The sequence below is a fragment of the Nyctibius grandis genome, chromosome 8 (genome assembly GCF_013368605.1).
Source record: "Nyctibius grandis isolate bNycGra1 chromosome 8, bNycGra1.pri, whole genome shotgun sequence".
Classification (NCBI taxonomy): Eukaryota; Metazoa; Chordata; class Aves; order Nyctibiiformes; family Nyctibiidae; genus Nyctibius; species Nyctibius grandis.
The window spans coordinates 24719895-25008252 of NC_090665.1; the positions used below are offsets into that span (position 1 = coordinate 24719895).

General features: G+C 39.0%; 3 protein-coding genes across 4 annotated transcripts in view; 2 read left to right on the plus strand and 1 right to left on the minus strand.

The window, feature by feature from the left end:
* Positions 1 to 1888: 1888 nt before the first annotated feature.
* On the minus strand, positions 1889 to 161960 carry DENND1B (DENN domain containing 1B). Its single transcript, XM_068406398.1, has 22 exons — positions 161668 to 161960; positions 158856 to 158920; positions 121987 to 122030; positions 103509 to 103558; positions 92952 to 93071; positions 84484 to 84553; positions 82496 to 82576; positions 77819 to 77872; positions 72767 to 72877; positions 58184 to 58284; positions 52459 to 52504; positions 50826 to 50927; positions 42592 to 42717; positions 32794 to 32895; positions 26465 to 26555; positions 23406 to 23446; positions 22521 to 22589; positions 19976 to 20032; positions 19059 to 19169; positions 5468 to 5547; positions 4050 to 4266; positions 1889 to 2814 (listed from the first exon to the last, which is right to left on the minus strand). The coding sequence occupies exons 1-22, from the start codon at positions 161682 to 161684 to the stop codon at positions 2266 to 2268; spliced, it is 2304 nt and encodes a 767-aa protein (XP_068262499.1). The 5' UTR covers positions 161685 to 161960; the 3' UTR covers positions 1889 to 2265.
* Positions 161961 to 212818: 50858 nt separating this feature from the next.
* LHX9 (LIM homeobox 9) lies at positions 212819 to 227628 on the plus strand. 2 transcript variants are annotated; one of them, XM_068406695.1, is made up of 6 exons: positions 212819 to 213047; positions 214294 to 214412; positions 216102 to 216304; positions 217133 to 217488; positions 222871 to 223073; positions 224285 to 224542. In XM_068406695.1, exons 1-6 carry the CDS (start codon positions 212819 to 212821, stop codon positions 224540 to 224542), a joined length of 1368 nt encoding a protein of 455 aa, XP_068262796.1. The 2 variants fall into 2 exon arrangements, with proteins under 2 accessions (XP_068262796.1, XP_068262797.1); XM_068406696.1 differs by lacking the exons at positions 212819 to 213047; positions 224285 to 224542 and adding an exon at positions 227572 to 227628 and having other exon boundaries at positions 214239 to 214412.
* Positions 227629 to 277960: 50332 nt separating this feature from the next.
* The window catches only part of NEK7 (NIMA related kinase 7), a 69719-nt gene continuing 59321 nt past the window's right edge, over positions 277961 to 288358 (plus strand). The window contains exon 1 of the mRNA XM_068406251.1: positions 277961 to 278143. The gene's annotated coding sequence lies outside the window, so the exon portion shown is untranslated. The remainder of the gene's footprint in view (positions 278144 to 288358) is intronic.

Consider the following 288358-nt stretch of genomic DNA (forward strand, 5'->3'; position numbering starts at 1 on the left):
ATGAGGTTGCTTTGCAGCTTTCTCATCTGAACAGCACCTGAGCCACCTGGTCTGACCCACCTGGAAAGTTTAGAGTAAAGATTTTAAATAATTTTTATGATACTTTTAATTTTTAATGGTGCAAAATATTTTGCCAAATAACATTTTTTTGTTATTAAAAAATGCACAACATACCATGTTGATACACAAGAAGAAAACAAAGGATAGATAACTACTTTGGAGGACGGACCTCTGGACATACAACCTCTACCTCTGGAATAGTGAGATTCTCCAGCAACACAGATTGCAGATGCCCTCAGGAATGTTCATGCTCTAATCAGACACAGATATTTCTGTATGATTTGCAACTTTTTACCTTCATTGCACTGATAAAATAAAATAATGCTGGAGGCTCACCCTCAATGACAAGTACTGGCCCAGCCCTTCTCATTCAGGAACAAGCTGAAACTTTTGCATTAACAAAGTCAAGGTCTCACTCTGCTGCATCTCTTTGGTAAAGCATCAGACATAGTCTCTGTAATGATATGGATCCATTCCCTTAGGTCAGCTGCCTTGTAATAAAGCAGCCAAAAAAAACCCCTTTCCATTGTGTTAGCTAGAAGGAAAATTCATTCAATAAATCTCAGTGTGGCAACTGATATTAAACTTTGCTACAAACTACTATTAAGATATTAAAAGCACAATCTGATCCAAATACTGGCCTCATGAACATGCTCACTCAGGCCTATACTGAGATTAAGACTAACCATTCATACCAAAGAGGGAAAGAAATAAAAAAGGTTTCCAACATGAGTTCAGAAGAGCAGGAGAGCATTCTTCTCAGGTACAGTTCATTTTATATCCATGTGACTTCTGCCAACTGAATCACAAATATCCTTCAAAGTTGACAATTTCAATCTGCTGAAACTTACTTCATGCCTTTCCTGTCCTGAGCTATTGTGGAGGACAATGGATGTATGGTAAGGTGGAGAGGTGGAAAAAGAAAAGGGGAGGAAAATTGAAAAATAAAAAAAAGGAAAGAGCTGCTCCATATAGCAGCAAGAATTTTCAGACTTTAATTATCCAAATATTGCTCAGGAATGCTGCCAGAAGGAGGACAAATGCTTATTCTAAATACAATATATATCAAGTCCATTTATTCTCCTTCACTAAATTTAGAAAGAGATTTTTAGTTGTTCAACTTGGCTAAAAGAAGAGTTGGATATATGCAATCTCAAGCTGAATCTGTAATTTTCATTTTCTAGTGTTACAAGTAATTTTCAGTCATGACTCTTTAATAATTTAACTAAATATGACTTGTAAGTAACAGTAATTCAATCTACCTTCAAAAAGGTAGCTACTAAAAAAGGAAAGAAAATAGTTCAGAAGAGGCACAAATTAGTTTTCAAACACTATTAAACTGTAGAAAGTAAAAAACAATAGAAATATATCAATTCCACTTACACTTTCCTTTCTGAAAATTTTTAGGTGAAATAGTCTACCTAGGGAAACCAGATAATACGTCTTTAAAGTGTCTTAGTTGTAAACAGAAGTTAATAAATGTCACATTATAATTCAGCACTTCATGTACTTTACAGAAGAGAGAAAAGCATGCGCTACCTTTTTGAAGTCTGGAAGACAGGGGCACAGTTTTAGTTTGAAGTACGTTCCAAGTTATATTCACATGAAATTCCTTAATCTAAAAAAAGTTTCCTTTCTCTCCCCTTTGCTGAAGCAAATTCTTGCCATGGAAAACCATTATTGCTGTTTGTAGATTTGCATTCATCTTCTAAGATAGTTAAACATCTTCTCAAAAGATTAAGGCAATTATTATTCATCACAAATATTAACATTTGTACATTTCAGACAAATCAGATTGCTCAGTTCATTTCATGCTTAATGGGATTAATATAGTACCTTCAAGACCTGGTTACCTGTTAGGTGATACCTTTCCTGCTGCTTAGAGGAAGCAAATGCTAGGAAGCACCATACACCTGCTGTATTTTAAACACAGAGACTAACTAGTACCTGATTTAAGAGTGCATTCATATATTTAGTTCCATATTGTGGACCTAACTACAGCCAACAAATGAACTCGGTAAACATAGAAGCAGATGTCCCAATGGCAGAAAATGCATACTCAACTGAAAAGAATTATTTTTATAATGGAAGATCTCTTATTCCTTTTTAACCTTTTGGTTATCATGTTATATGGAGTTACATGGAGTCCTGAGTAGTCTCCCTTTAACTTCTGATGGGAGTCAAGTTTCTCTTCTCATAGTTTTCTTACGTTTTATTTCCACTGCTACTGCTGGATAAGCTATCCTTTGAAATATTTAAACCATAGTGAAAAGCAGAACTCAGTTTACATAATGACACCACTTCTTGAAGAAGTCCTCCCTCTTCCAGAGTTTCATTTCCTTCCTTCCCATCTTTTTCCCAGGGGACCAGAATGGATGGGTGTTGAGCAAGACTTGCTGGAAGCTGATCTTCTGAGGTATTGCTTAGTGTTTCATTCCGCTTTGCATACTTATAGGAAGAATAGCCTGCTTTGAAACTTTCTAGAGAAACAAACTGGGCACTTGATTGTACTGGAGATGTGGATGTCATACTAGTATCCATCTTGTCAGTAATAAAGGTTTTGCCACTACTTTCTTCTTCCAGCCTTGAGAGAGATTCTCTATAGCCACCAGAAGAAATCTGCTTCCTTGGCGATGGAGGGAGCTCCTTGCCATGAAGGACACCGTCATCCTGACCGAGGTTCCACTCTGCTTGATCATTAGCACTGCTGCAGAGCAGCGTAAGGTTGCTCTCACTAGGTGCATTCGACTTGTTCTGAAAGAACGAACATGTTTATAGTTAATATCACAAGAAACGTCTCTACGCTGGCATGTTTGAAACACAAATACCGTAATGGATTTTGTGTGTTCCTAGATCATGGATCCCCTTTGGGGTTCAATGTTACAAAGCAACAATCCCAGAAACAATATAAGATCCAGTGTTTTTACACTTCCTCGCCAGAACATTCTGTCTCTTATCCTAAGGATTGCCTTTTGTACAAAGGAAGGATTTCTATCTCCCCTGTCCCTTCAGTCTTTGCACAAGCAGTTTTGACAGTGAACAAAGACACACTTTGCTGATTTGTACCCATAATATAAGAAGGAACTGGACTAAAATGAAAACCAGATGGCATTTCCTCTTTGCTTCAGTAATTAACTATACCAACTTTCAATATTAAATTTCTTCTGGCCAAACAAACAAAAACGGGCATTTTATTAATGTGACCCCTGTGTGACACTCATAATATAAAATTTTACAAGCTTTTTGAACATTTGCATCAGAATTTGCTGTTCCAGTAATGAATCTTCTACTATAGGATCCATTTCAGCAAAAGTAAATGTTGGACAGCTGATATGAGCTGGAATTCAAAAACACTAACTTTTTTTGGCTAACATCACAGCAGTGACTTGGTGAGGGTTTAAAAGTTGTAGGCAAGAGATTTGTTTATACTACAGGTCCTGTGCAACTCTACCTAAAAAAGGATGAAGAGGCCCTCTTAGAATGCTCTGGAGTACTATTCTAGCAGTGTTTCAGGTGCAATTACCACATGGATCCCATGATTTAATCAAGATGGAAACATCACCATACCACTACAGCTAGTTTAAGAATGCAAGGTGAAAATGGAAATAAATACCTTCTAAACTGCATAAAAAAAGACTAAAACCAGCTCTGGGAATACCAGATTGAATAGCTAAGTATAATATTAAACCATTTGATTAAGTAAATTATGACATTATTCACAGCTCTATATGTGGTTACTGTTATAAGGGAAAAATACTATTCCAAGATGTCTTGTTAAACAGGACAAAGGTGTAACCAATCTCTTGGCTGGTGAAAAACTATCATGCAGTGGCTGGCATGGCTGTACTGTTACATAGCCCTAGGAAGACACACTAGCAATTCTAAGGATTATGCTGCAGTGTCTGAGCTGCATGTTGTTGATTCCCCAAGTGCAGGATTCCACTATAAAGGGATTTGAGCTGTTTTTCAAATGAAAGCAGTAGACTAACCGCAGTCTTGTAATCAATGTCATCCATTGACCTAAAGAAATCCAGGCTCTTTGCTCCTGAGAGCTTTCCTTGATCTGAACTGTGTGTGCTCAGTGTGTCCAAAATCTCCCCAAGCAAGTCCATCTCTCCTTGATGCTGAGGAGTCATTCCAGTTTCACCAGAATCATCACTATCATAAAAGCAAGCAGAGGCTTCTTCACTGTCTTCTGATGATAACCTGAAAACAAAAACTTTTCCATCAGCTAGGAACATAAAAGCCATTTTATTACAGCCCCTTCTGAAAGTAAGTCGAAGAATGTGTTCCAAGACTTTTGAAAGGGAATATAAACCTGGAATTTCTTTCTACTCAAAATTTTCCTAAACATAGATGTATGATATCTACGGAGATGAAGTTACCATTAGCTGGTTTTCCTGTCTCCTAGCTCTTCCCCAACCACTACAACTGTTATTTCAAGTCACCCTTAATATGCCTTCCCAAATCTTCCCTCCAAATTTTACAGTTATTCCAAAATTGGTTCCTCTTTTCCCTTGTCTACACCTTATATTTAGGTCAGTGTTGCTACACCTCTCCAGCTGACCTACTCAACTACTTTGTCCTAGTGGCAAGACTCCCATACTGGAACTTTTCTTCTGTCATATGACCAGATTTACTGGAGTACTGCCTATCTGCAAGGAGAACTGGTGCTTTTGTCTCTTATTTTCACTTTCATTCATTTCAATACCCTTACCTCTGAACCCCATACTACTGCAGTCTTTCCCTATCTCTGTCTATCCAGAATACTACTACAAAGGGTATTTCCATGGCTCATTGTTTTGATGATATCCTTTGAACACCTCAGTAGCTCCCTCTTCCCTACTGCATCATGGCTTAAGCTGCTTGACTTTGCTTTGAAGGTTCTTCATGGTTTATATCCATATGTTCATTATCACAAGTCGTCTCCTGAATTCAATCAGAGAATGCCTCACTGCAGTTTAAGCCTCAGCTTATGATTTTCCTTTAATTCACACATAGGAAGACCTCGACATAAAACCCAAAAGGCAATATTTGTCTTTCAGACCCTTCAGAAAACTTTCCATTGCATGACCACAACACAAGAATTAAAAGAATAGATTAGCTGACGTCACTGCCGACCATGTTGACAAATATTATTTTGCTGCTTCTTTCTGTATGTAGTCTTTTTATCTCAAGCCTGTGAAGACTGAGGATTATGTGAAGCTCTTCTAGGAACTATAAGTAATGAAAAGATACAACAGCCTGTCCCTCTTTTAAAATCCTAAACTACTTGACATCACCTAGATCAAGAATCAAGCTAGCAGTCTGGACAGAAGAAAAATTCATCACTGGAACTCAACTTTGCTGAATAACACCAGTTACTCTTTCTCCTATACATACACACACATCCAAACAGGCTTCTTACTTGCTTGTTCTCTCCATTTCATCATCATCGTCTTCATTCAAGGCAAAATCCTGGTTACTGAGATGCTGGTTGAAACGAGTCTGAGGACAGAAAATTAACATTATAATTTTTGTTTATTTTTTCTATTTCAGCATTACTTATTTGGAGACTAGCTGCCACTTTACTCATTAAGACTTCCTGAGCACTTGATGAGGAAAACCCCGTATCGATCAAGTCTTCTAAAGGTTATAAGAGGATGTGAAGTCCTCAAGCATTACCAATTAAAAAGCAAGAGAATCATTTTTCTTCATGGCCTATGGAGGGCCTTATTATTTATGCAAAGTCTGGAGTGCCTTATCATTTATGCAAAGCCTTGATTAGCAGAAGACTGGCTACTGGAGGAAAAGCATCACCCAAATCTACTACCTACCCTTTCTTGCAAGTATATCACAAAAAGCACTGTGGTTTACTACTTTCTGATATTTGCCAAGTTTTGGTTGATGTGGTCTACTGAGCATGAAGAAAAATGGCTTTTCGAAGTAGCAAATACAGAAGTCAGGAGTCTCTTTACATAACTATATTTATGTTAGGGTGTTAAACAGAATCACAGACTATTAAGTAGTATGCCAGCTCGAAAACTGTGTACTAAGAATGCCTTTGTGCAGGATAATTTACTGTAAATGACAGTTAACTCAGAGTTAGTGTACACTCAGAGCACCCCATGGGGAGCTCATGCAGACTAGCTGGTGTGCTGTAAATTCACACACTAGCATACTGAGTACTTGGTAACCTGTTATATCACATTATTATTTAGCAAACAGAATCAGGCTAAAGATTTCTACAATACTTGAAAAAAAGTCTCTATCTTGACCAGAACATTTAAGTCAGTAATTTTAGTCACTTGTGCTTCACAAATGACTGTCTCAAGGTCTGTGCGTGTCTTATACTTGTTTTGTATCAAAAACCTGCAAAGGTTAACTATACAGGCAATCAATCCACTGAAAAGATTCTGAACCTTGGAAAACTGGCCATAATTTAAAGACATATGGATAGAATTTGTGCAAAGGGAAAACAGTGTTAGTAACCTTAAAGAAAATCATACGCAAGTAAAAGAAGTGCTACTGCCCACATCTCATGCAGTTCTCCAAATGCCTAAACCTACAACAAGCCCCTGATGGGGAAGAAATATGGCCTTAATTTCAGACTATAAGGAGCTTGGAAAACTTGTACTGTGAGGATTTCAGTATGCGACCTATTACAGATGTTGTCAGTGTTCTACATGTACCAAGACACTCTCTGACACTTTCCCCCCCCCATTATTGTCAGGAATGTCTCAATGTTCACTGTTCATAGACTGACACATTTGTTCTTGTTCAACAAGAGAGGATTTAATTAAAGCAAGAAGTTTTGATAACACTTTCCATAGTTCTTCATCTACAAAGAGGAAACGTGGTTCTTAATGTGGTAAACCATGTAACAGTTGTCAGAAAATGAGAGAATTATTAGAGTATTAAAAACTATGAAAGAACTAAAACTAAGCTGTGTAGTGAGCAAAAGTTATAGGATGGAATGCAGAGAAACAAACTATTGATAGTTCTAACTCTTTCCCAGTTTTGTGAGTTCTTTGTGCTATTCCCATCAGTGTTTTAATCAATCATATCCCTGCTTCTAACTAAAGGGAGGTTAACCCCTCTGTCTTGGTGTTGTTAATTGGTTAGCTTACTGATTAGTGCCACAACTACAGTCACTGGTTTCAGGTTAAAAGTTGCTGCTTTATGTATTATCTTACTGAGACAATTAAAATACTTTGTTTCTGTAACACTGGTAATTCACTACTTCTCCAAGAAAATTCTGACATGACATTCATTGTAATTAAAGCTTAATCCTGGAACTGACCCTTGGAGGGCAAAACCCTATCTCTGTCTCACTTTCTTGGAATTTGCATCAGAATTAGAAGCTCCTATCACATTTACTGCTACTGAGGTAAAGACAAGATTTTGCAGGAAAGAAGGTTCTTTAAAAATGTTGAGATTTCAGAAAACAAAACCAAAACCGACACTTGTTCATCTGTAGATGGATTAACTCTGTCAATGGAATAAAATCCCACAAGATAACACTCACTGATTTGTCGAAATAATAAATAACATTTCAAAGAGCATAGATGGCAAGTTTCAAAAAAGAAAAAAGAAGAAAAAGAAAAAAGAAAGGCTGCATCTTTGAGAAATGGGAACTGAATAAAATTAAGTAGAATCGGCAAACACTACAGGCATAGCAGTGGCCCCTCAGAGCATCTAGAAACAGTATTATGCAAGTGTGTTAGTGAAAGCAAGAATAACATGATATAAAGGAATATAACACAGCATTTGTTGATAAAACTAAAAAAAAAAACAACAAAAAATAAAAACCAAACCAAACAAAAAACTTCTAGTTCCTGACGGTACGACTCTCTCTTTGAAAAAATATTTTTGTTACCAATTGAAATGTTTAGGCGTACAAAATTATACAGCAAGACTTTCAAGAACTAAACCAAATAAAATGGGATTTACATACAAAGAAAAAAAAGCAAAAGAGGAAGGAGAGGAAAATATCTGGCTGTAAATAACATTCTCCAGAGTTTACAGCTCTGTGAGCTAGCCATGGAGACAACAAGCAACACATGTTTTTGAATAGATGACTTTCCTCTAGGAGCTGTAATAAAAACGACTGCAAGGGAGGGGTATGTCCAGACTACTTTGCAAAGACAGAAAAAGAAAGAAAGAAACTCTTAATAAATTCCAAAAGGAGAACCATAAATCTTTTTCAATGCTCCACTAGGCAAAGTGACATAGTACGTGCACCTGCAAAAGCTGTCAAAGTCACTTAAGAAGTCCTTCCATTACAGACGTACCCTGCTGTTTGCAGTTATTTAAGCTTTTAATTTCTGTCTTTTCTGCATTTTGAAGTGTGTAACCTTTTTTATACCTTTTTATGAAAAAAGGATAGACTTCTGTTTCCTTCCTGATCAGCAGTCTAATAACAACCAGACCACTTAAATTTATTACAGCAAGAAATTATATGGTAACACTCCTTTCTTGCTACACCAGATACAAAGTCTTAATAGACTGCTGTCATGTCTTTTTCTATAAAATAAAGCAACAAACTTCTTCAAAGTATTCAATTGTTTTGCTCCTTCCAACTAGTTCTGCTTACAAAATAAATCTGTTATTTAATGTATCTACTTTATATCAAAACATGAACAGGGATCCAATTTTTGCTATTTCGAATTTTTCTCATCTTCAGGCACACCGCACTGCAAGAACGCATCTGTCATCTTGCTTAGAATATAAGAGAGTTCAACACACTTGAACACAACAAGCTCACGCTCTCCACAAGCCACTGCTGAACCATCAAGCCTGCGTGTAAAGTGCAGCAAAGGAACAACTGCAGCTGGCGTGAGGATATATATAATTTTTGTGCACATCATATATATCCTCTTTGGTTTCTGCCCCACTCCAAAATCTCATTCTGCAAGTGGTCTGCTACCTATACAGTCGTGGTAAATGCTCATCACTGAAACCAGAAAAAGAAGGTGCTGGCAGTATAAATACGGGTAGAACCAAATAAAGGGAGAATAGGTGCTTAAACCGTTCTCTTCTGCTTGCTGGTAGCCTCACAAAATGTACTATTTTGGCATAAAAATGTAGACAAAATACATGAATGCTAAAGGATTTAAATGTGAGATGGTTACATTCTTGATTGGGCATGAAAGTCAATCTTTGAAATGTCAGCTTTTTATTTAATGCTAGACCTTTCAGAAGCACAGCTCTCTGGAATGGGTGCTTATTGATCGACACTAAGGCAGGAAGTTTAACAAGGCTGCTGCTATTAATTGTCCTCAAAGTGAGAAACAAATAATCTTTTGATAAATGGCAGCACACATATAATTTCACATTTACTGGCTACTCAATACATCAACACATATCAAGCTTCAAGAAAAGAAAAATATCTACTGTGGTTTAAATCTATGAAGTACTGTTTTCTTTTTCGTAAATATTTAAAGATTATTCATTCAGTAGGAGAAAGCAAAGTAAATACAAGTCCACCATTATTTATGGTCCAGTATTTTATTTTACCTATCCTCCTTTACAACACAATCACAGACATAATTATGGCTTCACCTCCAACAGGGAAGCAAAAGATCTCTCCATCAAACTTTCCCGTTAAGCACAACCCGTTGCCTTCCTTTCTGGTTAAAGACTGTGACCTAAAGCAATGGATAATGAAATCACAGGTAAGTGCTTCACATTACACTCCACAGACGTTCTGTTCTTCAATGCCCTTCTTTTTCTGGGACACAGAACAAACAACCACAAGCTTAAAGCAGTGCTAGGGATACCAATTAGCTACATGGACACCAGACCAGGAGAGATGCAAGCAATCATTCTAGACAAATTTCTAGAAACCACCCCTTCAAAAAATTACTTGTGTGCTTTTACTCACAGAAAGTAACATAAAGTAATGATGCCTCACAAAAATAATGCTCTGATATCAGAAAAGTTGTTCTGGATATAAATTAAATAGATATTACCTAAGATGCCATATTTGCTTTTTATTTTTTTTTTAAATTATTATTATAACAAAGGGCTCATGGATAATTTGAAAACTATTAATGCTAAATAAAAAAAAACCTTCATACTTCCTAGGATAGAAACTCTCTGCTTTAACAGATTCAGACATATAGATGATGCATTTGAAAGAACATGAAGTGGTTGGAAACATCCACCGCTGTATGTCATGAGACAAAAGTGTCATCAATTCCGAGATCCTGCTAATTAAAATGATAGGGAAACAGAGATATGCAAAAAAATTAGGTTCCAAATGACAGAAAGAAATCCTTTTCTATGACAATAAAGAGCCTGCAAGAGCAGGAAATCCCCAAAAATCTGTTTAGACACACAGACAACCATAAATATGTAGATAAGAGTATGGGCACAGTACTTTGCAATAAGTTGTTAAGCAACAGAGAACTCCACTGACTTCTGTAAAATTAAAGGAAACATTAATATCCATGTTGAGGTAGGATTTATTGTAAGCAAGGGTGATAAATTTGCTGAGATACTTAGTCATGGACAGTTATAATTACTTATGTTAAGCTTCCTACCTTTTATGTATGCTATACTCCCAAACACAGGTACTATTTCAGAATTTTGTAGCACTGCTTTTGATTTTTAAGGATTAATCATGCTTCTGCAAATCTTTTTCAGAAACAGTTATGTTTTTCTCCAAAACAACAAATCAACTTCCATTTTCTCTGGAGAACCACAGAGCGTTTTTCTCTCAGGAAGCCTGCAGCCTGGCCCTCCGCATCAGGCCGAAGCCCCACGCTGCCTGCGGTCAGGCATCACCTCCAAAGAGCCACATCTCGCTCATTCCTCTCACTAGCACAGAGGCTGTTCTTAGCAAAAGGGGCCATTCTCAGCTGACACACTGTGGCACCGTGCCACACGTCATTCTAGCTGCAAGGAGCGCACCATCCAAAGGCAGCCTGCCTTCACTTTAATTGGCAATCAGCAGAAGTGCTAGTCTTTTGAAATAGGACATGGAGATTTTCAGTGCCATTTGCAGTAACTAAAGCCAACAGCTCTTTTATAAACAAGTATTCTTTATGGAATTTTTTGTGGATGATTTGAAGAATCAGATTCACCAGGCAGAATTCCCAGTTACAAAAACTAAGAAAAATATCTCTTATTTTCCATTTTGATGGTTGTTAATGCCCTAGGTTTACTCAATGAGTAGAGGGAAGGGAAATGACAGAACAGAGGGCTGAGGGAGTCAAGTGGAGAGAGGAGCAAGAAGATAAGAGGAATGCATGCCAAAAAAGAAAAACTAACCAGTGTCCACATGCACAAAGGCATGGGAAAGTCCATATGCACAAAGGCAGAAGAGGGAACATGTTTTTGAGGTAACAGGGAAGTCAAGAGACCTGAAAGTAACTCGGGTGCACAGTGTGTGACTTCAGTGAATCAGAACGGCTCTAAGCCCAGTTCGTCTGGCTGGAACATGCTACCTATTTGATACAATTCCTAAGCAGGTAAAACACAGATTACTGGTTAAATTGATCTTTCGGTTGCAATGTGCATCACATCCTTACATCAGCAGAACTATCGCATGGTAAAATCACTGCTGGAAGCGCTGTTTGCAGATCATGCGTGACTTTTTCAAAGGAAAACTTACCAAAAACACTGAAGTTAAAATGTACAATGTGGATGTGATCCTAAACATAAACATCATATACCTCCAGACTTCAAGATTTAATGGAAAACACCAAATGTCACAGAACTTTAGATAGATAAAACCTGAGCAGCACTGAACTCCGTCCATCAGACCTATGGACAACAGAAGGACCTATTTGAGGGGTGCTCTGTATGAAACTTGAAAACAGAGAGACTAATCACATTTGCAAGGAAAAAAAAGATTGTGCCTTTAGAAACTGAAATATTGACTCAAAGCACATTTCTGTCTAAGGCTCCCAAACAGAAGAATTAGCAAGAAGTCATCCCTCCTCCTGTTTGAGACCAGTAGGAGTCTTCTGCTCAACAAAGAATGTCTTTCTCTACAAGGTGCTGGGGAACATGGATGGCACTCTGATTTGGATGCTATTCACTAATTTCAGATATTTTAGGGCCTAAATTAGACAATAAAAAGCAGGAGAGGGGCATCATCAGGATGCAATCTAGATTCTAGGTGGGCTGAGTTGCCCTTTGGTCATGCCTCTCTCTCTCCACTTACTGTGCAAAGAGCCTAGGGTAGCACTGCTGCTAACTTCAGCATTTCAGTAGCATCTAAAATTAGACGGGTTGAACCTGGGCTTTCACATTCAGAGATGCTGAGATCCCTGCAGGAAAGGCTTTTCCTGTTTCTTCTACTTCTCTCTCCTTTTGCCCCCAGCCAAACTTTATTCTTTAATTGAACCTCTTTATTCATTTTTTTCATTCTTAGATAAAGGATTAGAGAGAGAAACAAAAGGTTAGGGAACATATAGTACTAGAGTTGAAGTTTTTGACATAATGTTCTGTTCTCCAAACTTTCACGCCAGAAGGCAAAAGCAACATGGAAGTTGGGACGTAGGTCCAACCATTGACTGACAGTTCTTCTGGCTCCCTGCTTTGTCTAGGTGGAGCCAAAACACGACCCGTAAAAGACAGAAGATACATAGCAAATGAAAGCAGAAGATGCCACTGTTACGTTAAGACGTCAAGAAATTCTCCTCATGAAAAAAATATTCAATTAATTATTTCAATAAACTACTAGGAACAGAGAGGTTCATCCAGTTTTGAAGGTACTTTGTGAAATAGCATTTTTCTTTCAGATCCTTCAGAAAAAATAAACCTTGTTAGACATACCAGTATGGTTCATTTGTTTGTAAAAGACTGACCCTCAGAAAGGCTGCCTATTTGTTAAAAAAACAGGTGACAGTAATAGCCAGAAAAAGCATCTGCAAACCTTTTTCTTGTCTAAATGTCACTCTCAGTAGGATAAAACAGAGGTAGATGTGCTGATGACTTTGCCCTGAAAAAAACCCAAGCATTCCACTAAATGCCTACGAGGTAACAAAAAAATCCAGAGCAATTTCCTGACCATTACCCTACCTTTCCATTTTTTTAAAAAATTAGAATCATAGTAATTAATTAGTGGAGAGATTTCTCAAGTGATGTTTACTGCAAAAGTCAAAGAAGAACAGGCATCCACAAGGTTTACACTGCTTTATGGATGCAGAACGAACGGCAGAACTCTACTGTGGAGACTTGCAATAGTCCTTCGCTTAAAATCATGGTGAGAAGAGATCAGGGCAGAGAAGAGGAAAGAGCTCACACTAATAAAAATACTGAAATAAAAAAAAAAGCTTTACAAACTTACACTGCTTCTTTTTTCTTTCACGTGTTCACTGACTAAATTAAAATCAGTTGCTGTCACTGTTTAGAGGCAGTATCTACTACCTTCTGGGGGGGGTGAGTTTTGAGAAATCTTGTAATTATACTTGGTAGTGTATATTCATGAAAATAAAATTATGCATGATATATGAAAGCATCTAAATATTTAAGTTGCACAAAATGCAGATAATCTTTCAGTTAAAAAAAAATAGATTTCTAAGAGGTCTTCTGTTGTAAAAAGCAGGGTTTATGCAAGGCAAAGGACACGAGTGTGCCTGTCCTACTTGGGAAGGTCTCAGCACCACGAGAGGGCACTCTCGTAATCTACTACAGGGAATTTTTCCTGCCTGGCTTTTTCATTTTTAATTAAAAGGAAATCTGGCTGTTTTGCAGAATGAAGAGATCTTACTTGACACACCAAGACAAAAGATTTTTCTCCAAATTAAAGGAAGCTAATGATATCTACAATATTTTCAAATCACACCACATTAGCTAAAGAAACAGAATTTACTAATCGACCAAAGCTTACTTCAAAACTGTATTTTACAGAAACAAAACATGATTTACATTAAAAACTAGCTGTTACTGTTTATGACAACTGTCAATTTGTAATATTTTAGTCAATGAGAGCAGAAGATACCTCCAGCTATATAACCAGTATTATCTGTGGATGCTAGGCATAGATGGGATCTCAAGCACATCATCTGAATCCAACTACAGGTAAAGGGCCTTAATCAGAGCTTCTATGTTTCTGAAATTATTGTGGGATTGTCTACAGGATTTTTTTTTTTTTAAAAAAAAGGGGTTTAGTCTCCTTATACAGAGTATGCATATTCAGCACTGCATTATCACAAGCATTTCCTCTCCTCTTTTATGTTCCCGGAAAGAAAAAAAGTCTTCAGAATAGCCCAGTCTCACCACTTTTTTTCAGGTTAGGAGAGTATTCAGTTACTGGAAGCCCTCTGTAGCTAATGATTATGTCATTTATTTAACTGGCCATTGTAGGGGTATTGATAAATGGGGCACTCCTGAAGGTAAGGTTATTCTGAACACATTTTCCTGCCTGACACTTGCTATCTTTGTTGAACAGAAGCCAAGTATGCCTACTGCAAGCTGAATTACATATTGTCTAGTTACTAGGATATACTGCAACAAAAGTGTAAAAGCTACGTTTCTGATATGCTTTTAAAAAAGAATAAAAACCAGTAATTCCCTTCTGTTCAAGAATACTAAGAAAAAAGTTTAGTCTAATATGGCTTTTATTACCTTATGCAAAAGTGTTTTTAAAACCTTCTTAGACACTGTATTTAAATCCTATAAAGTCATGGGAAGTAGTTCACTTGGTTTCTTCGATATACGAACATATGAAGTAGTGCTGACACACAGGGATTCCTGGTAAATCCACACTTATCATCCAAATGCCCAAGTTTCCATGACAGCTGCAAGGTAGTGCATGCCCGAAGGTACAGGTATTACACGCATTTCCTTAGAGACAAGGGGGCATTGCCAACTTACTGATTATAAGCTGAACTGGTAGTTCTTACTTGCCGTTCTGCAAATCTACAAGAATGTTTCATTAGCCACTAAATGCATTAGGACTATTCACACCCTGAAATGCTCCATTTTTAATAAGCTACTCTATCACCAGATATAACAGTAAAATTACAAAGATCATATTCAGGAAATCAAACAGATCTTCCTGGCATTCTATCCAGGCTCATAATAAACATGCTCTCTTTTTAATTATGTATTAATTTGGAACAATTTTATAGAGCTCTCACTCCGTTTAGGCCCTCATCTACCCAGAAATCTGCATTACCTGGGAGCATATAACAAAACAGAATTTAAACAGATTATGCAAAAACTGAACGCACAGTAGTCTAATACACACACTACCGTACCCCCCCTCATCAACAGTTAAAGGAACTCAGTAATACCGTTGGCAAAATACCACAAATAGAGTTGAAGCAATCTCATGCTTGCATTAATTTTTATTTCAAAAATTTTAGCTGCTAATTTCATGTATCTTCTACATACCTAATTAACGTAGGAGATAAAACATACCAGAGACATTATTAGATCTAGGCACGAAACAGTTAACAACAGCATACATGCCAAGGTTTTAATAAGGCTTAACAATAAAAAGCTTCAATCCTCCACTTTCACTAGATTTTGTTGTTGTGGTTTTCCCTTGCTTAGGGCAATCCATCTGTTAATGTTGACTAGCAATATAGTTAAGCTCGCACACATAAAAAGCCTAGAACAGCTAACCTAAGCAAGAGTGAGCTCAACTGAATATTGGAGAGATAGAACAATTCATCTTAGGCAAAGATTAATTGTGTGTGTGTGTGCACGCGCGTATACACAGGCACATATGAGGGTACTCCCGTTATTTCTTTTTTTTAGGGAAGACTCTCAAAATGCAAATTATAGGAGGGCAAGCTGATCACTGCAGTTTGCAAAAAGACATTTAATTATTTATCCTCCTATTAGGTTTTGACAGCTATTTTACATGCTATAATTTGTTTTGATTTACTGTTAATTTTTTTTGCCAATCGGGCAAAAAAAATAATAAAACCACTATGACAGCAGTGATAAAGCTTAGTAAATATTCATTGTTAAAAACGGCTCTGCACTGTGACCAGTGCTGGTATTCTCCCTGGGCCAAACTGGCCTTGTTTTCAATAAAACCAGAGAAGTATCCTTTCCCTTGAGCCCTGTTAGGCTGAGGCTGCAGTTGGAACTGTCATCTTCACACAAAAGCAAAGGGGTTGGGTTTTACAAACGCAAAGCCTAATTGGAAGATCTTCATGGCTGTACCCTTGACATTTATTAAAGCCTCATCAAGGAAACAGGAAATAACCATACTAATTAGCAGACCCACATACAAACTACTATTTGTTGGGGTAAAAGCAGATTCACTTCCTATTGTAAAGGAAATATCCTCCCAGACCCCAAAACCCTGGTATGAACCAATTATTAAAATGATCTTTTACACTGAAGGAAACTTTCATATCATACGTAATGTTTTGAAGTAAATATGTTTCACAGCATCTCAGGTAACTATTAGTTAGTATTTACATTTAACTGTTTCCAAGTAGTGGAGAACGAAAAGCTCAATGCATGCATCTAACATGACATAAAATATAATGTCAAATTCTTTATATTTATAAGATTTTAAATGTTTCAGCATGGAAGAGAGCAATAAAGTGCAGAGGTGCCTCTTGTTGGAAAGCAAAATGACCACTAAAAGAAATCTCTCTCTTTGTTTGTTTAGGTTTTGGAGGAACATTCAAATACACTGCGATTGCAACTTAATATCTGGTCCTTACTTCAAATACACATCAAAGTGCATGAACTGCCCGTTAGCACTATCCTTATGCTGCCATCAGACACTCATGGGCGCCATTTTAGAAATCTGTGTGGAAAGGTTCATTTGCAGGATAAAGAGTTGCAGAAAAAAAGATTCATCCTGACAACAATAGCGATCTGTGAAATTCACTTCTTTTAAATGGCAGATTCAGTACTAGATCGAACATAGTCTCTCTTATACACGTGAACTTGTGAATACAAATATATAGTTTTATTTGGACGTAAAGCTTAAAATCAGCACTTATACATAAAGAACGTGTATTTATGTTATCTTATTCAAATACTTACCAAGAATAAAAATAAAAACAAGTGTAGCAACAGCAGACTATTATTTTTTAGAAATACTTTGGTTGGTTTGGTTTTGGGGCAAGGGAAAAGTGGGAATAACATGAGTGAGAGGTGAAGGAAACTGCGCGAGACTAGAGTTCTCGGGACACGATCACTATTTGCTCCTTCCTGCCCACTGGGCTCAGGTGACATCTGGGACAAGAGCTGGGGAGAAGACACGAGACAAACTGCAGAGCTATTAGCTACAAGCTTTGCTAGTAAACAAACCCTTTATATGTACGTGTATATGTATGTATGTGTATACATACAAAACCATGCAGATGTATATGTATATATCCAAACAAAACTATGGACTGGTATGTACTCCTTCTGTCTTGTTTCCAAAACTAAGAGTCAACTGGTAGAAACTGCAACAGTGATATTAAAGGATACAGCAGTATACATCTGTACGAACACAAAAGCATACAGAAGTTAAATTGCTCTGTCCGAACACTAGCCTTCAGAAGAAATGTTTAATTTTACCAAGGTAAATTATCCTCCTTTGTATCCCTAGACTTCTGTACCTAACAGTAGGCAGCACTACCATATCAGTAAATTACTGAAGATTTCTTTAATAAAAGCAGCCTATAATAATTCACTCACTATAAGGGTACATTTGTCTTATGTATTTACAAAGATACATACAATTGTAGATTCAGCTACACTTATCTGTGAATGATGGCTTATAAAACATTAAAAGCTTTGGAGTACCACACATTGTCAAATTATTTTGGTGGGGAGAAGTTGCTATATATTAAAATGACAGCTATCTATTAGAAACAAATATTTTAAGAACCATTCATATTATTAACATTAAAGCTCTATACTCATACACTTCGAATTGTATATCTTCTCTTCTGATAATCAGTGAAAAAAATATACTGTACACAAGTTCCTGAAAGAATGCAGGCACCACAGTTGCCTGTATATAAAAATATACTGAGGGCACATAGTTTAACACTTTATCACTGACTTTAAGAGATCGCAAACAAATGTACAAAGTAAAACCTGCCTAAATAATTAAAGCAGAAAGTCTTTGTATTATTTATAACCCTACTAACAATAATGACTTAATACTAATGTATAATTTCAACAACATTTAGCAATGATCTGCACCAGTTCTATGCTAAATTTCACAAACTTTATATTTATTACAGATAAACTGATTAAATAGACAATTCAGATTTTTATCATTGCAATGTCTAAAGTAAAAAACCAAATGCTGTTAGATCAGCTGGACTGAATTTCTATACTTCTTATCTGAGGAAGACACATGCATTAAAAGTCCATATATAAACATTCATTACTTATATTAAAAGCACACAATAACAATATAATGTAAAAATATATACCCACACATTAAATATGTACATATGCAGGTATTTATTCCCAGAAAAAAAGTGTAACAAAAACTATTTTATTGATACCTTTGAAATAAAACTGTCAAAATGAATCCAAAGATACTAAAACACTGGCCAAAGTTGAGACACTACACCTGTTACTTCAAAGACTAGAAAGGATTAGAGAACAAAAGGACAAGAGATTGGCACTGTATTAACTAGTTGACTAATTAATAAAATTATAAATCATAACTATCTGAGCAAGGTTAAAAGCCATATGACTGCCAAATCTATTTATTAGAAATGCAAAATTAATGTGCCCCACTATAAGAAACTAAGAAAGACAGTTTAACACAGATCTGTGAACAGACTAGAATGTATTTGAGTGAGAAGCCTTTATCAAAAACAGTATTTCAGCATTAAATCTCAGATCCGTCCTTACAAGTCTGTGTTTTTCCCCCTCAACAGGAATGAAATACAAATAACATTTTTCCTCCATTCAAGCAGCATAGCAGTATTTCTATAAACATAGCCTTTCAATTACACTATCTAAACACAAAGAGTAAAATAATCTTAAACAGATTCACTGATGCATTAATCTAAGTGGCAAAAAAATTTTCCTCATACATATGTGAATAAGAAGAGCAGTTTCAGGTGTCTTACCTGTGCCAGTCTTCGTTTTTCTGAGTTTGCTCTTTTCTCATAATGCAATGTGTAGACAGGAGCATTCTGTACTGCACCAGCGCTGCAAGTTCCGTACTCTTCCTCACTTTCCTACAACAAAACAGATTTAAATTCTTTTATTTATAAGCATTATCTGCAAACGTACCCTCCGTATTATGCATGCAGAATGCATTCAAAATTATCTTGCCACAATCTATTACTGTCATGAAAATACCATCTGTAGTAAGAAAATCAAATTTAGCTTTTCAGGAAGCTGAATTATCAACATTGTCATTTAAAAGACAAATTTTTCAAATGTCTAGGAAATATTTTTGAAAGTTTTCTTAAAATAGCATAAAATATATCTAAAAAACGGTTCCTTCTCCCTACAGAAAAATCTTAAGTGGAAACAAAATTTTCAATGGGAAAAGCAGCTGCAAAATGCCTAAAACATCTTTTCTGATATTTCTGCAATGTTGCTTCTGCAAAATGAAACTATTCCTTCGTTTTTAAACATTGCCATTGTCTACATATCTTATGAAGCCAAAAGAGACAACTACACCTTCTGAAATACATTGCACTGCAAGACTCTCCCATCTCAAAATCTCAGCTTGAAGAAAAGGCTTCGATTGTGATATCAAAGCAATCAACTTTATGAAAACATACATCCTGTTAATGTATCTTTGAAGACCTCTGTTGTTCTATGATAAAATATGCAAACAATAAAGAGATTATTCAGTGGATGCATAGAATGACAGATAGTTGCCAGAGGGCTCGTTATGAAAAATGTATTGTTGAACAAAGGGCTAAGCATATTTCAAAAGTCATTAAAAAAACAAATCTCATGTGATTTGTAAAGTATAAGCTTCAAACTGATACAGGAAGCAAGGTAAAAAAGTAAAAAGTGTACTACATACCTTGTGTTTTAACTTATTCTTCACTTCTTTTATGCCTTGCCTTGCCTGATTTTTTGCCTAGAAAAATAAAAGGACTTAAGTAGCTCTGTAAGACACTGGCTGCAGTCATGGAACATGCTTTATGATGCCATACTTATTTTATCTTTTATTTAAACAGTGATATAAAGAAGGACAATAACCTTTACCACAAATTTCATACATGCATTGTCAGTATATCTTATACATTCATGCTTTGTCCGTATATTTAAGGATTTTTTTTCAGTACCTGCATGCCAATGCTGTGAAAACATACATACTCAAAAATTCTCCAATATTTCTAAGGACAGGCTAAAAATGGTCATATACATCACTCCTTTATTTGAAATGGTCCTTTAAATTTGAAAGGGTATTCTAGCAGTAAGGCATGTTGGAAAAAATGTTAAGATTTTCAAGACGACTGCTACAGTGTTCCAGTCTGGCAACTTGCAGGGCAACATCAATCTTAAGAGAAATGAAGTGATTTCATATGCAGATGGAGATTTTGCCCAGTGTTGCTGAACAGCATAGTGCTGATATTTAGGGGAGAATTCTGCATGTATTAAAATAGGCAGCCAAGGATCGCTGTTGCATAGAAAATAGAGCCAAGCATGTTCTTCGATAGACAAATGAATTATCAATACAGAATACCATGCACTTATGCCAAAAAGAATTAAAAAAAAAAAAAAAACACCAAAAAAAACCTGAGAGAGAGAAGGAGGGAGAGCAGGAAAAAAAGAAAAGATGGGGGGAAGGAGGGGGGTCCAAAAACCCTAACCCTAATAGAAGAAAGGGTATTTTTCTTATCTGAATATAGGAAAAAACTACAAACATTTTCAAGGTTGTCTTGAAAACAGGACTTTAAAAAATATATTTAAGGGCATAAAAATGTAGAAAACACCTATTTTTCTATGGTTTTCTATACATGGAAATTCAGAAAAAGAAAATAATTTCCTTGAATCAAGAGGTCAGAGAGTCTTTTTGATCCTTAAATCATACATCTATAAGCTCCATAACAGCACAATGGGGTGCCATGTAGCAGATGCTAACCTGAGAGCCACTTTAAACTTTCCAGATCATGCTCACTGCATTTGGATGAATTTTGGAGTGCTTTGTTCTAACTCTGAGGGATGGTACCAAGCACATTATTCAAGGCAACCAATCAGTTATCTAGCAATTAAGAAATGCATATTTCATTTCTCTAGTAGTAGGCTCCATAAAGGGCAACAGCATAAGAAATTAAATGGGGTATAAATAAGAATATCTTATACACACAGATCCTCACAAAATTTACCAGCGTTTGCTGAACAGAAGTTCACTTTGAAGAACCTTTATTATCAAGGACATAATTATCAAAATTGGAGGCTGGGAGAAGATCACGTAACCACAGTCTAAGCTACTGCAAACTGAAGAAGAATAATTTGCATATAATTTGTTAATGAACCATTTTTAACATTATAAATGAGTTCACGAATATGAAGTATTTAATTTATTTACCTGTTTCTCTCCACGACTGTTGTGTTTTTCAACTGATGTTAAATTAAAAATTCTGTTTGAAAACTTCACTTAAAATACACTAACTTAGACTGATGTACCAATCTATTCAGGACTACGCATCCAACTAGTGAAACATTTGGAAAAGCAAAATGAAAGCCAAAAGTCTTTTCCCATATATTAAAAATGCAACCTCAAAATACTTCCCACTTCATTTTACACTATTGCTGTTTTTTCATACTGCATGATACTGTATAATTTCACCTGCTTTATTAGTTAGGCAGTCTTTTAAAACAAGATCTTTTAAGCTCAAAAGTATAAGCATTAAATCCAGTTACATGTGAGTATTCTAGTATCATCTTTAAAAGAGCAGATGATAGAAAAGACTTGCTGCACACATTACTGATGCTTTACCACATCTTTTCAATAGTGCAGCACTTAGGGTGAAAGTGAAATTGCATCTGTGTAAACCAGGACTTCATTTGTCTAGCATGAACTGGATCTGTTCTGAATAGAGAAGATCTCTACATCATGTTAACACTATATAGTATTTAACTACATGCTATAACACTATATTTATAATTACATATAAATGTAACATTTACAAAATGTTTTACACTCACGTTAACTTTGCAATGCCTGTGCTGTGTTACAGGACCTTAGTGCAAATGAGAATTTCTATTTTCAGAGTCCATGTTTCAATCATGTTGTCACCATGTTAGGAAGTGTTTACAGCTGTGTATCAAATATCTAAATGATTTTGTATTTAGATGTATTATGACTGAAACAAAAAAACAGCACACTAATGCTGTGAAAATGTCTATTGTTATGTACAAGCTATCTGGAAGACTGAATCAACTCTAAATCCTAGTGCTATATGAGAAAACAAATGAAGCTAAAAATGTTTTACAGGCTGAGGTATTTTTCTGCAATACATCTATAAAATACTCAGGTTTTTAAGTAATCAGGAAGAATGAGAGGTTGTAAGAAATTGCAGTATTTTTATGTACTATTTATTTGAAAGAGATAATCTTACAAATTTATATGCTGTTTTCACAGCCGGAGTGGCTTTGGTCATTGCTGTGTTGATCAGTGCACCGCCTTTCTGAAATATACAAAAAACATATTTTAGTAACATTTTAACACAAGTCAAACCTTAAGACAAGAGCAAGGAAAAAAAAAAACAGTGTGCTGTAAAGAAATAACAACCTTCCTTTTAAATTGGTAAGAATAACCACAGCTGTGTTTCCTCCCCAACCTGCTGTCTGCAGCTACACAAGGGTTACAGTAAGTCATTATCATAGCTGACACATTTATCAATGCATTCTAACAGAATGATGTATTTTCATTCTTCATTCATTGTTACCATTTCAAAATCAATTCAGAAGTTATGGCTATTTTTCATGTGTTCCTATCATATTTATTATCCAACTTAAAAATACTTAGACCTGACAGAAAGAACTCTCTCATTTAATCACACAAGAATTCTCTTAATCTAAAATCTGCAGAATAACAAGGTTATACCAAGGGTCTTCTGCTAGCCAAACTGCACAAATCCATATTAACAAAATTGCTATCTACTACAAGTGGTAAACTTCGTATCAAATTGTATTGTCACACCTAATTCACAGTTATGGAATGTAACACGGTACAGAAAGCAGTGAAATCCCTGACTATACAAAGAGAAAAATCTTGTGCGTTTTGGCATTTGCTTTGCATATGGTGACTTTTTTTTTTTTTAAATAAACCTTCAAGAAAAAAATCACAAAATTATTGCATATACTATAGAGATGTTATTTATTATAGAATGTGCCTGTATTTTCCTTGCAAATGAACGAACTTTTACCATTACATATACGTAAGGAAAAGCACAGAGTTAAAGAACAGGATGGCCAATATAATTACTTAACCAAGTTTATACCTTCACAGTATGCATCCACTGCTGATAAGATCTTGAATTTCCTGAAATAAAAATATAAAATGAAACAGAATCAAACATACATTCAACATTTTTAAATGTTTCAACCCTCCTCACAATCTGCATAAAAAATTCCCTTGGAAGATTATTCATTAATTTCATTCTTCTCAGACAGACAAGGAATGTAAAGATAAGACTATGTGTACACTAAGAAAAAATCCTAGGTATCTCTTATTTCACATTTTCTATTTTATTTGTAAAAGCATATCTTTTCACCACACAGAGCTTTTAATCCCAATTGAGGCAGAAAGAGAAATTAAAACCACGATAAGGTAACACTGCTAAAAAGTCTAAAAAGAAAAACACCAACTCAAAGGAAAGAATAACACAGAATGAACTGCATTCAAGCATAACGATCCCACTGGGCAAACTTTCAAGTACAAAAACAACATGGACTGCAGATGGTACCATCCCAAGGAAAAAGAACAAGAGAAAAGTCTACGGATTATGGCATGACTATATACTCCTCTGCAGGAAAAACCCTTTTACATTATTAACTGTATCTACTTTCTTTCACAAAGGAAAACTTCTAAAAGGCAAGTGAGAGCTACTGGCTTCTGTAGTACTACTGAGAACTACTGCGCCACTAAGCTAGCCAGGAAGGATAGGGTTAAATTCTACTGAGCACTTGATGAAGAAATGAATACTATTTCCCAAAGGTGCTTCAGCTGAATACCAAAGATTGGTTCCCTGATCCCTAAGAAAGGTTTAGGGTACCTCATTCACTTCAGTACTCTGGTACTGTGAGTTGTTACTAACGCCATATAAGACGTTCACATTGACAAGAATGTGGAAATTTCAAACAGAGAGCTTATCCATTTTGAAAGGACCTTACTGATGTATCCTTGAAATTACAGACTTTTAACACGAGTTCTCAAAACTTCCTAAGCTTTGCAACAATCAATCAACTAAGGCCTGGGTGGAATTATTGCATTGACTAGTGGAAAGCCAAAACGCATCCAAGTCTCATTCTCCTAGAACATGGCTGAGAATTAACTGGATCATTGTAAAAGGCATTCCCAAGTTTCTCAATGAGGTGAAAAAACTGAGCTGTTTATACTCCTGTCAGGCACTTTCACCCATTCTGGCAATGCCCACTTTAGAAAGGATCGCTATGACCACACCTCCAGTAAGAACATCAAAGAACAACCTAAAGCAAAAATTACTTATTTTTTACTTCTTCAGTTTGGCTCCCTGGAATTACCAGAGAAGGTAGCATGCAAATAACATGTAATAAGGTGAAATTTAACCACTGCTAGTGTGTTAATGAAATTAATTCAGTGAACCATAAGTACTTTCTCTTACATGACATTTCAGAATTTCAAATTCCTATCAACAATATTCATATATCATCTGGCTTGTAGTATCCTTAACAGCGACTCTTTCCACATCTGAGTTTTCTTTCTCTGTCACGGCCTATGACTTAAGCAATTACTAAAGCTAGTAAATGAGATCACAGAAAAACACCGAAGTTTAACTGTCTTCTAATTGGGTAGAGAGACTTAAGGGAAGGCAATAAAGAAAACAGATAAACACTCATCTGTGGAAAAGGCCATGTTAACACTGCATACCCTCAGCTAGCACTGAACCTCCTGAAACTCTATCAAGAAAATGCTGACTCCTTAAAATAAATCATTATTAAAGGAGAGGTTCAAAGGTTTTCACTTTTTCAGTTTTCCTTATACCACCATCATATTAGACCAACTCAAAAAAAATTACTATAGTAAAATTCATGTGATTATAAATTACTTAATTCAATATATTCTACAAGAAATCCGAGCGCTAGGCCAATCAAATCATCACAATATTCTTGTGTTGAAAGTTACATAAAACTCTTGAGAACTAGTACTTCTACAGAATAATACACGTAACAGAAAATAAAAACTCATGAAAAAATTTAAGTATAAGGCGCAACTGTGATGAAGATGGCTGACAAATTTCACATATAGTCACAGAGAAAAAAATTTTACAACTCTACTGAAACAAAAATTATTTATAAAAAGTAATGAAATCTAAGTTTTATTCTCTAATTTCCAGTTTAACTTTCTATACTGGTTTAGTTACACTCACATATGTGGGAAAATGCAAATTAAAAAGGAGATTACTTAAAGAAACACTTTCCATTTGATTCAGTAATTCCTAAATTAGACTCTCTACAGCTAAGAACATGTTCACCTGTCCTTTTAACAGCTTGTAGCTCACACTAACTTTCTGTGACTTTTCTGAAGGCTGGGTTTCACCTGTTTTTTTTTTTTAAAACCTTGGGCTTCCTGATAAAGTTGATGGGAGTTAACTCTGCAAAGAGATCATAGCTCTACCCCATTAGCGTCACAAAATGTCACCTTCAATTGTATACATATTGTTAGCCCTGCGCTTCATAACGATAATGAGACAGCAGTTATGTAAATACTGAATATGTGCCCTAAGCAATTTGTCTGCAACCTGGCAATATGCAGCTTGTCTGACTTGAAAAGTAAGCAGGCAGTGCAATCTAACCGAGAAGTGCTAGCGAAGCCAAGCGTCCCCTCCCAAGCAGAGCCAGGTGAGACGTGGTTCACAGGCTGCCAGCGCACAGCCAAGAAACAAGCTTTATCTAACTTCTGGTGCAGTTTTATTGCAGCCTCCTGACCCCCAAACTGCAGTCAGCAAACGAACTCCGAAAACTGACACCACCGATCTGAATAATGGATGTTCAATGCCTAAAATCTCTTTACAGAGCAGCATAAGTTACCCTAAAAAGGCAGAAAAGACGTAAATCTCTGTACAACTAACCACACTTTAATCAAGAAAAAAAAAAATGTGCTAGATCATAGCACAAGACACAGAGGGCAGGAGAAGGCAGTGAAAATCTTGAACAAAAGGATTTATGTACTCTGAGGATAAAAAGGTATTTTACAGAAATTAATGACTTCTAAAATTTACAGGACATCCTGAGAACATCATCATGTTGAACAGCTCCCAAAGAAGCATCACCAGTGAGTACACTCAAATTAATTCTGTACCTCCACAAAAGCCTCCTGTTGTGATTTCTTCTTCAAAAATGTCAGAGAATCCTCTTCCTGCATTTAATTTTGATAGCCGACCATCAATAAACTGAAAAAAAAAGTCACACTTTGTTGGCCCTTCTATTACTATAGAGAGTTACCGTTTCCAGTGTGTACATTATAATGGAATATGGATGCTCGAGACAACATATGGCTTATGGATAATATATTTCTTTTAGATGGATTTTGCAAGAGCAGTTGCACCTACAAGCAGCAGAAATATCAGACTATATTATATATATCAAGTAAATTATATATATTACGTAAAAGTTACAAATAGATTTGTAAAATTTTATAGTCAATGAAATTACACAACAGTTTGTTCAGAAATATTTTAAAGAGCTTTCAAGCTTTTCTTGCTTTTCTAATGGCATGAAAATATATTAATTTATTTCCTTACAAATGGTAACTTTGGATTTGTAATCATAATCAAATAAAGATCACTGAGATGCTCCCTGATGTTCAGTTTTGAAATCAGAAGTTTACTTCGTATCATCAACAACAGAACATAAACACACCTCCCTATGGTATCCCTTTCTGCGTATGCATCAATGGGTCCAAAGTAGAACTTGTGCACAGAAAGTACCTTTAGAACAACTGGAAACATTTCACCACACCCAGTTCAAAGAAATGATAGATTGTGATGTCTACTTGAGGTCCATTAAAAGTGTATGTGTTTTACATGAAAAATGACTCTATAAGGACAGTGTGTGAAGGGAAATTGTAGCAAAACCATCCATGCTGAAACAGCAGAGGAAGGCTGTGGCTTGCTTTCAGCAATGGTGGTAGCAGCAGGTTGGACTTGACTGGCAGTGTGCAAGCTAACTCGAAGGACGTTTCGTTTAAATGTACGGGAACGTGATGCATGAGGTCCTAAAAGAAAGTGAGGCATGATATCAAGGCAGACCCCTAAAACACTCTCCACCTGAGCACAGTTCAGGGTTGACACCACTGTATTTTTAAGTTCTGTATTTTTAAGTTAAACACATTTGTTTGCCCTTTTCTTTTTTAACCTAACATTTAGTTGCATCGACAGATGCACATTGCAACAGTTGTCCTTATGTAGGGGTTACAGCTGCATGAGCACATGGATCTGAATCCACAAATAAGTGTATATAGAAAGACTGAAATGATCCAAATATGTCAGAGAACGTCAAAGACAATTAATGATTAAACCTTTCAGAAAGAATGAATACACTCTTTTCAAGAATTACTGGGCTTCAAAGAAGTACAACAAGCACATTCTTAAAGGTTTAAAATTCTTTCAAGAAGCAACCCCTCCCTTTTTGTTTTGAAAAGACTAACTCAGGTCTGAGAGATAAAGTGAGAAAGCACTTTTCCAATTATGCACAGTCATCTTCTAGAAAGAATTAAGAGTTATTCACTGGTACTAAACAGTACATAGGAACTAACCAAAATTAATTATTTGGCTATACCATATTTTACCACAGACTATCCAAACAGTGTCAGTGACAATCTGAGGCTTGTCAATGAACAGACTAGTGACATGAAACAAATTACTTTCTCAAAGTACAAAAATTCCTGCAGCAAGAATAAGGGAAGCACGAAGATAACCATTTCTTTCCCTTTCTTGTCTAAATTCCTCCTTATTTTTTCATTTTACTCCAACTTGGCTTTTTTCCCAAATAGGTTGGTTCATGGTCAGACCACTATGGGATCACTGGATTATTTCACAGTAAGAAAAAGAGATAACAGCATCTTTAGCTACTGCTGGGGGAGAGGGGGGGAGAACCAAAAACAACCCACAAAAACCCGAACAACTTCCCCCTCCCATCCCCAGCCTTTGAACTGTGAGACTTTATCTCTTTTGGGAAAGTTATGAATTCATTCCATACTATAAACTAACATAAGATTTATGGACATACTCATCATTTCATAAAATTCTATCAACAGAAGGCTGAGACACTGACTGAATTTTAGTTTTTAGAGGATCACTCCTACTGAGTATTTAATGTAAATACTGACAAACAGAACTGGTAGCAAAAAGACGCTGAAGACATTATTTAAAGGAATTATAAGTGTTAGTAGTGGTAGTAGTAGTTATTACTTTTGAGTAATTTACTGTTAATGGTTGCACTTAAATTGTTACATGAAAAGAATAGCACTTGGAATCATACATACACTTTATGGTTTTCTCCTCCCATTTTTCAAACTCATACTCTCTTTAAAAATCTGGGCCTGCTATTTCAAGAAAGGCCTTCACACTTTGAGGTCCAGAGAGCCCTCGGCTAACTACCTCTTTCAATGAAAAACTAGTAATTCCAGTGCTACTCTTGGATTTTAAACTGACTAAAGACAGAACAACCATAATCCTTAAATAATTTTGAATTCCAAAACCAAAATATAGACCATATCCACTTCAAAAGATCTTGTTGCACAGGTGATAAAGGTTGGGGGGTGGGGAGGAGAAATGATGTTTCTGAACTAAACCAAATCACTTACTTAGGCAGCAGTAAAAATTCCAAGTCAATTCATCCATTATTAAAAACAAAAAGTTGGTAGAAGCAAAGAAAACATCATAAATGTGATTTCCACACAATAACAGCTCAATAGCTTGCAAGAAAATAGCTCAACTCATAAAGCTTGTGAATGAAATTTGAAATTACTAATAATTTTCAAAAACTTATGATTCTTCAAGTCCTAATCCTGCATTCTTTATTTATTTTTCTAGTTAGCACTTTCCACCATTTTAGGAACAAATCCTAATACATGTTGCAGATTACATTACTGATACAATTACACTATTTATCAAGATAGTCTAGTATTAGGCTTCATGCTAGTTCTAAGAATGAATTAGCATTTTTCCTGGACACCCACCAGAACTATTAGACATGTATGATGCAACTATTAATTACTTATGTTTGCAGCTTGAAATAAAGATTAGCTACCTTCCATGTTACCCTAATTAAAGGGGAGCCTTTCTAAGGTGCAGAAAAAGCTAACAAATAATAGCATACATAATAGTACAAATATCAAAGATGTGGAAAAAAAAACAGTGAGCAATGAACTAACATAAGTATACAGTCTAAGAAAACAAACATTTAATCTGAAGAAAAACTGTCATATAGAAAATATTTAATCAGGAAATAAGAATATTTAATATGTAAATAATAGTTATTTACTTTTTAAGAAAAATATTTTATATATGGTTAAATGTCCTAATAGTTTAAGAATAATGATAACCAGGGTTTTTAAAATAAAGTCTATTCAGGGCAGAAGGCAGGTTTAGAAAACTAAAGCCAGCAAATTGCAGCAAATTGAACTTCACACTTCCCTATAGTTGTGATCCATATCAGGGTATTTATCATAAATTACTTCTATGAATTCCTGTGAAAATGCATGTTTGGGTGTATTCTGTTTCAGAGCAATATAAACAGTCCTTTCAACTTCCAAAAATGTAAAGTCATCAACCTGATATAAAGGACATCTCCATAATTTGTAAGTCCAAGAGAACAGTTTGAGGCTAAAAGATAATCTAGGCATGGTCCCTGACAAAAATATCCTGTCTCAATTTTCAGTAAAGACTATGAAGCTGAATAAGAGAAAAAAATACAAGTGTTAATGAAAATGAGATACAGAAATGAACATTATAATATCTCAGGAATAAAACCTGAGTCAAAAAAAAACCTAGATTCACCTCTGTTACACAATTCTAAGGAAATCAGCACATATATTTGGAAGTAAAAAAAAAATTATGAGTCTATCAAGGTAAAGAAAACACAGTTGAAGTGAAGATTAACAGTACCATTACTCAAAAAAGAAAGGTTGTGATAAGTGCTGGTCTGTCAGTTTGCCCTTAACAATTTGATGAGGCTTAGAAACAGATTTTTTGAGGAAAAATAGTAAATAAGTAAATGGAAAAATATGAGTTATCAAAACACTGGTTCTCACAGATTCTTTGACAACTAACTTTCTAGATAAAGGAAATGCAATTTATCTATACCATAGAAAAGCCTCTTGCACGTGCCTCAAAATACTAGTTTAGATGAAATAAAAGCAGAGTACCTGAACAGTACACCTGAACTTTAGGTTGGATGATGACTGGCTCACAAAGGAGGTAACAGCTTGTAATGAAAGGAAAAGTGTCAGGCTGGAAGTGTTACTGGTCATGGTATTTAAGGTTAAGTGTTGGGACTGATCCTATTTACAGGTTAGTTAATGATTTTGGTACAAAAGACTGGCACGTGCCAGTACATTTGGGGATATCATTAATAGAAAGCACATCGAAATGCAATAGAAAGTAAAAACAGATGATGTTGAAGATGAAAATAATCTGAATGGCAGTAACACAAAGAATTCATTCCAGAATTTATTCCGACAGTAATTTCCTGGTACTTTAGTGAAAAGATACTACAACTTCCAAAATTAAAAGAGTGGTTAAATTAGATCTATTAACACATTTTAATGTAGAAGAGAGGGGAAGAAGATTAAAAACTTACAAAGACGAAAGGACAGAGGAAGGATTTTATAAAATAAAAATAAAGCTTACTTGTCAGTTATGGCAAAAAGGGTGCATTCAAAGTACCTATTTTCTGCTTGGTCTAGGTTTAAGGCTGCTTCTAAGAACTATTTTCTCCTTAAAAGATTTTCCAGAACAGAATAAAATAGAGTTTAGTCTTTTTGAACACAAACAACTTTGAAAACAGCTCATTTGTCAAAGGAGAAAAAACAGAGAAGATGCAGCTGGGCTGAGGATTAGCTGAAAAAGTAGGAGTAACCTTTGCAACAGGAACCTTTAGTGGCGAATGAAAACAACCTACTACTACTACTACCACTATTAAACCACACACACGACCAAAATTGTTACTATTTCCTAATCCTCTAAAAGATGTTTCCTTTGGTTGAAATAAAATTAAAACAAGCTCTAAACAAACTGTAAACTGATTCTGTTTAATTGAACACATATTAAAATGTAATGGGTAAGTACAGAGCCACACTGACAAGCCCATTCATTTCAGTGGAGTTGAACCTTTTTCTTACTGCTGAAGATCTTGCTTTAGTAGTACTAGTGCAACAACAATTTAGAAACATTACTTGTAGGCAGCTTTCTATTAAGAAAGTTTCATGCTAGCTTGTTGCACTGAGATACACAAATTGTAAACAACACTGTTTAGACTGTTACTTCTTTCCATTTCAATCAGATGTGCTGGATACTTCAAAGGTTTCAGATTTCTTCTTTATTATTTTATATTTTTTATATTTACTTTTTTATATATTTACCTTTTGTTATTGTATAAAATAAAACAGAAAAATTAAAGAAGCCCAATTCTATGATTAGTATTTCCTTAACATTTATACAATTAGGAGAAAGATATTTTCACAGGACTTCTACAAACTATCATCCTCGCATAAATCTTTACTTTAGACACTAGCCTCTGATTAACACCAAGTGTTTTTTGAAAATTAGAAGATTCTACATATAATGAATTTCTCTTATCTATCATGGTAGTATATCTTCAAAGAAGTCCACCAGATTATTTAAACATGAACTCCTGTGCCTCAATCATTCCAGATATTTGCAGGCAAATATATACTTTTATGAGTCTCCTGATTTCATTCAGATTTTCCTTGATTTTCCTAAGAATCTAGTAATAATTTTCTTAACACCTTTTTGATGCAATGGGGTCATGTGATGAAAAGGGCCATGTGAATAAAATCAAAGAAAAAAATTAATTTCAAAGACTGTAATAAAACAGAGCTGCATCAGACATTGAACAATTTGTTCTCTATTAGTTCTAAATCTGCATTAACAGATCAGCTAGAATATTCTTCAGGCCACCCCTATGGCTCGGGTTTTTAACGTTCTCTGTGTGCATACTTCAAAAAGCCTAGCAAAGAAAACTGCAATTACAGTATGAATCCAGTTTTTAAATAGAACACCACTGAAGCCCAATTTAAGTAAGCACTATGTTGCTTAGATTCTTTGGTCGTGAGCCAAGAGAGCCGAAAATGAAGTTCAACCATCAAGCTGGGAGATCCGTGATTTTTCTTGTTTAGATGAGTTGCTGACTGGCTCTGAAGAGATGCTGTGCTGGCTTTGCACCCTGGGGTTATTTTTTTGTTGAGTTTCCCCACCACCACCACTCCTTTTAACTATAAGTGAAGATTTACAAATACAACAAAAGTGGGAGGACTGTCTGTACACAAAGTACTCGTGCTTATATTTTATCCCAGAGTTTCATAAGCTGACAGAAAGGAAAATGTATTTAAATATGGATTTGTTTTAAGAGGAAATAATTAAATATGGGTCATTTACCCTCTCATACCTGTTTAAACAGTTGAAGATTAACAGCAGTTTCCAGGAACTGCTTAGTAGTACTGGAACGATGCTTCACAAAACTGTTCTCACAGAAACTTATAGGCTCTCCCTAAAAAGTTTAAACAGAAAAAGTTAGATGGTAACTAGAGTATACAAATATGCTGATTTATTTAAAATTATCCATTACAAATTTATTTATTTCTTAATAGTCAATACATACAAATAATCCCTTCCAAGCAATCTTGATAAGCATGCATCCAACTAAACAGATGTAGACAACAAAAAAAAGCCCAAAATCTTCATACCATACTTAAATAGTTCTGAAAATATATGTTGCAATTGAACCTCTGGTTTGTGAAGTCAGTCTACAAAATACGCATTGTAAGGAAAAAGTAAGTGCGTTACAGTTGGTTCATGCTACCTTTATAGCACTCTTCATTAAAACTTTCAAGGACGTGGTTCAAATTTTGGTGAAGAGCAGTTCCACTGCTACAAATAATTTAACATCTTCAGTATTACTCTGATTCCCTGGCATGCTAAACCAGCAATACTAGTAAACCAAAACTCTAATTCAGTCCAAAAACATTTATCTGCACCAAATTATTTTTATATTTATTCTACCAAAACATGAGAAGATTGATAAATTTACTGCTGATTTAACAGGAAATTATTGACATACACATCTATTTTATTTTTATACAAAACAAAAGCTACAAACTTTCTGGAACTTTGTTATGGAGAAAGTCTGAACAGATGAGATTAACATTTAATAAAATAAGAAGTATTTCCTTAACATAGGAAAAGTACATAGCCTATAGTTACCAAAAACCCTGCACCAAAACACTTTGATGATGAAAGAAGATAAGCAAGTATTCATTGAAAATTAAGTATTTGTTGACAAAATTATTACTGAAAACAGCACTCATTTAAAAATAAAAGATGCTAATAAGATTATTTATAAACAATCAAATTGATTCCTATGTTACTCCCTAATTTAATTTAAAATTTGCTATCTTCAGTGTGCACAGACCACTGGACATTTCTGATGAGCATTCTCTCCACTTCTGTTATTCTTGCCAATACTTCTTGATAAATATTTGCAGCTGTTTGACTTAACTGGATAGGTGCATTACAAAGTGTGTGCAGGGATCAAGGTACATGAACTGATTTCAACATAAAGCCAAAAGGCCTCTCACCCAAGTTTACAAACCCAAAATAATTACCAGGTTAGAAACAATTACCAAAAGTCTCAAAGACAGAAAATTTGGAATCCAACAAAATGCCACACCTAAATCTACCATAGAATATTTTACTACCCAAAAGCTACATAGACAGTGAAGTCCCACAACAGAATAAAAGACACCTCAGTCATTCAAAAGAAAAAAGATCAGAGAGCTGCTACATTGATCTTCACAACAGCTCCAACTGTTAGCCACTTTAAAGACAAATTTATTCATGCCCATGATCACCACACCTTTCTGCTCCTAACCCTGTTTATGATACTTCACGCATTTTCCTATCACTCTGGCTGACTGTGCAGTTATGTGCTTCCAGAATATCACAAACTGTTTTCTGCATGTGACCTGGGTGAGTTTGGTGGAGTAGCTCTAAATCATTTTCAACTGCTCTTTACACCTTGCACTTGGGTTTTAAACGGTTCAAGTACAATCCAAGGAAATGTTGCAGTAAAAACACTGTGATGTCATTTTAAAATCCTATTCTTACACTACAAAAGCTTCCTTCTTTTTAAGTCTCTCTTTTAAGAGGTCCAATTCTACTCAGCAAAGTACTTAAGTTCATGATTAACTTGTTTTTAAGCTTTACATCCTTACTTCTTCATGGAACCTCTGCTTTTAGAAAAGAAATCTCACTGGAAGAGCTAGAAGCTATACATTTACCTAACATAATCCTTCCTCTTTCACAGGGTAGCTGGAATGCTGTGATATGCAAACCCATCTCAGTACAATATGTAGCACTGCGTCAATGAAGTCTCCAGGAGAAGCACACAAGTTACTCCACCTACTACTTATCCTGTGATAACTGGTGAACACTGTACACATGCAGGACACACTGGATCTACCAAATAGCTTGAAATGTTAGTGGTACTTTAAATAGCACTGCCTTCCTGACCCACTTTGCATTAGCTGTTCTTGAACTCTTAAAGACTCTTGTCTTAAGAAGATGACCCCAAGCTACTTAGCAAATTCAAAGTGCATCAAAACAAATGAAATAGTCTCCAGTGAGATATGGTGGTACAAGACATAGTGTTCCTGAGGGTAGATTCTCTTCTCAGTTCTGTCATTCTTCCAAAAAATTTCAGGGCAACAAATTATAACAACTCCTTATTTTTATATATATATTATTTGTTGTTGCTGTTACACAAAGAAATGATTCTCATGACAGACTATGAAACATTAAATTTAGGACCAAAGAGAGAAAACACTATTTTCAAAATATACTATTTAGAAAAATAAAAACTAAGCTATGCCTCCACTGCCACTTCCCCAATTGTCTTGGGAAAGATGAAAGAGAAAAAGGAGAGGTTATCTCCCAGCAGAAAACAGGCACGCTTCCTCTCCCTTTCACATCAGCCTGGGAAGAGAGAGCAGTCAGATAGTTTTACTTGATGGCACCTCTCCCATCCGAGCCATGTAACAGAATGCCAGGAAATGGTAGTTCAACACACATTTTTAGTGCATGGCTGTAATAGTTTCCCAAATACTTTCCTTTAATCGCTGGATGCTTCAGATATTTAGTAAGCACTCATGCATTGCTGCATCTGCTCCCTTATCAGTACAGTTCAGAGACAGAATAACCAAAGCTATTCCTTAGCTGCAAGTTTATTTAGATCTATAAAGAGTTCACATCCAAAAGTCATCTACATTATTTGAACCTCCCGATAGCAAGGTTGCTTTAAAAATTTGAGTAGGTTTAAAGCTCCTACCTGTTCAGCACATGAAAATGAGAAAATCTGTTGAAACCTGTAGAAATTCCACACAATACAATTAACTCCTAGCTCTTTTATTTGTTCAAGGGTCTGAATAACGAAATTGTTTTCCAAATAAAACCTTTACAAATCGTTAAGATTATTACTGTAAACACAAAGTCTTTTGAAGTGGTATTTAAAAAATTAATTACTGAATGAATATAAACAAAAATAGCTCTAAAAGTTTTTGTACATAAAGCTTATATCATTCTCGTTTTTGCAAATACAACCGGGTACCTTTAGAAACTGAGTTTTGGAGGAATGCTCCACTGATATTTAACTGCTAGACCATCAAATGGCCCCTGTCATATTGATCTACAATGTACTTTCAAAACAAGTTCGATCAAAACCCAGTGGGGACTCTATAGTGAAAAGCAGACAGCTAATACTCAGACCAAACAATCTATGCCCAAACAAGATATCTGTCCTTTTAACAACAGTTGCTATAGAATTTTCTTCCCCTTTCATAGCTTGCCACACACAGCAGGAATTTTTTACTCTAAGCTACATTCACATTTTAAGCAAGCTGTTTATACAGACCTCAACAGAACGTGAAAACAGTGAGATAAAACAGCGCGATCATTTTAAAAGGAAAAATAATCTAGATTAGAAGGCATGTTTGTGCTTTCTAAATCTAGTGCTATTTAACTTGAACAAGAAGTACAAACATTTTAATTCTTCATTTCAGAAAGCATTCATATCTCTCTAGCATGAGATTACTCACACCAACTATTAGTACTATTACTATAATTAATACCATTTTATATGGTAGCTCTCGCTTATTACATGAAGAGTATAAGGTAGGTAGGTATGGGCATAGCTGCTTTGGTTTTATATAATTTATTTTTAAAAAAAAAAAAACAACAAAATTTTAAATGATTCTCATGTCAGACTATGAAAAATTAAATTTAGGACCAAAGAGAAAATACTATTTTCAAAATATACTATTTAGAACAATAAAAACTAAGCTATGCCTCCACTGTCACTTTCCCAATTGTTTTGATATTAAAATTCCTCTGTTTAAAATCAAGGAAGTACAAAGCTGAAATTTCAGCTGTTGTCATGACATTCAGAGATAAAGGCCAGGGGATAACTGAGTATGACCTATGAATCTACTCTGGAAGGTGCCATGTAAAGTTACAAATAAATTCCTGCAAAATTTGCAAATTTCTTGCAATTTCCCAAACAGAGATTCAGATATGCTGATATTTCTTATAGTCACAATTAAAACCTACAACAACTGTTATTAATACAATATCTATATTCAATAAAGGACTACTACAGCCCTTAAGACAAATTAAACAACATGGTTTTCAACATGTAAAATAAAATTCTTATGGAAGTCACAATAAATAGTCATAACAGATATTACACAGGGTGGTTCTGGATTTAAACACAAACTATGTTCTGGCATCTCATTACTCTTTCTCTGTTTCTGCACTCTGATGTACTTTTTACACCTAACTCTCGGGGGAAAGCTAAACAAGTCAATGCCCATTTCAAGCAATATCCGTCCTCAAAAGGTTTCATTTTGAAACTCAATTATAAGCAATCATTCCTTATGCATTCCCAAGTAATTCAGGTGCATTCTGAATCTTAACATATCTCTGTTTTTCCCTAATATAACATGTAATTATATTATTTTGCTTTATTGTGTATTGAATATAATACCTGCACATCTGTTGGAAAGCCGATGTCACTACTTAAAATAGTGTCAATATTGGCCCAAAGCACTCCAGCTAGCATTCAATTAAAGTGAGGTCTGACAGGTTGTGCTATCTTCAAGCTAGAAGTTATCTCAGCACCCCAGCGTGCTGATGAGACCATGAACTCCTACTGCTGAGCATTCCAGAGCAAGCCATTAGCCTTTGCTCTTCATTTCTTAATTTCTGATGAGTGATGTTACAACCATCATAACTTAAAACAAAGTTATCCTGGGTTTATTTCTTTGGTTGTAATATCAAGAGCTTTAAGGACTTTTTACCCAAAAGAGGTGAATTTTTTTCAAAAACTTAATCTTTTGTTAGCTAATTCTTGAAGAAAAGCCAATTTTTCAAAGGTAGAAAATAAGTTATTGTTGCTTATATTCCATAATCTTTTAATAGATGTGTCATAAATTAAGAGGATTTGTTTATTTGAAATACGTTTGAAATGTATTTGTCTTGCCACCATGAATTACCTTTTTTTAAAAAAAAAAAAAACTAAAAATCACACCTATATATCCTCCTGATGTTTGCTGCCTAAGAGCAAACAGCTCTTCTGCTTTGCTTATATTCCTGATGATGTTAAAATTAATCTCTATTACGGTGAATACTTTTATACTCATTTTTCCACTCCTTCCTCATTCTCTTACCTACCTTTCCCTCTCTAGACATAGATTGTCAGTGGGAATATTGCCTGTTTAAGAATTCTTTAAATCATACAGTGATTTATTCACTGACCATACTGTATATGATTAACGGAAAAAATTTACTACTCTTTGTTTTCATCCGCAAGGTTTGCACAAGTCCATGTGTAAGGTCCATTTCCCCTAGCCACCACAGAGTTGTTAAAATGTTTGACTGGCATGGCTCTTGTCTGATATAAGGAAGGATGCCTAAAAATGACTGATGAAGAGTGTGGAAAGTAAAATAGCTAGAAAACACACAACGTTGCACATACACTGATTGACAAAATGACACAAACTGCACAACTGTAATCTTTGTATCTCATTCTCACCTATGCACACAATTCTGAAACGTGGAACGTGAAATCTTATTCTATAAAATAAACTCCCAAATGCTGGACTACCTAAAAAAAATAGGAGCAATGAAAGATTCAACGCTAATTTGTGATACTCAATATAAATGTAATTTGGATTCGTATATGCGTTTCCATGGTATAAGAAGCACTTATGTCACAACATTCTGATCGTTGCAATGCCTCAGCTGGGTTAGACTCTTGTGATCAAAACTGTTTGTGATCACTGACATTGCAGATCGCACAACGGCTCACAGAATCATAGAATCATTTTGGTTGGAAAGGACCTTTAAGATTATCGAGTCCAACGTTAACCTAACGCTACCAAGTCCAACACTATACCGCAGCTGCTAGCTGGGTGAGTACAACCACGCGCTGACCACTTGCTCTTCTATATGCCAGGGCTCCTTATAGCAAAACAGTTTGAATGGTGCCACTGCTGGAGGTCTGCACTGCTGGAGACACACCACACACCCACCCCCTCAAACTCCATGCACATTACCCTATCAAAATAGATTGCAATCCTCTACGTGAATGGGACCATATACAAGAACATTCTAAATCACTATTCTATTTTGTTCTGGATTGTTTTTTGGTCATTTATCAAATGACAGTGAAGTAAATCTGTTTTATTTTCTTTTTCTCTTCCCTATCAACATTTTGGAATGGTGATAGGACAGTAAAAGAGGTTGTATAAAGAATTTTTTCAACCATCCCCATCTACCATGCATTAACCGCATTCCTTCTGGATTAAACTAAAGCAGAAAATGAGCTCCAACTAGTCATGAGTATTCAGTATTCAACACTAGACTAAAATAAGAACCACAGTAAAGCTAGAAATGCACAGTGTGTGGATGTCAGGTCCTTAGCACCAACCGTACTGTTTTGCTCTACAGATCCACTCCTATTATGCAGTATTTGCTAATGTAAAGTGTAGCATATTATAAAAATACTTTTGGCAGTTATATAAATTTGACTGATTTCTTTAATTCAGTATCCTGATTAAATCAGAAAAAACAACTATTTCCACTTTTCTTGGAAACTTTTACTGGATTAATATTTTTATTATTTATTACACAAGAAAAATATGACCACCTTTATCTATTACATGCCATATTTCCTTTCTGTATTAGAGTAGTCAAATTTTCCATATGGTCTTTTGGAGTCCCATGAACTCCTTTGAAGACCCCTGAAGCTTCCAATTTTCCCTTTCACCAATCATTTTTTTTTCAATAATTGCTAGACGTTTGTTCAAGACATATTGCTATACCGAGGAGAATCTGTCCTATGCTGAAAACAAACAGTTGCACAGAATGAGTGTTCAGTGTGATGAACAGCGTTTGGAGGGAAGAGAAGTGTTGGATGAGTACAGACACTATCAAAGCTGTTCTTTACTCAAAGTGAATATTAATGACAGTTCTTTCATGTTTCAAGTTAAAATCATACAGAGCACACTGTTGCAAGGAAAATAGTTCATTTAAACATATTTTTCAATTTACAAGCAATCGATAGCTACCCAAACACATTCTTTTATTTTTCGTCAGGATGTTTGCAATCCAAAAAATGGTACCCCAAAAACTCAGTTCTTGATTCTGAAAATATGACGAGCTTATTTATAGCAAAAGTATTTCAAACCTATATAGCAAAATACTCTCATTTCAGTATACCCTCTACAAATTTTCTACATGAATACTACTTGAGCTCTTGAAAGAATATAAATAAAGTCCATAGGTGTGGTTTAGATTTCCTTATCAGATCTAGAACCACAGACTCCAAAACAAAGGGTAGTATCTTCTTTGCAAAAACAATTCACAAGTTTTGAGACTCCTGACAAATGGTCCTAATACAGTCAAATGTGATTTGATTTTTTTGAACTTCGCAATTCACAGCACATGAAACTGAGTTCAAAAGGCTCGTGTAAAATGAGCTGAACAATCATGGGACAACTCCTCTTAGTTTCTACTAATCCAGAGCAAATTCAGCTTCTAATAACTTTTTCTATCACAGCAAAAATTCTGTAAAATACTAAAATTAGTTAAAACAATGTGAATACAGCTCAAAATAAGTTACACTTTTTTTTTGTTGTTGTTAAATATGCTTTGTCTTTGGACAAGTTGATGCCAATCCAAGATAGGCTGGTATTTGCCAGCAGACTTCTGTCTGTTAAGATATTCTGAAATAACATATCTTTAAAAAAAAAAAAAAAAAACACCAACACAAAAACACAAACGTCAGGCCACAATGTTTTCAAAAATATCTTCTCTTATATGCAATCAGTGGAGCCAAAAGAAAAAAACCTCGCAAAACAAAATAATGTAGAAAGAAAGATTGCAAAGGTCACTCTGACAAATGTTTGCCAGTTGAACTGATGCATGGTGCACTACTTCAAATACAGTGCAAATGTAGATATCTCAGATATGCCAACAGAGAAGCTGAAATAAAATGGAAATCAGTTAAAAGGGGAGCTCATTTCAACAGAGATGCTAACCAGAACGCTAAAGAACTTGCACATTCAGTTCAACAAACTTACCAAAACAAAGGACTGACTGGAGCCTATTTCTGGTCAGAAGAGAGTTAAGGACATCAACCAGACTGACGTCATGCTGTTTGCATATATCGAATGTAGATTAAGACACTTTTTGACTTAAGAGCTCTTACTGCAAGCTGCCATGAGTTGACACAGACCAGTGTCCTCACCTTTAGACTAGGGGACAAATTAGGTAACCTCTCCTGAAGCAATGTCAGGTAATGCCACTACGGAATAAATGACAACTATCTGTTTTGTTGAAATTATTTGTTTTAATGAAACTAGTGCTGTGTTGAACTCTAGCAATTTTGAAAACAGGTACAGTCATTTCAATATAGTACGCAAACTGGCTTTCCACATCATAAGAAAACTGTAATGACTGCTAACACAAATACTGAACTAAACCGTTAAACATTATTTAATTTCTGCATGGGTTACTTTTCATCTCAATAGCAACCATTGTCAGTGGCACAGACAGCTAGCGTGTAAAATGCTCATGGCAAAAAAGACTACCTGTAAGAGAATCACTTGGGTAGAAGGAAGACCCTGCCATATTGTATTTTAATTTTTCCTCCAGGAAAAGAACTCATCTGGAATTAATAACTATCCTATCCATTTCCATCAAGGAATACCACATAGTTCCTTACCCAACAACAGAATACACCACCCTCCTCACCCCCAAACATCCACCCATGCACCACACACCCACCAGTTTTACAAATTTGACACCTCAAGCAAGGATCTCAATATTTATCTGAATCCATCAGACCACCAAACATCATACTATCACAATCTGATTTAGCCAATGTCATCTCAATGCATTTTATCAAATGGAACTACTATCAGTAGTTTGCAAATATCATAGGAAAAGAATATGGGCTGACAGATGAAATGAATCTCTGAGTTGTTTCTGATAAATTATTTTATCTCTAATAGGCTCAATAAGTGCCACCCTCACAAACCAGAAAGCATGAAAGTCCATAACATATTAATCTACTGAGTATCAGCAAAACGGCAGAAACAGAAATTCTCAAGTTCTGACGGGATGTAATGGGTTTTCATTTCTCCTAACTTCTCAGTGGAATCAAGACAAGTCTATAATAGAAGAGATGCATGTTTGACTCATATCTGGCTTCTGCTAGGAAATAAAAAGCTTCTGGCCTCAAACACAGAAAAGTCTCTGGACTGGTACAGTGAAAAGTGATGGAGTCTGAAAGGCACAGCCTCTTCAGATCTTCAGCACATTAAACCAGGTGAGCTGTGTGTAAGTAGCTTCACTAATACAATCTGATTTTATACTAAATAAATTATAAAAGTGATACAAATAAGAAAATAGCTGACTTTGGATGAGTATTTATTTTCCAGTACAACTCACCATCAGGAGGTAGTAGTGTCTTCTAAATTCCCAATGCATCCTTAGCATAGAGTAAGTTTTAAAATCTTTTCTTTGAAATGTTTCAGACTGGGACAAAACATTTCATATTTTCCTTCTGAAGAATAAGACTCTGCTCTTACAAATTAAGGAAAAAAAAGAAGTAAAGAAGCAGCCTTACTGGTTTGTATCTTAGTGCATCTCTGTACGATCCAAACATTGCTGCCTGTGCCCGAAGAAAGGCCTTGGCTACTCCATCACCCGTAGCTGTAGACTGCTTTTTCAGTTTATTTTTCAAGGCCGAGACCTGCATGACAGAGTGGAACAGTTAAATTAACACCTCAGAAATTGGTACAGCGAGGTACGAACCCAATCAGCAGGCAAACCATGGTGTCCACAGGTCAGCCAAAAATTCATCCTCCTCCTTAATAGCTTATCTTTTTAACTGCAAAGAGCACCTGCTGGTCTGTTAATTGAAATGAAAGCAGGGGATGATGGTAGAGTGCTAATGCAAATTGGTTTATGCTCTCTTTTTTTCCCAAGGCCTCTTGACATAAATAAGCTTAATTATTTTACAGTAAACTGCACGTGAGTCACTTTTCTGCAGATTTTTTTTTTTTCCTCGATCATAACGTGTACCTACCTGTTTTGAATGAAGACGGCTGGATATTTTTTATTTATGCTATGAAGGCTTATTTTTAAGGACTCTTAATGGTCACTTACTATTCACTTTTAGGTATTTTTTTTTTAAGTCAAGTTACTATCTTACATAATTTCTCATGCACCATGGGTGTAGCTGCTACCACTGTCAAATAGCTGAGAAAAGCTTGTGTAAATTCAGTGATACATTGTTTTTAGAATTGTCCTAGAAGACAAAACATGTGAAAGGAGAAAAAAAAAAAAAAAAAGCATAATACTTATGAGGTACCTGTAGTTAAAGAAAAAAAAAGACCACTCTTGTTTTAGTGCTTGACTTTTTTTTTGAAGGAGGTTTTTTCTTACTTGGCAAACAGCAATCACTGATTATATAGAATGGGAAAAAAATTAGAAATACTAATTTAGATGACCCTTACTTGGAGATACTTTGGAGAAAAAACATATAACTATGGAATTACTACAGTATTCTTTAAAGATATGTAGAATTACACACAGTTATAGTCTCCTAATTTTCAACGAGGGATATCTGGAGAAGTAAGTCAACTCCAATTACGTTGAATACATGTTTCTACATCTCCTTGTATTGCAATATGCCCAATAAAGCAATATTTAAGTCACTAAGAACTATACAAAGTAACAGAGTTACTCTTTAATCAAAACATTATACACACAAACTATCACCAAAACATCTTAATTCTTACAGAAATATATGCAAGAATGAGTATCTTTTTGTTTCTTTATGCAAGCAGACCCTGACTTCTCTTGTAGATGATGATTGTAATTGAAGTGTCAACCTAATTAAAAACTAAACTTTGAATAATGCTAATGAGAACTGAACATGGCATCAGAGAAAAGACCAGCTCTACAGGTGATAAACCTTCACAGTAGTGACATTTTCTAGTGTAAAGTCACAGTTACTGTGATCTGATCAAAGAGAGAGACCCCCATTGGGTCCAATTATAACTATAGTTTTGAAAAAAAAAAATTATTGAGTTATGATGTTCATAATCTATGCAGAAAGGCCTTTACAGTATAGGTCTTTTCCCCATAGCTGTGATCTTTTCAATTTATATCCAAGCTCCATAGATCTAGATAAAAGTTTAGAGCCTGATTCGTTTAGCCCATGGAAAGCATAAACCAAGGCTCATTTACGCTTTTTCGTCAAAAGAAAAGTACAAGTCTGAGTACAAAAAACAGTTACGCAGTTCAAGGTTGAAAAAAAATAAATGCACGTTTTGGTTTGGGTTTTTTTTTGTTCTGTACTGTATGTTTATTTTAAAGTTAATAAAAATAAGGTTTATTTAATTACAGGGGAAATAAATGTATATTTCCTTTGTGTAAGGAAACGGTGCTTATCAATGTTAGCTCAGTTTCACTAAAACAAAAGCAGTAGCATAAGGTCAAAAAAAAAGAATTGTCAACCTTAAAATGTTGTCTCTGTAATGACAGACAAAGCATCTTCTAAATGTAAAGGAAGGAAAAGGCAGAAAATTCTCTGCATTCTTTTAAATCTACATTCTTCTAAATTATACCTTGTGAGTTTGGGGAAATAATGGCAGATTATAAGACAGGGTCAGAGAAGAAAGGGGTAAAGATGATGCAGAGCAGAGGAATTATAGGACAAAGTGGGGGATGTGAAGGACAGTGGTATCCTCTGTTTTTCTCAGTTCTGGCAGGCCCTATGTACCCTAATATGAGTCGATAAACAGGATGCTTTAGGCAAAACGTGTTAAAAAGAATAATAGAAAGCAACAAATCTCCCACTTCACTGCAGTATTGTTACGTTATTAGTTCAACGATATTAAGAACATCCCCAAGGGCTGGCAGTTTGAAGGCAAGTTCTCTAGCACAAAAATGTGTCAGTCAGATGCACATTTTTTGTGCTGCCATCCTGGAGGGAGTTCTAGCCTCAAAAAGGCTATGCTGGGGTTCAAAGAAAGTCCCTCCAACTTCTGCTTCTCTCAGGAGGCTATGCTAAAAGGCAGGAAGAGCTCTATCAGATTATTTTGCAGAAGTACTAGGAGCACAGTGCTCTTAAGAAAAAGCCTGCAGAGATAATGTGGGCCACAACCCTGATTTCCCAGTCGTCCCAACCAGAGTCCTGGCTGAAGCACTCCTGAAGCACCCCTGAGACCTGCCTAGGTTTCCTTCAACCTGAGCTCAGCAAACATGCATGCAGAGGGACAGTGCTTTCTCAGGGCTTATCCCACCATTGAGTGATGGCAAACCCAAGCTGCGCGTTTGGGTAGGTTGCCAGCAAATTCTCCCAGTTCCACAGTTTAATCAAAGATAGCATGATAAAGTTGTTATTACAGTCAATACAGTAGGTACAGATAAAAGACTGGGTGCTTTGAACTACTTAAAAGGACCTGGTGCGCAGCAGGATTGTGATTGCTTAGATCTATGAACCTAAAACCAAGGAACTGCGAGACCCCTTTGGGTGACACCATTAATAGCTCTTAAAATTTCAAAGAAAATACACAGTTCTGGCACCAAGCCAAAAAAATACCAAGCAGCATCTTTATCAAAATATTTTCCTCATATATGCTTTAATCCATCTATCTATGATGAAGAATGCCAAACTATTTTCTCCCCTTCTTTTCATGTCTTAAGCAGAAATAGCCTTTTACAAAGTTTAAAAATAAAGAACTGCAAACAAACCAACCACAGGGGTTGGAATGCTCTTAAAATTTATTTCTGGAGGACACTAGTGATCCGTTTCAGAAATGGTGTTATTAATCTATACTAGAAGCAAACTGCTTTTATCTTCTCCTAGCAATAGCTTCCCATAGGAAGGTGACTTCATTGGACTGCTAAACACTACCAACCAAGAGCAATCAGAGCTTCAGGAAGGTTTAAATCAATAGAATAGTTTTTCAGAGATTTAGAAAATCATGAGATTGATATGTGATTTTTCTTTCATATGTAAGTATATTTAAAATGTAGAAACATACTGTGTTGGTCATTAAAAAAAAAAAAAGCAGCATTATTTTTTAAAATAGTCACCCTATGTCCTTTCTAAGATTCCTAAAATATAACTATTGGATCAGAAACAGAGCATGACTAATATCTCTGCAATATTCATGTGAGTAGAACAACAGAACTGCACATAAAGTTAAAAAATAAATTAATAAAGTCATGTAACTATTAAGCAAAGCCTTTGCTCTTGCAAAAACTTAAGCACGCATACAAATTTAAGCACATATAGAAGTATTCAAAACATTTGTCGCCTGAGAAATGCAGAACCACGCACTGAGGTTCCCAATGACTACCAGATCTCTGAAAAAAAGATATCCAGATATTTCTCTGGTATCAGTGACACTTGTTATGCTTTAAACTATTTTTTGATGTTTCCCATCAGAACACGTCACTGTAAAAGTAGAGTCCGCTCTCAACAGCGAGAAAGTGAGAGAAGATGGCAGAGAAGAGAAACAAAACAAAAACCTTACAACAAAATGGAATCTGATATGATTTCAATCAATATTGTTAATGAAAGGGCTTCTACATATTTCATATTATCTACACACACAGGATTTAGGCATCTCAGACAGACCTCCAGCATTTAATCCCAAATACTTGTTTAGATGAAAACAACTAATTAAATGCAAACGTTTTCAAAACTCGTTGTACTTTTCAATCTCACGTTCTAGCTTCTAAAACTACATTGAGATTCGAGAGAGTCTCACCTCTAAGAATTTATTCAAAATAAATAGTTGCCTCATATCATTGCAAACACTGCTGACTGCTCTGAGTATAAAACTATATTATAGTTTTAAATACTATATTATAGTAATAAATAGTATAATATAATATAATATAAATAAAATACTATAAATACTATAATATAATATTATAATATAAATAAAATACTATAATATAATATTATACTATAGTATAATACTATAGTATAGTAATAAAATTATATTAGTAGTATATTTGGCTATTTTCTGATGGGAAAACATAACAAATTACGATATTTAAATTTTACAAAAAATCTTTTTAGTTGCACTGTTACACGTTGACCATAGCTTCTTTATAATACTATTAATCACTGTGTTTTCAGAAATCATTTGCACTCCCAGTAATTGTTTTATAAAATAACTCTTTAATTTTCTACATGAATTACAGCCTACTTCTCAAATGCTACTTTTAGAACAGTAATGTTCATATGCCCAATTTATGATGTTAAAATCCTGTGACTTTAAGCATCTCAAAACTGAAACTCTAAAAACCCATTTAGATTCCATATTGCATCATAGTGTGTCAGCACCACGTGCTACAAAGGCTACGTGTTTTTCAACAGCTCTATAGATTTTACGGTTAGCAATATTTAACGACCACAGAAGATGCTAAAAACCCATAAAGCCTATTGTTTTCTGAAGATCATATTTATAAAAGTCCTGCTTAGTCTATGGAGAAGTCAGTAAGACCTGGTTGCTAAACATGATGCCCTCAATTCTCCAACCTTCTTTTGAAAGTGGTCAAATTTGAGCAAAGGAGTAGTCTTTTTGTCAGAGTTAACCGCAAGCTGGTATTGTAGGATAGGGCCCAAAGTTTATAAATTTGTGTCTAAGGTCTCCTCTAATTTATATACATCACAAATGTTCTTTGTCTAATGTCTTACATTATTAAAGTGGTGACCTAAGTACTTTTGTATTAGGAAACTTTCTCCCACAGAAGTAGCTACTTATTTTCATTTTTTTTAATTAAAAAAATAATAGACAAATTCGCAGTGAAATGATGAAATTTAAAAACAAGTGTTCTTGTCAGAAGAGAGGAAAAAGAGGTTTTTTCCCCCCTCTATGAAAACAAAGGATTCCTGAAAGTCTTGCACTGATTTATTTTTCCAATTTTAAATACCTTAGGAGTAGCGGAACTGCTACTGGCATGGTAGTATTTCTAACAGTCAATAAATCTAAAATATTATGTGTGAATATTGGAATGAAGCCATTAAGAAGATTACAGCATGCAACGCAGCAGAGGGTCCACATGAAAAAAGGACTGGTAATTCAGGACAACTGTGACCACTGACCTTTGCACAGTCAGGACCACTGGTCAGTCTGACAGAATAATAGAGTTCACATGCATAGAAAGTCATCTAGCCTGTAACTATAATTTAAATGCTTAAGTGAATTATTTAAAAATGCCTTTAAACCTCATTTAATTTATTACACAGTTTATTAGACAATGCCATATAATAATGTTTTTTCAATTTTAAATTTATCATGAAAAAAATCACAATTGGAGCATTTTAATAGACATATTACTTACACATGGGTAAACTATCAAATACCTATGCTGTGAGGACATCATCAGGATTATTGATCAAGAAAATAATTACTCAATTTCCTAAGGACACAAGAAACAGTTTTAGAAAACTCTTTGAAAATACTGCATTTCTTTTGTTAGGTTGTTAACCAACCTGGAATCAATTTTTGAAAGGGATAGTAAGACTGGAGCTTCTCTTCTATTTTCATTTCTTCATTCTATTTTAACACCCTTCAGAGGTACGCATTATATGTTTTCATCAGAAGTTTTACTACCTTTGTACGTATACTTATGAGGTTTATTTATATAGGTTAAAATGCTTCACATATGTATCTTTGATATTTGTTTTAATGTTTTAAGTCTAACTTGCCATTTTGACTCTACACTCTTATGTCTTATACTTTTAAACGAGTTGTTAGCAGTTGCACTGCCCCTCAGGAATGCAAAAGACAGACAAGTATTTTGTCATTTTATGAGCCAAACATGGACATTGTCTGTGCCTTTTGTTTCCAGTTTATGCAACTATAACTGCATATGTTTTCTATGAAATTGTTTTAATTAAAGTGCTTTACAGATTGAAGTAGAGGAAGAGATGGGAATATCCAAGTTAAAAGCTTCATTATAAAATCCTCAAATTCTGCAAGTATATTTTGCATAAAACACAGTTGTTCTGTTTTGTTCTACATTAGATACGGAATGAAATATTTTAAGTCCACTGTACCATCTGGGCACTTGGATAACCTTCATTAACATTAATAATGTTAATGTAACATGCATATATCCTAGGGGAGAATATACTTCTAAAAGTACAAAGATCTGCATCCCCATTTTCCTCATGTTAGCCTACTCATTTAGAGATCATTTTGATATGCATCTGTAAAATACATGAGAAGTCCCTCTCATTGCACAAATATCCATTTTTACTGTTAGAAGGACCTCCAGCTACAACTCCACTATCTTATGGAAGATGATGCCTAATTCTCAATTCTACATCTAGCTATTATTTGACAAGATTTATCTACCTCCATGACATTATAACCTCAATCTTATTCACTGAATGCAAGGTCAGTTAAAACTACTGACACACCAGAAAATGACTCATTTTTTACTTAACTTGTTACAGTCTTGAACAATAGAGTACAGTCAAAATTACTGTATATACATGTATGTGTGTGTGTATACTTTTCATAAACATAAAATCACAAAATATCAGAATAATTTTTATATAGTCTTTTACATTTCTGAACTATAGTCGATACTGAGTCAAAAGCAAGACTGACCAGATGATCTAAATATGCTAGATTTTAACATCATTAAAATCAAAGGGAACTGACATTAATATAATCATAAAGAGTTTGATTTCTATTGTACCAAATATATACAAATTACCACCAAAACCAAAAGACATAGTATGTCACTACAGTGCCTTACTTTGATTAAGACAGTTTGTTTTTATGATTTACAATTTCAGAAAATGTAAGTCTTTGATTTCACATTTTGATATAAAATTCTTTCTGCTGACAACCATTTGTGACAGCTTGAGCATCTATAACTAAATAATGAAAACGGTGGTTTCACAATGATATTCTTTTAGAGCTCTATTGAGAAAAACAAGGTAAGTGAATTTTGTGACTATTTAAAATGATATACAGAATATGTTCCCCTATAGGCAATGAGAAAAAAAAAGGGGGGGATAGGGGGGGACACCCTCTGCAAGATCAAAGTCCAGAAAGAACTGGCACTTAATTTATCATCCTTTACAGACAAAAGACAGTTTTCGTCATTTCAAAAGGATCAGATGTCTTTTATGACAATCTGGGTTTGCAGTTTAATTTACAAATAGAATTCTAAGTAAGCAGTCTTTGCTCTGCCAAAGCAAATGACAAACAGTATAGGTTTTCATTCACGCAGCCCTCAGCAGGATAGAAGAGATTAAAATAAAACTGAAATAATTTAGAGAAAACAAATAAATGTTTCAGAAAGTTGAAGAAGATCAAAGCCTGAATTTTCTGACCCCAACTGTACAAGCATTTCTTATTATATTGACCAGTGCCATCAGATCATTAATTAAAAGGAAAGCGCTGGCAGGTGGCAGGGAAGCAGAAGCCGATAATTGGCCCCCTTCTTCTTTTTGCCTTCAAAAACTCTCTCGTTCTTTTGCAAGACATGCCACTAGGCAGACAGAAATGCCTACTTTGTAATATAATGATTAAGACGAGATGAAGAGGCTCTTGCGTTTAAAGCAGCTATGCCTAATGAATGCAGCTAGCTTTATAATTATAATCCTGCTTTTACAATAAGGAATATGATGTTCCATTCAAAATCTCCTCAACTGTCAAAAAGGTAAAAATCTCAAATATAGGGGTCTACACTTGATGCTTTTCACCCCCTTATTCCTTTTACGGCAGTTAGCAAAACCAGGCAAAAATAACTACCAGTAATTCAACCATCCATATATGAAAGAAAGAATGAAGTATCTGTAAGACTCACCACTTCACCAGGTAGGTTGTTCAGGTCATTAAAAGGGGTTTCTAGAGTGTTTGTGTCAACATTTAGCAAAACCACATCCTCCAGTGATCTATTTTTTACTCTCTGTTAAGAGGAAAAAAAAAATAGTGGAAAAGCATTTTACTATGGCATCCTCCTGAAGCACATTTTCATTACAATGTGCTAGATTATAAATGATGATTTTGCAAAGGACAATAATGGCAAAGACAACATTTTGAGCTTTAGATCTAGGATTTGTGAATTAGATGCAGGATTCAGAGTAGCTTTTTAAAAACACTTCCTCTTTATCAAACAGTAAGGTTCTATTAATAATGCCTGAAATACAAGCATATTCAAGAAATGAATTCTTGAAAACCAAGATTTACACCAAGCACAGTTAAATATACTGGAACTACACATACCTTACAACCAAGTTTCATTCTCTTTCATTTGTGAAAGATAGGATGTTAATCATATAAACAGATGTAAAACAGAGAAAACTAAGTCATTATTTGCAGATTTATGTAAGTCCCAGGCATGTGATGTCTACTAGTTTTATGGAAGAATGGATGAAACAATCTTTCATCAATGGACTTGACTAGCAGCTAAGAATTAAACAATTTGTTCCTTTCAGGAAAAAATGATAGAACCCCTTTCTATATGATCCTACAATAATACAACATAGTGCACTCCAGGAAATAATTCCAGAAGGAACTGAGTTACTTCTTTTTCAGAGCAAGCCTTTCTGTTCCATTATTTTCTGATGGAATAATGAAAAAATTCCTAGTCAAGATATCACAATCAATGTATGCAGATCTTAAGACCTTGATTCGAGAGAACAGAAGGCTATGCCTAGAGTTAAGAAGTGTACATGATAGAAGGCGCTTTTTCGGAAACACGAAAGTGCTAGTGGCTCAGACTGGGGGAGAGCCCACTTCATCAGCTTAGCAAATGTGAATTGATCCTTAGAAACTGCTTTAGCAGAAGTGTAAATCAAATGAAGTTGCCAAATCAATTATCTACTCTGCATGATAATCAGCCTACACATACAGGCTTAATGGTTTCATTCAATGGTTATGGAAAGAGGCAAAGCTATTTATGACCCAGCTATTACTTACCACTCCGGTGAGTTCTATTGTTTTGTGGTAAGTTTAAATCTGAGAAGGCTACCTCTTGGTTTTTGGCAAAAAAAATACTCATTGCTAAATTACTAATTATGAATGTTATGGGATGAATGTTAGTCAGATTTTCACAGGGACAGGAACGTAAATTATCTGGGAAGTCAGAGTGATGCTGAATTCTGATTGATGTCGACTCCAGAATAAATTTTAACTGTTATTATTGGGAAAATCTGTTGCTGAACCACTAAAAAAGGCAGAAAAAAAGCCATAATAGAGCTATTAAATAGACACAGAAACAAATCATGACGTAGTGCTTACGTGTCTCCATAAAACACTTCAAAAGTAAGATTTTAAAGAGGGACATTTTTTACTTTGTAAAGCACCTGAAGCTTAAATTTTGTAATTCTGTATGCTCAAAACCAGGGTTTTTTTTCTGAAGTATTGCCATTAAAATGATCATTTATGGCACATACACCTCATGTTTACCAGTACGCAGAAATGTGTAGTAAACTTACCTCTATTAAGCTTAAGTGGACGCCAATTAGATAAGGCATCGGTGCACTGAAGAAAAAAAAAGTGGAAAAGACAAAATTATTGTTTTAAGTACCAACTACCACAACATTTGTGGAGCAAAAAATATTTAAAATCTTGGCACATACAGTCCCTAGTTAATATTCACTGTTTAAGCCTATATTAAATGTACACAGTTGCTACTGAAATTTTTACTAGACAAGGGAAATTTTTTTTTTTTTTTTACTCTGCAGTAAAGACAACCTCAAAATAAAGGGCACTGCTCCCAGCTATGGAAGTGAGCAAGAAGATGTGTAAGGCTATCTAACTGACTTGCCGTACCTGGTTTCATTAACCAACCATACTGTACAGCAGAGCTAACCTAGCTGATGTTCTAAAAGTGGTCTATCTCTAGAACGACAATGGTTTTAAAACACCATTCTGGAGAATATGGTACCAGTTGGCCTCACCCCACTGCAAAGCCGACGTCATTAACACCAGTTTTGGTTCTGAATGTGCTTCTGAAACCCTTCCACAGTGGGTATTCGGAAGCTGTATAATATCCTATTTTACTCAAGAGAGTAAACTTCTCACTTCCAATTTGAATAAGACAAGGAACTACATTCTCAAAATAAAACAAATACCCACACAAAGCCTCTGAAGTGAGACCTTCTGCAGTACATATGCAAAAAACTGAATTAGTCAAGCTAATTTATCATGGTGTCCTATTATCTTCTGTTTCCTCCTCTAGTGAATGTGTTCTTGCAATATTTGACAAAGAATATACTCAGTATCCAGTGCTGAAGGGGAAAAACATCATCACACTTTTGGCTACTGCAAGATGACTAAAAATATTCACTCCAGATAAGCGAGTGATAGGCAACTCAGTGGGAAACAAAATACTAAAGGAGCAGAGAGAAAAGCTAAATAAAAATAATCTCTGAAAAATAAGTGGAAGGTAAGATGACTTATACAAAGTTACGCAGACAGCTGACATACAATAATTTCTCCCTTGTATTAATACGATCACCGATCTGAGCCACTGGCACCAACTGATTGGCAATTGACGTCCTGAGGCCCGGGGACAGGCTTCACTGCATCGGTTCACATGACCACATCAATTTGGTCCCAACTCTGGGAGTGAAAATAGCAATTCTCACCCACCTGCAACTGCAGCCAGTTTTAGAAAAATCTGTACACGCTATGGATTAGCCAATTGCTCTCATTAACAATGACCCACAGGAGCGGATCAACAGGGGAAAAAAAAAAAAACCACAAAACACCACACCCAAAATCCAGACTGACTGAGGCCAAAACAAGCTTTCATCACTTTTACATTACCAAAATAAAAGTTTGCTGAGACTACAAACTGTCATGGCTTAAGGTTTCTAGACAATAGGGCTTCCAAAAGGGGAAATGGAGACCCCTAAGTCCCCACACATCTTTTCTTAGCCCAATACTGAAAAATTTTAGTACCTCCTGACGACTTCATCCTTATGCCTCTGTGGACTAAACACAAGTCACATGGAATCACAAATGGGTGACCCTCCAGAGCAGACATGCATTTACATTCAGTGAGGAATGAGACAGCTTCAAATCACACTGTAATTTTTAGAACACTTTATACTACGTAACATATTTAACCAAGCCAATGAGAATAACTATGACTGATGTGTAACTGAGGATTCTTCTGATGAATATGCAGCAAAATCGATCCTCAGGTTCATCGCATCAGAGTTATCTTAGCGTTACAAATAACACGAAATGGAGAAACTAGAGTGAAAACAAGTGCTATATCACACATGCATTGTATGCACGCTTGTTTTCTTGTACATTGACGCTGTTCTAGCAGCTTCACAAGCCCTGTACTGACTTAAAACAGCTGATGATTTGCTCCATTAATAAATCTGTCATTAAAAAGGGTAGTGTGTAGCTCTTTTCTATAGAACAAAGCAACAGCTACATCATTGCAATTTTGAGAAGTTAATAGACTAAAGGTACAAAGCTAATTAGATAAACACATCTTGAAAATGCATGAAATAAAAAATGCAGGTATGGAAAGTCAATTTGATCATTTTCAGCAAAGAATAAATTTTATTACTGCTGGATTCTGAAGCCTTAACAGCAGAGGTTTGTCATATGTACATGAAATTGCTTATTATGATACAACTGGGAGCTGCTATATAGTTTTTCTCTTGTTTATGCATGTTATCACCAAAAATGTTATTAATCTACAGCATCACTGCCTCAAATTACTATGTTATGCAAAACATGTAAGTTAATTGGAAAATAATTGTCCCATTCTCATGAAAACAGGCGTGCATGTATTCCAATTCAGAAGAGACCAAATCTCATAAAAAGACATGTTGCAATTGTAACTTGAATTTTCTAATTGCATTATATTCTTAGCAGAGCATCAATGGAACAGATGCTTTATCATTCACAGACAAAATTGTCATATATTCTTTTATCAGTGACTTAGTTTGCCAAGAAATTACACAGAAATTTGATGAAATTAGCTTTCTCCTTTACAAAAATTTTATTCAAATATAATTACTATATCAATGCTCAAACTTAATTTTTGTAAAAGCTTTCTTGAAAGCCAGCCACCTACTGGGCTGAGCGCAACAATGTCTTTTTGCTTATTTAAATGTAGAAAAGAAATAACGTCTTAAAAAATATTCAGAAAATTCAATATTTTAGTAACTCTGCTGTGTTTTCTTCCTCTAGAGCTAAAAAGAAAATTACTTTCACACCTAATATTTTGCTGTCTTTTAGAAAAAGAAATTTATTATCTCTTCTTTTTTGGATGGTTGTTCTAATTCTCACATTGGAGTTCTCATAATGCAATTCGAGGCCAAGATAAGCTACGTGGGGAGAAAAAACCATCCTGAAGTAAATGTATGTTCACACACTGGACCTTGCAAGTACTCATAACCTGGCCAATCCTCACAGTCCACACTGATGCTCAGCACTGATGGGTTTGGACTGCTTTAACATCTGTTACATTATGTCTAAAACCAGTCTGTATATTAGGTTGCCTCACAGAACCTAAGAGGCTTTTTGATTAAAAAGGCAAGTGGAAAAATTCAAATAATTTTTTAATATAGATCTAACCATTTTACTCAAAGATACATTTTTCTTTTCTCATGCCCACAAGATGCATCAGCTGAGCAGTTTACATCATTTATCAAATTCTAACTTCCACAGAATTATATCATTTATCTTTATGAAATTTTGAAGATATACAGTCCAACTCATTAAAAAAAATATGGATTTCTCTCAAAGTATGTCACATGATTAACAGGCAAAGAGAAGTTGCAGGATCAGGGCCTATATTTAAGCTAGTAGATTTAAATGTATTTTATCTTTGTTTAAAAATTGGCTTACTCCCTTGGAACAAACAAAATCATCAAACTGATAATCCTCTACTTCATTTATTTGAATATCATTTCAGAACAACAGTAAGAAAATAAGAGTTCATGAGAGACATCCCAACAAAGTCTAAGTGAAGCAATGACAATGTAGTTTCTAGGTACGAAAATGCATGTTAAGCTAAAAGGAAAAAAGGCACTTTTATAAAAAGGACTTTGCTCTATCAGAATGAAAATATAAAAAAGAATTAGAAAATTATTTTATTAATTTTAAATTGACATGACCCTCTTGGACAGCACACTAGGTCTGGCCTAGCATAAAGTTTGACCTCATGAATTCATCAAGGTTTTCTAACTCAATATATTATATACCTATGAGGAAAATATTTATTCACTGTTAATATGCCAAAACATGAGGAAAGCTAAGTATTTTATGTGTTTTTATTGCACTATTCCAACCTGTCTCACAAAAGAACCATTCAAACCAGACATGAGCAGACAGAGAAATGTAAATGAACGAAAATCTGAGTTAAAAGGTCTGAATTATAGTTACTGTGGTAAATTCATCAATTGTGCATTTCCTTTCATGAACTTTATGTTTCCATTTGAACATCTCTTAAAAAGGGAAACTTTTTTTCCCCCCACTCTATTGTACTACTGTGAAAAAGAAAAAGGGATATAAATGAGTTTTACAAGTTTAAGAAACTCCATGCTTCTTTTTAATGAGTAAAGAAAATTCTCAGGTCACACCATAATGACCTAGAATCTCAACTATTATCACCATCACAAGAAGCTGTGTACAGCATCTAACATTATTATTTCTGGAAACATTATCTGTGCTTAGGAGGGGAAATAAAAAAAATCTTCTAGCATTCAGGATGCACTCTGCAGGGTACAGCTTGAATAAAGGTGTTGATCTACATTCTGAGAAGAGCACTTATGCATGATACTGAAGAAATTACAAAGCTTCTGGCAGTAAGCTCAAGTAATACAAAAACTAAACAAATATATCCAAACTCTACCCCCATCTTGGTGCATTTTATCAAAGCTAGGAGGAAAAACAATTAGGACAGAGTTTCATCAACAGAAAACTATCATTAAAGATGAAAGGCTTAGCTATAGTTGAAAGTAAAGGGAGGAGTGAGAGAAGAATATTTGATTTCTTTTTGAAAACAATAAATACGTATGAAGTATAGGAACCATCACAGAAAAAGATATACCATGGGCAAATATTGTAAACTTGACAAAAATCTATCAAAGAGACATAAGGAAACATAATGAGAATTTCTTTGAAAACAAGAAGTTCAATAGACTGGGTGGAGTTCAATGGAACATCAATATTTATACGTTCCAGAAAAAAAAAAAAACAAACGACAAAGTCCAGCAAACATACAAACATAATTTCTTTCTGTGAAGAAAAACATTATTAAGAGAAACGTACACTTAGGTTGGTAGGCATCTGACTTGGACTCGGTTTTTATATATAATAACAATTCCTGATCTCTAAAATGGCTTTAAATAGTTCATTTTTCCACCACAGATCCATTGGGTCAAGTTAAAGTGAAAGTCTCCAGGGACGGATACTCCTGTTTTAGGTGCTTTAATGGAAACTCTCATTTGGTATCTCTGGCACTACTATGAATAAAAGAAAGTAGATTTCTTAGCCTAATATATTAAAACACAGGCACGTGGAAGCATCATCCCTTGAAGGATCAGAAGTGACTCAAAAGGTGGTTCTTTCTTGTTCAACTTAAAAATTCACCAAAACCACAAAGTCTGTCATGTGAACAGAAACACATCAGGAGAAGCAGAATTCTTATAATGAAAATTTTGGAAGTATTAAAAGACTTTAAGCTCTTTCGGGAAGGGGTTGGATAGGATCCTGAACCTGGTTGAGTCTAAAATACAAATATTAAATCATTGTATAGACTTAAGGGAAACATTGATGCCTACTAACGTTTCATTCTGGAAAAACTGATCATTTTTTTTCTGAATGCTTCTATCAGTATCATTCATCTCAAATTAAATGCCAAATAGAAGAAAACTGTAACACAGCCACATTTAAATTACTGAATGCATTTTCTAGCAATAAAACAGAAACAGTTATTATAAACACAATTCTAAATGCTGCACTGATAGCAATCAGCACTGTAATTCAAGGTACCAATTCAAACACCGCCTAAAGGCATGCTGAAATATCTCTATTCAAGTCATCATTCAAGCATTGGCTGAAGTGCTTTCATAAACTGGATCCTGTATATTCAGTCACACAAGTAGTTAATGTTTTCAACAGTTACTTAGAATTACAAGACAGGTAAGAATCTCAGAAATGGGGATAACAGGTTAGCTGTCTTACCAGCAGTAGTCCAGAAGATGTGGAGGAAGCACTGGGATGTAAATGTGTTGCCAATACATTGGATATAACAATGCAGCTGACGCATGAACACAAGCAGTTAACTAAAAATAAAAACACACACACAGAATTGGCAACAAAAATATGAATAAAAAGAAAATACAAAATCTTAAATTAGTTTCTAGACACGTAAGAATCTTAACCTCCCCAAACCACCTATTACAGCATGTTTTAATTACTTTTAATTGTGTAAGTGCATCTATGAAGAACTCTGATACATGTCACTGAAATTTATTTATTTTATTATGCAGCCACAGAGTTACAACAGAGTGAGAAAACATCAAGACTGTGTTCAAAATAAGGTAGCCTATATCCAGTACATAAAACAGTACAAACCTCATTTAAAAAAAGAAAACAAAATTTTTAAAAAAAGGGACTGCCCCACATAGAAGACACCAAGCTTATGGAAAAAGACAAGACTGTCCTAATGTTTTATATCACAACAAAATTACTATCTGAGGTTAACTTGATAATAGTGCTGTTTATTAGACATGTACTTTTTACAGTAACAAAATGGAGAGCTAAAAATAATATGTAAATCCTGTCCATACAACAAGTGCTAAAACATTATGGATTTTACAGGGGAAAAAAAAAAAACAAACCCTCTTTGTGGAACAGATTAGCAGTTAAAGCTTTCACACCCTGGCTGTCTTGGACATTTGGACTTGTAAATAAAAACTATACTGCAATTTTGTACATGTATTTTTACACTAAAAATGAAAAAAAGTAATTATAAGACCATTGCAGCAGAAATCACAGACAATTACAATTTGTGCAGCATAGTTTGCTCAGCACTCAGATTAATATAACACGATTAAATATGGAAAAGAAGAGGGTCTGAAAGCTCCTGAGGGATATCATTAGGGCAAATTGCCAAAGAATGAAACATGAGCCAGTCAGGAGAGTGGGGAAGCTGCAGTAGCACCAAGGGACTTGAATGTTCGACAGTTGGAGCTTCAGTAACGTGTGAACTGCAGGTTAAGGTATCAGGAGACTCTGTTCACTGACACACAGAATGTCACTATTGACCAGCGAACTGCCCGAGCCTGACAGCTACCCTACAGAAAGCCAAGTATATCATAATTCCGTATTTAAACTCTTCGTTTCAGATTAACATCTCGTTTCTTAGCTTTACATCAAACCTCTGCAATTACTCTTATTTTAGACTTATAATAATGGCTATTTTAATAATTACAGTGTTGTTACTAAGAATTTATTGATTTGGAGGAAGAAACAAATTAGTATCTTATCCCTCTTCTACACAGTGGGATTTATGAGTTTTATTTCCATATTATCTCTCTCTGCAGTTTAACTAACACTACTGATAGCACAGTCAAGCTCAGCATCATGTTTTTTGCTCTTTTACTCAAAATGGATACAGAATTACTAATTAGTATATTCTACGTAGTATATAAATTTCAAACCACAACTACCTATATAAAAATTAGCATTTCCTATATTTCAATCACAGATTGAAATAAGTTGAGCACACAGTTATACAGGATATCCCCTGATGTATACAGCCGCCTCCTCCTCCTGTTAATAGGCATTCTTAAATTATGAATTAAGATGACTATACCATTTGCATGAAGAAATATTTGCCTATCTTATGCATATGTCTGTGTTATATTTCAGTTCTCACTTTAACAGAGGATGTGGATAATTCCTTAAAACATTTGAAGTTCTATTAACTCTCTTGTTTTACAATCTATATTTTGGTGTGGCACTCAGACTGGCATCTATTTAACATTTTTAATTAAAAAAACTCTACTACATTTTAGCATTTCTAGCAGGAAAGGTAAAGACTTGATTACTTACACATCAGGGTTTTGTTGTACTGTTCCTTGCTTTTCTATTTAATAACACCTTAATGGAACATCTTATTTAAACATTTCCGTCTATGCTGTTGCAGTAGGTTTCCAAACATTTTAGTATGGCATGAATATATTTTACAGTTTCCTGTTGTATACAGCCTGTAATACAAGCAGCTATGGGATTCTGCTGCTCTTCAAACTGTGTGACATTTTAATACTGTGCCAATTCTGCCTTTAAGCAAATACTGATAATTATGGATTTCATATTAGAAATTGCACACTTACTGGCAAATTCTTTTTTTGCCCTTTTTACTGTTTCAGCAGTGACTGCGTTTCTCAAATGCATTAGCTATTTAAATAACTTACCTCTTTAACTGACATATTCACTGTTCTAAGTAGAATGGGGACTACTGCAAATCTTGGAATAATGCTGCATGTCTTAAGTAATGAGACAGTTCAAGAGATATGAAAAGCATTTGGGGACCAGGTAGAGCCCAGCTGCTTACATCAGAACTCAGAGGTCTACAAAGGCGACACCGGCTTTGGGGGGTGTCTGACAGCACCTGCGTCTGGGAGCTGAGCCAGCCAGAGCCCCGGCAGGCACCCTGACAAACACCGGAAGAGGAGATGGTAAAGCAGAGAGCAGCACAAGCTCCTCGGTGCAGAAATGGGCATCTGTTGCTTGACCAAGCAGTGAGATCTTTTGCAGAAAACAATTCCTTACACTAATTGGGGAAAAAGGCATTTGTGTGGAGCCTGTCTGTTGACTGCTTTCTATTCCAAGAGAAATGTCACAGATCAGAAAAAATCTCATTTTCAAGACAGGTAGTCGTTATCCTAAATTATCTTGAAATCATCTCAAGGCTGTGTACAACCTCACCTATTTTGCCAGCAACAACTGGAGATTGCATCAACTATGAACTGTGATCCCCTTTACAGATAAGCTTGTATATATCACAGAATCAGGGAATGTTAGGGATTGGAAGGGACCTCGAAAGATCATCTAGTCCAATCCCCCTGCCGGAGCAGGATTGCCTAGACCATATCACACAGGAACGCGTCCAGGCGGGTTTTGAATGTCTCCAGAGAAGGAGACTCCACAACCTCTCTGGGCAGCCTGTTCCAGTGTTCGGTCACCCTCACCATAAAGAAGTTTTTCCTCATATTTATGCAGAACCTCCTATGTTCCAGTTTGCACCCATTGCCCCTTGTCCTGTCAAGGGATGTCACTGAGAAGAGCCTGGCTCCATCCTCATGACACTTGCCCTTTACATATTTATAAACATTAATGAGGTCACCCCTCAGTCTCCTCTTCTCTAAGCTAAAGAGACCCAGCTCCCTCAGCCTCTCCTCATAAGGGAGATGTTCCACTCCCTTAATCATCTTCGTGGCTCTGCGCTGGACTCTCTCTAGCAGTTCCCTGTCCTTCTTGAACTGAGGGGCCCAGAACTGGACACAATATTCCAGATGCGGCCTCACCAGGGCAGAGTAGAGGGGGAGGAGAACCTCTCTCGACCTGCTGACCACACCCCTTCTAATACACCCCAGGATGCCATTGGCCTTCTTGGCCACAAGGGCACACTGCTGGCTCATGGTCATCCTGTTGTCCACTAGGACCCCCAGGTCCCTTTCCCCTATGCTGCTCTCCAACAGGTCTGCCCCCAACTTGTACTGGTACATGGGGTTGTTCTTGCCCAGGTGCAGGACTCTCCACTTGCCCTTGTTATATTTCATTAAATTTCTCCCCGCCCAACTCTCCAGCCTGTCCAGGTCTCTCTGAATGGCTGCGCAGCATTCCGGTGCGTCAGCCACTCCTCCCAGTTTTGTGTCATCAGCGAACTTGCTGACAGTGCACTCTATTCCCTCATCCAAGTCATTAATGAATATATTGAATAGTACTGGTCCCAGTACCGACCCTTGAGGGACTCCGCTAGACACAGGCCTCCAACTGGACTCAGTCCCATTGACCACCACTCTCTGGCTTCTTTCCTTCAGCCAGTTCACAATCCACCTCACTACCCGATCATCCAGACCACACTTCCTCAGTTTAGCTGCGAGGATGCTGTGGGAGACCGTGTCAAACGCTTTACTGAAATTGAGATAGACCACATCCACAGCTTTACCATCATCTATCCACCGGGTTACGTCCTCATAAAAGGCTATCAAGTTGGTTAAGCATGACTTCCCCTTGGTGAAGCCATGCTGAGTGCCCCTAATGATATATAAGGTGAAAGCATCTGTCCAATAAAATTTGCTATATATTTATGTATACAAACACACATACATCATTGCTCAACTCTGCAGTTTGCTAAAAAATCTTTAATTATAGCAGAACAGTGTCGCAGAACCCAGTTACAGCAAATCTAACAGTTTATTACATGTTTTGAGGCAAAAAATGATGTTGAGACATCCTCCTATAGTCCACTGCACTGGAAAAGACCTACCAGAGTTGTGTTTCTATCCATAATAAAATGGGCAGGCAGGTTTTAAGTGAAGTTTTTGTCTGTTGAAACCCACTTGACATTATTGAACAGAAGTTTTAATATTTCTGCTTCAAACAATTTTGGTTTTTAGAGTGTTTTTCTCCATTTCAAAAAATATCTTCTAGTTTAAATAACATTTTAAAAAATAAATCTAGTTATGGTTTTAAAATTGGTTTAAATAATGTGGTTTTAAATTACATAAACAATGTGAATCAATTGACTTAAATTGTCACTAGTCAATGGACTAGTTAAAAAACAGCTTTTAACAAAAAAATTCAATGTTCAGCCCTGTAATAAATACACAAATTTAATTTGAAATCCTTAGCACTTGCACTGGACATGAAAATAAGTTTCCTGTCCCATTCTATCAGTGATGAATTTACTAACATTACTGAGTACAACTGAAAGTTTCAGTCTGTTTCTGATCTCTTCTGATAAGACACTGTAGCCAATATCACCATATAAGTGTTCATCACCCTGCAAGGAAAATGTGTGGTGTTTTCTCCAGATTTTGTAGTGATTCTGGCACAATTATTCTGTCTTTGTCTTCTGAAAAAAAAAAATGCTGGAACTATGTGCCTGGTGATAACACAGTCTCTCCAAATACTGGGGGACCACATTACAAAGTTTGTTAGCAAAATTCATTATTGGGTGACAGTAAATTGATTACTACCAAATCCCTGCAAAACAGAAATAATGCACAAATTCTAGAGAATGATGGGTTACTTTCCACCTTATGGCAATAAGCAGCCACTTGGGAAGACTGTTGTTCAAAATCTATGCACTGCTGAACAGCAACAGTCAGGAAAAGTTTTAGTTCAAGACTTGGTCAAAGCAGGATTACCTGCTCCAGGGAACATGAAGAGTGCAGCTCCTCCCTACCCCTCAGGTGGATGCAGTAGTTCTGATGTGTGTATCTGCTACCCCAATGCTCACTTCTATCAATGAACCTTTCTACTCTGGATTTCAAAGCGACTGCCCCCATCCCATTTTTTTTTCCTAATTTCAGTTTTTGTTAAAACACTGCAACATATGCAAAGCCGTACTACTTCGGCTGAAAGATTTTCTGCAGACTCACGCATTATGCTTATTTGATACCTATTATTCACATAATTTCAATGAGTAACATGAAAATAATTATTCTGTATCTTGCATAAAACTCATCTGGCAGTTACTTTCTATCTATATAAATTTTCTTCAAAGCCTTTTCTATAACCAAAGGTAAAAAGAGAGGCGGAGCATAGGTGACAAGATTTGCACACACCACAAGGCACAAACTAGAAACACAGAAACTGATTAGCAGAATCTTGTCATAAAGCCAAAAACAGCAAGAGAAGTTAGACAAAATGCTAAAGTAAAATTAACCTGTGATACCACACGACCTTTCAAAATCTACTGTAAGCAACTAAAGAATTACTGTGATAAAAGCATTTCCTGAAAAACCCTCAAACACTGTCAATCTCTGTCAACACCATGTCCAGAAATGGGTACTGGTGTGCTCTCTCCCTCCTCCCTCACAGTCCCATTGGGCCGAAGAACTGCTTCCCTCCCACTGCCTTGACCACACATATGTTGAAAGATGCCAAAGATTCTGTTTAGTTATCTTATCTACTTATTAATCCTATAGCAAAAAATTGTAGGGAATGGGTCACTGTTTTACCACAATTCCAGTAGCTACCACCAACCTGAACCAAACTCTTACTGCTGTTACCCCAATACTCCCAGTTCACAAGAATTACCCAGAAACCACTGTCTGCTTCCTGAAAGGGGAACAGTCATACAGGTGAAAGGAAGCCTCTCCTCTACATTATTACAACTCCTAAGACTACCAGCCTAGGACTACCAGACTAGATCCATATCAAGATGTTGTTTGACTGGAAATGAAATCAGGCCCCAAAGCTGTAAGAGATACTTAATAGCTGTTAAGACCTACCTTTCCATCCATTTCTTGAATGGGTGGAGGAAGACTGCTGGGGAGTAAGAGTGGGAAGGGAGCCCTTGCTTTCGCATAAATCCCTTCCCAGCTCTAAAGAATAAACAGTCAGACTAAATCATAAACTTAGTCCATTCTGTGGGCATTGGTGAGAAGTCAGAAGTCACTGATAAAAATAAATTTAGCAACAAGAGAGCAGAATATATTGTCCAAGCAACGATATCCGAAGTCACTTCTCATGCATTTCTTTAATTTAGCTCCTGGCTAATCATTTCCCATCTGCCATCCCCATAAACTTTAAGAAGAAAGAGCGAAGACCTTAAATGAGCCATAATGCATTTTCCTCCTGTTGGCAAGATGAGATCCCCAGCTCCACTCTCTCACAGAAGGGAGAAGAGGGGAAGGGAAATATATTTCCAGTCCACAGATAAAAATTTTAACTTTTTCCATTGTGAAAATTAAATGTGGAAAAGAAAACACTAATATAAAAAAGCTTATTGTCTCCTGGCATCTGTTTTTCCTTTAGTATTATTCGTTTCCTTTTATCCTTATTTCTGAGGGAAGGAAAGGGAAGAGAAGAGTGTTATTCATGAATTTGACATCACTTCATATACAACCAATTTCATTCTTTTCTTGCAATTCTTGATTCACAAAGCAGCATTATGGCATCATTCTTGAGCATTAGTTTGGAAGGGAAAAGAAAAGACTGCAGACACAGTTTGTTCCTTGCCTGTGGCTCCAGGAGTGACATGTTTCCCAACAACAGAAGCTGAGCAGAAAATAAAATTGAAGTGGTAGTAGACAGGTGAGTGCTCAACGAGCAGTACCACTGGCATACTGTGCCCATACTAAGGACCTACAAGCACTTTTATAGATAATCAGAGGTATCTATAACAAAGTAGGTGTGGGTGGCATAAATAAAGCCATGTAACTTGATTCAGTTACTCAATTTCTCCATCCCACAAAGGTTTTCAGTATTTTTCATAGGTTGAAAATGAAACTTCTGGAAGTTAGTCTGCAGCTTTTATCCCTAACATGTTACACATTAGGTTAACTAACAGGTCTCTTCTGATATTCGTTTATCCTATAGTAAATTAATTATGCTTCTTTATATCATCCATTCAGTAATTTCTGTTTCCTCCTATTTCTTCATTTCATCTCTGTTCATTCTTGATAACTTGTTTATTCTTATTTTGACATTCATTTACTTCCTAACTTCTTTATCTCTAGCTCTCTCACAAAAACACAGAACACAAACATACACATCTTTTTGTCCTTTTTCCTGACTCCTTCTTTCCTCCTTCCTTTACTTTATGACCTGTCCCCATGGAGGAAGAGCTACCATCTCATAAAACAAAGGAGTTCTGCAAAAGTTTCTCGCTTCTGAAAGGAGAGTTTCCAGGAAAATAATTTTTATTAACATTTCCTCCCACAGAGTAACTCCATGGTATGTTCTTCTGCCATATACTAATTAAGAAGCAGCAGGGAACAGCTTCCTTGTGAATAGCTGATAGACAACTTATTTACTGCGAGCAAGACTAGAGATAACCACTGACTATGTTATAATTCATCTCATCATTGGTGAATTTTGGAAAAAAAGAATGATAAAGCAGCAGTGACCATGAAAAAGGAGAAATCTTGCCATAATGGCACACCAGAACAGAGCACCAGTATTACACTCACACACCAGTAACTCATCTTCACATCTTACACTTCACACAACCAATGACTTCAGTGTCACTTTTTTTGAGGGGTGAGACAGTTCTGGTCAACAGAATATGAACTGTTTCACTTTCATTTCTCATACAGCCCAACCACAAAGGACTTGGTAATTAAAGACTTCTTTCAGATTGCATTTGCCCACAGCAGTGCCTGCACTGGCTCTACACAGCATTTTGTACCGGCAGTTTTTACTGAATTGCCAAAGATTATATGAATTGGGAAAAAAAAAACAACAACTTTTGCCCCAGATTATCTTCATCTTGGATTTGTTCTTTTTCCTGACAGTGATAATAAGTGAAAAAATTGATTTTGAAATGAATTTGTAGATCTGTCTTTCTGTCTACATACCTTTCTTTTACAGTGTGCGTTTTTGTTTGGGGTTTGGGATTTTTTTTTAACAAAACCCAGTGATACACTTCTTCATGTTTTACATAGATGGCAGGTAACAGTAATCTGCAACTTTTTATTGTTTTTTCCCCTTCTCATTAAAAGAAAAAGAATTTCAATCATTTGCTGACCACACATTTCAGTTCCTTTTCACAAATTCTTTCACAATTATTTCTCCTAATATTACACTGTGGCAATGGGAAAACTAGTCTAAACTTCCAGACTGGGAGAGCTTTCCAGGTCTGGCTGTATATCCTATCCACAGTTTGATTCCATATTGACATCCCACAGCTTCATTGCTAGAAGTACAGTCCCTACAGGTCTCCCAATGGGACCTCAACTACACCCACAACACGTACACATCTGCCCAGTTTATCTTAGACAGCTTACACCTGAACTATAAGAAATTATTAAACATCACTCCTCACCCACTCCCAGACCAAATAGTCTAATTGACCTAATATTCCAAAATGAATTCTAATTATGCTTCTGGGAGCTCAGTGAGTATGAGCAGAATATCTGTTCTGCCTTGCCTTGCAATTTAGTGTTAAATTTCCATCCATTTCTTGTTTTCCAAGAACTAAATTTAGCCGTTGCACATTTCCATCCACTATGTATTATGTCACAGGAATCTGAGATACAAATAAAATTTTAAATCTATAATTTTTTTAATTATTGGAACAGTATTATTTACAATGGATCTGCCATACACCTCATAAATAAATTTTTAGATAAAATTGTGACTGCACTACAGTGCACAATTAAAATAAATTAGATGCTATAGTTTGTTTAATCGGAACTGGGAGCACCACCCTAGCATAAGGTAATGTGAGGACATCACTCAGCTGTATGACAGCTCCCAATGCCACTGTTTTCTCCACCATGGAAGGCCTGTATGGAGCCAGTTGTTCCACTGTCTTGGATTCTTAGCTACATCAGAGAATAAAATATATATCCATATATCCATAAATAGCCAGCTTTGAACTCAGAAACGTAAGAATACAGAAGAGGAGCCTTCTGTTTTTCCAGGCTCCACACTAACATGCACCATACTCCAAACCCACATCCCAGCGATGTGGCCTAGTCACATAGCACTGCTTGGCAGTTTTGTTAACCATATCCATGAATCTCCAACATGTAAACCATAGAGAGATTTAAGTGAAGTGAGAGAAACAGACAACCACCACAGTTGTTTTCTGAATCAGTTGATGATATTACTGCCTTGGGATATATGGACTTTGGAATAAACTCAAGAAATCTCAGATTTAGGGTCAGATGCGGGAGGAGCGAAGCGATTCAGAAAGACAACATGTTTAGGGCAAGGGGTGTTACGCTTTCTCTAGCAGCTGGTATTACATTCTCTAATGAGCCTCCACATCTTCCCAGTGCCTGAGCAACCATGGATAGTGTGACCATACCTGAACAAGACTAACGAGGCAAGGAACATGGAGCCACCGTTCAGTCCATGGCAACTGAGGGCAACTGCAGAAAGCTCTCTTGCATATAAGCAACAGTAGAAGTGATTCCACAAATGTATGTTTGTGTGTAAATTTATATTCAGTCCTCCACTAAAAAAAAAAAAAAAAGGCCAATCTGTCTTTTATTGACATACACGTTTGTTTTTATAGGGATCACCAAAGAAACCTACAGCCAGTGCAAAGCAGAACTTGGTAAGCACCATGCTCTCAGTCACATCAGGCTTGTATTACCTGAAACAAATACTGGTCAAAATGGAGATAATATTTAGACATTTGCTTTAAAGCGTAGCATCCTTTCCACCTGCCAGTGTAGGCCGCAGAAGATACACTCTAGTTAGCATATTACTGACAGGATGATGAGAAAGCTCCTGTCAGACAGTGGCCAGCCGGGTGTTTGAGACAAAACGCACAGCCCCAGCTGACTAGTTAGGGAAAGACTGGTGAGGTACAATTACAGAGGCATATGACAAGCTTTCATGCTTGAGTGACTTGAGAACTGATGACATGGCTTTAAACAGCAATCCTTCCTACCTCTGGTCACAAAACAGCAATAAGTCAACTGATGCACTGTTGTAAAATCATGATTTATTCCTTTGCTTTGAATACATCAGAGTGTGGTATGATGTTCTGGTAGACTACCACAGCAGGTGCACTTGGGGCCGAAACATCTAGGGCCTGCCTCCAGCATGCATAAAATCAATGCCGTAGTTCAGCCTTCCTGGAAAAGCCATCCCCAGCACTTTAATAATTTATAGAAAGACTGAATTAAAAAATTATTTGTACTGAAACTCGTACAGCTCCACACAACTAATAAGAATACATGCAGATGCAGCGACGTGTGAGAAAACACTGCTGTGCAAGAACATACAGCATGACATTTAGGAAAGGTCTTCCTTTTACAGCTCAAGTGAAACAACTAACAGCCACCTCTGTGAATAGATCAATTCCTTTGTTTCATTCATCCTTTCATTTAATCCAAAGCCGTATAATTTGTTTCTCTTTCGTAGTTTACTGTTCAAAAGTCAGAAATGGTAATTTTTGCTACAAACAGATCTTACAGAGCGTAATCCTCACGCTAGCTGAATCCATCTCACTAACACTAAGCTTGAAGCAAGCTGTGAGGTTGGTGATAATCACGTTATTAAAGTGGTTGGAAAGTCAAGCTAATAAAAGAATCAACAGTTAGGGCAAATAATGACCCAGAAGCTATGACAGAAAGGAGTGGTGGGAAGTTTCCACTTATATCTTGGTAGTAATTAGGAGGGCAAGTAGACAAAGATCTCCACCAAAGGAGTTTTTAAAGGGGGTAAAAACACAGAAAATCAGTTAAAAGAACTGCAAAAATCAGAAGATGCATATAAAACAAAGCCTGCTTAGCTGAAATAAAATATAAGTTGACAATTGAAACACACCCTCAGGATAAAATGGTACTTTTTTTAAATTAAAATACTCTACTCAACAGCTTAAAATAGGCAACCTTCTCCTCTTTTACTCTGAAGTAAACCTTCTTTTTAAATATAGCATCATTTTTTCCCCCCTTTATCCATAACAGGACTGATCCTTTACTTGAGTACAATGAAAGCATTAAATTTATAGGGCAGAAATGCTAGACAAAGAACCCCTGTACATAAGTAAGTGTAGTTTTCGATTCCTGGCCCCCACAAGAAGGGCGAGGAGAAAGTGAGCAAGGCCTTGAATTATGTCTTTTGTTATCAGTCACTGCCCTGAGATAGTGAACCGAAACAGAGCTGATAACTTGAAGGTTACATCACAACCCAGTCTTCATGAACTGACATAAACACTTGATATTCAGTTAACCCCAAAGATAAGGCACAACTCCCTTAACAGAAAGTTGTACGTGGTAACACTATTTTTGAACAAATAATCTTTTCAAGTATCAAGCTGTAATTTAGGAATATTAAAACACGACCTTTGCAACACAAAGTACCAATCTGCTGTGTTTTGTACACAACAGTAAAACAGCACAAAGCTAGCAAATACTGATGTCCAAATACACTCCATTTGCTTATTTGTACTATATTAAGCAATCCAACAGTTTAAAGAAGAAATATCTTATGCCAGAAACACATAATCATTCTTGGCAATTCAGTTAAATTCTTACAGAAGATACTGAGAAGTGTTTAATTTACTTTTTAAATTATATTGCTCTGCAATGAATCATCAGTCCTGTTCTGTTTATGAAAGAGATTAGCAGGTAGCAGTTCTCACTGAAGTTCCTGATAAGCCAGGCCTATTTTTTTGTTTTATCAGAACTCACTAGTGCGAGTGAAAATTAACCTAGTCCTATATCAAAATCCCCATAGTATCCCACATACTATGGCAGTAATTTCATTTAGCTGTGACTTAAGTAACACTAGTAGACTCAAAAAATAACCAGAAGAAAGCAAAATTTATGTGCTGTCTCTTTTTGGATTTGACCTGCAATCTATTATTTACATTCACAGCTTGGGGACATTCTTCATGATGTCCAAATGCCATTACGAATGTCTGCTATTGCTACCTACCCTTGTCCAGGAGAGAGATAAAAATTATTTTCAAGTGAGGACACCATCAAGAGGACTATTACTTCATGAAAAGGTTTGCAATAAACAGCTGAATTTTGATCAAAGTTAAAGTTTCTCACAACCACCATATTACATCTGTTGTTCTGTAATGAATTCCAAAGAGCCTGGAATCTGAACACAGAAATAAGCTGATTCTGATACCTCCTCTTCTCTTGTCATATCATAGCAACAGAGATCAGCTGAGATGTTCAGCCTAACAAAAACAAGTCTTAAGAGGATCCAAATGTAGGCTAAGAGTATGATTCTAAATCGTGTTAAGCAGATGGACATGGGCCCACCTGCAGAATGAATCTTCCACAGACACAGAGCTGCCATCATGATTCCTATCTCCTCTCTACTGGAGCAGTAAAAGAGGTTTGACTGGGGCATCATTAGAGCTGAGTTTTTTTTAATGGTGTATTTTTTTCTTTTTTTTCTTTTTTCTTTTTTTTTTTTAATATAGCAAGCTGGGTCCCAGCCTGGCAAAGTGAAAAAAAAAAAACAAAAATTGAATCCATGGTTTTGCTACATCACATAAACTTCTACTAAGCCAGGTTCTTTGAAAGGGCTTTTCCTTCAAATCCTCTTTGCCCTTTTGGGTGGTCTTATTACTGTGCTCTAACACCCAATTCTTCCCCTAGCCATTGGCAGGGAAGGGAGGGGGCAGAAAAAAAGCATAATAGGGTATAGAAATTTCCTAAGATAAAGTAAAATCTCTGGTGGTTAACAAATATATCATAGACTAGTCATTTGAAGATTGTTTATATTCATTCACTGTTTATTTTTCTGGTTTTCAGTTGTTTGTGTGGCCTCTGCTTATATGACCCCATGTTTCCTTTACTCTCCAATCATTATGGACTTACTTAGCTCCATATTCTGCAAATCACTGGTAAAGTGCTGTCTTTGTGCATTCCCCTAACTGCAACAGTGACTGTAGATTCAGGGACCCAACACGGTGGTGTTTAGAAAAGAAAATAAGGCAGTTATAACATTGCTACTACCACCTAGAGTTGTAAAACCTGTCAGCCTTTTATGGAGATTCTGAATCTTCTCTATCTTCAATTTACTTTTGACTTTAAATAATTTAAAGGGGTTTTATCCACTATTTATAATCCAAAAATTCTCACTCCTTACATGCACACGTGTGTATTGGAAATCAGCACCTGCAAGTCTTTAAAAAGATTCTTTTTTAGTACTATATCCAACCTTGTACCTATGTGTTGAAAATAACTGTTCATTTATTTGATAGTACAATTAGCAGTGTTCAGGAACATAAAGTTGATTTTCCACCATAGAAAGCATATTCAACAAAATGTTTTATGCAGTACTGTTGAAAAAAAATAAAGGTATTTTCAATGACTGTGCTTAACAGGCTAAAGATTCTGCATAACAAATATACTCTATGAATAAAGTTGGTTATAAAGTGACAGTCTTGTACTAATGCAAAATTAATCTTTGGAATATTTTCAAAACATAGGATATTTTGAAAACACATAAGACTCTGAAGAGTAAAACAAAATAACATCTGAATATTTAGGTACACTTTCAAAATGAAACACCACATTCTTTTATTAAGCAGTCTAAGCAGGCATAAGGGGGAAAAAAAAACATTTTAATGTGGGCAGTAGCCTAAAACCTTTAATAAAAAAAATGCTATTTTGAGCTGTACGTTATTATCAGTCTGAAGAGCTGCTCCAAATCAGAGCTATTACAGTATGCACTCCCAAACCACTCTAACAAAGATGAATCTACCTATTACCAGGTTAGGATAGCAGCTATTATTATGGACCCTTGATTTCTTTCAAGTAGCTCCAATGGAATAAGCCACAAGTGAATAATAAAGATCTTATAATAGCCCTTAAGAATTCTTTTTAGGTTAGAAGGCACAGAATGAACTCAGGAGAGTTAAAGAACTCTCATTTCCTGATAAGAAAAATAATTAACCTGACTTAATGTATCTGAGTAGGTCTTATATAAATCAGACTTTTGTACTTCAAGAGCCAGACTAAAACCATATATCAGAAAACTATGTAGATATTGTCTTATAAGTAGTCATGGAACATATCTAAAACCACAAAGGTCTGCAGGTCATTTTGTGAAATGTTCAATATATTCTACTTAAAAGGAGATGTGTGAAGTACTTACAGTGCTTAGTTTGCTAGAGGTAATAATGATTCGTCTCTCATGCAACATACTGGCATAAAGTTGCAGCATGTTGTTCACATCCACAGCAACAAAATATTCAGTGAGGTTTCTCTGTTTAAATAAATAAGATGTTAACAATATAGCAACAGTAGTAGCTAAGTTGAACATTTTATATATTACTTACAAAAACTTTTGTCCAATTAGTAGGTGGGGAAAAAAAAAACAACCCAAAACTATGAAAGAAACCCCTTTGCATTAAAATTTGGATGCTTTAAGAATAATTGATTGGGTTTTAAAGCCAATGAAAAACAAACTTTGGTGTAAGTTATTAATATTTTGCTCGTTTGGTTATGCTTGTAAATTTAGATTTGCCCTTTTCTTTTTCTCAAATTTGAAAAAATATTAAATTTGGTATTATATCAATAGCACCATATGCTATCAAGGTAACCATTACTTCCAACCCAGGAACAGATCTTCCACCACTGCAATAACTGTTCTGTCATAGCTACAATAATAAAACTGCGCTCTTTTGCCAGGCTCTCCCAAAGTCAACACATGGTATTCTACTTCAAGTACAGCGAAACAGCTTGCTGAAAACCACCGAGCTTTTGCTTGAGCTCTATGCACCAGGACATGAAACGTCCAGCAGCACCAGTGGAAGGTACTGGGTCCTTCCTGCAGCCACCCTTTTCGCCCCTGATAAGCAGCCCACTGCCATCCCCACTGTGGGGTTTAATGAAAAGCCAAGTCACCAGCACCTCTTATTTATAGTTCAGAGAACACAAAAGTGGGGGAAAAAAAGAGAAAAAGGCTGGGGGGAAGTGGGGGGGCGCACCAGGGAGGATCTCTGTGTTCCAGCTGAACTTAACAGTATTTCCGCATGGCACAGTGCCAGAGACATACAAGTTCTGAATAAGCAAAAACAGTACCAGCAAAAATGCCTAGGAAAACAGCAAAATTTTGTAAATGTTAGAGAATGTGTATGAAAATATACTAATACACTCCACAATATCCAAAACATTTAATTTCACGCATTCATTATCATAGCTGCAACCAGAACTCTTTTCTTCTCAGGAACAACATGTTCCTGAAGGTTAATGTAGGAGGTCTATCAATTACACGCCCCAACCTAAGGACAGACATCTGAGGAGTGGAACTGTTAGTCTATATGGGATGTGGCCAACACACGGCAGCAAGGTAACACACCCCTGAAAAAAAACAACGAGGGCAAGACAAGCTGTAAAAGCTTCAGAGGGGGGTGACTCCCTGACTCCCACGGGTGCCAGGACAGGGCGGCCGGCTGGGTTACCACCAGCCCACGGCCCTCCGCAGTCAGGGAGCGCGGCGTGGGGCAGAGCTGCTCTGCACCAGCTGTTGCGTTATCTCCTTACAGACTCTACAGTACGAAAAGCTGAGTTAAATCCAGATGACGATCAGAAGGTTGACCTCCTTTTTAGATATATTGCAATATTAAATAAAAAAAAGATATTGAAAATACGAACGCAGATCCAATGGACAATAGAGTTTTAGGTAAATTCAGGGCATTATTAATTCGAAGACATGGAGTACAGAGTTATTCTTGATCCATGCTGCATAACATTTTGGAAGAGATAAAAAGCAAAAGCTTTAAGGCTACAAATGCTCCATTTAGAGAGAAACTGTGGTCTTTCAAATGCTACTTTTAACTGGTTGTCAGAGGTTGATGCACCACGATAATTTGAGTCCAATTTACCTCGGGCACCCTCTAACACTAGTTGATAATGGTATGCTGATTCTGTGTTGCAAAAGCTGTGGTAAAAAGAGTTTGCAATCTTGTACAGACCAGTATAACTTTGGGAGACCGTCACAGTTATTTCTGCATTACATCTGAAAAGTTACTGCCCCTGAAATATGTGAATCTTGCAACAAAGAATAATAAAATTCATTTTATTGCTAATTTACTGTAATTACCTCATCTCTTCACTCCCTGCATGTTCTAACCCTCCATTAGTGCCATAATATTTTGATTCATACTAGAAGGACGAGACTTTTATGAATGGAGTAAAAAATAATTACAGATAGGCACCCCAAAAATGACTTTTCCTTTCTCCCACAGAATCTGAAAGCTAAATCTACAGTGGCACCACCACAAGATCCTCCATCAGCCAGAGGCCCAGCGTGGAGCTTCTCCACATTTTCTTCAAGTTGAACACATAACACACCTTCTAACCGCCAAAGCTGTGTTTTATTAGAACCCCAAATAATAAGCTAGAACAAGAGAATTCTTTAAAATAGAGGAATTCAACCCATAGGGTGAAACAGATGAAAATAAGCATTTACAAACTAAGCCCCGTCCTGACGAAAGAGGCCTTGTAACAAGGGTCCTCTCTCTTACTCCTCTATCCAGCAACTTCCCATAGTTTTCTGGGTTGCAACAAGGGCCGTGCCACCTCCTCCGTGTCCCTGGCGCAGACTCCTCTCCACCACCCACATGTAGGCCCCCTCTCTGCTCTGAGCACCCCACCACTCCTGGCCAGCACAGGCCTCCCCATCCCGTCCCTGCCTGCGGCCCGGAGCCATGGCCAGCCCAGGACACCGCAGGGCCCAGGCTCCCCTCGGAGCGACCGACATGCTCCCTGCTGCAGGGTCTGGGAGTGCGCTGCTGTCACGCTTCCTGCACAGACACCACGAACTCTGCAGTCCTGAGTGACTTTGTACTGTGGTGAACCCCCCAACAGCTTCACTTTCAGAAGGAAGTTATGATTTGAAAGTGTAAAAATGCACAGCACAGAATCACTGAATTGTATAGGGATTGGAAGGGACCTCAAAAGATCATCCAGTCCAATCCCCCTGCCGGAGCAGGATTACCTAGATCATATCACACAGGAACGCATCCAGGCGGGTTTTGAATGTCTCCAGAGAAGGAGACTCCACAACCTCTCTGGGCAGCCTGTTCCAGTGTTCGGTCACCCTCACCGTAAAGAAGTTTTTCCTCATATTTATGCAGAACCTCCTATGTTCCAGTTTGCACCCATTGCCCCTTGTCCTGTCAAGGGATGTCACTGAGAAGAGCCTGGCTCCATCCTCATGACACTTGCCCTTTACATATTTATAAACATTAATGAGGTCACCCCTCAGTCTCCTCTTCTCTAAGCTAAAGAGACCCAGCTCCCTCAGCCTCTCCTCATAAGGGAGATGTTCCACTCCCTTAATCATCTTCGTGGCTCTGCGCTGGACTCTCTCTAGCAGTTCCCTGTCCTTCTTGAACTGAGGGGCCCAGAACTGGACACAATATTTCAGATGCGGCCTCACCAGGGCAGAGTAGAGGGGGAGGAGAACCTCTCTCGACCTGCTAACCACACCCCTTCTAATACACCCCAGGATGCCATTGGCCTTCTTGGCCACAAGGGCACACTGCTGGCTCATGGTCATCCTGTTGTCCACTAGGACCACCAGGTCCCTTTCCCCTACGCTGCTCTCCAACAGGTCTGCCCCCAACTTGTACTGGTACATGGGGTTGTTCTTGCCCAGATGCAGGACTCTACACTTGCCCTTGTTATATTTCATTAAATTTCTCCCCGCCCAACTCTCCAGCCTGTCCAGGTCTCTCTGAATGGCTGCGCAGCATTCCGGTGCGTCAGCCACTCCTCCCAGTTTTGTGTCATCAGCGAACTTGCTGACAGTGCACTCTATTCCCTCATCCAAGTCATTAATGAATATATTGAATAGTACTGGTCCCAGTACCGACCCTTGAGGGACTCCGCTAGACACAGGCCTCCAACTGGACTCAGTCCCATTGACCACCACTCTCTGGCTTCTTTCCTTCAGCCAGTTCACAATCCACCTCACTACCCGATCATCCAGACCACACTTCCTCAGTTTAGCTGCGAGGATGCTGTGGGAGACAGTGTCAAACGCTTTACTGAAATCAAGATAGACCACATCCACAGCTTTACCATCATCTATCCACCGGGTTACGTCCTCATAAAAGGCTATCAAGTTGGTTAAGCATGACTTCCCCTTGGTGAAGCCATGTTGACTGCCCCTAATGATCCCCCTATCCCTGATGTGCCTAGAGACAGCACCAAGAACAAGTTGTTCCATCACCTTTCCGGGGATGGAGGTGAGGCTGACCGGTCTATAGTTACCCGGGTCCTCCTTCTTGCCCTTTTTGAAGGCTGGAGTGACATTCGCTTTCCTCCAGTCCTCAGGCACCTCTCCCGTTGCCCACGACTTAGCAAAGATGATGGAGAGTGGCCTAGCAATGACTTCCGCCAGCTCCCTCAGCACCCGCAGATGCATCCCATCAGGGCCCATGGATTTATGGACGTCCAGGTTGCTTAATTGGTCCCTGACCCAGCCCTCATCAACCAAGACAGATTCCTCCTCTATCCTGACTTCTTCTGGGGCCTCAGAAGAACACGTCTATACATCCACATGCAATTCCAGATTTAAATGCAAGAGTGGAAAGGAGAAAGTTTCGAAGCTCTTTTACGAGATGTTATCCAGCTAAACGCATCATAGAGAATGTGATCTAAGATTTCACATCTGCAATATACCCAAAGCATCATCAAGGATTTAGCATCTACAGAATGCAAGTCGTCATTTAAAAAAAAAAATAATAATACTAACACCATTCCTGGTGCATGGTTACCATCCAAATGTAAGCCTGAAACAACGCCTTCTTACACAAAAAATAACTGCGTATCTTGATAGCCGAACTTGCATCTTAGCAATGCAGTGTTTGAAGGGCAGGTATTCAAATAACGTGAGGTGCAGGAGTAGAGTGTATTTTACATAAATAATCCCAATAAACGCAAAGAAGCCAAGTAATTATGAGCAAAGGGTGACTATAGCAGTGGTCAAAAATGCCCTGTTAATGCTTTAAAATGGGTTAATGATGAATGCAACAGTAACTACTAGCTAAAGGTTGTAATAATAGACATCAATCATACTCTAAAAACAGTCTTGTAAAAAAAAAAATCTCCTATTGATAAAAGCAGAGTTCATTCCAACCCACAGAATGAGGCTGATACTTCTCCTAAATATTTAAAAAAGAAACTGCATACTTACGCTTTCAGGGATTGTTGGCAATCCAGTTATATCAGGAGTAATGAAATACGAGTGCTAAACAGTGGGAAAAAATAATTAATAATTTATGCACACAGAAACCAAAAATCCTTTTTTAAAAAAATTCAGCATTTAGGATTTCCAACCCCATCTTTGTTTAAGCAAATAGCCATTTTTCAAATAGCATTCTTACCACTACTAGACAAAGAATTAAGCAGAACACAACACGAAATGACAAGCTCTGGTTCAGCACAGCACACAAACCAAGGGAACAAAACGTTGGGCAGCAGTTTTGAAATAACACTGAAATTAAGCCAGCTTTAAATGATGTCATGAGCCTCAGAGTAGCATTGATTAATTTAAGCATTGATTTTAAAATTGCAACCACAAAAAAAATGTTAAAGGACAAAATGTAAATTTAGAATGGAAAAGGAAAAATCATTCACATGAGAAAATTAATTAGAATAGAAATATTATTACTTGATATACATTCTCTACTCTTTCCAAACATCTTTGAATCAAAAACGTGTTAACAGAAATGCAAGGTCTGACAGCTTGAGATTCCACAATCATTTATGAAATACTTTAGCAATTTTATGCATCTTAGTTTGAGGCCATCTAGGGTATAAATATAAAATGGATTAAACTAAAAACAGATGTAATTTAAATTATTCTCATTAATCCAGTGCTTTTAGTAGCTATCAGACATGGATTTAGCTCAGTAATTTTAAGGCATTTTTGCGTATTAGTCTAAATCTTGAAGGACAAAAAACTTTTAAGTGCATACTAAGTAAATACAATAATTATTGACTTTTTAGCTTTTATTTGTTTTTAACGGAATTTTGACATTTTTCGTAGACTTTCTTTGTTTTTATAGTGTATTTTAAAATTATAATTAACAACACAGTTTGTTTTCAAGTCAAACTTGAAAAAGACATATCAAAACATAAAGGAAGTCTATAAGATATTAAACGTGTCTTGTGTTCAAGCAACAAAAAGTTTATTAATACTATTAACTCTGTGTAGGAGACTTATTAAACCAGCTTGATACATTTAATAGAAAATTCTCCCCACAAATTAGGTCATTTGGCAATGGTTAAAAATTTAAGGAAAAAAAAGGCTTAAAGAAGGCATCCCATAAACATCATAGCACTTGCACAATAAATATCCCAGGTTATTGTTTTACATCGACAGAGAAAAAAAGCTAATATTTTTTTCTCTAGTCAAGAATAAGAAAATATTCAGACTAATGGAATGCCTACATTCTTCAGAAGTATAGTGAGAACAGAAAATTCTTTCCTATATGTAATAAGGTCACAGAATATTTATCAAAAGATTTCTGAGTAATGAAGTCAGTAACTTAGAGAAGTAATTATTTATAATTAACAAAGCAATAATATTTCACTCATTAAACAGAAAAGGAAGTCAGAACTATGAGAAGCAAAGACCCATTACTGCAGTCATTAAGAGTCATAAAGCAGCAAAAATAACGTGGCAGGGAGTCCTTGCACATCTTTGTGAACTCCCTTAGGAAGATGTACGACCTTGGAAGAGATACTAAATTAATAGTTGCTGTCCTGTATAAAGTTTTCTCTAAAAAGGACACTAGAAAATGCAAGTTTTGTTCATCAATTTAAGGGTTTGATTTTGGTTGCGTTTTTTACGAAAGGATTATGACGCACACACACATAGCTCTGAAGTTAAACTGAGTTAAATAGAATAGGTACATTAATATTAGACTGATCTTTTAGGCTGAAGACAGCAGCAGAATTTCCCAAAGGACAGGTACAAATAAGCCTGAAATCAAAAGAGATATCCTATAGCAAGTAATTATTTCTTTAATTACAATAGGCTTTAGATAGTCAGTGCCTTTTAAACTCACCGATACAAGACAAGGCTGTTTTTTCAAAACTTGCTCACTTGCAAAAATCATCTCTTGGTTCTTATGCAAGATGAGAGAAAGATTGAACAATTGACTTTTTAGTCTTCCAACAAAAAGGCCAAAGCTGACTTTAATGCTTGTAATATTCCATGTTTAAAATATTTGCTGAAAATATATTTTATTCTTTGTATTCCTCCCCCATTTGAATTCAGACTTAGCTAGCTTTTCCAAAAAAAAAAAAAAAAGAAAAATCACTTTTCTTAGCCCTCTATGGACAAAATAAAAGTGACCCAAATTATATTTAAGCTCAGGTTTCACAGAACGAATGATCACCCCTCATAAAGTTCAGCTGCAGAATATTTGTTACTGGGACCAATAGGTGAGGGTATAACTTGGTCCCTAACTGGACTAAAGTATTTTGGTGTCCTTCTGACAAGGATTAGTGGGAAACACCATGTATCCAGATATTGGGCATAATTTATGCATGATTATATACATGCAATCCTAAGTACCATTGTGATCTGACATCTAAACCCCGCTTCAACGTCTACGAGCCTCACCCTGAAGCATACCTGAGTAAATGTGGGAAGGGACCTGTTCAATTCTGCATCATGAAATTTGAACTAGACTCGTCCTGGCACAATGAAAAGCCACCTCATGATGTCATTTCTATAAATATTTTTCAGACTGTATCTTCTTTTTAAGTCTATTACTACTAACAGTTCCAGTGTAGCTTATTTACAATATATGAAGGGCAAGAAAGGAACATCAATATAAAAGATGAGGCACACAAAGTTAGAGTTGAAAGTGGCCATAAACATTTCCCTGCTTCCTGCAGCACTCAGCATTACAAAAACAGAGATGTCTGTAGATCCAACAAGCATACTCATTCAGGCTAAGCTATTCCTTCCTGCTCTGCCCCGTCTGAATCCACGATATTTCCTCAACTGTACCTGCAGTCAAGCATTTGGCAAGAGACCTGCATTTAGATGATCGTTGTTCAGCTAAAAAGATTACAAAACTCTTTGATGTAACAAGCTCCTGGGAAGATGACAATTGAGAAAAAAAATTCAAAAGTCAGATAATATTGAAATAAAACCAGCAAGCATCAAATTCACCGCAAGCAATTTGTCATTCCAGTGTTGCCAGCTGTATTCACCGCAACATCCATTTCCAGGTTCATCACAATGCTCATTTTGAGGTAGGCAAGTTCTATGCAAGGTGAACTGCAACACTGATAGCAACAGGCAGTAACACTTTGCAAGAAACGCAAGGAAAAGTATCTTTAAAAATTTCTCTATGCCCCTCTGAAACGCAGTAGGATTTTACAGGCCTTCATAAAGCATTTTAGGGTTGCCAAATTAGAATTGGTTATACTACTGAAATTAATGATGGTAAAATATTATTTGATATACAGTACCCTTGCAAGAATACTTCTATGAACTGAAGAATAACTTGAAAATACTACACTGACAACAGAAAGAAAAAACTTAGCAACAGAAACAATTCTGACTGCAGCCTCAAAAACCAGTACATTGTTCTGGTGAAAAACAACACACAAGACTGGAGGGACTTCCAAGTACAGTGGATTAGCACTGTTCAAGGGGAAAAAAATACTAGGACTCTATAGCCTACTGAAAAAAGCATAACAAGGAAATAAAATAAAATAAACGTAGCATTATGTTAAGCAGCAAGGGTGAGTAACTACTGAAATAGAACTGGTAGGATCTCCATTTCTGTACACCTTCATAACAGGGCCAGATGCTTTTCTAGAGTCTGTGTTTACTTTACTCGAAGTATTGGGCTCAGTTCTAAAATAAATGAGTTAAAAGTAACAGAAAATGACACAAATAAGGTCAAGATAAATAATCTAATGAACTTTCAGGATACATGTAAGCAAAGCCTTTACAAAATCACGTCTTTCTGTGCCCTGCAAACTGCGATAGTTCATTCACGAAACCGTTAGTTGCACACAGTTACCTACATGTGCAGTAATTGTACAGATGCTGTGAACATGAACAATGCCTCTGAGACAGCAGAGGCTCTGTATTGGCTTTCATGCAGGCTCTACAAATGTATTTAAACATGTGTCCATACGTTATTTCTGTTAAAAACTCCAGGAACTGTAACAGCGACAGGCTCACTGTGATGCTCCTGCAGCAACAGCACCTTGCTGTACTATTCACGTCCAGTCCCACATCATGAAAAGTCAGAGTGCAAAAGCAAGGACATGGACACGTTCTTTCACCTAGATGTGCTGAAAGTTTCACGTAATGCAGTACACTTCTCCTACCATCTTTCCTACAGCATTTTTGCATGATCAGGCGAAACTAGGAAGAAGGGGAAGGAAGAAGGGAAAGAAGCCAGCTTACACAGATTTTTGCCCAATCCTGCAAGTCTACCTACTCAGACATAAGAGGCAATAAAACAGAGTTAGTGTCTCCCGATTCACAGCAGGAGAAACCAAAATTGTCTACATGAAACAGCTGGAAGCACAAAAAAGCAGTTCTAGCACTGCCAGCTCCCGCTGAAGTTTACTTTCTCATCCACAGAGCAAAATTCCAATTTCTGCTTCTTTATGACTATGACTTTAAGAGAACAACACGAGACAGAAACAAACTCTATTCTGCACAGAGGAAAAAAAAAAAAAAAAAAAAAAAGGTTGTCCAAGCCAGTTAATGATGGGAAGCAACATAAGTTTACTCTTTATAAAGGGGTTTTTTTTGTTTGTTTATTTCCACCTTATCTACTATTTTATAGTCAGTAATAGGAGTAGGAGTTAAATAGAGAATACTTACCACACTTAAACTGACTAAAGCATTCGCCTTTGGCACAGGATGGTTATACAATGATTTTAACAAATCATTTGAGTCATTTTCCTATAGGGAATATTTTTAAAAGGTATTTAATTATCGCATAAAAATTGACTAATTATCATTTACTACACATCAAAGTATATATTGACAAAGATATATATATATTTAATGAGAAAGACAATTGCAATTCGCAATGAAGTATTTAAACATTATGTATAAAATTCAGGCCAACTTTGTATCTTAGAAAATGATTGTATCTGCAAGTTAAGTCAATCTATTACATATTTCCCCATATACTCCTTAAATGAATCACGTTATTTGCAACTGAAAATAGTATTAACACGTCCAGCTGGTCTGTGCATCTGGGACATCATCTTCCTAAAACTGTTTGCCGTGATATTTGTCTATTCAAACTTTTACTAAATATGCAGCTACATACCTATATTGTATACTTCTAGAATTATTCATCAGAGCACATAAAACAGTTAATAAGCTTTACTAAAAAGTACACGCAGCTACCAGGTTTAACTAGGGTCCCCCACCTTGATCTCTAAAAGAGACATTTACTTGGGTAAGAGATGTGGCAGGAGTTTTTGCTTGGTTTAGGGTTTTCATTCAGTTTAGGGTTTTTGTTCATGAAGATGAAATTCTTTTTGTTGTCAAAGTAAAAAAACACAAATATGAGTGACAAGCCAGGGCTAGCTTTTAAATACATTGTTTGCAGGAAGCTTCCGCCTCTCCCTTCAAGAATGATGATGTTGCTGGACCTCACACTAGTAAACAAGACTTTGGGTCTAGCTCTTGGTCAGACGAACAGTGCCTGGGCCAGGAGGGAGCAATGTCCTCTAACACCCTCCTCAGCAACACGTATGGCACTAGGCAACACAAAAAAAAACCTTCTATACACTGCTAAAACTTTCTGACCCATCAAAACAGTTTCCTCAGCGTACAGGACAACAAACTTACAGCCCAGCAACTTAAACTGGTTGCAATAATAGCTGCAATGCCAGAACCAGTGACCAAGAAAGACGCCAATCCCTACCCCTTCTGTCAAATACAACCTTAATAACAGTTTTTACTATTACAGTGAAATTGTAGCCAAAAATCAAAGTCTCATTATACCATTTATAAGACTTCAATGTATTCCACACTTTATTTAAACACAGCTAACGCCAAACTTTCCTGCTACATTTTCTCTTTACGTATAATACCACCATTCTCTATAGTTCATTTACTGTAACACACAATAATTGCTTATTCTATAGTTCATATATTCTTGAAATGTCAGCTTTTCCAGTCTACAGCATATGGCTGACTATTGATGCTTTTTTTTTTTTTAATTACAATCTAGTACACTAAAATAGTTAAAGCAGAAAAGTATAGCTTTAATGTTCTCAGTAAAGACAGATGCCAGTATTTCCTTTCCTGTGTAATCCTGGAATATGTCTAATTGCTCATGAATATGCAAACTAAACTATCATGATTCTTCACCAAATGCTGCAAGTAATTTTGTCTTGCTAGTTGAGATGACAGAATTACGAGAGGTAGTTTTTAGTTAATACGAAGGGTGAAACAGTACATCATATTTTATGCAGTTCTGAAAAAAAGTGTTTGCAACTGATAATCAGATAGTTCCAGAGATCTACAGTTTACAATCAATACGTCATACAGATCTCCAGCGATGTGACACTTTGCTCACACTTCACCCAGGACTTGTTTATGCTAAGACTGACACTTTATAAAGGTATATTCTCAGCAGCTTTTTAAGATTAATGTGGGATCCAAGTGACTGTGGCAGCTCTATGTTCAGATTCTTTGAATTTCACTATGATGAATGTAAAAACTTGCTTCTAAATTCTACTAAAATTTTACACTTTCAAAAAATATAGAATCACTTTACAGCACTTCAAACTGTGCCTATTATTTCAAGGAAAATATTTTACACAAAGAAATAGAATATCTAAAATTACCTGTTCTTTAGCCAAATAATCTGCCAGGGTATTTAGGAGCTTGTAGTACACCTCAAACCATGGTAGGTAACTAAAACAGGAGGGGAAAAAGAATTTTAATAAAATATCAATGTATTTTTTCCAGTGCTTATAAAATACTACTACGATTAATCTGACTTGCACATTTTTATAATATTTCTAAATATAAATAAAATGCATATAAAACTTTTCCCCACAAATGTAATGGTACATCACTGATAGACAGTAGCAAAGCTACGTTTCTTTATGCTGGACACCTGCTTTAAGTTCCAATAAGCGTAGATTAGCTCATAATAGTTTCACTTCTCATTATTTTAAAGGCACCAAAACACCATTTTAAACATTGCCAAATCACATTCCCATTATCTTTAATTATTACAGCTTTCAGTAGTTATATTATTTGCAATTTTGAAATTCTATGTCCTCTTGTACCTGGTGGACTGCCAGAACTGCTGCTTCCCTGGAGAATGAAAAACAATTTTACCTGGACAGACCAGGAACCCCATATTTGACAAGTGGTGTAATGCTATGCAATAGTATAAATGTCACATTATATGTAAGAATATTGGTCTCCCTATAAAGTCATTTCTATAGATAGAATTAACTTCTAAAAACAAGTGATCATTCACCAACATTGTAAACACAGAGCACATTAATACATGAATACTTAATTCACTTTTAACACAAGTTTGCAGCCCTTATGTGTGCAATACTCTCAGCGAATTAAACAGAATCCAAGATAAACAAGAGATAACTGAAGAGCATGCAAAAAAACTCAAACACAGTGGCATAAGTTCCATTTTTTGGTCATCTGTTTACAGAACACTTACCTTTAACAGTGTCATCATCAGTGATTGCATGCTACAGAACTTTCCACAATCACTATTTAAGCCTATGATACATCTATAATAAGTTTGGTAAACTAAATAGTACCAGTATAAATTACTCCTTACTTACAAATTAACAAGCCTTCTCATGTCTGTTAGAGTTTTATCACAAAGAACATTACTAATTTTAGTAATTAACCATACCATAGTATGGTTAATATTAGTTTGATATTAGAAGGGGGGCTGGGAAGGAAATAAACCCTGAAATGTTTTTACTACATTTCATACCCATATGTAACAATACTACACACTTTGTTATTCAGTGCAGTGTAAATCCACAGACATACTTTCAATGCATTTCTTAAAAGCTTTAGCATGTGCTGTGGACAGACCTTAAAATTTCAAATTTACATATTTGAGGAAACATGCTAACTGCGACTGAAAAAGCCCAGTATGTAAAATATAAATGTTTTCCCTGATAGGAAAAGGAAACCTGTTAGGGAAACCCTGGCTGGTAGAGAAACCAAGTCTACTTTTGTCCAGTGAGTCCAGCGAAGGGTTGCATTTTCTCTGCAACACCTCTGTTCTCAGTATGCAGCTGGCAAGGCTTTAGAAACAGGTCCCAATTCTTAGGGCAAAGAAATAGAACAGTGGAAATCTGAACACACAGTTATGCGTTTTCTAGCAATCTTTACTTTGCTATCCTTATAAATGCTTAACTGCTGGTTGTTAAAAAAAAAAAACACAAAAAAAACCACCACAAAAAACCACCATGAATTTACTCTTGCCAAGCCAAAGAGACACAGAGGCAACGATTTCTTTTAGAGCCACTGTATTAATGTCTTTATCACACTTTACCATACACTGTACTGGCTATTAATCAAAACTACATCAACCTCTTAATGCTCACAGACATTTTTAATGCTTGGTATTGTCAACACTAGTTAAGGTGTGACATTATTGCATTTGTTTTTCAATATATTCTTATATAATCATAAAATTTACTTCACTGCACCTGTGTAAGGCAACTCGCTGCTTACAGGCATGAACACTGCACGCCCTTGTAAAACACCCATCATAACAGCACCTGAAACATCTGATCTTTGAGTTTCTTCCACCTAGCACTCCTGTTCTATTATCTTCTGAAATCATGTTAACCTGGTTTTACACATTGCTGAAATGCAGCATAGATAGGCAAACAAAATTGTTCACTACAGCATTCAGAGTACCTGCAAATGTCAGAGCTATTGAACAGTTTTACCAGCCTAGAATGACAGCAGGGACTGGAACACTGTTCTGGTGTTTTGTCCAAGTCAAGGTACAAGGTAGGTATAAATTGTGAAGTATTTTTATAACACTGGACACACAAATGGGTTAGATTATCTAAAAGCTTCCCAGTCTTTTGCTATCACCTCTGCATTAGTAGTGTACATCACCCCAGTATATTTTGCTGCAGAATACTCTAAAATCTTATCTGATCATTCTTTTTTCTTAATGAGCACTTATGAACAGCAATCTATAAAAAGAAATGCTCCTACTTCAATAAAATATTAACCATATTTCTTTACCTATGATCTCAACTCCCCTCTTACTGTGAAAACAAAAATTAAGTGCAATTTTTAAGTCTATGCATAAAAAGGTCAAATTCATTATTTGAAATGAATGAACCCTAGCAGAAAGCCAAGGGAGATTTTTCTTTCATACAGTGAGGCATGCTGACCAGAGTACTCATACAAGAATTTCTTCCCTTAGCAAAATCAGGTTGATGACACACTTCTGTGTCTTCATGTAACAAAACCATAAAGAAAAACATTGCAAAAACAGGCTATTTGAACAGAGTTTTAAAATGCCAGTTTCCTTTCTGAGATGAAAGACTGGAAAAAGAATTCTTTTAAGCCTTATAACCACAGACACAAGGATAATATAATTTCAATACACCTTTTAAACCTGAAGAATTAAGGAAATCAAAACAAGTACTCCATTACATTATATGGCATGAAGCCAAAGGCCACCAAGACCTGTCCTCTGTTTCTTTTCCATATAATATTCAGTTCTTCAAAAGCACAGTTTAATTGCAAAAGCTTCTGTCGATATGTTTAATTATACTGTTCTTACTGCAACAAAATATTACAAAGATCTATTGGAAAGCAAAAAAGTTCCCTTTATATTTTTCTTTTATATATTTGCTAATTGCTGTTAATTCAGTATAATAAAGAATTGTTACATTTGTTGTTTGCATAAGCAATAACGAGTGCATTTGTGTGTGTGCATACACAACGCATCTCTGCATTCAAAAATAAACATAAAAACAGGTTGTGTTTGTTCATAACAAAGACAGCTCTCAGTTGGTATTTTAGATTCTCAATTCAAAGAGCAAGTATAAGCTCTTTGTATTTTGTAACATCCTCAAGGCTGTCAAGCAACATTTTTGATTTTGCAAACACATGTTAATAATCCTATTAATTTATTTGGACTACTCTAGTAAATAGATTTATGCATAGATGAACATTCCCATGATATAGGCTTTAGATCTTTATCCAGTATATCGTATTGGATAAAGCATTGTACATGGCACTTATGCGTGTGATAGCTAAAACCCAGAAGCATTACAGGTAAAACAATCTTCTCAGCTTGTCCTCTTAGCAAATCTTGCAACATTATTTAATCTTTGTTTAGCACAGAAGAACTAGTCTATGTACAGAAAAGTCATCCAGCACACAAATGTCCATCGACATCTGTTAGGCTGGGTAACAATTTTTTTTTCAAGTCAGTACAGAAATGCACTGTCTGCAAAAAATAGTTTTGAAATTACTGAATTTAACAGAGCAGACCTGTAATATATTACTCCTAACTCAAAACTGTCACACTAATATGTGCCTTAACAACAAGATAAATTCAAAATTGAAGCTCATTACTAGAAAGACCTTGCCATCATACCTGTATTCATACAATTATTTGAGCAGTGCATTTCATAATTAATTAGCTGTCTTACAAAAATGTCAAGAGGTTATCAATGAGGCCCCTTCACAGCAGATAAAATAGAGGAAAAACAGGGCTTTAATTTTCAGTTTTAATGTATTTAGAAGCCTAAACTTCAAATAAAAATAATTTAGGTTCTTAAACTTATGAAACCATTATTGGTTTCTTGTTTATTTTTCTTTGATTGTACACATTGTCTTCATTCCGCATGGTACAACCAATAACTGAGAAACAAATATACAAGACAAACATACAACAACCTCCAACAACATACAACGATTTCTCTAAAGTTGTCACAAAACATTTCTCCTGTGATAAAGAAAAACATCAAAACATACGCAATATTGTTTTAATAGATACGTATTCCCTGGTTGAGAATACAGTGGTCTTTATTTAAAAGTACAGCCACTGCCTGTCACGAAAGCAAGAGCCCAAGATATTTCATGGTAATTAAAAAAGTACTTAGCATTTTCTTTTAATCCAAATGTGCCACAAGGCAGGAGCTCAGACTTTTATTCAAAGTCACGCATAACCCTTGTTGCCATAAGTAGACTTCCACCTCACTGGTGCTTCTACTACAGCTCTGATAAAACTTTTACATTCATGAGTCAAAGGTTAAATAAAGGAGAGGAAATGTTTTCTGTCAAACAGTCAGGTAACCACTAACAGTCCTGAACTATCAGCAGGAATCTAACTTCTAGTAATCAAATAAAACTAAGGAAACTGCCTTTCCGTAGCTAAATGTCTAATGTCTAGGGGCTACTTTTCTGTCTGGAAAATTGACACAAAATGTGTAAAATTGAAACATTCTGCTTCTAAGGGATTTGCCTAAAGGAAGAGCGAGAAAGCTTCAAGCGTGGTCTGAACTGAAGAACTACAAAGGCTTGCCACATAAACCTGTCTTCCTTATTAAAGCATTTCATTTGGAAATGTAGGTGACAATTTTACAGTCCTAAAATTAATGAAAGGTAAGACTGAGCGTTTTAATGATGCATTTTGCGTTCCTCTGGATACATAAGGTCAACCTCAGAGTCCATCAACAGTTTCAAGACTTTTAACGAAACAAATTTCAGTCAAATTATCTGCCCTTTGTACTAAAACCGTTCAGGTAATTCAAATTCAATTTCATGTAAGCCCAGAAAGTACTATTCCTACTGCAAACAGCAGTGATATTTAGAAAAAATATCCAGAAGAATTAAGTGTCCTCCTATTTTTCAAAAGTGAACACTGAAGTTTCTACTGTGCTATTTCAAATCTCAACTTGCAAAATTATTATTTAAATTAAAATATAAAAAGTAAAACTAGAACAAAAGATCCAGTATAGTATATGAGCACAACAAGATAGATTCCTGTTGTGGTATCCCTTGTTCTTATGGGGCTGCATTAGCTCAACAGTTTGTGGAGAGGGAGGAGGTGACACAGCAGGATTCACACTGAGAGCTTCACAAAGCAGCCGTGCAGTTTAAAAAAAAAAAAAAAAAAAAAAAACAAAAACGAAAGAAAACAAAAAATTTGCAAAGGAATCACACAAAACTTCTGCAGAATAATCCAAGATTTATCTTCTCATCTTACTATGGTTTTGTATTTAATGGCACCTTGAACTTGGCAACTGCAGTCAAGCTCTGCATAATCATTTTAGACAATATCACAATGAAGTTCTTCAAACAAAAATGCCGGAGGTAGCTACCTTGGGGGATTTTTACTTCACTGTATAAACATATAGAGAACTTGAACAAAACATTCCAATTTGTGAGAAAATTCTGTTTACACAATTCATATACATGTGTATATAAAATGTAAAAAAAAAATATAAAACTTATAGAAGAATTTTATATGCCCAAGTATATTTTCTGTTTCAAACTATCCAGTTTAAAAGCAGGACTACGTGGCTGCGAAATCAGAGATTATTTCCTTTAATTAGTGTTTCAGATGAAGAAGGAACTATAAAGAGAAGTCCCATAAACCACAAGACTAATCTTACAAGCAGCTTTAGGTTGTTGGTGTAAAACCTGAGGACAAGAAGCCTTTTCTTCAGTTTTCAGTGAAGAATCCTGTTCAGCAGTTCAAATCCTGTCTCTTTAGCAGCTGTGGTATAGGTTAACACATGGCCTTGTACCATCCACAAGAGAAAAGTTGTGTCCTGTTCCCCACTCACCAGCCTACCCAAATTTCTATAGTATTTCCTTCTCATCACTTTGATTGGCTTGTTTCTGCTCTTTTCAGACATTCTTACTTAGATTTTAGTTATTTATGATCATTTCATTTAGTTAATTTTTCTGTATTTGACTCTTTGTTAAAGCCCCAGTCAGCAATCTTAATGTATTCCTCTTGTTTGAGGCAATATACATATATGTGCATATGTAGATGTGCAGTTAGACGTGGTATTTATGTACGCCTGCATTTGTGTGTTTCTATAAAAGTCTATGACTATTGTGTACATATCTGTGACAGACAAGTAGTTTGAATTGCTCATACAGCAAAGTCATTATGTGTATATGCACACAGTGAATATAAATTTTTGCTATTTTGATATATGGAAGAGAGCAAGTGCGAACATGCATACACACTCTTTTATACATAAAGACAGCATTCATTTGTTAAGATTTCTTTGATTTTGGTTAATTTTAGATCAACAAGCATGTACAAGGGAGAGCCAGATAAAATGCCAAAAGAAGTCTGCTAGCGAGCCTCCTTTCACTTGGTGACTTCTAACGAATCTTGGATTCAGAGCAGCAACCAGACTGAATACTAAAACACATCGGATGGAAATACCAATGCATTCTTTCTGTCTGAGCTAAACACAAAACACACAAGTTGGAGAGAAACGGACTACCAAGGTAGAAGTACAACGCTATGAAGCTAGTGCTGTTATGCATTCAGCTGTGCATTGTAAATTTGAAATTGTCACAATAAAAGCAACAGTTTGATTACGGTTGGGTGAAAAATTATAGCTTGCCACTTGCCACTTTCCACATTATTTCTATCAAGTAACAGACCGCTGCCTAATCTTTAGCTGATGTATGTCTGTGGGGAAATGTTAAAAAAAACAAGTTTACACCAGCTGAGAATTTGCAGCCTTTGCTTTGCAGCACTACATACAGTATTTAAATGTGTGTACTTGAGTGTGTGTAACTGATTAAACATCTGTTATTACAGCTTTAGAAACCAGCCAGACCATGTTAGGAGTACAAGTCAAAAATTTTGTTTCTAGCTGGATGAGGGAAGAAAAGGTTAGCTCAGAGAAAAGAGCTAAAATCCTACACATACATTCTCTCTCTGAGCCTTAACACGATGTATCAACAAAAGGTATCACAGAAAAAACGGTTAAGTACCATACACTCCAAAATCCTAAGAATTAAGTCTTTCTGAAGTATTATTAAAAAAGTATTGTCACGATCACAGAAAGTCAATTAATTTCCAGAATAAAAACTTTTACTTTTGTTTTATTATATGGTAGTAATTATTTTTTTGCAATATTTATAGCAAATACTTATTTTTAAATTACTTGCTCAAAAACATCCAGTGCACTGGCTCTCAACATTAGTTTGGAATCAGTTTAAAAGCTCACAGAAGTCTTGATGTGATATTTCCAATAATTTTAAGCACTACCCTACAAGTTGTTATATTGTCTGGTTGTCTTTTACTGATATTCTTTTACAAGTGGATGTTGGGTTTGTCTCCGTAACTCATGTGGTCTATCCTAATGACACCTGCCATGACTGCCTGACTTCCATGTTGTCCAAATACCTGATATTCTGCTTTTCTCCATAAGCTTCCTAGTTTACTCTCCAAAATTCTCCAAGCTGTCCCTCTGCTGCCAATGGGTTTGGTTCTTTGGCAGCACATGGCTCCTCTTTCACTTTCTGTTTGGGGATTCTCACTTTGAAGGCAATAATACTTCAATCTTGTTCTTCTCACATGCTGCTGAACTGGAGGTTTCCATTTCCTCTATGGACATTACAGGCTGCTAGGCTCTTAAATTAAGTGGCAAATGTGCCTTTTAATTAAAGCACTCTGCCTTTTAATCGATTTAATTAAAAGGATTTTAGAACAGCTAAACAATTGTTTTTTTTCATTACCAAAACAATTACCTTAAGGAAGAAGAAAGAAAAAGCAGAGGGAGAAACAAAGTATTTCACTGGAGTCCATTTCTCCATTAGCAATATCTCTTCTGCAACAAAGTGCCATGCTCTTTATTGAGAATTATCTGGCTCTCGCATTTCTTATATTAGATATAGTCTGGCCAAAGAACATGAAAGACACCCCCAAAAATCATATTTCCAAGGAGAGGAATACAGAATAGTGCACTTCATTGTTAAATTGACTGGATACTCGTCAAAGATCTCATTAGAAAGTAAAAACATCCACATAATATTCTAAGCCTCTAAAGCTGCCGTGTATTGTTCTCTGCTTTTGAGTAGAGATTTCATGTTGTTTAAATAGAATTATTTAGCCTCACACAAGAATACCATCACATGGGGCTTGGGACCCCTTTTCATATGAAATCAATGGTAACACTGTTGAAGAGAAACGATACCCTGATAGAGAAGTATAACACATTATCAGAGGATTTGCAAAAGATAATTTTTTTCTTGTATTTTTCTTATATTACTCCTTGACTCAATTTTTCTTATACTGACTTACCTTAGAATACAGAGGCAGACCTTGCCTCCTGACGTCAAACGGCAAAATCCAAACCTTTGCTTACTTTCAATGTCGGTGAGCACGAAGGTAAAATGCTGTCCTACTTGGTTTTGGGACACCCTGAAAAATGAGATACAGAGCATAAAACCACTAAATCACATAAAGCACAAGCATTTAAGTCATTGGTCTCAAGTATTTTCATGCTCAAGCCTCACTATCCTTCTCTCCCTTCTCACTCTCCAGGCTGCCTCCTGCACCCCACTGCCTCCCCTCGGCACCAAAGAGCCCGTGTCCTTCCTTCAGCCGTGCCCCTGGCTGCCGCCCTGGCCCCACGCTCCGGCTGACATGCTCCACGGGATCTGACCCCCAGTCTGAATGGACAAGGCATTTCATAAGGTCTTCTCCTAACTAAGGCCTAAGCAGAGCCAGCACAAGCCTGCCATGGCTTGTTGGCTTTGAGCACACCTCAACAGTGGAAAATGATATCCAAAACAAAGGTTTAAAATCCTACAAATAATTTATTAAATGTCATAATACATGCCTGGCTTAAGACATTAGAAAACTAGCTTGTTTGCTTGCCTTTCCCCCCCCCCCTTCAGAATAGCTTCATTGCTTAGACCTGTAGCCTTCCCACGCACCCACACACATCTTCCTCCCTTTTTTGCACTACACACTGTCCAACATCTTTTTGCTAAGTTCATTTTCTAGTGCAAACTTGTTCAGTTCTGGAAATGCAAAAGCCAGAAAATAACCAAGAACAAACAGCACGAGAGCTAAAATAGTAAGTAATAATATCTTCAAGACTGTATCAAAACATGCAGCCACTCGAGACAGAATATGTTTACACAAAATTTCCCTGATGGTCCAACTCCTCTTACCCCCAAACTCTGCTCAGCCAGTGTTCCCCCAGCAGTGCAGGCTAATGCATTTTGTTCTCAGTTTCTACCTCCCCTCCAGTGTCACCTCTGACATCTCTGACACCTTCTACTCATCTCCAGGTCCTAGTCCCAACCTCCATTCCTGACTCCCCACTTTCTGCTTGACAGTATGAAACTTTTCCCAACTTCTTTTTAAGAAGAAATGGCATAATGTCCTGGTTTGGCCTAAACCAGGCCGATTTTCCTTTCAGTGATTTTTGCTTTCAGCTAAGTCTCCTCTAAGTAACTGCACTTTCTGAAACTAACTGCATGTTTGCAGACAGTGTCTGCCTCCAAGACTGATAACGCCCGAAGTTTGTAGTTATCGCTGAGGCACCGGTAGGGATGTTGTGCAGTAAGGCTCTTGCTGTACTTATTCTTAGAGAAACCAAGGTCACTGATGAATTCCTCACTGCTTACAAGTGAAGAGCCGAAGGGGGGTTGCAGCTGCAGTGGGGAGCAGACAGGGCAGGTGACCCAAAATTGACCAACGAGGGTATTCCATCCCACACACGTCATTCTCGGTATAAAGGGGGGGGATCACGAGGGTCTCGCTCTTTTTTCTGCTATGGCCGGTGTCCAAGGAGGACTCCGTCTGTTTTCCTGCTGCCCCCGATCCCGATCCGTGCATCCCTGAATACAGCTCTCGACCGTCGCTAGGCCCAGCCTGGGCCTTCCCGGAGCCTGCCCTGCAGTGCCGGTGGTGACGTGGCTGACTTCAGGGGAGCTCAATCTTGGTTTTGTATATATATTTGTATATATTTGATTATTTCTATTATTATTATTATACTCTTTTTCATTATTATAGTTTATTAAAACTGTTTTAACTTTCCAACCCGGAAGTCTCTCTCCCTTTTCCCTTTCCCTTTCCCTTTGGGGGGAGGGGGGGGGATAACAGAGGGCATCTGCCACAGGTTTAATAACTGGCCCAGCTTTAAACCGTGACACATCTTCACTGCCATGACATGTCTCTCATCTCCTTTATGCTCTCAAGTCAGGCACCCTTCTCTCTCGTGCCATTTGTGAGCTTCAAATAGAGGATCACAGAGAGCACGGGATGGACCCGCTTTTCAATGTGGCCAAACTTCAGTGATCTTCATAGAAATTGCAAAATATACTCAAATGTAAGCATTTTAGAACACCAATAAACTGTATCTGAAGTTCACTCACAGAAATACATATTGCACTTCTCCAAAATCTCCCAAAGAGAATCAGCTTTAGGTAGACTTGGCATTTTCAGCCAGAAGAGGTAATGTGTGGCATAGAATGAGTCATAGAATGGTTTGGGTTAGAAGGGACTAAAGATTTAATTAAAACCAAATGAAAAGAAATTTATGATGGGGCGTGCATGGAGATTTGAAAACATAAAATGTAGCAGTTCTGCCTATAATTCTGTTGTCCTCTGTTCTTTCCCCATTCTTACGTGATCTTCTACAGCAGACCACCTAAGCACCTGCTAGTAAGCACTATGATTAACATATGTCATGTGTGGTTCATTCTTAGATGCCAAGCTAAAAATGAATTCCTGCAGATGCTGAGAACCATCACAGATCTCACAGTCTTCCAATCTAAGAGCACAAAATACTTTTTTAATTTATCCCCTGCAATGGCAGTTGGGTTTTTTTATTGTTTGTTTTTTTTTTTAAATCTCCACCTAAATAAAATATAAAAATTTTCCCCTAGGAAAGAAAAAAGTAGAAGATTATCAAAGGGTGAGAGAAGTTACATGAGACACGTGCACATTACACTGCTTAACATGTGCATGACAAAAGTTTAAAGATCAGTTAAGTGATACTCCTACCCAGACTGTAGAGTCTCCTACTTATTTCAGTTTGGTCTGGTCCCTCGTGAAAACCCAGTGACTAGGCTGAAACAAAAACCTGTGCTGAGCATACATGACATTACAAGATACCTTTAGTCCAATACAATCACCGGAAACCCATGGTAATTAATGGACTTTTGTTAGTTAGGTAATTAAACTCAAATCATTACGACAAGCATTTTTCTCACTGGTCATCAATAGACTGGAACAACCCAGCATGCTCTTTAAACACAGTAAACGCTCAACGGCTTTCACTCAGTCCTTCATTTTTCAGGTTCTCTGTAGCCAGCGTGCTGCCTGTTGTTATGCCTGATACCACAGAGAGCCATCAATAACAACACGTTATTACTCCCCTGTCAATGACGCAATTTTCTATTTCAGATCTTTGCATTTTCCTCTTTATTCCTGAGAGCAGATCACCACCAAAACCCGCAGTGTGGTTTCAGGATCCCTGCACACACTGCGGCCGAGGGCTTACACAGCAGTTCCACAGTAGCTGCTCAGCCGGTAGCACCACACACAGCAGCCTCGCCTGCCTCCTGCTCCCACCCCCTCTCTGCTCTGCCGCGTCCCACCGTTAGGCTTGGAGCTTTCCGCAGCCACAACTGGCTTTTTCTGACACTGCAAAACACCCGGCATGGTTAGGCTGGGGTCTCTATACACCATCTTAATGATCTCTTTGGGTTAAGAATTCACAAAAAGCAATTATTAATAGATGCTCATCTATGCAGGCATTGCTTTTAATGTAGTGTGTACATGTAGGTCAGGCAAATGACTACTCCATTACTGCTTGAAAACAATTCCTTAGCCCAAAAAACTCATATCAGTCAGGATCTCTTGCTTTCAGTTATTTGCCTCCTCCCTTCCCAAAACCTGAAGATGACATGGGAAAATAACCTGTACTGCAATTAAAGCATACATTAAAATGTCACCTACACAGGAACACTTAAAAAATTAGATTTAAATTCTGATATTCTTTATCAAAGACAGCCCAGTCAAGTTATGACAGTTCAGCAGGAGGCATTTCCAATGTCATCTCACCACCTCCAACTCAACATCTTCCCTTTGCTTCTTTAAGAGAGAGAACTCCATGTTTCGACAGTCAGTGTAAAAGTGGCCCAGCTTGAAAACTGCCTCCCACAGAGTTTAGAAGGAGATGTGAGCAGCATGTCACAGATTTTGGAACAGAGAAAACTCCAAGGCTAAAACTGAATCTTCACAAAGAACCCAAAAGTTTGCATTTGTTCCCATTTGCTTTAAAGGAACAGCTAACAGAAGACAGTGACCATTCACCTGGATCACTTTTTCTGATCAGAGTTTAAAATACTGAATTAATTCTGGGTTTCCAATTTGAAAACTCCACTTAAGATCTGGGGGCAGCAAGCATGCCTGGTTTTTTACTCCTCTTCAGCAGAATAAAAACTGACTACGTGAGCCTTACAGAAATAAACAAATGATGACTGCGGAATTCTGTATATCAATAGATAACCACAGTGTATAAAACCAGACACATAAAACATTCAAAAAGTGCTAGCACTACAGTTCTAACATGCATATTGCATGTACCATCATGTGGACAAATGCTGGCTATGTGACTTGGGGCTCATGCCTCTGTTTCACTGCGGCACATTCAGGTTATTCAGAAGTCAGGTAGCAGCTCCTGGCACTGCTACTGAACCGCAGCAATGATGTCTCTCAAGTTTTCCTTAACGTGAAAATCAACACAGGTAAAGCGCAATTATTACGTACCAGAATTCCCTACACAAAATGTTATCTAGGCTTTCTATCGGAGCATAGGATCAAGTGGTCGAGCTTCAAAACTTTTCTGCGAAACGCTGGTCTGGTCGGCTATTTGAAGAGAGCGTGATCTACTCACTTGTGCAGGGAGAGCAGGCACAAATCATTGCCGGCCATCACTGACCACCTCCTCACTCATGCCTCTGCCTCGCTTTTGACTTACTTTCAGCTCCTGCCCTGCATGCTTGTATTTAATCTTAGTTTAACAGTAATAAATCCCTAATAGCAAAGAATGTGTGTAAATACTTATTAACCCCACAGACTACAATGGGCTCTTTCAAGATTATTACAGTTCACTACAGGAATAAAAGTAGTTTTTAAAATTTTCTAAGTACATATCTACACAATGCAGAAAAGGCTCTTTGGTAGCGATGGAGTACGTAAAGAGCCATTTCAAAGATTTTTGTTTACACTACAGCTATTGTTCAGGCCTCATTTTAAGGCTGCCTTGAGAGAGCTGATTAAGGCAGGAATTAAATCTCTTCTTCGAACTAAAAACATCATGTCTAATCATTAAATTTATCCCTTGTTCTCAGTAAGAATTGCTCTTCTTCCATATTAATCTGTTTAGGACACAGAAGATGTTTGAAATTATTTTTTTCTTCAAATGTTAGGAATTTTTAAAGGGTTTTGAATTTCAGAAACATTTTTCAGAGAGTTCATTTTTTCAGTGAGTTTCAAAAAATGGAAGACTTTATGCCTGGGAACACAGATTTTGATGACTTATTTTTAAAAGAAAACAAAGTTACTGGTATCATTAATTATAAGGTGTCACGTACACGTACTTGACCAATGTAACTAAAGTATACAGCTCTGATTAAAGCTTTGGCAGCTGCTACCTAAATCTGAAAATTTCAAATGTATTTCATTTCCCAATCTGATGCTGAAAAGCAAACCCCACCAGTCATTCACCCTAATTCTCCCCAGATCAGAGAATAGATTAGAAACCATTTCAAGCAGGAATTTGAAAACCAGATGTTAAGGTAGTGGTACAAGCTGATGGAGAGACTGGGTAACCCCAGGTTGGGCCATCTCCTTCAACTAATTGCTATCCCCAAATCTAAGCTTCAGGGACTATTTTCTCCACTTCCAAGCCCACTCCATGATGCATGACTGCACAGCTCAGGCTCCCTGTGTGGAGGGCTCCTCTGCTCCAACTGAGCTATCTGACTTGAGCTCTGCTTCCCAGAAACCCCAACCCCTTAACACATCAGAAAGAAAAAGAACAGAAAGAAAACCGCAGAAGATATGAAAATGTACAAAGCTACCACCAAATAAGGAAATCCCACAAATAAAAAGCATAGTAGGCTTACAATTGGCGTTATGTTTTCAAAACAACAGAAGCATTAAAAGAAACCACAACTAGTTAGTAGAGAGTCTCACTGGGTGTATTTAAGTCACAACGCAAGCCTGCTCTGTCCAGAGGCCCTGGCCACCATACCCGGGCCAGCGTCTGTCAGAGCACACCGAGGCTCCCTCGGTGTGACCAAGTTTCCTCTTAGACGGATCCACTTCTGCACACACATGGAAACCAAATAACCCACATTCTAAATCAATAGTTACGCTCTTCCATGGTGCACAGCTCATGCTGCAACCTCTCCTTACAAAGACTTCTCTCTTACACATACATTTGACACTACGTATGCACATACTATAATACAATGAGATAAAGGATGGAAAGAACTCAATTGTATAAAACTACTGCTGCACTTTTTTGTTCACAACCCATCTTGCAAACTGACTGGAATGACTGAAGTGTCCAGGAAATGCTATAGTTTATTTATCTTCACCTGTACAGCTTGAAATATGTTCTCAATTATTTACTTTTCATTCTCAACTATTTCCTTTGAAAGCAAAAATTTTTGTGTAAGATATCTTATAATTGTCTTTCACAAGATCTGCAAATCCAACGCTCTCTCCAGCCATTGTTTTGCACTTATCTTCATCTCAGCTGTGTTTCTGCACACCGACTTCTACCAGAAATACCATCAGAAACAGCATTAGCCAGGAACAGGAGAGTGAAAGTGATGTCACTTGTGCCATCATTGCTCATTGACGCTAATAGATTATGAGTTAAATAATATGCACAGTAATTCTCATACTTGAGCAATATTCTACTGCTAATGAGAAATCTTCTACAGCATCAGCAGTAGAGCCACTTCTTACACTCCAAAATACACCACTTCACTGCGACTGGGTGAGCGCAGTAGGGGAAGCTAATGAGGCACACATCATTGTCTCCATGCTGATCGTACAGGCAGTTTCCGAAGTGTTTTAGCTAAAAAGCCACGTGTGCTACACTTTCAGCAGAAGAAATGCATCCTGAAAGGCAAAAAACAGAGGAAGGAAAGAGGGGACAAATTTATGGCGGAGACAAACGAGAGAGATTCAAAGCACAGATAAAAACCAAGGGGTCAAGCAGTGATGTAGCGCAACTTAGGACTGAATTTGAAATGGGGCCAAAAGGAACAACAGGAGAAGTTGCACACTCACTAGTCATCATCCAGCTAAATAACTGATGGATGTACAGATCGAGGTTTGGGCTCTCTGCAAAGTTATACCTGAGTTTTTGGTTGAGAGTGAAAATACAGAAGGTTGCTGGAGAAAGAAAAGTGAAGAAAACCATGCAGAATTTGCGTAAGGATTCAAGGAACAAAAAAGAGGACAAGATGCTTTTTCTGATGTATTAGTTTAGCAAACATTAAAAGGAAGTTAAAATCTCTGCATTCTCAAATGTTAAATCCTCGTATTCCATATGAAAAGAAACAAAAAAGGGAATTCGCCAGCAGAGAAAAGGGAACTTATTTCTAAATATCTACAAGCAAACCATTAGAATGTTACATAATTGTGCCATTTATTAAGACTAAAATAATTTATTCAGAAAAAAAAGACACAGGTTCTTGGAGCTCAAGAACTTCTATGACGCAATTGATTTCTTAACCCGTTCAAAATAAAATGTAAGCCATAACCAGCAGTAATGAAATTACATGCTTGCTTTCAATAAAAAATTATATATAAAACTTAAAGTCTAAGTCATGGTCAAAACATTACACCGTTGTGCCTTTTTTGGCTTGACTTTCAGTTTAAATTTAATGGGAGTTACCTATAGATTTTTAATCACCATTCACAGTCTGTACTTTTGATAATTAGAATGAGTAGTGTACAGCTATTTATAACATCTGCATAAAAGATAAAGTAAGTATGTCTGGTGAGATGAAGTAAGCAGCATCAAATAGTAAGAACCAAATCTGAATCTCTGTCTACAATCACTATAGCATAGTGAATAAAACAAAATCAAACACATGTTCTCATTTCATTCACTTTTCAATTCATTCACTAATTAATACAGGTGAGGTGGAGGAAAACAGGTGACAATGACCTTACCACTGTGCTTTAACTTTCCTATTTCCAGAATTTGAAGAACATAGATTTCCTACTTTAATGAGTTTTATTTAGTCAGTTACCACAAAAGACATTCTATTCCCTCCAACTCTGCTGTACAGCAGGAACCCAGATGCAATCTATGGAACAGAGTCACATTTTTTTTATTCTAGGTGTCTTGATCAGCAGCATCAGAGGAATTTATCACTTTTGCACTGGTCATTTCTTGCTCTTACTAGGATCAGATATTGCTCAAAGTGGTTTATATATGTGTAATACACACAATACAGGTTGAGAAACTATGCTCTGTAAAGTACAGAGCTCAATCAATGAAAGAGATACTTTGTGTTTCACTTCAATCAAAGCTTTCTGTACAGAAATTGTAATTGAAACTGCCTGTATAATACTTGGGGGTATTAGGTGTATGGTGTATCATGGTCCTCTATACAAGAAAAAAAAAAATATATATTTTATATATTCACCAGACACGTGAAAAGCACATTTATGGCTTGACAAAAACTAAAATGCTTGTTACACCTTAAATGTCCAATGCAAAAAAAGTCATATAAAAAGGAGGTACAGCAGTGTTTTTCTCAATACTTTTATCAGTCTAAACTTCAAAACAAAAAAATAAAACTGAGAAAGCAGAAGACAACTGAACAGTGTTCTTTGAAAAATAGTGGTAATACATGTCTACACTATAGAAAATGCCTGAACTGAGTAGTAACTGGTACATACACCACACAACCAGTAAGTTGTTCACACAAATAGCTTGCCAGTAAGCAGTCGCCTGCTTTCTTCAATGAGCTTCCAGCATTTCTGTCCTTTCCCCACAAAAGCTCTGCCCCTCCTCCTTGTCCATGCCCTCTTATGCTCTCATGATACCTCATTGCCTTTCATTCTTCCACAAATCCTCTAGAACTCAGCTCCCACCTACACAAGAATCTCCAAGTGCGGTGGTTGATTTTAAAGACACCACAGTACTGCCTGAGCAGTCAGCAGGCCACACCCAACACATTGGTTTTGTTCCCCTCGTCAGTCTATCTCAGCTTCCAAGAACCTCTCCTTCCTCTGTCCAGCTGCCAATTTTTATGAAATGTGTAGAAATTTTGCACCTTTGAGAGCACTGCTTTAAAGTCGAGTATGAGGCCAAGAGTCAAAAACCATGTCTGGGAGGGGGGCATGGGAGGGTATTAATAGACAGACAACAAACAACCCGTAACTTTTTCTTTTCTTTTTTCCCTTGTTTTTCCATCCCCCCCCCCCCCCCCGCCACCTCGGATACTCAGCTAAAATACATACTTAGCTATGCTATAAATTCATGTAGTCCCACAGCTTATCGATTAAGCTTATCTATCTCATACAAGCAACTCAGCGTCTTCTGAATGGTTCAACAGAAATAGTTAATGCTAGACGAGTTATTTGAAAATAATTATTTGTTGCCACTGATTATATTCTTGCCACTGGATGGCAGCAACAGAACCTCACCTTTTTCTGTTATCCTCAAATTTTATTTCCATTATTCATCTTCATTACCAATTTTAAACAGAATTGTGTACATATCTTAAGCACATTAAAGACTTCAATGCTTTAAAGCCAACAGTGACAACCGTGTTAGTTAAGTCATTAAAACAGCTTAAAGGACAGTGAGCTTAACCAGTTCAAAACCCAAACAATTAAATTCAACTATAAAAGACTAAATGAACCTAGTTTACTTCAGAGAAGTTGTGTTTATGAAGATCTTTATTTTTCCAGTGTGTTTTTCCACAAAGCCTCTCTTCTCGCCTCTATACACATACCATCTTTTACTCCACAGATAGTAGTTTCTTGCGTCCAATAGATGCTTCTCATCTTTGAATCTCCATCTACAACTGATGCCAATGTTGTTCGGAAACCGGCTCAGCCTGCACCCTACCTGAGTGTATCTTTCATTAAGTATGCAAATTAAGCTTCTAATTCAATCTTTACTGATTTGGACAATATGAGTTTTCCAAACTGCGTGAGTACAATTGATTAAATTAACTATCATTAGTCATTTTGACAAGCCTAAATAAATATTTTAATTAATAAAAATGTTTTATATGGACAATTTAAATGACTGGTGGCATTACATGGAAGCCACACTATAACTGATACCAGAAAGGGAAGGGCTAATTAATTATTAATAATGGTCCTGATTCTTCCCTGAGGAAAAAAAATCAATTGCATATTCAGTTACTTCCATGCAATTAAAGTCTTAATTTCTTTGAACTCAAACAACATGTTTTCAGTACTGCTCAATGAGTTTTTATATCCTGGTGCATGGTAACATTTTTTATGATTCTTGTCGTTTGAAGGAAACTATGTTATATCCTTATATTAACACAGATGGTGTTTACAATTATAACGGACAAAACTGGGAGCCGGAACATAGCTCTATCTTGAAAGAGATATCCCTAAAATTCTGTAAAGGTTGCATTTTGCTGTGATAATTTCGTACTAGTGATTTCATACTTACTTGAACACAAAGGACATGTTCTTCTCATCTGCAGGTGCAAGTTTAGGGAGTACAATATGTTTTCCTTAAAACCTTACTTGCAATTATGCTAAATATAATTTTCTATGAAATATTTTTAAATAAATGATAACCGTAACACATACCTTTCAACGTCAAAAGGAAAGCAGAACTTTGGAACGCTATTCAGCACTTCCTGTAAATACAAGCAAAAGAAATAAAGTCAGGATTTTGAAAAGGCTTTTCAAGGTATTTGCTAGCAACTGCCCTACAGCTTGCTTTTAAAAAAATACCAAAAATACTCATAACAAATAATAAATTCAAGGTATATATGATTGCAAAAAATACAGCACACGTTCCTGGACTGAAATAATTGATTATTAAAAAGGAATTAAGTTTGTGCTTGGGCAGATTGCAAAGACAATGCCATAGAAGCCCCAGGAGGGAAAGGCCTGGCCTGAAGGGTATTAACACCCTTCACATCCCCGCTGGGATTCCCTTCAACAAGGCCATATGGATTTTACAAGAAGCACCACACCATATGGGTAAGCCACGTCTGCTGCTACTTGTACCACAGACTAGCCACAGGGACTTCTGACAGATCCTGGCTCAAAAATACAAATGTTGTTTCAATTAAAATGCAGGCAGAGAAAAGGGAATGAAGTTGGCAGCAGAATGAATTACAGAGAGGTATAACAACTTTATACATGTTCCACAGTCAAATGCTGAAAATGATGGAAATCGTCTGCTGGTCCAAAGGAGAAATTTATATGATTAACCCTTTGCATTTCACAAGCAAGCCTCGCTATTAATAAAGGGAAGGGGGGGAAAATTCACCGGATCTACATTCGTACCATAATCTGAAAGGATAATCTCACTCTTTCTTGCAGAATTTTAAGAAGCTGTTTAGTGGCAAATAAAATGTGTTAATTAAAATATAAAAATGCTCTCAAACTAGTCAACATTTTTCTTTAAAAAAAAAAGTTAATTACCAGACCAGTTAGCAGCAAATATTAAACAATGACCTTAGAAGATCCCAGAAAAAAAGTTTTATTTCCTTGCTCCCAACTGGGAAAACAAACCCCCTGTGAAACGCTTCAGCTAAGAAGAGACAGTCAACATCAAGGCAGTTGGTCAGCACAGCGACAGAATTCCCTGTCCGTAGCAGACCAGCAGAGGCAGACACACTGCGGTATGCACGAGGTATCCCACAAGGTGGGGAGTTTCAGAAAAATGCATAGATTGCAAATTTCCAGAGCTGCACATGGGGGTTTAAGAACTTGATCTAAGATGCTACCACTCTCCAGCCTGAACCCTCTGTGTACTGCATGTTGAACAGTCAGCTCCCATTAGGGGAAATTATGTATTTGAATTCCTACACACCACAATGACTATTTACTTCAAACATTTCCCTGGCTCAGTGGATAGCGTAAAACATGAAGAACCCATGCAAGTTAATCAGCAAGGGACAAATAGTTCAGGAAGAAGATGCCTCTGAATACAACATGCATATGTTAGTTGCAACATTTTAAAGGTATATGAAGTACCCCAATAAGTCATCATACAGTACAAAATGGAAAAGTCAATTTTTCTAGAATTTCTAAGTCATGCAAGAGAGTTCAAGAAATCTTCGGAACTTTTACTTTGTCCGCACAGATAAGGGAGGATATGAAAGCCACATAGTGTTTTGAGAAAGGTTATTAACTTAATTCTGAACAACAGCAGGATATATAATATTCTCCAAAAGAAATGGCTCAAGCACCACCCTGACTGCTGTGAGTGGCCACTGTGGAAGCTTGAGGAGCAAAATACAAACAGAACAGGTAAACATTTTAATTTCTGTAGGCAGGAAATGAACATACATGATGCTGGTTGTAGTAATAATAAACTCTAACAAAAGAAAGCAAGCAGAACAGGCTAATGAAAACTTAACTCCAAAATTTCCTAAACATTTCCAAATAGTTTCTGACTTCAGGCTCATAAAGCTTGTTTTTCCCATTCCAAAGAAATAGTGTTTTATACTCTATTTAAATTCTCTTTGCAAATCTGCACCTATTCTCACACTATAGGAAGTCATTTACTCCTTACTACCAAGGATTTTAATTGCTGCTGGTGAGTTTAGCACTGATTCAGAATTGGGTATGGAAATGTATTCATTTATGTTCCCCATTGTATTCTCTCAGAATAAATTATCACGCAAGAAAAAGAAAACAAAAACAAAAAAAACAAAGGTATTAGCTCAATATTTTGACTAAACAACCTCAAAATTACAGGTCTGTTTCACAGCGCTTTCCAGGCTGAGCTGCAGGACAGCGTTACCCCGCGCTGCTCCGTGCCCCCCAGCCAGCACACGGGCACACAACTTCTGCAGAGCAGCCGCAGCTCGCTTCCCAACTGGCAGGAGCATCCCTCAGGGGACAAGTCTTTAAACCTCCGCACTCTTTAAAATTCAACCAGCCAGCAGGTCTATAGACTAGTGTATAAACAGTATAGACAAAAAAAAAAAAAAAATCCTCTCTCAGCTTATGTCAGTGACAAAGCAGCTCAGCAGTTGACTGCTGCTCCCCTGACAGCGTAAGCCGGGTTTACACAGATCAATAGATGGAAGTCCTACCTAGCTTCCAGGGCTCAGTTTTCTCCCTTAATTACAGGTGCTATTCGGGTTTTTAAAATGGAAGAAAACAAGAGGCCCCCAAGATGCTACTAGACAAATTTAAAATGCAAATGACATTATACACACATTCACATACACAGTCACTATTCATGTACAATTACAGCTGATACTTTCAGTAACCTCTCTATTGAATAAAATTTGAGCTCTGTCTCCTAATGGGTCATCATTTTCAAGGATCCATAACTCAGCCAGGACTTCCTCTTTTCTCAGAAAAAGAATAAGTATTTATTGTCTTTTATTTTCATAGCTCCATAAAATACATGTTTATTTCTGAAGACAAAAGGTTGTACAAGTCTTCAGAATGCAAAACACTCTTTATTCACATGTCCCATGATTATTTCCCTCCTCTACTTCTCACAGTATTAGTGCTTTCAGAAATGGTCACTGTGTCATAAAGGAAAGAAATTGTATACAGGGGGAAAAGGATAATGATGTAAAAAAAAACAAGTAAAAGATTATCTATTTCCTTTAAAACACCAAATAAACATCTACAGTTGCATATGCAATTGAGTTTAATTGCTAAGTTAAAGGATAACTATCTCATTCCCTATACAAACTCCAAGAAAAAGAAGAAAATCATAAAATTAATATCATGTGAACTACAGCATGCTGCTTCTCTTGCAAAAAGCTCAAAGAAAAATGGAAATGCTATTTAAAAAAATATTTCCTTTATGCACAGCAGCAGAGACTTGCACTCTCACAGGCTCATGGTCCGGTGGTTTTATTAATTCATTTTCATCTATTGCACTACACAACTCCAGCCTGGCCTGGTCATGCTCACAGGCTCTACATTGAGATGATATTACAGAAGCCTAAAATCCAAGAATTATTTAGCGTTCCTTGCTTATTTGGACACCCATACAGCTAATTCTACGAATCATCATTTTATAAAGCAATGTAAAAGGTGGTAGAAGACGCTTCTGAACTCATACACACTAGTTTTCTGGAGAAAAGCTCCTGATAACTCACAATCTTGCCCTTAAGTGAAATTACTAGTTAGCCATTCTGGTTAGATTCAAGATATACCCCATATTCCTTATTAACTAGAAAAGACAGGAATTTTTTTTTATAATATCACAGTCAATTGATACAAGCATATGAAACCTCCATGGCTGTTCAGTATACATTGTAGAGCACAGTGATTTGGGAGGATACTCGTTGCTTTTTCCACTTGGACAAGACACAATGGGATCTCACTACAGCTGGAATAGAAGAAGATACAGGATCTGCTTCTGCGGGAAAATTGCACCAGATTTGATATATATTACAGAATCAGCTTATTAATATACCTCTGCACAGGTATGAGTGGGTTTTTTCACTTTAACTTACGCATTTAAACCAGTTATCTTTTTCTATGTAGATAAGGGCTGGTGACTTGATGAATTTACAGAAATTAAGTTCATCACTTAATATTATACTCCTGAAACAATTAAGTATTGAAGCTTAATCTGATTCATTTTTGAGGTTAGAAGGATGTGTGAACTATTCACCCCAGCATTTTTTTTCTTATTATAACAAATTCTGCAGTTTCCATTTAAGTGGGGAGGGAAAAGAACCTGATTTTTCCCAAGTGCATCCCTGTGAAGGATTGAAAATCTTCCCTGAGAGAAATACTTCAAGGTATCCAAAATGCTGAACCACTTCATAAATAGCAGCTTAGACACTGTTTTTTAAGAGATTCCTGTTACCTTCCAACTATTTCTGTGTTTATCTGCAGCACAAGACTGTTCCTCAAGCAAGCAGATGGGTTCTCCCCCAGGTCCATTCTACATATGAAAAGAGCACCTCTGGACAAGAAAGGGAACAGCCTTACACTGAGACACAGTCACACCATGTCCATTCCAGAGACACATCAGGATACCCAGGGAAGAAACAGTCTAAATAAAATAGTTAGTGACTAAGTTTGAAGTATTTAATTACATAATCCAGACCAGGTTACCAAAATCATTCATATAAACTAGTGCTCAAATAGCTAGCTAGCTAGCTAGCTATCCTTACCTCTTCATTCTGTTTTGAGGCAGAAATCAGCCAAAGAAATATCAACTCTAGGAGCACAAATAAAAGGTCATCCACTTAATTACAAAACGCTTTTGCACTTTCTCCTCCCATTATCCTTACCTCTTCAGCTGTTTTCTTTCTCAGTAACAATATTTTTCTAGCTTTTGTCTTTCTCTTATTTCTCTACCTTATTTTTGTGAAGTCCTTTTCCCCCGCCCCTTTTCACTAAAAGGGGAAATTCTCTTTTTTTGTCAGTCTTTTATCTTTGTCATATCTACTTTAATAAAGTCTCCTTTTTTTTTTTCCCCTTGTTGACAAAGGCTACTTGCTATTCTATTTTAGTATTTCATCTGATTGTCCTTCAAAACTCTTATTTTCTTCCTGCTAGAACTTCCTCTCCCTACTAATCCCTCTTTACATGTCTTCTCTTGAAATACTTGACTGCAGGTCTCTCTTTTGGTTCTTATCAGTTTTCCCTACTCTAATCTCCAACTCCAATGTCCTCTCTTCTTCACTCTTAAGTTGCTCTCACACCCAACTTGCTCTCTGATCTTTCCTCGAAGGGGACTCTATTTCACCATTTCTTACCACAGTCTTCAGTCACCCTGTGCCAGTCCAAACACACAAACAAGAGAACTACTTGAGATTTAAGACTGTCATGACAGGTATTTCTGACTCAAACCAGTGACTTCAGTGGGAATATTTAAATGCTTCAAGTTAAGCACAGATTTAGGTTCATTCTTAAATCAAAGCCCGGCTGCTCAGCATCTTACAGCATTGAGCCCTTCATCATTATGGCTCAACAAAGGTGAAATTCTAATGCTGCCCCATAAAACAGCTGATGAAAAGGCAAGCTCTGTCCTTGCCACTGACTTTTCCTTTTCCTTCCTCTGAAGCTGCGCACACCCACATCAGGGACTCATGTGAAACCTTCAGCAGTAGTTATATTTCTAAGACTTAGCTCTTACCTCTGCTAAAAATCTCATCAGAAAATTGTAGCTACAATAAAGAAAGGCCCAAAAGGTTTGAATAATAAAAAAATGTAACCTTAGATTACACTCACGGAAATCCAAAGGTCTAAAGTATGGAAATCATTATCAGGCCTCCACAACTATTTTTAACCTCTATGTGCCTCTCGACAAAGTGCATCATTCAGTGACTACCTAGTAGTTCTGTAAGGTAAAAAAAAAAAAATTATCAGCTGCTTTCTGAACACTTAAAGCAAAGAAGAATATAGAAATTAAACGCAAATGGTTTAGGGTGGAGATGCAAAGCTCTTTTAAGAAATAAATAAAAATGTACCTTAAGGTTACAGAACCTCATTGTTGCAAGAATGAATCACTAAATTACATTGCCTTTTTTTTTTTACTTTTTTTAACCTTTTTTAAGCCAGAAATCTCCAGTTTTAAATACTTTAGCTATCGTTTCCGTATTTGTTAAATAAAGTGTACAAATAATTTAGAATTTTCAGAAGTTCAAGGCTACTTGTGAAGAAGAGACTGGAAATCAGAAGTGTATAGCTATGCAATTCTAACAAACTCTCTGCAACACAAGCAACACCTTTCTCCAACCTTCATGAGTCGTTTGAAACAAAAAGTTTTCCAGACTTTGCAATAACTCACACTTTGTACACTGGAAAGAAACATAATCAGTAGTTAACTTCCTCTGTTTTCGCCTTTGGATATTACAGATTTTCCTCTAGGTCTAAAGGCAAATTATGAATAATTCTCTGAAATTGTTTCAGAGAAATATTAATATTTAATAGCAATTACTTATTGGCTTGCTAGTCATATTTATAGGGTAGTCCCACAACAGTCACGTGCACACAGCACCATTTCATTTGCAGCGTAACACCACAGGATGAAAACTGCGTGACACAGGAGTTTCAGTGCTGTGTGGGTGGCAAAACACAAACCTGTAGATGTGCCCTCTAAGCTCTACCTGTTGCAATACTTCTATACCCAGAAGATAGAAAAGAAAATTTGTGCAATCGTAGCTCCCTCAAAATAGACCTGCTCTTTTCATCTCATCATTTTCAGAGTAAGTTGTGGATAGTGCTGTGTTTTCTGATACCTAACTCTACCCCGATACAGCTGACACATAAGAGTTCACACATCCCTGACAAACATATAAAGGGGAAGGTGATTCTGGACCATGTAGCAGAAGTTGTCACTAATGGATTCAAGAAAGATTAAAACTCCACTAAGTTGAGCTATGTGTACATTCCTACAGTCGTAGATTGTTTTGACCCACAGAACACAAATTCTACTCCACCACCGAGAACAATTTTTGATCCTCATTTAGATGGCTCACATGTAAACGACAACTGGAGAGGCCCTACAGCCTATGACTGACATTCAAAAGAATCAGGTTGCTCATAACACTTAAACACCAAGCCTTTTAGAGGAGGCTTACTCTCTAAAAAGTGTCATGTTTTCGTCTTTCTAAAGCTTATTCAGAGAAATATTTGTTGTCTAAAATGAATGAGGAGCTGAATACCTGCAAATGAGGAGGTGAATACATGCAAATGAGGACGAGACCACTTACAGAATTCCAATCAGAGTTAATTTCTCTTGTTCCTGCTCCCTATTTCTTCTCCACTTGGCCACCTCTCAGTTATGTGCCTCAAGGAAGGAAGGAAGGAAGAAAAGGTTGGTTTACCTACCTGCTCCTGCCAGACAGGCAGCTGAAGATTTCTGGTAGCTTAGTCTAGCTGCTCTGTGCTCTACAGAGCAATAAAGGCACAGTTAAATCATGAAGACAGACATGGTAGCAGGACAGAAAGACTCTAGACAACAAGGCAACAAGAAGATCTTGACATCTTAGAGAAGCAAAATCCCATAAACAAGTAGCTATCAGAGGTGGTAGTGGAGACCTGAAGGTCAGCTCTATCTGCTGCTGAACTTACAGATGATTGTTGCAACATCACTTAGAACTAACAGTATGTTAAATACAGACAAAAATAAATGAAAGAAAATTAATGACTGGAACAGTCACACAACCAGGGTGTGGTACGCTTCAACTGTAGGCACACTACAGGACGCTCTTGTCCTGCAGCAGACTAAGGCTGGCATCCCAGGCAGTACGCATAAGACTTTACTACTTTTAGAGCATCTTTCAAAGGCACCTTGCAAGGAGAAAAGAACAAATGTATTAATTAACCCTGAGTACTTTAAAAGTCATTGTTAATCTCACTATCCTGCAAGACTGAAGCATAAGGCTTCCTAAATCACCACAGCAGAATTTTAAAAATTCAGAGATGCTTGCTAAGTTATAAAATGTTGGAGTCTCTATTTGTCTAATTGTTCCTGAATCTCATCATGTAACCAGTTAGAAATAAAGCATATTTCAGCCACAGTTGTGTCCAGCGTAGCATACAGGGACCCAAAGTTCACTTTAAAATAACAAACTCAGTTACTAACAGCAGAATAGTTAAAACAATATCAAGTTCAGCACAGGTTAATTTACCTGCCTAAAAAAATGCTCAACTTTCCTGGAACTCATAATAAAAACATAAAAATTGACAATTCTCTTCCTCCCAAAGAAAGTTCCAATTAGAATAAGCGTAGATTGAAATGTCACCATCTACCCCTACCACTGGCAAGGCAAACAAAACAAGAGAAATAATACTTTGTCATACACCTCTAGCAAGCATATAATATTTGTATCCCATGCACCAATAAATAGTTTCCCCTTACTTCCCTGACTCATGTCAGAGAGACCATTATTCCCTAGGCAATATCAGAGAGCTGGGAAAAACAGGAAAAATGCTCTTCCGTCTCCACTCTCGAGATTACTATGTGGGCAATATTTAACTTTTAAGGTAGTAGAGAATTTATTATCTTTAAGAAAGTTCATTACATTTTTATGGAAAAAAGACACCAGAGTATAACACACAATTTTCTACCATCATGCAGTAGGGGAAAAGTGACTTTTTATTAATATACACTTTCAATGACAGCATTTCTAACTTTACCTGGAAACTCAACAGAGAAACCGTCTTAAACTAGAGGTAAGGTAGGCATCACTTTCAAAATCCAAATACGTAAGTCTTTCAAGGCCAGGTTAAAATCCACATGTCATCCTGCATAGCTAAGAGGGCAGCAATATTTGTTTCACTCAAGATGGCTTAAAGATTTCCCACTGCTTACAACAGTTAAGATGCATCTTTGGCAACAGCACTGAGAATCTCCTGTGCATCCTGTTTCAGATGCTGTTTCTGCAGTGGTGAAAAAATAACTACCATAAAATAAAGCACATGTTAAAATTGGTTCTTATTTGTTTTACCTCTTAGTTTTTTCATTCCACCTTGGAACACTCTGATAGCTCAGGGCAGAAATGAGCCTATTTGCAATATACCCAGCTCTACCTATTCAATATATTGCTTTAAAGTGAAGTTTGCAGTCTCAGAAATATCTGCAAAACAGTATCAAGGAATATCACGAGTAGAGCGTTGTTGACGCTCAGATCAAAAGGCTCCTATTTGTAAGATTTTTTTTCGCGATTATCAAGGAAATTAAGTTTTAGAAGGAAAATTAACTATAAAAGTATACTACAAATAATAAATAGCTGCATTTCCATAATAATAAAATATATTGGAAAAAATCATAAAAAATTTAAAGCATGACAAACTCTACTCTTGATGACACTTGATACATTTCAGATTCATTTCAACTCCAAGCATATTTTGTTTGAAATATATTCCAAATATTTTTTTTTCCTCCATAAATTGTAGCATTTCACTGGAGACTTCAAACTACAAATGGTACTAATTATAAAAGAAACAAACAAAAAAAAAGCAACTGCAGTTTTGATGGAAGTAGCCAACACAGAAGACCCACAACATGCAGCAACCAGGAAACCAGAATGAAAGGTCAGATGCAAGAAAAAAAGATCACTTTTGAGGCAGAAGGGAAAAACCAGCTAAATGGATTTACTTTATGGTTTCTCTCTGCACACAGGATCACATTGTTTTTTCAACACAGGTGATCAGAGGTTCCCAGACTTTTGGGTGTACAACCAGCAAACATTCTTGACAACTACTGAGGTTCTTTCAAGGCTCCTCTTAGCGTCATCAGTAAAAAGTCTGGATTTTTCCAGAAAACATGTTTTTGCAGGCTGACAGGTAAAAAACTCCACCTCATAATGCCAGGTGATGCTCTTCCAGAATCAGCACTTCCCACTGTTTTTTTCATAAAACAACCATACAGCATATGCCATGATGAAATCCTGATGTTGCTGGCAGCTCTAACTTAAAAAATAGTTAATAAATGAAGCATCACCTAAGTTAATGAACAAGTTGGGTGCCATGTCAAGAGAAAATATCTGTAGTAGAGAGTGACTTATACAGATAAATAAGGTGAGACAGTCCAAAAGCTAAACCCTGGGCTGGGCTCATCCACCCCTAAATGTGCAGTGCTATGGGGGAGCGCGCCAGCTCGCACAGCTGTGTCAGCAGCAGCGGAAGTCAGGGAACCGCATTACATTGTAAAGGGTAGTGAAACCGATTACACGTCTGGGCTTAGTGTCTTGAGCAAGAAGAATCTATAGCCAAAAGAAAAGGAACCAAGAAAGGAAATCAGCTTCTAAGGAACTTGCTAGGATTATCGTTTCATAATTAAAATTATTTGTGATATTATTACAAAGGAAACAGTTATTTCTTGTTTTACAGGCAGCACAGGTCAAATTCTAAGCCTTACCATAACATAGCTCAACAAGAATCACTTGTAGTAATAGTTTTTCAGTACTAAACTCAGATATTATCAACAGTGTTGAAAAACGGAAGAGAGACGAAACAACTGCAAGACCAGAGAGGGACAGGGAAGAAGCAAACAAGTGTAATTTTAAAGCACTAACATATCCCTTGTGTTACCAGATGCAGACAGATGACTATCAAAAAAATTAAACCCAATGGACATACAATTAGATGTATTTTCTCCCAAGGAGATACGAAACGTACACTCACTTTGATTATGGCTGAGCCTGTCCAGACTTTCTGGCTCCCTGCTACGGCATCGTTGCTAGAGATTACTCTGCAACAATTTCAGGTTGGTGTTTCTGCATGTGAGCATCCGTCAGCCACTCCAGCACAGAGTCAATCAGCTTAGCTTAGACCTCTGATATAGCATAAGCCAACTTTGAACAGCTAAGAGGACAGGGAGGGAGCTTCCACCAGCAAGCGAGGCAGCACAAGCAGCTACAGCCAGGAAGATTTTCAGCTGCTTCACTTTGATCCAGAAGAATGAAACTGCCCATGCTCAGGAAAGACACTCATGAATCTAAGCCAGGTATTCACTGCACTTGCTGCAAATTAATAAAAATCCTGTTCCTAAAGCAGGATTTCTCTGTAAGTTGAAAGAGGTCTTTCCTCTTCCCAACTTTAGTCTAAAATTCAAGAACTGATGCACTGAGTCTGCACTGGCCCAGTATGTTTTCTCTAGTAGTGGCTATTAGTACCTAGTGAAGTACAAAGGACAGAGATAAGCACGCACTGTAACCTCAGAGACAGGTTATTTCTCATATGTGGATCTTTTGTTACTGATTGTACTTTTATTAATGATTGCAGACAGAAACTGACTCACACAAAAACCAGCAACTCCACACCTCTGCTGTGATAAGCAGCATATAGAGTCTCTGCCAGCCAAGTAGTTCACAATGCCTTGAAAACTTATACAGAAGTAATGAATAACAGAAATAATTATATTCTAATGAATTGATGAATTTCCCTCCCCAATCACCTGCCTGGAGCTGCTTCATCTTCACTTATTCCTCGTCCAAGATCCCAAAAGATGTAGTCTGGACCCCACCAGCTGCAGCCCACTAACCACCCTTGCCTTGCTCTTGCTGCTGGCAAAGTCCTCTGCTGCACCAGTCCCATCAAGTCTCGTTCTTTGGCACCAGAGTGCCCTGGTTCCTTGATTTCATCATACTTGGATTATAACATTTCATCCCAGACCATTTCCTAACATAAGTAATATGTAAAAGAAAGATATTGTATTTAACAAAATATAAACAAATTATTTAAGTGTAACTTCAAATACGTGTAGCAGTAAGTGAACAAATGTGCCTCAAATGGTTTCTCAGTTCTGCAGAAAACTATCATCAAGAAAGGCAGAGCAAGAGCCAAGAACCAAACACAGGGTTCAGGAATATTACATCCAGTACCAAACACAAAAAGAGGCTGAGTTAGTTAGGATATTCCTCAAAGAACAGCAGTAAGTTTGAGACACAAGAGCAATGCTGAAAGTAAAACAGAGGCAACGTATCGAAGACTAAAGTGGATGGAGGGTGCTAAGCAAGTAGATGAGAAAGTATAAGGTAGCACAGAATAAGGAATTAGGTAACATTAGACTGGAATATTCTGAGGGCAGTTGAGGTCAATCAACAATGACATCACACATGACAATTTGGCAGTCTTTCTGGAAGACGTTCCAAATGATTGTCATCACTGTTTCAGCCATCAGTTAATTTTTTATTCTTTGGTTTGGCACTTCGCTGAAGGCTGTAGGAATAAGCCAAATCACTAACAGTTATTTTTGATAGGCTGATACAGAATATCTGAAGGACACTCAAATATTAATACTGTACTGGTTTGAGCAAACAGAGAAAAGAACATTTCTACAAAATGTAGTCCCCCAATATCACAGCAGCATGATAAAAAAAATGGCTAACATATGCATACAGTCTATTAAAATGCACATAATTTATTTGACTCAAAATGAAAACATATCTAACAAGTAACTCTATTCATCTGGCCCTTTTTCACCCAGCCCTAAGATATACAAATGCAGGCCTTTTCACCAGAACACAGCAGCTGGGAATGAAAAGGAAAGCATTCAAATGATCATTTTCACATCATATTCCATCGTCTTTTCACCAGCTTCTCCCCAGTCTTTCTTTGAGCCCCATTCTGTTACAAGAGAGCTGCTTTTTAGATCAATTCATATTTCCATAATCCACACTGCTGTTTCTCCCTCTCCTCCCCAGGGTGGACTAACCCCTGCATCCAGAACTATGGCTTACAACTGTCATTAAGACCTGTAACAATAACAAGATAACAAAAGAGCTGGTAGAGATGAGGCTAGCCGGTACCATATGCTGATCAAGTTCAACATTTTTAATTTAAAAGCTCTAAAAAACAAAACTGCCACAATCCTGAAAACAGGCATACTTGATGCTTCCACCTGTTTTCAGTATTGGGCTTTTATGATTTTAAAAATAAAAGTCTCAAAATAAAGATTTATTCTGTCTCTGTTGGGATGAATTTAAAAAAAAAAAATTGAGAATGCTTCTTGGAATATTTATATCTCAAATGGTGTAAGGGTGTCAGTGGTCCTGGGTGTTCCCAGCATGTCTAGGTGGGCAGTTATTTGACAGAACATTTATCAGGACTGGACAGATCTTTTCTGTTCACACAGTGAAGTTAGCAACTATAAACACACCTCTCAATGCTTTTCTGCCGATCATCTATCAGCTGTGGTTTCCAAGGACAGAAAGCATTGCTGCCTTACACACACAGTATTCTTCAATAAAAACAATATGTATTTTAAACTCAAAGTGTCAGGAAATCACAGGAAACTATCTTAACCTGATAAAGCTGACTTGTAATGCACAAAGTTGCCATCGTCTCAGCTGGGCTAGTTGTTTTCCTCAAAGTCACACAGGGATTCAAGTTTCAAAATATCCTTAAACTAAACAATAATATGTAACATTTACACAAAAATACTTCTGAAAATTAGCAATCTCATTAGATTGATTCCTCCTTTCTCATACCAATGTACCCAAATACTAATTAAACTTATTAATACACAAGCAACAAAATCCCAAAACCCTTTTTAAGATTTACTGATAAAAACACCAAAGCAAGCACCTATCTAGTTAGCATAAACATTTGAAACATGTATTTAATACCTCATCAGAATAAAAGAACAAAGCCATCAAATGCAGAAAGCCAGTGAGTTGTATCCCCTAACAGCAAGCCTGCAGCCTTGAAGAGAGTGTAAACAGTCTCGTACCTCCTGGGTTCCTGCTGGGTTCCGCTCTTAGAAGAGCACAGAGGAACACAAAATCGTCACAACTGGCTTCCACACATTATTTTGACTGAGCCGACAGACTTTAGCTTGCTTCTTGAGTTGGTTTTTTTTTTAATAAAACTTAATTATTAAATTATTATTTAAATCTTTAAAAAAATAATATAATCTCTTTCATATTGCCCTCACTTATATAATTGCTGCTACAATCCATGCAATTAATATTCCATCCTGCAAGAAACCGAGCACTTTGACTCCAATCAGACATTCATTTAAGCCAGGCTTAACTTTCAACAGTTAATGCATACCTTGAAAGTAAAGTGTGCAATTAGTGCTTTGCTGAGGGAAGGCTAACATATTAGTACTTCATCGGATTTATTCCTTGAACAACTGATGTTTACACTATCCCTTAAACAACTCACGTTTACACACACGCATGTGTATCTGTATATTTTGTTATACACAAATATTTTCACGTGAATCTGATAGATTTACACATATAATATCAGGCTTTAGTAGTGGCTCACTACAGGATAAGGAGTAGGGTTTATTGTTCACAATTCAGTGGTGACTTTTGCATAATGTGATTCATTAAAAATAAAAACTAGATGTTATGATATAAAATATGAGATAATAACACAAAGGGTGTTACATATCCCTTACTGGTTACTCATCTTCAGGGTTTGGGAAAAGCCTGACATGAAAAAGCAGATTTAGTCTGCTTGCCTTAGAAAGCAGAGAGAGAGAGAGAGAGAGAGAGAGAGAGAGAGAGCGAGCAGATAGGATGAAAACTGCAACACAACTAACAGCCTAATGCAGAGTCTCAATTCTTTCTTAACACACATCTTCAGTCAACAACCCCTTATCATATTTCATATTACTAAAGGGGCTTCTGGTAAGACCATCTCCTGCCATATTAGCCATTTGTATCATCTTTCTGGCGAGATGTTTCTCACCAGCTGAGAAGCTGCAGACTAAAGAAATAAATTATGATGTGATTAGAAGGGAGAAGGATAAGAACTATTCAATGGATCAGTTTTTCTGTACACCATATACTCTGGGTCTTATTGCGGATGGAAATCACTTTGGGCCAATAAGCAGGTTAAAAAGCAACTGAATTCTTGCACAGCTAACAGTAATATCCAAAATAGCTGTAATTACTAACTTTGTAAGAAATGTTAGACTTCACATGCTTCACAGGTTAAGACAACACAGAAAGCAGCCCTGCCTCTGGCAGAGCCACTAACGCCTGCTGGTGCCATCGGCTCTGTGCCCTCCTCCTTCCTCGTGCCAACACTACTCCTTGTCCCAGGCATGTTTCAATCCAACGAAGTTACTGGGAGCTTGAGCGTTTTTATTTCCAGAACAGCTACGAACAGAGGTATACTGGAGGCATCTGGACACACATGACATCAACGGGGCTTTGCCACTGACTCCACTGCCATGAGGAGACAGCGTCAGATCTGTTCTGCTGGGTGACATTAATTTCTGCAGAGATACACATTTTCTTTTTCAACAGTTATGAAGTATTTCATTTCAGAAGCCAAGGTGGTGTTTTTATTTGGGTTGCTTCTCTAAAGCACTTAAAAAATACTTTATTTTTAAAAACTACTGGATTTTTTTTCCCAGATATCATAGCATTATTTTCTCTGTATAGATTTCCATTTGAAAATGAGCTTGCAAGGCTGAAGTTAAACTCTAGTCCAACCAGTCTAGATAAACAAAATAGGATTTTCAAGATTAAAAACATACGCATCTTTTATCATAAAAATTCCATTGAGCACAAGGGGAGTTTTGAACAGACTACAAGACAGAGTCTGTTAGTCATACACATTTGAAATATATTTTAAATTAAACAAAAAAAAAAACATCCATTAAATGACTACAACCATTCCTCATCCAAATGTGAGCTTGTGAGGATAACCATAGAAGAGCTATATATGCTCAAACTGGGAATCTTCACTTCACGTTTTTTCTACAGCACTGAGATTATTCAGAACTTTTTCAACATTGTCAAACACATGTTTACAGCAGTAATACCAGCACAACAGTAAATTGTAACTCTTTAGTTACAATTAGTTCTTTCTGCTTTTGGGGCACTTTTTAGTAAAGATTTTCTTTGAAACGGTAGTGTGGCTCTTTATACTTAGAATTCTATTCAGCATGAGTTCATTGTTTAATTGATAGTTTTGAGAGTTGCTAAAAAGTCAATTACTCCCACTACCAAAAAAAAAAAAAAACAACAACAAAAAAAAAAAAAAAAAAAAAAAAAACAAACCCAAACCAAAAAACCCCAAAAACAACTTTCTGAAATACTCCTGGCAAAGAGAAGTATTTTTCATTTCCTGCCTTGAAGCATTACTTTTTTTCTCTTCCCCATTCTGTGTTTTTCCCTTTTCCTTCTTATTCTGGCATCTGAAGAATTACCAGATAGAAAATAAGTGGTTTCCCTGCAGTCTTGGCAGATAAGGAAACCAACAATGAATCTTGCAAATTCTTTTGTGGTACCAAAACTACGCCTTAATATTTCCTTTCCTTAATGGACTGCATGTGGGTAAGTGATTATGACAAATCACTAATCTTTCCTTTTTCCTGATCACCTGTAGTTTTTCTACATCCCATCCAAAACAGATGGGATGTTTTGCAAAACAAGATTTTGGAAAGTCGACATTTAAGAAAAAAAAAAAAGAGACCAAAAGTAGACTCCTGCCCAGCATAAAAGAAAATGGCAGGCCACAAGAATAACAGAGAGGATTAGGGATGAGTAAGCATTGGAAGGTTCAGGCACACTGAGAGGACGAATGTGAGAAAGAGGAGGAATATATCAAAATGGCTTAGACAAATGTTCTTTGCATTATGAAAGCAACAAAAAGGTGACACGATAAACTGTAGAAAAATTCAGGAAGAGAGGAAAATATTTTGCCCACTGTTATCACATCACTGTGCAAACAGACAGCCCTTAGATTTTAGGAAAGATGATTCTTTGGGATACATCCAAAAACTGACTCACACATTTTACATTTAAAATAGAAGTGACTAGAAAATAGGATTGAGAATATTCTTTTTCTTTTTTCTTTTTTTTAATATTCTCCCCACAAACTTTCATTGAAATTAGCCTTGATAGTTTTAGTGAGATCTCATTTTTTAAAAAAATTAAATCTGGTAGATATTCAGGTCTCCAATCCAAACCTACCGAGTTCAACATGCGCACACACATGCGCACAGAAGGCTTCTGCTGATTTCGCTTGGCTACTGGCCTCAGGGGTTTGCTATAGAAGCTGCTACACAACCTGTTCAAATCCAGTGGTTGTAACAGGAAAATTTCCCTTGCGAGGATGAGGATTAAAACATACTGTTTTCTAGGAACACGAGCGATTTACCTGAAACGCTACATTCCCTACACTGCTGAGACACAAGGTGCAGGTTTTTCAGAGCCCAAAGGCAGAGAGCTGCCTGAGGACTCCGGGGTTTGTAGATTAGCTATGTCTATTGCATCTTTGTGTGATTCCCCTCTAGTCTTTAGTGGGCTTCATCTTCTAATCATTTTTCTACACCAGCTGTTCTTTGAATAACCTTCGACTTACTGAATAAGCTCCCATTTTTCTTCACACATAATTTCTCTTTTTTTTTTTTTCTTTTTTAAGATCAAGTCTTTCTTAGGGAAAAGAAAAAGAACAAAATAAACTAGAAAAAAAAAAGAATTTAAATTACAATGAAGATTACCATTCTGCAGCCAGGAAAATTATCAAAACTTGCTGGATGTCTAGCTAAGAACGTGTAACAGCACACTTTGCTCATGTACCATTTATCACTATCTTATAAGCTGCACATGTTTCTGACTGATGCTATTCCCTAACCAGACATCCTGCCTTCTATGTTTGTATATTTATTCCTTTCATCATGAATCACCTTATAGCTGTCTTTATAGAATCTTGTATTATTGATTTAAAAAAAAAAAAAAAAAAAAATCAACAATTTATCAAGATCTACTGTACAAAAATATTTCCAGATCATCCATTGTGGTGATATTACCAATGAAGAATATGTTTGACTCACTATCAGTCTAAAAAGAAGTGCAGAGACATTGAGTCAGAGATATTTATTCTATTTAGTGCTTTAATGTATTTTTATGAAAATAAAAATCTATTAATGGAAGAAACTAATCTAAAAGTTGCAGAAACAATAAGATTTAATAGTTTCATTAAATTTTAACATTAATAACTTCAATAAAATAGTCCAGGGAAAAAAAAAAAACACTCTAATTAATAGCTTTGCTATCACTACAAACAGTGAAATAATCCATCAGTCCTGTATGCATAAACTTTCCTTTGAGGATTAATTATAGATAGAAACTAGGATTTTCATGCTTTCAAAATCAGTAAGTTTAGATCATTGTCTCTTATAAGGGTCCAAGCATTATTTATTTCTTTTTTTTGTCCAAGCAAATCACCAAGGTACCTCTAAAATATTATTAAATACATAAAATTTTGCATTGTAAAAGATTAAAGGAATGGGACACACAGGTTCTGACATCAAAAGGACATACATGTGCAGCTCTTCAGCTTTTTTGTTCTGGTGGTTTTTGTTAACACAATTTACAACATCAATGTTTGACAAAGTTTTGTTGATAGATTGTCCACATTTCCGATCCCACAACAGATAAAAACCCAACATTTCCAACAGAAACAGCTTATAAAATACTCTGTATTTAAAGTTATGTGATACAGAGAATTAGTATGATATACAGTGCTCTGCAACTGCTATTGCATATTCCTGTCACAAAGGCATTCTAATCACCAAGCCACCAGTTGGGTGAAGACTTCCTTCCCACTACCATTAGCATCTGCCTCTCCACAGCTGAATAGGAGAGCTTTCTTCTTATTATTCTAACACAAAAAAAAAGTTCAATCTCATGTTTCCAACCTGGTCTCCAAAGTCCTCCGGGAACTTCCACAGTACCACTGGATCTGTAAATAATTGACAGACAGCATTAATCAGAGGCCAAGGAACACAGTATTACAGTCAGAGTACATTAATATTAAAGAGAGGGTCAGCTTAGCGTCAAGCTTTAAGGCAAGTGCAAAAATGTATCTAAAAACTCAGGAAGATACTGGATTATTAAAAAGACTTGTTTCATATTTATGAAACTACTTGTTTATTCTTTTACATACGGTAGCAGGTTATAACGTACCAAACTATTTTCATATTCAACTGTTTCTTTTTAACCTTTGAGAACATTTTTTAAGCACATGTTCAACTTTCACATTTTAATTTAATTAAGAAATAAAGTGATAAAAAACATCTTTCCATCCAAGGAAAAAAAAGACATAATGATAGGAATGGGGAAACAAAGATCTCTATGAGGTATAGAAAGGTGTCATTTGTGATTTTAAAGATAGTACCAATGTAACCATCACTCTCAAGGAATAGTTTAGAAGAGCTAGCACGTTTGAATATTTTCTGTTCAGAGCCATTTAAAATCAGCATTTCAATAGCATCTTAAAGTTTTCATTAACCTATTAGAAACTGTTAATTATCAAAATAATCAGTGATATTTAGGCTATATATTAGCCTACAATTAACATTATTCTGAAGGCATCTAACACAACGACCTGAACCCTACCTTTTCAACAAAACCTAGATTAAGCTCTTCATCCCCCCAAAGCTTTTAATCCCCTGTGATACAAAACCTTCCTGAGGTGTAACTGTTAAACTGCACCACAAACAGCCACGAAGCTTCACAGCACTGCTATACAACAGGTCAGCAGCAGCATTTGTCCATGTGCTAAAAGTGGAACTACCCGCCTTCCTGCAAGAGACACCCAAGTTGGTGCCAAAGCCTGGACTAGAGGGAGATCTCTCCAACTTCTGCTTGCATCCCAGCCAACGCCAGGCAGATCCCCCTGCCGCTGACCGCGCGGCCGATGACAGCTCTGGGTGCCAGAGCGCAGTAAAACGAATGGAGAAACCCGCCGGTAAGTGCCAGGGGACACCGCCTGATGAGAACTACAAGCTCTTGGCTACCTCGGGAGCTGCTGGGATTCCTGTCTTCTGAGGAGCCACAGTCTGGGAAACGTATTCGGATTTCCACTTCAGTCTCTAACGCCAGCACTGTCCGATAAATCAGAAACTCCCTTCTTATTGCTATGTTTTACATCAGAACTGGAGGGCTCTCCACTTTTAGGAAAGTACAGTGGTTTCTGCTCTTCTTCATCATCCCACACACTGCTGCAAACCAAAGCTTTAACGGAAGGGAAATGCCATTGATGGTATTTTCATTCCCAGCTGCTGATTTCAAATCCTACTATTGAACCCGCAGCTGCTGCACCCGCATTTGCCCCTGGCCCACTCACACGGAGCTGGAGAGCAGCCAGTATTCCTCCTTCACCCCGGGCCAGATGTTAAACCAACAGAGGAACATACATTTCGAACGTATTCGAACAATTCACGTTGCCAATCAACACAACCTAATTTAGACCTAATTTTCATCTAATTCAAATCTAATTGAGATTTTAGATAAAAATGTGGCCATTTCACTCTTCTTATTAGCCAAGCACATCTTTGCTCCTAAGAACATCTGGGGAGGGTTCTGCAGCTATTATTTATGAAAATGTATGTATTTTGCACAAGGAATCTTCCACCATCTACTACAGGGAGCAAGAACTTTTGGAGGCAGACATGAAACAAGAGATAAGATGCTATGTTTATAAAAATATTAGAGCAAATAAATACAGTTACTTAAAACAGAGACCTTTTTTTCCCCATCTATTTTGTGTGTTTTTAAATCACAAACACAACTGTGTAATGACCAGGTACAAAAGCAGTTTGACTATCTCAGTGCCTATACTGTAAGGGATCTCTTATTTTTATTCCAATTCAGTATTACAAAAAAGAAATTAATTATACATATCAACAGTGGTCTCTGATAAATTCAAGGAGCAGCAAGCATGGTAACAGATATCAAAAACTCAATGTTAGGTACTTCATAAGTTACTTGCTAAAAACCAATGGAAATTGTGCAGAATCCAAAAAAATACCTCAAAAGAGCTTGCAAATCTAAGGCCATTTGTCCACAAACATTTCAAGCATAAATTTCTCTGCAAACGAGCATCGCACTGCACTCCCGCTGCCAGCTACTTGTTGGTGACCCTGTACCATTGTCTCTTTCCTACTGGTGCAGACTCTCCCATGGCTACACCACGAACAAGATGAGGGAACTGACCAAGATCAGACCAACTGTCTGGAACTTTTCAGGTCAGCGTCAACTAGATCAGTTCCCCAAAACCCTTGGTTTTGTGCCAGAAAAAAAGGAAGAAAAAACAGGGAATGGGGAGCTGTGGTGAGAAGAAAGCGGGACTGCTTCACCCAGCAGCAATCCAGCCTTAAGCCTTTACTAGACCTCATGAAATACAGGCTGGTTACTAGCTGCGTCTAGTTCCGTTTCTTATCACCTATTTCTTGTTCAGAACTTCCCGAGTCTTGCTAAACCATTTCTAGTTGCTTCTACTGCAAAACTCAAGACTCACTGTCTGCAGGACAGAGCGTGGCCAGGGAGGAGCGGCCTTGGCAAGCTCACCGCTTCGGAGCAGTGAAACCAGGCAGATCGTTTTGGCAGATGGGAAGTTCAGTTACAGGAGAAACATTTAGTATATTGAATGCTTTAGCAACACAGTAACAAAATCACAGGGTGTTTGATGCTTTGTGAAACGTTTAACAAATAAACTTTTAAATGGGAAAGAAATGTAATTTCTTTCTTTCGCTGTTCTTAGGGGAAGTATAACCGTCAGGCTTCAGAAAAGGAAGCAGATCGCAATAGCAAAACCTCCAAGCGTGATTTTAAAAGGCTACAACCAGGAGCAAAGTATAATCTCAGAATTAAGCAAAACTTGGCTCTAGGTAACTCGGGGTTTGGGGTCACAAAATGGGTAATATCTTCACGTCTCCATGACGTGCCAATGTAGCTGAACAGTATTTCACAGGAGTATTTCACCCTTTACATACTGGCAACAAAATCAACAGCTCCAGTAACTTCTTTTGGTGCCCTGGTATGCTCACAGATACAAAACCTGCAACTATAATTCAGTGTCCTGCTCAGTTTGCTATCTTCACTTCATAGAAGGTGCTCCCATACTACTTTGGTCTTATTTGAAATAATAAAAACAACTCCAAAGTAAATTCCAGTTCACTGAACTACAGGTATAACAACATTTATTTTCATATCATGAAAGGATATTTATATAGTGACAGGACAACCAAATTCTTGTGATCTAAACAGGCAAAATAATGCTCTTAATACTACTTCATGAAAACAAAAAAGAGCCAACATTTTAAAAAATATTCTTAATTCAATTCTAGAAAAACATTCAGTGCTACATTCAGCAAAAATTATACACCTCCAAGACTTGCCCAACTGCTTTGAGCTGGGTTTTGCAGTTGTTATTACTGGCTTTTAACTGGTTATTTTAGTAGGTACTTCACACACATTTATTAAGTAAGAAAACCTAATGCGACTTGTGCTTCAAGAAGAAAAGTTACTATACTCTTTCTATGCCTTCACTCGCTGAAACCAAATCCTAACACTTATAAAAAGCCTTGGGATTTTACGATAATTATCCGAGTCAGGGATTGGGCTTTTTTCGAAGTATTATGTTTGTTTCTGCTTTTGGAGCTAGGCTCAGGCAGCATCTCACATCTTTGTGGTAACTTCTCACAAGTGCTGCAAAGGAAGAAACAAAAGGGTACTGACTTAGAAATAAAAAGAGAAAGTATAATCCGATTCTGCAACTTCATGCACTTTATCTTCAGAAGTACAAAGGATGAATTTTCTTTTCCCTTATGATTACTTTCAGATACGCCATCTGATCTGGCAATGTTAGGTCAATTTTATGCTGATTTTATGGGTGAGAGGATGAGAATGACTCAGAAATAGCTGTTGCTACAGCCAGCTGAGGAACTACTGAGCTTCTCCTTGTTTTCTTTTTCTAACAGACTTTTTGGGACAGACACTTAGCTCCAATTCTAAGTAAATATAGTAGTAAGAGGAAATTGTTAAGGGCACACATAAAACAGTTTGTGTGTTGCATGTGTAAACAGATATAAGCACGTACAAGCACCACTTCTTCCTATGCCTACTGCATCCAGGACAGATACTTGTTACAAAAGTACATCTTAGCATGTGCCAGTAAAGCTTGAAAATTCCTTTGCTAAATATCCTACAGCATTGGAAAGCACATCTCCCAGGTGTGAATTTCGCACAGCTGTGAGGCTGCAGCTCATGCACACATTGCTAGACATAACTTGGGACATTTGACTTATTTGACTACTTTTGCATCATTTGTGATCATGTAAGTCTGTCTATACATATTCTAAAAGAAAACTTTTTATAAGAAGATTCAGAAAGAAACAGTTAAGCCCCTGAGGACAAGAATTAGAAGCAGATGCAACTCTTGGCATAAGTCAGAAGTGAGACAAGCACGGCAAGGTTTGTTGAGGGACCAAAACTTAGAGTACAGTATACTTGATACAAAGAGAAAAGTGAGTCACATGCACCATTTAAAAACAAAAGTATTCAAAATGCTGCAACCTAGAACTGCTCCACAAGAAAAATGCAGGCAAGTATGATACACGCTAAGAAAAGAAGAAAACATGCAAATCCTCCAGGTAATTCCTCTCCAAAAATCTACTGCCATAGAGGTAACTTCCTAAAGCACATCATCCGTATGTTTAGGAAAAACACTTCTAACACATTTTAACTTCTGTAACAAATCTCAGAAAATATAAAAGTATTGTTTCTCATGACAGAGTAGATTAGAGAAGTAGCGTATTTGGAACTCTGAAAAAATAAAAGAGAAAGCTTTCTGAGTGGTAATTTTCAAAAAAATTCAGTAGTTAAATATACCGTAAAAATACTCTTCACAATCATTAAGCTTGCAGATTATAAACGTCACCCCAAAATACAACAGAATAAGCTAATTAGCACACATTCAATTTGGTAATGGAACAGAAATTACAAACACATGCTGAGGAATATCTTCTCAGGTAATTCTCTTGATAGCAACAGAGAATAACTTCAGACAGAAAAACATAGCTAAGGTGAAATGAAACGGATTAATTAAGTAGTCCAATATTTGCCTGGAGAGGAGGAACCTTCATCCCTGTGGGTTTTACTGAGCAGGATAGACAAAAAGATTGCCAAGCAGAGTTGGTCATGCCTTGGGACAGAAGAATGGACTAGATGAGTGCTCAGTATCCCTCCAGCTATATTTTCTCTGATGCTGTAAAGATATTCATCGGAAAAAAAGCTGTCAGTGCAGAGGGGAAAGAGGAGAACGGGGACAGAAGTTATGGGGGTGGTGAAGAAACGCGGTGAGGAAAAGGAAGGCAGCAAAGCAAAGCTTACTGCAGACAGCTCTTTCTCGTCTGGAAAAAAAAGTTCTAGATTGTTTTTCTTATGTGAACACAAGAATGCAATTAATAAAGCCAAAATGATATATCATTATCTCACTGAACAGCTTTATAAATACGTTTAAGCAACAAGCAGAACTGATTGTTAGAATAAGTAGTTCTCTAAAGCAAGTTTATAATACTGCTATTGTTCAAAGGCAAAAATCTGCTACTTACTTAAAATAATTTGACAGAAACCCACAACAGTAATTATAATAATGCTTTTGTATCAATGTAGTATTTTATTACTACAACAGTGATTCAGAAACAAAATAAGAGATGAACCATAACGTGCAACCCAAGCGTTTTCACAGATTAAATCATCTGATTAAAAAAACAGCAGTCACATAAAAAGATTACTTCTTGCAAAAAAGGCTTCTGCATATCATAATAAAATCCATTTGTTAATAGTTTCATACATGAAGTGCCAGAGGTGCAGTAGGAACGGGAGGCACTGCTGTCAGGAAGATCTGAGTGCGACAGTGGTCTTCAGCTCCCAGGTTTGGGGGGTCAAAGCGATGCATCCGCCGGCTGCAGGAGGAAAAGCAAGATGCCGTGGAAAAGGGGGGAAGAAGGGAGTTGCAGTATTTTCCAAGCATCAGTAATCAAAAGAAAGAGCAAGGACAAAATACATTGAAGTAACCTCTCAAAAAAAGTGAAACTAAGGAACACTCGCTAACTTCTCTGGCACTTAAAACCTGTCAGATTAAAGAGAACATGCAAATGAGGGTGCCACTGTAGAAAATGCTTGAGAGTACACTTTTATGCAAATCATGTAATCCACATATTTTTTGCTTATCAAAGGAATACTGAAAGAAACTTCTACAGGACCGTTAAGTCTGTTCTTACTCTATTCCACAGAAAGCTTATTGCAGAATGCAACCACACTCTCAGTCTTTTCACAAAAACAAAAGAAAATGTATTTACAAAATTATATCAAATCTTGACAATCCAGCACCTTCAAGTTCTTTACTCCCACTTAACCCACTAGCATGCCTTCCTAAATTGCCACCACAGTTTCAAAGAGTTGCTACTTCAGCAAACAGCAAATAAACACAAGGCAAAAAACTGCTGCACCAAAACAGGTGTGTTCCCCTGGAAAGCCAACTACTTCCAGCCAAAGACCAGTAATACTGAATGCTTGACCACTGACAATTTTAAGAGTTAAATATGGACACTTTACAACCATGTCAGTTACAGAAAAATGTTAACGAGTTTCAGGAATTACATTTGCCAGCTTTTCCTGCTATATATTAACACACTGAGATCTTTCTGGGTCTCTAGGTGCTTACACAGCAACCTCAGCAGCACATTTGAGCAAGGTGCTGAACCTGGACTCACCTTCCAAAGTAAGCCACAGCGTAGGCACAACGCAGGAGCCTGGTGTCTCCTGTCTCTTTTCCCTTCCCCACACCAGTGGCCTCTGCCTTGTCTTCAACTGATCGCCTAAATGATTTTTCAAAATGGGGTATAAGCTTTGCAGTGAAGGTACCTGACTCGCTGGCATTGGAGGAGATATTTGGAATGTGGGACCTTTGACATTTTTCCTTTTTTGCATGCCAAGTAAAGCGTGAACTAAATGACAACAGTGTCAAACAACACACACTAAATACTGCCCTTTCTTAAAGGGAAAATGGAAAATAACATTTTAGTAGCCTGCCTCAGTTACAGTCACAATAGCTGTCGCCTGTAAGTCTTCATGGCTGCACGTTTGCAAATCAGAAATGTGATTTTTTTTATCAGTACCTTTTCAGTCAGGTTCAGAAACACAATTACAAAGACTGACTCCTCACAGGTAAGATGAAAACATCTTCCTCCTGAAAGGAAGCTTAGGAAACTGTATCTGAACATAAGCTGGGCAGTCTTTCAACTAAGCTGAAAACTGTATCATAGCTTAAAATAATTTCTATAGGACTTATGCTTGAAAAATGCCCGAAATTACAAGTAACCCAAATTACTCAGGGACTTATCAAGTAGCTTAGAATTTAATTGCATCTTTTCACAGACATGCAACTTACTAAATGGTTTCAGGATACCAGTGCTCACACCACATTTGTGGAAATTCAGAATTTTGTTTCTAATACACAGGAAAACAAAGAAACAATCCACAACTGTAAGAGTCATTCCATCTTTAAACAAAAACCACACACACCACATTCTTCTCCACTCCACGCAAACACAACTCGCATTTGAAGTCGGTGGGTCCAACTCAAGTCGCTACTCGCAGCATTACAACATCATGGCAACTCCACAGCTTTTATGTGCAGGTCAGTACTACCCCATCAAAGTATTAATAGCTCACAGTCTGAATTGGAGTGTGTGAATCTGGCGTGTGTACATCACACTGTAAAGCCACATAATAGATTTACTGATTGCAAAGTTTACCATAGAATTATTTTCAAGTACTTTTACTTTTAACTTATGTGATAACGGTTCCTCAAAGTACTCAGAAAAGCAAGGATGTGAAAATAGCGCGCAAATATTGAACTCCAGCTAATCAGGTGCAAGGTTCAGCCTACCCTGTTGCAGAGATGCGGGTCTTTGTCTGGCAGCACTGCAGATTTTGGGCCGGACAGTTTGTCCTGGTTTGAACTAGAACAGAACCAATTTTCCTTTCAGTGATTTTTCCTTTCAGTTAAGTTTCTTGTAAGGAACTGCATTGTTTTGCAGACAGTGCTTGCTTCTAGGATTGATAACGCTTGAAGTTTACAGTTATTACTAAGGTAATGGCATGAACGGTATGCAGAGAGGCTCTTCCTTATACTTATTCCTATAGAAACCAAGGTCACTGATAAATCTCTTTTGGTCCACAAGCGAAAGGCTGTAAAAGAGTTGCAACTGCAGGGAGGAGGAGACAGGACAGGTGACCCAAAATTAACCAACAAGGTATTCCATCCCATACATGTCACACTCAGTTTAAAGCTGAGGGATCATGAGGGTTGCCCTCTCTTCTTCTATGGCCAGCATCCGAAGAGGACTGTGCCGGTTTTTCTCCTGCCTTCAATCCCAATCCGTGCATCCCTGAATCCAGTTCCCAACTGTCACTGAGTCCAGTCTGGGACTTCCTGGAGCCTGCCCTGCAGTGCCAGGGGTGGGTGACGTGACTGTCATTGGGGGAGCTCAGTCTTGGTTTTGTACATATTTGTATATATTTGATTATTTCCATTATTATTATTATACTCTTTTTCATTGTTACTGTTTATTAAAACCATTTTAACTTTCCAACCCATAAGTCTCTCCCCCTTTTCCTTTCCCCTTCTGGGGGGGGAAGGAAAGGGTTAATAGAGAGCATCTGTCATCTGTTTAACAGCCAGCCCAGCTTTAAACCTTGACACAGTTCCTCTAATTTTTCCAATTTCCCTGTCTGCACTGCACTCAAACTAGGCAGTAAGTACTTTTTTCCTTTTATGAGCAAGTAGATGGTTAAAACTTATAGCCACAACTTCCCATCTCTTTCAGAGCTGCAGGTCAATCCCTTTTTGCCCAATAATTTGTTACCACTGAAGGACAGAGCAGTAAGTCATTTCAGCTAACTAGAGACAGAAAGAAAGGGTCCTTTTGGCTGCAATGCTATTAGCCATGCTTCAGGATAAAACCTTAATCAGGGTGAGAGTTCACTGCACAGATAGCGCACAGATAAAACGTTCAGCTTCATTTAGTCTCTTCACAAGATAAGCAGGAGTTTCTTTTACCTGCTAAGTCTTTAGAATGAGCTTGTAAAGTGTGGCAACAATTGTATGTCTTTTGGAGCTACAGTATTATTATTAATTTCCCTATTTTTAACTTGCAATCGTGAGTGAATTACAGCTCATGAAAATGAGGCTCTAAGAACTAAGGTAGCAAAAGAACAAGCAAGTGAGCACCACGTATGCCTTAAGTTATGGCTAATGTTTGAGGAAGGTTTACAAAATAAAATACTTCTGCTGTCACTGGGTCTCTTGTTCAAAGAAGTTTCAATGAGACATGCTGTGCAGTGATCTAATGAACAATAATGTGTGAAAGAGAATGAGTGTAATTGTACGTTACAAAAACATAGTTTCAAATTCTGTATCTTTATCCTGCTTTCATTCTTCCATTACAATTAATGTTGTCTATACGAAATTCAAACCTTTCACATTTTGCTTACTGGCTGTAGTAGGAAGGGATGGAAGTAGAGCAGCCAGCACTGACAACCGGGACCTGGCCTGGCTGTTTCCTACTCCTCAGAACATCTACAGCACCACAACTGAAACACATCGGACTATGAAAGCTTTAACTACATCAGACAACACTTCCTAATTTTATATACATACCAATCTGCTACAAATTAAATTAAAACAATCACTCTCAGTTACACAAAGCTCTAAAACTGTAACAATCACAATGATTAGCCATAGCCTAGGTATATAATTTGCTATATATGTAAGCAGTTCACAGATTTAAAATAATTAAAATAGCTTTTAAAAAATATATTTTTTCTAGACTATTCTGATTCAGTGTTCATTTTTTATCTTGGTTGTTCATGATACATTAAGCCAGAATAAAGATGAAGGAGCACTGATCAATAAGCACAAATTTTTTTTTGCCTTTGCTTTCCATCTTATACCAAATCTATTTTAATAGAATTGGGGGGGAAAAAATAAACTCATCAGTCACCTGATGGAGTAATTCAAAACTTAACCAAACAGGGCTAATGGGTGAGAATTGAATTGAAAACACCTTGACAAAGAAAGCAATTTCTTTTCTTCACACTCCTCAGAAGCTGTGGGTGATCACTGTAATCGAACCATCAACAGCAAGGGGCCATCTGTCCCAAGGGCCCTCCATGTGAGCAAGAATCAACAACAAAAAATTTTAGAGGCTGGCCCACATGCATTCAGCCCTGATCTGCCTATGACAAGGAGCACACAGATGAACATCAATGTTTTGACTTTTTTCACATATCAATCCTTAAAAGTCAACACTAAACTTTTGATAAGAACAAGAAGGTTGCTAACAGGAAGATCAGTGTTACTCCAATGGCTAATAAACCTCTAATCAGCGGAGATTCTCACTCTATCATGAAGCACTCATATTTCAGTATCCAATAGCCATGTTCAGGACAAACGAGTACATAAAACAACCTTTACGCTAGCACTGATGTTGCGAGTCCCCTCTAGTATTAGTCTGCGCAGCTACTGAAGATATTCCAACCATTCACCAAACTACTTATACAGAATCCCCAAACCTTGTTTTTTTTCCACAGAAAACAAAGAAAACATTAAATGGGCTCCCAGAAGTTTCCGAGACAGTGACCACATACGAGGCATGCTGAGAGCAAGGGGCTCAGGCTGACCCAGCGGAGGCACCGTGGCTTTGGCACCTGATGTCCTGGGGAACAGACCCCTCTGATCCCCACCAAGGACCTCCCAGGACAAGAGCACAGGCTTCACGGCATATCCCTCCCCGGGACGCTCCCAGACAGGGCACTTTTCCCCTTGCCAAACCTTTCAAAGGGGAACAACACACACAGCGGAAGGTTAATCCAATTTATTTCTTTGGTGTTTTCCTACTGGAAAATATATCGATCTTTTAGTAAAACAAACTCTGACATAGCTGCACCTCTCTGCACCTTTCTCTCTAACTGCTTCAAAGCTCTGAAGAGTCACAAAGTAGTTATAGAGGGCAGCAAGAAAAAAAATTATATTCTTTTTTGTTCAGCTTCATTAACAGTATTTGTCCCTCTTTGCTTCAGCAGAGCTAGAATGTGGGCCTAGCCAGCAGCACAACACACCAGGAATGAGAAAACACACTCTGCTTTTCAGTCCTACCAGTTATCTGCTGTATGACCTTGAGTAAGTCATTCCAGGTCTCCAAATATCATGAGATCTTGGAAAAATTAATTCTTTTTGATTCAGAAGAACATCTACGTGCATAAAAAAAAGGACATTTCCATGCAAGTCCAGGGTTAGTTATTTTAAAGCACAGGCCACAAGTATAAGTAAAAGCAAGTCAAAGGGGTTTCTCACAAGTCTTTACAGTTACTCAGGTCAAAATTCCCAATTATTTGCCAGAGTGGGGTCAGTAAAGTAGGGGACATAAATGGCATCCCAACATACGCAAAGGGGCTGTAACCAGAACAGAATTGTGTCTTGCTGCCCTGGAGGCAGGAGATCTGGGTTCCAGTCTCTATGGGTTACTAATCCCAAAGAACATTCAATAACCAGGAAATTCTACAAGACATTTCTTGATATCACGTACTTCAGAACAAGAGTTACGTTTCTCTACTGATTTCTAAAGTACTATTTATTCAGAACAGCAAAGTAGGAAGGTGATGTAGATGCATGATTTCAATTTACATCCCATTACAAAGTAACTGTCGTGTGGTTAGAGGGCAAAACTATTTTATCTTATGAAAGCTCAATGCATGATGCCTGCTTCGTCCAGTGGAATCTCAAATAAATCATGCACAAAATAGAGAAAATTAATTTAATAGTGTGATAATAGCAGACAACATATTTCACCCTAATAGAAAAGTTCAACACAACACGCTGCACTCGCGTGTCCCACGTGAGGTCAGAACTCAACACATCCTTTGTCAATTGAGCTCTTCCAGAAGGCAAGGTCCAAAGCCGCCTTCTCCCATTTCAGCAGTCTGCATTCGAACTAGCTGTCCTAAAAGCCCAAGAATGTATGTCAGAGCAAGTTACACCAATGAAGGCACCCTGCAAGGTACACAGCCACACTGCTGGGTGGGTGCCTGACCCAGGCCCAGCTGCTAGGCTGTGGGCTCTGGCTGGTCAGTAGTCTTGTCACAGAGGCAAAGAAGTGGCCCAGAGAGTGGTTACTGTCACTCAGAGTAGAAAGAAGAGAGGAAACAGACCTGCCCATGCTCAGAAGAGCAAACGGGGTGTATGGGGATGGGCAGATAAGGACTACAGGAAGGAAGACAGTATTACAGAAAGATGGGCCATCCATATGTTTGAACTGAGTATTTCTGCCTCTTAAGTAATGAAGGTCTTAATTTTTCTTTCCAAAGAGCATTACAGCAGAAAGAAGTGAGATGAGAACAGGGAAACCATGAGTAATGCATGTGTATGCACCAGATATACAGCAGTCAAAAATATTAGCAAGGGAAAAAATAATATTATTGTTATTATTGATGTGAAAGAACAAGGAATGACTCATTAATAAATCAACAACAGCATAAATTAAGGTTATGTCTCATCTAAAAACATCAATTTACTGAATAAATCTGATGCTAATATTTCAGAATGCACCTATACAGCTGCACAACAGTAACAGCCGTCAACACGTAGAATGCACAAGAAGCTGAAATATATGACACTGCATGTAATATTACATATTATATTACATTAATCTGTAAGAAATTTTTTATAAAAAGTTCTCCTCTCAACCACTCTCCTTCGCATTGCACAACTTCCCTGTGTTCAGTAGTTGCATGAAAGGGTCAGATGCTATTATGTCTTCCACATGTTGGAGGGGCTGTATGATTCTAGCATCCATTTCGTATCTGTGTCCCCAACTTCTTCCTTGACGTAGATCATCAGACAAACCTCAGGTTACCTACAAGCCCCACATCACTAACCACTTTTGGTCATTTCACACCCATGCTCTGTCCTCCCGTATGTTCGCCATCTCCACCCATAAGGCAGTACTGCTGTCATGGCCGCACGTTCACTACAGGAAGGCTTAAAAAGATGACATGAATGATCAGTACGGTCTGGTAACAATTTGGTAACTACCTGGAGCTTTCCTCTTTATTTTTCCTTTTGTTTCTGAAAACCAAAGGAAATGCACCTCTAGGAGAAATAGTTGAGCTCTATTACGTATGTGAAACCCAGACCAGCAAGGGTGTACAGTTGAAATCAAAGCCAAAGGCTAATCATTCCTGATCTAAACACAAATTCATGTCATGACCAGATGGGCCCCAACAAAATACCGTTTCTTCACTGGTAATTTATCAGGAAAACAAAAAAGCTACAAATACTAAGAATTAATCACAGATGCCAATTAGTCTTCATAAGGCATAAAAATCAATTTTCGGAGGAAGTATTAAAATGTTCTCAGATAAGGAAATCTTGTGCTAAAATAAACTTGTGCTAAATTGCTAACTCTTGTGCTAAAATGTTGCAGAAAAAACAAATCATTAACCACGCGTGTGCACTTCTTATCAAGAACAGTTCAATATGCAGCTAGATAAAAGAGAAACTTCTTTGCTTTGAGATAACTAATTCAATTTTTTTTTTATTAATGAAGTCTAACCATAATCACCCATGCTGACAATTCCATAATCAATGGCATATGATATATTTGTAAATTATGTCTATATAAAGTAAGGTATCTCCTTATATCACCTTTTTAATTAATTGTTTTGATAATTAGTAAGAAAACACACAGGGTACAAAAACACTGCTGCACCTTTCAAGTAGAAAGATGTACTCTCTCTCAAGCAAGCTCGGATAACTCCTTTCTTATCTTGAGCCTTCCATCACTCTGATGATAAACAAAATCAGCACACTTGCCAAAGCAGGGAAAATCCACTCATTTCTGAAAACTGAAAAGACTAAAAATACATTTGAAGAATTATGCATGTGCAAATATCACATCTTAATTTTAACAAGCTATCTCAGATGACTTGTTATTGCTAAAATTCTTCATTCCTATCAAGGGGACTAAACTGCTCTAGACAAAACAGGAGGCCTGTGAGCTGAGTGTCTTGTCCACGTACGTTGAAAAGCACATTCAGGACAGAACTGGAGCCTAAAGCCCCATCCGCCCGCAGAGGATTTCTTTTCAGGGTAGGTAAATTCCACAGAATAACATTCTGCTTAAAACAATAAAGCATACCTCCTTTCTTCAGGGAAAAGGGACAGTTAAGATTCAAGAAATAAAATCCTGTTCTAGCTCAAGTCCATGCTCCTTTGCCATTTGCCTTCCCATGACCAATATTCCACCTTAAGATATGCATGACTTAAAAACTGTATTTTTGACACATAGAGTAATTTTTATCACAAAGTTTTCTACCACTGTAGCAATTAGTCAGGAAAAAGAACTTAGCAAGGAGATACGAACTTCATACAACAGCAGTTTTAACCCATTTTTTTTCTGAAATACTGACATGTTGCATGAGATACTATTCCAGAACATGACGACATCACCAGACATCTTTCATAAGGTATAGAACAGGCTTAGATTGCTTTTAAAGATTCCAGAAGAAATAATTATGGGGGGAAAACTGTACCTCTTGTTTTCCAAATTCAAACACAAGATACTAGAAGGTAGCCTACTCTAAAATGCATAAACCTTTTAACTTCTGATGCTTCCCCAAGGGCAAAAATGTCAGTCGTTTTCGTTGAGAACACCATTTTATCCCATCAAATTTGAAAAGCCTAAAAGGTCACAATTCATATTGAACACTGCCCACTGAAAAAGTTACAAAACTAACCCATTAACAGCAAGGCAAATAGAGTATAATGGGTTACTTATTTTACTTTCACTTAATAGCTATAGGAATCACCCGCACAGGTATGTCCAGCAACAGCCACAATCCTAAGTCTTTCATTTAAAATCCATTTATTAAACAACTTTGCAGATTTGACATATCTGCCCTAGAACACTGTATTTTGCAATCAGTAAACCCAAAGGATCGTAAAGAGAATGAAGAGTCTTCTCTCTCATTTGAAGATGTGTCAGATCATAGAAGTACACTTAGTAATACCTTTCTGATGAATTTAACCTTATATAATTAAAAAGAAGAAAGATGGATGTCTATATGAAATTGAGAAACAAAGGATTAAGCTCAGCCAAAGGTCAGAGGAAGCATGACATCTGAGGTTGTGCTATTTCCAAGCACAAATAAAATCAAGCATGTACCAAAACATATTTGGTATTCTCAAGCGCTGAGAAGTCGTGACACTGGTTGGCTGAGAAATGCTGGTGGGTACTGATCACTTCTCTTAATGTAAGGGGCCTAAAGCTGTCCAGATCATAAGCAAATGTTTGAAGATGTGACATGTAAAGAGGGTCAACAACAAAGCCTAGCTTTAATCCCTTTGTGTGAAGCAGGAAGAGGAATTTACCTCATATATAAAACACATCTATGGCCAGTGAAGTATAAAACTTCCAGAGGTGCACAAGCAAGGCATTATGTCTTCTTTGCTTTTTTGCATGCTGGGAGAGACTGTGAGGGAGGAGAGTAGTGCTTCTCAGGGGCTGAAGGTAGTGAAGCACAAGGAATGGTTGTCTGCCAGGCAGGGAGCTTTACTGCACCAAGTATATTAATCACTGTTGGTATCTTCTGCCAGCCTGAGTCAGGAGTAGTGTAACCAATTAGTCTAAACGGGTGGACCTGAGAATATGGGAGGCTTAATTGTTAGTGAACATAACTTCCACCATTTCTAATTGGATTGCGACTAAATTCCCAGCACTGATAATACCAAAACGAGATCAGAGGGGAAAGTCTCCATATTCCCTTTGCACAAAGACTGGAAACAGCTCTCCCCTGCTGTTGTACAATAGCACTGACCACCCAAAGACCTGCGGCATGAACGAAAGAGACCCATCCCACTGCCTCTTGAATGTGTGTGAGGGGGTTATTACTGTGATGCTTCTTTATGAACTTCAAAAAAACAGCCCAGAAACAGTGGAAACAGTTAAAAGGCCAAATGCTAAATGATGTTAATTTATGCAAAGGAAGATTAAAAAAAAAAATTTAAAAAAGGATCTGATCTGGGCTGAGGAAAAGGAGAGCAGAGTATCTACGCTTTTAAGGGTTGCTGAAAGATTCAGTTTTCATTTGGGGATCTCTTTATCAAGCATTTGAGAAGAAAGAGCTATGCAAGCTCCGAACGATGTAGCAACATGCAGCTAAGCCAGCACACATCTTCAGACTCCCTTGCGTCCCATCAGAACTCCTGTAACCATTCCTGACACTCATTTGCTTGACCCATTTTTGATAACAAAGAACAGAGTACTTGAAGTATTTTTCCCCCTTGTTCATCCCATTCTTCGGTAGTCTCTTATTTTACGGTCAGAGGTTAAACTGCTGACCTCTCACCTTCAAGGCAAGTTTTCCCCCCTTCCATAAAAGGTTTTTCACAGTGTGCAGCATTCGGATTAGCCCCTATCCCCTTGAACAAAAGCTATGCCTTTGTACTACCAGTTTGGGCATGGAGTCCGTACATCAGAGGAAGCTGCTCCTACTTACCATTCACAATAACGATATTGTGAGGCCCCTCTAACGCCTCGTCTCTCAGTGTCTAGACTTTCACCCAACCAGCCAGCAAGAAGAAAATCCTGTAAAGCACTCAACTGAAAATTAACTATGGTATCCTGTTGTGAACCTGATGAAGACGTTATTTGAACATACGGTAAAACTTTCCATTGTTTAACATAAAGATAAGAGAAAAACTTTTAGAGCCCTAAGCTTTAAATAGTCATAGGGATCAATTCACTCATGGGTCAGTAAATGCATTTTATTAGCAAGCAGCTATTGCTTATGTGTGTCTTTAAAATAATACACAGATTATTAAATTATACTCAAATGCCTAGCTCTCTGGATATCTACAGAGCATAACTTTACACTAACTAAGGATACACTAAGGCAAAGCTCAAGACGCAGGAAAAGAAGTGTATCTTCCAGAATTAATTGAAAGTGTAGCATCAGTATTGCCCACTGTCCCAGTTACCTTCAGCAATTAAAATAACAGAAGTATGACAACAGAAACATTTTATGTTTTGCTGTGTGGAACAAGACGTGTAAGTGCTCAGCATCACTTGTCATCAAAAAAAGGAGAAATCTGGGCAAGAAAGGGTATCTATAAAGTTAGAGTGCAAATAAACCATGGGATTTTGTGAGGCAGGAGAAAAAATACAACCCCACACTGCAATGACTTTTATTTTGTTTCTTTATAACACTTGCATTTCTATAGAATAAATAATACATAGTAGCAAGAAAGTTTACTGAAGTGGACTAACATTAATAAAAAATACATTCTTTCATCTTGAGGAAAAAAATCCACAAGCAGGCGAGGAAAAAAAAAAACCTCGATCTGAGCAATATTTTAATGTTTGAATAAGCATCTGATATATTGTGAATCACTGAAAATAATTTGTTATTGCAGATAAATAGATGTTTGCATCTTTGTGGAGTTCTTACGGCCTCTCTTGAGTGTGTATTTTGGAAAGAGCTGCCAGGACTTTGCTAGGAGAATAAGCCACAGCTGAGGAAACGCGTCTCTCACCAATTTCACCAATCTGCTTTGAAAACAGAGACAGTGTGTCAAAATAAGAGGCAAATGGATTACTGTTTGTCACAGGTTGATTGACTGGGGGAATGTGAGGGTGTTTGCTTGGTTTTGGGGCTTTTTGTTTGTTTTTTAAAGAGTGTTTTGTGATGAAACAAGAAAGTGTGAAATCATTCTTGTCATAACAGCAAAAAAACAAAAAAAAAAACCCACATTTATCCCTTACCAGCTACGCCACAGGGCCTGGTCACAGAAGCAGTACGTGGAAAGCAACAGCACTCAAGAGCCTGGAAACAAAAGCTACCATAACTGCAAGGCCTCAGGATGGGAATAACAGCAACCTCAATTCTCTCAACAGGTAGAAAAGGCTGGATTTCCAAAGGAGGCAGAAAACAGGAGATAACCTCCCCTGTCTTCATGCAGTATCAGACACCAGGCACATGCCACCGTCTCCCTCTGCCACACAGGACAGTCATGCTTAGGAAGCCCGAGTATTTTCATGTTCCTTGTAATGCCCTTTAAAAAAGAAAAACACCACACAGGATAGCTGCTGTCACACCTAGAGACTGCTAGGTGTTAATATCTTTAGCTATAAAGGTTAAGCCAACCTCTGACGTGTTTTAGGCTCTGTGATCTTTCCTACGACTCACTGGACCACCGACCAAGGAGACATGTATTGCACGCTACGGTCACCGGCAGCATCGCAACAGCACAAACACCCTCGGGCTGGGACTGAGCTACTGTCACTTGGAGTTATCATACATAAACCTCACCATATTATCACTAATCTCCAGAAGCGATACAAAGGAGGAGTAATAAAGAAGCATTTAGTAAAATTAAATTGGAAAGGAAAATGGTTGCCTTCTACACCACGGCTCGGATACGCCTTCTGCTCCATGTCCACTGCACTCTGCCTTCTCTGCAGGCAAGGTCTTCTCAGTGTAAGATAGCAATGGATGCTCAACTTGATATATCAACATTCAATTTACTTTTAAATAGGTTGGCCAAATGAGTAACTACAAGAGGGATTTCTCAAATAAGAACTTCAGGGCATAAAATTCAAATCTACAGAATAACCATTTTTCTCTGAAGCTGAGTAGTGCTACACAGGAACCTCAGCTTCCCAAAACAACGCAGCTGCCACAAAAGAACAGCAACAGAGGAACTAATACTACAGTCGTGCTCACAGTACCAAAGAACTTGCTTGTTTATAGATATTCACTGTGAGTGATTCAACAAGATGCACATTTTGACACATATGTAGGCCCGTCTGAGAGGATATATGCAAACTGATTTTAGATAGACAAAACATCTGAGAAGGAACAAATCCAGAGCATTAACCCAAGAGTATGATAATACAAACATTTATTTTCTTACGATTCATTACTATTTTTAGTTCTAAACCAGGTTACTGAGAGAAAAAAAAAATACAACACAGGAGATTTAAAAATCAGAACACCTTGAAATTCTCCCTGTGGCTAGAAGTAAAAATCCAAGATTCTTCTTCCTATATTGAAAATACATTTGGGGCCATTTTTATATTCTCTTCTCTGACCCCACGTTTAGCACCATAGCATCACACCAAACAGGAAGAAAATACTCTCAAAAACTGCACTACATGAGATCAGGTGACCTACTGATTTCAAGCTTTAGAAACAGACAGAGAACTACAAAAGTCGTGGTTTGGGGGTGGTGATGTTTGTTTTTACAACTTTACATATTTATAATCTTGTTATGAGAAAGAGTGGTAACAATAAACAGCAGATTCTCCACCATGGGTAGAAGTGATGAAACGCTTGCTTCCAAGCATGAGGCAAAAAACAAAATGTGAATCATCACTCTGCTGCTATAGAAATCTGTAACACGATGACACCTTGGATATTTCATGCAGTTATGACCACCCTCTCCCCAAAAAAATGAAAAATATTGAGAGAAGAAAACAAAAGGATATATTATAGGGATGGAAAAGCACCTACTCATGGTCAGGCTCAACAAATTACCCCCTTCAGGTTAGAGAGCCAGCTGTGCAGGGATAAAAGATCACCTACGACGCAAGTGAAGGTGAAAAGGAAATAATAACTCCCTATTTCTTGTAATATAAAACCTATAATCCAAATGAATCAACAGTAGCAAGTTTAAAACAAACAGAAGGAAACTCTGCTCACAAACGCTCCACCGCAGCCACAGGCAGGGCTGCCCCAGGATGCTGGGGAGGCCAAGGGAATAAAGGATGCTCACAAACAAGCGTGCTTGCACAAGACAGGCCCACTGTTGGCCACAAGAAAACATGACAGCTTTAACCAGCTTCAAAATCTAAGCAGCTGACCATGGGCACCATGCCATGGGGGCATGGGGAAGCTGGCATAGACAAAGGTGGGCTCGGGCAGTAACACAAGGCACACAGTACCCGCTCCTGCCACCACCAGCTGCTGCACCTGGGTAGGGGAATGAACTCCTGCAAAGCCTGCTCCCGGTTTTTCTTCTCTGCCTACAAGGCTAGAATCTGTATTTTTACACATTTTCCATTTTTCTTTCAATCAGAAATACACAAACGGAACCAGGAACACAACTGCAAGAAGCATCCCCGGAGTGCAGCCCTCCAAACCCTTTCAGTCAGGCCCATCCCCTTTCATCCACGCTGAGGAAGGACAGAGCAGTTTTCACACAGGCAAAAGGGGGGCCTGATGCTTTTGGAGACCACTAGAAATGGGTAACGGTTTAGTTTTGGATCCACACAGGAAAGAAGTTGCATCCAGTGCAGGAAAGGATTTGTATTTTAGACTGGGGGTTTGGGTGTTTTGTTCCAAGCAGGCAGCCTTGTTTTCAGAGACTGCAAGCAGAGCTCCTTGCAGCAACATCAGACCTATTTTAAGCTGCCAGATGTGGAAAGCAGAGTTTAGTACACCTCAGAAGAAATTTTCTGAATAATTCAGCCAGATTCAGGTCATGCTGGCCAGCATCACCAAAGCACTGACTGCAACACCTGCTGTGGCTAACTTCAGCTGGTTCTCTTAACCAGCGCTTTAACAGTTATGTGAAAGGGGACACTTGCCTTCACACAGAGATCACGTATGCATTAAACAAGGAACACACTGACAACCCATTTGCAATGAAGAAAAAAAACAGAATCTTTACTTGTCCTGACGATGAGAAGCAACATCTTTCTTTTGCATAGAACTGCTGAAAGATAAATTTTCAAACTCAGAATCTAATTTAAGAATACATTTCTGTTGTTCTTCAAATTGCAGAGCATCTCCTTAACAAAAAGCCTCAGTCACAACTTCCTCCCACATATACTTGCACCCAAAATTAAAACCAAAAATAAGAAGACAGCAAAACAAGGAACCAACTGCACTATGAGAAGGGGATACTTCATTAAGCTACTGAGTAAGACATTGAAATCTCATTTCTGATGTGCTAAGAAAAATTTCTTCTATAGACTGTTACAAACCAAACGCACAAAACACATATTTAAGAATCACCCTGCACAGATGACTTGGTTGGCCTACTCTGTCCTCTTCTTCATCTATATGCTATTGTTTATCATCTTGTTCTTTCTTATACTTGAAGACAAAATTACTTAAATTGTTTCTCATTCCTGATCTACAAGCATATAACCAAATTAACATCTAAACAATCATGCAATATGCACCATCCTAGAAGCACCACGTGTAAGAAAGCAAATTACACACAAATGTACATCTAAACCCCTCTTAACACTGACAGATATATAAGAATTATTCATCTACCATCACTTTTGGGCTAATTATTTTAATCTCAGTCAGTTACTGAAATTGCTTCAAAAAATGGGAGTTAATAGTTCCACACATAGAAAGGGATAAGTTTTTAAGCCATGGTACAACGCCTGAGTCATTTCAAGTACCACAAGTACCACCCAGCAGCTAAATTTAAAAAGAAAAAGGGTACTGAATATAACCCTCCAGTAATATTTGAAAACTACTTAAGAAAATTCTGACTAGAAACTGTTCATTTTTTCCCCAAAAAAGGTTCTAATAAAGGGTAAATGAATACATCACTTATTTGTTTTGCTTTTGGAATGAAACTCTACAGCAGTTTTTAAAAAAACCTGCACTTCAGTGTTTGGTTTTTCTTTGCTAAATATACAGGAAAGCTTTGATCACAAAAAGAAAGCGCAGCAGATTCATCCATTTTCATAGTTCTTTAAAATACTGACCAATTTTTAAATCCTGTGTTTTACACAGAAAGCAGTACTGATCTGGCATTAACAGAAGCATTTATCAGATGCTCTGAAATGCTAAAAATGCACTACAAATGTGGCAAAAGTTTCAGCCCGAACTAAAGAATAAAAAGGAAGAAATCAAATAAATAAACTCTGTAATCTTAAGTGTAACATACCTGTGTGGTACCTTGAACTCTGAGAACACAGTTCGGCAATATTCTCCCCTCTAAAAACAAAGACATGAAGAGTGATGCTACACACCAGCGCAGTCCTAATCTGCTCCCTCTCTTAAATCAGCCATTGCTCATTGGATTTTCTTTCCAGGTTTCCTAGCTGCTCTCCATATGCCACAGGCAGCCGTTCACCCATTAACAGTCACAGAAACCTACTAGTTTTGCTTGGCCAGCTTTCTTATGTGGGACACGTTTAGAGAAGCAAAGCAACACTGGGACCGTAGTACAAGGTGACAGGAGTCCTTTCAGCTTCCCCTACCGCAAATGGGATCAAAAGAACGAGGTGCCAAATGGCACCTCTCTCTTGGCAAGGCATCCAAGCCCCTAATGGTAAAACCAGAAAGCAGAGTGGGTACCATTCTCACAACTGCTATTCCTTGAAGAGTGATAAGGCAGTCTAACTAAGGATATGTTTGAAGAGCTATGGCTAAAATGGCACATAGGTTTTAAATTATTAATGTACTGATTTCCCTTGATTATGAGTATCTTGAAACAACATCTTGCAAATGTGTTGTTGCATTGGGCAGCGTTAACAATGTTTTAATGAAGACTTTGGTAGACTTCCTGCTTGAGCAAAGCCTAGAACAATCTTCTTTTTGAAGCTACTGGTCAGCAGGAAGTTAAAACTTTCACATAGATTTGCCGTTGAAGTGCTGCTGGGGTGCAAAGGTAATAACAATATGCAGTCTTGTTTATTCTTTTCAATAGTAGATACTACAGCACTTCAAGAGGTCACAATCACAGTCTCCTCATATTTCATGATACAATAGCTTATAAAAAGGCGCTTTTTTTGGCTTTTATTTTAAAAGGTTTTCTACTGTTTAAATATGTTTAAAAGGTTATAAGGTAAATTTTCTCCACTGTCTTACCAACCAAACTCAGATCATTTGAGGTGAAAGTGTTGCTTAACCATAGAATTCACCCCCAATGGCTCCTGCTTGAAGGGGACCTCATAAAAGGTGCTTTAACTACAGCCAAATACATTGCTAATAAAGGTTTAGTCACCAATGAACAAAACTCAACAAACTTAGGTCATTTTTCTGATACTATAAAAATATTTCAAAAAAATATTTACCTCGGGGACAGGAAAAGCTAACACTTAGGAAAATTATGTATTTTCTCTATATTGCACTTATACCTTGATTTCCAGCAATGACAACCAGCACATATATGCCATTTTCTTTGTGGCAGTTTCAGGAGCGCTCATCCCCTCACTATTACTTCAGTTATACCAACACAATTTCTGTGCAGCCACCCAGTAACTATGACAGCTTTTTCTTTCTCCTAGCTGCCTGTGGAAAGATAGGTTGTAGAACAGAAGACAGTAACGCTTCTCACTAGCACCAGAAAACTACTACCAAGAAACGTGCTGTTCTCAGTATTAGTCATTCATTTCAAACTTGAAGCGTTTATTTCCTGGAAAATGCTATTTAAAGACTTGGCTTTTTTTGCAGAACTTGCCTAATGGATGCTTAGTAGCTGTAAAGCTCGTTGATGTGGCCCACAGTAATGCATCACTCGGGCTTTCAGTGACATGATCCTGGCTTTCTTCACTCCCCTTCGGGAGCGACTGGTGCTTGCACTTCATACTAACATACAGTATGTGTTTTACTTTTGTGGAACCATTTTTTTTCCCCAGTTTGGCTGAAGTTCAACATCAGCAAAGTCCAACAGGGATCTAGGATTATGTCTGGCCCTTACAATGTGGGGTTTTTTCATCCTTTCCCCTTAGTGCTGCTAAGTCAAATGACAACATTAACTTCACACATGCAAAGGAGGAAGCATAGACAATAACAGGAGACTTAAAAGAAAAAAGAAAAAAAAAAAAACAGAGCTAGCTCTGTAAACATGTTCGAGCTGAAAGATTTTCTATCTTATTAATAACTACTGAGCCATCTAGCCACAAGTTAGGAAGATATTTCTTTGTTTATAAAATGATTTTCTTTGTTGTCTTATTACCATTCAGAGACAGACTTGGTTGGAACCCTGTATGATACCGTGTTTTGTATCACTGTATCTGCTGTATATGATCAGTTTTCTGGGCACAGGAATTTCTAGAGGGGAAGACTACAGTTCATCATACATAAAGCAGATTCTTATCCACACACCTGTGCATTCTAGCAATGCCCATAACTTCTAACACTGCTACATATAAAAGAGCATTCTTGTTTCACTGCTTACATATTTTATTTGAAGAAAATTTAAAATTATATTATAATGTCTGAGAATTTCAGATTTGAGGAGTCAATTAGCGTATCTCAACAAACCACCATTTTCCATCGCTGGTATACAGTAAACATCTTCTTAATAAGAACATAATGCAGTTGAAAACATTGATTTCAAATTCATCTCTCTCAGCCATTGGTGTCCAAAGTAGATCTGAGAATAAACTCTGGCTCTCTGCCTAACCCTGCATATTTGCAATACTCGCATCATTCCAGTAGGTCGAGTTGAGACACTGTAGAGTTAAAACAAAATCCTCCAGAAACGTTGGTGAACAAAGTACAAATATGATGAGGTAATTAAACTTTAGAACAATTGATTTATATTTCAAATGTGGTTTCTTTGGTTTCTAAGATGTATTATTTTCTTGTAATTCATTGGTATTGCTCTGTTATGGGAATATTAATTTAAGATAACAGACAGCATACACTATCATTTCTTTTTGTTTTACATACATGACATGACTTCTAATATTCCCATGAAACAGATTAATTGAATATATACTGCTGAGGCTTAAAAAATTGAGGTTCTGGAACATCAATCAATAGAAAAGTGCTTTCGCACTTTCTGTAACACTTAACTGTTTCAATATTTATCTCAGAATAGGCAATTTGTATCTGTTTTATTATTTGCATTGTGTTCTGACCCACAAGCACAAAGCTATGACATTACCTGCTGTGCTAAGTAATACGTACTGTTCTACATATCTAAAGCAACGTTAACTAAATAGAGGTCAAAAAAAAAAAAAAAATAAACAACCCACAAACACCAAAATCACTTTGGTCTCATTGCATACAAAGCACTTCGAAACATCACTTTGTTCGTAACTATTGTTTATGCTGTTCTGACACTTTCTGTCCTAGCAAGACTTTTTGTCTTGCTTACTGAAAGATGAGTATTTCAAGATGTGCTGACAATTAAAACATACTGGTCATGCTTAGATGAATAATTTCTAGTGTTAAAATACACAGGAGCAGAGCTCCAGTAGCAGAAGTACCCTAGTAGCATACATCAGTATTGAATTTCCCTGTTACATTAAGATATAAGGAGTGTACATGATGAAACACAAAGCAAACAATGCACTTTTACCAGATTATAAAATCCCATTATGTTTTTAAGACACAATGTGAGCAATCCTGATTTGACTCCATACACAGCCCAGTTACGATCCCAGCAGGAATCCAGAAGAACTGCATATACTAAGGGTATATATTTACTTTACACAGATTGACTCTAAATCCATGTTACAATACAACTACAATGAGTGCCTCTGCAACTGTCCCAAGTTGAATTCATTTCATACTCTCTTTTACTAAAGTCATTAACGACGATGTTAAGTGGTGACTGCACAGATCATTCTGCAATCCCAGGTCACAACTTACTGAAGTGGCTGCATACACAGACAAATTTTTATCCTGATTACTTCTGTCTCCCTTTAGATGGGCTACTGAGCATTTTAAAACTTGGACAGCGTATGAAGTACAGCCACTCTTCATCAGAAATCCAAAATTTCTACTAGGTACTCCTTTTGCAGAGAACATCTTCTAACAAGATACCTTTATTTTCACACAGATTACTACATAGAATTTCTCAGTTTACGAGTCAAGCAATCATAGAACGCATCGCCGACCAAAACACCTGGGTAGAAGCCATACAGATGGGTTCTGTGAGAGCAAATGATGTTACCAAGAAGTTTTCTGGGAAATGCAGAGAAAAGCAGTGTTTCAGAGCTGAGACACCTTCAGTCCCATGTTAGGAGAGTCAGGCAAGCCTACAGATTGAACTGAAGTAATTTAGGGCTGGAAGCAAAGTACTTTTTCTCATTCTAGAGCTTCAAAGCACACTGCAGTTTCAGATCTTTCTCACCTATTTAAAATGCACAAAGCAGATCATACACAAGCAGACCAAGTTCGTGTTCCCCAGCCACCTAGAGAGCGAGTGCTCAGGCTTTGCCCGTCCTCATGGATTTATTGGCTTTGAGAGCTCTGCTGTCCACATCTGACACCAATTCACCTACCTGTCTATTTCCAACCTTCATCCAATTTTCCACTGAAATGTCTGGTAGTTTAATTCATTTTTATTATTGTTTGATCTGGTTTATCCTGTCCTCCTTCATTTTCCCTAATAATAGGAGCTGAAAGGATTTCTATTTTATTCACTGTTGAAAACACAATGCAAATTCCCTCCAAGGATTGTGAGGCCTGCCAAGTATTCTCAACGACAAAGTAGTTTCCTAGATCTGTCAGAGTCCAGCAATGTCACACAAAATTGTTTCTTTAAAAAGAAGATAGTCACCATCACTAGTTGCCAGAGAATTTAAGGCAAGCTTTAATTTATTATGGTTTTTATTGCCAGTGAAAAGTGTTTTCAGCCAGGCACTTTAGAGGCGGTTATCTCGAGCATCTATATTTTTTTGTCATGCAGTTCCATAGCATTGATTTCTAACATCACAACCAGAATGCAAAAGAATAGATTTCAAATTATGCTTTGCAAAACACAGCATATTATATCAAGACTGAGAAAGAGAATTATCTTTTTAGATTGCTTACTTATTAATTACACATGCTAATTTGAGTTGACTTTTTTCCCTCCTGGCTGACACTTGTATAAGCATTTTTAGACTAGACATTGCAAGATGCTACAGGGCTCTGACCCCAAGTAAAAGCAGATGTAAACATGTACTTACATTGCACAGGACATGCCCATTCCCAGAAACCAAGATGGTTTTACTCAGATGCACCAATTAAAAATGCCTGATTGAAACTGCAACTGAATGCTCAGAACCTCACCTAACTCAGTTTACAGTGTCAGAAAGCTTCACCTGTCCTGGCACACAATCACTGTCATCACAGCTACCTGTGACATGACAGAAAAAGTTCATTAGTTTCACCTAAAGTAAGCAATTCATCTGCTGCTAGGGAACTAACGCCCTTTTTTATCTGGCAATATTCTTTGCATGGAGAAGATACCTAGAATATGAATACCAGCAAAACTCTTTCCTGGACACAAAGTTGTTCAGAATTTCCCATGTTCTGTCACGATACCATTCACTATTTTCAGATCTATGAATTACTGCATGATACCAATCTAGCATAATTGTGCTCTTCAGACAGAATTTTGTTTACACAAAATGAAAATATAATCTATCTCCAAATGTGCCATGCCTTAAAGTAACCACAGGTGACAGGGATCTAATTTTGAGTATTTGTGTTTTCCCTTAAGAGCTAGGTTTTACTATGTGAACAGAAAACTGGAAGGCACCAGCAAAGTTGTTGGACCCATTTCCTCAAAAAAAGCACAGGAGTTTAACATAACTCCGACACAATTCCAACACTCTGAGAGTGCCCTAGAAGTCCAAAAGCCATCAGGAAGATGTCAGGAGAGAGTAAGGGCAACCCGAGTTTTTTCCAGTTTCCTGAACGGGCAACTCATTTATTTTAACAAACGCAGAAAACTTGAAATTAACACTCAGAGATCAAACGACAGCCTGTGCTGCATTGCACGGCATGAAAATCCCACCAGTTCCTCCTTATCTGACCTGCGTGAGAAACATTTCCTGTCAGCTCCAGAGGCAGCCCCAGCAGCTGAAGGGCACGCGTGCCCGCAGAGCGAGCCTGCCCGGTGCCGCCAGCAGCAGGAAGGATGCTTACCTCAGAGGCTGCTTTTAGCGGTGCTGCCTATTTGAAGTAAAACACAAACAAACAGCAAACACACACAGTTTAGGAGCCAAATGACCTCCAAAGGATAGGAAGAGGATGCAGCAATGATCAGCTCTTGCTAGCAAGACTAAGTTACAATAACTGTTTCCCTCTTGTCACTCTAAAGGCACAGTGGTTTCACTCCATTATTTCAAAGTCATTACAGACCTCCAGGTAAGCTTACAACTGTCACACAATCCTTGTCTTTTACCTCTATGCTGCTATATTTTCTTATTTTGCATTTAAACAGAACATAAACACATTCACTGTAACACAAAACACTCTTTTACATTTGCTTTTTTATATTGCATCTTAACCCGAGGATACAAAAACTACCACCATCCTTCAATAATGCAACTCCGTTCCTGGGACCAGGTGCCTTAAAATGTTAAGCTTTCCTCTGCAGCTTCTGAGGGAAATGATGCTGTGCCTTACAACCATTATCAGCACAGCTTCTCTGTGTCAACTGCAACTTTTGCAACACAGTTAAATTCAACATTTAGCATCCAGTATTTAAACACAAAACCAGCAGATTTTTGCATTTAGCTTGTCCTGTGACAGAGCAAAAGAACTGCCTCCTCCCCAAAGCAAAGATTTGGCTCTGTCTACACAATGACACCATAACTTTACAATATTTAGATGTGTTCTAAAATAGGTTCAACTGGTACAACAAATAAAACCCTTGATGTGAACAGCATCTAGAGTCAGATGAATAGGAATCTCTTGTTCTCTACCAGAAGCTAAGCAGAAGTATTAATCATTCTTTGTGTCACTCTTTCCCATTCTGAGTTTAAGGAAAAATGCACTGGTAAACCAGCTACAGCAAAATACCTTGGTTATGATGATCATGCCTCTATGATGATTAAAACTTGGCATTAACTAAGAAAGTTTGTAAAATATGTCCTAAAGTAAACACAGAAACCCTAAATAATATGCTATTTTCAGACACAAGTTTGTAATTTTAGCTAGGCTTTAGTACATCTGAATACCCACTCAAATGTGTAAAGAAACCAGATCCAGTTCAAACTCTAGGAAATGTAATCTAAGGGCGTTGTTCAAGCCTTATTTCTAATTAAGGATTTAATATTTGGACAGGACCTTCCAAACGAGGATTAAGAATTTTGCAAAGGAAGACAGTATGACTGCAAACTGCTGCCTTGGCTTTCCCAGCTCAGGAAGCGCAGATACCACACCCAAAATCTTGTTCAGGCCTTTTTTCTCTCACCACTTTTGCTTTTTCTCTTCTCTTTTCCATATAAAGTTCAGTATTAAGTTTTAATCTTTTCTCCTAAACCAGAATCACAAAATATAAGAAGTCTTCGTCCACCCAAATTATTCAGTTTTAAACATAGAGCTAGAGTTCCAAGATACATGGAAAAATGTCAAAGGGATATAAAAGGTTAATGTTTTCAGCATTTTATTACTTTATCCGTCAGTCACGTAGAATCTTCCATCTTGAGTATGTGCCTGCAAATATCATGTTTTTACGTGGATCTTGGAGTTATCACACGTCACCCTACCACAAAAAATACACATTAGTTGCAAAGCTGAGCTATGCTCAAATTCTCTTACTACACAAAAATATTTTAAGGCATAATAATAGCGCTTTACTGGGAAAACTTACTTTGCCTTCAGGGGTTCTTAAGCCCTTCATGAACAGTTATATAACTCTTCTTTTTGTAGCCCTGATCATGTTTTATTTTATTTACAAACAGAAGTATCTATTCCCACAGTTATATGACGAGCATGTGCATCTACTTGTATCTGCATCCCCAGATAATATCATCAGTGGCAAAGGAAAAAGAATTAAACAGACTATTTCTGTGAAACAGACAGGAAATCCTACACTTCAGCCTCTTCAAGCCAGTGCTAGAGAGAGAACTGCCTTATGGCTTTGCAAAAATCATTTTAAACCTTGAAGGTTTAACCAATTTTCAAAGCTTTTTAAGTAGATTTTAAATCCTCCATACATGAAAGACAAGCCATGAAACTATAAATGAAGAGAGCTAGTAGCATAACATATCTCCTTAAAGAACGATAAACCTCTGTGTAAGACGGACTGTTCAGTGTGTGGGAGGGCAGAAGCATGCTGACATTAGCTTAGAAAAATATGCAAACTCTTAACGCTTCTGAATGCAAGCAATTTAAAAGTCCGCAAACTATCCCCCAGGCAGCCATCTCAAATAGTTAAGTACTAAAATGAAACTAAAATTAAATTTTGAAAAAGCACAGAAACGTCAACTTTCACACTGATTGACTACATTACATTACACAGGTTGCTGTTCTCGGCTTGTATTTAGTTATATTAATACCATTATGTTCATTCTACTGAATTTTATACAAAATTCTTCTTATAACAAGTTAATATTTGTATTAGTTAACTCATCAAGTTTTTAATTTCACTGCCCAAAACCTGATTGCACTGCTGAAAGCGGCATATGGCATTACATGAAAAAATGACACAGTCGGGCAAATGCCTGAAGGGGAACAATTCATCTCTACCAGCTTTGATACCACAGCGCCTGCCCCCACATTACTACAGCTGGAATTTCTGGAGTAGAGCAGAGCGTGTCACTCCTCCCAGGACTGTCCTCTGGCTGCTGGGGAGTAGGGTCATCCCTCCCCACTGAGGTCCCTTCTCCCCGGTGAAGAATGCAGGGGAGATAGGAGAAAGGGCTTCCTTGACCTATTTCTCCAGCAGCTCTCATCCTTCCCCCTCCTACACACACATATCTGCACCCACCTCCAAATTACACATACAGCCAAGAATCTCTGTAGGTTGCTGAAAAAAAAAAAAAATCTGTAGGAAACGAGGCACTGAAAAGCAGCAACATTTTCCTCCACATTTTTGCATCTGTGAAGAGAAGCTGAAAGCTGGAGTGACTACCCTCCATTTCTCAGTCTCTGGAGAAGGAAAAGAAAAGGTAAAAAGCATCAAAATACCAATCTTTATCTTAGTTCCAAAATCAATAGTTGCCTTAACTGTTTCTGTTGTTCATAATTCTCCAACACCCACTCTTTGCTAGTGACAGTCCAAACACACAGAAGACATTGTTCATACCCTGAAGAGCTTTCCAATTAAACAAAATAAATTTGAATATAATGAAAACATTCATTTAGATACAACTGGAGGGTTTAAAGTTATGCAAAAGATTATAATTTATGAAGGACTTACAAGTATGCTTGATGCTTGTACACAAGAGAGCTCCAGCCAAACTCTGGCTTATATTCCTTGGTTTTGTCAAAAAGGACAAAAGTGATGCACAGTCTCAGGCACTACCTGCTTTTGCCCTCAAAACATTTACATAATCCTCAAAAAAGGACTGTGAAATATTCTGCTCCTAATCAATCGACAACCCTGTAGAGAAACCAAGCTATCTAAATGTCATCTTCCAAGCTTTTTAGGTAGCACCATTTGAAAATTTCGACAGGAAAACACAAGAAACCATTATGGGGAAGTAGCACTAACCTAAATAACAACATATGAGTTAATGAGTTGGGGTGGTGGGTGTTAAGCTTAATGACACTTCAGAGGAGTATGGAAAGCAAGCTTTGTTTTTTATATACAAAAACTGCATCTAAGACTATAATCAGACGGCCCATGTTCTGAAATGGCATTGTACAAACTGAAAAAGCTTCTTTAACTTTTTATTGGTGTAAAATAAATTCTAATATGGTAATACAATATTTGAGACTAAAAATCTACAAATAAATATGAGACTTGCAAGAAAGCTCATCTAGTTCATAGCAATACATAGTTGCTCTTCATAGTCACCTGAAGAACACAGCGTGCTTTAAAAAGTTAGAGAAACCTAACTTTCTGTAGGCCAGTACTTATTTAGTACCTTTCCAGTTAAGGCCAACAGTGAAAAAAAGTTGGCGGTATATAAAGATTATATCAAAAGTTTTAATTGCTCTTAAAAAAGTCCTGCAGACTTCTTCATGTATGACACTGGTAGAATTATCTTTTTAATCAGGTTCAATTTGCGCTGCAAAAAAAAGTACAGCAGAGGAAAAGACTTATCTGATCAGCACGTTACACCCACAGGCTCAGAGTCTGTGGTTAATAAACAGCTCTCTACAGTGAAGTAAAAAAAAAAAAAAAAAAAAAAAGAAAAAACAGTGCCTGCTCTGACCACAATCCTGAAAGCAGCTTTGGAAGACTTAATCAAAACCCTACGAAAGCTAGACAGGTTACCCATGGACAGAACTATCAACTGTATTAAATTTTTTTTTCAGAATTGGGACCTTCCTGGAACTACGTATCATATTAGCACCTTACAGAACACAATCAAATCTCACACAAAGAATTCTGCATTTCTGGCCTAATTCCTGGACTTAATTCATATAGTTCTTGCTAAAGAGCAATGCTCATCCTTAAAATAACACAACAGTCTCGATAATATCTGTTATCAAGTTGTCCTCTGAGTCTGTAAGTGAAAATTTAATCCAGAAGGCCAGCTGATGATGTTAAAATGGGCACACATTTTTGCTGTTTCTTTTGTTTGCTTGTTCATTAAGGAGTGACACAAGAAAGAATTATGAAAACCTGCAACTACCTGGAAGGCCATGTAAAACCTTTGCTACAAGGTGCTACTGACACTGCAAGCCAAGTTCACAATTAACAAACATTGGGCCGTTAGAACAGCTTAGCACTCATCTCCCAGTCACTTAGCAAACTCTAGTGAAAAGAAATTAATTCATCTCAAAGGTCTGCGAGACTAAGGTTATTTATTTTCCCAAGGAAAAGTTGTCACACATCTAGTTACTATGTTTCAACATATCACGTTAATTGATGCTTACCATCTTGACCATGCTGCAAAGGACGGGAAGTTATGACATAGGCCACTATCTGATTTTGGTCCTAAAGGTTTTTTTCTCCCCTTTGGAATACATGCCTCAACTTAAGTACAGCTGAAATGCAACTTTCAAGGTAAAGTCCTAGGTGTAATATAATTTCAAAAGCATCACTTACTCTGAAAATACAGTAAACAATATATTCTAAATTGTTGAGGGAACCACGTCCTGTTTCGTGCTAAAAGTAGTCATTAAGCCCCTCTAATAAATAGAAGAATTTTTTTTAACATAACCCGAGCGAAGAATAAACAAAGCTCATCAGCAACAGCAAAAAAATGTTACAATTCATGCTATTAGTTCAATTAAGTGCTCAATTATAAGAATATTGACATAAAGAGTACCCTTTTTTCTCTGCTACCCCAAAAATGAGAAAAGGGTTAGAAGATCACTATTCTAGCAATGTTATTGTGCACTCCTGAAGTTTAAAACAGAGCGAGGGAGAGCGCACAGCCCAAAAGGATGATCTACTCAATCAAGAACACAGTATTAAGAAACAAATATTCAAGTATGCAAGCTACTTTTAAATCACAAAAATCAGGTATCCAATGGGAAAACAAAATTTGGATCCAGCTATAACTAAAGACATGCTAGCATAACTGAGCCTGTAACCAATTCAGGAGCTACATACCATACATAAAGTGATAGATCTATATTAACCTATGTGAAATCTCTTACGTGTTTACATTGAGTAGAAAACAATGGTGAAAATAATTAGTGGAAAGATTTAAGAACAAATTTAATAACACATATAAACCTTGCTGCATTTCACGTATGTATGATCCTTTACAGCTGGAAGAGCTCTAAGACATTGTCAGATCCAAAAAAATTAACACTCCTTGAGAGCAATGCTATAATTAAGAAGTTACCTAAAAATACTTTTCCAAAAGCATAATAATTTTAACAGCAAAATTTTTCATCATGTCACACTGTTGCATAGCATATAGCATCCTCGTAAAACCATCATTTTATTCATAGCTACACATGCAGTAGGGCTACCTCAGTTTTTATTTGTTAGAAGAGTTACACTCTGGCACAGGGAAATTAAAATGCAGAACGCACACTACAGCAAAGCTTGAAAAGAAAAAGCTTAAAGATATATGGGTCACATTGAGGTCTTTCTCTCTCCTAAGTCGGCTTCTCCTGCTGCTCACTCATGCAGGGAGATCATAATTTTGTGGCTGTGATATTTCCACGGCAACACTGGTGACAGTGATGTCACAAATTCAGCCCTGACATAGCTTCAGGATCAAGTACAAGGAGCAGATGGGATGCGAGGGAGAAAGCCCCTATTTAAACACAAATCTCTTTCAGAAAGAAAGAGGCATGAGCAAAGAAACAGGTGAATGGATCACGTTTTCAAGTATGATATATTCAGAAGATTATCCTAGCATGAAAATCTATTTAAAGGCAAGACCTACAATACAGGGTAACTGTCAAATTTGTTAGGCCTTATAATAAACCAACCTTGAAAGCTCCCTGTTTAGCATGACAAGCCGTGTGCTCCATTTCTAAAGTGGCGGTGAAGACAATACACTTTTGTCCCTGGTGAATTTCCTATAAATAACTTTAACATTCAGATGTATTAATTTGATACATCACTGTGCTCATAATGCCATATGTAAATATGATGTCAAGCCCCCACTGGAATGCATTTGTTATCTGAATTAGATTAATATGAAAGAAATCAAACTGAAACCCAGATGGGTCACCAAGTACAGCAGGATGGTAACCAGAATATTCATCCAGCACAATTTCATTGGTAAAAGGAGACGACTGTACTTCTGTGCTCATCTGCAGACTCATGCAAGAAGCAACACAGCCTCCAGGACAGCTGAAACACCCCTAAACCCCTTGCCGGTCACACGCCGCAGACTCCAATGCTACCGATACCAGACCTCCTTTCTGCCTTTGGCCACCCCATGGACAAACAGCAACTGAGCCTACGCGGGGCAGAAGGGATGATAGCAAAAAGTAGAACAGAAGAGGGGGCACCCACAACACAGTCACAAATACAGTCTCCACATTAACTCAGGTCACAGTTCAAGGAGATACACAGATTTCTTAAAGATGCTACTCTCCACAGCGGACAACTGATGAACAGCACGAAACACCCACCACAGGAGGCAGGGGATGTGACTACGACCAGAATTCAGGCATAGGCGGTCATTCACAGAGCTGCAGGTAACGAGAAGTGGTTTCTATGGCAGCAGAGGCAGACAGATGCAAAACAAAAATCAGAAGTCAAAAAGGAGATAAAATGAATTAAAAGGATATAGATCCATGTCCTGATCACAGAAGAAAAAACCCATGTTTTTCAAGATTTCAAGACAAAGGCCTGAAAGGATTATCAACAGCCTAGCTCTCAGGAGGGAAAGGAAGAAAGGGAATAAAATCTGCAGGTTGAAGCTGGGCCTAAACTGAGATGTGAACAGGCCCCCAGGAAGGGATGTCAGGTGGAGGCAGAGACTAAATGCACAATGCAGGGAGGAACAGATCAGGAGTCAAGTAGCTAAGCAGTGTTCACAGACACCGTCTATGAAATTACTAAGGTAAAAACTGCGAAAGGCAGAGAATAGAAGGTAAAATGTGCCATGATACAAACAACAATCAGAGAGTTAGGAAAGCCCACCTAATTCCCCAAACCATGACTGTACCAACAGCAAATCAAAAAAGCAGGCAATAAACGGAAGGACGCTGGCTGGTCACAAAAAAAGTGAAAATACCCAAGGACTGCACCAGGACCAAGATGTCATTCCACAACTAAATGAACAATATTATAAAAAGGAGAAAAAGTAAAAGGAAAAAAAAAGCAGAGGAACTTGAGATATCAATAATGGATAATATATAATACAACAGGTACAGAAAAACCTGTTGGGATTGTCAGGAAAAGACCTGAAGAACTACAATTGTTTAGCTTCAACAAAAATGTTTTTTGTAAACATATTAGGCAAGTACCCACGACACCACTAACAGAAATGTTGGCTGAAATTTAAAAAAAAAAAAAAAAAGGAATCGTTTGGGGCTATAAACTACTACAGGCTTCTAACCTGTTAGAGTAGGAAACTCTGGAAACAGCATCCATTAGCACAGTATGATAAGAAATATACTCAATTTTAAGATGTAGTTTATTGTTTTTACAATTGTGATTAAGAAACAGCTGTCACAGACTAACACTACAACACAACCCCAACAAGACCTCTTCTCTCCCTGTGTTTTTATAAGGCCAACAACCTCAGATGAGAACATGAACCAAGTTCCCCCAATGGACTTTCTAGAGGTCACTTTAATTTCAGAACTGGAAATCCCATCTTCTTTCTACACAAGAGGAAAAAAAGCCTCTCTTGGATAACTCTTGCACTACTACATCTCTTTTACCACGTGTTTATAGAGATGTGAAACTGACGGCTAATATAAGCTCAACTCAGCACTCATTGCTGTTTGTATCATGTATCAAACCAAAGCAGCTGCCAAACAAGAGTTAGAAAGAAAGTCTCTTTCTGCTGTTCAGAAAAGAACTTACTTTCTCCTTATCACACTGATCATAATTAACGTTCCACTGATAAACAGAAGTCAATTGTTCTGCTAAAACAAGATCTTATACAAAATCAACATTTTAAGACTTAAGAACTGTAGAACATGCATTTCAAGTCCAAGCTTTGCAAGTATTCCTCTCAAAACAAAAATATTTTCACAATAGCCAAAATGAAAATATAACAATAAAAACTCAGGACAACTATGAATTAACACATTAATAGATTTTAAAAGGCAATAAAATAACCATAGTCGCTTTCTAATACAATCCCAGTCCAATAGCAATCCAAAACACAAGATAACACTAGATCAGGATGCAAACTATTATTTTTCCACCTCTCATTTCTATAAATAAATATCAATAGGCATAGTATATTACCTTCGTTTTCAGATGCTTGGCATTTTACTTTCAGTACCAAATCAAAGGTACGTTCTGGATTTTCCCTAGAAGAAGCAAACACAACTAATTAATCACATGTATGTTTCAGATAGTGCTTCTACCGTGTTATATCTTTTCCATTCTATTTGTACAGAATAAAATTAAAATATATTAAAATTTCATTAAAATAAAATTAGAAACCAGGTTAGTTCTAAGGAAAACCTAAAAAGTCACATTTCCCTGTACAGCCTTAAAAAAAAAGAATAGGGAAGACAAACAAGCTAAACTGTGATTTATTTAAGTGATATTGTCACTGCCTTATACATCAAGTAGCTTTTAAGTCACTCCATCTCACCACACCTAACACTTGGGAAAAAAAGTACTACTAAAATCCTTATCAATCAATCTAAAACATACTAATGGAGTCATAAGCAGCCTTTTCTAAAGCTACATTTTATTTCTACTTAATAAGAAGAGCCCATCATGAAACTTCCATTTTAATTCCACAAATTTAGCCACTACCCTTGAAATGCACAATATTACCCCCATAAGGCCGAGAATCACCTAGCTTCCTCTTTCACAAGACATTGATCGTCAACTTTGACTTTAAAGGCTGAATCTCAGGCATGATTCAGTGAGTGAGAAAACATTAATACAATAACTAGGGATGAACGTGACCTTGAGCTAGCCAGGAAGATGGAGCCTCCATCCCTGCAGGAGCTATCATGGTAAGCTCTGTGTGATGGCTAATGCCTCTTTCACCTCCCCAGTAAATACACACCTGATAATAATGAACTGCATATGCTAATAGCAATTAACACTCAGCCTAATCCCAAACTAAATATTTATTAAACCAGTTCTAAATGTCATGACTATACCACCCACGTCTATCTGCCTACCAAGCACACTGCTATTTATATTAAAAACAAGTGGTATAACTGCACCTGTATCAATTATCTATTTAACCACATAAAAGGCTCACACCTGAACTCCCTTCTTGGGTAACGCTCCCACTGAAGTCAGCTGGAGTTTTAGGCAAATAAAAAAAATCCAAGACTCGGTTCCAGGTTTCTTGAATGCTTCAAATAAAGCATGTAGCAAATTAACACACTGTTGTTTCTTTAAAGAAAGTTTTGAATGACATTCAAAGGCTGAGCTGGGGAAAATTTCAGCTGCCACAATTTAATTGATTCAGTACATGCTTTCACTGACCTCAGCACCATCATCAACTGAGATACACAATTAGAGTCTAATTCAGGTTATAGAGACATAACCTGCCCATATTACAATATTTCCTTGCATTGTATTTTAAAGCATTTAGTTGGAAAAATCCTGTATCTACTGAACCTGTGTGTAGGAGATCAAATTCTGCTCTGAGTTACAACAGCCTAAATCCAGGATATTGGGGATTTACTCTGGTATTAAAGTCCGTCCATCGTTCTTCTGGCTGGCGAGTGGGTTCAGAATGAAACTGATAAGGCTTGGCTTCATTGAGCCACCTAGAAAAGTGAACCACAAAAATCCCTTCTTTAAGAGAAGTGACATCTCCTTAGGACGTTACTGTAGCTCAGGCACTGGGTTTACACTCTCAGGCCATTTTCACCTTCCTCTTCTTCCTAACCAGACCACACAATGCTGGGTTTTTAATGTGAATCAGTTCAAGTGTTACAAATGCCAAATGAGTGCTTCTAGCTCGTCTCCTAGCTGAATTAGCCCCATGAAGAAAGCTCTTTGAACTAACGCTGCCTTCCGTCTTTCACTATATCACTCTAAATCTGCTTTTGCAGAAAAATGCTTCTAAGTTTACTCTTCACATCCCACTATGCTTAGAAGTGTCAAAAATGTGTCAAACTCATCTGAGAATTGTCAGACTGTCTCTCATTTCCTTTGCAGCTACCTAGTAGCAGCCTGCTTATTCATCATATATTTACAGAGAGATTTTTGTCAATTGCTGAAACCTGTGTTTAACATCTTGTTGGTTTCCAATGTCAACAAGACCAGGTGGCCGCTCCTGATGGGCAAGGCTGGAGAGCAGCGCTTCCACACACATAAAAATCTCTTTTGCACCTGCCATACCATAATGGCATAAAAGAAAGTTTGTAATTACTGGAGAGGTTACTGTCACAAACCTCAGCCCCCAGCCACTGCAAGCCTCGGTACTGCCCAGGCCTGAGGGAGCTCTGGGCCCGCGGGCTGCGGCCGCGCTCCCGCCACGCCGGGTGGACGCCTCAGGAGCGAGATGCCACCATTTCATGATCCCCTTTCACCGGCCACAGGCCGGCAGAGCACACACCGCTCCGCCCGCCGTTCCCCGGCACCGACGCCTCCGACCCGACCCGGCGCGGGCCGGCGAGGCCGGCGGTTGCAGGAGCGCGTTTCCCCCGCGGCTACGGGCAGGCGCACCGGGAGGCGGCGGGGGGCGGGGGAGCGGCCGGCGGCGCTGCAGCCGCCTCCTCCCCTGCTCCGGGCCAGGGCGGGGGGCGCCACCCCGCTCCCCCCGCGCCGCGGATGCTGCCTCGCCTCGGCGCGGCCCGGCGCGCAGCGCCCGCTCCCGGCCCCGCTGCCTCCCGCCCGCCCCGCTGTCACTCAGCAGCCGCGGCGCGCCCTGCCCCTCGCACGCTCCCGCCGGGTGGGCTCCCCCTCCTCCTCCTCCTCCTCCCCTCCCTCCCTGCCGCTCGGCAGGCCCGGCAGGCCGGGGCGGCTGCGGGGCCTACTCGGTGCCTGCCCGCCGCGGAGCTCAGCTTGGCCCGCCGCGCCTGACAACCCCGCGCCGGCCCTGCCGCGGCCCCTCGCCGGCCGCCCCCCCACTCACTTGAACCTGCTGTCCATGGTCACATCGCGGGCCCCCGGCGGCTGCTCCAGCGCCCCCCAGGGAGAAGCGCCCCGCCCGGCGGGGGCGAGGGGGCAGCGCCGGCTCCTCTCCCTTCGGCAGCGGGGGCGGCTTAGCGTGGCGGCGGGCGGCGGCCCATGGCTGCTCCGCTCCCCCGGCTCGGGCCGCGACTGCAGCGGAGCGGCGGCACCGCCTCCTCCCCCCGTCTCTCAGTTCCTGTTGCAGTCGCTCCGGCACCTTCTGGGAACCAGGAAGCTCCGCGGCGGCCCGGGGAGCCGCCGGGGCCGGTGTCACCTGAGCCCGGCGGGGGAGGGCTGGGGGACCGCGGGGCCTGCCCCGGCAGGGGCGGCGGGCAGCCCTGCCCTCCGCGACAGGTGCGACAGGCCCTGGACGGGACGGCTGCAGCCCCTTCCCGAGGGCCTGCATGGGCCCAGGCCGGGCGGAGGCCCTCGTAGGTGGGGTGGGGCAGCGCATAGGTACGGCAGCGTCGGCCGCGGTCATGCTTTACCTCACGGACACCTTCACCCGCTGCAAAATAAACTCCTCAGATGAGTCAGGCGAGCGTGTTTAACTTACACTTCTTAACATCCCGTTTACATTCTGTATGCACAGCGGGAAAGTGGAGCTTTTCATACCAAAGGTCATAAATGTTAATTTAGCCTGCGGTAATCTGTTTAGCTTTTATTTTTATCGAGTGCTAAACAAACAGTCTCACAAACTGCTTAAGAGGTGGTGCAGTGGGGGAAGGCGCTGGAGTACATGCACTGTCCCGTAAACACACGTCAAGAGCTTTATACCCTCGAGTGTTTCCAGTGACTTTGGAAAGGAATTAAAAATAACAGCGTCCTTGAGAGGCTTCCAAGTCTCATTCATCTGAGAGGCACTGAGCAGCCAAATTCCCACCTACACCAAGTTTCCCTCACCGGCATAGTATCATTGCAATGAAAAAATGCATTAAATAGGTTCTGCAGTACTGAGCCAAAGAAAAAACGTTATTCTTTTCAGTCTTCCTCCAGAAACTAATCATCATATCAACAGTTAAAAGGAAGAAAAATTTTCATGCCAATTATATATTAAACACATAAAACAGCATTAGTGCATTACTGAGGCTGAAAAATCAAATATTCAGAAGTCAGGAAATTACAAATACTAACTTTTCCAAAGCAATATCATCTTGGCTTCATTACACATTCTACACACCTCACAGGATATAGATCAAATAATAATAAAACGTATAGATGTGCAGTGAAAATGACTGAATATTGCGGCAGAAACCTTAGCTTTGGGATTTTCTTGGTTTTCAAGTACTTACTTTCCCAGCCTTCATTTTGCAATAATTCTTGGCTGTGTTTTAACAGCCAGTATTTGCAACTCCCGCTGAAGTAAATGAAATTGTTTGGGGCTTTGTATCCTTCACACATAACCACACACTTCATATAGCTCAGGGTTCTTGTAGAAAAAATCATCAAATGTGTATTTTTGTGTACCATGAGAAGCCCTTGAAGCAGGCAGCTTTAACTCACCTGCTGTTAAATTTAACTTCTCTGATAAGATCAGTCTGGACTGAAGGGCCAGGAGAGAGGGGGAGCGATGCCAGTCCCTATGCCACCCACTGCGATGGGAAGAGCAAGGCAGGGACCCTCCTGCAGCTTCCCAGAGCTGCTCAGCTGCAGTACCCGGGGCAGGCTGGCCGCATCCTGCACGCAGGGACGTTGCAGAACTGAAAGGGCTTCAGCAGCAGCAGCAGTAAGTAAAGCTGGGTACATGAGAAAGCGCACGTGGCGAGGGAGACGACCACAATCTTGTCTGTACCTCTGTCTCTCTACCTCCCTTCCGCCCTCCATCTCTCCCCCCGTACATACTGTAAAGCACACAGAATTTGAAACTCTCTGCTGCCAAAAATGGCCAACAGTTTAGCAAGACTGAATTTGGATTGGATGATTATCCAAATATTGAGATGTTTTATTTGTGGAACAACATCATTTGAACTGTACCAGAAAATGAAAAAAAAATGCTGTATTTCAGGATTTCAGTAAATCTGTATTTTCATTTATACTAAATATTTTATAAGCCTACTGTGAGTTTGTTTCTCTCTTCTCTTAAGCTGCTGACACTTGCCACTTTTACAGACAGAAGAGTAATCTCATGGCCCATGAGGCTGATCTGCTGTGTGATTCCAGCCAGTCTCTTGGACTGGTGTCTGTCTTGGCAGATACGGTCCCTTGGAATTTATCATAATTGGAGAAAAAATAGGTAGGGTTTCTTTCCCGAAGTAAATACGTGCCTTGTCACTAGACTAAATTGACTGGATGTAGTGACTAAACCTTGCCTGCCTGAAGAGCAGGAAGAGTAGAGAAAGTTCACATTTAAAACAGAGGGCATATGAGAGAAAACCCTGTTGAGATGAGGCTCACATCTCTCCAAGCTATTATTTTAGACTCTGTGAAAACTTAAGCAGACATCTATGCCCAGGTTACATTTAGTTCATGTTTTCAAGACCATTTTGCAATGACAGCATCTTTTAATGAAAGACAATGTTTCAGGAAAGGTGCTGGTGTTCAAAACCACCTCTTGCTGCTGCCTTGTTTTCAGCCCTTCCCTGGGAAACCGTTGAGGCAGAAGGAGAAACTGAAAGAAAAACCTAATAGATATGCAGAAAATGGATTACTTTACTATATTCTGAAGCTGGGAAAGTCTACTTTGCTTTTCTTTACTCTTTGGTTTTCCTTTCCAAATTAGAACCACAAAGCAAATGATATTTGGGCTTTTCAGAGTCAACTGTTCAACCAGGTAATCCAGAAGACACAAAGCCTTTATCTTTATGCTTTGCATAACATGAAAATGGCTGAACTCCACCTAAATTATCTCCAAAAGGTTAGCATAGGGACTGATATAAAAGGATTTGCAGGAAGTGGGGATGATGAACATTTATTTCATAGATATGAGCAACTGAAAACAGGTAATTTAAAGATCAAGATTCCAACTCAATTGTAGTTTGCCAACAGTGAATACTCATTAGTCATCTTTGTAGGACTGAAATAACGTAAAGGAGACTTAAAACTGATTTAGATATTTACAGACACTATTCAGCTCTTATGCGCTGTCAGTAAAAGGGGTCTTGATGTAAATTGAATTGGACCTACAAGTCTCAATTTTCTCCCAAACTGATTAATGCTTTGCAATAAGACGTTGGATGAAAAATACCCAAAAGTCTCCTTCATCTGAATCAGATAAGAAGAGGATGGATGTGCCATCAGGGCAGCTCCATCTCAAGGACCAACAAAACAAAATGTGTAGCATACTTTTTAGTTTACAACCAAATTCAATATAGAAACAACAGGAGATGTGGTTGGAAAGCATGAAACAAAATCCAAAACCAAGCATCTACATCCTTTCTACTATGGAGCAATCTGCCATTCTCTGCCAAATCAAAACCATGTGGGTTTGGGTCTATAAAAGTGAGGCAGAGCAGGGTTAGGATCTCAAAAAGGGATATGAGAAACAGACAAGAAATGGCCACACATCATGTCGCTTGGAAATGGTGGAGCAAGGGAAAGAAGTTACGTAAGAATCCAGTTATTTTTTTAAAGTTAAAAACATTACATACACACATTTAGTGATTTTCTTTTGGCAGGGAGAAGGTAAAAGGGACAGAGAGAAGGGAAAAGCACAAACCTCTGAAGATAAGAAGTATTCTGTTAAGCATTTATCATGGGGGAATTTGAATCCTCCCAATGCAAACTGCAAGCACGCATGCTTTGTGCGAAGAGATTCCCAGGGAGCACAGGAAACAGAATTTACCCTACAAACCAAGGCGACCCCATGAAGTAACAGGGGATTTGGGGATCACTGGCTGAATCCGCTGCTGTACAGGTCTAAATCTCCCACCCCAAACAACTCCAGCAACACTTTTTTTCTTTGCTGCCTGGTTCTGAGGCAGAAGAGAGCTCTCATCATCTCTGTAAGCCGGAGCACATGTATTGTGAATTAAGGGATCTTGAGTATTACAGCAGTCCTCCTTGGCCAGGTACATTTCATTTAATAGTAAAACATACTACTAATAAAAGTAGTTTTCCTCTTAAATGCTGCTGAAACCAATAAAGGGATTTCATTCAGAACATTGTTAGCAGAGCTTGCTGAAAAATATGTTCTCCTCTGGGAACGTCAATGGGTTTCTCAAAAATAGCAAAATTGAAAAAGATGCAATTTCCCATTATACGGTAATAGCAAAACATTTCTTGGCACATGTTCGTATGATCAGCAATTTATACCTTGTACCAAGAATTACTTCTTCATTTGCCACTGAGTCTGTTTGTACTGGGATCACTTTTGGCCCTCGTCCCTTCAAATAAGCTACAGTTGGTTTATGTTATCTCAGCGGCTATCAGTACAGCTCCTACAACGCTGCCACCTTGTCAGACCTCACAAACTTGGAGGATGAAATATTGGCCTCACTGAGAGCTTGCTGCTCATTTTAATGGGATTAGGGGTTATTTTTTTAATCAGCTTGTTTGAATCTTACACGTACTTATCCCGAATTATAAATGAGTGGCAATGACATCTCCCTATGCAAAGTTCTCCAAACCCCCAAACTCACAAACATAAATTTCTTGATTAAACTTCTTAGCCATAATACTATCACGAGACAATATTTAAAAGAGAAAATACTTTTAAGAAACACTGGGTAAGTACATTAGGTCATTTCATAATTCAGCTTCTTTAAAGATGGTCATTGATTTAAAATAGGTTTCTTTCAAGAAGCCTGTAAAGGTTATTAACTAAATATATATAGTAAATACACATCTACAAATATTCTACATATTTATTGACTCCTTGCATGATCCATCCAAACATCTTTTTTCATCTTTTAATGTTATTCATTCAAAAAAACAAGGTAAAAAACTTAAGTTTTTCTGCTGAAGAACAGATGATGTTTTAAGGAAAACATGAGCAAAGGTGACACCTTGAAAAGGTATAGATATGGCTGGGTAGGACTTGTGTGTGAAAGTTATGCTATCCTATCATTAAAGTTTGGGGGTGCGACATTCCCGTAGCTGTCATTGTCCCTTCAGCCATGCTACATGCAAAGGCTAATCTACCCAAACAGGCACGCACAGGTAAACACACTCATTAGCTCATCAGTGAACTGCCGAGGAGAGATCCCTGCTTGGATAGGAATGAGGATTCCCAGGCTTTCTAATCAATGTGTCCTACCAACAAGAGTGCGAAAGCAGGTCTTCTCAATCAGGTCAGCTTTAATTGCAAGTTTAACAAAGGAGCTGAGGGAACTTTTATGAATGTAAGTTCAGACTAGAGTTTAAGAGCTAAGACACTCAAAAGTTTAAACGTTTATGATATGGCTGGTTTAGCTCAGCATTTGATTTACTGGTAGTATTTGCAAATCCTCACAGTCTGATCTGTAATACCTTGCATTAGTTAGATTTGCACCATAACCTACAGAAGATGTGAAGTATGTGTCTAGTAAATATTTACAAGCCTTCATAAGGTTTAACCAGACATTTGCTTTACTTATGCAGTCCTAATGTCTTATCAGTGGTTTGGACGTAAATTAATTTAGAAACTAAAGTTAAGTAGTATTTCCATGCATACTAACCTCAGTTCATAGACAATTTAGAAAATTATTTGTGTGGATTTCTAATTTACTCAGACATGACAGCTGGAAGAATCTAACAGTAGAATAAACCACCTTTCAGCTCTGCTGCCCAAATCCAGCCTTTGGCCTGTGAATACCAAGTGCTTTCCGGTGGATGTTGATTATTCATACGAGTGTTTGAAAACAAGCGGTGGTCTTTGCCCAGTTGCGGTTTAGATGTGAGTCAGACACCTTGCAACTGGCCACCCTGTTAGGAAGTTCAAAGAAATGACAGACTGAAGAAAGAAACTGTTCTCTGCATAAAAAAAAAAATCCTCCAAGAAAGATTTGAGAAACATTGATGGTAACACTAAGGGAATATACTCAATTCTGTCCCACAGTTAGTGGTTATTGTGGAGTTTTTTTCAGCCCAGCAGATAGTTTTCCTAAGGATGAATTTCTTAGTGAAGCAGCGGGGTCAGACGGCATCTTTCAATATGCATGTATTCAGTAGAAGGAAATCACTCATTCAAGTCATTTGCAAGTAAAAGTTTCTTACCAGACTGAACGCTTTCTTGCTGAATAAATTCAGTTCTTCTGTTTAGGCAGGGATATATTCCTCACACTTCTCAAATGTATATTTTAAATGCTTTGGGTTGCAGGCTGCCTGATGAATCTGGTACTCATTAAAACTACCATGGAGCAATATTTTTTTTTTGCCATATTTGAATGTAATTTTTTAAAAAGTTCTGTTCAAAGCAGTAAGAAACTGATTTTTGTTATCAACCATAAAAATTTCATACTGTTGTAATTTGAATGTGGACTTCTTGTGGTGAGGCCAAACACACATAAAATTAGGAACTGAACTTTATTAAAATGAGGATGTGTTAAAAGTCTGTAAGCTGTTTTGGAAACTGTCTGCTGTGCCTACCAAAAAAATTCCAAACCAGTAAATCAAGCCATACTAAATATTAAAAGAACAGTTTCCAGCTGTTTATTTGCCATGGATTAAGGCCCTCTGTATGCACTGGCATCATTATGAAAGTGTATATACTGACAGATGTTTTGTATGGAAATTAGTTATTAAAAAAGCCAGGTTCTCAGCTCTACAAACAGTACTTAATTTACAAAGAGCCAATAGAGATGGCATATTTTTATATTTACTTGCATAAAAAGATTAAAAAGTGCCGTACAGTTTCCGCTATCAGAATATCCTGCAGAATATCCCTAACCTACATTCTAATATTGCGGCTGACACATGGGGAGCCCACAGTGCCAGCCTCTTCAGCCTTCATGTTTCATTGTGGGTGCTTTGCTCATAATTAATTGCATCAGATAAGTCGGTAATGCTAACCCCTTTCTTCTTAGGAAAAGTCAAATTTCTTCTAATATAAAATTAATTAACATTTTTTTATGTAAAGAAAAATTATATCCCTGTGCAATGTATGAATCCTAACATAGGTATAGCAAGCTTTTTGGCAAGGACTTCCTACACTTCTGTTGCTATAGCACTTTGTTATGCAATTGGATCACAGGTAAATCACTGAAATACCAAACACATCTTCTGCAGGTTTCTCCATTCAAAGGTGTTAGGACAATTGACCCAGTTATCTTTGGGCTAAATAAATACAAACAGTTCAGATGGTTTTAGATGCCTACATGTATTTGCCATCGTTGACTGACCACTGGATCAGATACTGAAGACACTAAACTGATTGAGAGATTCTAAGCACAACAGATGCGAGCGTGATCTCTAGTAATTAACTAATACAGTAAACTGCCATAATTATTGGTGTGCTTACTGAAGAAATTATTGAGTTTAATGTCTGGCTAGAATGAGATTGGAAGAAGGAAGTGACAGCTCAAGAAAAGCAAGGCCAATGGGCTGTCCTTGGGCCAGTACAGCCCTGCTACAGCCATGCATTATACAGCTGATGACTTTAATTACTGGAGCTAGTCCAGCTGCCTACCCTAACCACTGGAGCTGTAGGTCCAGTTTAAGAGCAGGAGAATGGTAGGACGCTGCACTATTTGACGTTTGAGAGGATGCGCTTGAGAGAGTTCAGAAAGATGGCAACAGCTACCCTGTGCAGCCACCTCACCGTTGTATTTCAGGGCTTCAGTCCTCACTGGTGTAAATGGGAACATTGGGTACTCAGCAATTCTCAAATGTTGCTGTAAGTCTGCCACAGGATCAGGCTGTTTTGTTCTCAGAGTCTCAAGCAAACACAAAAATTGAATCATACTGATACTACTTATTTTGCACAGAATTCTCCATCTGTTGCTTTTCTCAATAGTTCTATTAGAAAGTCATTTTGCTTCATACTCTATTATATTATTAACAGATGTTGGAGCAAAATAATGCATACGTGTTCCTGAGACAAGTAGAAGTGTTGCTAATTGCAAACCTCCATGTGCTGTCCTAGGACTTGCGTTCTGACACTGCATTGAAGTATCTCGCTGCCACATGAAATCACACAGGTGGGAAGGGACCTTCAGAGGTCACCTCGTCCAGCCTCCTGCTCAGAGCCTCATGCATGTTGGTTCTGAGTGTCTCCAAGGGTGGAGGATACTGCAGCCTCCCTGGGCAACCTGCTCACCCCAGTGTTTGACCACCCTCACAGTAAAAATAAATTACTGTATCAAATCAGACTGTCTCATGTTCCAACTCATCTTTACTGCCTCTTGTCCTTCCATGGTGCACTTCCAAGAAGAGTCGAGTTCCATCTTCTCTGCACCCTCCCCTCGGTAGCTGCATACAGCAGGGTGCTTCACCCTGAAGCCACCTCTCCTTCAGGCTGAACAAGCGCAGTTCTCTCAGCCTCTCCTCCTTCATCACGAGCTCCAGCCACTCAGCATCTTAGCAGTCCTCCACTGGACTTGCTTCAGTATGTCAGTGTCTTTCTTGTGACAGGGAGCCCAAACCTGGACAGAGTAATCCTGATAGTCTCACAAATCCCAAAGAAAGACTTGTGACTTCCCTTCAGCAGCTGGCTGTCCTTTTGCTAATAGAGCCTGGAGTGCCATAAGACTTTATTTTTTTGCTGCAAGGGCATGTTGCTGACTCACGTTCACTCGTTATCCACCAGGTCCCCCAGGTTTTCTTCTGCAATACTGCTTTCAGGGCAGTGAATCCCCAGCACCAGGGGATGAGTATTGCATCAGGGCCTTGAGTGAATTCCCCCTTCCAGGATTTCAGTTAGTTCAGAAATTTAGTTGACTAAGTTCAAGGTCAGCCTTTTTGCTGATCTGAGCCTCAGCAAGGCCTGCTTGCCTCTCTGTCTCTTGGGAGCTGCTTTCAAGCTGAGGCTCTTGCGCTTGGCCCCCACCTGAGCCACGCTGCAGCTGTGCTGCAGCTGTGTCAGTGCCCGGTCTCGTACCTCCCTGATCCTGGCCCTGATCCTGATCTGCTGACTTGATTTTCTGGCTTGACCTCAAACCTGCCTCATCACAACAGACTTGCTGGGTGGTCACTGGACTGAGGCTGACACTGGTCACTGTTTCCAGGCATATGCACAAGCAGCCCTTCTTGTTGCCCTTCACATCCTTTGCTAATTTCAACTCAGCTGAGCTTTGGATTTTGCAGTTCCTCTCTGCATGCTCAAGCAGTGTCTCTGTATTCCTCCTGGGCAGCTGTCACTGCTTCCTCCTTCGGTGCGCTTCCTTTCTGCGTCTGAGCTCGGTCAGCAGCGCCCTCTTCATCCATGCTGATATTCTGCTGTGCTTACTTTCTGCATATTGCAACAACTACTCATGCTCTAAGGAGGTTGTCCTTGAATATTGACCTGCTCTCCTGGGCCCCTTTTCCCTCCAGGTCTGTTTTCCATGGGAACTTGCGAAGTCTCACGGTCATTGCAGCCAAGGCTGCCCTTGACCTTCACCTTTTCCGTGAGTTCTTCCTTGTTTGTGAGTAACAGGACCACCAGAGCATCTCCCCTAATCAGTTCATTGATCACCTGTTTCAAGAAAATGTCTTCAGTACACTCCAGGAACCTCCTGGATTGGTTGTGCATGGTCTTGTTACCATTCTAGCAGATATCAGAGCTTTTGAAGTTTTCTGTGAATGCCAGGGCCTGTGATGAAGAGTCATTCAAATAAAACAGAACTAAACAATAATTCAACTTTGTGCATACAACATGTTTAGACCCCAAATATCCATGCAAACACATTACGCGATACCGAAGAGAAACCTCATCATGCACACTACAGTATGAGCAGGAAACACAGCTAGGGCTATGGTACAACTGCAGTTGACAGGAAAAGGTAGATTGACACGATGAGACTGAGCCTCCAAGACAAGAGCTCAAGACATCAAGCAAGAGAGCATCATTCTTAGTCCTGAACTTGGTGTTGACCCTGAAGAAGCAGGGATCACTACATCGTTGTCACTACCACTTTTTGTAGCAGTTAATCTCTGAATGTTTCTATCCAAACACTAGCATTAGCAACACACGAGATCTGATGGACTGTATTGAAATACAATAGTCTTAAAATCCTCATTTCCAAGGGTCAACTTCTTTATTGCTGCTGCAATCTTCTGAAAAACAAAGCAAAAATATCGTTCAAGGATCTTTTACACATTAGCATGTAATTGAACTATATCAAATGGTCCAAGGGCATGTTCTTTCTGCTCTGTCTCCTAAGTTTCTTTGATGCCAGCTGTTAAACACGATATTTTGTTTCCAGGCTTCTATGGCAAAGCATTACTGATGTGCATTTCAAAAAGAGTTGTGAAAGCTGTTATCATTCAGCTCTTCACAGTTTGCTCATCTCATCTGGTATTGATTATTAACATTCAATTTATATATGTTAATCAGGTCTGAGCCTGTTCCACAGAGTACAAACCAGTCAGTCTGAAATTTGCCAAGTGAAAATATTTTGGAAAGCTTAATAAATATTCCTGGTACCAGCATTTGCACTTAACTAAGTATATCCATTACTGACACAACCAATTGCAATCATTTGTTCCACTTTTCCTACTAAGTTACAAAATATTTTGCACAATATTTTTTTTCCTCAAATAATGTATAGTAAGCTTGGCAAGTGGGAAGACACAGGGAATAGTTTTACAAAACAATATGTCATTTTTCTTTTTCACAGAACATATGTCAGCCACTGGCAGACTCAGGAGATCCAATCCATATGAGAGGTCCTCAAATGTGTTACAAAATACAGGCAGAATCTTGCAAAAGATATTTCTTTCTTCAATTTATAAGCTTGGGATGACAATTAGGTCTAATCCATCATTCAATACAGTTAATTAAAAAAGAAGAAATAATTCCTTTATCTGTTTTCCACAGTAAAAATATAGGGTATTTCCAGGCACTAGTTAAGTGAATAAAACATGTTTTGAACTGTAGGACCTCTTTAATAATCTCCTAGTTTAGCCTGGAGACATGGTATACTGTGATTCTGATGTGATGCAACTTACTTTCAGTTTTGTAATCCACAGAGTGTGCTATCAATCTGCTCAAGTCATAGAAGTTGTTTTTATAACAACAGACATGGTAAGAGGTGCTTGAAATAGTCTAACTGTGGTGCCCCTGAACTTATCCAAATGCTTGCAATTCCCTCTGCTGTTTTCGCAAGACTCTGTTAAATGTTATCAGTGAAAAATTTAGATTTCTCATTGTGTGGTCATCAACTTGTAACAACGGTAACCCAGAGAAATAATTTGCTGAAGTAATAATGTGTTATGCTTTATTGTAAGATGATTGCTGGCCTGCTGAGGAAGTCAATCGGTATTTTCAGCAAATCTGGGCATTATCCACAGAGTGAGTCTTCTTTGATCACACAGTTATCCAGCAAAGGAACAGAGTCATCCACCGCCAGAAAATGTAAAGGTATTTATCTAACCTGTTTTCTTTTGGACCCATTCAGATACAAAGAGAGCAACCTTGGTGCATTTCTCAAACTAAATATTTGCAGGCTTTCACTCCCTACAACAGAAAAATCAGTGCAAACTACCTTTAATGCACACAACAAATCAGCATCCCTCCAGTCCATCTGCTGTATTCCACTACACATATGTGTAACTCAAAAAAAACCTGAAGTACGGCAGTGCAGGGTTCTGCTACTACAGCTACTCTTTTGCTAAACTCATTCTGCAGTTAACATAACCACCATACGAAAACTAAGTGAATTAACTAGGGACAAGCGAGGGTATTCAGGCAATTCCCTCCCCTATTTCCTGGTGACTGTGTTCATAGTTAAGCATTTAAGAGAAAGCATTTGCAGAACCAGGCCATGGAAATATCTGCCAACAGAGAATCTTTTTCTTGATACTATAAAACCAAAATCTACAATCTCCTCACAGCTTTGGAAGAAGCTATATTGAAAACATGTCCTGCAAAGCAAATAGGATCCTAAACAACTGGAACAGGCACTGGTTGATCTGTGAGCTGCAAGAGAATTTTCTCTGTGCTGCCTTGCTTCCTTCACTGTTCATTTGCTGTCTTCTTCATCTAATATAGGGGATTTACCTCTGCAGAAACATCGTGGAGCTAACAGGTGCTGGGGAAGAAGACAAAGGGTCCTAAAGGATAAGCACTAGTGGTGGAAAATTTCTCAAAGCTCTCTGACAAAAAAGTTGCACTTTATTTTTTCTATATGAAACAGCATGCTTTTATATGACAAGGAGCAACAATGGTATATACACAGAAGTAGAAAAGTGTCTTCAATACATTTTTTTTACAGTAAATTAATCATATTGTTTTCTCTGTCCTTAGCATTTCTTCAGATTTTACTGCCTCTTCATTTGTATCTATGAAATACTTAGAATTTGTAAATGTTCTTTCTGTCTATAATGTTGATAAATTAGCCTGAGAATGTTAATTAACATTTTATGTTTCAAAGAACATTTTCTTGATGTTCTCTGCAATCATTTTTGGGGTAAAAAGTTCATATTACTAAACCTTTTGTGCAATCTTCACATTCAAAGACGGAATCTTGATCTGACTACTTCAACTCTGGTTGAACCGAAGTTCAACCTTGTCCATTCTGATATTTTCCCATATATTGTTAAAATCATTTTCCTTGGCACGCTTTTTTCTTCCACATTCCTATGTTGGCAAATTCTTCCATTCTGCAGGTAGTTCCTTGTCTTCGATTTCCAGTGCTCTGTGCAGTTCTGCTGCCACTTATTTATCAGCCCCATCTTCTGTGCTCCTGCCATCAACTCTGTGCTGGACTGCAGCACAGATATCAGATAAAACCTTGAGCACAGGGATAAAGTTGTGTTTTTCCATTAAAAAAAAACAAAACACTTTCATTCAATCTTTCATTCCCTAGCTTGTATATAAACTCAAATTTGAGAATAATTGATCTTGAAGTGTCTGGCTGAATATACAGCCTGCTGAAAGAAGAGCAGGAGAGCTCCCTCCATCCACCCATAGTTTGCGTGAATCCATGTGAATCCAGCAGAAGACTGATTCAGTGTGTCAGGGGTAGGGGGCTGAAGGAGACCTGCACATCCACCCTGACAGAAACACAGGGTCCTCTGCTGTGTATGAGGGCATTTTCCAGGAAGAGAGAGAAGTGTGACAACGTGAAACCAAACAGGAGGAGAACACAAAGGTCTCTTTGTCAAATTTCCAAGACACAGTTGCCTTCATCCTTTCTTGGTGTACAGAATGCTTGCCCAGCCTCCTAATGAAGCTGCCAAACACCCTCCCTTGTAATATTTCATGCATCAGTTCACTGCATAGGCCCTTCTGTCCTCGGCATTTGTCCCGTATCAGTTTCTATCCACTGTATTCTTACAGTCCTGGGGAGTAACTTCACTCATGAGGCTGCTGTTACTAAAAGCAGTGCTGCCTTTCCCAGTGAATCCAGGAAGGTTTTTACACTGGGACTTCAGATTATAAGAATGAATCTATGGTCATTTTCATGGGTGAAGCTGTCTGATTCTGTCAGCAGGGAATGGCAGCCCAAGTTCACACTGGGGATCATTACTGGGTTGTTTTCCAAGCGCTGGTATTAAACCCCAAAATCTAAGAAGTCAACTGTTAAGTTTGGCAACCCCCAAATCAGCTGTTTGTAACAGAATTATGAGTAATCCAAACCAAAAATTTATACATGGTTACGCCGTTTCCATCTATTGCACCTTCAGGCACAGAAGAGTTCTCCTTTGTGCAGCAACAGGAAGCTCATTTTGTGCTCGTTCAGATGCACTCTGTTACCAAATGAGTCACTGTAGTCTTTGTCTCTCTCCCAACATGAGTTTATATTTGGGTTTTTTTTGTAGTTTTCACTTTGCATACATGAACATTCTTTTTACATCCATTTGTAAAGTTCAATGTTATGTTGATAATATGTTTCCATTTTTCAGAACAGCCTCATTTTTTTTTAAATCCACTTAAAAGTCAAAATAACAGACTGTGCTTAAAGGCAGGGAATAGACATGTTGAAGGAGACAGATTTTGCCCCAGATCGTTAACATCAGTCCATCTTCACAAAAGTCAGGTAATTTATGCCAGCTGATGTTTTGGCTTTGCATTTTAAGCTTCCAACAAGAAATTATGAAAACAATACTGAGAGCGATCTAGAGAGTTATAAAAAAAGCTTTGGAATTATTATTGTAAGATTTCATTTCTGCATTTTTGTATAAAACCCAAATGTTTACTAATCGAGTCAAGGCATGTGTCTATTCGGGAGCCATCACAGTATTGTTGAAGAATTTGGCAAAATTCTCATATCTGCTCTCGTTTGTAGCGCTTATTGCCAGAATTCTTGGTCATTTTCCAAGAAATGTATATTTCTTGGACTCATTGTCCCAGCTGGTTTATTGATTTCATGGTTCTCCTTTCCAAATCACTGTTCCAGGTCATTGATGATTCTATCCAGTGCTGGTTACACAAAACATTGTTAAAAGCCATCTTTACTTTGAAAAGCCATGTGTTGACCAGTATTTTTAGTTGACAGATATACTTAGCCAAGATGACAATCTCCAAGTTTTTACTTCTGTGTTTTTTTCCGCAGAAGGCAATGAGCTGTTTGCTGCAATAAACTCTTCTGTTTTACCCATACTTATGGCCACAATCCATCCTCTAAATCACTGTCTACGTTATTTTAACATAAATCCCCTTTCAAAAACCCTTCTAATTCAATGGCATGCCATAAATCAAGTACACACTATTATAACTGCCTTGAGACTCTACTGGAGCTCTTCAAATATACTCTTTAAAAGCACTGACTTCATGGCAAGCTTCAGGGTAAATTTACAGCATGATACACAAAGACTTAGTCACAGGATAAAATTCTGCATGCAGAGAAGCTTAATAGCTTGGTCTTCCCAAACACACAGGTGGTTCACTTTAGAAATACATATAGTTCCACTGAAGTGCATGGAATTATGTGTATGCTTAAGGTTAAGTATATGCATAAGTATTTTGAGGAATATTTCCAGTATTCTTGGTTATCTAAACAGCTACACATTAAAAACCTTACCTTTAGCAACTGGCTTGAATTTTTCTCTTCCAAAGTGCTTTATGTGCTTTTGGGGTGTCTGGCAGATTCTTGTGGTTGGCAGAACTTGCTCAAAAGAATCCACTAGCTTACTTCATCAAGAGATTGGCTCCAATTGGTCACACTTATTAAAACTGTTTCTAAGAAGTGGACCTGGGTGATACAGTCAGACAGGGACAAGTTCAGGGCCACCTCAATTTGCTCTTACAGTTTAGGGCGAGGAAGTATGTTACAGGTTTGCAGAGCTTTATTAAGCAAAGTGGAGCATAGGCAAAGGCTATGCCGCTGCCTTTCTTCTCCCCAAGAGAAAAACAACAAAATAGAAAACCTCAACATGATCTCCATCCCTCACTCCTGCTCCCCACTGACAAAGCAGAAAAGCCTATTTTTGCCAGGCAGCCTTGGAGTGCTTCTTTGTCCGCTTCATATGTATGCCTGAGGCTTTAAACCCTTTCTACTCAGCTGATTGGAAAGGATATCAAGCTGACAGCCACGACGATGAAGACTAGGAGCAGCATGAATAATACTCCTCATAGGCTAGTATAAACGAATATATCAGATATTTTCCAAGAGATTTGTACCACTGCGCAGCGGCTCCACTTTCAACCTGCAGCTGGTCTCTGGGTACACGAGCATGTGAACAAACCAGGACTAACGCTGAACAACCATAACGAAGAACAAGCAGTCTACACTTCAGACCCCAACTTTCTGATCATCTTGTCAGGAATAATAGGCTCTGTAAGAGACAGGACATGTTGAAAATGCTAAAAAAAAATTAAGCTGGTTAATATTTGTACAGCAGTTTTGCTGTACTATAATCCAAGATAAAATGTCTCAATGTACTTGCCTTCCAAAGGAGTCCCAAAGGAGGAGTCCAGATTGCAGTTCACATCTAGATTGTCTGATTTATTAAGCTCCTTATCAGATGAATTCAGTAACCTAGAGAAACTAATCCCAACATGCTACCTTTGTGAGAAAGCTAAATATTATCTGTTTCCCAGGCAGAGAACTAAAGACTGGAAGAGTAAGCAATCCACTGCATAGCACTGGGCAAAATATTGGCAACGACAGACCATGCCAATGCCATTCCTGCCCTGGTATTTCAGATCAGGGTCAAACACTGTCATGAGTGATTGCCTATTCTGTCTGAAAAACAGCTTCTTCCAATTCAACAGAACTCAGATGACAACCTATCCTTCTGCAGCCACTTAGTTGTTTAATGGGCTTTTCCACAAGGTCAGTATTATAAAATAGTTAATTAGCACAGATATAGATTTATTCATTTTAAGGCCGCCTCAGATCATACTACAAGATTAAGAGTGCTAGCTAGAGTCCTGACCTAACTACTTCACTCACACGGGTAACTTCTTGCACATGCATAAGCACTTTGCACTCAGTGAGACAATGCATTTGACTTATCCACAGGAGTATATAAAGTCCTGGAATCGTGGCAATCAAGTTGAACTGCTCAATAGATATTAAACATCTAAGTTATACATAAAGTTTCTGAGTAGTTTAAAATGGATGCCTAGCTTTACTGTCATTCATATAATACAAGAAACTTGAACAGAAAAATGAAGAGAGAAACTTGCTAATGTGTGGCTGAACACAGCTGGTGTTTAAGAAAGAAAAGGAGTTTAAGAAAGAAAAATGTTACAGGGAGGTAGAATTATTTATCAGTGATGTAATAAACTATAATAAAATAAGGACAGCATATGTAAAAATAAAAAGTTTTGTTTAAAAATAGTATGAAAGAAGCATGAGAAGAGAGGTTCTGGAGAGGCTGCCTTGATAACCTACTATTGAAACCCACTCTCTTATTAGAAAGCTGAATACTAGCAGGAATTCTATAATAAGCAATTTTAATTTTTCTTATAAGAACCAGTCTTTTCTACTAATGATTTGTCAAAGTTATTCCTGAACATGGCAGCTGACAGATTCCTTTATGAAATAATTATTAAACCAACAAACAAGGCTATTTTAGAAATGATGTTATAGAAGAGTCGCACATGCAAAATAAATTTGAATTGAGTAATCAGAAGTTGATTCCAGTATAGTTACATGGAAAAAGAAACAAATGTTGGTCTAATACTATGATTTTTTTTTTTTCAAAAGGGCAAACTTTAGGGAAGGGAAACTGAGTGAAGTAAACTTTCCTGAAGTCAAGAATATGAACACTAAAGAGCCTTGGAATTTCCCTGGATGAAATGTGCTAAAATTATCTGGAACAATTAAGTGGGGAAAACTGTAGGGCAAGGACTTCAGAAGTAGCCAGATGATAACCATTTCCAAAAGCATTTTAGGAGTAAGCACAGAAGCTGATATAACCTTGTAAGCTCAACATAGAAGCGGGTCAAAAGTCTCAACCCAGGTGAGATATTTCTAGTAGAAAGAAGCAAATCTGTCAATTCAGTTTAGGAAAACAAAGGCTGCAAGGGCAGTTGATCACAGTTTCCCAACTATCCTGGAAGTTGCTACTACCAGAAGTTATTAACCTAAGTTATAATACCAACAATGCAAACAACTGGGTTTCAAAAAAACTCTTCATGGAGGTTTAAAGAGGAAAGAAGGTTTCTTAGCAGAAAAGATTTGAAACAGCCTACTAATAGAGGCAGAGCAAGCAAAAACCTAACTAGTTCTACAGTAAATTATGAAAGGATAATGACAGTGTAGCTGCTTGGGTTAGGGCAGCAAACAGCAACTGAAAAGGTCATTGCAGACCTACGGCCCATGCTCCTATCTTTAGCCTATTGCTCTGCCCTGTTCTAAATACCCTAACAAGTAAATGCAATTTCTTGCACTTTACCAAATTGTACAATACATCTTCAGGGAAAACAATAACCAAGCTCTTGTACATGTTTTTCCCAAAGCCAGGGACTGGAGCCATGGCATTTGGATGAAAAAAACTTTATTCTTGCCCAGTTTTTTTTCTGTGGAGCCAAAGTGTCTGATTCTGCTGGCATCCAGTCTCAGTTCTGATTTCAGTCCAGTGAACCTGGTAACTCTGGACTGTGATCTTTTACACCGCAGAATTTCTCATTGTCTTTGTAGCCAAGTTTATCATCATCACTTCTCACAATAACGTTGTTGACTCTTTCAGATTGTTTCTCACTGTACGTTCTGGCCTTCTGAAGTTCACAGAACTGACATGTAAACTGTTTCTCCTTTACTCTTTTCTTTTCCTGATTGTACGAAATTACTCTAAAGAATCACATCATCTGTTTCAGTCATCTTTGCTTTTGGCAAGTAATGTTTCAATATCCATTTCCTGATCCTATTCCTAAACAACCATAAATAGAAAGCTGAATATAAATATGCGAGTACTGAGTCAATGCCAAATGATTCTTATGTCCCCAATGTCCTATATAATACCAATATAATCAGCATTTCAAATCATGCAAAAGCTTTTTGTGCTTGCATTATCACTGCAGGCTCCATGAAGCTGAGACTAGAGTGTCTTCAGTTCTGCAGCATGCCAACCGATCCAGCTGAAAGAGTGCAGCTGAGATTTTAGGCTCACAAAACTAGAAACCACCACATTTTCTAGATGGCACCAAACTGCAACATAGGCAAGTAAATGCACACCTCGTGGATAAGCACGTCTCATCCCATGGTGTAACAGGAGAACAAGGGACAGACTCTCCTCTGACTTTGGGAATAGTGTTGGCTTGCAAGAGAACCAGGGCCTCTAATGACCAAGACAGAGATGCAGATTTCTGCATCATTTGACAGCTACAAGCTCTTAATCCTTCTCTTTAAGTCTTGATCTACTTTCTCTTTTAGAATTCCCCTGGCTGAGAGAACACTTCCTTTTGTTATTGGCCAGAGAAAGCAGATTCCAGCATTTTCTTTCTCATTGGTTAACAGGAAAAAAAAGCACCTACCTAGCATATGCATCTTGGCATTTCTCCAGGCCACCAGCAAACAGAAATTTTAAGTTTGCACCAGCAAATTGCTGTTAATTCATATGGACTTAAGGTATAAACAGCCTGATGGTTTAGTGAACACCTCTAGTTTTTATGGTGAAAGATCTGTACCACGTTCAGCAGATTTTTCCACTGATTTTAAAAAGGCCCAGATTTTATCTTCCATTCTCAAGGATTTTTATTACACCAACACATACATCACAGTCCAGTGTCCTTATACACTGCTTCAGTAAGGAGTCCCATCTTGTTTTGGAAAAAGGATTATTTTGATGAGTCTTGGCATATTCTCCAAATAATCTTTTCCATTTAGGATAAAGGAAACTGAAACAAAGCTTCCAAAATCCTTTATGTGTGCCAGTCTGGACCTGAAGTCAGGAGAAAGCTCGACACATCATGACTTTGCTCACCATCCATACCATATGTTATGTTTTGCTGAAGACACGGACAGGCAATAAGGAAGAAAGTTGCCTGTTCACCTTGTGCTGGCACGGGCATCCCTGTCAGGCAACACCCTCCTGAGGGACAGGGAAATTACCCCTTTCCTAGCAGTAAATGAACATGCTTATCTGGAAGAAGCTTTAAAAAGTTTCCTGAGTTAGTTTTCTGCGAATTCAGTGGTCTGAACCAGCCCCAGAGATGGTGAGGCAATTTCCAGAGCTGGCAGAGGAGGAGCAGGATCACCTCTGGCGGGGGGCCACTCCAGCAACTCCACCTCCGAGGTGAGGGAGAGTTTTCCAGAGCAGCTAGAGGGGATCATAACTCAGAACTGCAGGCTGAGAGTAAGGGCACAGCAGATGGAGATTTCTTTATAAAATATTTAAATTATTTGTCTGATGCAGCAGTTGAACTCCTGTTTAAAGAGCACCTTATTTTGTGTTCTACAAAAATAACCTTTTTAGATATTGAGTCCATTTGGTGTGCTTACTTTGAGGAAGAGCTACAGCCACTCTCATCTCAATGCTCAGACATTTGCTTTCACCACGCAGATGCTGAATTACAGATTCCCAAGCTGGGTGTGCGAGTACAGGGAGAGCATCTGCCCGCAAGCAAGCGGGCATGCATGCACTAAGGAGAGGGATCAGATACTGGCACAAACATCCGCTTTCAGAGCTATGCCGGGTCACTTCAGTCACGCCCAGGCCAGGCATGGCTTTCTGGAAGCATCAGCCCCTCGGTCAATGAAAAGGGCCACTTGTTCCCAATACTATGGTGCTGCAGCAGCAGCACAGTGCTGGTGCTTGGGGGAGGCACCGAGCAGATGCTCTGGGTTGCTGCTTGGTGGTCTGGGCTCCGGGCATTGCTTGCTGCAGCTGCTGCTACACTGTTCTATACATATTCAATACACTTAAAATCTGTGCTTGCATCTACCCGGCTGCCCAGCACACTAACTCTGAAACAGGATGAGAGTTGAAGTGAATAGAGCAGTAGTTAAGTCGGAAAGGAAGGTGGCCCCATTTCCTCCATCAAAGGAACCAGGTCCAAATGCAAGTTTTCCTCACTCACTGGAGCCCCTTCTCTTCCAAGTAAGCCAGAGGCAACACTCATGGCCAGGGCCGCCACCACCACTGATGCTGCAAGCTCCCAGCACTTTCAGAAGCAACACAGCTGCAGCAGTTACTCACAAACATCTAGCTTTTGGGGAGAAAAACTTCTCATTCCCTCACTAATATCACTGTTACACAATGCCATGTTACAGCCCAGCACCAGGATCTTGTTTCTGGCCTTGGAGGTACGTTCACTTGCTACGACATCACTTTACATATATTAAACCAAACATGTGCTAACGCACAAGTCGACCACAGCTTTGCTGTTCCTCATATGCACGATTATTTGCGCCGAGCCTCCAAATTAGTCTCCTGAGTCTAGATTAATTCACAAGGAAGAGTGCTTGTCACAGCTACCAGGGTGGATACATTGCTCTTCCAGCATGGACCCATGCCAGGTTCAGTTCAATCCCCAGCTGCAGAGCAATCCATGCTTCCCAAATGAAGGAGGACAAGTTTAACGGATAACATAGCAAAGCAGAAAATAACTCTATTTCATGAGAGGTTTTGAAGTTTCTCCATTTATTTTTGTTCCACTGCAGAAATGTCGCAGTCAGTTTCCTGCATCCCAGATGACTGACTAAACCGCTCAGGATCACAGAGCTACCCCAAGGGCAGTTTCTGGATTGTCACCGGGTACCAGAAAACTGTCATGTCAGGCTGTGTGTGTCTTTGGATCTTTGGGTCTTGAATGCGAACGTTAGACTAACCTCCCACTTCTGTTTTACTGAGACTATCGATAAAAGCTGTTCAATACCACTTAACTTGCATTATAAACGTAACTGGGCCTATAAAGTGTTTTTTAATTTGACAGTAAGATAAATAGAGATTTTTCCAAAATACTCTGTCACTGAATGGCTGATATTAACAGGGATTTCCATATAAATTCTTAATTCAGACAAGTTTTGATAAGTTCTCACTCAATTTTCTTATCAGGGCCCGAGCACACCAACTGGCTGTGCAGCTGTTTCCCCCCACCGCTAAGGGCTTGGCCGCCCCTGCTCAAAGCTGCCTGTGGTACAGTGTCGCTCTTCGATCTGGGATTGAACTTGTGGGAAAAGCACTGTAAGAAACCCCATTCCACTTGGGTAGTCGTTTGGTTTGGGTTTTTTTGTAGAGTAAAAGATTTCTGCCAAAAATCTTTGTCATGAGAGTATCTAACTATAAAAATAAAGTTCAGTTTTCAAAATTCTAGTAGTCTGTCAAATATTAAAATTGTGTTGAAGAGTCCCTGCAGCTATTACTTTTTAATGGTACAATATTTAATAAAAATGCTTCAAGGTTGTTGCTATGGAATACCTAGATCACCTGCAGCTATAGAAATAAACATCCTGTAATGTATAATGAATGCCAAGGCTCTACTTAGCTTTGCCCAGGGCTTGTTTTGACTTAAAATATTGGGGTTTGGTTTGGAGTTGCTTTTTTTCAGTAACATTTGTTGTAGTTTTAAAGGGCTTAACAACAGTCCAAGGAGAAATCTAGTGCTGGTGTTTTACGTTTTTATATAGTAAGTACTGAACTTTCTTGCATAGTTGATCTTCAGCTCATCCAAGATCAGTTTTAGCAGAAAAATCACCCTCGTTTATAACTTTATAGCTAGGACCACTGGTAGGCAGGATAATGGGGTGGTAAACTGATCTGCCCTTCCCAAGGGACACAGGAGAAATGAAAAGGTTCCCTGTCCACTCCCAGCTTAGATGAGATGCTAACAAGAAGCAGGGAACCCTATACACTGTCAAGTCTCTATTTCAAAGGAAGCAGAGCCCTTACATTTTTACGAATAGTGCTGAAAGCCAAAGGTATTGGATAAACATACATCATTTCCGTGCAGTTTTATGAATCATTCTGTAGCATGTATTAATCCCAGATGGTATGGGAACATCACCTTTTAAATGAATACTGGTGTCTGAACCTTATTTACTTCTCCTGGCCAAAACAACCACCTACAATATCCACCTGGAAGGCATAGCTCCCTGTTCTTTCTCATTGCTTGAGGGACGGCATTCCTCCACCTGACAATTTAAAGTTAGTTTAGATGCTTCAAAAAGCTTAAGAGCTCATGGGTTCCAGGCCTGCTGAACAGATTTTATCAAGCTTTTAGGTATTTGACAATACTAGATTATTTTCATTATACAAATGGGGAATGAAAACACAACCAGGCATGCAGCGTTTGGTTTTTCACGGCACTTGGCTGCCTACGCATACAGGTAATTGCTCAGCACTTCTAGAAAGCACAGAAACAGAGGTGTGGGTACTTTCGAAAGCACTCATTTCCTTGCTCATCATCTTTGTGGGAAGATAACCCAGGCCAAGGGTTTTTTACAGCAGCAAAAGTTACCCTACCTTTGATCATTCCTGGGATGAGTCTCCAGTTCAACTCCAGCTGCAACTCTTGAATTCCGCTACTCAGAATATTTGAAATTATTGAATGTTTCAAGATTTGGAATAATTACTACAGTCCTTAAAGTTCAGTGTTTACTGAACAAAGTAAACATCTACAGAAACCTGCAAAAATTGAAGTGGAGCTTAGCTTCTTGGTTCACTTTTTCCAACATTGGCAATGCTTCTTTGTGTACTTTAGTGGGGATCTGATAAACCCGGTACATCTGACCACAGCACCATTACCTCAGACTAAAGCAAACCAGAGCCAGTTAATTCTGGATGACTGATTGCTCTAAGAAATACCAGAGATCAATGACAGAATGGCTTGTGAGAGTCAATAGGATGAGGACTAAGACAAGCTGTAAATAAGCATTAACTCCCAAAATACAGGATCCTATATACAGGATCCTGTGTTGGATGGGGCTTTGAGAAACCTGGTCTAGTGCAAGGTGTCCCTGCCCATAGCAGGGGGGTTGGAACTAGATGATCTTTAAGGTCCCTTCCAATCCAAACCATTCTATGATTCTATTCACTAGTACTTTCTTTAGACATACAGGACCTACCAGCCAACACATCTTTAAGAGAACTTTTAAATTCAGTAGATAAAATAGACGATCCCATTGGCGTTTTCTCCGCATCACCTGTAATGACAAAGTTAGCATTCTTAGAGCATCATTTCTAAATTATCACACCGTAGATTTCGTGAGCTGTTTGCTGAACGCTATGCATCTTTACAGTGTGCTACACTGAGGAACCTAAAAGCTCTTTACAAAAACTGATCAGCCTTCACAAAGCTCGAATTCCTTGCATGCAGATAATTTTCAGAGACAAAGTTCTTTTTTTTTTTTTTTAATTCCAAAGGCCATACAATTCATTACTAGTCTAGGTTAGATTAGTGGCATGGTTTAGTTACCTGCTCAAGCCACAAGACCCCATTGCTGAAATAAAGGGCAAAAAGGGCACAAGAAAGCTATCCAAGGTCTCCATTTTCTTGTCCACGTCTGTGAAAAGTATACTAAAATTGTTGGATTAGAATAACATACATTTTTACTGAGATAATATAAAAAGCTTACTTTTTTTCCACTAGCTAGCAATGTATTCTAGTAAATACATTTTTCATTCCTGCACAAATCAGACAAATTATTCCATTATGAAATAAGAAAATATACTTTTTGACATGTCTTTTGCCATTTAAAATGTTCCTATTCTTATGGGATTCAAGCAATTGTCCCTTAAAGCATGCCAGGGGCATGTGAATGATAATGCAAGCAGAAGCAAGGTCTGAAAAGACTCACATACAAAAATTCTCTTGGCTTTTTAAACTTTTAAAAGCATGAGCTTATAACTGCAAACACATATGTAACTATTTGGTATTAAACCATCTGAAATGAAAAAAAAGCATTGAAACCACCTTTCCAATTGAGTTATTCTTCACTTTTTAGAAAAACTATTTAAAGTGTACAATAATAAATCAAAAACTCACAAAATCACATTTTTCTCATACTGAATGAGATCCACATATGTATTCAGGGGCCATACACAGGATCCGCAATCCCCAAACTCAAACCCTACTCCTGGTCACATCTTGCCTTCTATAGAGAGCTCTTCCAGATTTGTAAAACAAATCGCGGGTCTATCATTTTCAAAGACTTTCACTCACTCACAGGTGACTGGAGGAAAAAAAAATCAAGCTAGACAAAGAGCAAGAAGAGCCCATAGCATAGTGTAAAAGTAATGATGCAGCAGCAAGCCAGGTAAGAATAGATGTTTACAGACAGGCTGCACTTAATCAACTGAAAACTTTACATACGAATGTTTTCCAGCTGCCTAAAGCCCAGTAATTTCTGCTTACTGCTTGCGTACATAATCCTTACAAGGAGCATTTTTAAGTTATTTCTTTGGCACAGAATTATTTTAGCATTCTTATAGTTCATACCCCATTCACAACCTAGTTTCTGGCCACTGTACGTACTAGAGAAGATTCTTCCTTTCCTCTGAGCTGTGGGAAAAGGAGACTGGAGCTGCTGTGCATGAGCCCTGGATACATTTCAGTTTAGGATATTTCTTTGACAGTAAAAGACAAGATGAGAGCACAGACAATCCACAGTACTCCAATGAATTAACATCAGATGACTTTGCACAGTGGCTGTGACAAGCAATAATCTGAATCCAAACCATGTAGAAGGCCTAATTCTGTTCAGGCATAAATTGGAGCAACTCCACTGAAGCAAATCCAATTTACTGCAGAGGTAGCACAGGATGCACACACTGCAGTTCTGGGCATTGCTGTCCCAGCAAAGGACACCATGAAGGTAGGGCAATACATATAGACACACAGGCTCTGTTTTCTGTAGAAAACCTGGAGCCATGTGAAAAAATTCACCAACACCTTTATTACAGGAATGGTACAACCCATGGTGACAAATACCTGTCCCAACTCACTCCTCCACAGCAGCAACTTCTCTCTGCAAGGACTGCAAGTTACAGCTGTAACCAAAAATTGCCCTGACACCTCTCAGAGCTCCTGTTTTAGGATCACTTCTCCAGCATGGCAAAAAAGCTGCAACACTTCTCCTCGAGATCCTCTGTAGTGCTGCTGCGGATGGACGTCCCCCTGCAGCACATGGCACACGTGCCAGCCCTGTGTCACAACTCTCGCTGCTCCATTTCCCACCTCTTCCCCAGCCTTTCCCTTCCTAAGCTGGTGCAAAACCAGGACTGATCGCAGGTTTTTCTTTGGTTTTTTGCTCCATGTTTACAGCCTCCTGGGACTCAGAGAGGGAGGATATCAGCTCCTCCATACGCACACGAGGGAGAAAAGTCCTGTGCTCGCAGTCTAACAGCCTGACCAGCCAAGGTGGGGGGAATTTGCATATGGACCACAATCCCCAACAGCACTGCCTCTGTCCTGAATTTCTTTGCCATCCTTTCTCATTCCCTCTAGACATGAGGAGCTGAAGATGTGTACATTAACTTACCAAATGCAACAGGATACGTTTACATTTTGGCAAAAAATTGAAGGTAATTGTATTGTCACCTATGTGTGCTGTGACTACAAAAAAAGTAATTGCATGTATAATTTGCATATGCAAATTATTCCCCAGATTTCATTAACCTGTTCCTAAAAATGCTGCCAAGGAAGTGGGAGGTCTGTTTAAGGATAGATTCAAGAGGATAACTTAATTGTTATTTAATAGAGCAATTCTTCCATGTTTAACAGTCTTCCCCTAGCCACTGGTGCACCATTATCAGATTAAATAACATCTAATCAGGCTATCAGATTATTGTATTTTTGTATGAACCAACAAATGCTTAATGGGTTTTATTTTAGAAGCAAAAAGATTCATATTACAGGAGATTAATGCTACGAAAAAATATCTATATTAATATCTCTCAGCAATAAGGGATATGAATTAATGGATAGATGACCCAGTTACAAAAATGTGATGGTTTTAAAAATTCAGTATGATGTATTTTTAAACCTTACACTGTTAAGTCTTTGAATATACTTCAACAAAGAAGCCTTCTGTTATGCAAAAAATGTTGTACATCCTGGCACAGAAACATGAATTTGATTTTAATTGAAAGAAATCTTGACACTCTCTCACCTAGGAAGCAGGCTTATATTTCATAATGAAGCTAGCATTCAAAGTCCTGATGGGCAATATCCTCTGCTACATGCCTGAGTTTTAATCCAGCAGTAAGCAAAGCCACTCTGGTTATGGTCAAAACGGTAAACTGCTTTTGGCCATCACAGCCACTATTCCTTCAGTCTCCAGGCCACGCTGCTGAGCAGCTGGTGCTGTCACCAAAAGGAAGAGCTTCACAGGAGTGAAGGGGGTCAGCATTCACCACTGCCTTGGCAGAGCACTCCGATTACTTCGGTGACAGCGTCTTACAAAGAAAAGTCTTGGGGAAAAGAACATCATCTGCCTCTGAGCCCTCACCCAATCTGCAACTCTATATGCATCACCTCTAGTTTCTATATTGCATATCTAAGCAGTTCTATACTCTTTTCAAGAACTGAATTGAGCACAAATTTAGTCTTTACTTCATTCTGAGAAGAAAAACGCCCAAATTACATGTCCTCTAACAAACAGTATTTTCCTTTCTCTTATTCCGTAAGTTCTTCTGCTTGCTCACCCAATTATTCCTCCCTTGTCTGTCCAGCTCCTACCACTCAGCTTCAGAGAAGCCAGTCATCACCTGTTTTCTTCAATCCATCACCAGCTCCAACACCATCCAGTAAAACTGCGTTGAATAACTCTTCAGAGCAAGATGTTTCAGACTAGAGGCACTTAGGTCAAGGTTGGACCTCGCAACATTATAGCAATAATGCCTCCATAAATGAAGTTGAGACCATGTCAACTTTGTAATTTTTTAATGTTATGTCTCATTCCAGGATGAAGAATTTTTGAGGAAGCTTGAAAATAGACCAAGAAAAGAAAAATTGAAGGTTTTTTTAATAGTTCCCTGTTTGTCTTATCATGCTGTCACAGTGAGTCAATAGCTCAGAGGCTTGTAAATACGGTCCTACCACATCTCTCTGGTTATTACTCAGCCAAGCCTTTCTAAAATATTTAAGTAATAGTTCTCTATCTCTATTAAAACAACAGATGGAACTCCCAACCTTCAATTTTATGTCAGGATTCTGCAGCAATTTATTAACAGCTTGAACTCTGTTCTCTTGAGGGTTTAACCTGACGGTTGAACCCAATTACATTACAGTCCTTTGTTCATCAGGGGACATATGTAATATGATATTAAATATGAAACAATTCATGCCTGAATAATGTACTCTTTGCAATACAAATTAATGGAGTACGGAAGCACAAATTTCAAGCACACAAACTATTCTTAGTTCTGATCTTACAGCACAAAAATTCAGGACTAATTCTACTGCTGTCAGCTGACTTACTGTAAAATTAGCATAAATTAGAGCTGAATCATGGTTTGTCTTTCTCTTGTATTATGATCAAGCCATTCTAAAGTCCTAGTCATGCAGTTCACAATCTCGGTTATGAGTCCCCAAAATGAGTATACAGTTAAATCAGTATACACCTCCTCTATCTCATATCAGTCCCATCAACACAACCTAGGGGAACCCCTCCGCACACAGTACCCAGGTTAAAATTTCATGCAGCTCAAAGAGTGTTTCAACATAGCATGGAAGCCTCCCACACAGAGTGAGAAATCTTATACTTTGGTGTGGCCATTGTATTTTCCATTGTATTTTAAAATCACTCCTTATAAGCTAATTTTGACAGGTTAACATATTGCTTTTTCCATTATGAATCCTCCCTTCTGACACCTTCCTACCCTGTTTTTTCCTCCTTGCCTCACAATGCAAGCCTTGAATGTTTGTTACTGTGCTTCTCCTACAAATTCCTCCTAGCCCTACGCTTCATGGATGGTATGCCATCCCCGAGCTCATCCATCAGGCTCAGGCACTCCTGCTTTGTACCTGTGTTCCAGACGCACTTCCACTGCCAAGCTACAGATACATAAAAAAAACAGTTAACAAGTTAGACCAATGAACACCTAATAACCAAGCAAATATGCAGAAAATGTCACCTGCTATAAAGATCTGTTGCTTATTTTGAGATAATTTACATTTTCGTTCTAAAGCTCAATGTCCAGCTGAAACACTGCTGTCAAACAGTTCCGTAGTAACACAGGGGACCACATGCATTCGTTTTTATGTTAAGCTGTAATTACAGTAGCAAAGGAGTATATTTTGAAACATCTGGCACACTTAAATTAGCAGACTGTCAGTATACTTTGCACACAATAGGAGGGACAAGATGGGTGGAATTGCATCTCCCTGAATGGCCAATCTCGAAAACCCACACTTAAAGTAGGATAGAATCAGTCTGTAGTCCATAGAGGAAAAATAAACACTTCAAAAGCATAAATGACTTCCTTGCAAGACAGATGTTTTAGGAAGATTAGTTGTACTTGAGAAGAATACAATAACTTGACTATAAACAGAGTAACTGGCAGTTCAGGTACAGGTACCTACAGTGTAGGTGTCTAAATACTTTAAAACAAAGACTGGATTTTGAAATTATTTCATCAGAGAGCAATAACACTTTCTTTATGGTTCAGTTTATCATGTGTAATTGCTGGTATTAATCTACACAGAAGTATTCTAAATCCCAGGCCTAAAGAAATGCTAACCTAGTCCTCCAAGTTTTTGTTTCCTGCAGCTGAGTGAAAGTGAAGCACACAGCTGAGTTTTTAAAGGAATTCTAGGAAGTTTTTAATCATTACTTTTCATAAGGGGGGGGTCTCCACTTCTTTTAACCTGTCATAAGTTAAGTTTGTAGTTTGTATCCTTTTGATTCTTAAAGCTTGTCATATTTTTTCAAGTACCTTTCTGGTATGAATTTAAAATCCAGTCAAAAATCTCCATGATTGACTCCATCCCAACCTCAGTACAGGAGGACTTCAGCTGCATTGTTGCAAGTGCCTTCATGTACCTGACAGTTCCTTTTGCCTGGGAAGAGAAGGGATTGCTTAGAAGGTTAGTCCCTTCCAGTCAAATCACTGGCATACACAACAAACCAGCAAACCAAAACCAAGGATATTCTGTTTCTCCTGTCTTCGTTTACCTCTAACACTCACATATGTTGTAAGACACTAAACCTTTTTTCCCTTTCTACAAAGCATAAGCCCAACAGTGCTTTTTTCCTCACAGAAGATATTTCACCTCTGAAAATCAGTCAGGTTTTTTTCCTTGCAACTCCTCATGCAATCTGAGTTGAACTGAGCCTAAGACTACTACTTTCATTATTCTGTTGTGCTTTTGGTGTTTAAGCAATCGTGCTTTACTGCAGAGACAGCTACAGTTCAAAGGCACATGCAAAGATCTCTTTGTAGGGTACATATCAATCCATCATATCTTAAAGTAATAATAATTTAAGACTATTAAGAGAAACGTCAGAAGCCCTGCCCCAAGGTTAGGGCGTGTAGGCCTCAGTCAATCCCTTTGTGAACGCATCACTGTGGCACATTATGGTACAGAAGCCATTGCACCAAGTCTTCAACCAAACGAGGATGAAATTTAGATCTGAAAGTTTTGCTTTTGTGACAGAGCAAATGTTGTGTTGATGACTTCTTAAGAGGACCTTCCCATCTTGTTGCACCAAAGCCTGTCAAGCCGCTGCCCTCTCCCAGCAGGCTGGGTGACACACTGCTGTGGCCTTTCCTTGCCATCTCTGTGGAAGTCTGATGCTCCTCGCTCGCCTACACAGACCCCATCCCACCAGATAACAAGGCTGCGCTCTATACTGGAGGTGACCCGCTGTTTATACAGGAATAAGTGAACTGGTTAAGAGCTTCCAGCTCTCAAAACTCTCACACATTTCAAGACTTCAGGGAACTGACTTTAGAAATGCTCTATTAAGCCTTTGCCACATTCACTGAATAGCAGGAGCCAAAATCTCATAAGATGTGAAGTCTGTCTCATCTCTGCCATACCTGCCTGGAGGCAGTTCTAGAGCTCTCACAGGACAGGTCAGCAAGCTCAGGTCTCCAGTCTCCTGAATTGCATACACATCAGATTTTTTTTCTACTGGAATTATTTTCCCTTGACATTATGAGCAATGTAATACAGTAACACATTCCACAGGGTAAATGAGAATGATTTTTTAAAATCATAAATATTTTTAGTTGGCAACACACAAACCAGAAAGCATCAAATAGGCCATCATTCTGCAAACACGGACCAGTCACAATATCAAGGAAGACAATGAAATAGTTCATTGGCTAACCTGTTTTAGTCACAGCTAATATTTATGACCACCATTACAACGCAGGTCAGACTTCACACTGAAGAGTAAAATATATTTACCCTTTACAAAAGGACACAAGTAAACACTTGCATAATCCAACACTTCTATGAGTTCAGATTCTCACATATATAAACCGTGTTCAGAGTCAGGATTATTGCAAACTAATCTTTGATATGCTGTCTAGTGGACTATCATCAACAAACATGAAGTAGTTTTGGATATTGTTTTTTAAATGCTCCAGGGATATTTTGAAAGCACATTGTCTATATAGAAACAAAAATAAGACATACCTCACCACTTAGGAGCAATCTTGCATTATCAAAACATTAACCACACAACAGTGCTTAGCTACTGAACACGAATCTGTAGGTGAAAAGTCAAGTGGATCTTCAAAATTTAATTCTTCAGTAACATTTTTTGTCATGTAAAAGCAGCACTGTCATACAGCTGAAGGGGCAGAATCCAAAAGACAGGGAAAGACACATCCGAAGTTCACACATGAAGTCTTTGAAACCTCAGACCAGAACCTCGGTGCCTTAGCACTCTGTTGTGCCGTACCTGGTGTTGCCCTTCCTCACACAAGGGTACGCTCAGACCCATTAAAGGCAATGACGGTGATGCCTTTGAAGAGTTGAAATTGGGCCCTATAAGGGGAATTTTACAGAAGTCACGCTTGGTAGTAGGTGCTTTGTTGTTAATTGACTGGGAAAACAGAAATAAACAGCGATTATCTTCTTAACCTTTATCACCTTTTTCATTGCAGCATAGGAAATAAAGTGACATTCTTATGTAATTTATTTTATTGCTTTTTTTTAATAATAAAATAAAAAAGCAGAAAGGCCACAGATTAGTTATAAATGCAATACTGCTCCTTGATAACCAATCAAACCAGATCTTAAACCTTTCCCTAGAGCCTAAGGTCTCTGTTGAATAGCCCCCAACAGGCACAGGCAGTTGGAAAGGTAGGAAAAAGGTCAGAGAGACTTTGTGCTTCTTCGGAAAAACATTCATTGTGCAGCTAAAGATTTCTCTCCTATTTTGTTGTTATACAGTACTATTGCTATACAAAACTATTGGGGTTTTTTCATATACACAGCAAGAGCTCATGACGCATACTACCCTGGAGCACTACCCCAAGGAAAAAAAAGCATCTGTATCAAGCTGGCAGCATTCACATGAAATCCATACTCTACTGGCAAATATTGATCCCTCTGAGCAAGAACTAAGTGAATTTCACTGATCCAGACAGGCAGGTGGCTTATCATCCTGTAGGCAACAAGGAGAGGGAGAAAAGCTCCCTAGAAACAAGGATCCAGAATAGACTGAATAGGTTAGGAAGAAAGGACACTTGGCTATCCAAACCAAGAACATTTTTTTATTATTATTTAATTTATTTTTTTAAACTGTTCTGTAAAGCTCTTGCCAGACATGGGTAGCATTCAGGGGAGAGGCAAATTTCAGGTCCTAGACCTCACAAGTTACCTACAAGAGCAAATGGGAAAGCATTAACAGCACTACCACAGAAACAGTAAAAGGGATCTGTAGACCACAGAGCTCTTCACACCAGCAGTGGCTCTAGGTCCCTGAAGAGTAAAGTAAAACAAACCTCCAAAGTTCTCCTTTCAGTTTGAGCAAATTTTAAAAAAAAAAGATAGCTGTACTTCCCTTTAGTAGACTATTCCCAGGTGCAAGTAATAAAAATCTTAATTAGTTAATGTTTATCATAATCAATTTAGATCATATAAAGATGATTGTTTACAGTGCTCTGCTAAGCCTTGACAAGCAAGCACTGAATGGAAACTCTGTTCAACAGCCTGCAGTGCACATACAGGTGTTTGACTGGTGTTTGGCATAGGGCTGAGTAAAGCCAACTACAAGAAAGGCTCCGTGCTTTTTTTCCTAGTTTCTAAGGCTTCAAGAGTGACATCCCCCTCTAAAGAGACATGTAAAAAAAAGTCAATAATTTCATCATCACCATATCATCACCAAGTATCTGACATGATCTCAAGGCACCCATTCTTAATTACTCATTATTTTAAAGCACAGAAATATTAAAGGCAGGATTACTCGAGAGTAGACGTAGCCCTTAACCACAACCAGCAGCTGTGTCCCCACATTGTGACAGGAACAGTGTGCCATACCTCCTCGGTGTGAGGCACAGCCCCTTCAGGCCTCAGTGCAGTGTTGTGCCAACCATAGGCAGCAGCAGCTCGTACACAAGAATTGGCCTGTTTCAAACATCATACAAGCTTTTTTTTTTCCTTCCTAGTGCCAGCAGAGATTAAGATCTTGAATAAGAGCAGCAGAGTTACAATAAGGGGAAGGCAATCTTGTAAGGGAGCTAAACCCTAGTAAAAGAGAACTAGTTCCTTGCAATCAGTTAGGGTACTCACATGTTCAAAGCAGAAAGTTGTCTACAGTGTTGAAGAAACATGCACAAACTGTGCTACTCCATCAAAACCTACCGCTGGAGGCAGCAGCTGAGAAAAAGTTTTAGGTTTTTGCTGGGATTAAAGTACCAGCCATAATGTTTACCAGCTTCTTTTGCTTAAATCACCCAGCAGCGGTGAGGCAGTTGTAGGTTGCCATTTCACCTGTTGCAGGAGAAGTCAGCTCTTGGTTCAATTGGTTATTTACGAAACTAAAATACAGTTATACAATGCTTTACTCCCAAATCCTTCCCTCCTGAAACAAAGCCACCAATACACATCCTCTACTCCAAATTAAAAGAAAAAAAAATCCATTAGAAACAAGGAAGGCCAGTAATCACTAACATCCTTAATAGAGGAAATCTTGATGTGGTTCCTTTAGGATAGTATTAGCTCCATTGCTTTCCTACTAAAAAAAAAAAAATCCCTGTCAAGTGTATTCAACAGATAATCTGCTTTCAAACTCAGGAGCAAACATAGACCTACTTTCTGGCAATACCTGGTAGGGCACTGCAAGGGGCCAGCAGCTCCCTGGTGAGTAAGGGGCCTCTCCTGGATGCAGAAGGGCAGGGTCTCACAGCCAGAGCCCATCCCACTACCCCAGCCAGGGAGCAGGGTGGGCTGGAGACTGTGGCCAGGCAGGGCCTCAGTGGTGGAGCAGGTCCAAAGTCAAACCAGGACAGCAGCCGATCAGTGTTTGGATCGGCGGGACCCAGAGCTGGGCAGGGGAACAGCAGGAGTGCTTTGAAGACCACCACACCTCCACACAGTCAGTACAGAGCCTAACAGCCCTGGGCTGAGTTTAAATAGAGCCCTAGGCCCCATGGTCAGGTGTGGGTGGGGGTACAGGTGAGGCTGCTCAGGGCATTAAGGCTTGTTGGTGCCCTCAGGGACTGGACAATTACTTCTACTCCTTCCAGCTGTCAAACAGATTTTATATTACCTTATTCAGGTTTAGGAGAAAGACGCATATATGTCCCACATATGCACACACAGAACAAAACCTTCTTGGCACTTTCTCCAGCACATTACTGCTGTTGAAATTAGGTAATCTATCTACATTTGCTCCTGTAGGAAAGTCTTCACCATCTTGCTCAGTAAGTGCCTTCATCCAGACAATTGGGAATTTCTGCCGTATAGTAATGTGAGGTGGCTTGTGTCATTGGTTTGAGATAAAAACATGGTAGAAATCCCCTTTTTTGCTGGAGCTTCCACCAGTACCATCACCCCTTGAACTGTGCTACTGATAAAAATATATTTCTCAGCATCCATAGGGTGCAATAGAAGAAAGGTAACAAAACATTCAGTCTGGAGGCGTAATAGGATACTCCCTCCTCCGACATCGCAGGCATAAAAGGGGTCTGAGGAAAAACACCTATAGAACCTCTGTAGGCACCAGCAGGGTGGCTTCAACTAAGAGATTCTAGATTACATGGATTATGTTTCTAATACATGCACCATTAAATGGTCTTTCCAGCTCAGCAGCAATCAGTCCCGATGGAATCCCCTTACATCACAAATAGAAGTGTATAATTCTTTATTTGCCCATGTATTACATGAATGCTGTTTTATGCTGACTGCTACTTCAGGTCATGGATAAAGAGAACAAAAAGTTCAGTGGTAGTTTGAAGTAGACTGAATTAGCTTATCTTTAGCTTAATTTTTTTATTAGTTTAAATTATTAGCTCAATTCCTTTTGATCTAGGAAAGACTATGAAACCTGTGAAGTGCTGTATCTTTTCCTTACTGGAGCTAAAACTGTGTGATAACTTAAGTCTTCTACAAGTGCTCCCACATATTTAATTTGTGTTTTCATTTACAATTCTTAAAAAATAGTCTTAGAAGATTATGATCTTTATTTTTTTTCTGAGAAAGAACATAATCTTCATCCCACTTGCAGAGGAAAGAGACATTCTTCCCAAGTGGAATCCTTCAGATTCCTGTATTCCTTATACAAACAAAATTTCCAAGTCCTTGCAATGCTAATGCTAGTTCTTACAATGGGCTCCCTCCATATGAGCTAGAGAAAAAGCAATGAATCATAGAGGAAAACACAGGCTAAAGCAAATCAGCCCTTTCACATTAAATGCTGCCATATACAGCGTTTCAATTAGTTGATATTGATACTATAATTTTGTATGTTGGTGATTGCACATGCAATACATAACAGTAAATTACTGCAATCACCGACTGTTGAACAAGTGCTTCTGATTCATTAGCTAGTCTTTGATCTAAAAATTATATTTTCCTATTAACAGTTAAGTACCATAAATGTACATTAATTTAAATGACAAGAGAGATAAGCTTACATAACACAAGAAAAAATCAGGAAAGGGAAAAGGCGCAGCAGTGAGTAATCATGAATTTAATGGCAGTCTCCCCATTATGCTCTTTCCTTTTCTTGCTTGCTCGCTGTAAAAATCACAGTGGTTGTTACCGCTAAGGAGAATTTGACACTACAATAATTCCTCAGACGCCTGAGATCTCCCAGATACTGACGAGTGTTTCAGACTTCTCCCCTTTCCCAGTTTCCTGACCTCAAAATGCGTTGTAGGCACTGGGCAGTCTATCTTTTTTGTGAAGAGATGTGCAGAAGATGTACGTCTGTATAGTTAGATGACCTGAGATAATGTTCAAGATCCAATTCTCATTTTTGCTAAGATTTCGTTACAACATGATCAAATAAAGTAGTATTAGCAGGCATTAGGTTTTCGTAATTGCATAACTGCCTGGTTTTTCTCTGCCTAAGACTGCAACGGTGATGTGAGGAACACCGAGAGAGAAACCAGAGCCAGATAGTAGCAGAGATAATCAATCTTAAACAAAGCTAAGGTATACATCAACTGTATGCTCATTAATTATTGTGTCGTTACTGTGCTCAGGTGTCCCAATGGCACCATGCCATGTACTAGTACACGTACCGACACAGCTTCTTTACCAAAAGTAGATATCCTCCATTTAGCATTATAATGTGCTTTTTAATATATTAGCACATAGAAAGTGAAAGGTTATTTTCCTTTTTGGATTTAAAAATACATGTCATTGCTAAGCTCACAGCTGAATGTATTATCTAGCACAGACAGCTCAGAATGTGAGAAGGTTCACCAAAAAACATTTCACAAAAATTTCTTATTCTCTTCAAAGAAGGATTGGTCCATACCAAAAAGCAGAGTCTATTAAAAGATGCTCAATAGGATACATTGCATATTCTCCAAATGTCTGTCACAGATGGCTTTCTGTCTGTAACTATGATTTGAAAAAGTACTGATTTATGTTCCACACAACACAGGAAAAAATACAGAAGGAAATTAGTGCCAGCCACTAGAAAGGAACGGGCTCTACTAAGTAAATTGCAAAGCTGTAGGAAGAGCTCCTATTACTCAGGGTTGAAACCCTCCTAACATCCAGAGAAGAGGGCTGAATGATGTGCAACATGTCAACATGTTCTTATTTAGGGACTGCTGCATTGGAAGGGCTGCCAAACCAGGGGAAAGCAACTGAACCACGAGAAAAGTAGGTAAAAATGTTTAGTGCTATGGCTCACAAGTCACATGTACGGAAAGCCCATAAACAAGCACTAATCGTAGTATAACACTGCGCACACAGTGACTGCGTAACCCACACCATCAGCACTGAGAAATAACAGCATCCTGGGCTGCCACTTCAAAGAATTTACTAAACCTTTCCCAGGACTACTTACTGCTCTTACAAATGCCAGCTTTCTGGGTTGTGTACAGAGGTACCAAGTGGCAAAGCAAGAAGATGTATTTCCATGAACATGCCCTAATAGACACTATGCAGAGGACACTCTTCTTGACAGGCGACACTCATTCCCACTGCTCCCACAATCTGCTGTAAAGGTAGCACATTCTGCTGTGGATCTAAGGAAGCTCAGCATTTTTGAAGATTTAATTCCACACAGTCTCCTGAAAAATTCCCATCATCTCGGAGGACTCAGTAGACTGCAACAGAAAGTTTACTGTCTGATAGTCTCCAGCCATACAACAGCTAATATGACCTTTTATATGGGCCCCTTTTCAGTGCCCTAAACAATATCTCATCATGTGCAGCCACACAAACCTAATGGAAGATGTTGCCATGTGAGAATAAATTTCAGCAAAATCTTTCCACTGAAAAAAAGAGTTCAGATTCTTATCATGACACTCCACCTCAAATTCAATCACTGAACCTGATTTAAATTCCTTGTTATTGAAGCGCTGTCCTCCAAGTGATTTTTATGAAGGAGCGGCTAAAGCCTGTGGTAGGACATTCTGCCTTCATGTGTTCAGGCCCTCCTGTCTGTAAGTCAGGACTGCTCAGTCAAAGCCTGCTCTGTATCTCATGAACGTAGTTACCAGTTTTTCTCTGAAAATTAGCCATTTGCTCACACCTGCAGACATTTCTGGCCAAATGGACCAGCACAGGCCTTACCTGCCCATCCTTTTTTACTCTCTCAAAAAGTAGAGGTTTGGTGGTTTGGAATAAATGGATAAAACTGGCTCCTCGTTTTTATAAAAAAATGTTTTTTTCATTGAAAAATGAGAATTTGTCGAACTGCTACTGAAGTTGAATTCTACAAGGATTACAGAACTGGGACCAACATCTGCAAAAACGAGTCTAGACTGATTGCATTCAGTTAACTAAAATATATAATTCACCCACCTATAGGCTACTCAGCTGGGAAACCAAACTATCTTCAGTTTTTGACATTTTAGTATATACAGATTTTCTTAAATCATCATTGTTGTTATGGTCAGAACTGCTAAACTGCATAATCCACCAACTCAATCTGTAAGGATAAAATAAGTAGGTGTCATTCAACACTCCATCTACACTCCCTGCACCAGATGCCTCCTCAATCTTCTCTTCATCATCCAAACTCAGCTGCAATACCTACCCTGAATACCACTTTTTCTCAAATAAGTTCCAACAATCTGTATAAAGTATAGATTTTAAGTTAGTTGAGGGCCCATGTCTCTATGGCTGCTAAGAGCTAGATGTGTGCGCTGGAGTTAGGTGCAGGATTTCCAAAGCACTGCTGTGGGGCTGAAGCATTGGTGAGCCAGGTCGCTTCTCCCATTGTGGTACATCAGGATTTACATCATTGAGGTCACTGGGTACTTAAAGGCAAAATCAGTGACAGCACAAGGGAACCTGCACAGTCATTTATAAATGAAGATGTAAATGCCAGGTGAACTAAAATTATATCATTGGTCTAGCTGCTGATTTCCTTGATTATTTTTCTAGAGATCAGTGATAAGAAAATAATTTTATGGAATGTGACTGCTGGTGGAAGGAGTATTTATATGAATTATGAACTAGACTGATGATGCATACATCAAACAAAGACAGTCCTAGGAAAGAAAATGAGCTTCCAGATTAGCCACCATGTTTGCACACATATTTGGATCCTGCAAAGCACCACACAGAACGTTACATGAATTTATAAATAAAATTAAATGTTTGAAACCAATTTGATGCAGTTACTTGATCCTAAAGAGAATTATTTAGAACTATTCACTGCTGCTGAACAATACTTTTCATAAATTCACAGGTGCTAGAATCGAGCTATCTATAAATTTGCCCTACATTTCCCTTGTTTTCAGCTCCTTAGAACTGTGCCACTTGTAATAAATTAAGTTCCTATTTTCCAGATTCTTCTTTGCTTTAGGGTAAATATTTTGCAAAATTTTAGCCAGGAAAGATATAGCCTTTTTTTGATAAGGTTATGAAAAAATATTTTGTTGCGTTCACGCTAGTAGTTCCAATAACTTTAAGCACCACTTGTCGCCCCTGCTCTGGAGCAGCAACGCATTTGGCAGGGAGATCGTGTGCTAGGAGCTCTGTGTGTTGGGAGTGCGACTTTCGCCAAATAAGGGAAAATGCATCCTAGTTTGGTCAAGTCATAAACTGTAACAAACCATGCTTTGCATGTACCCATATAACCTGCTATACCTGCTGAATACGCGCTCTCTGATGATTGCATTTCAGTAGGAAAACCACAGGGTAAACCATTTCAGGGTAAACCATGACTTTATCTGCAATTTTTCTGGACTGTTCTGGGGTCTTCCCAGACTGTCTGGATCTGGAACCAGTGACAAGAAGCCTTTTCTCTGCTGCTGTCTGCAGTCCCTGCTGGCCTTACAGCTTGCAGGAGAGGAAAGTGTCTGATTTACACACAGAACCAGAAAGGGTTGAACTTCAGTGGGAGAGAACAGAGGGAAGACTTCAACTGAGGCAACGAACCGACGCTCAGCATGGAGGAGGAATAAAGGGACATCTGATGAGCAGCTGTGCTCCCTGAGTACCATCACGTTTGGGAAGGCAAAAAAAATAAAGGATTAAAGAGGTGATCACTGCCCTGGAACAGGCAACAGAGAGGAACCAGAAAGGGAGCTGGGTCACCTTGAGCCCACATCTTGAAAAAAAGGACAAAATCCATGTGGGCAACTGGAAAAGACTGAGCAAAAAGTTTGGGGACGAGGGCCCGAGTGAAACAGCCCAGTAGCAAGGCTTCAATTCCACCGAGGCTCCTGGGCCTCTCAGTTCATGCTCTGGGCTTTTGGAGATACCTGGCTGTGGTGAACCTGATCCAGTGGGGTCAAGACCGAGAAGCCCTGGGCAGGGAAACCAGGGATGCTTCAGCACAGGCATTATGGTTGGGAACAGAACTGAGGCTGAAGGCTTGAGAAGGAGGTCTGAAAGGTAAGAGCATATCTACTGAGAAACACCATGTGCGACCTAACATTGTGCTGAAAACCAGCGCTGGACTCTCAGAAGAAATAGGTTAAGGAGGTAGGTATAGGGGAAGAGAAAATATGTAACTGTACATTTTAAAGTAGTATCAAAATATACAGACACAAAGACACAAATTACGGTTGCACTGACACTTATTTCTGTTATACAAGGGAGTCCTTGCCAGCAGTGGCTTCAGCAGATGCATGGCATTCAGCATCCCAGGGGACCACAGCTACGTTAGACACACAAACCACCCCCCGTCCCAAAAAATCACCCAGATATCTAAACACGGACACCGGCCCCTCACCGAGCAGCCATAGTCGGGTCGGGGCTGAGGCTCCGTTACTTTCGCTCCGGGTTGGTGTTTCCCTCCGGAGGAGCAACCGGGCCGGCGGCTGCTGGCGACATTGCCAGCGACATTTCCCGGCCATGGGCTTGCAATTGCGGGGCAGCTTGTAGCGTGGCGGCTGGAGGGATAAACGGTGCTTTTGATCGAGGAGGTCTGAAAAGCGGTAGAATATGTCAAATCCTTTCTGGTAACTGCGTGAAATGTTTTACAAGTAAAATCCGAGGAGCTGAAATTTGACAGGGAAGAGGAAATCGTGGGGGGGAAAAAAGGGGGTAAAGGTCCCAAGTGAAAGGAGTGCAAACGTCGCCCGATCTCCCGCGAAGCCGCTGCTGCTGGGAGCCGCCCGCTCCCCCGCCGCCGGCCGCTCGCACTCCTCCCTGCGCCGCCTCTCACCGTCCCGCCGCACCGGCAGCTCCGGCTGGCTTCGGCACGGCGTACCGGGTCTCCGAGGGGACGGGCGGGGAGCAGTGAAGCTGTGGCAGTGTTAAAACGATAGCAGTAGTTACGCCGCATTCACTTCTGTAACTTGTCCCCATCTCTTTATTTGCTAAGTCTTTGTGCATAACAGACTATAATTTCTTTATAAACACATTTAATCATGGATCACCAAGCAAGCCTGTTTCATTTAAGCAGCTATAAGAGGATAATATCAAACTCGCTTGCAACATGAAACCTTACAGGGCTGAAGACTCCTCAGAGCTGAGGTTGGCTGTTTTAGCTTTAAGGCTGGCCGGCAGACCTCTGCGGATCCAGTTACTGGGTGTGTGGTGCTCTCCGAAGTTGCCCACTTGCAGAGAGGTAAATGCTGTGGCTCTGCAGGCAGACGTGTGAGTATGAAGCCTTGCCTTTCGGCATCAGCTTGTATGTTGTCTCCGTGGCTTTCTAAAATCATTTATGCTGGGGTAGTAAGAGTTGGCAACCCATCTTATGTGTTTTACTGTGACTTTAAACGAGTCAAGGACGTTTTAAGTCCAGGGAAGGTCGTTGACGGATTTTCTTTAAGTTAAAATAAAATACTGCAGCATTTCCCATTAGCATTATCTCTTGGAAATAGCTTGAAGAGCACTGCTTGAAGAGTTATTTAATTGACTGTCATTTTATAGAAGTTCTGTTCCCTTTGGCAAGTCCGTCACGTATAGGAAGAAAACCAGCATGCCAGAAAGTCTGTTACCAGCAAGATTTCATTTTTTTGAAAAACACAAGATGATAGCACCAAGATGGGTTTTGTCTCCAACATAGTTCAGTTTTTCAGAACTGTGTTTAAAACTTCAGGAATTATGTTTTGTAGTGGGATAGAGAAGTGACAAAAGATGTGGGACTTGGTGGAAAGGCGGGTGATTTTCATGAAGCATCAGGATCCGCTACACCAGCTAACGAGAAATAGCAGTTTGTATTTTGTACATCCAAGAAACAGGCCTCCCATGGGAGCAAACGGCGAGAGTTTTGTTGCTTTCAGTGGCGACAAGATCAAGGCCACAATAACTCACTGGCCAAGCTCTGATACTCCTCCAATTGGTGCCTGAATCTTCACCTGGGTACCACATCGAGTGTGGTATATATGGGTATACCCGCGGTGTATTTAACTTAAAGATCACACTTTAAAGCGATGGAAAGAGTGGGTGAAAGCATGTGGTAGACAGCTCAAATATGCACGGCTTGGTACTGGGTCTGGTTTTGGCTGTTCCTTTTAAAGTTTGTGTTGCTGTCTGAGTGGCGGCAGAGACCTGCTTTTTTGATGAAATCCCTTTTGGTACTTCTCTAAGGAGAGTTGTCAGGAGGCAAGGCTTTGGGGAAATAAAGTTTCAAATGATCAGGACATATTTGCAGGCGACACTGAGAAACTGGGACCGTCTCATCCTCTCTTCTGCTCCTGCTGCTGTGCTGTACCCGTAGAGGAGCTATTTTCGGAGCTCCGGTAAGCAGAGCATTTTTGCAGTTACACACAAAGTAAAGAAGTTTAAGAACAAAAGATTGTTCTGGACAGTCAAACTGGAATGACTTGGAAGGATACATTTAGGAAGTGGTTTCTTGGACACTAATTAGGACCATTTGCTTGGGGTTGCCATTATTTTCCTTTTAGTCTGGAGGGCACAATAGATCAAATGATTTATATATCATTAACAATTCTTGTTAACCATAAGCAGGGTTGGGCTTTTCCATACTGATTACTGAGTAGTGCTATAACGACTTGTTTTATTTCTTCTTCAGTGTCCATATGAGCAAGTTAATGCGAAAGACTAGTCCGAAAAGAAGCGCTTCACCTCTTTTTTTTTAATGCATGTGTGTTAACGTCTTTCGTTCTGCGAGAGCGGCTGTGAAACCGAAGCCCATCAGGTCTTTGTGGCTTCCACTGCCAGAATACTGGCATTTGCTGTACCTGATCCTGGCTCCCAGTGAATGCATTTTAATTGTAATAAAACACAAACTGAACCATATGTGCACGTGTGTTTTAGACGCCGCATTATTGATAACCCTTTCCCTTTCTTTTGCGCTGCAAGTAACGGGTTACGATCCCATAATACAATTAATTTCTTTAAAAGAAACTTTAAAAGAAACTAAGCAAGCGAGCATATGCAATCATTAAAATCCCACGGATTTATTTAACGTTAGTTTCGTGTGCACCGTGATGTCCAAGAATTGATGACTGGTGGTACGCCCAGGAGTTTCGGCTGTTGGGAGGGAGGGGCGGGGAGGGACGACGTTGTGGTGTACGCGGTGTGTTTTGTGCGGTGCTCTGGGCACCGCTGAAGCGGGGCCTTGCTCCCCGCCGGCAGAAGCGGGTGCCCGGGGCGGCGGCCGCGCTCTCGCCGCGTACGCGGGGAAATCCGCCCTCCGGGATGAGCCCATCCCCTTCGGCTGCTCCGGGGGATGCTCCCACGCCTTTGTACAGTGAGCTCGGGGACGCCTCAGCACCCGCGCGGCGTCCGGCCCCGCAGCCCTCCCGCGGGGAGGCGGGAGAAGCCGCCGCTGGCCGGGCCGGGCGGTTCCGCCGCGGGTCTCCGGCCGCCTGCCCCCGACCCCGGGAGCGGACCCTGCCGCCTTGGGGCAGGGCCCGAGGAGGCTCCCTGACACACTCGTTACCGGTTTAAATCCCCGGCACTGAGACGGTGGATGGGAGAAAGAAAGGCTCAACAGAATCGCCTGGGTTCCTGAATAATTTAAATTCTTTGTAGTTGATTGAACATCGGTCCGTTTGGTGTCCAAGTTTGTAAAAGCCTTTGAAAGACAAAAGAATTCTGTTTGCAAACATAATGTGAAGTGTAAAGCACACTACAGATATTCATGAGCACCCAGGAGGTACTGAGCACGCCGGTACGTTAGAGGCAACCTTGTCAGGAGATCTTTCGTCTTTGTTTCATTAACCCGAAAGTCCTCCCTTATTTCATGCAGAAGTTATTGATACCCGAACTATTGTATTTACGGTCTAGTCCGACTTCTCCCGCCACACATCTTCATTAACATTGAATGGCACCCGGATCAGATGTCCTTTCATAGGTGAATTGCTGCACCCAGAACATCCAAATCGAAGCCCAAAGCCAGCAAGCATCTCTGCCATGGAGCTGGTCTCCTCTCCCCGCTCCCCACGGAGCGCTCGGCCAGTGGGGGACTTGCAGGCGGTGACCTTGGGGACATCCCAGTGCTACACAGCAGCTCCGAGATGGACCTTGGGTGGGAGGGTGTGGGGTTACCCGGAGGGGATGTAGTAAATGGAAAGGCATTTTTTCATTTGTGTACTTTCAAATGAAGCAGCCAGTTTCATTTGGATGGGAAACTGTTGTCAGTTGCTTGGTGTCCCATTTTGATCCTTCCTCAGCCTTGGTTGAACGAAATGTCTTGAAACCTCTTCCAAGAAGATGCTCGTACAGGCTTCCAGATGCTCGGATTTAGATCATTTGAACGTCAGCGCAGCCTTCTGGTAACAGAAAACATCCAAATGGATTTCGTTTGTGTATTAACGTCCGTCAGATGGGAGAGTAGCACATTTTAGAGCTAAAGTCTGTTTTCATCATTTTAGCAACTGGGTCCACATGAACGTCTCGTCTGTCAAGTCAGTAGGTTGAAGCTACACAGAACAGACTGAGTCCAAGTGTCTGAAATGACTTGTAATAGCTGTGCTAACAAACAGGGATTTAACGTATGAGGCCATTACTGCTGTTTATGTAGCTTCGCGTGTGCATGCAAATAGCTGGGGAGGGGGTCATTGCAGGGAGAGACAGCTGTAAACACACCCAGGGAGCTGTGTGCCCCAAAGCTGCGGGCTGAACCGGGCCCCACGGCGAGGTCCCGCCGGTGGGTCCCGGGGCCATGCGCGGGAACCGAGCGTCGGTCACTGTCGCAGAACGGCCGCCGGCCACCGCTTCCCCCGCCATCTGGTGGGTCCTCCTCTCCCGGCTGTCGTACCGGGTGGGGGATTTGTACTGCAAGGGCCGGTGATGTTGCCGCCGCGGCAGTAATAATGAAATAAAACATAACATTAGTTAGGCGCGACGCAGCAGGTGGCTTATGATAAGCCTTGCATATTCCGCTGCCTCCTGCTCCCGGTAGAGTGCCGGTAACTGGAGGAAAAAAATCTTTTCGGCGCTTTAGAGAGTAAGCGGAGGAGCGGGGAAGAGCCTGGGCCGGCCCAGGCTGGGCTTCTTCCAGCGCCCGGGGCCCCGACAAGGCCCCGGCACCCTCCCTCAAAGTCGCAGTAATAACAGCTGTGGTGATTATGATAATAATAATTCTTATTATTGCACCTTGGTGTAGATGGCGGTTGCTGTCTCAGGGGCATTAAGAAGAGAACAAGTCCCATGAAGGCACCTCTTTCCCTGCGTGGTCAGTCGCTTCCCAGCCCAGGCACAGACTGGCGGGTTCAGCTAATCCCGCCCGAGGGCTGCTTTTGCCCGTGATGGCTTTAAACTTCCTGATCGCGAGCGCATTTAACGAAAACCTTATTTGAAAAGTTCTCGCCATCCACACCATGGGAGCAAGACGGACTTGCCTGGCCCCAGAGCTCGGCAAAGCAAACTTTGCGTGCTCGGAGCTCCTGGTCACCTGCCCCAAACCCGCTCCTCCTGCGGGGAGATACCTCGGCTTTTAACTGCTCCGCCACAAGTGCTCCCCCCCCCGGCCGACACCCCCCTGGCTGGTTCCCCAGGTGAGCTGCTGTGAGGTGGGACGTGCTCTTGGCTGCCCGTCCACGTCCACAGTGGCCGCGGACCCGAGGCCGCTGCGCCCTCCGCGGACCCGCGGCGCCCCGGGCTCCCCACGCCCAGCCCGCGGGAGGGCGGGCGCGGTGCCGCCGCGGGGCCTCCCCCCGCCGGCCGGGACGAAGCCCGAGGCGGGGAGAGCGGCTCCCCGATGCTGTTACCCGGCTGCTGCCGAGCTCCCTCCCCGCCGGCGGTGGTTTGCTGGCAGCTCCGGCGGCTGGCCGAGCGGGACGCGGCCGCCCTGCCTCGGGCGCACGGCCGGACCGCCGCCCGCCGGTGCGCACCGCGGCGGGGAGCAGAGCCCTGCCTCCCCCGCACGCCGCCGGGTCTCCGGCCCTGACAAACTCCAAGGAAGATCATTAGCATCCCTTGCTTTCCTACTTTTTTAATAGGTTACCAAGCTGGCCACGTAGACCTAAGGGTCACACGGCTCAGGGAGAAGAACTGAAACTGTCACCGGAGTTAAGAGAAACAGGCAAACAAAGCCAAAGCGAGCAGTCGCCCCGTGTTCCTGCTCCAGAAACAGCTCCCAGGCCAGAGGGTCCTTGCAGGAAGCCCCCTCCTGCCAGAGCCGCTCCGAAACAGCCGGCGAGAGGCGCGGCCGCAGCCCCCCCGGAGCCCGGCCGGGAGCCGGCTCCTGCCTCGCCGCCGGCTCCCTGCATCCCCCCGGGGATGAGAAATGACTCCCGACCCTATATTTTTCTATTGTTTTGAGCCGGTGGATCAATTGTCATCAGTACTGTCACCTAAGAAGCAATGATTCCGATTCATCTTGGCATCTGATTTTATTCTAATGGGTTAAATTGGGTTCACTTTTACAATTATCTCAGGTTTGACTGCGTAGTATTGCATGACAACTCACAGTTTCATCGGGTTTGGCAAAGCGAGGTTGCTCCGTGAATCCGTATATCATATCACATCAGATCAGCATGAAGTTTACTGTTTAGCGACTCCATTTGAGAGGATTTTTATGAAAGTGGGAAGGGTTGATGCAGTCCATGGCTGGTTCAGTGCGATTTGAAATAAATAAAAATGTGGAGAGATGGCAACAACACGGGGTTTGCTGCTCAGCTGTGAATAAGCACAGAACGAAAAAAACGACATGATGTGGAAACGCTCAGCTCGCTACAATATTTTTAGCAGCCTCTCAGTCCTCGCCTTTTTTTAATTTCCTAATATGTTCTTTGCTTTATTAGTTTTATTTACAACCAGCTCCCCATTAACACCTCACCTGATTACTGAGGAGCTGAGACAGCTAATCAAGAAAATCCAGCAAACCAGCCAAAACTGAGAGGTGGGATTTATTTTTGCTTTCATTCATTCTGTTTGTTTGTTTGTTTATTCATTTGTTTGTTTTGGAAAATATTTCGAAACAAACAGAAAATAAAAGGCAGGTATAAGTGTACGTTGGTGACAGGCCAGAGGTTAGAAATTCACGTCAATTCTGTATTAGAGGCTACGTAGAGGAGGGGGAGAGAGAGGGAGGAAAAAATCTTTCCACCAAGCAGCTTGTTTATTTTAATTAACATAGGGATCCTCTGCTAGGAACAAGGAACAACCTCCATCTACTGGCTAGATCATTGCGTCTCTTCTCCATCCAAAACCCATCCCTCATCACTCATTAAGGAGGGTACAATTTTGGAAGGAGCTTCTAAGGTCTCAAGGTAAGCTCCTGCATGAGTCTTTGCTAGCAACGCAGCTATTTAGACCTCACGGATGTCATTTGCGGGGTGTTTCTTTGGCGTGGTGGGTTTTTTTAAACGACACAGAATGGTCGTTTCCCCAGGTGTATTCGCAGACAACATTCGGTGCATCTGTGTTTTAATCTAGAAAAACAGCAGCCTGGCAAGACTGAGCCACTCAGCTCAATTAAAAAAAAAAAAAAAAAAAAAAAAAAAGAGCTGTGTTTTTTTCTTTAAAAAAAAAAATATATATATTTTTTTTTTAACATGGAATGGCTCCTTTCACCTGTCTGTGAATCTAGCGTGTAAGGTAGTCCTTTCCAAAAACAGCAAAATATTATAATTTCCAATGGCTTAATTACCACCGGAGTGCAAATACGATTAAGGTTAATATCAGACAACTAAAGAAGCCAAACAATGCGGAGGTCCTTGGTGGTGAACAGTTTCGTGTTAGACAATAATCTGCCTCCTCCTGCTTTCTTCTGGCTGTGTGATCTCTTGTTAGTGGTCAGTTCACAGCGCTTGGCTATGGAGATACGTGTCTGCGATTACTATGGCAAGCAACTAATTGTTATTATTTAAGTAGCGTCGCCTTAAGCAAATGAATACGTGGCTTAATTTACTGTTTTCAGATTACCGGGAGGTACAAACACGTTGGAGATTTGGGGTTTTTTAAATCGATGATGTTTACGGTTAAAGATAGATTGCGCTAGTGTTCTAGTGGCACGGCCAGCCCGGCTGGGGAAGAGAGGGGCCGGGGCCGGGACCGGACTGCCGTGCGCCCGTCAGCTTTCTGTAAGACAGTGGTCCGAAAGTTGTCTACGGTACACTCGAGAGGACTCGAGGCAGGAGAAAGATGGTGATGGTGAAATATGTCGTTTCTAACACCAAAGTGGAATTTTAAACGATGTTGGGCTTTTAAAAAAATGCAACCTATTTAAATGCTGAAAACGACATTAGCTACATTTGATGGCACCGCCGAGAGATGTAACTCTATTCAGATTTTCCTTCTTTGTGTCTAGATTGCTTGTACTAGCCGCGGACTTCACAAAGAGATGAGGTTGACCGTTAATAGCACGGCACCCCGTCACAAGCTCGTAGAGCAGAAAATAGCGTTAGGATTTAAAAATAGACCTGTCTTTAACAGCCCGACTCGCCGGCAACCGGCTCGTAATCCTGTTGGTGTTATCGTTACGCGCTCTAAATTTCTGGAAGTGATTAAGCGGGAAGTGGCCGGAGGAGCGCAGGTACCTGCGGGAGGAGGCGGTATGCGGGGCGCTGCCCGGGGGCGGCGGGGGGCGGCTGAGCCGGCGCCGAGCTGGGGCAGCGCCCTGCGCCCGCAGCCCGGGACAAGCAATGGCCTCGCCTAGGCTGGGCTGCATCCACACCGCTTCTGCTTAAAGAACTCCCCCTCCTCCCCACCCCCCCGCCTGAATACCCTCCCCTTTCTTCTAATTATTGTTGGTCAATTATTAATTTGCATGTAGACCTTGTCCTAAATCCTCAGAACTAAACACAAGACCGTTCACGCTGTTATAGGCTTTAGACCGTAGCCTGTGGCCAGGAAGAACAGGGACTCTGTAGCAAAGCGGATCCCAGTGACCGCATGCTGAAATCTGCCCAGGGCACACGCTAATTACGGAGGAGGAACTGGCCCCAGCAAGCGCCCGGAGCGCCGCCGGCGAGAGCTGCAGCCGGGGGCAGGCTGGCGGCGGGAGCGCTGCAGCCGGCTCCGGGCAGCGGCGACGCGGGCCGGCGTGTGACCTGCGGAGGTCTCAACAGCCGTGTGCTCCTCCTTAGCTTGGGGAGCCTGGGTGTAACCTTGCAGAAAGGAAAAACCTCAGAGCGCCCGTCGTGTTACCGAAATATTCTGAATATTGCACATCGGACACCCTTCCCAAAATGCTGCGGCAGCAGGAGATAAAAGCAGCCTGCAATGAGAAACTGCGTTCAGAGGCGAAGTGCTAATGCAGATGGATTCCTAAGGGATAAACCGGTAGATTTGGATTTTAGATTCCCTGTCGTGTTCTTTGTGAGATTTTCTCTCCCCTCCCCGAGCAAACCAGCAAAACTATCCAGAGACCCTCGTGCTACAGTGACAGCCTCTCGCTACCAGCCTGCCTCAGAGCAGCGGAGTTCCGATTTGCAGAGAGGAATGAGATCTCAGGAACATTGAAATAGATTTACCTCGATCTCCTACAGGCCTTTTGGAAACGGAGAAGTCACGTTTGATGCTAGCAACAAACTTTTAGTGTCCCTTTAGGTAAGAAGTGGTCTGCCAACATTAGGATGTTAATCAGAAAACGCCGTGGCAACCCCTGGCCTCCTTTACTGGAGCAGCAGTAGCTAGCAGCGTATCCTTAACCGTACCTGATGGAGCAGAAAGAAAGGACCCTCTAATTAATTAAGTGTGCCCAACCGGAGGAGGTTTAGTCATTTCTGAGTTTTGTTACAAGTCTGCCCAATTATTCCTAACGGCGCCGCCGAGCTAAGGTAGAGACGGGAATTTAACGAACAATATTTTCGGTGTCGCTGGCGTGGACAGACGCTTTGCCACTGCACCTGCGGGTAGTGTTTCCGTGAGCCGCACCGCACATGTCAGACAAGCGGGAGGAGAAGGGAGCGGTGCCCGCACCCGAGGCGCCCGAGGCAGGGGCACAGCCCGCTCGGGGGGCGCAGTGTCCCCACTTTAGCCGCCTGGAGGGAGCTGGGCCCAGCGCCCCCCCGGTGGCTACCCCCAAACCCCTCCTCTCCCCGTTCCCAGCAGGTGCGATGAGTTTGACCGTCCTCAGCCCGGCAGGGACACGGTCACGGCAGCACGGCGGCTCTTCCGAGGGGGGGTCCGCAGGGGCGGCCCGGGCCGCGCGGGGCGGGCGGGTGTCGGCGGTGTCTGCCCGGCACACGCGGGGTATCTTTGGCGAACGGGCGCCGTGAGAGATGCAGACCATTTCCAAGAGAGCAGACGCCACACGAAACTGAGGCAGGGTGAGTTACCCCTGACAAAATATCTGGACGAGGACAAAGGAACATTTCGTTCAAAGGAAAAAGAAAAAACGAAACCCTGCACGTGTCAGTAGAGTGGAAAGATTATATCGCAACTATTAGAAACAAACTCGTCTCTAGGTGAGATTTTTTCACCTCTGTCGACAGCAGCCACTGCAGTCCCCCACGCCGGGCAGGCGCACGCCTGTGGCACCTCGTGGGTGCAAGGGTGTGCGGGGAGCAGACCCTCCCGCGGCGGGGTTAACCCCTCCCGCAGCGGGCCGGCCCCCCCGAGCCTCCGCGCCGGCTCCCTCCCTCCCCAGGAGGCCTCGCAGTGCTCGGCAAAGCCGCCGTCCCCTCGACGGCTCCCGGCGGCCCGCCCGGCCGCGCTGCCCCGTGGGCTGCCGGCTGCGGTCCCGTGGGAGGGGAACAACTGCGCCCGACTCCCGGAGCAGCCAGGGCACCGCGGAGGGACGGCGGGAAGGAGGGGCATCCCCAGCAAACAGCTCCCCTATCCCGGATGGAATCACCTTGTTTGTTTTTTCCTGATGGTTTGTTGTGCTAATTGAGTTGCTTTCTCCAAGGAAAGAGGAAAGTCTCTCTCTCCCTCCTCCTTCCCCACACACTTCCCCCCCGCCTCCCCTTTTTCTTTTATTCCAGACCGGGAGTGCTCTGCGGGAGACTACGGCTTGTGGAGGGATCTACCCGTTTTGAGGGAGATTCCCTCACCCCTTTGAGTCTCGTCGGTTTTATAGCTATTACTCTTCTTACTAAAACACACACACACACAACACATTGATTTCCATCCAAAAGGGCTAATTACATTACTTACAGTAAATAGCAGCCCTGCTGTCCAGGGTCTAGTGTGCCAACAGAGAAAAAAAATCCCGGCTTATTTCACTTGATTGACTTCATCTTTGGGTGAAATTGTGTTTTATGAGCTGTATTCTGGCACTTGGAGGAATGTAGCAACATTCAATCTGCAAATAACATTAATTTTAGCTACTTAGGGGGAAAGAGAAGGGAGGTAACTGGCTGCCTGAATCTTGGGTTACATGGATGAGGTGATTCGAGGAGCCCCTGAGGATGTCTCTGGGATGCTTTGGAAAGGAAGTGGGGGCGGGGGTACTTCTTTCACTAGTCGCGCTCGGGTTTGGTGTGGAGCATCCCCCAGGGAACAGGGAGCGCAGAACTGCCGCCAGGAAGATCCTTCGGTAGGGATCGAGGTGTCAGGAAACAGCCGGCAGCTGTTCCAGGGAAAGGCAAGGAAGAGTGGGGTGAAAAGTAAGTAGGAAAAAGGGAAAAGGAGGGGAGGGGGAGCAGAGAAAGAGAGATTAGCCGGGAAGGAATGTATCGCCCAGTCCCCTGCGCACAATGATCGCTCGCAGCCCGCAGCCGGGGAGCGGGAGAGGGGAGAGAGCAGCCCCCCCAGGGCGTCCCCACACCGCTCCGCGCCCGCTCGCCCGTCGGCGGCCGGGGCTGGCCCCGCAGGCTGCCCGCGGAGCGTGCCGGGGTCCTGCTGCGGGCCCGGGCGGGGGTGCTGCGGGGCTGATGATCCCCGGCGGCAGCAGGGCGCGTTAGAGCCCCGGTAAGCGCTCGATCCGCCCGGGAGCTGGGCGGGCGAAGCCGTGCCATCCTGCCTCCGAAGCCCCCGCCCGCCGTCCCGCCTACCACCCCCTCCGCGGCCGCGGGGCGCGGGGAGCGGACTGGCCGCTGCGTCCCGCCCGGGCTGCCCCACAACGGCGCTTCTCCTCCCTCTCCCCTTCCCGCGGCGGAGCCAGGAGCGGCGGCGCCAGCCCGAGGGGCCGCGGAACGGAGCCGGCCCCGGGGGGAGCGGGGCCCCCGGGCTACCCTGCCCCTCGCCGGGCGCCGTCGCCGCCAACTCCCGTGTTTGGGGGAGGTGACAAACCCCACCCCACCCACGGCCCCGACGGTAATGTTTGTCACTGCTTGCCCATCACTAGGGGTTGAGAGGAGTATGACAGGTCTTTGTTGTCTGAATAAAAATCAGTGGCAGCTCAAGGGAGAGAACTCCTCCTACTAAATTATCAAAAATGGGCTGGCTTTAGTCTCTTAACAAATTGGACAGAGCTCCGGAAAGCAGCAGTCCCAAATCCAACCTACAGGCACTGGGAACTTTAAAGCGACCAGGGACTGCTGAAAATAGCACTTCTTTTTGCTTTCTTTGTATTCAAAACTATATCCTTTCCCGACCGATTCTACTGTCCCAGGTCCAAGTCTCTCCGGTCAGGAGCCTCAGCTCTCCAGAACAGTAACAGATCCTTTAGCTCGCTTTTATTATTTTATTTTAAAAATTAATTATTATTATATTTTCTCCCCCTTGTTTGTTTTCTGCACATCTTCAGGAAGCCCTCGGTGGTTGTGCAAAGAGAAGCTCCTATTGCAACCAACCTCCCTGCGCTGTGCACCTCGGTGTAAACATTTTGGATGATCTAAAGACTCTGGGGTCTGTATATGGAAATAGTTGGGTGCAGACCAGAAGAAAATACTTGTCCTTTCCGTCCCCCAGCCATGCTTTTCCACGGGATCTCCGGAGGCCATATCCAAGGAATCATGGAGGAGATGGAGAGGCGATCCAAGAGCGAGTCCCGCCTGGCCAAAGGCGGACAGATGAACGGCCGAGAAACGGTAAGAAAGGAGCTGGCACTCTTTGAAAGGGAATCCCTGCAAGCACGGACCCGCAGCGGGACATCCCCTGGCTTGGGGAAGAGAATGATGCTGCTTCTCCTTCCCCTTCCCTGCCACCCCTGGCTTGTAGAGACCCTTCCGTGTGTCCCTGTAAACCCGCCGTACTGCTGGGTGCTGTGCTGGCCGGGTTCAGTTACACATTTGTCTAATCGATGTCGTTGCGTGTGCTCTCTGGGGTAACGGGGGGAAAATATTTTAAATGGTATCAGGGGACGGGTACCAGCCTTTTGCCCTGCCCAGCTCGCTGCGGCCACTCTGCCCCGGCCGAGCAGGGTTGCAGCCGGAGTTTCTGAGGTGTACTTTACTTTCTTTGCACTCCTGACACCTCCTAAATTAAACCGCAAACCGCGACCGCTTACTTTTCGTAACCATTTTTGGTCTGAAGTGTGGGATTGATCCAAAGAGGCACCGCTCTCTCTGAATGTTATGCCCGCCAACTACTTTGCTCAGCAGTAACACCTCCTCTTTTCTTAGTCAAAGGAGCAAAGTCTTCATAAATGTACTAACGGGTGGCGGAGAAACAGAGTGTCACTCTGTGTTTTGTGCAAAGCGAGATCTCCCTTTCTCCAACTTGTAGGGCTTCCGCTGATGGCGCACAAGGCTCTGCACACAAAGTAACGGCCTGGAAAACTGCTGTAAGGCTTTGAGCCACAGTGTCCTTCCCTCCTTCTCTTAAATAAACCCCCGCTTTGTTATATGAGGATTTGCAATGTAAATTCTACTCGCCTTTTCAATTGCTGCAAAAAAAGGGGGCGAGGAACACAACTTCAGATTGGAAAATGAATACGGAGTTGCCACTTTAAAACAGTTGCGACTTTAGAACAAGATGTTCGAGATCTTTTTTTCCCCTGTTACTTTGTCAGCAAACACTGCCCCAAGTTTCACGGCAGAGCTTTTGTCTCCGCCGTCCCTCCGTCTCCCTTTGTCCCGAGCGACAGTCCTCGCGGGGAGCAGATTAACGGGAACTTGCAGAAGTTTGCTGATGAAAAGACGCTAGTTTTTACTGAAACCGGCCTGTGCCACCTTTCTGCCCCCGTCCCTGGCCAGGGTGGGGAGCGTTCGCGCTCACTGCTCTTTACACCGTCCACCTGTCTCCTTTCTCTTACTTCTGTTTTAAATGTTTTCTTTGGAGACGGGTTTTTGGCTGGTCTGAGCACGGGTGAAAATTTACCGGAAAACTGGTGCAAGCCCGCACCCTCTGCCATAAACTTTTGGTGCAGCAAACCGGTATTTTCCTACTTTAAAATGCCGTTCTAGTGGAGCGCTCTAAGATTAAAACGCCAAAGTAACGGTGAAGCTACAGACTTTAACTTCGGGGCCTGAGAAAAGAATGGGCTCTGCTTTTCTTGCTGAGGCCTAATCAGTTGCCTTCACATATTGAAATGACATTAGATCGTTAGGCGAGGTTTAATGGGATAAACACGAAAGCTGAATCGCGGCAAATACATTCCTAGCGGGGATGGTGGCTGTTCCCCCTCAAACTTCCCGGCAGGAGCAGAGAGTTGGGTCGCAGAGAGCAGTCCCTTTGTGCCAGCCCCGGGCCCCGCGCAGGACCCCGTCCCCTGCCTGGAGTGCCTGCCTGTCTTTCTCTCCCTGTCTCATCCCCTTTGTGGTGTGGTTGTTTTGCAGAACATGCCCCCAATGAGCCCCGAGAAGCCTGCTTTGTGTGCTGGCTGTGGAGGGAAGATCTCAGACAGATATTACCTGCTGGCTGTTGACAAACAATGGCACCTCAGGTGTCTTAAGTGCTGTGAATGTAAACTGGCTTTGGAGTCAGAACTCACCTGCTTTGCCAAGGACGGCAGTATTTACTGCAAGGAGGATTACTACAGGTACAGCAATCAGTCCCCATGGGTTCAAACGCACATCCCCTCACAAGCCATTATGAACCAAAACGCTCTTTTCCCCCCTTGGGCTTTCAAAGGTAGCTTTTCGCGGTCAGCATTCCTTAACTGTGCAAACGTGTCCCCTCCGAAAAGTCTCGCACGTTTAAAAACTGAACGGACGGACAGGGGACACGCCGGCTGAGCACGTGTGGCAGTGCACGAACAGGCGAAGGGGAAGACCTCGGGTCTCCCGCTGCTCCGCCGTATCCCTCCCCTTACCAGCGTAAGGCCCCACAAAAGTTTCCCTCTGGCCGCAGCTTGACGGTTTTCCCGCGCGCCGGGGGTGGCGCGGCGGGAGGGGCGGCGGAGCCCGCCGGGGGGGTGCCGGGCGCCGGGCGCCGGCACTGTTTGCTCTCCGTGCGGTTCGGCTTTGCCGGGGTTCAGCTCCTCCCGGCCCTTCTCGTCTTTACGCGAATGCCAGGAGAGCGGGGACGGCTTTCCCCCCGCTCCGCCTTTCCCCCAGCGCAGGGGCAGCGGGAGGGCTGCTGCAGAGGTCCCAAGCGAATAGGTTGGCTTGGCAGAAAGCGCAAGGCGCTTGCTCCGGGGCCCCAGTGCTGGATCCCCGGTGGGGGTCCCGACAAGCCGGAGCACCGACACCAGGCGGGCCAGGGGCCACTGCCGGCAGCAAGGACCACCCCGGGGCCGGGGAGGGCGCGACCCCGGCGGGGACAGGCTCCCTGCGCACCTCCCGTGACCGGGAGGGAAGGTGGGTGGCACTGGGGCAAGGTCTGCCTTTACCTTCCTAGTTGATGCCCACTTTTCTGTTTCCTTCAGAAGGTTCTCCGTGCAGAGATGTGCCCGCTGCCACCTTGGGATCTCAGCCTCTGAAATGGTCATGAGAGCCAGGGATTCGGTTTATCACCTGAGCTGCTTCACCTGCACCACCTGCAACAAGACTCTGACCACAGGCGATCACTTTGGCATGAAGGACAACCTGGTTTACTGCAGGTCCCACTTCGAGTCCCTTTTGCAAGGAGAATATCCCCCTCAACTGAGCTACACCGAGCTGGCTGCCAAGAGCGGAGGGCTGGCCCTGCCTTACTTCAACGGCACGGGCACCGTCCAGAAGGGGAGACCCAGGAAGCGAAAGAGCCCTGCCTTGGGAGTGGACATCGTCAACTACAACTCAGGTGGGAAACACACGTCGAACCTCCCTCCCGCTCCTCCGAAAGGAGCATTCTCGGGCTACCCCTCAGCTAGACAGTGCGTGGGTAACTCAGCCAGACCAGATCTTGCTTAACCATTGGAAAATCAAACAGCCCTCTGAGCGTTGCAGCGTTTGCGGGAAAGCTAACAGCAGCCCTCCTCAAAGGCTGTCTTTGCCTATTAGTGTCAAACACCCAAATTTAGCCACCTCCCAGGGTAACGACAAAAAAAAAAAAAAAGGAAGAAAAAAATCTCAACCTCATCACAGCATTCTTTCTCTATAGGAACCTCAGAGAACCTGTTATCATTATTTGTATCTTATTAGCAAAAAGCACTTCACCAGTTAGAGCTCAAATTAGAAGTAACCGAACGGATCAGAAAAAAAAAGTTATAGTATATGGTTCCTACAATGCCAATGCAGTATAGCTCGATACAGATATTTAAGTTACAGTAATTAATTCTTCAGGCTAAATAATCGTGTTTTACTGGCACATAAACGATCAAGCTGTACAAGAGGCCATAAACGATCAAGCTGTACAAGGGCCTGTAACTAAGCCCTAACAAACATAATTTAGGAGAATGGTTTCTGCTCTCTCAATGGTAGGAAAGGAACAAGTATTGCCCCGTATTAAACTTCTTCCCTAACTTCAGTCACTGAAGTACCCAAACCGTGCTTAAGCACACAGTGTTAGGGGCCAGAGGCAAAGGAGTTTTAGGTATGATCAAGCAATTTAAGCGGCGTTTCATTAGATGGAAGTCGAAAGCAGTAAGGGTAAATACGAATTAACAAGCTACCGACTCCAAAATTATTTTAGCGAAACTTAAGCTCCCCACGGACGGTAGCGAGGAAAGAAGGGTGTGGGAAGCAAGAGCGGTGCAAGGTGTTTCCCTGTGAAGTGGGGAGCCGTTCCGGCCGGGACAAGGAGCACGGGGCTCTGGTCTGGGCAGCGGCGGGGCGAACCGCTGCGAACCGCTGGCCCCTCCGGGGAGCCGGGAGAGGGGTCAGGGCCTCCCATTCCGACTAACGCAGGTCGATAGATGTGCACTGCTTTCGTCCCGGAGCTCTCTTCCCTCCCTCCAAGTTCAGCCAGCCGCCATTAAGACTCATAAGCAATCCTCCCCCACCCCCCCCGTGAGCCCCGGCACCCCCCGGCCCCTCCTCGGGGGCTGCCTGTGAAACGGGCTTTAGCTGGGAACCGGCTAGCTGTGCAAGGCTGTTTCATCTCCTCTGATGCGTAGACCTTGGAGCCAGGGTAATCACTGCGCTAACTGTTCCTTGTTAATTGAAGATGACATTGGAATCCCTGGCTACAGAGCGGTTTCCAATCAATCCGGAAAGCTGCTAAAGAAAAGGGAACCTGCAGCGCAGCCAGGGTTCAGTCAGCACCGGCTTCCCGGGGGAGCTCCCCACCGCCTGCTCCCCGGTCCGCGCTCTCGCTGATCCCCACACCTGCACCCAAATTCCCCAGGTCCCTACACGGAAATATTTCTAGGGACACTTTATCGCTAGAATTAGGACCAGAAATTAGGGAAAGATGAAAAGTTGTGAATATGATAAAACACACCTTAAACTTCAGGTCAGGACTCGAGAGATGTCATTTGGAACGCCGTCATGGTTTTTGTGTGCTAGTCTTAAAACTCTCCTTCTTTACAACAACGGGGCATATAAGATGTATAACTGACTCCAAATGAGATTTAAAAGCACAACCCGTTATGAAAATGCAGCTCATTTCACTGAGATCTCACAAAATCCTCCGGGCAACGGAGGGGAAAAAAAAAAAAAGCCTCTCTAACTTGATGCTTTGGACTCAGGCTAGATGGCTGAAAAATTTCATCTGTTAGGGCCGTGTTTTTTTTTAAAAGCATTATCTAGCAATGTCCAGGGTTGGCACATTGTCTCGAGAAAATACAGTTTCAGCCAAACTGTGCATCCTGTGCAAATGACCCCGTCCCAGTGACCCCGTGCGCTCCAGATCCAGGGAGGGAAACGAATCTCTTAACAGTTACGAAATGAGTTGCAGTAGATGAAACTGCTTCTCGAAAGAAAAAAAAAATCTCTAAATAATTGGCAGCCACTTCCCTACACGCATTTTTCGTTCCCTGCCCTGTGATTCAGTAACTGCTCTTGCACGTAATGATTTAAAAAGGGCAACCAGCCCGCTGAAAATTAAATGTTGGATCCATGACTGCCGCCTTCAGAGGGAGAAGCGGGACACGGGTAGGAACACATCACCTACCCCGCACGCCGCAATCCGGCCCTTTCTCCCGGCCCTTCACTGCGGGACGTGCTGCCCTCTTGCACGGCGGCCAGCCGGCAGCCCCGCGCAACCAGCCCAGCGCGGCCCGGCAACGCGCATTGGGCTTGCGAGCTGGCGGGGCTGCGCGGAGCTGGCGAGGGTGCGCGGAGCCGGCGGGGATGCGCGGAGCCGGGGGAAGGTGCGCGGAGCCAGCGGAGGGTGCGCGGAGCCGGCGTAGCGAGGCGCGGAGCAGGAGAGCCGAGGGGCACAGGCGCAGCCCTGAACCGCGCATCGCCTCTCGTCTGCGCTAAAGCACAGCCGGGCCTCTGAGCACACAACTTCTTCGTCACAGCAAAAGTTACTCTCGTCACTCGCTGTTTGGCGAGAACCACGAATTTTACATCCCCAATAAAGCAAGGCGTGTCCTCCCGAAACACCCTAGGGTGTCCCTATCGATGTGGCAAGCCATTATGGAAAACGAATCCGACCTTGAAAAACGAAACTCCGATTAAGCTAACAACTTCACCAAGCTGAGCACAAACATATGGGTACTCACAAGCCATCCGGCAGTACCTGGCTCAGCTTTGTGTGCACGTTGTGTTTCAGGGGAGCTGAGCCCAGGGCCAGAATGGAAAATCAGATTCTGCTGCCGGATCTACAACAGCTTTTCTATGCTGTATTTTGTTTAGTAGTTTAATTTCTGTTTCTCAGCTCCTCGGTTGTAAAGTGGAAACACAACAATAAATTACTCAAAATGTTATGAGGTAAAAGCCATTCGTACTTGAGAGCTGTCTGGAATTAATGTGAAAAATGGAAGAAACTATTCAAAAGTACTTAAAACATTCAAGGCTTTCTCTATATTACCTCTTATATCATAGAATTAATATGTATTTTGAGGGAAACTGTGTTGACTTACAGCCCACAGGATATAGAAACGAGATGGTGAAGAAGATTTCCCTAGGAAAATATTTTACACAGCTGTTGCTCAAAGAGCTGTTTACTTTATTTCATTATATATATATGTGTGTGTGTGTGTGTGTGTGTGTGAAAAACTATGAAGAGTTCACTTGAAGAATTCTTGGCAATAAAAAGCAAACTGGTCTAGCTCTTTCCAAAGCAAAATTAAACACCCCCCCCCCCCCAAACCCACTGCAAAGAAATAAGCAATAATGTCTTGCTCGACTTTTTGCTTCCCCTTAGTTCTCCCAGCAATAGTGTAAAACTCTGCTCTATGATGTGGCCAAATCACTTAACGCTGTTTCACCCACGTAAAATAGAGTGAGCTAATCATTGTATAAACTAGGGTCATCTGAGGACGCTTGAAGCCCTCTTCCCATTTTCTCTTGAAAATAATAGCCAAAATAAAGTAGATCACAGACAAAAAAAGTAGATCACAGAAACAAAGGCAGTAAGCAGGACAGAGGAGCCTGAGGAAGTTCGTGTTGCTGCTGTAAATGTGAGCGACTCAAGGAAAACAACATAAGCAAACAGCTTGCAACTCTCTGAAGTAAAACCTGAGGACAGGATTCTGGTACTCTGATTTATGTCAGCTCATAAGTTCCAGCCCACGTAGTTTGACTGAAGGTGGTGTGATTGCTTGTGAAAACAAGTAGTAAATACAGTCCAAATCTGGTCTGAAATTCTTTTTAAGGCAACTTTCAACTCCTGGTAATTTCAGAAGCGTCAGCTTACTTTGTTTGAAAGTGCAGATATACTTCTTACCAAGACTAGAAGCAAATCTAGCTATAATTAAATATTCACCTGATTTTCTGTCAAAGAGTTGTCTTACCAGCATCTGTTCATGTTGACTTGTCTTATAATTCAAAAGAGAAAATACCTTCAAGAAGCTTTTTATTTTCTCCTCGTTTCAAGTTGCTTTGCCTCTGTTTTTAGCACTGTCAACATCAGTGTTTATGTATTTTGTGCTTTCCCTCTTTCTCCTTTTTGTTTTTTTGAGAAATAGGGATCAACTAGGCCCAGTAAATAATCCAGTAACTATTGGAAAGCAGTTCAAAAATTCAAATGAGCAATTAATGAAACTTGGTCTAGTTTACAGACATTCTGAAATATTTTTAATTAGCTATTCTTTAGTTAATATTCCCTGCTATGATGACAGCATTAATTTTCTCCTATGTGACTGAGCCATCTTTATGAAATGAGATCCTATAAATTGGTCACCCATTTTTTTAAGCTGAAAAGAAAAATACAGATGTCTGTCTTACTTTTTTTTGCCAATACTGTCATTCCTTTCCCCAATATGAAGTCATGATGCCACGATCCACAAACAGCTGCAACTCTTGTGTACAATTCACACTCATAAAAGTGTAATCTGAAACAAATTCATCTTCCATAGACACTCTGAAAGTCCTGATCAGGGAAAGCAGGGAAACTCTTTTAAAGTTCTGAGCCACTAGTTGGTTGCTTATAGAAACGTTGTAAATCAGTACCAACCAAGAGCTACTGCTGACTGGGGTTGAGATTGAGCAACTGAATCAAGCCTTGATGCAACTGCTTTCTAGACATGTTTTACAGACAAAGGTCATCTGAGCAGTTCGTATAAACTCCCAAGCAGAGTCCAAAAGCATTTATGTTATCGGCAAAAAACTCCAGATTTTATGCTTTCTTCATGAACTGTCATAACAAACTTTCCTGCTGTACGTCTCTTTTTGTAGGTGCTTGTGATTTGGGGGAAAAGCTCAGGAACATTCAAAATGCTCGTTTGACCTTTATTCTTCTTTTCAAGCTAAGGGTGTTTCAATGAGTGAGATATCAAAATCTGAATGAGATTTCAAATGACTCTTTGAATGCCCAAAGCAAAACCATCACCACAGGGAAAAGACTTGTTTGAAAATAAATGCCAAAGGAGAGAGAACTTCCTAAGCCTGCCCTTAGTAGGTACAGGCCCGGAGGACACATCATGTTTTAATAGGAAAAGGTCATCTTCTGGATCTTTTTTGTCTTATTTAATTACCACATCTGTACTTATCCTTGCACCTTCTTAGCCCTTCCTTCTTTGCTTGCTTGCTTCCTTCCATCCAAACAGTATGTGACTGAAGATTTTTGCCTTGATTCATTTATCCTACATGATGCATGGCCACTAACTCCTTGTTTCATTTGTTCATTGAACAGGTTGTAATGAGAATGAGGCAGACCACCTGGACAGAGACCAGCAGCCTTATCCCCCATCCCAGAAGACAAAGCGCATGCGCACCTCCTTCAAACACCACCAGCTTCGTACCATGAAGTCCTACTTTGCTATCAACCACAACCCAGATGCCAAGGACCTCAAGCAGCTTGCCCAGAAAACAGGCCTGACCAAGAGAGTTCTGCAGGTAAGAAGCCACATCACAGGCTTGACAGAATTTTCCCCTACCCCTGCCAGTGAATAGCGTTTCCCTTATGTGTAACGACAGCGATACATGTACAAATACTTTTGCTAGGTGTGTCCCTAGTGGGTGTGCAGAGGGGTATGATATTACAGGGCAGGAGTGCCGAATGTATGCCCTACCACCCCGAGGAAGCCAAATACTAAAATGTGATTTGTAATTAGTTGCATCCTCAACATGAGGAAACTGTCTCCAGAGTCTACCAACCCAGTAGATATCCTGGGATCTGTAGACTCTCTGTGGTGACTTTATTAAGGGTAGAGGTAGCAAATCTACTCATTTAATACACACTGGGTGAAGCCTTTGGGCTCCCCTGAAGTAGTTAATGTGGCCCCTCAGTGAGCAGATCCCCCAATATGTAGGAAACAAGCTTTGACCAGTATGAGCCTCCAGGAGCAGCTGGCTCCCTCTCTCAGTGCCTGTTAGACAACTGTTACCATTCAGGGCCTACATAGTAAAAAGTCACTTCCCTGTGAAGGAGAGCCTAGTAAATTACATTAAAAAAATCCCTCTATGGTGTGTGCCAGCTCAGTGAAGGTAAAGTGACATGTGTAGTATATGCAGAGCACCAAAGAAGGGCAGAGAGAGAAGGAGAAGCTGTTAGCGGCAATTCCTTGTCCATGTTACACGTCACCTAAAACATTTTCAGTGAATCTTACAGAACAAAAAGACTAGGTGACCCATATCAACAATGTGTATGACAGCGATGGCGTAATTATCCTTCCTTCCTCCTCAGTCTTTTAAAATGATGAAGACAAACTTTCAGCCTCGGCAAAAATCTGCTCCTTCACCCTTCGTCTCAATCTTTATCACATATCTTGACCAAAACCTACCCAACCCAAGAATACACTACATGGCCATCAAGACAGTTGCTTTCCTTGGGTGGGTGAGAGAGCAGGTTTTTCTTAAGACTACTCTATGAGGTCTGCACACCAGGCTCCAATGTCCCAGTGAGAGCCCAAAGCGCTGGGCCTTGTATGCAGGGTCCCACCTAGGAAAGAGTCAGTACCACCAGTAGCAAGTGAAGCTGTAGAGTGACTTAGTCGATTTGCCACACAAAAACAAACATCAAAAAATGACTTAAAACAAAAACAAAGACAAAAATAAGCAAATCAAAACAAGCATCGGTAAAGAAATCAATTGGGATTGGTTTGCAGGTTTGGTTTCAAAACGCAAGAGCCAAATTCAGAAGGAACCTTTTGCGGCAGGAGAATGGGGGTGTCGATAAAGCTGATGGCACCTCACTTCCGGCACCGCCCTCAGCAGACAGCGGCGCACTCACTCCACCCGGCACTGCGACCACTTTAACAGACCTGACCAATCCCACTATCACTGTAGTGACATCAGTGACCTCTAACTTGGACAGCCACGAATCCGGGAGCCCCTCACAAACTACCTTAACGAACCTTTTCTAACATTTGAGTTTTTTTTTTTAATTCTTACTCTTCCTCTTTATTATTATTATTATAATTATTATTTTTTATTATTTTCAAGCATTTTTTAAAAAAAGAATAACAAACCCACAAAATATTTGGGAAAATAAACAGCTTGATGTGTAGCATCTGCAGCCACGTGGCAAATGAGTTTGAAGTAATATGTTGCTATAATAAATGAACATTTACTGTTGTTAAACTGTACTCAAATTTTTTAAATTCATCAAATAACTGAAGAGAAGGTTATGAATCATTCTAATAAGTGCCTCTTAAAATTATATGTTACTTATTTCCAGAACCTTGAAAAAAATTATAACTACCACAAAAAAAATTATGATTCTTTTCCCTCCTTGATAACCAGATAAAAATCAGTTTAATTACAGCCAACAGAATGCTGCTTCAGGATTGTACATTCACTTATAGCATTTAAGAACCTCAAATTTCATTTTATTTTCGTAATGCATCTAGAAGTTTTGTATAATTTATTTTTTAAATTGAAAAATACATACAAAATGAATTAAACTAATCATTGAAACAGTCAGACTGCAAGTGCCAGTGCTTTTTTCTAGTGCATTAGTCACAAGCCTGACCATCCCTGAGCACTGGGGAGACCCACTGGGATAGCTAAACCCTCCTCTGCCAGTTCTTCACCCAGCTGGGACTTCCTTGGCCACCACTGACAGTTGTGCCTGGATGGAGGGCTTGGACAGAGAGACCCAGTGATGCGAGTGCATGTGAGTGAGGATGGCAGGATCAGGCTATAGGTCTCCAAATCTGTGTCCTCTCCATTAAGAAGGCAAGATCTGGAAAACCCTCCAGAATGAGCTCACTCCTATAAGGATATTATTAAAGTAATAGCAGTAGAATAACAACTCAAGTGAGGAGTCCTACTGACCTGAAATATCGCATAGGGAGGGTTTTTCATTTTTGTCTGTCAAGTAGCTCTGATTTGGAATTAAAAAAAAATAAGTGTGGTTTGCTACATGACCTTGATGCCATACTATTAAAGCAAGCAGGAGGTTGCCAGCTACTTTAGTGAGCCCAAAAATAATTACCAAGAAGATGTATGCATGCGTGCTCTTAAAATGAGTTTTTGATAAATCATACTTTTTTTTCAGGGAAAATGGAAATAAGCAAAATATAATTTATTAAGATGTTTAAGGAAAATATTTCAGTCCAATTTATTCATTACTATTTTGAAGTTACTTTAGATGTTTCCTGAGATTGTATCAGACACTCTGTTTAACACATGAAGTTAAAATCTTTAGTTCATTAATATCTCTAACATACACTTTAACTTTTTAAACTTTGTATAAAAGAAAAAATGTTAGCAAAAATTCTTACAAAAATGGGAATTGGCAGTGAATAATTTTAAAGCAGATAAACTCAGAAGCCTTGTGGATGCTGATCTGAATACATTTCTTAGTTTACAATAGTGATCTTACTTTTTTTAAATTTTATTTAAGCTAAAAGTCTGAATGGTCTGGGCAGTGGTGAATGTTCATTTGTATCCTTTTATTGTAGTTGAACACCAATTAGATTGTGGAGAGTCTCAGAAACAAAACCGAACAAAAACCAGTCAAGATCTATGTCTCGCTTTTAGTGGATTGTTAAGAATAACTTTGCACATATACCCCACTTTTTAAACACCATCAAAACTCTTTTTTGGTGGTCAAAGTGGCTATTTAATATATTTTAAAGGTGTCCTTTTTGGCTGTATAAATGTGTGGTTACATATTGACAGTTCACTGCCCACATTAAAGTGCATTATTGTAATTTTTGCTCAGGGTTTTTAGAAAATTAGCACAGAAAAGTAGCTTATTTTTAAAAAAAGATGATGGAAGAGATGTTAACACTGTAATAGAAGAAAGGTGTGTTTGCCATTATATATTTAGCAAGTATGGTTATCATCTTCTACGGATATTAAATCTTGACTTTTCCTATTTCTATTACCTTATGGGCATTTACCACTAACCAGACCAAACGACCTTGGTAAGGCTGAGATCTTTATTAATACACTTTTACAGGTAAAAATATTGATACTTATAAATTTTGTTCTTTGACAGAACAATATATGGTACTAGAGATCTACTTTATTAAGTAGACTAATTAAAACTCAGTTCTACTATGTGCCTTATGATATACCTTGGGAGTAAGTTTGTGAAAAATCAGGATATATGTGTTGTTTGTTAAATTAACTGTTTTAAGCCCTTTTGACACCTCACTAGTTTTGTACTGTTTTACCTCTTATTTCTGAAACTCTTTTTATGGTGTATCCTGTTAGAGGGGACAAACATGTCATAGAAAGCAGTTGTGCACTCTTTCAGATATAGTTGATAAATCCAATAATCTTATATATTGAGCTTCGTGTTTATAGTACAGTAAGTGGTCTAGCAAAATTGTCCATGTTTCTTTGTTTATTGATAAATGCATTGTATAGAAACTATTTCCCCTAAATATTTATGGACCAAACAATTGTGATATATCCTATTAAATTTGTGTGAATAAACCATTTTGAATCTAAGGAGTTTTATTTCCCATCAGTTTTTTTTTTTGTTTGTTGCTTTTTGTTTGTTTGTTTGTTTTTTAATTTAAAGTCTACACGTACCAGTGCGTCTCTTTGCTTTTACGGTACCTATGAACGATTGGTATTAAACACAGAAACACGGCCTTTTAAATATTTTAAAATACGGTTCCTTCTTAGGTTTTCAATTTCTTCATATTCAATGTATATGCTACTGCTGGTGCAATTTAGATTTTAGCATTTTAACCCCCTTTTTTGAACATGCAAAGTAATGCCCCACTGATTTGATATTGAAACCCTGTCTTAGACTTCTAAAAAAGCCAGAAAACTAGCAGCTAAAGTAATTGCATGACAAATATAATCTAAATAATATGATGAAATGAATCAAGATTTAATGCTAGGTATATTGAACACAAAATAGAATTGCAGACCCTGAAAAGCCAGGTTGCTCTGTAGTTTAATAAATTGTCACTATGATTTCTTTCAGGGAGAACAAATCATGGGGCATTACAGCCAAACATCCCGACGTTTGAAAATTCCCTAAAGTATTAAAAGAAGGGGAAAAGTTTGATCGGAAAACCACTGCAGTGAAGACAAAGACAATATTAGGTTATGATAATCATACATTTAAAAATCTATTGAGCCAAAAAATAAAAATTAAAGACTTGATGTCATTTCCTGAATGTTAACAAAACATATGTTATTTTATGGTGTCTAATTAACAGAACTGAAGGCTTCAACAAATTGTGTGGTATTAAAAACAAATTTAGAGAAACTATGTACAAAACCAGAGCAACCTGGCAGCAACCTACCCAGCCCATATTTGAAGAAAACTTTTCTTTAAAAAAAATCACATTTGTCAAGCACAAGTATTTGTAAAATAAAATCTGAGTGCATTCATTCCACTTGCTTGCTAATGTGTACTAGTCATACCTGTTAAATGGATTTTTGTAAATTCAAAGAGAACTTTTCACTCATTTGAGATCATAGGAATCAAAACCCAGTAACTTTAGTACTATTGTTTCTGAATTCTTTTTTTTTTTTTAAATGAGACAAATCTGCATGCACTTTTCCATCTGTCACATATAGTGTACATTTCTGTATGATGAATTTCTCTTTGATGTTTCTTGTATAATAGCTTTCATTAATAAACATTTTATTTGATGCAAACATAGTTAACTTTATGTAAACACATAGCTAATTGTTCCAACTAATTTAAACTTTTCTTTTAAAAAGAAGCAGTACAGTGCAGTTCCAATATGTTATATATATCTAAATTCACAAAGAATGAGGTAGCAATACTGTTGCACAGTGTAAAATTATTTCCTTTGGTGTTAACTTTTCAATTTTTTAACTTCTTGTATAAAGCTGACATGCTAAAAAAAATCCCATCAGCATCAACAATAAAACTATGCCCAATTTCTTCATCAATATAAGAAAACATAGGCAGTACAGTAGTAAAATCCTCAATGACTTTTAGAGTACAAGGACATAATTTGTGGATCCCTGAGCTGTTTACATGGTCACTATGCAATGAGCAAGTATGTTACAAAAAGTTGGTCCTAAGATTTCCAGTCTAAATCACAGATGATTTTTATAAGCCAACAAGCAAGTGTAACAATAACGAATTCTTAGTAATGAGGTTTTGTAGCTGTTAAGCAACTATTTGCAGAAAGATTTTTAAAAATATGTTCCTATTTAGCTGTATAGCCAAAGCATATGTTAAACAAATTAACATATAAAAGACTTGCCAGAAAATCTTTCATTAAGATGACATTTTTATTATATACTAATGAACCCTATGTAAACAATGTAACTTTTATGAATGATGGACATTAAATATTTCACTCACGTGTATCCTCAGCATTTTGCATGTTTTCTTAAACTTTTCCAGTTTCTGAATTCTAAAAAGAAAACCATACAATTATTAACAACATAACACAAAGTTACGTACAGATTACTGCAGCGACCTCTGGAAACCGGTAACCAAGAGTGTTCTAACGGCAATAAAAAGGTATCATTTATTGGTGGCAATTACGGGAAGCATTGTTTAAACAACAGTTTTATAGTATGTTGTAAAGTTCTATTGAAAAAGGTTACCATGGTGGACTTAATTCAAATCAGCTTGATAAGAAATTTAAGTATATTGTGAAATTCTTAAACTGAGAGTTATGCGCATTTATTACTGCAGAAAGTAAGTAAATGTAGGAAAGCAATTATTCGTGTCACAGCCATAATGTGGTTTTCCCCTGTTGTCCCTAGGAAAATATTACAAACATTAATTATTCAAATCAGTAAAGAACTTGGTGGTGTTTAGGGCCAAGAAAAAAACCTATGTACCATAATTTTTCTTTCGTAAATCACTGCATTCTGTAATAAGCTGGATTCCTTCTTCCTCTGATGTAATACTTACAGACATATTTCTAGTCTCAATTACTGTCTGTGTGCTGCTTTTTTCACCGGATTTAAATTAGAAAAATAAATTAATTAAATACTCCTGGTGAAATACTAGCTCCACTGAAGGCAATAGCAAAATCATCACTGATTAAAGTAAAATCAGGACAATTTTATTTCTCTGTGTCTGATTAGAAACATTAAGGTTTGATTTTTCTTAACATTATTCTTTGTGTGGAGATAGTCCTGCACATAGTGCTCTGATTGACCTGACTAGTTGCATTAGCCAATCCAAATTTTTTGAAAGATAAAGATCTGTCACCTGCATTATGAGAGTAAATATTTTGAAAGAGCAGCATTATATGAGAAAGAAAAGAAAGGAATAATTCCAGACACGATTTGAGAGAATGCGAGAAACATTTAGGTTTTCAGGATTGTCACAAGTGAGAAATGTGTTTGGGGTCTTTCTAGGGGATGCACATCCACATCTAGGCGCAGCATTTATTTGCACTCCTGTTCTTGAAAAAGAAGTCAAATTGTGCGGTCCTAGAACATCTTACTCAGAATTGCTCGCCAGAGAAATGGCTTGCAGGACCAGGTCAAATGGCAGAAGGCTGACACTGCAGCCCACTGAAATTGGTGAATATTTTCTCTCCGATTCCGTCGGCTTTGAGCCAGGAGCTGAATGAACATGGAGATTAAATTACTCTCTTGTCTCTAAAGAAAGCATAACCTTCAGAACAAGACAGAATATATAGGACAGCCATGCCGCTCTGTGCTTTGGACTTCATTTTTCAGAGCTGCTAATCCAAGCACCTGGCACATGCATTAAATTGACTTCAAAATATTTCTTCCTCCTTCACCCAAATACAGGACACAAATTATACTACTGGAATTTCCAGAAGCTACTATAGTGTCGGAGATTTTATTCAGTTATTCTGCAATGTTGAACAATTCTTCTGCGCTTCTCACTTGACACAGACTTATCTCGACACATACCTATATACATATCCTTGTCTTGCCTTCAGATAACCAGTACTTTCATATTTATTTAAGTCATTCAAACCGATAGGAAGCAACTCTCCATGCTTACACATTCTAGCAAAGGCAGTTGTCATAATTTTTGTTTTGATATTCCTCTACAGTAAAACATTTTTCTTGATTAGTTTTTATGTTACGAATTTGTACTTTTGTATGTTTTTTTCTTTTCATAGCTTTGGACCAAAAAAATGTAGTGCTTGAAACATCTACGTGTACAGATTATTTCGCCAGCTTTTCCTGTAACACCTAGAAAAAAAATCTACTGCAATCATTGAATTCATGGCTTGCATGATCCTGTAAGAGTATTCCCCTCTACAAATTGATTTTATCATAACAAACAATATCAAATACATTCAATTCCAATTTTAACTGATTTGATTAATATTAGGAATGAGAGCTTCTTAGCTGCACTTGCTTCTGGCTCAAGTGTGCTTCTGTTTTTGGAAACTGGATTGTGAGCAAGCATCCTTTGAAATTTCTAGTATTTGCTACTGCTAGGAGTAGAGGGCTAGACTGAAGGTCTGATCTAGCTTGACAAAAACCAGTGTTATTTTCCAGTTTGTCCTCTTTTCAAATTGGACTTTATAATAGAGTATAAAAATACTGTCAATAATTATTTTACTGCTAGAAAATAAAAGTTAGATATGCTTCCCATTTGCACTTCAGTTACACACTTCAATATAGATTTCTGAGTCTGAACAGATGCACAGTGTTTTGAATCTGCGAGACTGCTGCATATAGCAAATAAATAATAAGGGAAAGAACAAGCTAATAAATGGTTATCAGACTGCAAATAGAAGCAGTCAGTGGGAGAGATGTGGTAGTTTTTTATTTATCATCCTATGAATCCTTATTTCACCATTTTCCTTGAGGAATTTGGACTTACCTGAGAGTAAACGATCAAGTAGGTTGCTGTTGTCACATGCATCTTCATCCCACAACTGAGAGGCAATAGAGAACCATCTGTAACAAGAATTTTTCAGGAATAATTATCTAGCAAAATAACAAAATGTTGGCCAACGTCCTAAAATCAGTAAAATAAAATGCAACATCAGGAAAGCTGAGAGCACTGATTACTATAATATCTTAAGATATAAACATATACAGGCTAATAATTTCTGTTTAATTCATAGAGGTTAATTAACTTTACCAAACAAATACATATCCCATCACAACAATAGGCCATGCATGTAGTGTCAGTAGGGACAGTAAGATAAGTTTAGAAAGTAACCAACTTGGCAGTTTAGGGGTGAATATTTTTAATCTGCAAAGATTCTTGCATAATTACTGCTCGGGCTGCAGCCACAAGTGTTAGACAGTATCTCTCCTTTTCTTTTCTGTCTGTCCAGCAGAGTATTTTTTGACTTTATAAGAAAAAGCAGGCTACAGAAAAGAAAGGCAAATGGACACTGTAAAGTGCATGAATGGGATTGTGTGCCTTTTATGTGCCTGCTAGCACATTTGATATAAAGTGCTGCTGCATTGAGGCTCTAAATATCAGTCTTTAAAGAAGCTACTGCTTTCTTTCTGCTTTTTTATTTGAAGATGCCTTGCTTCTTGTATACGAGGTTACATAGAGAAGCTGTAGCTACGTTAGCTGAAGTCATTTCCTACCCCATTTCGTCAAAACTTTTCTTAATAATCAAACCCTTGGACAGATATTTTTTTTGTGAATCTGGCTGGAGCAAATTAAGAAGTTAGAGATGCTGCTGTTCATTATAAGCTATTAGAAATAGTTTAACTGCCGAGGAGTGCTTTCCACATACAGCAATGTTAGAATTGTCCTGAGTGAATCCATTTCTTCTGCTATTTAACCTGTAACAGGGCACTAACATGACACTAAATACATAGTAATCAGTGGGTCAAAACACTAATTTTAAACCACTGCTGTTGTTGTGGATGGACTCAAAATGAGAAGCTCTCCAAATCACAATTTACCACTAAAACAGTAGCATTAAAAGACTATACAACTTGAAGTGCTCAGATCTTTTATAAATAATGTCCAGATCCTGAGATCTTTTTGTCTTATAACAGCAACAGATTAAAACTGGAGAACTCAAAAGTATGGCTGTGTCCTTGAACCTATTCAAATTGTCTAAATTCAACATATTTCCAGAATGGACTGTTGAATTCTGCTGAAATCTGGAGCTTTTTGATTAAATTTCCTTGATTTCCTCATTTGGATCTGTCTGAAACAGAAAAATAGTATTTTAATGGGCTATTAGACTTTCTGGTCTTTAGCAAAACTGAAAAATGAAGTAATGTATAACATCAGTGAAAAAACAATTTTACAGAACTAAGATTCAGTTCAGAACAGTTCTAAAAATGTCCATGGGTTGTTGTTTTTTTTTTTTTGGTTTATTTGCTTTTAAAAGAGAGAAGTAACAGGGAAAACCATTCTTTGGAAACATGCTCTCCAATAACTAGTTTCCGAAGGCCTCTCCCTTCAGCCTCTGAAGAATTTTGCCATTAAATTAAATAACTTTTCATTACAAAAACCTCTTACTTCAAGCAAGCTGAATCCTCCAGTTTCTTTCACTACTTTTTTCCAGTATCTTTGAACATTTGTGTTTCTTCTGTATCATTTTTGCCTGTGTAAAGCCGGATTGCACAGGCAGTCTTATCAGTACAGTGTGCATCTGTTTATGAGATCCTTCACCGGGTATAAATCCTAGAGCTGAACATCCCTTTCTCCTGGCTGCTTTCCTCAAGCAACTTTTATTCCTTTTATTAATTCTCGGGCCTACATGGTCTACGTGGCACCAGCCACCAGGCCTGCCAGGCCGAGGGCACTAATGGGCCCTGACCAGCCCCACCTGAGCCCCCACTGCCCACGGCCTGGGGCACTATTTAAGCTCGGCCCTGAGGCCTCTTCCCCTGAGCTGTGCTGTACCTTAGTCTGCTTCTGGGCCTGCCTCCAGCAGGGCTGCTGTGTGGCCCAGGTCCATCCCCAGGCTGCCCATGGACCCTTGGGTAAGGTGGGCTTTCGGTAAGAAAAGGAATACTTCATGATTTGGTCAATTTTTTTTTTTCTTCACAGCTCCATTTCGAAGCTGGGGTTCCTCCACCGTTCCAGAGTTAAGGGTGCCTGTTAAAATTGCTTAGAAAATAAAAACTGAAGCAAGATGCTGGCCTGGGAGGTCCCTGTCACTCTCAGCGCTGCTTGCAGCCCCCACAGCTCTCCCTGGCATGGTGCTGTGTCAGTCATACATAGGTTGGGCCCCTACCCTGTGGGATTCATCTGTGTTGGCTGTGCAAGAGGTGGTGGCTTCCACAGCGCCTGTGGGCACCTTCCCTCTGTACACGTCCCACCCTCCAACGGCCTGAAACCCCTTTTGGGGAAGGGAAGGCGTAGGCCTGGGAGCCTTGGGTGGAGGAAGGGATAAAACCTTTACCCTGGTGCTTGGGGCAAATCTGCTCTGGCTTCAGAGCTCCTTGGTGAAAAGAAAAATCCACATTTATGTGTACTGAGCCTGATTTGTGGTGGTGTGCTGCAGGAATTCCATAAGGCTGATAGCCTCGCACTGTCCCATGCAACTCACTAATGCTAATGGTCAGCAGAACCCTGATAAGAAAAACTAATTTAAGCTCCTCTTTCTACTTCCAACTTGCATCCATATGCTATGATCCTGGTCATGGAAACATATATGCATGTCTTTAACTTCCTTATTCTGTGTGATAGCACTGAAAGTTATTTAAATGGACTTATTTGCAGGACTGAACTTAACTGGAGGCAGAAACCAATGAAATCAGGGTTTAGTGTATAACTTATACCAACTCTGTTTCCTTCTAAAAGACTTTAAAGATTTGCAGATATGTTAGTAGAGTACTAGTGAAATACCCCTATAGCTACTGAATTTTGCCTTGTTTGTTGTCAGTTGCTTATATTTGCTTAGCAATTAGCATTAAAGCAAACGCAAGCAGTTGGACTGATGGTCAAGAGTACAAATGGTCAAAGGATGAAATTATAATCTGAATATTTTGCAAATATGTCACTGCCATATAAGAAATACGTTCTGCACATATGTTACTATTTTGCTGACTGGCATGGAATGAAAAGGCCTACTTTTGGTATTTCAGGTTACAACAGATGTTATTTCTTCTGTGCTTCCAAATTATAATACTTAATATTCAGCACAACTTTAAAGTAGCTATATGAGAGACAGAGATAGCAATAAAGCATGCCCAGATTCTGGGTTTTACTGCTGATGTATAACTACAAAGCACTGAGGTTTTTAGTTTGTGTCTGAGCCATGAAGAGGAAAAGCAAGAACCAGCCTAGGTAGCTTTTAGAAAGCTGTGGAAAAAAGTTGTTTCAAACTCAAGCCAATATTTCTGGTTTTTTTGATCCTGATTTCCTTGCTTACAAGTAAAAGTGGTTTCATGCTCCTTCCCTGTAGATGAAAACATTCAGGCAACACAAAGCCTGAAGAGGAAAGGAGACCAGAGTCCAACAATGTTTTCACAACTATGCTAACAGCATTCAAAACCCAGTTCCACCCTCTGCGTGCAGTTCCACATGGTCACCTCAGTAGGATAATAGTTTGCCCAGAGCATAAATACCCTTGTGTGGTGACTGTCAATTGACTCCAACTGTAAAATGCAGCGAGAGCAAATGCAGCGGTGAGAACACATGCCAGTATCCGCATCGCTGCTCCCCTGCTCAGCACTGATGCTGACATGTGTCAGAATGGAGGCTGCCATTTCCTCTGTGGCTAATAAGGGAACATGTCCTATGGTGGTTCTTCACCTGTAGTGCTAATGTCCGTCCTGTTCAGAGAGGTTTCTTTTCAGATCCTCCAGAAAGCTGTTATTTTTCTCCATCCTGAGTAACACTGTTTGGATAACTGACTAGCTACTAATGTCAAAAAGCAGAATACTAGTATGGCCAGATAGATCATTTAGTAATGTTCTGTTTGCACTGTGCCACATACAGATGAAATTCAGAATATGTGGTTTGAATCCTCTACAGACATAGTCTGACCCCAATCCAAGGTAAATTTTGATCCTCTGTTATTTAATATCAAAATGAAGAATAGCAATAGGAGACCGAACAGGTAAATACCTATGTCTTCCCCAGAAGGAAGTGCTATATGCTGTACATTTAAACTCAAACAATGATATGTAATGAACTGAAGAGTTCATGGGATTAGCTTTATAGAAGATAGTGTTGTCCAGTGTGCAAATTCCTCTGTGGTCAATGTCAGCTAACTGTGACCTTACATGTACCACTGCCTCTCCTCTGTCTTTAATCAAGTCAGGCAATGATTACACTTGAGCAACTTTCAAGACAAGCAGACCTCTAGACTCCAAACTGCAGAGTCTCTGTGATCCTCATTCATGTGCCCTGATTTTGCACTACATCTTGTTTGAAAGGGGAAATAGGATCGTAGGTGAGTGTTTAGTTACACACATGGATTGGAATTAATATTATTTGCAGCAACCCCCAAGTTCAGCAGCCTATGCAAGGGAGTGCAACAGGTGTTAACCAGGTGTCTGTGTATTGCCTGTAAGAGCAAGGAATGGTGGCAGTACTCCCATTGATCCTGAAGAAGCCTCCTCTGTGTGTAGATATTTCTGTGCTACTGCTGCAGTATGTGTACTATCATTACTTTGGCATTAGTGAAAGTGAAATCCAGTATACAGCACTGGGAAATAGGAATCCAAAGTTCCTTAAAAATGCTTAGTATGATGACAAATGTAACACATAAATAAAATTATTATTAGACTATTATATGATTTGTTCACTGTGCAGTGATATTGCACTGTTGTTTTCTAATGGACTTATTTACATGACCAGAACACTCACTGTGTAGATTCTGCAGTAAATAAGGGTGGTAGGCTGACACACTGTTATGACACATGAACTCTAACCACCTATCTAATAGCGTCTTCTTTCTTCAGAGACTTCCTGCTGCAGCTCTGAACCTTGAAACACTTTTTCTTACTTTACCTTTGCCTGTAATTGTATCACTTCAGTGAAGTTTTGCCCAAATTCACACTGGAATTGTGAACAGGATCAAAGTCTGTGGCGTAATTAAACCCATCCCACTCACAAGAATTCAATCTCTTTTCTGAAAGCTACTTCATATATATATATAAAAGGAGTTTGCTAGTGTCATCTGTTTCCAATTATCTATGCTTTGAGACCTTTATATGAGGAAACATTAAGTAAAACATTTTTATTAGACACTTTTAAACTACATAAGAAAATTGAGAAAGTATTCAACAAGTAGGGCAGTAGGTGAACTAGCTACACCCAAGGCAGCATTTGCACACTAGATCATATGGTGTGACAGTGAGGCTCCAGAATTTCAGATTTATCTAGCAATTACTGCATCCAGCTGTGCGGTAACAGGTCAAACTTTGACTTCGCAGCCAAAGATGACAGATTCACTCTGGAGCCTCAACCTTGGGCCCTGTGACTTGTCAGCTATTCTCTCTGAAGGCTTGCTTTCTCCAGAAGCGTTTCTGAAGACACCGTTGATCACTATTATTTACAAAATGACTGTGCAAATGTGTGATAGTATTCACGCAAAAACACTACTGCATGCTTGGAATTAAAATAGTAGTGTTGGCATCGTACGCTGCATGTACTCCTAAACCCATTTTTCATCCTAATTCTACAGTTTGGGCTTTCTGGATTTAGTGAATCTTAATGCTGTTCACATTCCTATGTAGCTGCTCAACGATGCAGGTGTTTGGAGCACCCATAAAGGCTTCATGCTTCTTACGGATCCTTCGCAGCCCTATAAATGTGGTTAGATGCAAATTTTTCTGTGCTGTACTAGGAGAATTTCTCATTTAAAATGCCAGTAGAATTTCTGGATGTAGCAAAAAGACTGTAGCTTTCCGTACCTTAATTTTCACAAATATTTATCTTGTATTGGCACGGGAAAAAAGCTCAATTGGCTAAAATCTGGCCAAATTGCAAGAGGTCAAAGTGTAAGAAAATGAAACATCATAGTGGGGAATGTAGGCAATTGGAATGATGCACCATAATCTATACTTATTAATCAATTGAAAAATCACAGCTTCATGTGGCATGCTAGAACTCTATCTGACTATCATCAACAACATATTTACAAGTACGAATTATGACTTTGATAAACTTGCTAAGAATAGTAAAACTGTTCTAACAAATGTGACAGCACACTGGCAAGTAAGCTACTGCTCCCTGTCATTTTGTACTTTATACATCCTCCACTAAAATATGGTCAAAGGCCTTTCTTCTTAATAAAACAAGTTGTGTTGGGAACTAATTTCTAGGTGATTAGTATCTCCAGAGTTCTCCATTCAGTCAATGGCTACCTATGAGTAAGTATTGGCAATGCCACTTACTACCTTTGCAAAGAGTAAAGCCTTCTCTATTCGGCTTTGGTCCAACTGTACGTACCAAATAGCAATAACAAAACTATCACGAAATTAAATGATTCAGGGTTGAATTAATTCTGTTTCAAAGGGTCTAATCCTGTAAAGTACTGGACACATTTCTGTGGGAGCCAAAGCTACTCAATATTTTTTTTTTTTTTTTTTTTTAAAGGAGGATAGGAAATGTATTAAATTTTCATCTAGTATCTGGCCAGAATTCTATTTTCATAAAAACTTTGCTTTATGATTTTTAGGCTTTCTTGGGGATAAAAATAAGAAAGTGTCTGTCTTCTGTTTTAAAATGAAAGTTTAATAGGGAATTTGAGTTTAGAAGAAAATAGAGCTTCCATCTCTGTTAGTCTTCAGGCAGTAGCATAATACTACTACTAATTGTGGTGGCATAGGAAGGCTTTAATAGCAGTCATTTCGCAAAACGGAAGGAGTATATCTGAGCACATAACAACCCTTCATTAGCACCTTTTTAATCATTTCAGTGCCTGCAGGTTAGCATATTTTGCATTGCTCTATATTGAAGACAATGATCTGCAGCTTTATAAAAAATAATAAAAAAATCAGTTCTTTACCAGCTTGCTGTAAATAGGCAACACAGCACAGCTGAAGGAAAAAAAAATCTCCCATTTCTTCATCCCTGAGAACTGAGGCCTCTCTGCCGCTAGAGGGTGAGACAACTACAAACCAAATACTTAAGGCTTAATCATTCCTGTAGAAGGTACAAATGCAAGTTAACATGCAGGCAGGACCTTGGTTATTCATATTTACGAGAGAAAGATGCATACCATGGGCACAGTAAGTACTTATGTGCTTAAAGCCAGAGCTGCAAAGAAATATGGGAACAATCTGTGATAATGAACAACAGCAGAACAAAACTCACTATCTAGACAATAGATTTTTGGGCCTTGGGAGACATAGTTACAAAAAGTAAGTTCTGATCTTGATTCAAGTACTGAATTGAACTGTACTGCTTCAAGAATAAACTACTTCTGGCTTCAAATGTCTCCCTTTTAGTCAAAAATCTGAAAAAAGGTCTAGCTTCTTGCTTGCCTTTGATCTACCATCTATACTGAAGACTTTCTTAGTTGCTTTCTTGTAGTTCTTTGACTTGTCTAGTATTTATTTCCTTTTGCTACAAGATGGTCTGATACAGTTGCCCTGGCATATCTTTCAAAACTGTGAATTAATTGTTTTGTGTAGTTTAGTATGGCTACGTATCTTGTGCTGGCAGAAAGCACTAATTCCTACTAACATGTCCAATGTTTCTTTTCTAAGCATTTTACGAGTCATGTTTTGATGCTTGCAGAGTCTCTTAGAAGATCCTTTTCTCTGAAGACTTCCCTAACTCACAAAGAAGGTATGCCATTCACATTTCAGTTTATAAAAGCTACTCTTAAATCAGAGATTTAACAAATCAATATCCCGTTTCTTCAGGAAAAGTATTTCCTGATTTAAAACAAAAATCAAGTCCCACGGGGTACTATAACGTCAAGTAATCCTTTTCTTTTTTGTTCTTACGAAGCGCTCTGAAGAATTCTGTCTTTAAATGTGTTTTGACAATGCCTGCTGCCTTGTTACTCTGTTGTTGCTTCAGCAATCCTAAGGTCCAAATTCAACTTCCCTTTTTTCCTGAAGAAAGACTTTGATATTGAGTTTGTAAAAATACTACAAAGGGCATGTATGGGGTCAGGAGAAACAAAACTGTGTCCCTAAGTGATAGTAAAAGAAGAGGCAAAAGAGAAGAAAATACTAAGTATCATAGACAGTTCTAAACTATCGCCTGGGAGACTTTAGTAACTTATTCAACTTATCTTAAATGAAAGACAGTTGTGGCAAGAATTAGAGTGACATTTTGAGATTCTAGTCTAATTAGAAAAGGGCAGCATATACCTTTGTTTAGGGAATTACAATTTCATGCTACAGAATGATCAGAATTTTGTTGAAAGTTTTTTGTGTTTATCAACAGCATTTAAATTTTAGTGAAATTAACTGTTGAGTTTGAATTTTCACGTAGGATTTTGCATTTTCTGGCCTGAAAACTTTTCATGCCTAGGTTTAGCTGCATGCTCAGATTTTGTTGGCTTTATACTTAAAGCACAATACCAGTCCTTACTGAACCTTGTTGAAATAAGTAAGGTTTAAGAATATATTAAACTAATGTTAAATAGAAACTCACTCTGCCGTTTGTTACTTCTGCTTCTTGTACGATATTTGCATAACTTCGAAGAAGCTATAGAATGATTTTCCCTTTTTAAAAAAAGGTGTTGTTAGAGCAATGAATGCTTGCTATTCTTTATCTTTTGAGGATTTTAACTGAAAGGAAACAAATGATGACATTCCCTTGTGCTGACATTAAAAATCCCTGGCCCCTTTCTATGGGCTCTTTTCTTTCAGTGTCCTAAATACCATAGAAGTAATAGAGCGTTTACAGTTGGAGGCAATGATTCCTTTCTTCATTTCAGAAGAAGAGATTTTGAACTTTATCAAATAATTTTAACCCTCAAACCTATCCAAAAGCTTTACTGGGAGGTACAAATGAAATCACACAGAACAATCAGTTAGAATACTGTTTTGCTACTCTGAATATCACATGAAAAGTATGAAGTGCTAAAAGCATTTTTTATTACAACATTAGCATATTTAGCACAGTTCCTTATTCTACCTAGTCTTTAGCATCTTTTCTGTGTAGTGATTTCTATATGATTTGCAGCTATCCAAACAGTTTGCAAAAATACAATAGAACATAGCTGTTGGGAGAACTGGGAATCTGTCCAGCTTTTATCTCCTTCCGTTACAGCAACAATACTAGATGTTAGCTGCCTACTAGTTTCTAAGGCTCAGAGCCAGACCCAATGCTAAATTAAATGACTAAACTTACTGTTAAATTCAATCAATCACATTCACTATTAGTCTCAAACTCCTGTTAGCAGAAAGGCCCTTTCAGTTGAGATGCAAGAGCCGTGATTTGATTTTAAGGAAAAACTCAAGGTAAAAACCCTGGTCCTTGTTTCAGTTTCTAAGGCATTGCTGCTCTCTCTCACTAGAATCAAAATGCCAGAGCCTGAAAAACACATCTGCATGACACCTGAAAATGGTGTTAGGGGAGGGTTGGTGCTGTTTAACTTGATTAATAGAAAAACAATAGCAAAATTCCTAGAAATGTCCATGTTAGCTGAAAGACCCATGCAAGAGAGAAGAGAATGCAGGCATGGCTTGCTCTCTTCCCATGATCTAATTTGGGTATCTGTGGTCCACTGTTGCACTGATCACACACACCTACTTGTGTCTGAACAGTAACTAAATTAAAGCTGTTTATGTTTTCTTGCAGCACTTTTGAAGGCTAGCTAAGAGAGAAAACCATTTAAGTACCATTTTCCTTTCATTCAGTGTCCTCCACTGTGCAGAGCAGTCCCTCAGGCGCTCTTGCTTGTTGCTTTGGTGCCACTTCACTGCTCTGGGATTTAGGGAACTTTTCTTACCCTGTCTGATCTCCTTCTCTTCTCTCTGTATGGCTTGGCCGCCAGCTTTAGCTGATCTGACATTCCTTCCCACAGAAACACGAAAGGGAATGGCAGGTAGCAGCACAGTGGTTATCTGTTGCTTATTGCAAATGTGGCTGTCAGATAAAAGCTGAAGATGCTATTTTGCAAACAGCACCTCCAGACAGGCTACTACAGGACTGAGCAAACAACCAGAAAAAAACCCTACCATTCATTTTCGGAGACCTTGAAAATAAGAGTAATTTTACTATACTTGTATGTTTTAGAGTTTGACAATATTTTTAGGCCTGAAGAACTCAGTGATAAACATTTGAATTCATCATTCTAACAGTTTTCAACTTTCAAAGTAAATTACTTGTTTTAAAGGTTGAACATGTCACATGGTAATAGTATCTAACCAGCAGCTATGAAATGTCTAAGGAATCAGAGGAGACAGAGAAATCTCAGTAAACACAACATAATGACTGGGACAGCAGAGCTCAAACAGTACAAACAGACAGGATGGGGGGAGGAAGTCCAAACCCCTAGTTTTGACTTTTTGGTTTATTTTTGGATCATGTTACAACATCACAAAGATCATTCCTGTCATATAAACTTAATTGGAAAAGGTGTTTTAGTCAGACTGTGATTTATGGAAGTGCCAGAAGGAAATAGATGGTAAGACAATGAACCGAATTCTGACCATGGTTGTACATGATGAATTGGTAACAGGAAGTTTAAGATCTATTTTTACTTATTTGTTTTTTGTGGTATGACACTAAAACCCAACACACAACTTTTTTGGTTCTCATTCTATTTTCTTTTTCCAGGCAGGTCCTGCTCCAGGCAGAAGAAAGATTTAAATAAGATAGTTTAGTAGGAGAAAAGCTTCTGGAGGGAAACCCTCCTACTATGAATCTGATGCATTTATTTGCTTTTGTGGGAAAGGCATTATTTTTAAATAAAAAAAAAAAATCAAACTATTGACTATGAAATTTCTAGACAAATACACTTAATGCTCAAAATGTACCCCCTTTATATTGTACACTAAGACAAAACACAATGGCTTAATTTTTTTGAAAAATATATATATAAGGAGCTGGTTTTATACTGCACTGTACCTTGGAGAACCATCTATTGTGTAAGATGAACTCAAACTTTAAAAATGTTACCATTGCAGACTGTCAAGTTTTATTGCCATTTTTTGCTCACTTTGGGGGGAAAAAACCCTAAAATTCTTCATTATGTTGTAAGACACTGCAGTGTAAGTAGAAAGTGTATTCCTACAATAGACTAAAAGAACAAGTCATACTAGCTTTCACACATGATGTATGTTTAATGTCTGAGGTTTATTGTTACAGAATATATGTTACAGTAAGCACCAAGCTTACTGAAGTTCATAATAAAATGCAGCATCACAATGTTAATATTACTAATGAAACTATATATTGAATACTGTATACCCTATTATATACTTTATATAACCCATTCAATTCAAAATAACTCCACTACTTAAGTATTTCTCACTTTTTGCTGGAAACAGACTACACCTAATTAGGACACTATGGATGAAACATTATTGTTTACTAATGATATATTGCTGGTGCATTTGGCTAAGTCTTGTACTCTCATTGCATATTAATGAAGATAAGATATAAAACATTTAGGAATATGGGTAAGTAGGCTGTAAATACCAGACATATAGGCATAGTAGAAACGTTGAGGGGACACAGGTTAGAATGAACCCCCATCTACAGGTGAAGCAGTGCCGATCAACTTCACAAACACAGTTTTTGTCCATATATTGAGATAATTGTGAAACTTTCCATATATGTGTTATCTATAGGTGAAATTAGGCTCAGATCTTGCAAAGAAAATCGAATCCTACCACCAGCTATTAATATTGGCTATTTGCTTATAAATGTCTTCATATTAACCTGAAGTTCACTTGCTAATAAGTGGGAGAAACATGAATCCAGTATCTAGTGGTGGTGCTAGGGGCTTGAAAAAGTAACAACCCATCCCTGTTACTGGGAGCTGAACCTTCCCCTTTAGACATTCAGTGTGTATTTCTTGCACATGAATTTAACTACAGATGTTTTAATGTCCACTATGGCTTAATCCTAAAGAACTATAAAATGTGAACATAACTTACACTGTATGTTTGTTTTTTTTTTAAGAAAGTAATAATATCTAAAAGTAACACAGCACTTGCATACTCTAATCTCTCTTAAAGGCACTTCTTAACAGGTAGCTTGAGCTTGCAATGAATTTAACAAGGAGCAGAACCAATGAATACTGTTTTCCCGTGAATTTGTCTTGTGACTTGCAATGAAGTACAAATGCTGTTCCAAACTTCTGGAGCGTTTCTTTCCTGTGTGGATTGCACTGGATTGCAGCTGATGTGCTGTGGCTGCCTTTTGCACCAAAGGGGCTTCTACTCATCAACCTGTTTTTGCAACATTTACATATTATTAACAAGATTAAAGATTCTACTTTTCTGCTGGGCAATGGATGAAAAAGTTACTAAGAGAGGGCAGGCATATTACATAAATCTTGCTTCCTGAGGGAACTTGTCCCAGACATTAAAATTCTATTAATACTTTGTGATTCCTAATGGGTTTTGTAACAACAAACTCTGGCAGATTCTTTATTCATGAGGGTAGACCCTGTTACCCACTCAGGGAAGAAAAAGTGCTAGCCCATTATTTTGGTTATTAGGTATTATCATTTAGTAAACACCAAGCACTTCAGGGAAATCCAGAGATGCAGTCACAGCCCCAAGGACTTTCCACACTCAGGTACTGAGCTTTGGTGTTTGGTACTGACCAGACAGATGTCAAGGGCAGTATCTGACTCCAGCTATTCTCCAAGAGATGGTACTAGATTTTTCTGCAATTTAGTCCTTGGAGTTTCCAAGCTGCTAAGGCCAACTCGTGCCATTATATGATGACAGCATGATCTATTTTTCCATAAAAAGCAATGACCTGTATATGTCTCATGCAGGGAAGGTAGCAAGGCCTGTGATGATAAGGAGGGGGAGGGAAGAAAGGAAGGAAAGGGAATGAAGGGTGGCAGAACACTGCTGTCTCTGGCATGACAAACAGGGAAAGAAGCAAAACCTACACATGGTAGCTAAGTCTCTCACTGGAGAAGAAAACCAAGTTGTTTGATCAGGGTAATGCCAGAGAGCAACTCTGAAAATAATTTTTTTTTGATATCCTAATGTGTAACCAAATCGATCATTTAAATGAGTTGCCTATTGCAGTGTATCGCGAAGGAAAGATTTTTCCAAAAGTCTTTGACGTGGTGTTCTGTGCAAATCTTGGCAAAAGTTTCATCTGTGTAAAAGTATTATATGAATGTCTTTCTACAGCTTAGAAAAGCTTTCAGGTAAATGTGTTCAAGCTTCTTGAAAGAAGATATCTGCATGTACATTGATTCAGTGCACAGAACTACTGATGTGCAGATGAGCTTCAAAACGTACTGTATCTTTATGCTGCATAGAGATTGAGAATTATAAATAAAAACTCTTGGCAGATCATGAGATCTGGGATTAGTATATTCTTTTCCATAACTACTAACAATTGGGAAAACCTAAACATAATAACGATAAAATAGTAACTCAATTAGCTGACTTCATTTTCATCTATGATTCATGTCACTTGGTAACACTCTCCTACCAAATATGGGCATATCTGAGTTCTGTGTTTTGGAGGAAATGTGAACTGAGACAAATTTGTAATTTAAGTAACATTGAATGTTTTGAAGCAGTCAACATCTGGCAATTAAAGGTGGCAAAAATTAAAGGTTTTTTAGAGCAGAATAGTTTCATAGTAATGAAAATGGAGATAAGATATTTTTGGGGAGTGACTTTCAGGCCTCTGAATAGTTAGAGAAAGAAAAGTATCATGGAGATGTTGGTAGGCTTCCCTGTATCAAATCTTTCAAATGAATGAAGAAGTGCAAAAGATTCAATTTAGAATATAAGAAGTGAAATATCTCTGAATAGTAGAGTATTACTGGCAGCTTTCTGCTGTGGCCTACTGATGTCAAAGTGAATGGCTGAGGTATCATACCAGATTTTTTAGAAATGAATGAAGGATAAAACAAACAAGTGGCAGTTAGAAATGGTTAATTTAAAAAATAAAGGTAAGGAGGAACAAACTGATATAGCATAAAAGTGTATGAAAAACAAGAAAGAAATCTTTAGGTGGTTTTAGTGGATCTGCTATTTAATAACTGGAAATAATCAGTTTGGTTAGGACTGCTTTCCTGTGTTAGGTGTCCTGCGATCCTTTTTTGGGAGGTGTAGACAGAGGTCATGGTAGTCATAACTGAATAGAACAAAATGGGAAGGAATAGTAGTAGAGTAATCACCACTTTTAACTGCTGCGAAGTGTGCCCTGAATCTGTCAGCAGGATTTCTGTTTTTGTTTTTCAGAAGAAAATGTAGAGCAAAACAGATCAGAACTAACATTTTTTGTCTGGGTCCCCATCATTCACTAGAGGAAATGGCAAACTCATTTTATGTGATTTTTATGGCTATCCCTTCCCCCTTTCCCCTCAATTCTGTTTTATTCATTAATTGCAATTCTCAGTTTTTGTTCCACGCTTCTTAAACTGGATTATCACCTTTTCATTCCAATAGTCTCTCCTAGTTGCCTATAGTTATCACTACCTTTTTATAAGGGTTGATTTCATAACCTTTTGATCTGCTTTAGTACTTCACGACCTGTACTTCATAACACAACCATAATTATTTTTCCTTATGAAGAAATTCAGTTCTGTTTTCAAGCTCCTGGCCTAAACATTCCTTGAACTCTATTTATGGCCCGTCTTACAAACAATCAGTTATATAGTTAAACCCAAGGTATTTTGAAGTTTCAAAATCAGATTTATAAAGGTTTATACAGGGGGAGTGACTCATACAAGGTTACAAATAGAAATTTCAAAGGGGAACATTTAAATGAAGAATCCCAGTTAAAAAAGATTCTAAACAATTTTGCAATTTAGAGCAGTAAAAAGAAAAAATCTATGAAGATATTAGGGCAATAGGAGCAAGACTGTGAAACGCTTTAAAAAAGTCACATCCTGTTGTGGGTTCAAACGGCTGACACGTGACCATACACTGCCAGCATGGCTCTGTTACTTGCTTCTTGGCCATACCATGATGTGGAAGTTCAGTATAATTGAGAGGGAATGTGGCTTCATTAAAGATGCTATTTCTTAGCAACCACGCTAGATATTTATTTCGTTTGTTAAGGTAAAAATCAGTTTTAATTTACATAGTCCAGGCACTAGAGTTGTTCATGCTTCACTCTTCCATTGTGTTTCAGGCCTTAACAATGTCTTAGCCTAAATGTTCCCAACATTTTGGAGTAAGCCTCCTCCTTCTTTCTCTTTGCTCTCTTTCTTTTCCCCATGCTACAGATGGCTGTCTTGTGATTGGGCTTTTTTACACTGAAAAAAAGACAGTTTACAGTGGTACTGGATAGATTAAAGATCTTCAGAAAAACACATGAATGTGATCATTATACCACCATTGCTCCTACCATATTAACATGGGTTTTACAGTGAACCCCCAATAGAGGAATTAATGAACAGAAACTTTTGTTTTTAAGATTTAACTATTAAGTATGAATGATGCTTAGTCTTAGCACTAAAATTTGGCTTAAAAGATTGGTGTTCATGTTTCAATATTGTCATGATTAAGCCATATCACAGGTTGAACACCAAACTTGGAACTTGACATAGCACAACTAAATCCTCACATCAACAATTGTCAATCACAGTATACAGTTTTTTAAGAAAAATACCACTGCAATCCATGGAAGACAGAGAAACACTTATTCAAAGAGAAACTATACCAGCAACTCCAGGAAATGGCTTTTGAAATATCATTATACCCAAAGGGAATAGACACATTCGTTGGTATCTTATGCTTTATAAAGCCATGGGACTTAACCATCAGATAATAGGTGCATTACTTGTCACGGCTTATTGCTTAATTATTGTGTCTATTTAATATGAATTGGAATTATACACAAACAATATTGAGTCTTAAGTGCTCTTGAACTTGTGAGACAAAATTGTATCTTCAGATCTCTGGTAAGAGTCTGGTTAGACTACCTGGTTACTAGCTGGTGACTAAGTTAGTGTGACATGTCTTTAGTACTAGATATGTTTATATTTGGTTTTCCCTTTGCACCTTCTTGTGCTGCTAGATTTTGATCTTACTGTTCCCTCAGAGTATGTCTTTGTTTCTGATATATTTCCTAAAAATTAGGGTTGTAATACATCATTTACTAGTTTAAATTTTGCCTTAATTCATGCAGTGTGTTGTCATTCAGGTTGTGAATAAAAATAAAGGCAACTTGTTTCCTGGACCTACTTTTCTTTGCAAAATAATAAAATAAAGGCAATCAAAAAAGGAAAGGCAAATTGTCCTGAAAGAAACATCTGAATACAAATTTTTCAGAACACTGGTACCGACTGCAAGAATAGAAAAGAAAAATAAGAGTACTTTCTGAAGTCTTTAAAAAAGAGTTGCCCGGAAGATTTTTGGAAGTGAAAATTAAATTTGGCAAAAGATATATAAGGCTCAGCTACCTGCGAAAACTTGTCAGATCTTAATTTTACATCTGTTGTTGATCACACTGCAGGACTTGATAATATGTTTATGATCATGTCACTGCAATGGAAGACGCAGTGTTAAATTGTCATGTCTAGTCAAGTAGGGGGCTTGGTCTTTCATGTATATTTGATGACAAACAATCCCACTGAAGCATAGCTGGTGTGCTGCAGTAGTACCCTTACCGGAAGGACTTGTGTTTCGTTCTGTTATTCTTTGCTGCCTCAGGCGTAAGCATCTATGATTTCTCAAGATATTTTAAACAAAGCAGAACTACAATTACACAGACTTCTAACAAAAGAGTAGTTTCATCTGTAATCCTGGTTTTGTCTTAAGGGTTACCATTTTGCATTTTGTTTAGCAACTGAGTAAGAGAAGCCCTGCCAATAACTGCCAGGTACTGGGAAATAATTGCTCAATGTTCAGATTAAGTAAAGATTTTGTGCATTATAAAATTATTTAGTAATTAGATTTCAAAGTAGCATATGATCTATGTTGCTGTCCTCAGGTTCTTTCCTTCCTCTTGCATGGTAAAACTTACTAAATTTCATTTAAAATGTACATTTGTTTCCTTTGTAACTATTGGTCCCATTGCCATTAGTATAGGTGATGCTACCACACTGCAGTAACGAAACCTGAAAAGATTCCTCAAATGTAAATACATGAAATATGAAAAGTCAAGATAAAACTCACTTTAAAAAAAGGCTTTGAATATTTATTTGTTAAATTGTTTTGCACCCTGAAGAAAAATCAAATGTATGCACACATTTTGGTTGCAAACAATAGGCCATTGTTTGTCACTTGCCCTTACTGAGCTATGCATATTCATGTTATACCACTCAGTGGTTCAATATATGCTCATGCCATCAGCTGCACAAAGAGCTGCCTTGATTCTGCCTAGAGGGTTTCACTCCTAGCAGCAGGTTTGGAGCTAGAAAACCTTATACTATAAACATTTTTCTGCAGTATATGTTACAATTGTAAATATACTTTCAAACCATTTTTTATAGTAAGGAAGTATTTGTCATATCTGTAGCTGTATTTTTGAATGACTTGATAAATTATTTCTGAAATCTTTTCTATTGTTTAATGAAGGGGGGTTATCCATTTAAAAACAAGAACCACATGATTAGGAAAATATATAGCTGGACTGCTGAGCAGATGAATTAACGCAGTTAAATATTCTTTTGGAGAGACACCAAAAATGCTTCAGAGTCTTCCAAGATTTTGTTTCGTAGCTTGCTAGCAAATTTTAAATCTCGAAGGCATGTGAAGTTGTCATTAATCTTTACTGTGAAAATGTTTCTATAGAAATGGCTTTTGGAAAGTAAAAGCTGCACAAGTAAGAGTGGTGGTAGTTCCCTTTGGCTCCAAGTGATGACAGTTCTTGAGTTAAGAGTTGTAGCTTTGCTAAAATAATCGAATGGTGATTGTCCTGAATTCACTGTCACAGGAATAGCATGTAAGTGCAAGTAAAGAAAAGTACACCTTTGCAAACCACTTGGCGCTGATAACAGAGCTAAGAAGCAAACTCTTAAAGCCTGAATGTCATCTGCATGTTCCTTGTTTGCCATTTTCTTCCCCAGAGGAGGTTCCAGGAAAAGGCAGTCAAATATTACTGTGGAAGTAGGGTAAGATACAGAACTCACCTTTCTGATAAAGCCATTTATTCAGACTTTCAGCCCTGCTGCAGCCTACTCCTGTCCCAGAGCTCCAGGGCAATGTCTCAGATTTGCTGTCCACCAGCTGTCACTTGATTTTGGAAACAGGGTACTTTGTCCTAGTGGCTTTGAGCTCATCTTGGAGCTAAATGCAGCCTTTCTCCCCTTTTATCTTCCCACCCCTTGCCTTGGATCCTCTGACATCTAACCTGAAAGCTCTGGTTTCCCAATCTTCTGGGAAAACCCTTCCCTTTCTCTCCTTCGTGGAAAAATGATTCAACAGCTGTATCTGAAAGTTTTGAGGATGTGCTCTGGAAGACCTTGGTTTCCTCCCAGGACATCTCCCCTTCACACCACAAGGCCCGAGCAGGCAATTAGCCAGCTATGCTTCCCTGCCCCTCTCCTGACATCCTAGAGATGCTCTAACTTCCCACAGACCTGTTTGTGGGGAAGGGAAACATCTATTTCATGTGGTGCAGGCGAGGCTGAGCCAACTGGTGGAATCTTAGGAGCATGTGTGTTTAAAAGTGAGTGTGAATATTTCACAGTAAAATATGAAAAGTCTACTTTGTGGTCTTTTAAAAATATTTTTGGCACAGCAAAACAAGTAAGATGGGAGACAGGCTTTTTGTATGGGATTACTTGGTGCTAGTGCAGCATTTTCTCCTTGCCAAGTTTTTGGTTAAGCTGGAAAGTGTATTTCCTTGATTATGATGAGGCGAGACACTCTTTAAATAGCAAATAAATTTTATCGCCATCTACAGAGCAATCTGATGAATTAAATGAGGAGTTACAAAAATCTTCTGTTGGCCCTCTTCGAATAAGAAGGTTTATATGGATTTCATAAATCCAGAACTGGATTTTTAAATATGCCTGCCTCAGAATTTATCACAAAACAGTTTGTTACATGGTGACAGTCTTGGTCAGATTATATATTCCTTTTTGATGCTTTGTCCTAATTTGAGAGTTATACATATACACACAAAGTATTATAAATAAGATTTTAAAAATACCAATGTGAATTTATGCTTACAGGAGGAGTCCTAATCTGCCAGTCTTCCATTTTACGTCAATTATGGTAAACGGCAGTATTACATATCAACATGTAGTAGTCCATTTTGACCACATAGTCTATACTATGTGAACATGTGTAATGAGTATGCAGTAGTGAAGATATGAATCTAAAACCTAAAGTTTACTGGTCTAAATTGCACTATCAGAAGTGATGGGAAGACTGTAGCAAAGCATCAGAAAACCGGACGGGTCTAGGCTAAGCCCCTGCCATCACCCTGAAGAGCTGTGCTCAGTCTGCTCAGCTATGGTCTGCTGCATGGTCATGGGCAAACTATTTAGCCTGTCCATGTCTCAGTTACTTGCCTATAAAATGGGAGAGGAGACGTCACTTTTGTCTTCTGTTTAGTCTGTTGATGTAGAAGAAAATGCCTTTTCTAATGCACATAGTACCCAGCACAAGGAAGTCCTCATACCTTTTATCAACATACTCTAACATGAATAAGATAAAATTATTCTGCTGTGTTGCTATGAGATTTAAAACCCATATATCTGTACTAGTAATTTATTTTGAACAGTTTGAGACACTTCAGGGGTTGGCATTCATATACCAGCAATCAAATATAGCAAAAATCACACTTTATCACCAGAAACCCTGTGTCTTAGTCAGGTTTGACAAGTAACTTCACGAATTAAAACAAGAGCTTAGGTACACCAGCAGCTATAAACATCTGTTTAAACATGTTAGGGATTATTAGGGCAGTACCTCAGCCTTGTTAAGTGTGAGCCAGGTTTGCAGTCCAAAGCAAGCATAAGAACTGTGATGTAGCAAAAAGGAGGGAAAAACCTCGTTCTTCCATAGTGAAGATTAATTGGACGTATACAGTAAGTACACACAAGCCTTTAAACTTTCATTCAAATCTAGTCCAGCCATAAAAACACAGCTGTTCAAGCTAACAAAGCATTATATGTCTAGACCTGCAAATGAGCACACAAATGGCATTAGAAATTAAAACCTGCAGTAAAAGTCTTAGGGCACAGTTTGTCACATCTGTACACAGTCAGATCCCATTGAAAATAATGCCAAGTTCAGAGTCAGACTTGTGTTCATTATAATGCATTCTAAAAATTGTTATGATTGAATAACAATCAGTTTTGGTTCTCACACTTCCAATATAATGCTATTGGATTAGGGAAGCTGAGAGACATCCAGTGAGAATGATCAGTTTCTCATGCAGAAAGATACCCATAAGTGTTCGTTCGTTCTTTTTCAGAAAGATGAGGACAATGTCTCTCATCTCTCTGTACTCAGCACTGGTGAGGCTGCATCTTGAATACTGTGTTCAGTTCTGGCCCCGCACTTCAAGAAAGATGTTGAGGGTTGGAGCGAGTCAGAGGAGGGTGACCAAGCTGGTGAAGGGTCTGGGGGTCTGACCTACGAAGAAACGGCTGAGGGAGCTGGGGTTGTTTAGCCTGGAGAGAAGAGGCTCCGAGGTGACCTTATTGCAGTCTACAACTACCTGAAGGGAGGTTGTAGTGAAGTGGGAGTTGGCCTCTTCTCCGGGCAACTAGCGATACGACAAGAGGGCACAGCCTCAAGCTTACCAGGGGAGGTTCAGGTTGGACATCAGGAAGAATTTCTTTCAGAAAGGGTTATTAGAGATTGGAATGGGCTGCCCAGGAGGTGGGGAGTCACCATCTCTGGATGTGTTTAAGAAAAGACTGGACATGGCACTTAGTGCCATGGTCTAGTTGACAGGGTGGTGTAGGGGCAGCGTTGGACTCGATGATCCCTGAGGTCTCTCCAACCTGGTTGATTCTGTGATTCTGTAATGTTATCTATTTCATTCTAGTTCTTCTCCAGCCTACACTTTTATGCCTTACCCATAACTGAAATAACTTTGCCAAAGCCTCTACTTCATCCAGGCAAAATCTCATGTCTGGTGGTGTTATTCTTCTGAAAGTGGCACGTGTCCTTTCTTAAATCTTGTTCTGCCTGGCCTCCTTGAGTTGTGCTATCTAAGCTCTCCATTAATCAGGGAATCTGTCCTTCAAGAATTGCTGTTGTGCAGATGACATGCAGATCCATCGTCTGACTCTTTCATCTTCACACCTGTTTCCCTCCACCCAAACTAAAGCTTTAGCTATTCTGACATGATCTCATGGTTGTTTGGATTTTAGTTCATATGTAAGATGGCTAAACCGAAGCCCTTAGTGTTTTCATCATGTTGTTCCTGTTCCTCCTTTTTAAATCACCATGAACAAAATTAACATTTGTCTGTCATTTATACAGTAATCATTTTATCAGCATTTCTTTGCAATATCCCAAAGATGTCCCCACATCTAGGTGATTGTCAAATCTTGCATATTTTTTCATAACTAATTGAGATTTCTTTTTCTGTTCATTCACACAACTGGAACTTATAATTAAATAACTTAATTGTGTCAATATCCCTTTCAGTTCTGTTTTGTTTATGTCTGCTCAATGTGCTGTCAAATGTTTTTCATTCTCATTTTGTTTACATGGCTCAGTTCTTTAAATCCATCTAACTTTATGCAAACTATTTCCACTACTTTCATGTTCCATCACTGATCAGTCTTCGGGTAGTTCTCAATTTCAAATGAGATAATGAAATTAATTTCTATGAAAAAGCAGCCTGTCAATTACAGCCTAATATTGCATATAAATAAATATATATACTTCTATTTTTTAGTAGAATGTTTTTCAGAGCCATGTTTTAGGGAATCTGGGTGTCTTGCTGCACTGTAGTCTTCAAACAGGGTGAGTAGAATAATGTGTAGAATAGATGAGACAATCAAAAAATAGGTGTGAGAACAGATTATTAGAATACCTTGCAGTGAAAAACTGTTTGAATTTAAGAAATGGAAGGAAAATGGTACAAGCAAGTATTTCATACTTGGTGTGTGTATATTGTGATGACGGAGCACAACAACCAGACAATTAAAAATGCTAGAAATCTCCTGTCCATATCTTGAAGTGCCAGGAGAAAAAAGACAAATCACTGCCATAGAAATATGCTTAAGTATTTTGCCAAGAAGCAAATTTTGCTGCAGAGTTTCTTAATGATTCAGTGTATCCTCTGGTTTGAGAGAATTACATTTTATCGTATTCCTGTGTCAAGTTATCTACTCAAATTTCTAAATACATCCTTTTTCTTATTAGGAAAATAAAACTTAAGTGCTGGAAGGAATGAACACCTTACAGAATTGTCTGTTTTCTATATACATTGATTGGGAGGATGAGTATTGAAGCACAGTATTGGTAAAGCTTTTAGCAGTAATTGTCACCTTAAAAATGAAGTTAGTGAATATAGGAAATGTCCTGGACTGTAATTCTTCATCATAGACTTCTATTTATGCCTTTTGCTAGGACAGTATTTTGGAAGAATATACGGCAGTTCAGGAAAACTGTATCTATCAGCGGTGATTTGGTGGAAGGTATGTGGAAGCTGTCGAAGGACCTAAATCCCATCTGATCTACTTTGCAACTCAGTCTGTGTATTCCTCATTGCACTCATGAACGGGCTAATTTTCCACAAAAGACTACTTTGCCTTTCCTGTTCCTTTTGAAATATTAATATTCACATCTGAAAACAAAGCCAGACAATCTGATGTTGCAAATGGCATTGCTACAAATTGATGTTCACATCTCCTAGAAGAGTGGTTCCAAATTGACTTTTTTTCTAGCTGCAGTCAGTATGATAAATACATGACAACTGTGGGAGAATGTGGCCAGTTTTCCTCAGAAAGACTGACTGGCACATCTGAACAGTTGCTCAAATATGACAACAATCAATCTAGATAAAACCTCGCGCTTTCAATTCTTGAAATGTGCATATTTGGAAAAAAACCTCACTCAACAACAACAAAAAATCCCACCACATTCTGGGTGTAACCAATGATCTTATAAATAAAAATTAATTACTCAGTGCTGATTAGCTTCCCTAATCTTCAGAAAAAGATTAAAACAGTAAGCTTGATCAGACATAAAAACATCTCAAGAAATTTGTTTGAAAGCAGACCTGTTCTCCAGTGCAAATCTCGTTTACCTTCAAGAACTCAGCTACTAAAAATAGCACTGAGTTTTACAAATTGGTAAAGTGGTTATTCTAATACAACCTTCAGAAAACTGAAAGTGTGGTTACTCTCTACATAGTAGTAGAATGGGGCCAGAAAAGACAGAAACAAGTATGTAAATTGTATTTCAGCATCAAGAAAAGTGATGCATTGTCATTTGCTGAATTTTGTAGTGGCATGCTGAGAGCCCCTCTCTGCCTATACCATGCCTGAACTATGAGTTTTGTTTGATTTGTGTCCATAAATTCAAGATAAAAATGTTTGGCTCTCTTAGAAAAACAAAGCAAAAAATGTAGTTGAACATTATTCAAGGAAGGTATTAAAGGCAAACAGGAATATGGCAAAAGCAGCGCTGCTTAGAGTGATGCATTTGACAACACTGATTCTGACAGATGGAGTTAATGATGTTTTTTTTCTAGCAATTAATTCACTTCTTGCTTTGTTTTGAAATTTAATAATCTAAGCATGTTTAAAAATTTAATAACAGATTTTTTTATAGTCAAATTTGAATTCAGGAAAGCAACGACAAGTGCTCTAGTACAAAAATAACACACCTGGTTTCAACACCTAAAGTCAATGTAATGTCTAATGGACAAATTATAAGGTGTATGGTAGAATAATTCTTTGATATTGTTTTTTGGTCATAGTGATAAAAAGTTTTGTAAAATTGTTAAAAGTATGAAATAAAAAAACCCCTACAACTGATGAAAAACTTGTAACAGGAATAACACAAAATTTTCCAGTATTAGCCAGCAATTTTAGAAAAGTGTTGAATCCTATCCATCCTATTCATTACTAAAAGTGGCAAATCCTGCCTGCTGGACCACCCCTACATGCATGTTCAGACACCAGCTAGCCTGTTCGAACAATCATTTTGTGCTCTAGGCTCCATCCTTCCTCAAACCTCTCCTTTACTGTGATATCTACAATAAATTTGCCAGTTACGAGTCTGCTGATACAGTGATATCACATACTATCTTGTGGATCAATAATCTGTACTTTTTCTTCCAAGCACCTGTATCTCCCTCTTAGAATTTGAATTTACAGCGAGGAGCATTTCTGTTTTGTACAGTCCCTTGCACAGTGGTCCACAGCAAGTACTTGTAGTTGCTATGGTAACATAACAGCTATCGAAGAATATTGCACTCTAAAAAGCATGATTTAGAAAACAGGTCGTAACAACATAATGTAGGTTTCCTTTCCTAGGGAGCACTCTTCTTTTTTTTGCTTCTGGTAGCCACCAACCTGCTTATGTGGTAATCATGAATTTAGCCTTGGATTTCAAATTGGACAGCACAGGTTGGTGCTGACTGGGTGAATTAAGAGTGAATTCATGAAAAATAAGGAAAGCAAGACTTTCCTGGAAGCATGTGTCATGGTACTGAACCTGTTGAAATGGACAGCAGTGGCTGTTGAGTGAAATGGAGCAATAGGTTGTTAAAAGAATCCTGAGTTTCTTAATTCTCCTGTTAAGTAAAGGGGGAAAAGGAGAGAGCTGCATGGAAGGAACCAGAGTCATGGTGAAGCAAGAAAGAAATAAAAGTAGGAAATTCCTTTTTGCATCAACAAATGTGCATTTTTTTCTTCGCTTTTATCATACATGGGAGTTATTCCCCTCTGCCCCCCCTACAGATCATTTGCTTATTTCACACTTTGCTGTGGCTGGCTCAGGAAGTCATCTTCGATGTTTGCAAATGAGTTTCATATGTTGCTGCCTACCTTCACAATTTCTGCCCTTGTATAGTTAAACTACTAAGAATATTTTCATTGTCAAACTCAGAATAGAGGCAGGCTACTGACATATATTCCAATATGCTACGGTGCTGAGAGGAAGATACTTCACAGAGAAGACTTTAAAATGAACATAATGAGGAAGATGCAGAGGAAAATATGGTGCATATTTACATTGCAACTCCAACAACAAAGAAAAACTGAAAAGAAAACAGAAAGCATGTTTGCAATATGTCACCCTAAAGGATATCTTTAAGTTGAAATATTAAAAGCATTCTCAGTAACAGCAGACTACACCAGTTTAAAACAAAGCCCAAATTTGTCACCTCAACAGCTCAGAGTGGTGTATTCAAAGCAATTCCAAACTATTCAAATGTCTTCCAAACCTGCGGTTTGCTTTTGTTTTTTTCCTTTTTCCTAACCTTTCCTCTTTTTCTCTTTCCTTCCTCTTCCAAATGCCTCACATTGTCTGGGTTACAATATATGATGTCGATCTATCTGAAGGGTGCCTAGTCAGGTGATAAGGAAAAAATGTTACGTCTATTTTTCATGTATTTCTCTATGATTAAAAAATTACCTTCCTCTCTATGGAAGGCTTGGGATTTAATCAAATATTTAGATAAATAAATACACCCTCCTAGGTATGAAAGATTCTATTGCTTTGCTTTAAAATCATAATTTAAAAGATGCTTTATAGCTGTAATTTGTTTGCGTTATAGCACCTACAAACTGAAGTAGGGCCCTCACTGTGCTAAACAGTTTATGAATGCATAGAATTAAAACTTGGCATGCTTAGAGCTTGGAGTTTTACTGTTGACTGCAACACATCAAGGATTTAACCTGTGATGAAAAACATTCCCTGCCCCAAAAAAACTTAGTGAGCAAGACAGATTCACAAGGGGAGGAGAGGCAGGCAAAGTGGTTCATGGTTATGAAGCAGATGAGCTACAGAGCAGAGAACGGGTCCTTCTGTCTCCTGTCACAGCACAGTGCCCTGGGCGTGCTGCCTCCACACATAATTAACTACTAATCTTTCCAGCGCCCTTTGATAAACCGGGTAAATTAGCCTTCATTAAATACTTTGCCGATTCCAATGCTGATCCAGCTTTCCTAAACCTTGCTTGAATATCTCTGCACTATATTCCAGCCTGCCTGTATTTTACTTCTGGGAACCTGTGGAGAGTTGCCTCTGTTTTGAAAAATGATTCCTGGAAGGAAGGTTTGATTTGGAGCCAGGGTGGTATAATGTTCCCTTCCCAAAGAAGGGAATAGGAGAAGAGAAAGGTGACTGTTTACCTAACTTGTGGTGAAGAGTGTGGACAGTGCCATTCATCACAAAGACTTGTAGGGACCTGGGGGGGACAGGACTAACCTTTACTGCAGAGGGACTCTCATGGGCAGTGAGATCTGTTACAAACTTCTATTGGATCATCCATCCAGGCACCCAAGGCAGCAGAAATGCCGTGGAAGAAAAAGATACAGCATGTAATCCAAAGATGGATCCTAAATGCTTCCAAGCTTGTTTTTACTGCACTGAAACCTATAAAAGTTACCATAAGAAACTGCTTCTGGAATTGATATCCTTTTCCTTTTCATTACAGAATTCTCAGAATTATGGTCTTGGCAACCAACAAATATATTATAGGAGATTTTTCCCTTCAAGTTTTTTTAATGTTAAAAGTGCAAATACAAGAGACACAAATGAAACCGCAAAAAATGGGCCAAATTAATCCTTGGTGTCACTGTGCTAGCTTCAGTCTGGGCTAGACTACATTTTAGCCTCTTCAATCACTTTGGAAATACCCAGTCATGATATGAAGTGACTGTTATAGTAGGACTGTTACAGCAAGGTTTTTCAGGTAGACTGAAGTGCTGACAGGGATGTAAGAGTGGATTTTACAGGAAGTAAAAATCAAAATTACTCAAAGTTTTAAAAGCTCTTTTAGATATGCCATCCCAAATGATAGTTTTGAGGAAGGTAAGCCTGGGCCACAGATTTCAGGATTTTTTTCCTTGAAAGTTTAAAACTCAGGAACCAATATTAAGAAAGTTGGTTTCATTTGTTCTTCTTTTTAGTAGCATGAACTTCTTTCTCTCAGTCACTCTCAGTTTCTGCCTTATTGCTAATTTCTTTCCTATCATTTAGTTATATAATTATTTCTCATTTTAGAAACGTTTGAGCAATACACTCATGATGTACTCTGGCTGTTCTTCTCCCTTCCACATTCCAGGAGACGGAGTTTAGCAACATGCTTATGACCTACTTGCAGATTTCTGCCAGCAGCAGCTTGAGGTCAGATGGATGGGATATTTCTTCTTGGATCAAGAGGGTATCTGAACTTTTCAGAAATCTTGCAGGGTAGTCCATTAACCATGCATGTTTCTGCAGAATTTGGGCTGGGACACTCTGTAAGGCTACTCTGACTTAAAACATTGCTATGTGTTGGCCCTGAAAGTGTCTGTGCCTGCTCTTAGCAACGTAATTTTACTTTAGCTTTGTCTTTTTCTTTGGGACAGATTGCTATTTGAATTACCTATTTCCTATAGGCTGAGAGGATGCTTGTGGACAAGTACTGTAGCTCAACTGACACAATAGTGGCTGAACTGTGGAAATCTGATCCTGGGTTTCTTTTTAACACTCCTTAAAATAACATTTTGTTGATCTCGTCTCATTAACCCCTAACCTTTGCATGCTTTCAGCTGAACTTTCACACTAACTTAAATACTTTGTATTTCTTAAAAAAGACACACCTTGACTGGTTAAAGTATCTTTACTCTCCTGTAGAACTGCAAATTTGCTGCTCCAGACCATGGGATGTAATTTTGTATTTGTATCCATATAAATGTCCAAAGTATCTAGGATGTGGTACAATTTAATTAAAAATAAAATACAGTGGGATATTGGAGCCATATAAACATCATATCTGAGGAATAGGGCAGAGAAGTACCGTGGCATAGAATACATTATTTGGAGGCAAAAATTAATTTACCCAAAATGAAAACTCAATAGCTTGATTGACGATCATTGCTGACTGCTTTTAGGAACTAGAGTTGTGGTGTGGTACCTGGCTAATTTAAGCCACTCTCCAGTTTCACTCAATGAAATCAAATTGCTTCCATAGAAATTTAACTCTTATTTCTTTGATTACTATATTTTTGGTTTTACTATAGTGCTTATAACATTGTATGGATAAGCAATAGCCAGAAACAATATGTTGGATTAACTGCTAGCAAGATAACATTCAACTTATAATTTAGAGCCATTTAATGTATGTGAAGATTAGTGCAATATTATGATTATTTTTAACAGTGACATTAATTTCAGTATTCAATTGCAGTTGAACTGTAGATGTCCAAATAAAAACATATGTTCAGATCCCTTTCTACGTGATATAAATGCAATATTTTAAATAAGTAAAGTCCTAAATCGTTTCCTAACACAGAATAATGTGTTTGTATACTTGAATGATCCATGCATGGATTAATCCGCTCTAGGTAGTCTGGAATAATATCCTGTAGACAAACCCTCAGCTCCAAGAAAGCATAAGTAAGTATGCAATTTTCCCAAAATTTAGCTTAAGATATTTTATGCTTGGTATGCAAAATGATAAGAGGAAATGAAGACTAAATGGAGTGAAATTTAGTCCTGCTCAGATTCAGTAAAAAGATGAGACTTGTGTATCACCTATCTCCGGCATACATCCTCAAAAAGTGATAAACTGAAATGTCAGAATACAATTACAATTTTATAAAAACTTTCATGCAAAATTTAATTACCATATTTTGTGCATGCTCATGTACTGTGCTGGAAATCTGTAGGCTATTTTACCTGTTGGCTTGATCTAGAGGAATAATATAAACAAGTTATTTTTTAAAAGCCTTACTGGTAGTGGTACAATTTGCTTCACATTTCTTAACTCTTCTACATGCCTGAAAAAAACCCCTCCTCTTTGATTTAACAATGACATATTAGAAACCAAAACATGTGAAACATACTGGTGTTTTGCAAAAATAATTCTCCTGAAAGTTACTCCATGCTTATGCTCTCATCAGTGCTAGGAAATTATACTTTCTTCTCTGTCTATGCAAATTCTACAGTGAGGTTTTATTTTCTTTCTTCAGTGCATTTTGCACTCATTTTCACATATCTGTCATGAGAGCATTAAAAAATCATAAAAAAACTTGGTGTTAGAAAAGTCCTGACAGCACATTTTCATCTTGCTTTATTTTTTTCTTGTTCAATTCACAATCGATGTTTGGAAACATCAAAGTCTGTAGAAGGAGGTTCTTTTCTTTATCTAGACCTTTTATTTAGCATGTTTCTAACAACTATTTGCTAGCAATCTCCCTCCCCCCTCCTTCCACCACAAACCCAAAAGATATGTCGAGTTCCTTCTTAGAGTTTGCGAAAAACAACAAATGATTGGGTTATTGTCTCCAAGGTTCCTCCCACCCGAACAAACTCTAGGCTTGGAAGGCACCTCCCAGGTCATCATTCAGGCACTACAGCATATAATGATGTTCAGGTAATGATTGAGCTCCACATTAAAAGTAATTAGGCTTTTTGCCTTATTGTTTCATTGGGAAGCTGTTGCAGGCCTTTGTGTTTCTAGTTCAGCAAAGCTGTTGCAGGCCATCATGTCTCTAGTTCAGCGAAGAGGCCACATGGTTAACTCTGCATTAGTCTTTCCTCTGGCTTACAATCAGGACACAGCTGAAATGTTTATATGCGGTAGGTGCAGTGCTTCTGAAAACATCTATGCATAGATCAGTCTCTGTTCTAGAAAATGAGTGAGAAGCTTATTTAGAGGTCAAATAGAATTTGCATCAAGTATCTCATTTGATAAGAATATAATGAAATTAAGAATTTAAACTCCTTTATGGTCTTGCCTAGTCAGGCTTCTTGGGCACCACCATCCCACTAATCAGGTGGGTAAAGACATGAACCTTGCTCCTGCCTCTCCTGCCATTTCATACGGATTACCAGATGTAGCAACCTGTCTTCTGTAAGGCTAATCAATTACTGTTCTTGTTGAGAAAATGTAGAGAATGGAAAAAAGTCCCTGAAAGCCCTGTATTCGTGTGTGCAACCTTTTACTATTAGCAACAGCAGAATACAATGAGGACTTCTGTGACCGAGAGAAGCAACTCAGCATGGCCTTGGGTACATTGCCAGGGCTCACTTTTAACACCTGGACAAGATGCTTTTCAGGATGCTATTCTCTAGCCTCATAAGTCTTTCTAATTTGATGTTATTTGATGTGAATTGTGTGTAAGTCATATTAAGTATGCAATAGGTTTTGAAGGATATGTTTTGACTGTACGGTGGAAATGTCAGTCCCATTAACAATCATTATTACCTGTCAGAAAGTAGAAGCAGCTCTGAATGAATGCTAATTTTTTTTTCTCGTATCTGTGCAGATGCATACCAATCTTGTTTATTTGTATCCTGATCACTAAAACAATCCTTTTCTCTCTCCAGGTTTTCTCTGCCTGGACTGAGTCCAGAAAAGAGAGAACGAGGCTCTAACTACAGGCATTCTGAGTCAGCTTGTACTGCATGTGTTTCTGAAACAAAGGCTTCTGTTTTCAGAAAGTGGTTCATCTGCTGAAGGGTTTTCAACCCTTGCTCCCAGTGGTCTCTGGGAATTTATTAAGGCAGTGGCAAGGGTTCAGGAGGACTGGGCTGGGGGTTTGGAGGCAGCAGTCCAAGAGGAAGAAACTTGTTCTGTCTTGCTTTGTTATACAGGCTAAGGTAGCTAATTTAATAACTACTTCTGACCATAGACCCTCTCAATATTTTTTTTTGACTTTAGTATCATCCTCTCAATTCAGTGAATTTTTTGTGAACTTCTATGAATTCTGCCATATGTTGCGAGGAAAGCCTACAACTATGAAGGGCCGTTTTTATTGACTCTAAGGTGACTGGTATACGGTTCAAATAGATTGCTCTTCATTCCAGTTCTGTGGCTGGCCTGCTAAACTAAACTGGGGGAATCTTTCCCCATTTCCCTGCCTTTTTTTTTTTTTTAACTGAAGACAAAAATTAAGATACTCTGATAAAATAATACTCATCTAATAATGTCCGTAGCTTCTTTATTAATCTGGGTCAATGTGACTGAATCTTCCTTGAAAACAGATGACAAGAAATTGTTTGAAATATTCCACCTGAGATTGCATTAGCTTTGTAAAGATTATTGCTACAGTCTCTGAATACACAGCTCCCAATGTATCCTATCATTGCCTTAAATGTCTGCATTGCATCACATTTTGTTGGGTCATTGTCATTCTGTAGTCAAGAAGCAGATGGATGTCTTTCTCCTCCTCAGATTTTTCCAAGAACAAAGTTCCAACTCATACCAGACTTCATTATTCCTGAGGTTTATCATCTTCAATTCAACACTACTGAGGTTTATCCTTTTTATATTAAGCATGTGTAAAATTTCAACAGAACAAAAAGTTGTAACATATGTTCTTGTGAGGAATATAAGCAGCAAACAGAAGTTTGCATGGAAAGGAAACCTAGAAGAGCACTAGAGGGAACAAACAATATTTTCTCTATCCCACACTTCTATAAAACTGTTATTAAAGGCTCTGTACACTGTCCTTTTCACTGACAATCAGGACCTACTTAGCATTATCAGATTTTCAGTCCAAAATCATGTCCTCCTTTCATTCTGTTCTTGGAGAAGACCTAAAAGCTGAACGTGAGGATGGTTCCTCCATGCTTTTAATGTTGCTATTGAATTACCTGCATATCTTAACTTCTGCAAAATGTAGTACTGCAAAACTGGGTGTCTTCTGTTTAGTTTTTTTGGTTAAATAAAAAAATCCTACCTATATGTTTTCCTATATACTTCCTGTTTTCAGTAGGAGTGAGGAGGTAGGCAGATTTTCATAATGCAGTCTGTCCACAGGTAGAAATGAATGATATGGAAATGAACATGTATAGAAAAGATTAAAACAACAATAATTCTAATTCCAAGTCATGTTTTCATACGAAAAAATGACGGAACAAGTGGAATTTTTTTTTCTGAATTTATGACTACTTGTTCTCACTTGCGTGAAATATTGACAATAGGAAAGTCTTTTCTGGGCAAATTAATGTACCTTGTTTGATTTCTTTGGAATTCTGTTCTTTGATGTTTGTTTAATTAAGGATCAGTCTATATATCTAAAGTCATATTTTAGTAATTTAATAGGCTACAATAATTATCTCTGGCAACCTCACTTTTTTGAAATATTTAATTGTCAGCCTTTAGGAAATCAGACAGAATAAGGAGTTAAACAACATCCTTTGAACATTAGTGAACAGCAGGGGATAGTCAGTGTACCTGTATAGATTTCATTCAGCAGCCTGTGTGTAATTGAAATGACTTTTTACTAAGAAAAAAGCAGCAAGTGAACAGCAACAGGAGGAGGAAAATCATTGTTGGTTTGCTCTGATTTAATGTGAAGTGGATATTCCAGAGCAAAGTTTCCATTCATACATATTTTTTTTAGGGAAAGCAGTCCAGGAAGCCTCCAAATTCAATTTCAGCTGTAGTGTCATGCCAGATGAAGCAGTGGTTTGTGGAAGTATCTGGAACAAAACTATATATTCAATTTTTCATTCACAAAGGAAACCCCACCAGAGATTCTCATTTTCCATTGCGTAAGGCAGGATTAAAAGAACAAATCAGAGAGGTGGGGAAGATTGGTTAGATAAAAGAAACATAAGGCACTAGGATGGGTCTTGAATATGTTTGTCCATCCAGAGGGGTGAAGTTTATAGAACAAAGAATGGTACATTTCTAGATATTTAATTAGAATATTTAATAATAGCATATATGTTCATATTTTTGCATGCATGTTCTAAAAATAAGTATTTGATTTTTAATAAGTTTGTATGTGTAGGTTTATCTAATAAACCTGCAGATTTAGCAGCATTATGCTAAATTAAACTTATCAATAGTAAGTAATAGGAGCCACTTAACTTGCAGGTTCAGCTTGCAGACAGTAAAATAGCACCCAGTTTCAATGCAATCATTAAATTCCACTGTATCAGATTACCAAAATCGTGAAAGAACTGTATGCATGAATTACTTGTACCTGACCACTGTTTTCATAAGACACTTGGTTACATGGTCACCTTGCTGCAGGTATTTCAATACATGGCAAAATATATGGTACAATGCTCAGTTTTAACACAGGGAACTGGTTTGCTTTCAGATCTTGTAGTAACCCAAATATATCAGTGCTTAACAGAAGGCCTTGTATGAGCATTTGCTCTGTGAACTCTGAAAATTAAGTATATAGTATGTAATAGTATGTAACCATATAATCAGCTATAGAAGTTACAAAAATAATATAAATGTACACTCTAAAAGAATATAAGGCATTAATCTTAAAATATCTCCAAATTTACAGATTCTGAGAATGAAGTAACTCATAAGAAGCCTTGAGCCAATCAAGAGTATTTTTGAGAACACTGGGCATATGATACGTACAGAAGAGTGAATAACACTGTTTCTCAGTGAGACTACACAAAAAAGGTGAAATCACTCCCACATATTAGCCTCGAGAGGCTCTAAAGTTTAGAGCAGAGGAGAAGCTATTATAAAGATTTCAGTGTTTAAGATGAGAAATTAAGAACAAAGATTTGTTTAAAAGTCTAAAAGATTTGTTTTCCAAACAACAAAGCACTGCCTTATGCAGTTGATGCTATGTTTTTTTCAAGAGTCCAGAATTACAATAGAATTGCATAAGCTTCAGATCTGAAAAATGACTGATGGAAGATGTCTGCTAAATGTCAAGTAAACAGTGTTTGTTCTACTGCTAGAATATTATTTCAGTTAATTGCGGAAGAATAATTAATTAGAATAGAAAGCATGATGTTAGGTGGAAATTGTCTTTAAAGGGAAATCCTGGACATAGAGAAATAGATGAAAATTTCCATTACCTTTAGTGAGCCAAGAATTCACTTTTGAAAATTAAAGTTTTGTTTTCAGTATTCCTTGACCTGACACAACATTTTTACTGTATTTATTTCTGATATGCTAATTACAATGATACATATAATATTTCATATAAATAGATATACAGATATATACACGTGTATATCACACACAAATATACATACATACATATATACACACAGATGCATACATATAATGAACCAGAAACCTGTATTGTTCTGGAAGGTACGTAAATCATGTGCCCAAACTAAACACGTGAATAGTGTAGTCTCATATAAATCAGATCCTTGATGCTAGGTATGGTCTTAGGTACCCAGACATTGGAGCTCCTCTGTGGACAAAATCAGATACGTGTGATCAATATTCTCTTTAAAGTGAATCTAGATTTATAACAACAGTGATTGTGCAACAGAGATGTTCAGAACTCCACGGTAATTCTAAGAGTGCAGTGCTTTTCACTATGTTCATTCAAGAATATAAGTATATTCACTAGAAAGGTCAAAAAAAGTTTTACTATTGAAGCTGAATCTGTCACTTATCAAAAAGTTATGCACAGCAAAACTGTGCAGCTTGCCTTTTGATGTTTTGTCTGATAAAAACTGTTGTGAACATATCTTGAAAGAGACCATAAAATAATGCCCTTACACTGGCCTTTTAATTAACTATTAATAATAAGACCCTGCTGTTTTACAGTTCAATAATGTAGTTTTTCAGTGGACGGTGTGCTAGGCTGTTCGCCAGCTGTTACAGTGTATTCAGACAAGAATCCTCCACCCAAAAGTTTGGTGCAGGTAATGAGAGAAATCTTTTAAAGTTTCCATTTAACAGTATATGCACTATGAAGAAAAGATTAAAAAGTAGGCAGAGAAGGAATATATGCAAATTTTAAGGCAGGCATTGCTGTTAAACACAAATTATTTTTGGGTTTTTTTGCTATACATTCTGTGACAAATCAGAACCTGTTTAACACAGGTGTTCCGTTGTTTCCTTAATGCTACATCCTTGAATAAGATTCTGCATTCCCTTAATCAGAATGGCTGAGAAAAGGCAACATTTTTTGCTGGAGCTACTCTGTGGGCATGGTACAGTGGCATTAACTTACATTTCAAAAAATACAAGGAGTTATGATCACTGCAGAAATGGAAAGGGAAGCTTCTTGCTTGTCTGTGAGTTTCAGTGGCTGTACAGCACTCTCCTTCACACTATGCTTTATAATGACAGTCGAGCAAGCAGCCACAAGCAACCAAATAAAAACATGTTTCTATTTTTCCTCAGGAAAAAAGGAGTCAAGTAGTTTCCCCATGCTGTAAGAACTGGAAGACTCCAAAAGAGAGGGGTGAATTCCATGCTCCAAGACTGGTGGTAATATGGAACTTTGCAAGAAGTTACGTAAGTTAGAGCTCTGCAACACAAAAGTTAATATCACATTAACTGAAAATGAATCATCTGAAATATTTCCTTGTCTTTTCTAGAGTGCTTGAATATTCCCAAATAAATAATGAGCTTTGTATTCATCTCCCCAAGAGAGACAAAAGTTTCTGCAAACTTGACTTTAAGAAGTATTGCTGCAGGCAATGAAATCTATACAAGCAAACAAAGCCCAGGAGATAGGTTGCCTTCTGGCAGACTAATAGTGAACATATCTTTAGCAACTTGCTACTTTCTTCAAAATAATAACAACTATTATTTTTAAATGGAAATATTCTCTGTTTGTAGTAGTATTTTAAAAAGCCATGGGATCAGAGCATACCAGAGTAAGTCTTATCGCTAGTCCTATTGAATGTGAATGCAGTATGGTTCAAATCCACAAGAACATAACAAGCCATAGCTTGGGTTTTACGCTGTCTGAGCTTGAAAGTGGCCTGTGTTTTTTTGAGAGGGGGATAGATTCCATGCACTCTCAGACCAACTTTGGTTCTGAAGGTCTGGGAGACTGCAGAGCTGTTCTCTGCTTCAGACCACTTCATTCGATGGTCCTTTATTAAAGGCCATGCAAGTGGATATGGAGAGGAGTCCTCTAAACTCTGTGGAAGACACATGATGCTTTATTACAGCAGTTTCCTACAATGTTAACTTGAAAAGACAACTGAATGCAGCTTTTCTGCTAGGAGAATCCAATTAGAATGGTACGATGCCTACCTCTAAGAAGAAGAGCTCTAAATATATTATATGAAAACTCCTATTTTTTGAGTGTAACTACCTAATTCCACCACATAGTTGAGAGAAAATCCAGACATCAGAAAAGAGCAGGCTGTGGTGAAGCAAGAGGTGTTACGCTATACATGCTGTCCTGCCAGTCGGCTGACAACTTGCAGTGGTCTATGCAAATTTGTCATTTTCAGGTTATGAGAAGGAACTTATAGATCTAGATTCTTTAAAAAATGCTAAAATAAGCTTGGAACAGTAATTTGAAATGTTGTATTCTGAACACTGTGACTTGTAGATTTAAAAAATTTTATTATTCTAAGAAACCATTTACATTTGTGAACTGGACATCTGATCTCTAAAAATATATATTACCCCCACCCAACAAAAACAGTTATGCACTTGCCACTAAACAGCTGCCTACTTCCAAGATTCAACAGAGTACAGACTGAGGAAAGTGCATCTGACATGTAACATAGAAGATCTACAGGCAAAATTAAGGTTTCCTCGTGTAAATTTAAAAAATAGATTATGGCATGATATCTAACAGTACCTATTTACAATCACTTTAAGAAATTACTTGGCAGACTGTTAACTTCAGCCATTAAAATGATTATTCAATGTGAGAAACATGTAGCAATTATACTTAACATTGGTTTGTCAGAACTTCCTCATTTATCCATTTCAATGACAGTGCCTTTAAGAATAATATGATAGAGAAGTATCTTACCATGAAATATAGCAAGCGACAGCCTTACTTTAACCAGAGATTTCTGTTTTCTTTAGATGAATTACTGCAAATACTTTGCTATACCTGTTGTTAATTGTAGTGATTTAAAAAGTCTCACACTTGGATCCTGTACTCTTGGGATAAGGAGTACAGTAACTTCAGGACTGAGTTCTAGACATCTCCTTTTGTAAATCTATTTTGAGATAAGTTATATGGGGAAATTCAGAAATTAAATAGAATTTTTTGATGTGAAGTCCTGAAATCTTGTTTTGGGGGAAGCTTCTATTGTAGGGCCAAAACAATGAGAATGCTCAGCTACGAGGATTTAAGAATTGTGTCCCACAGATCAGGTATCCCTACAAAGTAATAGCAAAAGAACGTGCTGCAATTATAAATAACATCTTAGATATGTCACAAGCACCATGTATTTATTTTAGATGCAGCAAAGAATACAAATGAGTTTCTGCTAACAATTGGTATTCTTAAAGTATTAAGTTTTCTATTTAGATGAAGTTTTCCCATTATGTCTCATTATTTCAGTCAGCATTTATGCTTTTATGCTGCCTTCTTTTTTTAGGAGATATTCTACCAAAAATAAATAATTAAACCACAGATGAACTGTCAAAAGGGAACATTCATATTTTAACGGAACATTAACATTTTGGTAATTAACATGGCAGTTAATGCTTTTAGCAGATGTAACAACATTAGACTTGTAAATTTTAATTAAAGTTAATGGTTCACGATAGCTGTAGGGATCAGGCATCCTCTCTGGATACTGAAAACATGTCTAATGTGATTAGAAATACTAATTGAAGAAAAAAGGACTGCAATAGTAATGACTGTACTTCTTTATCCTACTAAATTATTACAAACCTGCAGCAACTTTTAAAAATATATTTGCAGTAAGAAGCTTGAAGAGTCAAATGCTCCCCTTGAAGAAATTAAAAGGGGTCAAAAGAATATTGCAGACATTTTCTGTGTGTTACAAGAGGGAAAATCATTACTTGAAAGCCACTGCTCCTTCCTTATCCTCCTGAGACCATATTCCCAAGAAATACTATAAAGTTATTTGGTTACATTTCACATCACTTTTGGATTTAATTAGGAAATAATGTGTTAGTTTTAATCCCCTCAGAGGCTTTGAATTCCAATAGCAGGCAGAGAAACAGGACTGGCACTGGGAGCTATGACTCAAGTGGACGTTTCTCAGTTTTAGTGCAAGTTAAGATTGGTAGTGAGTCCTTTTCACGGCTTGCTGATACATGAAACATTTTAATAAGCACAGGGAAAGGATTAGTTTTACTAAGGGTAATTACAAGCTGCTAGCCACCTATAAAATGCACTCCCATTTTATTGTAAAATGCCAACAATACTTATTTCACTTGTTCTGTGGATTTTTTTTTCTCTAAAACTGGCTCCAAAGTCTGCTGAAGTCAGTAGAAAAATTCTGCAGTCCTTATTCTAGCAGAATTGCCACCGAAAATCATGTTCTTTCTACTGGGAGTTCTGGCTAATAAAGATTAAACACTGGAAATTAAATTTGCTTTTTTTGAACGATGAGTTATTTTTACTATAAATGCAGTTATTCCCTGCTAGTGCCGTTAGCTCTGTTTCCGTCAACACCCTTCCAACATCATCAGAAATTATTATTCATTTGCATTGCAGCACAGGCATAGGCTCCATTCTACCAGGCAAAGTGCAAAGACATGGTGAGAGACAATTCTTGTTTAGCAGAGTTGCACTCTAACCAGTTGTGACACGGGCTAAGAGAAAGGATGCCAGGAGAACCAATGCTGTTTTATCTTCGTTTTATTTCTCGCTAGAAATCTCTAGAACAAGAGATTAGGAAATTTGGTCAAGCTTATATGAAAAGACTGAATAAAGCTATTTGAACAAAATTTATTGAGTACACTGGAATTCAGAACATTTGTAAAGACTTGCATTAGTCTCTGGGCAAAGAGCCTACGTACAACTTTTTGCCTTGTATCGGGACTAAATATTAACACTAAATGGTGTTTAAGTAATCGTTAACCTCAGGCTGCCTTTCTACAAAGGTGTACATCTTGTTGAATTCAGGTAAGAAGATCTTAATTGTGCATTTTGAATGTCCAGTTGCATCATCTGGTATGATACAGTGGATAACATAATATGTTTGAATACACACCTCCATGAGGCCTATAGCTTCATGATTTACTTGTGTGCTAAATAGCCAGGAAATGCTTTTATTTTATCTATCCCTTTCCATTGGAAAATCCCAATATATTTTACAAACTTTCTTCTAAATTTTACCTGTATTACTACGTAAAAATAAGAAGTTGCTTCTATGGGTTCCTCAGGGATTCAACACTGTGCGTACAAGTGTGGATGTCTGATCTACTCAAGGATTTAGTCAGGTGGAAGGGGGAAATAAAAGTTACGGTTAAGATTTCAGTAAATTTTTTAGACACTACTTCTTCATTTCCTAGACATCACTGAAGGTAATGTGATCTGCATATGGATCCATAAACATGGATTTTATTTTACTTGACTTAAAATGTAACAGACGTGGATTTTCTTTAATAATTTACTGCATTTTTGTTTTGTAGTTTTATAGTAATAATGACTCAACCATAACACAATTTCTGGCAGCTATAACTTACTGAAGGAAAGGACAAACTTGACTGAATTTTCTCTTTTTTTGGCTAAAATTCCAGATCCAACAACTAGGGCGCAGGTCTTCAGCTGTGTAAATCAGCATGACTCCACTAAGTCAGAGCAGCTATGCCAACTTACACTAGGTAAGAATCTGGACCTCAGTGACACCAAATATACAGTTTATAGGTTTTATTGGCAAGTACATGTTTATAGACTTGAAGGCGGTTTCTAATCCTGTGTCATATCGTAAATGCCACTGCCTTGGACACAGAGAGAACAATTATTTGGAAGCTGAAAGGCTTCTGTCTGGCAGAGCACTCTCCTGCCTGGGTATTTATTAGAGAAACCACCAACTGCTCCGAGGTGCCACTTGGATGCCCCTTGTGCCACACCCTGAATGCAGCTCCACAAATCACAGAAGTTCTAAGTCATAATTATTAACTATAATAATTTCTATCCAAATAGTGCTTTTTAGGCTTCCTGCTAGGCCTAGGAATGTCCACTATGCTCACCAGTGCCTACCGGTGAAAATCCTCTTTTAATCTTTGTTGTTAGAATCTCCTATACCTATGCCTTATTTTGTGTTATTTCAATGATTTTTGGCTGGATGAATGTCTTTTAGATTTCATTTTGGCAGTTTTCAATCTGGAAGAAGGCTATAATTTTCAGTTACTCCCCCTTCTGGTGTCCATACTCTGTTTTTCGTAAATGGCAAAAGTTTCCTGCGTGTGACAAAAAAATTATGGAGAAATCAGAAACAGTACATTGTATTAATAATGTTTTGGGGACCCTAAATGAAAGAAGGACTAAAATATTTCTGTTTCAAAATATTAAAAATTTAGAACAATCAGCTTTTCGAATAATTATTGGTGGTAGTGTAAAATAGACACAGTTACTCGTTCACTGACAACATTGTATTAATTATTTCTCAGTCAAATTTTGCCATGGTTTTAGGTTCCTTAAGCTCAATATTCTCACACTTTTCTATGTAGCTGCACCTTCCTGCACAGCAATATTGCAAAGGGTGTTTAGGGTTCTCTGCTGTCACTTGAAACTGAGCTGTCAGCCTTCAGGTTTAGAAGCCCTGTTTTGAACATACAATTGCACAGTCAGTCTCCTTAATGTTTAAAAATGTCAATATTTATATGAGAAAGAACACCTCCATTTTCCTTAGAACACAGCTCATCTCTGTAAGAGGTGAAAAAAATCACCTCTGGAAAAAAGTGTAAAGCAATCCCATTCCTCAGTACTAGTCTCAAAACTAAAAAGACTTGAAGCTGGTGATCATACCTGTAATTTTTTCATTTATAGTTTAAATGGTTATTTATGGTCTTTTCTCTGAAATTTTTTAGTCCACTCATACTTTTGACCTGCACAGTTTAAGGAGTCACCATACAGAAAAGTGCTTTCATCTGTTTCATTTAAAACTTCTACCTGCTAATTTCATTTTATGCCACCTAATTCTTTCACTATGGGAGATAAGGAATAATTATTCTTTTATCAATATTAACCAATAAAACAATAACAATCACAATTATCTTCTTTATGCCTTTCATAAGTTGACATAGCTGTTTTCTGTCTCCCTTCAGTCATCTCATTTAGTCATTTATCTTTAAGCTGAAGTTTTCCGTACATTCTTCCTCTTATAGAAGGTTTTGCTTACCATTAATTTTCTTGTTCATCCTTCCTGTTTTCCAGTTCTATTTTTTTGTTGGTTTTTGTTTTTTTGTTTTGTTTTTTTTTTTAAATTATTATCCTGCATAATTTTGTACCACTGGCAAGCTTGGTCATCTTATTCTCTCTTTTCTTTATTATTTATAAAGATTATGCAACAGCAATGGACCCAGCACATATCCCTATGAGATTGTACTAGAAACCTTCCTCCACTGTGGAAGTGGATTATTTATTTCTACCTTTTTTCCTATTTGAAATCAGTTACTAGCTAAGTACTGGTCCTTTCCTCTTATTGCAAGGCAGCTTAATTTCTTTAAGAAGGTTTAGTGAAGATTTGTCAAGAAGTTTGTTTGAAATACAGGAATCTCATATCATCCAAGCTCACCGTTTCCACAAACCTTTCCAAAAACTCTCATAGGTTTGTGTGGTATTAAGGGTTCCCCTGTAAGAATCTCTCATAATATCTACACAGGCAAACAATTTTTCTATCCTTATCTTTGCTGAATCCTTCTGTCTTTAAATCACAATCATTTACTGGCCCTGCAAAGTCTACAACAGCAGGCTTCCTGCTTCTGATGTGTTTGGAAGAGGTTTTACAATGAAGTTTTATACCATTACCAACATTTTCCTTCAAATGCTTTTGGCCTGCCTTTTACAGTTTTACATTTAGCTTACCAGAGATTTTGCTATTTTCTATTTTCGTCATCTGAACATATTTTTTTTTTAGGAGTGTTTTTTTGTTTTTAATACTGTGCTTTATTCTCATGTAGAGCTCTGCTAGTCTTTTAGAGGTCCTCTTATTGGCTTTGACAGACGATAGATGCTTACTCAGAAATTCTAATACAGGTCATTTTCCTCTTTGGCTATTCCTTTTAATTTACTTTTAACACACTTCCTTGATTTTATGTAGTCCTCTTTTCAGCATTCACTGTTGCTATGGTAAATGTATTTGGCCTTTTCACTTCTACAAGTGTGTTGAATTTGACTAGATTATGATCAAAATTCTGAAATGGTTCTTTGATACGGAAGTTCTGAAGAACGTCTGGCGCCCTGCTTGGTCCAAATCAGGATTTCTCCAAGCTCTCTGATGAATTGCTCCATTTAATGATTTATGTTGTCTAAAAGCTTAAGTTCTGAATAAGGTCCTATCATAATATTTATCCAGTGCAGATAAAATGGATCTCTCTCTACTTCTGCCTTCACAGCCTTTCTGATTTCCCCTACCATGTCAGAGGCAGCTATCCTAGCCTTTTTACTGCTAGTAACAAAGAACCAGGACAGAGGGAAACCTGAAGCCTGATTTTTCAGGCTTGAAGGACTTAGAGCAGAGCAGTTGCTCCTTTTGATTAATTTCCTGTAGTTTATTGATTTGAAGAACCTAAAGATTTGTTAACCAGTGAGCTGTTATGTTATGCTCCTACCTCTGTGACCCCAAAGACATCTATTCCCATCCTCCACTAGTGAGCACTTCTGCCTGAAAGTTTTAAAGTTTTGAAATTTATATTTTTCCTGAGTCTTAAGTTTATTCTGTTAAAGAACATCTCAGGAATCCAGATGTACAGAGGCCTGGATAATAGCAGAAAGCAAGTTAGGAACCATCTAGGGAGTGGGTCTACACATCTGAGTTCCCAGTTGACTTTATGTTGTTACCAAACAGTCTCTAGCTGCTTTTAAGTCCAGTAGCTTAGGCCTGGCAAAGGACACAGTTTTCTAGTTCAGTGACAATCCAAGCATAACACTGCTGTTCCAAATAATATGCTGCCCTGGTTTCATTGGGATTTGGTTTCAGTTTGTGGCCAGCCATGGTGATCAAGGCCCTCAGCAGTTAAATCCAGGGCAGCTGACACTGGCTGGCCCACAGGTGTGTTCTATATCATTAAGTTAACCATAAAAGAGAGGGTTTGCTAGGAAGAGGTGGGAGTTCTTCTTGTCTCTGTTCTCTGATGATTGTGATTCCTGGAGCAACTTGCTGGTGCTCTGTAGATAAGTATAATTTTGTCTCTTTTGTGTTGTCAGTTATATTGATTTCTTTATTTTATTAAATCTGTTTAATTTCAACCCACAAATCTCCCTTCTTTTCCCAATTCCCTTTCTCGTTTGGGGAAGGGACATTGGGTGATAGAAAAACTGTTTATTGTTTAGCCCTGGGTGCAGGCTAAATGTAGACATATGCTTTGTCATCATTTGATACTTTTTATATCCCTGAGCCCTGGCCATATGTATAGGTTATGTATATTCACAGATCTTAATTATACAGATTTCAATGATCAGAAAACGACTGGTGGAGCTTTCTTAAATTAATATTGATATGTAAACAGATTTATAATGGCAAGGCTAGTGAAGTGCAGCATCAAATGACAAATAGTGAGGTCCTCATTCCTTCTGCCTCTAGCCTGTTTGATTCCAGGTGTACAGCATTTGCTGGCAACACCTTCAGGAGTTCATAAGACTTAGGAAAATGCCATGTTCTCCCTCCCAGATCCCTAATTTCAGTATGTCTTTGTCCATTTTCTCTGATCTTTTGCTAGCTGCTTAGGCAGTGTCCCCTCTGGCCTCCAAGAGAAGCATTTGCCAGAGATAAGCCTGCTCCTTAACAATCCCTAAGGCTACTGGATCTTCTGGAGCCTCTTCTGCCTTTCTGATTCTGTCTGACATAAAGGCTCCACTACAGGGAATACCAGATAAATTTATTTAACTGAAAATGTGCATTGAAAAGCAAAGAAAAACATCCTCCTATAAATAAATATTTGTACAGCACAGGTCTGAAGACAATCTTCTGTGGTATGGGGAAGATTTGTCCATTTGCAAATTTAAAATAAATGGGCACACTGTGGGTTACATTTATATTAAAGCCTTGTTGCCTGGTCATGATGATGGACTAATTAACTGAAGCAGCCTCTTCATTTTTAGGATTTCTGCTTCTCAGACACCACGAAGGAAATAGAAGCAACCATCCTCTAAGAAAGGTAAAGCTGGAATACGCGAAAGAGAAGATGCTGCAGCAATTGGTAATGTCAGGCTAAAGTAGCCATTGGATTCAGGCAACTAAACAGAGAAGTCAAAATATTATGGAAATGTGCAGTGAAATAACAGCATGGAGAAAATCCAGGAAAAAAGAATGAAAGTGCAGTGAGCCTAAAAATAGGACGAAAGACAAAAAAGCCCAATACAGTCAGATTAAGCAAAGGAAGACAGTGAGAAACCTACTGGGAAAAAAGGTAAGTAAGCTCTGGTTTATCCCCTTTTAATGCCTGAATGTAGAGAAAGCTTCAAATGCTACCTAGGTCTTCCCCGGTGACTGTGAATTGCCCATTTTCCATCTGAGAGAATCTAGAAAAGAGCAATAGCTGGATATTATAGTAGTAATTGCCTTTACTTGCAAAAAATGATACCTAATAAGCTTGATATTTTGTGGTCAGCTATACACCGAATATCAATCCTGCCTTTTTCCATCAGAGGTTTTGCAAATACATTACTGTCTCGCACAACTAAATTTCTGATTGAGACTAAAAGGACTTTTGGGGATGGAAAACATTCAGTGGAATTGCTGATTGTAATCCTTTTGAGTAACTTCTTAACATTATATGGCAGATCTATCAAATTCTCAGTCTGTGGTATGTGGGGAAACCTTAAGTATTGCACTTTTTACAAGAAAACAATCCAGGAAACTCTTGTTCAAGAAACTATTTTTGCAAGATAGTTTATCTATGGAAAAAAATTCTCTTAATCATGATTCCAATTTATTCTTTTGGACTCTCCTTTTTAAAGAAATACAAAATGCACTTTGAAAGGGAAGATTATAGGGTATTGTCACTGTATTTGGCTAGTGACGTCAAATAATCCAATGCTAATAAAGAGGAAATGTGCAGAACAACTAATAAATGTGTTAACATCAGAGAAATGAGAGCCAACAAAACAATTTCCTTTCAAACTTTGTATCAACTAATACACTGCAGATTTCTCAAAGCTGAAAAGTTTGCCTCAAAAGCACAGTGTAATTTTGTACAGAAGGAGGTGAATAGACTTTTCTCAGACACGCACTGGCCCATTTCCTATTTATTCTCCAAGAGACTTAAATCGAGCATAACTTTTACCTGTTACAAGAAAAGAAAAACCCAACCCTTACGAGAACTGAGACATTGCTTTAGAAAAAATAAAGTATGTCTGATTCAAGATAGTTTTAAATTGCTGTTTTCTCACTGGAGTGCTAGAGATCTTTCTTTTACAGTGGGCTTCCACACCTGAGGAAGAAGCCATTTGATGACAGTAATCCATAACCTTAACTGGGGAAATTGTGGTCAGCCTTTATACTTTTTCCCTATTGTTGGTTCTTAAGATCTCTGTTCTATAAAGTTAATTGCTTTTCCTCATCCTGAAGCAGGCTAAACTTTCAGGAACCTGAAAAATAGTAATATTCTGGAATTCCGTATTTTTTATCTACTTAACCCCAGTGCTGTTGAAAAATTAGAAGCTGGTGGGACAGGACTCATCATGAGTCTGGGCTTTTTTGTTCCTGACACTTTCATTTCTCCAAGCATAGAAAAAAGGAGTTTGAGTCACTTCCAGCTGATATACTTGGTCAATACCTAATGTCTCATAGATGATCACAATTTATATACCAAGTCAGAAGTACATTGTTTGATACACTCTGTTTTCAAAGCAGACTGGGCCAAAGCCTTAGACCCCTGCTGCTGACCTTACTGCAGAACCAGTCCCTGGTTTCCCGAGGCCTGATCTTGTTTCTCCTGCTCTCGAACACTTCTGCTTTTGCCAGGGCAGTGCTGCGCTTTCCATAACTCCTGTATTACTGCAGTGCCAGTGCAGATGAAGGCCCCGTTGTGCGTGATAGTATAACCGTGCATCAGATGAACGGTCCCTGTCTCAAAACATTTACGAGCCAAGTAATTTTCAAACGAGCGGCAAATTCCCCCGCATACACAGAGCCGGAGGGAGCTGGCCGCCGCTCCCCGCCGCTGCAGGCACGCCGGCTTTGCCTGCTGGTTGCCAGCCAAGCCCTCGGTCGGAGCGCTGTCGTTCCGGGCCGGAGCCGTGCCCGGGAGCGCTGGGCACCCCGCGGGACGAGGCCGCGCGGAGCGCGGCGGGGCTTCGGCTGCCCGGGGCCGGACGGAACGTCCTGCCGGCGCCCCGCTCCCACAGGCGGCTCCCGGCCCCGGCAGGCAGCAGGGCGCTGGCCCGGCGCTGAGAAGCCCCGCCGCCGCCAGGCCCCGCGCCTCCGGAGCGCGGCGGGGCGAGGCGGGGCCCGGAGGCCGCCCCGCCTCCCTCCTCGGGGATGCCGGGATGTTTACGGGCCCGGCAGGAGCAGCAGGGGGCGGAGAGGAGGCGGGGGCCGCTGCGGGTGCCCGAGCAGCCCGCCGGGAGCCCCGCTGGGCGTCCGTGGCCAGCTCCGGCCTGGCCTCGAGCCTGAGAGGAGAGGAGGCCGGTTCCGGGCTCCCGCGCCAGGCGAAGGCGGAGCCAGGCTTCCCGGTGAGCGGGGCAGCGGCGGGGCCGCTGGGCGGGCGGCGCGGGACCGGGGCCGTAGCGGGGCTCCCGGCGGCTCTGCTTGCTCCCCTGGAGGCGCTCCCCTCGCTGTTCCGCGCGGGCGGCTGCCGGGGGTCCTGCCTCCCGCCTCCTCCCATTGGTCCTCGGGGCTCTGGCTCGCAGTGCTATTGGGTGCGGCGGCTGCCGCTCTGCCCGCCGCAAGGGGAGGGAGTGGTGCGGGTCTGGAAGCGAGAAACTTTCTGCGCCGCGCTGAGGGGGCGGGCTGGCGGCGGCCGGCCCTGGCGGGGCCGCGGCCGTGTCTGCGCCTCGCGCGAGGGTCTCGCCACCTGCCCGGCGGTCTGAGGGGCAGGGCGGGCGGCTGGGGGAAGCGGCTGCCTCAGGGCTGCTGTGGCGTTCCGGCCGGCGGCGCTGGCCTCGCTGCGGAGCACGGCTGCCTCCGGCGAGAGGCGAGCGGGCGGCCGCGGACCCTGCCCGGCGGCGGCGCGGCCGGGCCACCGCAGCGCGCCTCAGGCTGCCTGCGGCCTGGCCGCCGTGCGGCTCCCCGCGGCCCCCCGTGCCTCTGCCCCTGGCTGGGCTCTGTGGGTTAATGTCGCAAGCGGAGCTTCTTCCCGTGATGTTTGCGTCGTTTCCAGATGGTTTCTCCCGGCTCCTCTGCCCTCCTCTCACCTGGGAGGTTGGTGTAGGGCGGATGCTCCCCGGGGCAGCCGACGGGGACAGCTCAGCCTGGAGGGTTTCACACAGCACTGAGTAAAAATAGCGTAGTCACTGGGAGCCACGGCCCTGTGGTAGCGAGCCGAGAGAGCCCCGTCCCAGGCGGGAGCCGGCTGCCTCTGCCCCTCTCCCTCCTTCCCGGGCAGCCGCCTCCGGCTGAGGGGAGCCGCCGTGGCCCGGCGCCAGCGGCGGGCAGGAGGGCAGAGGGGGATGCCTGGCCGTGAGGGCCTCTCTTGCAGGTGCCAGTGTTTCCTCGTCTCTGCTCTCAGCAGCCTCCCGTGGCTGCTGGGCTTGCCTTACTTCACAGCTTGGTGCGGCTCCCAATGGTGGCAGCGCCTGTAGCTGTATGAGGCTGTGAGGAACTGAGGCCTAGTGGGCAACGCTGGAAGTGAGGCATCCTCCGTCTCGTGGGGTTTTATCCTTTTTCTCCCCCCTCTGCTTCTCTGTTTGCCTTATGTAGCACTCAGCCTTGGTTATACTAGTACCAGCCCTGAATTCCATTTTGTGTCCATGTGAACTATACCTGCTTGGCTTTAGGATTCAGAAGTTCAGAATATTGTTCTTTGGATGGAACGTGCCTTGTTTTGCTCAGCATTTCGTGAGGAGCATCACTTCTTGAATGGTAAAACTACTTAGGGTGTTAAACCTGCTTCTGATAAAAGATGATGAGGTGCGTGTGCGTTATATCACACAAATATTTGATTCTTAATATTGGAAAAAACTTTTTAAAATGTTTTCACTTCTTGCACCAACTGAATGGTAAACTTTTCTTTTGTCACCTTTGAGGTGATAGCACCGTTTTCTCAGGTTTCAATGGCAGCATCACTTCTCAGGAAAGGTCGCACATACATAGTAATTTTGCTGAATGTACTGGATGCATTTCCTGTATAAAATTGTTTTACAAACTTGAGATGCAGACATTACAGTGAATGGTATGTTAATCTGTAAGGTAGACACTTTGGATGGTTAGATGTGTGGATATTTGCAGCTTTGCTAAATCAGGAAGAAAGAAGTTTAAAAATCTTTTACTTTCAAGGCTATCTAGGAGACATTTCAGTGGTGCAGTGCTGTACAAATGTCTGTCTTTGAAATTTTGGGCTCGGGCAGTCTTTAGAGATAAAATGCAGTAGAAAACAGTCATTAGTTCATGGGCTATGAAAAACTTAGGCAGAGGAAGGAAAACGGTTTTGTGGAAAGAGGGAAACTTACAAGCAATGTCTGACAGCTTTAAAGTAAGTACTTAAAGCCCTCCAGGTTTGTTTGTTTTTCCTTTTTGATACTGGAAGAAAGCATACATTAACAACACTTGTTCTCTAATTTCAAAACATGAAGATACTATGTTTATAAATATCTGTTGTTTGGGTTCTCAAAGCACACTTAGTATCTCTACCCTTATATCATAGATGTCTTGTATTCAACGTACCAGTTAGTCATTGGAGTAAAAAATAATTTGAGAACAAATCAAGGAAGTCTAGCCAACTGAAAATCTTTTTTTTTGATTGACTTGTCACGGCATCTTCCAGGGTCTACAAGAATTAGACAAGTAGAATCTCATCCCCACCATAGAAACTTGTTTCCAAAGAAGGAAAAAAATCTAACATTTTAGAGTTAGTCTGAAGGTCTGTGAGTGTATGAGAAACTCAAATGAAAAACAGAGTACAAGAAATCGGTTGCTCATTTTACTGTGACCTGTGGTATCTTCTGAATTGTAAGACAGAGCCCTATAGCCCACCCATTCATTTCTTTTTTGTTCAAGAGTCGACCTCAGTTGCACAAAACATAGACAGTCCAGTGTATTTGTCCACAGAGACAATTTGGTGAGGCAATTTGTTCATGCATGCAGAAACGTCCCCATGTTTAATAAACTTAGTACAATATCCTGCATTTACAGTAGTCCTGCGTTCAGTTGTATCGCCATCGATGCCTTGCTGCCTTCTGAAGTTTGACATTTTTCCAAACATCTGTGCTGAATGGATGAGTTCATGTTACCTTGGAAAGTCTCCTCGGAAAAGTCAAACTGCAATAACTTCTCTGCCTCCAGGGGAATTTTTTTGACTATTTGGGGTTTATCCAAAAATTCCTCCCGATTCCTGAGGAGTAGTGCTTGGGAACGGTGTGGAAGGGGAGGATTATCTTGTGCAGGTTAATACTATGGGTAGTCATAAGAGTTAACTGACTAATTTCCAGAAAATTTGTTTGGTTTAGCTACGTTCCATGTGCTTTGCAACACAGAATAAAATAACTTACCAAAATACCAAAGTGGTGATAAGAGCAGCCTTTAGAGCACTGATTTGCTGTATTTATCACCATTTGCCCCCCCCGCCCCAGCAACATGGGAAGGAACTCAGCCATAGAGTGAAGTGCAACATTACTACCTGTTTCCTTTTTAGTAAGTATTAAAAGGATTCTTCCCGTCAGGTTAGTTAAAAAAGCTGAAGAGAAGCAATGCTATTAAAATGAATTGCTTCTCTGGTGAAGATAATCCTGTGTGTTTGTCTCTGGCACGTGAAACATAACTGTGATTCAGTTGTGATTTCCGTAGCTAGAAAATACGCAGTATATTTCAAGTGTCATTATTCCCTGTTGGGCAAACAGAACACATGCTTATGTAAGGGAATTTGTTATAAAATTTTAAACAAGGCATTAAAAAGAGGAATTTGTAAGAAAATACTATGAGCAATCATGTTAAAACCCATTTGCACATAGTTAATCTTGTGATATTAGTGACTTTTGCTGTTGATTATAGGTGGCAAAGTAAATAGACTATTTGCATCATCTGGCATTTGGGAGTTTGCATTCAAGCCTCTTTGCTTTAATCTGCTTGGAATGATTTATAACAAAGTTATTGCTGTCTTATTTAATAGCTAGATCTGTGTTGGACCAGATTAATTACTTTGCAGTGTCATAAAAGTACATGTAAAGCTTGCAGATTAGATCCTTACTGAAGACTCTGTGGATCCGATGGCCTGGCACATCAGACTCACAGGAGCATAAGGCTCCAGTAGACACCGGTGCACAGTGTACCCTAATGCCATCTTTGGGAGAGGTTTGAGTTAGGTGCTGCGGAGTTGATGAACCAGTCTTTTTCAGTTCATTTTAATCTTCTGTTGCCAGTGTATAAAGTTAACAAAATTATTGATTCCTTGAAAGCTGAAAGGTAAAAATATCACAGGTGAACTTAAAGTTAATCCTAAAATAAGTAAAAACTTGTGGTGGGAGAATGCATAGCATTCTGTCCCATAGAGGCTCTTCTTCAGTACCCTTTTTGTCCTCATCTGAGAGCAGATCCAAAAAAGGAATTGTCTTTGCAGCAGTGAACTTCCAGTACTTGCCCTGACTGAAATTCAGAACTGTGTGTTAGGTACGTGGGCTGCTTGTGAAGTTCATGGTGATAAGTAGGGCTTCAGCAGAGGAGCAGCGAGCAGCCTGCAAACAGAGCATTTAATGTACAGCTGGTCACAGGGATACTCCAAAACCAGGAATGGATCTTGCATGTTTTAGCGGGTGGTGGTTCAATGTAAAACATAGAAACAGCTGTGAACTTGAGTGTTGGCCTGCTTCTGAAGTGAGTGTGCTGGCTGCTAGCTACTTGCTTCTGGACCCAGGGATCCTGCATTACTCGCTCCTGTTATACATGGTTTCAGGATTCAAAGGTAATGCTAGTCAGAAGATCATAGAAAGCCTGGTGTTTCTTTTCTGGTTCTGTATAGTGCTTCATTCATGTCATCATCTTTGGGGTATCACAAATTTTAAACTATATACTACAAATATATTTTTTTTCAGCTTATAAATGTGCATGTAGCACCTCCAGTATGATATCACAAGGTGGTGTCTTGCACTGGTGTCTAAGATATTTAGACATTTCTTTAAGGGTTATGTGGAATTTATTGTTAAACGTGTTCTGCTTCACCTGTAGCAATGTGGATATTATCAGCCATGGTTGTGGCACGGTTGTATGTAGCCAGCCTTCCAAACTGGGTGTTTTTTCCCCTGTGCTTAGCAATAATGGGTTTATCTGACAATGCTTCCAGCCTTTTAATTTGTCCTGCTTCTTTTTTAACTCCAGTGTGAAGCTCAGCTGTTTACGCTTTTAGTAAATCTCTTCGGCAGCTCTTTATGAATGATTTATTTTTACAGATGCATTTAAAACCATCGCTTTGTTAGGGAATGGTCTCTTCTTTTCCCTCTTCGCCTACTGGAGTTGCAAGGTTTTGGAGTTGTAAGGGTTTCCAGATCATGTCTTAGCTTCCTTTCGATGAAAATCTTTGCATTTTTTTTCAATTTGATTTGTTACCCTGGTTTACTCTCCGTCCATTTATTTTGTTTCCTATTTCTACTTTTCCATACAATATTTTGTTGACGAAACTCTTGGCTTGGTGTTGAGTAAATTGCCTTCTCTCTATACTGGCTCTTGCCTTCATGTCATAGTTGTTTTGAGTTTAAGTACTTGTTAGCATCCCTACCTAAGGATGAAGTAAAATGAAACGTGGTGAGCTAATGCACTAGCGTGCTGTTGCCAGAAAGGAGATGTTCTTTCTTTTACAATCCCCCTCTTATGTCTCTCATCTTTGAACTTCCACTACTTACTTTGGCATTCAGTAGACTCCCATATGCATTGATTCAGCTCACTGCTTGCAGAACATAAACCCAACTGCATTAGGGAACTAAATCAGCTCAGCAAAAGGTCCAAAGAGTTCAAGATGGCTATGCAGGATCATGTGGCAGAGAAAAAGAGAGAAAGCAAGACCTGTGGCATCACAGAGCTATTAGATTGGCTTGTATACTTTCAAGTTAGAAATGTAATTTGACAATAGGTTTAACTGATCTAAGTTAGCGCTGCTCTAACCCCAGCTATGTCTTCCCCTCTCTCTCTGTCCTTTGCCATCACAGTTCTGTCCTTGTCTCTGCAATGGAACAATTCAGGGAACTGAAGTGGAAAAAAGTGACTTTCTGTTGAGGTTAGTTTTCAGCTGGTTTCAGTTACCTTACCAGGAGTCTGGGTAGCCACAGGGACCCAACTGGAAGAGAGAGGGTCCGGAAGGCATGGCTGAAGGCAGGGGAGGCAGCAGCATTGCTTAATCAGTTCATGCTGTCTTAGAACTGCATCCTTACGGAGGCAGTAGCACAACAGAGTGTGATCTGGGCTGAGGGTTTGCTTTCTTGATAGTATTGTGGTTAGACACAATAATCTTCATTCTCTGCAAAACTTTTCACTATGACATGATCATGATCCACATATGTCCTATATAATTGGCTATTCAGTATGAAGAAATGGGTTATCAAATTTCTTTCCAGGTGAATAGAAGTTAAATGAAAAGGTAGAAGCCTGCTGCCTGAGCAGTTTCAGTTCCTGTTTCTTCTTCAGTTCGTATGAAATAACAAACAAATGGTTCAAAAAAGGGCAAGTCGGTGCATGTATAACCCTTTGGGAGCATCTCGCAAGATAAGCCATCTACTTGAGTGGCATAATTGAAATGGAGAGGGAGAAGTAAACAAAATACAACTTCTTAAATTGTGCAAATGAATGAAGAGGAAGGGAAGCAGACTTGTGAAGCAGGAGAGCTTGGACTTTCATCTTCTAGTCAGACAGCACTGACAGAGAGCGAACTCTTAGTATCTGGGGAATGACAGTGACTGGCACCTGTGTTTTCAGGGTTGGAATGAAAATATGCCTGATAAATTGGGACGAATGGATGAGAAAATTGCATATGAACTCTTAGTGTATCCCTTACTTTTTTGTAGGTAGGTTTTCTTTGTGTATGATTGCTTCTGCTCTTGGTAAAATTAATTCTTAACCCAGCTTAACTATCTGTGTGTTTTTTCTTTGACTGGACCTCCTGTGAGTAGGGAATTTGGATGTAAGTTTGTTGAAAAATTCAGTGTTAGTTATTCCATATAGATAGATGATAGCTACTTGTAGATTAAAAAGTGATGCAAATTTGTGTTGTCCACATTCAAGGCTGTCCCTACAGAGGGGAGGAATGTCCTGACATCCCACGGGGAATATTGATCTGGTAGTATATTAAAAAATTAAAGGCTTTTAGAAGCTGTTTCTAAAATTAAGGGTAATCCTGCTTCTGTATATATATTTATATTCAGTTACTTTCAGTGCTTTAGAAGTTGCAAATACAACTTTGATGCAGATGCTTCTGCAGAGATTTTTACAAATGAGTATGTATTTTTCATATCTTAGAAGACTCTGGGTTTTTTGATAATATGAAGCAAATACTTAATTTTTACCATTGTCAGCTAACAGTAAATATTCTGTGTGTACACACACTCTTGGGCTGCCTGGTGGGATGGGTAATTGCCTGTTACTTTTGTTTTGGATATTCAGTGAGGCGTTTAGAAATCTAAACCCTTGTTTCCAGAGTACAGGTTTGTTTAATATCAACCAGGGTGACTATTTGAACATTTTACCGAGGTTTAAATTGTGCTTTTGGTTAGCTGAGAGTCAACATCTGGTATAAGCAAATGGCAATATTCCTATAGTCTGTATTCTTGTATGGAAACTCGTATTAATGTACTTTTTTTTTTTTTTTGTCAGCTGAGGATGATCCTTATCTTTGAATTTAGTTAGTAAAAGTAGTTGAAAAGTTTAGGGATCTAATTTAAAACGTGTGTTAGATGCTGAAGAATCTAACTTCTTGATACCAAAAAAGTAAGAAGTATGTGTGGAGTTAAATGGATAGTTGTTTCTGGAGGGCCTTGGCTCTAACCTAACTAAAATAATGTAGTGGTTATAGTAAAAACTAAAAATACCTGCCTTAATTGATGGTGTAATCCAGAAGTAAACATAGTACATTCCGTCCTTTGTGAACAGCAACAAAAGTGACCATGTGCCTGATCAGCACATTGTGAACGGTGTAACTTCATGTTTCTCTTGTGTTAGCAATTATGTGGAGTAGTTACCTCTATATTCTGCAGAAACACAAAGACTGAAACTTTCAGATTCTCAGCAAAACTGTAACACTGTGAATATTCTTCTAAGCATATACTTTTTAAAGTATAGCTGTTTCTTCTTTGACATTGATTGTTGAATGTCCCCACCTAAGATCCAAAATTAACAAACAATAGTGTATAGCATGTAGCTAATGGAACCGTGTATCATTGAGACTATTAATGATGTTTTCTACAGGAAAACGTATTTTTTTTTTTTGTAGAACTACCATCTGTTAAAGAAATAACATTATTGCCTGAATGCCATGAAATATGTTTGTGTGAATGGTTTATGGACTTTGAGCTATGAAAATAGTGTTTAAAAAGCATGTTTATGTGATTAGGCAGTGCATTTAAGCTTTTTCTCCTGGAATAATTTGATCATGTTTATAAAGACTTAGTTGCAAGACCTAAAGTCACAAGGATTTCAAGTTTTTCCCAGGTGTCTTTTACTTTAAAAATGTTATTTTAAAATATATTCTAGTGAAGTGTCGGTGATGAGCTCTGGTTCCCTTTCAGGAGCAGGTCCTCTGCTCAGATTTCACTAACGGAGCCGTGGGTAGTCTAACCTCTCTAGCAGGCTGGTGGAAACCACCTGGAAAGCTGAGTGCTGACTGTGGGGCGTGAGCTTCTGTTGGGGTGTAGGAAAGCACCCTTGTGTTTTGGGCTACTTTGTGCCTTTGCATGATCTTTAGATACGTGGGCACGTATTGGAGAGCTTTGATAGGTGGCTGCTAAGGAGGTGAATAAGGACAGCGAGGCCTGTGTGTGAAGAAAGGAAGAGGTGTTATTCCCAGTTCAGGCAGTTGCAGTTTGATAAGCTAACTTACTGGTGAGGACTTAACCTCCTTTTGCTGTATGGTGGACTGAGTGTGTGGAGTAAATAGTGTCAATTAAGGGAGTTGCTGTGCAACTGCAGTTTCGAATAAAAAATTGGTTACGTCTGTATCCCCAGGTACTTCATCCTGCATCCTTTATATGTAGGTGGCACCTACTGTTTTGATCAACCGAAAAAGACAAAGATTTAAAGCACAGTAGTTAACCAAAAGTCTTCTCATACCTGCAAAATATTTGTAACCATAATTGAAGTACAAGATTTAGTGTATATGCTTGTGTTCCTGTGATCGTTGTTGTGTACAGGTTGGTCTGAATCCAAATGATTTTCATCTTCAAAATGAGGAAAGTCATCTTTCCAAGATAAATGTTTCAGAGTCTTTCCTTGTTTCTATCTTTGCAAGTGGTATGGTGAAGGCAAGGAGTCCTCTCCTCCTACATGGTCAGTGTGAGGGTGTTTAAAAACATTAGTTGTGTTTGGCACTTCGGAAGTTTTGAGTGGTGATGGTATAGTTAGCTCGCCTCTCACTTCATCTGTTGTCTATTTTCCATGAACAAATGTGTATCATGGTGATGGATTTGCAGAAGGTCATCGTATTACTTGTTTCAAGAAGTGACAGACGTGTTGCATTTAAATGTATTTTATATTTGCTTTTCAATTTTAAACAAGCTATGACTCTTTGGCAGTATTTGTAGTGTCTTTTCACCATAAATTAGAACTTGAAAACCATATTTGGAAGAGTAATAATCATTGCCTCAATTTAAATTTAAAGATGATAAATATTATACCACTATGTTTTGACCTCTGGTGTTTATTATCAAGGTGAAAGACATGCCTCACTGTGAAAACAGTCTTCAAGTAGCAAAATCTAATTCTTGCTTATGTTGACAAACAGTACAAAAGATTAATTTTGCATCCTTGGAATTTTTTTGCATCCTTGGCATTTTGTATGATCAAAATGCCAAATTACTCTAAAATGTGAATCTATCATGCAGTCTTCAAAGACAAAAACAAGTTAAAAAAAAATAAAAACTTCCATATATGGACAGAAAATACTGATCTCTACCTTTCCTCTGCAAAAGCAACAACAAATCCACAAGTTAATAAATCTTCCATGCTTCCTATGGTAGAACATACTTGTTACCTCTTTACTTTGCTTGCTTTTATTATAAAAACAAGCCACAGAGGACAGAGCCACTGGCAGTGGTAATGATATGACTTCTCCCTTTTCTACCGTTTCCCCAAATTTAAAAAGACATATTCCCAAACACTTCCAGTCAGTGCTTCTAACTGTTCAGATGAGATGAGTGGGTTATATAGTACCTGAATCAACATGCATCATGTGAACGTTTCAGCTTAGACTTCATTAGTCTTGGATCAATGTCTGCAATAGAGGATAAAGAGTTTTGTATTTACTTCTTTTCCCTGGGGATTTTGAAACAAGTGTTTCTGACCCATAGGAATTATCTGTTGGTGCATTACATGGTCAACAGTCTTCAATATGTAAACGTATTAGTAAAACACACTGCAAAACTTTCAGTAGAAATATTGATAGTGTTGAAAAGATAAAATTCTTATAAAGGGTCTTCAGAGTAACGCTTCAGAAAAGAATTCTTGGATTCTTGGTGGTGATAGATCTCTACAGCAAGAAATCAGCAGAAGATTATTCCTTAAGCTTGTCATGCATTCCTCCACCAGAATTTGCTGTGACTGCA

Bases quoted from the DNA above. Each gene is read 5' to 3' on its own strand.
- DENND1B (XM_068406398.1), bottom strand. The intron at 19,170-19,975 runs GTATGTAGTACA...GTTTTGTTGTAG, and splicing joins AGAATAAGTTAAAACACAAG to GAAAGTGAGGAAGAGTACGG. The intron at 4,267-5,467 runs GTAAGAAGCCTG...TTTTGTTTTCAG, and splicing joins GAAATGGAGAGAACAAGCAA to GTTATCATCAGAAGACAGTG.
- LHX9 (XM_068406695.1), top strand. From the start codon at position 212,819: ATGGATGAGGTGATTCGAGGAGCCCCTGAGGATGTCTCTGGGATGCTT. The intron at 216,305-217,132 runs GTACAGCAATCA...TGTTTCCTTCAG, and splicing joins TGCAAGGAGGATTACTACAG to AAGGTTCTCCGTGCAGAGAT. The intron at 223,074-224,284 runs GTAAGAAGCCAC...ATTGGTTTGCAG, and splicing joins TGACCAAGAGAGTTCTGCAG to GTTTGGTTTCAAAACGCAAG.